At 42.3% G+C, this 275,773-nt stretch overlaps 5 protein-coding genes and 1 long non-coding RNA gene across 6 annotated transcripts; 3 read left to right on the forward strand and 3 right to left on the reverse strand.

Annotated features, from left to right (window-relative positions):
* Window positions 1-8,167: 8,167 nt before the first annotated feature.
* CHST1 (carbohydrate sulfotransferase 1) lies at window positions 8,168-17,326 on the forward strand. Its single transcript, XM_058807372.1, has 2 exons — window positions 8,168-8,306; window positions 15,406-17,326. The coding sequence occupies exon 2, from the start codon at window positions 15,450-15,452 to the stop codon at window positions 16,707-16,709; it is 1,260 nt and encodes a 419-aa protein (XP_058663355.1). The 5' UTR covers window positions 8,168-8,306; window positions 15,406-15,449; the 3' UTR covers window positions 16,710-17,326.
* Window positions 17,327-19,968: 2,642 nt separating this feature from the next.
* On the reverse strand, window positions 19,969-219,416 carry LOC131559505 (transmembrane protein 263-like). The gene is made up of 3 exons (XM_058807871.1): window positions 219,280-219,416; window positions 205,654-205,744; window positions 19,969-24,763 (listed from the first exon to the last, which is right to left on the reverse strand). The coding sequence occupies exons 1-3, from the start codon at window positions 219,283-219,285 to the stop codon at window positions 24,477-24,479; spliced, it is 384 nt and encodes a 127-aa protein (XP_058663854.1). The 5' UTR covers window positions 219,286-219,416; the 3' UTR covers window positions 19,969-24,476.
* Window positions 219,417-234,127: 14,711 nt separating this feature from the next.
* LOC131559503 (embryonic protein UVS.2-like) lies at window positions 234,128-248,109 on the forward strand. The gene is made up of 11 exons (XM_058807869.1): window positions 234,128-234,245; window positions 234,409-234,433; window positions 235,343-235,480; window positions 236,754-236,871; window positions 237,422-237,600; window positions 241,192-241,273; window positions 242,187-242,314; window positions 244,029-244,144; window positions 244,548-244,773; window positions 245,864-245,982; window positions 246,549-248,109. Exons 1-11 carry the CDS (start codon window positions 234,177-234,179, stop codon window positions 246,777-246,779), a joined length of 1,431 nt encoding a protein of 476 aa, XP_058663852.1. The 5' UTR covers window positions 234,128-234,176; the 3' UTR covers window positions 246,780-248,109.
* On the reverse strand, window positions 243,883-250,007 carry LOC131559507 (uncharacterized). The gene is made up of 3 exons (XR_009274888.1): window positions 249,778-250,007; window positions 248,850-248,919; window positions 243,883-246,100 (listed from the first exon to the last, which is right to left on the reverse strand). It is a non-coding gene; the product is annotated as an uncharacterized LOC131559507 (long non-coding RNA).
* A 1,249-nt stretch (window positions 250,008-251,256) lies between these two features.
* ZFYVE19 (zinc finger FYVE-type containing 19) lies at window positions 251,257-263,252 on the forward strand. The gene is made up of 11 exons (XM_058807870.1): window positions 251,257-251,459; window positions 252,023-252,144; window positions 254,585-254,638; window positions 255,147-255,307; window positions 256,511-256,656; window positions 257,536-257,650; window positions 258,200-258,409; window positions 258,905-258,984; window positions 259,687-259,797; window positions 261,194-261,336; window positions 262,725-263,252. The coding sequence occupies exons 1-11, from the start codon at window positions 251,406-251,408 to the stop codon at window positions 262,795-262,797; spliced, it is 1,269 nt and encodes a 422-aa protein (XP_058663853.1). The 5' UTR covers window positions 251,257-251,405; the 3' UTR covers window positions 262,798-263,252.
* Window positions 263,253-268,054: 4,802 nt separating this feature from the next.
* On the reverse strand, window positions 268,055-274,686 carry PPP1R14D (protein phosphatase 1 regulatory inhibitor subunit 14D). Its single transcript, XM_058807873.1, has 4 exons — window positions 274,504-274,686; window positions 270,313-270,408; window positions 270,103-270,135; window positions 268,055-268,123 (listed from the first exon to the last, which is right to left on the reverse strand). Exons 1-4 carry the CDS (start codon window positions 274,684-274,686, stop codon window positions 268,055-268,057), a joined length of 381 nt encoding a protein of 126 aa, XP_058663856.1.
* Window positions 274,687-275,773: the final 1,087 nt, after the last annotated feature.

Raw genomic sequence — 275,773 nt, forward strand, 5'->3', positions numbered from 1 at the left:
GGCTGGTTTGTATCGCTGCCCGCAGCCGGGGGCTGCAGCGGGATGAGGCACCCGGCAAGCGCTCCTGCAGCTCCCAGAGGAGAGCGGCCTTGGCTCTGCTCCTCCTGCCCCGTGCCCTGCCGCTGCCACCACCCTGGCACGGCATCCCCTCTCTTTGAGCTCTCCAGACGTGACTTTGTTGCCCTCATGCGAAGCTGCAGCCCTGCTCAGCAAGGCCACCACCACTCCTGCGCTCCCCAAGGCAGCTGATGAGCTCCCCCTCTCCTCGGGACAGGACTGGGCGCAGCCAGCCTGGCCGGGCAGAGAACCAGCCCTCCCTGGCCCTTGGAGCTGCTGCAGCCACCAGCACACACACAAATCAGAGGAAGGAAGGAAGGACGCCTGCTTGGGGAAGCTGGCCCCAGGGCTTCCGGCACCTGCAGCCAAGGGAGGCCAGGCCGGGACGTACCTCGCAGGGGGTGGCAGGTGCCAGAGGCAAACCCCCCAGCCTCGCCCACCCTATTCTCGTGAGAGGTGTGTAAACCCATACTTCCACAGTGACCTGGGTGCATGACCTGTCAGATGTTAAACAGCATTTTCTCTCCGAGCCCTGGAGCCATGTCCTCTGCCGGGACACAGGCAATGTTTCAGGGATTGGGGTGTCAGGGCAGGGTGGAGCAGCAGCTCCCCACCTTTGCCAGCACAGACCCAGTGGAAAGAAGGTTCATCCCCTTCCCTCCCAGGGCAGCCCTGCACACTAGCAAGGAGCAGTGCACTGCCAGTGAGGAAGCCCTTTCAGGCTCATGGATACCATGATGTTTTTGGAGAGGGCATGGGACTGGTACCCAAACTGCACAGGGATTCAGAGCACACACTGCTGCACCCTCTGAGCAGCATCTGGGGGAGGCAGGGTCTCCTTGGGGACCCCCTGTCCTTAGAGAGACAGGCAGCTGCTTGCACTAGGCTTGCAGTGGCAATGTCACAAACTCACGTGCATCCCAGTTACACAGAGGCTCTCACAGAGGATTTGTGAACTTCAGGCAGTTTAGGATGAAATGAGAGACTCCACTGATGCCAAGCTAATTTAAGGTTCTGCAGAAGTGTGGCAACCACATGAAAAGGGCTGGGGAGGCAGAGCAGATGCTGTGCATGCCGGTGAGGTGGGTCACACCTGGCTCTCCAGCAGAGAGACAGCTCTGCGATGCTCCAGTTCCCCTGCCCTGGGCACTCTGCCAGAGACAGTGCTCACCTCTTGGGGTCAGGGCCGGGGGCACAGCAGGTCCCATCCCCTCCTGCTGCTGCATGGCCAGGCCAGCAGCCCCTCCCTAGGCAAGCACCCTGATCCCCTACAGCAGACATGCCCTCACCAATGCAATCCCTGAGCTGGAACAGAGGCAAAACTATCTCAGAACAGAACTATAGCCCCCCCAGTCAAACTTTTCTCTAGTCTCAAGTTCTGCAGACAGGATGCAGCAGCCTTCATGCTTTCCCTGTGGACTGGCCAGTTCCTCTCAGGGTGCCTCTGCTCTGGGGGGACCCCTATCAAATGTGGTGGCCATGGTTGTACCGACCTCACAGCAACTTAAAAACCCCCAAAGCACTGCAAGTAACAAACAGCACCACACACAATCTAAGACCTTGCATCCTTTTCTTACAAAATGGGAAATTAATTTGACCCAAAATGCCTGAATACTGAGACAGACCTGCTCTAAGATCCAGCAGAGCCTAAACCTTCCTCTCAGGCCAGCATCCCAGCCTTGGCAGTTTGCAAGGAGGGGCTCTCATTTCCCCCTACACACAGGGCACATGGCATCCAGGCCTAGCAGGTGGCAGGCTGTTCCCTGTCTTTGTTGTCATTATAGTGCAAGAGTTGTATTGTCATTACATGGCAAGGGCTCCATATTGCTAGAGTTTCATACCTGCTTGATGTTTCTTGCAGGCAGCTGCTCTAAGCACTGACTCTCCCCTGTCCTCACAGCAGCCAGTTGACTCTAATTCCCCTCAACCAACCAATCCACTCTTTTATAACACTTCTGATTGGCTACAGTTGTGGCCTGTTAACATCAGGCCTGCTCCTAATCCTTAATAATTAACCCAGCTGCAACTCTTTAGGGGGTACAATTACTTTCTATACTACCTTTATTTACTTATATTCTGTCCCCCTACATGTCTTAGTCCTTGCAGAGTCTTGTAATGGAAATACTAAGGCTGGTATGGATGCTAGACAAATGCAGACTCATGTATGAACTGGGGGAGAAGCAGAACGGGGCCTCAAAGAGGGGCTGTGTTCATAAGCAAGGATGCACTTCCAGCTAGTCAGACAGAGCACCACCAATCCCAGGTCTGATAAGCCTCAGGACAAATGCTATGTTAGCAGAAGACAGCACCATGTTATTTCTTCCTGTTAGCCCAGTAGGAATATAGTTGCAAAAGACAACTCTGAACAGACAGACAACATCAATCCAAAAAACTAGTTCAGGATTTCCCAGCAAGAGGAATACAGGAATCATAGGGAGGACCCAGCAACCAGCATCCCCTATGCTCTGGGTCACAGAGGTCCTGGAGAACCCTTGGTAACACACATCTTGGTGTTTGTACATAAGAGAACATGAATGGGGAAACACATTAGAGGCTTTGTATAATAAAGTCAGTTTCCCCTCTTTAAGACCTTGCTGTCTTGCACCATGATTGAATGATCCCCACTATTCAATCCCTGATAGGAATTTTCAGGACATGTGAGTGTGTGAACGTGGAACACCTTACCCTGGCATTGCACGAAGGTAGCACTCATGGCTGGCTTTGACAGCCCTGTCATTTGTTCTGAGATCAAAGCAACCCATGTCACCAAGGATGCCACCAAGGATTTCTGAGAGATTGTTTCTGAGGGTTTTTTACCTGTGTGAGGCAGCTGGGAAGGCTCTGTGGGGCTGGCAGGGAGGCAGCTGCCCAAGACTGGTTAGGAAGGGGTGTGGGCTGTCAAAAAGACAAACTGCTCTTTAACCAGGCTTTCAATCTCCAGCATTCACTGACACTTTCACGAATCCTCCCCTTTTCAGTCCAGTGAAATATGGAGTGTCTTAGTAAATTCACACCCAACCCCTCTGCAGATTCATACTATATGAATGATTTCTATTAAAAACACGAGAAGCAGCACTCAAGTTACTACTGTATTTCTAACTCCCAAGGAAATGGGACTACAAAAGATACAGGCTGAGTAAAAGTGTTGACTTGGATACAGCATGATTTATGGGGCATATTTCACATGGTGAAGGCTGAAGTACCCCTGTAAAGATAAGAAAACAAAAATACAAAGATATGTGTAAGTCCAACGTGGCTTTTGATACTGGCTTGGGGTCTCCAGCAGTAGATGATTTTCCTCTTGAACTCACCTCAGGGGAGGTGGGAACAGGCCTGGGAGGGATGACCTGGGGGCTGAGCAAAGCTGGGGGAGAACTGCACTGTGTCCCATTTATATTCTTTTCTGTGCTAGGAGTAAGGCAGAGCCCAGGAGCTTATAAGGCTTGACCTTTTCCTGGGAGGTTTCTCAAGAGTAAGATGGGATGCCAGGGGGTGACCAGCCCAGGCTGTTATGGGTCACAGTGTGCTGAGCAGGTGTGCTGAGCCAAGGCAGAATCCTTAGCTGAGTTAGCACAGCTGCTCTCACGGTCAGGCCTGGGATGCTCTCTGTGCTTGTGGGGTGTGTGCTTTCAGACAGACATCAGGCAGGCTGGAGGGACCAGCAAGAATCATTAAAAGCCCACAAAACTCTGCTTCAGTATGAGAGATAAAGAAGTTTAGTCTATTTAACTTCTCAGAGAGAAGGTTAAGAGGTGCCTTGATCATGATCTATTAATACCTACACAGGAGAAATAGTTCAGATAGTAGATAGCTCTTTAATCTAATAGGCAAAGGCATAATGTGATCCAGTGGCTGGAAGCCAAAACTCAATGTCTCCAGCCTAAAAATAAGGGGAATGTTTCACCATCAGGCACGTCAAGCTCTGGAACAACTCACAGGTTGCAAAGGCTTCTCTCCTGAGAAAAAGGTGTGCCCATGCTGACAGCTGTGGTGCAGGAATTCCTGGGTACAAGGCTGTAGCCTGTCACCCACAGGGCAAGGCTGAGCGGCCGCCATGACTATTTGGCACCGAAAATCTGGGATTTTACAAATGGGTGGTTGATTGAATTAATTTTTGTATAGAGGAGGAGAATGTCTCCCACCACGCCTGCCCAGCAATTTAAAACTGATCTGTAGCCATGATTCTGTGAGTATGTCAAAGTGACTGCATAACATTGAGGCAGTTACTTTTGTCCTCATCCATTTCCTTTACCTTATGTATTATATTGACTTCTTGTAGCTCTTGGGAGGCAAACTGAAGAGGAAGGTGGAAGTGAAAGGCAGGGGTAAATAAACACACCTTGGGACATTGCCACTCCTGCACACACAGAATTTATTAGCTGGTTAAGAGAAGGGATTATAGCATGAGCTGTTTATCTCCCCTTCTGAACTACAGAAGCATGATAAGTGTCAAGTATTTTGTTAAAGCTTCTACACGAAGGCCAATGAGAAAGAACATTTTCTGAAAGTCAGGTGTCCCCAAAATATTCCAGTCTCTGTCCCTTAAGATCAAGGTATCAAAAAAATCACTGGGCGAGAAATCTCGGCTGGCGCTCCTGCGGGGCTTAGGAACGGTTTCAGTGACCCCGTGGGGCTCTGGCAGACTTGGGAAGCTCCCGGAGCGAGGCTTGCCCGCTGCAGCGCTGCCAAGGGAGCCTCGGGGCGGGCAGGAGGCAGCAGAAGGCAGCCGCGCTCCGCCGCAGCCCCGGCCGTGCCGCCAGCGAGCCCCTGCTGTGCCACGCACCTCCCATCCTCCGCGGACGGCAGCAAAGTTTCACCTTCCCGGCCTCCAGAGAGGCGCTTCCTTCCAGCACGGGAAGCCTGGTCCCGGCGGGAGGGCTCCTGCATCGCTGCCGGAGCGGCTGCCGGCACTGCAGCCCTGGGACAGCCTCCCGCACGTAGCACGCAGGTGGGCTTACAAACACTGCACTGCCGTCTGACACACACTTGCAAAATGCCCTGCTTAGGCACACAAATAATGTTTTCTATTAGTTTGCCTTCAAATTTATGTGCCCTAATGATTTGCTCTTTAAGTTACCGACGTTTTGCAGGATATATGGGGTATGTAACGTGGCCAGGTTACTGACGAAATCATAACTTTGCTCCGGACTGCATTTGGAGTGATTAGAACAGTAACCTTCATATCACCTTAATAGCCACATTGATATTTTATTACATATATTCCCAAACATGTTGTTAAGGTAGGCTTTTTTGACCTTTAGAGAAGAAAATACAAACCCTTTGCAGTAATCTGTTGCTGAAGAGCATGGAAATTGGATATTTTCAAACTTTCAAGTTTGCAAGGTGAGTTTGACTCACCAAGTCACCAGCAGTCTCTCTGCTCTCCTGCCTGGAGCCACACAGAGGGAAAATGATGCCTTTTAAACAGAACCAAATTTTCTTGATAAGGGTGAGGTACAGCCACAGCAGTCCTTCCCTCTGAAAACACTTGGACAACAAACACACACCACAGAGCCTAATTAATATTTTAATACTCAACAGTCAGAGATAGAGAGCTGTAATATGTACTAACAAACAGCATCTCTCTAGATTAACACTTAAAACACCAGGGCAGCATCAGAAAACATGATCGTGCCCAGCTGGAATCATCAGAAGCATCTGTTTCTCCTTCAACCCTGGTTTTATTCCTTTTTTTTTTTTTTTTTTTTTTCACTATTCCCTCAAATGCTTTCTTTTGTATGAGACAGCCTCCACAGCACCTGTGGGTACAAGTCCAAGTATCTCTGGGACTGTTCCAAGTTGCAGGACACCCTGGATTTCTGCAGATGAACTTCAGAGCAGTCTCAGTGATGTGCAAGAGAGGGGCAAACTCTGACTCCTTGGAAAGACTGGGAAGCACACAGGGCTCGTATTCTCACTGTGAGCCCCTTGATTTCTAGCTGGCACTGGTCCCTGGATTGGTTTATGCCCCCTTTGGCCAAACTCCTTGAAATCCTGCCATTCCTGCACTTCCATTGCCTTGGCCCCCAGTGGGAGTGGAGCACAGCCATGGCTGTGGGCCAGCTGGACGCCTGCTCGCAGCTGCTCCCCACCACTCGCTGGAGGTGCCAGCTCAGTGGGAGCATGGGTCAGGTGCATGCCATGGGCACCTGCAGCTGCCCAAGGCCTGTAAGCCACACAGGGGTGGCACTGGGGGCCATTGCACAGATACCAGGTGGGCTACACCATGGCAAATGAATCAGCAGGAAGGGGATGGCCTAAGCAGCACATCACCTGAGAAGCACCAGCAACAGAAATCCCAGGGCCACCAGCTTGTTTCCAGCAGCAGCTGGTGGCATGGCTCTTTCCCAGCTCCAGGAAGAGTCAGACAGGCAGGATCCTCAGTCCTTGTCGTTTGCAAGGTGTAGGAAAACAAGCAAGAGAGAGAGTGGCTTCAGGGCTTTCTCATTCAAAACAGGAATACACCAATGCAACAGCACTGTATAGCGAATGCTACAATGGGGAGCTGTTGCTATGGTGAGGGAAATAATATTTAAGCACCAACTGTTTATAAATATAAAATCCCTACAAAGTTTTCTAAAATTAGATTAAGAGGGCTAGGGCTGTCAGTAAAAAACTTGAGAAATACCAGTATTTTTGGACACACAAGATCTGAGTACTCCTAAACAGCAAATGTAAGTCCAAAGTGCTGAACAACAAACGTGACAATCTGCCGTTGTTCTTCCCGAGTTTTAAAGGCAATCTCATAGCTCTGAACTTGCTGTCGCAGCCTGGCAGGCCTCTGGGACTGGAAGGCAAGCCCAGTGTTCCCAGGGATTTATTTTTCTCTTGACACAAGTGCAGCGCAGACCTGGGCCCCACTGCTACTCATAGCCTGCTCTCTGCCAAGTGTAGTTCTGAGCGGCCGCTGATCATGCTGGTCCTGTAATCCCACAGTTACATGTTGCAAATCCTAGAGTCAGAGGTAAAGATCTGGAAACCCCTGAGCTGGGAGACAGCTGCTTGCAGAGCTCAGGATTTTTCAGGAGATGGATGTTGCTCACGTGGATGTAAGAAGAAAATTGCTGTGCCCGGTGCCCAGGCAGATCCAAACATGCCCCAAATAAAACAGGGATATAAAAAAATGAATATCCATTGTTGCATCTACAGAATCATAACCTGTCTTTTGCTGGCAGCTGCGATTTCAGCAGTGCTGCAGTTAAACTGCTAAAAATGCAGTTTAGTTGGCAAGCACTAGATAAGAGGGAAACATTCAAAAGTTGCCAAGAGTAAATGTCCGACCTGTTTCTAGGGGTCGAACAGAAGCAGGAGGAGGAATGTGACTGTCAGAGCACAGCCACTTCAGCTGCTCTGACACACTCCCATGCTTCTTTTCCTCTTCCGAGGAAGAGGAAAAGCCCACCTTCCGAGGTGGGATGGATGGTGGGAAGGTGCCATCACCTGCCAGATTTTTGTACTGGCACCGCTGAGGATGTTTCTGGACTCTGCCTGTGGCGGTGAGCCCTGATTTAGGCGGCACAGGGAGGATTCCTGGCGCTGGAGAACCAGACCCCATGACAATATTGTTTCTGATGAGCAAAGGCCACCGGAAAACAAGGGGATGAATGTGCACCATCGTCACTACTGAGTCCGTCAGGGGCCGTAGTGGGGCGAGCGGAGAGGGTGAGGGTCCCGCTGCCCCGCGTCCGGCCGGGCCGCAGGGATCGCCTGTCCCTGTCAGCACCCAGCCTGGGGGACACATCTCACCGGCCCCCCCCCGCCCCCGCGACGGGAGGGGCTCTGGCCGCTCCGGCCGGGCGCCTCGGGGAGGTAAATAAGGAAAAGGGAGTTTCATGCCCTGCAAAGCCGGGGGGCCCGCGGCCGGGCTGGGGTGAGCGGGCGGCGCGGAGGCTCTGCCGGAGCCGGTGCCTGGCGCCGCGCTGCGTGCGCCCGTGCGCGCTGCCGGCCCGAGGGAGGAAGGAAGGGAGGGAGGGAGGGAGGGAAGCAGCGCAGCCCCCTCGCCGCCCGCCCCTCGCCCGGCGCGGAGGGCGTGGAGAGGCGGCCCCGCTCGGCGGGTGCCCGCGCGGGCAGGGCAGGGCAGGGCCGGGCAGGGCGGCAGCGCGGGCAGGGATGAGCCCCCGCAGCGCCGCCCGCTGAGCTCCGCCGGCTGCCGCCCCCGGGCCGGGCCGGGCTGGGCCGGGCTCGGCGTCCCCCGCCCCAGGGTCCGCGGCCGGGGATGCGGGGGGCAGCCCGCCGGGGCGTTCCGCCAGGTAAGGAGCGCCGGCGGTGGGGGGAGAGCGGCGCAGATCGGCGGGGGTGCCCGGGGCCGGCGGGCTGGGGCTCTCTCTTAACCCTTTCCGCGCCACCAACTTTCCAAGGCAGCGCGACGTCGCCCGCAGCGGCGGGAAGGACTTTTCCCGCTGGTGCCCAGCCTGGCTGCGGCGGGACCCCGGCCCGGGCTGCGAGCGCCCAGGGGGAGCCGCCGCCCGGGGCCGCCTTAGCGGCGGGGGCACAGCAGCCCTGGCCCCAGACCCCCGGGGGAACGAGCTGCCGCGAAACTTGGGCTGCTGCTGGGCGAGGAGCTGCGCCTGGAGCAAGTGAGTAAGTCCCCGGTGGCACACGGAGGCCAGATGCCCTGCCCGGCCGCGTAGCCGCGCCAGCCGGCGGCGCAAATGCCCCCGCGTTTGCTGTCAGACCTCCCGGCGGTGTGAGAAACCTGCCGTGAGGGCGCAGGCTGACGAGGAGACCTCGCAGAGTGGGGTGCAAGCACGCCATAGTATGGAGCAATCCTACGGGAAAGCTGTGCGGTTCGAGATTTGGGCTCTTGACGCGGCCGTAGGTTAGGGACGTTGCAAAAAGAGTGTTTTGAGGTGGTGAATGAGCGCGTTCATCCCAAAAGAGCCTTCCCAGCTCCTGCCAGGGAGTGCTCTGGGAGTGAGCAGGCTGGTGGTTGGCTCAGGGGAAGGTGGAGAGCACAAAACCCCCTGTATTTGGTTTACCGAGGTGTTCACATCCTCGGGAAGAGGCAGATGCAGTTCAGCAGATAAGGGATAAACAGGCACAGGTGGATGTTGTGATAAGAAAACTCTGGGACCGGCTGGGGTTGGTTGGCATTACTTGATAGTGATTAATTAACTGAAAATGTGTACGCTGTGTGCCAGTAGGAAAGACACTGATTCCCTGTTGAAAGTCCTGCGCTGTTTAAGTGCTGGTCAAAGTGGGCAGTAATCTTCTGGCGTTACAGGATCTGTCGGTCCCTCTGAAATGTAGAGAGGAAGAACAGAGGTAGGGGAACGGGGGACATGCCAGGATGGCTTTGAGCGCAGGAGTCCTGTGCCTTATCATAAGAAAAGTGCTCCAGGAGGTGATGAATGCAAGAGCAGAATTAAGGGGGCACGAAGCACCTCTGCTTGGCACACGGTGAGGCACCCAAGGAAGGTGGCGGGCACGAGTCCCAGCGGGCATTTGGAGCTGTGACTGTAGGGAAGCTCTAATCCTGTATGGCTGAAGAGGAGGCAAGGCTGAGAATTCATTTCCACCACATCAGGATCTCATGTTGGTGGGGCTTGCTGAGGGGGAGGCTTGGGGGCAGAGACCAGCCCTGCTCACGTGTCTGTGGTGGTGCCTAGAGTCAAGCAGCGGATTGGGGACAGCTCAGTGCTGCTTTTTCTCAGTGGTCTCTCTTTCCTCTGGGGAGTGGTGGGGTGCAGCCCAGGCTGGGTGGCCCACAGGCATGTTTGGTGTCCACCAGCCTTTGCAGAGCCAACAGCATGACTAAGCCACTGCGACCAAGTGGGTGCTTGCACTCCACCAGAAGCCTGTCTTCCCTGCCTTGGTGGCCACGATGTTGTTGTACAGGATAAACTCTTTGCTCAGATGAGAGAATGGGATGTGCTGGGAGAATGCTGGCATGTGTTAGGGCCTTTGCCAGTGGGTCACTGGCTGAGAGTTGTTTTGCAAACCTGCGACTTAACTTTTGTGCCTGGGTGGTGAGGTGGGGAGGAGTGGGGCTGCAGGAGGGAGCTGCTGGCTGGGCAGGGGGGCACCGCAGGGTGCTGGCTGCCACTTGTCCCCTCCAGCAGCTCTCAACAAGCTGTACTGCTCTGGGCACGGCATGCAGGGGTGTTACATGCTGGGCAGGGGACAGAGGTGCAGGTGCAGGTGCAGGGCTGAGCAGGTGCTGAAGTTGATGCTGTGAATTCTCTGGGTGACTATGCATGCAGGAGTCTCTGGGTGGGGGAAGGGAAAGGGGGAAGAGGGGTTGTTTGCCATGAGTCACATTTTGGGATGCATCCCCTGGTGAGCGTGCTGCAGTCTCACTTGTGTCAGGAGAGGGGTTTTGCCTTACAACCCACGGCCTTGTGCAGGGTGTGCCCCTCTGTGCCAGCGTGCCTGCGCCCAGCGTGTGGGCAGGTGGGCAGGCAGCCCTGCCCACTTCTGCAGCCATCCACCCCTCTCCCTGGCACTGAGACCCTGGCCTGGTGGTTCTCAGGCGATCGCTGCTCACAGTTGTGTTTTCCAGCTGGTCCCAAAGTCCTGAGTCACTCTGCCGTTTCCATGGAAACAGCCTTGCTGGCGGGAATCGGTTTTGGGGGTAGAGGGTGCCGGTAGCTGGACTGGCACCAGGCAGGCCTGCGGGAAGAACTGGCAAGGCTCAGGCACTCCTCCAGTGTGCCAGGGCATTTACAAAGGCTGGAGCAGGCATGTGTGTTGCACAAACCCTCACACCTTCTTCAGCTCCCTTTTCCCTTCCTTCCTGCCATGGGGAAGCAGAGAGGTTTCCCTGACAGTGGAAAGGGAGCTCAGGATGAGCCCAGCCAGGCTGAGGGTACAGCTTCTGGGGAGCTGTTGAGAGAGGGGGACAGCCTGGAAGGCTACCAAAAAGAGCAGGGTTCTTATGACTGCCCTGTGAGAGAGCCTTCAGGACAGCAGTAGCAGTAACTGCAAGGGCTCCTGCATAAAGCTGCCATCACTTCTGAGTTGCCTGAACATGGCCAACTCCGGGGAGCAAAGGAATTTCAGGGAAGGCTTGGGGCAGGAGTCAAGGCAGCTGCCCATGTAGAGATGATGTGGGATTGCCCCATGAGGATGAGAGTGCCACAGTGCCATGAGACACTGCCCTGCATTACACCTAGCTGCTTTTGGAGCGGAGCAGACCTGTGAGAGGTACTGACCCCTGCAACTTCCCCACAGACTCCAGCCTGCCTAGCAGTGCCTGAACTCAGCTGCCAGTGCAGCATTCAGTGCCACGGCCTGGCTGCATGGCTCCAAAAGCAGGTAATTCCCATCAAACCTAGGGAGACCATGCCCGGAACAGGAGCTCCCGGCGCCTGCCGCACCATGGCCGGCTCCATGCACTGCTCCCCGCACCGCACCGGTGACTCACAGATGCCATTCAGCTTAATTCATCACCTCCGATCTCCCCGGCACTCCGGGCCGTCTTGCTGGCTTCTTGCCTGCTCATCTCCTTCGGAGCAGTGCTGGGAGTCAGCAGAGGAGGAGGAGGAAGAGGAAGGCAGGTGATTACGCATCCGCTACCATTGGCAGGTGCACGGGGTGGGGGAGGTTCCACTGCCTGCGCCCATCCTTTCCCTTCCTCTGGGCTCAGGGCTGCGGGAAGTGGGGCAGGGGAGAGGAAAGGCTCAGCACCTTCCTCTTCGCACAGACAATGCTGCTGTCCCGGTGCCAGGCCCTGGCTGGCCTCCTGCTGCACTTAGAGCCGGTTGCCGGATGCTGTGTATCCCTTGCGGACAGCCTGGTCCCAGTGCGACTGCAGGCAGCTGCACAGAGATGCAGGCAAGGCAGCAGAGTCCCCTCTGTTATGCTGTGACCACAAGGGGGTTAGGGTTGGGAAAGGGGCAGTGGTGGCCCCAGCAGAGTCCCAAAAGAACTCATGTGCCTTCTGGCAGGCCCCTTGCAGTACCAGCAGTGCCAGGGGCTGGAAGGTGTGAGTGATGTACCCCTACCCCATGCTCCATCTCATAGTCCCAACTCCCTGGAAGGACACACTGAACTTGGCTCCCCCCCTTGGGGCTGCATTTGCTCATCATCTTTGGTGGAGCTGAGCTGGAGACAGAGCAGAGGGTGATTTTGACTGAGAACACTTCTAGCACAGAACCATCTAGGAGGCCAGCGTATCCAGTGACTCCCATGTCAGGGGCTGAGGTGCCAAAACATTCCATGCCTCACACAGGACTCTCAGATGCAGCTCCATGTGGGCATGGCCCTCTCTCAGCTGCTGTCTGAGCTGCCAGCCCTGGCTATCAGGCCAGTTTAAGAAGAAAGTTCCTCAGGGTGGGAATGGGAGTGCAAGCAGCTGTCCTGCTGTGCCTGTGAGCAGGACACATCCTCCTGGGGCATGGTGGCTGCAGCCACTGCTCAGCCAGCCCCTCTGAGCCACGTGGAGCCCAGCACAGCTCTTCCTTGGCAGGTGGTCACACCAGCCTGGCTGTGTCTGACAGATGAACAAGGGGCAGTGGGAGTAAAAGTGATCCTCAGTTGTCCTGGCAGCTCCCAGGTGCCATGTGCTTTTGCTGCCCTGGGAACTCCTCCAGAGCACCCAGCTGCCAGTGGCCACTGTCCCTGGAGCCCCGGGCAGGATTGAGCAGGAACTGCAGCCCCTCAGAGACAGGCAGTGATGGGAGGAGGCAGAAGAGCCAGCTGGGAGGTGAGAGGAGGCTCTCTCTGGCTGGCTTTAAAGGCCACAGATGAGACATCAGGGAGGGAAGCCTTCTCCCAAAACCTTCCCCTCCCTGATTGCAGCTCAGCAGATGGGCAGGGCACACGTCAAGGAGCAGCAAAGGCTGAAGCTGGGCTGGGGTTTAGCATTTGCTCAGTCAAGGAGGTGAATCAATGCCCCGTTTTTTCCCCTCTGCCACTTGGGACATTGCAAAGGGGAATGGGTCAGTGTGGGTGGAGAACCTGAAATGCTCACAGCCAGTGAGTGATCTGGTGAGAATTGGGACCAAGAAGGCATCTGATCTCTGGTTTGCCTGTTTTGGGGAGCTGGTAGCAGGTTTCTGCTATAACCAGGACAATCTGAGTCTCACCTGCTCCAGCATCCATCAGCAATGAAGCAAAGAGTAGGAGTTGAGGTTGTGTGAGGGATGCAGTGTGGTTGGCCATCACTAGAGAGCAGGAAAGCATTCCCATTACGGCTTCCACCTAGGTAGCATGCAGAAGTCACTTGGGCCAGGAGACCCCAGCAGAGACTCTCCTGTCCTGTTCTGCCTTACCAGACCTGGGAAAACACTTTATCCAAGGGCTAGAATATCCCATGTGGACACTGTGGAGTTTCCCCTTTGCAGGGTGGGTAACACAAATCCAGCAGCAGCAATAGCCAAGCATCTCTGACTTCGGTCCTCCAGCCATGTGCCACAATCCTTGGCAGGCAGCAGTCCAGGTGAAAGCAACCTGTATTCAAAGCATCATTTTGGGTCTAAAGCACAGCTCTTAGTGCACAGACACAGGGAGTGCTGGTGGGCAGCTGCATGCAACAGCTGTGCCAGCCCCCCTGTCCTGGGGTCCTGCTCTAAACCCCTGTTCCCAGTGAGAAATCTCTGGAGTTGGTAGTTCCTGAAGCTCCCTGCCTCCACAAATCAGCTGGGGCAATCAGTAAGCAATAAAAATATTAATTTCAAAAAAGTGAGGCTTTTTTACTCACCTGCAGCTCTGAGCTGCCCTCCTGGTGTCACTTGCTGGCTGACAAGGTCTCCCTGGGGCGTGGAACATATGGAGGACATGGGAACAACACACTGTGGCAGCTGCTGTGGGCTCTGCAGGGACCACACATCAGGAACATTGCACTGTCCCAAGCCCATCAGGGATTTCAGTGTGCTCTGGGCTACAACAGCCCTCACATGCTGAAATCCATCACTGGTCCACTGCTGTTCCTCAGAGACCTTGTACAAGCAGCAGCAGCAGCAGCACTGGCTCTGACAGTGCCACCCACAGTGACCTGGTGCTGAGCAGGGGACCAGGCACTCGCCATGAGCTTGGGGCCAGCACGTTGTTCTCCCTGGGGACCCACAGCGAGCAGGCAAGAGGAAGCAATGGCAGTGATGATACAGTGGGCTCTGCTGGGCGAGGAGCAGATACACTTGGGTCTTGTCCCCTCGGTTTGCTGGAGGTGGATGGGCAGGTGAATGTACCACACTGTGGGAGGAGAGACATGGAAGGAAGATGGCTGCAGAGGAGCTTTAAAACCATTGCTTATAGTTGTGTGTCTCCCACACACGGGTGCTTTAGCTTGTTGGAGTTTCTGGGATGCATCCTCTATGTTCCATCTCCCAGCCCCACCCCGATCCCCCGGTGGCAATAGTGTGTGGATGTGAAATGTCTGCGCTGTGGAGAGCAGCAGGCAGTCCATGAACATTATTTGGTTAGTGAACAGGGGGAATACTGAAGCAGCACCACAGTTACATCCCCTCCCAGCAATGTGGCAGCTCCTCTGGAATGACAGGTCCTCCCCCCGGTCATGGTCCCTGAGCATCCCATCCAACAGTCCTGCTCAGTTTCCCCTACCCTCGCCCGTGTGTGGGCAGCGGCAAGGCAGGGCTAGCACCACTGAGGTTGTTCTTTGCACTACAGCCCCACTCTTCCTTGCACCCATCCCTGGTGCCAAGGGCTACTGCCCTGGCTGGCAATAGAGTATGGAAGAGATGCAGTTTCGCATGCTTCCTCCTTTGTAGTATTGTTTTTACCCTCTAGTGCTCAGAATAGGAGAGCCCTGAATCCCAGAGTGGAGCAGGATCTTACCAGCCCTATGAGCTCATTGCTGAGGGCACAGCTCTGGCTGCACTTGTCCCCAGAGGCTGACAGACTGAGCTGGCTGTTGGACCTCTGTGCAAAGAGGTTTGCAGTTCCAGGAGAGACATTGCCACTCTCCCAGGCAGGAGGTTGCTGGCCTGGATGGGCCATGCCTTATCCTGACAGCTGGAGGAGACATAATAGCACCATCCCCTGACCTTTCCCTGCCACAGCTCCTGCACTGGGGTTCCAAGTGACAAGTGACTCACAAGGCAGCTGGGGAAGAGAGTTTGCAGCAGCTGGATGGAGACAGTGTCACTGCCAGGTTCTAACATCCCCCTGCCTGGGCTGCAGTGCATGGGGTGAGCTAGGGCCCACAAGATTTATGTACACCCACAGCCTGGAAGGAACAGAGCTGAAGTCCTGGCTGGACATGTTTCTCCAGGCTTGCCAGCCTCTGCCTGTTATTTTTCTTGTCTGAAATGGGGCTTGGCAGTGTGTGACTGAGATTCACATGGTTATGACTGATGGACGTACATTAGGAGGGCATTTGTTGGTACCTGCATCAGTTGGATACTTGGCAGTCCTTGCTCAACCTGTGAATTTTCTGTTGGGTTGCAGACACCAAGACGACGTGCGAAGAAGCTCCATGAAGGTGACCAGCCATGCAATGTTCCTGGAAGGCTGTACTCCTCCTAGCCTTGGCATCCATTGCAATCCAGTACACAGCAATCCGGACCTTCACTGCCAAGTCCTTCCACAGCTGCCCCATCCCTAATCCTGTGAACTGCAGCCTGAGCCAGGACACTGATGTGGCTGACAGGCTGTGCGATGAGAATCCCACTTTCCCGTACAACCTCTCCAGGAAGACTCATGTTCTCATCCTTGCCACCACCCGCAGCGGCTCCTCATTTGTCGGGCAGCTGTTCAACCAGCACTTCGATGTCTTCTATTTATTTGAGCCCCTCTACCACGTCCAGTACACCCTGATCCCAAAGCTGACCCAGAGCAAGAGTACGACAGACAGGCGGGTCATGCTGGGCGCCAGCCGAGACCTGCTGAGGAGCCTGTATGACTGCGACCTCTACTTCCTGGAGAACTACATCAAGCCCCAGCCTGTCAACCACACCACCGATCGCCTCTTCCGCAGGGGAGCCAGCAAGGCCCTGTGCTCACCACCTGTATGTGAGTCCCTGGGAGCTGTGGATCTCCACTTGGAGGAAGGAGACTGCGTGAAGAAGTGTGGGACCTTGAACCTGACGCTGGCCACTGAGTCCTGCAGAGAGCACGGCCACGTGGCCATCAAAACTGTACGGGTGCCCGAGGTCAATGACCTCCGCGCCCTGGTGGAGGACCCACGGCTGAACCTGAAGGTCATCCAGCTGGTGAGAGACCCCCGGGGGATCCTGGCATCCCGGAGTGAGACCTTCCGAGACACCTACAGGCTGTGGAGGATCTGGGATGGCACTGGCAGGAAGCCATACAACCTGGACGTGACCCAGCTCACCACAGTGTGCGAGGACTTCCGGAACTCTGTGTCCACCGGCCTCAACCGGCCACCGTGGCTCAAGGGCAAGTACATGCTGGTGCGGTACGAAGACCTGGCCAGGAACCCCATGAAAAAGACTGAGGAGATCTATGATTTCCTGGGCATCCCCATGGACAGCAACGTGGAGCGCTGGATACAGAACAACACCCGAGGAGACAGGTCCTCCTCCAAACACAAGTACGGGACGGTGCGCAACTCGGCGGCGACGGCGGAGAAGTGGCGCTTCCGTCTGTCCTACGAGATCGTGGCGTTCACCCAGCACGCCTGCCAACAGGTGCTGGCACAGCTCGGCTACAAAACTGCTGGCTCCGAGGAGGAGCTGAAGAACCTCTCCATCAGCCTGGTGGAGGAGAGAGACTTCCTGCCCTTCTCCTAAGGCAGCCCCAACGGGCCTGGTTTTGATGCGTACTGTTTCTAACTGATGCCTTATTTTATTTTCTTTCCTTTTGTTTCCCCCTCTTTCTCTCTCTTGTCTTTTTCTCTCCAAAATTTGCACTAAACCTTGAGCGGGAATCTCAAAGGCCGAGTCCAGGGGAAGTGACTGCTCCCCCTCAATACATTTTGGATGCCAGGAGGAGTTGGGTCTCTCCAATCAAGAGCTAGAACTCTGGATGGGTAACAATGTTTACAAAACACACAAAATGTATAAAGCAACCTTCAAGCTTTCCAAACCGAAGGGTGTCTGGGGTACTGTACTTTTGCACTGTTTACTTTTACAATGTAAGAGGTAAATATAAGTATAATTTATGAATGGTGACATCCCCTCCAGAATAACTTCCCCTGCCCCAAATGAACACGTTAGACTGGAAGCTGAAAGTGTAACAACCTCCTCATTTTTGATCTCAGTGCGACATATCTGTCTGTTTAAGTCCTGTTACTGGGCTGGGCAGTTGGTCAGCTGCTCCTACATGGTTGTTTGGTAACACCTGTGATATTCCTTTGTGCCAAAAACCCACTAAAAGGAAGGAAAAAAAAAAGGGAAAAAAGCGATTGGGTCATTTGGTAAAAGCCCAACACATTTAATGCTTTATTTCTGTGTTTTCTGTAAATAAAAGTGCAATAAAACTGACCCGGGGGTGAACTTCAACTGAAAGACCTCAGCAAGTACACTGGGGTGGATGCACCACCAGGCAAACAGCAGCATCTCCTGGTTTGCCCACCTCCTGCGAGGCCAGGAGCGGGTAGGACAAGGCTGGGGGAGGGGACACCACAGCCCCCAGGGGGGCAGGGAGCTGCAGCCGCCTCCAGCCGTGTGCATGTTTGCATCTGAAGTGTGTCAAAATGCAAGCAGTTAAGCCAAAAGTGAGAACCCATGGTTATTTACTGATCTGAAAACTTGCTGGTTTGCATGGGGACATGAGACTTGCTGGAGTGCCTGACTCCAGAGTGCTAATGGCACCAGCACAGTGAACCCATTCCTATCAGGCTGCCCCCCACCATGTCTGACAGTGCTGATGCCAGGCATGGCCTGCCCTGGAGGACAGGGAAGGTGCTCTGGTGCAGGTCATGAAACTGCCAGAATGAAAATGAACTTACCAAATGATCCTGGAAATACACAATTATTCCTTCATGAGCTGCCTGCTGCCTGCAAGACACCTGGGCCCATGGGTTGGGCAGATGCCATGGCTGTAGCTGGCATGCAGCTGCCACATAAATATGGGCACATTCTAGGCTGGTTGAGTTTGGAGGTCTGATATGGCCACATTTATCTGGCAGCTGCATGCCAGCTACAACCATGACAGGCAGGTCAGAAATCTGCTGAATGGGGGAGCCAGGCATGCAGGGCAGGAACACCGAAAGCCTTACACAAGACATTGCTTGTGCATTGCTACTTGATCCCTGTCTGATGAAACAGCTGGCCAGCTCCTCCAACCCAGCTGGTGCAGTCCCAACAGTCGAGACACGTCCTGCAGACCACAAGCAGCTGCAGATGGGAAGCCACTGGGGCCAGTCCCCTGGGTACAGAGGACAACAGTGGCCCAGCAGTTTTCCAGTAGCTCCTGGAGCCAGGCAGGGCAGTGACCCACAGACAGATGAGACCACAATTTGTGACATCTACTCACAGCTGCACACTCCCAGCTTTGGTCCCGCTCCTGGCCCAGAGGTGTCTGAGCCACCCAAAGCCCACCTACCTGGGCAGGTCTTCTCTCCAAAGGTCTCTTCTGAGCTCTGCTGCCCAGCAGCTTTTGCTCACTCTTTCTTGGGAGAAGACTGGGTGCTGCAGTTGCACACAGAGGATGGGAAACACTGCCTGAGTGAGACAGGACAAAGCTGTAACTATAGGTGATTTTGCACCACCCTTTCACCCCTAAAAGACCACTGGAGGAGCAGCTTGTTAGTGGTGTTTTGCGACTTGGCTTAATGTGGCAAACCAGCTGGGCTGCAGGGAACGTGAGAAGCTGTGAAGTACCTGAGAGCTTCTCAGGGCTCACAGTTCCAGCACCTGTACTTCATCTGTGCTGTCTGCAAGGCTACATGGATGGTTCCAGCTCTGGGAGGAGGAATGGGGGCACAGTGTGCACTTGCTGTGGGATGGGCACTTTCCTCATCTCCCTCCCCACAGTGGGCACAGGGGAGCCCCTGGAAGAGACCATGTCCCCAGGTGTCTTCACCCACCTGTCATTGCCAAACCTGCTCCTGCCACCATCTTGGTGCCTCCCAAGCCACACTGCCTGGCTGAGTCTGCAAGCGAGGACGGAGGAACAGGGCAGGTGGCAGAGGTGGCTGCAGACAGCCTTATTGGTGCACTGTGTGCTGCTCTTCCCAAGCAGCTGGCAGCAAAATGCCAACTAAATAAATGGCTTGATTGCCCTATTATTAGTTACTAAATTAATCTTTTTGTCAGCACTTAACAAATGCTGAGCTGTTGGCTCCTGGCCTCGACCCAGTAAAAGGGACACCCTGTCTTGTGGCTGATCCAGCATTGCCCAGCCACTGGCCTGCAGTCCTCCCTGAGGGCTGTGCATTCCAGGGAGCACTGCGTGGCTCTGCCCTGGGTTAAGTGCCTGTGGAGCAGATGAGGTGCCTGGAGTTGCTGGCTGTGCCCCCCAGCACAGCACTGCCAGCCAGCCAGCAGAGGGTCAGGCTGCCCCATGGGGGCTCGCTGCAGCCCTGGGGAGGGATGGCAAACCCCCATCTCCTGCAGAATGAGCAGGCTGCTGTGAGCAGAATTTGCTTCCTCAGCTGGGAAAAGTGGCTATGCAAACCTGCCTGAAGGAACAGCAGCTGTAGAGGCAAAATTTCCCATCTTCAGCTGCTGAGATCCCACTTTCAGGGCTAGGCCAGCTGTCCCCAGCCTGAAAGCTCTCTTATGCACTGGTCTTTAAACCAACACAAAAAATTGAGTTTAGAAGTCTTATCCAAACCGTTCTTACCATTCCAATCAGGAAAGGTGCCTGCAGCAAAGTGGCTTTTGAACCACACTTGAAAGCTATGTCCCAGTTTAAGCAGGGATGGAGATTCTGCCTTGCTTGGTGCCTCATCGAGAGCCCTTAGGGGAGAGATCTAATTTCCCAAGGAATCTCTAACATCTTCCTTCAATTGTGCTTCCTCTCCTCATTTCCCCCCACTAGGAACAAGAGCCAGCATAATCACGGTTTTTATCCTCAAATTTTACTGTAATTAAAATACAGAGATGCAGAATATTCCCAGAAACACACTGCAAAACAAACCAAGCAAACAAATTCAGTAGGAAACCAATTACAGACAATGAAATGATAAAGAACAAAAGTGTTCTCTGGAGCCCAGCACTGTGCACAGGACCGTGTGGCCACAGTTTTGAGTTGCCAAAGGCCTCCTCAGCTCCTACAGAGCAGAGCTGGGCCCTGGCTCTGTGGTTCTCTCTAACCATCTCCACATTCCCACTCATGCTGTTGTTTTTACAAGGATGACTTTGCAATGGAGACACGGAAATGACCCACCCACAGGGATAAGAGCCAACAAGGGAACCCAGAGAAAAAGAAGCGGGTTAAGATTTTCCACATACAAAACACAAGGAGACAGAGAGGGGTGGAAGACATGCACTTCTCTCCCAGGCAGGGGAACTGCAGGGGCAATCACCCTCTGCCTCCCAGGCACTGAGAGAGTGGATGTTTAATGACGGTCTCACCAAAAGCTTTGGGGAGCTCTATCCACGGGCAAGACCAAAAGCTAAGGGAGGGATAAAAAAGTAAAGGATAATGAGACTAAGGTCAGGGACAAGGGAGGAGAGGATGCACCTGTGGGTCTCCTTTCAGCCAGGACATGTTTGTCAGGCACAGGGAACAGCCAGGCAAGGTGGGACACAGGGCTGCAAACATGGCCACATCCCACCTCCACCATGGGGGAGACCCAGCCCCATCATGGGGAGATCATGACAAAAGCCTGGGGGAGATTTGGGAAGGGTGGGTGATAAGAAGGGAGCTGATCTGATGCTTCAACCATCCACTATCTATCTAAATGGAAACTGCTAGCAATCATCATTACTATGGAAGCAGTGCACAAGCCAGGCATGTGCCACCCCCCCACACCAAAACCCACATTGATTCACTCCCCTTTCTGTGCTCTTCCCTAGGACAAACCCCATTGCACTCATCTTCTGATTCAAAGCCTGTCCTAAGAAACAAATTATTTCCACGGTCCTTGTTTTCTTGTTCCCCCACTCCTCAAGTCCTCTTGACACACCACTCTTTCCTCATCTTCTATATATAAACTCCCTTTAACCCTTCCCTCTACCCTGATGCCACCCCCTCCTATTTTGTGCCAAGCTACTCCATCCAGTAGCACAACACAGTTTTTGTACCATGACTGTGCAGTGAGAGAAGGGCTGCACTGGTAGCCTGGGTGACTGGAGTCTCTGTAGTGGGGGAGGAGGAAAGAGAGGGCATCTGACAAGAGCCAACAGCTTCCCCATCCAATCCAAATCCCACTGTCCTGCAACCAAAGCTGTCAGAAGGCTTCTTTACTTTTAGACTGGGACAACTGACCCTGTTTTCCCTGTGCTCTGGCACTGTAAATGCCCAGAAAAGTAGGCTGGGACTGGGTCACCATGGTGAACTGAGCAGGCCTAGCACAGACTTTCTTAAAGCCTTTGAGTCCTGGAGAGTCACTTATTCCTGAATGCCTGTTTAGCAGTGTGAGGCCTTGTTTTAGGAGTAGATTTAATCTTCTACCCCTGCCTGCTAATTTGATCTCTTGCTACTCACGGTCCCTGAGCTGTCCTTTCAGCTGGGCTGTAAGAACAGTGATTTAGGCTGTGAGTTCTCCTCACCAGCTCATCTCCTCTTCTCCAGGCCATCCTGCAAGGAAATGGCAGTTCCAGACAAATGATAGGCTTTATTCTATTTCCTGCAAGGATGCACAGAAGAGAAGAAATAAAAAGATGGGAAACCCTCAGGGCCCCAGTGGCTTTCCTTACATCACCTTTATCCCATTTGCCACACCTGATGTGTACACACAGGCCTGCAGACAACAGCTTGGGCAGGATGTACTGCCTCCCCCAGCAAGAGACACTATTTAGCCAAAAGCACAATCACCCTCCCACCAGCCACCTAGGGCTGGCTGCTGAAGGTTCTTACATTCTATCTTCTCCCATCCAAGACCTTGGAGAGACATTGAGGAAGAAGACTCTTCTGTCCCAATGGCCAGAAGCTATCTTTCTCAGAGGGTTGGTGACAACACAGCTAGTTACACACAAGCAGCTTTCAGCTTTGGGGCTAGAGCTCGCTTCAGAGGCAGTCTGTGATCTGGAATAAGAGATGAGTTGTGCTCAGGGAGAGCAGTGAGCAGAGATCCATGCAGTGCAAACTGTCCCCCAGCTTTGCAGAGCATTTGAGACAAAGGGAGAACAGACAGGACTTCTTCTGGCCTTGACAACTGCCACAAGCATCCCAGCAAAGTACAGGCACACATCAAGGCCTGATCTTTCTGTGAAGCCGCTGCCTTCAGAGACAAAACTGGCATGTCAGGGTCAACTTGGCCTTCACCAGAACAAAGGACACAAAGTGAGGAAATGCACACACCTACCAAATGTTGCTTCTGTTTCAGAAACAAAAATGTAAGTCAAACCTTTCTCATACTGTCAAGAGTAGCAAAATGTGGAGATCAGCAGCTTCTTACCACTGCAAACAGCAGGGGCTACCTAGCAAAGGGTATGGAGAGTGATTAACACCAGCATGATTATCATGGGGACACAGCAACATACATCCCAAAATGTGGATTTAATAAAGGTTAGAATGAAAACTGCATCACAAGCTCAAGAACATTCAGCAAAAATGGTGGCGGGGGTGTATGTGTGTTGTACTTAAATATTCCCTGATGTCTAAGTCCTAAGCACAAGAGAGCAGTCAGGAAGTGCAACGACCTCCAAGGGGAAATGAAGATCAAGAAAGTTGGCTTCAACGTCCAAAAGATAGGGCTGAGAGAAAACAAACAGCATAGACAGGAGAAAGGGGATTTTTCACATTCCTTTGGTTTCAATAAACTATGCTCTTGGGCAACAGAGGGCAAAACATCCTCTAAAACATGATTTTTCTTTTGACCAGGACCCTATATAAAAACTAGACTCTGGAAGTGCCAAAGATGACTGTGTGAACTCCTCTGCAGCAGTGGCACAGGTTTGATTCCCTGGCTGAAGACATGTCTGTGGACTTACACGCACGCTAACACACACGCATGTTTATAAAATACAGCACAAGCACTGCTTCCCTTGCCTATGCATTCAACACCTACAGACCTAGGCAAATCACCTGCCAAAGCCAGGAGCTGCAGAGTTAATGGTGGAGCCTGGGGCTTTCTTCATCCCAAGAATTACAGGGGACCTTGGAGGGAGTGAGTGAGTGCATGTTTGTGTTTATATGTGTCTGTACAATGCCACACGGCCCGCTGAGCATCAGGGGCCAGGCTGAGGATGGCTGTGACTCCCAGATGGATGCAGGTGTCTGGGTTTCTGCGGCACTACGACTATGGGTGGGCTATTTAGTGCAACATGGTCCTTTAGAGGAGCCGGGCTGGGGCCGCAGGAGCAGTGTGCAGAAGAGGAGTTGCTGGTGCCCTGTGCAGGCTAACTGCTGTTGGAGCATGCTCAGCCCCTTGGGAAGTGTTTTCCAACATGGTGCAGCCCACTCACACCCAGGCCCCCACTCCCAGGGTGCTGAGTCATGGGGAGAGCAAGACTCTCAGCTTCCCCACCATCCCTGAAGCAGAATTTGGATGGCATTTGGGAACACACTTGCTCCTGGTTACTAGTGACGTCTGTGGAGTGTGAGTGTGGCCAGGAGACAAAATGCCCTTGTTACAGAATGGGATACTGGAAGGACTTTAAGGGTCAAACAAAAGGCCTGGTCTCTCTGTGGAACATCACTGCCTGAACTGCAATATCACAGAGGCCTGGCAAGTGCCACTGACAGCTCCTTCCTCAAATGGGAACATACAGCAGCTTTTATATTCCTCCCTCTCACCAAGAAAATCTGTGCAGAAGTTGATGGTCTGGGATGTATCATGCTGTGGTGTGGCATCATCCCAGAGCTGCTCTGCTGAGCTTGAGGGTTCCCTCTCTGAAGGGTTCAATTCAGCCAGGGAGTCAGTGACTGGGAGCAGCTTGTGGGGATGGGCCCTGCAAAGAAAAGAGGTGCAGGGCGGGAGGGAGGCTTCCCCCTCTTCACAGTATATCTCCTTTGCATCGACGGACTTCTGCAGTTCTCTGCCAGGCACACCTCCCAAACACACCTTCCAGAGGGAAGGGGTGTTTCAGAGGCTATCTTCCCAGCTGAAGTTGAATTTGAATACACAACCCACACTTCAAGCTAGGCATAGTTCCACCCCATCCCCTGCTACTCCCTTCACCTCCAGGCAGATGGAGCCTGATGCCTTCTCCCATCCCTCCATGCTTACAAGAACAAGAAGGGAGGAAGGAAACTACAAGACAGAGACAACTGCGCCTTTAAAGTCCTCAGAGTGAAGATGGTTCCCAGTAGGTGATGGGAGTGAAAGGCATTGACAGTGGCTCTGTGAGCTCTGAGCTAGGCAGGCGGTGCCGAGCAGGCTGCAGCCGGAGTCTGCTCGGGTGCTCGAGCCTCCCTGAAGCGGCTGGTTCCAACTCAAAGAGGTGCTGGGTAGGGGGACAGTATGGGCAGGTTGATCTTTTGGAAGGGAGCCGTGACAGGGATTAGTCAGCCTTGTCCTTCTTCTTTGCAGTGAAAGGGACTTTGCTGGCGACCGCGCTGCCCACAGCTCCGACGCTGCCGGTCACCGCTGAGACGCTGCCCTTCACCAGTCCAACGCCGGCAGCGGGGACACTGGTCACAGCTGTTTTGGTGAGCTCCAGACTCTTGCTGCCCACCCAGGCAACTCCTCCCAGTGTGGCCCCCACAGCTCCCCGGGTGATACTGAATAGGCCGCCTGTCACTCTCCAGATGACTCCTGCCTGCTGCTGTGGGTGGTCCTTGCTGGCATCTGTGGGGAGAGAGAGAAAGGGAATGTCAGAAGTGGTCATGCCGGAGACCTCCCTGGGCACCCTTTCCAGCTGAGGATGGTTGTCCTGGCACATGGCACATGCTTTCATGTGCATAATGCCTTGCCTTGCAGCCCTAGACCTCTTGGTGCCTGAAGGAGAAACCAAGGCAATCCAGGCCTATGGCATAGCAGGAAAGGACTTCGAGAGGGTAGGAGTGGGAACAGAATTGCCTGTGTGACAGAGAAGGGAAAAAGGCAGGTCAGTTACAGCCCCAGATTTGCAAGCCTTTGTGCTGCAGTGCAAAGCAAATCCCACTTTACAAGAGATACAATTCCCCTCCCATGCGTGTTGGCTAATGCCAGTAAATCACAAAGACTAATGCCAGCACAGGAGGCATGAACTACAGACAGCAACAGCTGATGTTTGTGTGGCCTGCAGGTCCTCAGAAGCATCTGTTTGGAAGCAGGTCTGGGCTCGTGTCAGATGTGGAATGGAGGCACAGCACAGACTTATCTGCGAGAGCTGTAATTGAGTGAGCAGAGATAGCTGCAGTAAAGATACAGTGACAGAAACGTCACCTCGGGTTGTACAAGCCCTCCAGAGATCCCAGCTATGTATTTAATAGTGTTAAGACAGTGCTTAAGTTACTACACTGTGTCACTGCTGGTTTACCTGTGCCAGCTGGATCAAGGCCAGCATGATATACCCACCCAAGCTGCCATCACACCTGCCCACAACACTGCAGATATAAGGTTCACAGCTCAACCACATCTTGGGAAAGGGTTGCCTCTGAACTGCTTCTCACGGGATTCAAACCTGACAACTCTCCTGCTGGCCTGCACACAACCCTCTCCCTCTGCATCAGCTAACAAAGTGGTGTGCAGGCAGCAAAGCCAGAGCAGCTCTGTTCATGGGCCAAGGTATTTTGGATAGTCTGACTTCTGATTTGCTGCCAGTTCTGTGCATGAGATGAGTTACTAATAATTGAAAAACACAATAAAGCAATCCTGGCAGGAAAAAAAAGAAGTGGGTTCACCCTGAAATCCACGGGGAGCTGGTGTGGAAGGTTTGCAGGTCCAACTATGAGAATTCATTTTCTGCTTTTATTATTCCACTGTAGCTTGTTCTGTATTTGAACACAAGTGACAACACCCACAAAAGTAGAGGTGGTGGGCAGGTGATATCAAATCCATTGAAGTTTCCATTCTGGGATGGTGATTCAGTTCAGAAAGTGAAATGGTGGCGAGTCCACCCAACCTGTTAATCTTTCTAATTCTCCAGCATGAAATAATGCCTCTGACCTCACAGTGTAAGAAAATATCTTCAGCTGGGGTAATGAATATTGTATTTCCAGCTCCGTTACAGAAACAGCAAAGTGGTGGATGTTTGTGCTGCTACAACTGCAGATGGTGCTAAGTGGGAATAATTTTTAGATGGACAACAAATTGTCAGAGGAGCAGAAAACCTAAATGTTTATAGGCTCTGTTTCCCCCCCCCCTCACCGTCAATGATTCACAAAGTGAGCATCACAAAAAAATGCAGACAAAAAAGGTTAAAAAAAAGGCAGAACATGAGTTAGGTCTGTAAAAAGCTAAATAGCAATTATTTGAGAATGATGCTGGCACATATTTGGTTATCCAACAGTTTTGTTAGATCTTTTCCTGAAGGATGGAAGCTCCCATGGCTTTATTCATTGGAGCATCTTGTTAGGTGGAAAGAACTACAGAAGGATATTGCTGCCTGTTCAATCACTGCAGTTTTGTTGTATTTGTATAAAGTGGTATCAGGCTCCAATTTTTTGTGAAAGCATCCAGATCCTGCTTATCACAGCCCAGCAGAAGGGGCTGAAATATTCCCCATTAGCCTAAGAGGAACCTTAATACAACACCAAGGGTCTCCACATCAGAAAAATGTGGGAGTAGCAATGTTGGGGCCCTGCTGAAATCACCATGGCAGTGGTGCCAGCTTTTTCAAGCTGCAGTGTTCCTGGAGCTCTAGACTCTTTGACTCTCTCAACTCTAACCTTAAACCAGAATCAGGTGGTGTGATGATCCTTCCCTAGGTATTTTTGTCCTGGATTCCGCTAAAATTCTGCAGAGTTTGGAGTTTTCTTGTATTCATACATTTTCCCCATAGCTTCTCCCAGTCTGAACAGAGGTCTCCCTTGGGCAGGGAGTCTGATGCTCACTATCTCTGATGACTTGGAATAAGCCTTAAATTGCACATCTATCTGATAACATGGACTGAAATATGGAGCTGGAAAAGGGCCAGTACAGAGTTTCCAGTGTACAGTTCTACCCAGTATACAACTTATTCCTTACCTATTCCTCAACAGTTTCTCAAGAGGTTTTCTTTTTCTCCTCTCCCTCAATGTTGCTGAGACCCATTGGCTCCATGTCCACTTTAGCTGCTAAGTCCTCAACTGCTCCACAGTGCTTATCCAGTACAGCCATTTTCTGTGTTTTGTCTGCAGTCCAAGGGCAGGAAGAATTGAAGGGTCCAGAAATCCATGCAACTGTAAAGCAGGACTAGATAAAAGGTAGAGTGGTCCTCCAAACAACCACTATTCTTCAAGGATGGCAGGTCTTGTATTCCTGCTCCCCATGTGAGGAAACGGATCCTTTGTGTCCCAGAGGACTGCAATGCAGAAGCTTTGGGCATTAAACACCTACTGGCATGCTCAGCTGCAGAACCAAGACCTATATCAAAGTAGCAATAATCCTTCTGGCTCTTCCCCAGTAAAACTGCATCTTAGGCTACCTGGAACTTGTCTGTAGGAAGATTTATGCCTCTGGAGCTGCCCAGCTATCTGAACTACAGTAGTGTAAGAATCTCTAATAGGGAATGTGAATGCCTGCAGGTGGACAGCTACGGACCAGAGAGAAGGTGGTAACTGCAGACAAGACTGAGGGAGGACATTACTCTGCCAGCAGAGAGTAGAATATACTGGACCAAGTGTCAGGAAACACTAATGAAGACAAGGCAAGGACAAAGGTTCTTTCTGCTTAAGCTTGGCAGAGACAACAAAGCTGCAGCGCACTGGAGCACCAGTGCTTGCACACTGCCTGCACCTGGTCTGCAGCCACTCTCACTGTCCTTAGAACTCCTCAGGCAGAAGGGATGGAAGATCTGGCTCTGGGAGGGTGAGAGGCTGTTGCAGAAGCATTCTAACAGCTCCAACACAAAGCAGAAGATGTACCACACCAAAAAAATCCCAAGCCTATCAACCAAATATACAAAAAACTAAACCAAAACCCAAAGATGCTCAGGTTTGAATAGATTTGAACAGAAGAAGATAAATCTCTGGTGACCCCAACCACAAGGGACCACATCCTAACCTGGTGGCAAGCTGAAATGGGTCATATTTGTTCTATATTCCAGATGATGCATTGAAAGCTTTCAAGCCACCCCTGGTTAGTTTGTCTTCAGGATTGCAATAAACCCCACAGTAAGCTGTCATGTAAGATAAGCATCAGATTTACAGTGCAAATTAGTCTCTCAGACAATGGAGCGAGCTAAGCATTTTGTTGGCACAGAGGAGTCCAGATTAAGAGCAAGACAGACAGCAGAGATGAAATACACAAAATAATCAGAGAGACAGACACACTGCCTAAGCAGGGGAACACTTCTGTTCCCTGGAGCCAGCTGCAGCCCATGCTGCTCATGAAAGCTCTTCACAATCTGCAGAGCCCTTTTTCCTCCATCAATGACCTGGCCTTTTCACGGGTCCATTCAGCTTCACTTCACCCCATGGCAGCTTAGAACAGAAGAATAAGTAGGAGAAAAGAGTTGATTAAAAGGCTCTCCTGTATCAATGCCTGTGTCCTGGCCTGGGGCTGGCACCCCACACAACAGAGGTGCCTCCCCACACTCTCCTCCTTGGCCACCACCACCTGCACTCCCCACTGGCTTCTCTTCCCGAGCAGCGGTCCTGCCCACCAGGGCAGATCTTCTCACCTGATCCTAACAGCATCTATGGATCTATGGGCAGAAATGAGATTGTTAATAACACATACAACTTTCTGTGTTGCCATGACATTTTTCAGGGCTTTGTGCTGCAGGCATTTGGAGAGACAAAATGTGAGCCTGTGCTGGTGCCCAGGACAAACTGCACAGGCACTACTCTTGCCCTCAGCCCCTGCCAGCAGGTGATACAACAGGCAGGGTGAACTCTTTACTTTAAGGACTTGCGCAAGTTGCTCTTTCCTACTGACTTATAAAAACAGCCCCAAGCTAGGAAAGCAGTGTCAGAGAGCAGCACTAGTTTTGCATCTTTCCATTCCTGCTGGGCCCCAGACAAAGCAGCCAGGCTGCTCAGAGGCCTACTAAAAACAGTCAATGTCATCAGTCTGTCCCTCAGTAGATGTGGGAGGAAGGGGTGAGGTCACTAGTTCAAACCTGAATTACTCCTCTGACAGCTACTAAGTGGCCACTGGTTGATTTAGGCAGGTTCCCTCACCTAGAAAAATGTTTGGTCTGGAGGAACAAGCAGGGGGTGGAGGGTCAACTACTCACACAGTTCAGTTCCATCTTTTCTTAGCTCTTTTTTAAGCAACACTGAGGAAGTCATTCTGACCTTTATTGCCTCTGCCCCACTGTGATTGAAAATGTGTGATTTTTTGAAAGCCTTGGTTGTTGAGTCACAAACAAGCATACATGGGAGAGAAGTTTCCAGTCCTGATGTTTCTTGGAGAAAAAACTGAAAGTTTGATTCAAGTGCACTCTTAATGCTCTGAGAACCCCAAGTGGATTATTGTTATTTTTAACCTTGTGACTTTTTCAAGCCTACCTCAATTTGAAATGCATGGGGTTGGCTCCGATGTTTCTCTTCCCTTTCTGTAAAGCAAAACTGAAGTTAATGATCCCTATTTCCTTGTATTGCTGTGCTGTCATGAAGGTTAATTAGGTACAGTTAGTGCAGTGCTTTAAACAAGGAAATTGTACTTGTATCGTCATGACTGGCACTGATTTGATTCCTGTTCCCATTCCATTCTCAGTGAAGACACCAATGACAACTTCCAGTTTATCACTGGACAGGTTTCTAATTTCCAGACAAATCACAAAGATGAGAAGAAAACTTGCCCCATCCCCATGCACACCAGCCTGCTATTGTGGGGCTACACAAGTTTATCCTGCAGCTGAGACCTTCCTTTGGGTGATGCACTCCTTCACTGGCACAAGCAGCTGAAGCAGGCAGAGACCACTCTGATGCTGGGCGCAAATGAAATCTCACTGTCCATCACCTAGCAGGACCCTTCTCCAGAGAATGACCAACACCACCTTCTTCCAAGCCTTTTCTGCTGCTGGAGAAAGCTTAGCTGAATCTTGCAGGTCACATCTGTAACAAGCATTTACATCTGAGAGGAAGGAACTGCTGTTCATGTCCTTTTTGTCATTTTTGGATCAAAGATAGAGATCCTGCAGTGTCACAGGCAAAATGTTAAAGGGAGCGCTACAAAGCGTTTGTTCTTCAAACACTCTGGCTTCTCTCCTGCCATCAGTCCCATGCTGCAGCTGTTGGAAAAGGCTTTGCAGGCTCAGCAGCTGGGCTCTGCCCAGCCCTGCTCTGCCCAGGCACCAAATGCTGCCACCAGCAAACCATGCACAAACCATGATGGCTGCCACCAGCAAAAAGCCTAGAAATGCCACATGGAGTTTAGCCCTGGAGTTTTAAACTTTAACTCTGCAATCAGCAAGACTACTCGTCTCCCTGCAACAGGACGGTTCAGGAAGCTGCTGCACACAGCAAAATGGGGCAGCTGTCTCCGCAGCCCAGCTCACCCCAGGGCTCTTCACTGGCACAATGAGCTTTAATTGTTCCTTGCACATGCCCCAGGAGCAGTATTAACTGCTGAAGCATCTACCCTGAAGCACAGAGAGACAGGGTTCAGGGGGGTAAATGAACAGTGATATGGAGTGCCTTGTTTTCCTCAGCTGAGCCCTGGGTGAGAAGCAGCCAAAGCTCTGACTCTGGAAGTGTGAGGCTTAGTTGGTTGGGAGTTTCCTGACTCTCTTTGTTGGGAAGCTTCTTGTCACCAAAACAGAAACTCTTTGTAAAAACATGGCAACTTCAAACTTTCACTGAAGAAAGAATTCAGGGAGATTGGCCTCAGAGCAGGTAATAACCCATGGTCAAGGGACTTGGCCAGGCTTGAGTCAGTGCAAGGACACTGCCAGCCACACGTACACAAACACGCACACACACACAATGGCCCAAGCAGCAGCAATTTGCACTTTTTTTTAAACTGTTTCACTTTGCAAGAAGAGATACTAACTGGAGGAGAAGCATAAATTTACCCTCTCACTTCCTAAGTGCTTCCAAATACCAGAGCCAGGATCTCCTCTGATAAAGGTCTCTGTTTCTTGAAAAATAGTTGTTCCTTTGCTTTGCCATTCGTTTACAGAGGGTGACTGGGTTTTTTGATCCAGAAATATCTCTTTTATATAGGTATAACATTTTGTCAGGAACAGCTAGAGTCTCCTTCAACCAGGATTTCCTGGGACCCTTTGATTCTTACAAGACTTCAGCTACTCTGGTGCATAGAGATGGTCTCTAATGAAGCTGAAGACAGGATGTCCCATGGTCCAGAGGTAATGGTCTATGTGTTCCAGAAAAACACAAGCGAGCTGCCAGACAGGTAGTATCATCTACTAGAAAGGACATGGATGAGGCAGGAGCCTGGAGACCCAGCTCTGTTCTCAGCATTATTGCTGACAGCTATGTCTCTGCTTCCTCTCCAGGTTCCTGGCTTGTTTCAGCCATGGATGGTGTGACTGCCCAGACAACATGCTGGGGATCCTGCACGACCTGCAGTGCAGTGCGCTGGCAGGCAGGAGTTAATTCCAGCTCTTCGAAGCCCAGCAAGGTGGGAAAGGAAGAAGTTCGCCCTTTGCAGAGGGGAAACTAATGAACACTAACTGGTTGGCCTTGTGGTACTTAGAAACAACCTCCCAGCTCCCATTGACATACTTAGCCTCTCATCTCAGAGAGAAACAAACACACACCAGGACAAAGTTCTCCAAAGCTCGCCATCCTTCTGATGCAGCTCACAAGGGCATAAGGATGAGGATTTACCCTTTCCATAGGCAGCTGGTTTAAGACTCTTTTGTCATTTGATGTAAATATCATCTCTTACTATGGTGTATGGTTGTAAGAAAGATGAGCCCACAGGAGAAAACTAGAGCAAAACTACCAGTGGTGTTGGCCCTTCAGGAAGAAAGAAATCTGGACATTTCCCCTTCCATCTCCATTGCAGTGTCTCTCTCCATGTGGAATAGATACAAAAATAGGCTTTTGCTGCTGGCCAGACAGGTCACTAAAGAGCCTACAGGATGTCTCAAGGCTGCTGACAGAGTGGAAAGATGATCTTGAAAGGCAAGAGATTCCAGCTTGCCGCAAAGAACTGAGCATGGTGACTGCTTCCTCCCTACCCTCACCACCCTCTGGGCCCTGGGCTAGAAAATGCACTGGTGCATTATGGCAAGTATGAACAGCAAGGGAGAGCTATCAGCTGGGCTCCACCTTTCCTGAACTTGTGTTAAAAGCATCAAAAGCGGCCAGCAGACTTGACTTGTTTGAACTTAATGTTCCTGCCTGTCTTCAATTTCCACTTTTTGCTCCACCTACAAGCACTTGGAGCAGTTAAGTGCCTTGCTTAAAAGCTTGGCAAGAAAGAGCACATAAAGCTTCACCAACAGCTCCTTTTCCTTTTGGAGCCTCATCACTGCTACACTGAGATTCTGGATCACAAGGACAGGAATCACCTCTTGCCATGAATATGGACTCTTGAGCCCACTTGGGGATCTGTGGGTGGAAAAGGAGTAATCCAGCAGACTCAAAGATTTTCAGTGGCCTCAAGATTTAAAGGTTTGAGGAGGAGAGCTTTCCAACAGAAAAATTTATTCGTTGCAAATAACCCTTCCTAGCATTTGCGCCCAGGATGAAGAGACCATCTTTTTAAGCTTGCTCTTTGACCCATGCTAGCTCAGCTCTTGTCAGGGCACATCACCTCCTCTGTCAATTCTGTAGCAGTGGTTGCACATTCTTCACTGAGCTGCTTTCAGCTGCTTGTGATAGTACCTGACACAAAAAGACCACAAATGAATCAGAGAATCTTGTTAAACAGTCTTGTTAATTCAGCTCTGATAAAGACACAGGAGAAAAAAAAAATCAATATTTGTAAAATGAAAAAGGACAAAATCCATAGAGAAATAAAGGTAATTTTCACGGTGCTATGAGGCCCTTACAAACAATGGAGAGCAAATAACATAATCCAAGCTTATGTAAGAAACAACTTTTCTTCCATGCTCCAGTGCTACCCAGTGGATTTTAAACAAAGGCAGCTCCGTTGAGCCTCCTCAGTCCAGTGAGGCTAAAACTCCTTCCCATGACAGTATTGCTAACTCACAATTTATCAAAAAAGCACATGAAGTTAGGTCCCAACAGCAGTTTGGGGAGAAGCACAGCAGTGAGACTAACTAACAGGAAGGTGCTCTAGGCTGCCAAGATCAGACATCAAAAGTTTCCTCTATTTTTTCACAAACTACTGTGAATATGTTGTGTATTCTGCCACTATATTATCAAAGGTTTAATCTCTGGAAACACATGATTGTAACTTGAGCATTATACAGCTGAGATATCCAACCATTTATCAAAAAATATTCCTAGTAAAGTTGGGAACATATCTTGCCTTGGTAGTAGGGAAGGATCCAGGTCAAGACATTTCCTCTTTCAACTCCTGGAGCAGTTGAGCAATGGATGCTGATGCTTTTCAGCAGGATGGGTGGCACCAGTGAAATATTCAGAAATCCTGCATTTATTCTGATTATGTGTTCCCTACTCCTCTCCAAGGCACATGGAGGAATTGAAGAAAAAATGAATGGCAGCTCAAAAAGCAAAGGCACAAATTTTAAGTGACCTTTGACTCAAAGAAATGACCCATTCACCCCAGAGGCTATCCAGGGATCTTTCTGTCTATCCAAAGGATAACAAGGCAGCTAAGCTAAAAGCTGCATCCTACAGAAGCAGCTGAGTGGGGGATTTATGGGGGAGGTACAGATATGCTCGCCTGCTCATGCTCAAGTATGCCAGGAATAGGCAGGATAGACCTTTATTATTCTGCTAGAGGAAGGTATTTGATGGCCTAGTCTCAAAAATTCAGTTTCACATCTCAGCTGACAAGGGGAGAGCACTGCAGTCATGAGTGGGCAGGTATGGTGCCTCTGGGAGCAAACAAGCAGAGCATCCCTCCCCCACAGCCAGGCTGAACAGAGAAGGACGGGGACTCATCCATGTCTCAGACTATTAGATCTATTCCAGTGCAAAAATCATCCCCCAGCTCTGCACCCAAACCTCTCAGTGTCCCCTCACCCTGTCACTTCAGAAAGAGCCAGCTGGCGCTACCTGTTTCCTCAGTGAGCCCATCACCTGGAAATCTCAGCCTGGAATGCATAAATTAGAGCTAGCACTAACACTGCCCAAAGAGACATCAAACCTCGCCTCTGCACTGCACAGACAAAGAGCTGCTGCTTAGGAACACGGTGTGACAGTTCCCTTTGCTTCCCTCCATATTCATGTCCTTTCACTTTCCAGGGCAGATTTCAACACAGCACAGCAGGGATGCTGTGCACACTTGGCTTTCGGATGGTCACTGAAGGGCTCTCCCTGGTGCTGCAGGTAAATTGGACTCATTTGATACTGTGGCAGGACTGCCATGGAGCCAGGGTCCAGTTTGGCTCTCAGAAATGCTAGGATATCTAGGCCTCCCTTGAAGATTAGTGCTTCATATAGTTGGAGGAATATCTGGAATAAGAGAGACTCCTGCTTGCCGCCACAAATCAGTCCCTGCACTCTCATGGGAGGGCCTGATAAACAGGCTGTGCTTTGTCTGAAAGGGAGGAGCCCCTATGCCTTTGGCTTTATCCTGAGCCAGTCTTGACTCTAGCTTGAGATATCCCCTGTCACTACGTGGAGAAGACCAGTTGACCATAAAGTAGTAGAATCACAGTGTATGAAGTGAGAAAGCCCAATTCCCTCTCTTATTCTGATTTTACTTCTCCTGAAGAGTTTCTGCAGTGCATCTCTGTTGCACTAGGAGGGGGAATATCAAACAATCTCCTACCCATTTCAGCAAGACCTTCCCTTCTCAATCCCCTCAAAGATGTCCCTTCAGTCTGATTAAACCAGTTCTGAGCAGGGATTTAATGTATGATCAGTTTCAAAAACATTACTAATACTTCTGCTCTCATTTTCTTTAACAATTGCCAAAAATCTTCCCATATGCCTGACTGGGATAGTGATGTGCTGCAGAAGGCTGAAAGGCTGGAGAATCCCAGATCCCTCTGGATCACTACCCTTCTATGGTATCTACCTGCTGTGAGGCAAAGCCAAGAAAAGCCAACTTGGCTGTCAGAACAGGGCTATGTGAAAAAAAAATCAGCAGCACACCTACAGCAGCCTTTCAGGCCTTCAAGTTAAGACATTTACTGTCTTGATTCTGTGATGCAGCCCAGCCTGGCAATGCTGTCATGCTTCTACTATTGGGAAATTAACAGCAACATTACCTTCCTCTACTGATTCCCCTAAATTTTCTTCTGCAGTTCTGTACACACAGGGGAGCAACAGTGCAGAACAATTGATTCCTTTAAAAATGAGGGAGCATCCAAGGATGTTTTCAAGTACCACACTGCAGAGCTGCAGGATCTATGTATCAGGCTCTTCCCAGATTTCACATAAGGATTTCCAGCTCAGCTTGTGGTCCCCATGCAAGCACATGCTACCCTCCTTCTTGACAGAATAAAACTTTTGAAACTCCAGATCCCACCATGCCACACTCTAGCTTGGCTAGTGCAATCATTGCAGAAACTCATTTGCACCTTTATTTTCTTCCCTTTGTTTCCAATCAGATGCATATAGGGAGTGACTGGAGTGACATGAATCTAATCAGAGGCTGATGGCACATCAGAAATCCCATCAAGCTCTCTTCCAGTCCCAACAAGCTTTCCCCTGAAACAAACCACCTTGTCTTGGCTTGGAGAACCCCTGTGTATATTGTGTTCCCAGCAGGGTTTCTTAATGGGCTCAGTAGTCAGAAACTGAGTTTTATTTTACAAACTACAGACAAAAAACCTCTCTATTTGAATATCCTCTAGCTCTTGGTGTTTTTCTAAAGCTTTTCCCTACCAAAACTAACTCTGTATTGAGGGATTCCAGGCAGAAGAATCTTAATTTTCCAACAACACAGAGCCTAAATGGCCTAGGAGCCCCTGCACTTGGCATTTCATGCCTGCTGTGCACAAGCAGAGCTCAGCAGGTGTTGGCTGGAGGGAGTCAGGCAACCTCTGCAAATCCCCTGCTCTCCTGTCAGGAACACAAGTGGAAATCACCTCCTGACCTGCACCTGAATGATGCCACCAGCAAGAAGAAGGAAGTGCTGGAGGGGCTGGAAGCCTCTGGCCCCAGAGAGCAGCTGGGAGGGGCAGCAGGGTGGGCAAGCTTGCCAGTGCCAGAGAACCAGCCAGCCCTGCCTGGTGCTCCAGAGGAAGAGGGGCACTGCACACCCTTGGTACCTCCAGCACCACAGGAGGCAACTGTGGCTCCTCTCTGTGTGCCAAGCAGGCAACCCAGAGACTCTGGCACAAGAGGGAAATGCAGCCACTCCTCAAGCTGCTGACCAGGAGACACTGACAGAGACTCCAGCACAAGAGGAAAATTTCACTGCTCTTCAATTTATTGAGCAGTAGTCACAGACCGAGGCCCTGGCACCAGGTGCTGCAGTGAAGCCCTTCTTTCTGCAAATGCTCTCTGAGGACAGGGCTGGGAAGGGCACTGGCCCACAGAGTGGCCACTGGGTGACACATCTCACAGGAGCTCTGGCACATCTGGAAGAGGCAGAGAGCTCCCTGGGCCCGAATCAAACATTCCACCTCATTCTGGATGGTGTTAGCACAGACGAGGTGCCACTGTTCTGCTGCCCAAGTTGCAAGAGAGGTCTCCACATTCTCCCCATGAGGTAAAAGGCACCCAAGAGCAGGCCAAGAGGGACCTTCAACTTGGAAAATCCAAATTGCCATCACTAAAACTAGCCCAGGCTGCAAAACTTGCTACTCCTAAATGCTGAGTCCTGTTTCTGAAATGGACTAAAAGACACTCGGCCTCCAACCCCCAACTTCCAGACTGATGTTTAAGAAGTTTTTATCAAGCCTCCTGAGGCTGCGTTCAAGCATCCCTCCAGCTTGGGGCCATCCTGTGCACGCACAGCTGCATTCTGCCAAGCACTAAAGGCCTCTCCTCCCCTACAGCAACAACTTGGCTGCCCATTCCCGAGCTGGCTGATGGCAGTACCTGGATGCCATCCAAAGGCAGTAAGTTTCTTGCAGCTGAATATGTTTAGTCCCTCTCCTAGGGCATGCTCTCCATTACATTGCTATTGTTTATGACCCCAATTATCTCCCAGAAACTGGTCCTTGCCTGCAGTTAATAACCAAGGCTAAGTGATCAAGTGTTAGGGCTCAGGCAAACTGGTTGTTAGCTTCTCTGTCAACCAAGTTCAGAGTCTTTTACTGCTATTAGAAACTCAGATTAATGATGCATAACAGAAATGAACTCTCCAGTGACACAGCTAGGTGAGGTTAGGAGAGGGGGAAAAAGAATCACTCCTTTTACTTGGAGGTGTCAGCTAAGCAAGGAGGAGATGAGCCACCCTTTAACTCTCTTCTCATCCCCCTGATGTCTGGGAGACAAATATCAAAGAATATCTCATTTTGCAGAGTACTTTTAACTTTCTTAGGATCTGGATCATGTAGGCAGATTTGGAAGTGAATGAGCTCACTGACCAGAAACTGCTTTCAGAAATGTACTAGATTTGCATGGCAAGCTTTTGGTAGCTGGGGTGCTACAGGGCTGGCTCCTGTAAGAGGCTTCCAGAAGTATCCCTCATGTCTGACAGAGCCAATGCCAGCCCAGTATGAGATGGATCCACCACTGGACAAGGCTAAGCCCACCAGCAATGGTGGTAATACCTCCATGATAACACACTTAAGAAGGAAAAAAAAAAATATTGTTCAGAAGTACTTGTGGCCAGAGAATTGAGAATATGTGAGAGAAAGAACTGCACAGGCACCAGGGTCAGTGCAGAAGGAGGGGCAGGAGGTGCTCCAGGAACTGAAGCTCAGATTCCCCTGCTGTCCGTGGTGCAGACTTTGGTGGGGCAGCTGTGTCCCTGCAGCCCATGGAGTGGGTGCAGAGATCCTCCTGCAGCCCCAGAGGATCCCAGGCTGGAGCAGGTGGATGCCCAAAGGAGGCTGTGCCCTGCTGGAAGCCCAGGCTGAGAGGGGCTCCTGGCAGAACTGGAGCACCCAAGGAGTGAGGAGCCCGTGCTGGAGCGGGTTTGCTGGTTAGACCTGTGGCCCTGTGGCAGATCCAGGCTGGACACTGTTCTTGAAGGACTGCAGCTCATGGAAAGGGACCCACACTGGAGCAGTTTGTGAAGAACTGTGGTTTGTGGGAAGGACTCCTGTTGTAGAAGTCTCTCCTGTGGGTGAGACCTCACACTGGAGCAGGAGAAGCATCTTTCCCCTAAGGAGGAAACAGCAGCAGGAACCACATGATGAACTGACCATAATCCCCATTCCTGTCTCCCTGCATCTCTGAGGGGGAGAAGGTAGAGAATTGGGAATTAAATTAAGCATGGGAAAGAGGGAGGGATGGAGGGAAGGGTGTTATAAAGATTTGTTTTACTTCTCATTATCCTACTTTGATTTTGCTTTGTAATAAATTAAATAATCTCATCATGTTGAGTCTGTTTTGCTTGTGATGGTAATCAGTGAGTGATCTTTCCCCATCCTTATCTCAACTTGTGAGTTTTCATTATATTTTATCTCTCCTATCCTGTTGAGAAGGGGAGTGAAAGAGTGGCTTTGGTGGGCACCTGGCATCCAGCAGGGTCAAACCACTACAAGGGACCTCTTCCAAACTGTGATTCCTACCCTAATATTTCAGAGTTCCAACAGTTAACAAGGGCTGGTGAATTCTGCAAGTCCCTGAAGGGCAGGAAAGCAAGACTTCACTTTAGGAAGAAAGGCCATATAGAACAAGCATGCATAGAAAGGAATCTCGGGTTTCCAAGGGAGATCTACACCCAATGACAGATGCATTATTAGCCTTTCCCAGCCTACTCCTCACTGGTTCATCTGTAAAGCAGCCCTCCAACAACTCCTCAGAAAACTGTAGTTTCAATCCAGAAAATGCTGATGCTGAATCCCTTTCACAGATCTTTCTGAACATCAATGGGACACCATCACCCTTGTGCTTACAGGGGCCACTAGGTGTCTTACAGGACATAATTTTCTCAAGAGATTCACCAACTTCTACCCATAAAGTACAGAAGCCTGACTTTGGGGAATTACCACTATGGCCTTGGTAGTCGTTTTGACCCAATCCACACAGAGACACACTGAGAGTACCAGAAAAATAAACCCAGGCAGTGCAGCTGGGCAACCGTGGGGTCTGGGACAAATGGACAATGACATAGGAAGAGTAGCTAGAACAAGCATAAGGATTTATGTCTGTATATACATAATAGTAGGACTTGGTGCCTACAAATGACTTTGGGTGTGATGAGCTCACTGCCTGAATCTTGGAGTACGACCATGTCCTCCTGCCACCACAGATATGCAAGGAATGGGAAAAGAGAGGTGTGGAAAGGTCTTCTGCAGACAACCTCTGCTGCTCAGATATCTGTCCCTTCAGCTCTCTTCTGGGACAGATGATACTCTAGACTCCTTCTTTTCAAAATCTGCCAGATACCGTCCAGAAGACATTTATTCTCCTGCCACTGCATGCATAAGCTCAGAAAAGGCAACAGGGAAGGAAGATTGGGAACAGAAGAGGGCACTTTTCCCTATCTGATCAACTGCTGGATGATAGAAGGCCACATACATGTGTCACCATGTGTGCCAGCCAGGTAAAGATGGATGCCTCTTCTATCAGTAGATGGTGAAGGAAACACAGTGATACAGGAAGAAACAGATTTTCTGGTGGTGTGGAGAGGATGCAAGGATCATCCTGCACTTACCGAGCAGCACTCAAAGCATGCAACTTTTCTTGCAAAAGTCTGCTAGTACCTCTTCTGTCCTTTCCAATCCATTCCCAGCCACAACCTTCATACCCATGTGACCACAGTGACACTTACTAATGAAAATGGAGTGCTATTTATAGTGTTTGGGCTGCTATCAAAGGAGAGGCTCTGTCAGTAGACACAGCAGTACTCAGCTGCCCCACAGAGACATCTGAAGTGCAACTGGAAGAAGCACAAACAAATACTTTGGTGTGAGGCCATGTCTGTAAGACAAGAGCCATCAGCCAGGGAGCCTGTGGGCTGGCATGGTCCCGAGGGGAGCTGAGTGGCGGCTGAGTCCTCAGCTGCCCTCCTCCACCAGGGCCTGGCAAAAGCAATCTGGCCACCACTCCTTGAGACTGCTCAGGCAGCTTTAAAAACACACTATTTCATCCTTATGCATGGATTTACTTATTCATGTATTCTCAACAGAAGCACCAACGGCCATAATTGGATCCATTACTGGGTTATTAGCGCTCTCACTCACTGCCTCTGCAGCTTCACACAGTGCTGGGGGAATGCACAGGAAGAACAAACAGGGCAGAGGCAGGGCCAGTGGCAGGGGCTTTAAAAATCCATTAAGTTGTTGCTGTGGCAACTAAAACAAAATTTCTGGCAGGAGCTACTATATGTGGAGAACTGTAAATTTCTCCATTTGAGGAAAACATTGGTCATGTCTCTGAGACGGAGGTGGAGGAGAGACAGAAAGAATGGCTCTTTTCAGAGACTGTTACAGCAAGAGCCAAAACCAGTCTGCTTACAAATTTATTCTTATGGCAAGCCCTGAGGATGGTTGGATTCTACATACCAGAGCTTCCCAGGAGGCAGTGCACCAAGACAGAGCTGGCATGTTTGGAGGAGCATTTCTAGGTACTCAGTCCAGCTGGTCTTGAATGCCAGGAAAACCACTGAACTGCAGCACAGACACAGCACTGCAGTCCACTCACTACTACCTTCACCTGCCTCCTCTGCCCCACAACCTGTCCAGGCTGTCCATGGAAAACTGAAGCTTGTCTGGGAATTAGCTTTCACTAAGATGATAGATTCTGGAACACCGAAGTTTCCATCCGTAAACAGTAGGAAATGAAAAGGCAGTTGTTGGGTCTGGAAAAACTAAAATCTGTCTAGAAGGGCTGTTCCTGGTCTCAGAAAACACAAGTTTTCAGGAGTGGTCAGCAGGGCAGTAACCACCTGGGTGAAATGTCATGTATCCCAGGTTTGGAAGGTGCCCACTACTTTAGCATCACAACAGGGGTTGCAAACTTTCAGGCATCTCAAGTTCACGTTTAATTATAATGTAAGACCTGCAAATGCAGGATCAGTGTTGATTTAAAATTGATTGATTTACACTAAACAAGCTCTGCTGTGCCACCTGTTTAATTTCTGGCAGATCTCCCAGATCATGTCTGAGGCTCCTTAGCTAACAGACCAGAGGTCCCACACCCAACCTTTCCTGTTCAGGACCACGGTTCATCCGTTTGCTACTTATGAAGAGTTACTCACTCAGGACATTCAGAACAGCGCAGATTCCTGATGTGTAACTCCGAATTCTCTCAAGTTTAGTGTATAGGTTGGAGCTACCTAATGGGCACTTTGCAAAAAGATTCAAGAGTGACAGTGGATGCTGCCAGCAGAAAATTTGCCTACTGAGAGATATTGTATAGGCAAAATGACTGATGACAACATCCAGCTTTTCTCTGGAGTCAGCAACTTAAGTACAAAGACTTTATTGCAAGTTAGACTCACTTGTGGGATTGATTTCCAGTGTGAAAGGAGGAGCAGAGGGAATGGGAGGACAAAGAAATGGGGACTGGTGTTGGGTCAGCACAGGGGAGCGGCATCCAAGCTGCCCCATTATAATGCTACCAGCCTCCTCTCCTCTGTCCCCTGGTGACAGAGAGGCTCACAGCTTCCTGACCCTGACTCTCATGGCTCACATGACTTCACTGCATTAATGATCTCAGTGAGAATTTTTTAAGCTGATTGACAGAAACCTGGAAAAAAACCACCTAGGAGCTATGAAATTGCACCATTGCTAAAGGGGAGCTTAATACAGGGCAGAAAAGAGACACTGGCTAAAGGCACTGGAGGTCTTTAAATAGACACCCTAGGTCTGGTCTGTACAGCATTAAGGATTGTGGTGAGTTTCTGAGGTCAAGGTAAGAAATTAATATTTAGAAAGCTCAGTGAGGCTTATGCTTACAATAGAGCATTAATTATCCTGTTAATCAAAGTAAAAATCCTTCAGTTTTGCAAATCCAGCCAGCAAAAGGCTGCAGATCCACAGCTCAGACATTTAACCCTCAACTACCCTATATATGCTAGAAAGCATATGAATAGGAATGTTGGAAAGGTTTTGAAATTTTACTCCATTCTACCTCCTTAAAACCTTCTGCCTTAATTTCTACCTTACACCACTTGGATAAGAAATTGTTAACAAGGAGGTTTAGAGAAAAAATATAGGATGCTACCTGCCTGTAGCTTTTAAAATCTTAAATCTGTAGTATACGAATGTTGTTTGTTTAGACAAAAATCTTTTTTTGGCATAAACATCCCCCTCAATCCATACTTCTGTCATGCATTGAAGTGTATATCATATATCAAAACCTTACATATTTTATTCTAGTCAATGCAGTTCACTGTGTGGTTACTTCTAGTGAATAAAGGAATTTTCTTCACTGCAAACTACTTCTTTTAAAGTAGCTTGCTGCTTTGAGACACACAGACTTTGGTTTAAATGCTACAGTAAGGAAGGAAAAAAATCAGTCTATCAAACAAGAGAAAGGTAGACCACACACAGATCACTTCTCAATTTTCAGAGTCACTGATGCAGTGAGGATATATGTTGCTTGAGAACAGGCTTGTCACTGGCTTTGGGTGGTGAAAGATCAGCAGCAGTTAAGGCTGGGAAATTTTCACTGTGCACAAATGACAATTTGAGTCTTGACATTATAGCTGTTAACACCTGTATCTAAGCATTTCCCAAGTTAGAAGCAGTCCTAGGCCTTGAAAAAAAGAGCCTACTCTCATAAATTAGGACCCTATCATAGCTAATTAGGTAAGTACAAGTTTTACTTTAAATTCATAATTTTGAGGGCAGACCCTCATTTGTTTAGAACTTCTTTTTAATTATGACGAATTAAACAGTAGAAATTATAGTGAAGCACACAAGCTATACATACGATGTCTCTGACTCTGGAAATACAAAATATGGAGAGTGCTTTTTTCAGGCTGATCTTCCCATATACAAATATAAAAACCACAGGATAATAATTTTCAGTCTGCCAGTATCAGGTATGGTAGTGGAGGGGCCACAGCTAAGCACATTTTTTGTTATTATAAAAGTAACCAGATCCTATTTTAGAAACAGTTAGGTTGTTTACCCTAGTATTTGTACTTGGATATCTAAATATCACACTCATTTTTTGCTTAGAAACTTAATTTTCAGCCTAAATTTATTCATGGGCCATTTATACCCATTTCCTCTTGTGGCAATGTTGTCATTCAGTTTAAATTGCAGTTCTCCTTCCCTGGGGTTTGCCCCTCTTATGTGTTTATAGAGAGCATTCATATCTCCTCTCAGTCTCTGTTTTGCTGGATTAAACAAGCCAAACACTTCTAGTTCTCATGTATACAATGGATTCTGCACTGTCCCCCTAGAGCCTTTCCTTCTCTCTTCATGGCAGTCTAATGTTGATTTCTTTGCATGTGGTGTTTGGTAGTGTTGAGAGAACTGACAAAGCCATGATACTGCCTTCTCCCTCAAGGGACAGCTTGCCTTATACAATCTACAATTGCTTTTGCTTTTCAGTATACTGATAGGGTATAGGAAATTATTTCATTAACTAAGGTACTCTAACCTCTAACCCCTCTCTTCTCTCAACCCCATAATGAGCTTTCAGTTTATATCACACTTCTTGTTACCAGTAGTTAGGTTACAGTTTGGTTTTTTTCCTAGTACTGTTAACAAATGTTACATTTCTATTATATTTGCCAGTAGTCATCAGGTTTTGCTGTACAATATCCAAGCATTACTCTCAGTAATGGCAATATTCTAATTGCTTTGTATCAGGCTTTTTTCATATGTCCATATCCAACAAAAAGCTCTGCTGGAATCTAGAAATGGTGCCAGTCATCCCAGGCAAGTACCTGCTCCAGACTAGGAAGAGGATTGGTTTTCCTCCAGCTCCAGCCTCCACCAACTGAGACATCAGCATGTGATCTCCTCCTGGTATGGGCACAAGCTGCATTTTGCTACTCCCCAGGACTCCAAAACCTCTGACAAACATACTGAATCCTGGCTGTGTGACTGGAGACTTTGGGAAGAAACCCAGGTGATGTTTTTGCATCAGTCTGGTTGCAAAGACAGAAGAGGGAACTGTCCTCTCCCAACAGTGTACTGAGTTTTCTGAGTACAGTTTTCTGAGTACCAGCCAACCTTCCTGGTCCAACTCCATGGCTAGAGAGAACCACTCAAAGAAGATCAAGTATAGCTTTCCTGGTCCTCCAAGCTCTTGCTGCTTTTCAATTTTTGAACCTATTGAGCTCTAGGCCTTTCACAATTTTCTCCTTACAGTATCTGTTGTTTGCTTTTGGATGGTGGGAAGAGAAGCTGCTTTCTTCTGCAGTTACCATATCTGAGGCATTTGCAGTCCTTGTGCTACAAAATTACCTTCCTTCCCTAACTCCCTCTCATTTCTCCACTTCTACTTGTTTTGTTGAGTTGAAATTCTTGAGGGCAGCACGGCATTGTGACTACAGCACTCATCAGAGACTGCAGGATGCAACTCTAAAATACAGCAATGGTAGTAATACTCTCAGATCACTCACAGCCTTGCTACCATAACAAAAGGCATGTGGAAATGCTTATCAACAACATTGATTACAACTCAGATGCTTAGGCTGGCTAAGTACTCTCTAGTGCTCAAGAAAGCTGCATGAGAGTGATAGTCTTGCTCTAGCAGGACTCAAGTTGTTTTAGATGACTTTGGCCCAAAAGCAAATTGGTTTTATTAATACCCTATCCATATGGGCCTGTAAGCTGAAGAGCAGATGAAGCTCTTGTGAGAAAAGAAGAGAACAGAAAAGCCTGGTCCTGAGACGGCTGTTTCCAAACCTGTTTACTTAACCATTAGCGAGGGTGGCTTCTCTTTAATTTATTTACACAGAATGTTTCTGTAACCATCTGCTCTTAAGCTAAACGAAAAATTATCATCTTTCTCCTGCTGCTGTGGAGACTCCCTTGGATGTTCTTAATAATACAAAAAAATCTATCATTTTAATGCAGACAGCTTGGCTAATAAAAATGTACCATTAGTAATTATGCCACAAATACAATGCAAACAAGCAGCCCTTCCCTGAACAGGCCAAGCATAAAACATCTCTCTCACCACCAGGGGCCAGAGACGATGGCACAGGACATGGCTTCTCAATTCTCTACCACCAAAGAGCAGAGGGCACTTTAATGAAGCTACCATTACTGACTTCTTGAACAAGCTTTAGGTGCTTCAGTCAAACCTGCCCAGGCCCCATTTTCCTAGGGAAATTTTCTGTTAATACAGAGCCAGATTCCTGAAGAGGGCTATCTTGGTGTCCCAGCTTCTAGAGTCCTCACAGTGTCAGAACCCTTTATGGCTCTGATGCATCCACCTTTGCACTGAAGCAAGCTGATGCAGCTGGCCCCAGTTAACAGAAGGGAAACTGAGGCAGGAAGCAACTTAAGGGACCAGCAAAGATGAGGAAAGAAAGCAGTTAAGCAAGAAAGTCAATGCAAGCTGTGAAACCATTAACAAGCATCACTCTTAGTGGGGCCTTCTTAAAAAAGCTCCCCCACGGTCAGTTTACTGATAAATGGAAGGACAGCACCATTGGCCCATCTGGTGCCTGATATCACTTCAGTGTGGCCAGTGCCAGAGTAGCAGGCTGGTTTCTCATTGACTGCTGCTTGCTTCTACAAATGGCAGCAAATCACTTAACCCCCACAAGTCAGTTTTCTCCCCCAAAAGAAGATTTAAAATGTTTAGAGATTCAGGGATGAATGAAAGAAAAACAAACCAAAGCAACAGAGGATGAAATACTGTTTTCTTTAAACAAGTGCTAAGGGAAAAGGAGTGAGATTACACTACAAATTATATCAATAAAATATGAACATACCTCTTTACTAAATAATTCCAATTGATAAAGAAATGTGTTTAAAGAAATATAATCAATGTCTTAGGGATTTCAGACACTTCTGCAGAGAGATGAACATTGTAAGAAATAAAATGTGAACAAATTGGAAGGCCAGTACATGCCCTGAATTTTTGTAGCCCAGAGGTCTGGCAGCTCCCAATTGCTGCATGAAGAAATGGGAGTGGCACTGGTGGCTGGGCAGGAGGCTGCTGAAGGGTTGCTCATGGGAGCACACTCGAAGCAAAAGATTTAGTCTTAACTGTCTGTTGATCCTAATTTCCTTTGCTTCTGTGTCTCAGTCCATAAAATGGGGCTAGGGAAGGTCTGCTGTGGGATTCTGGGATGGGTCCTATCTGCATTTCATTTCAAAAGCTAAAGCTGCACAAAGAAGGGCACTTCTTTGCTAGGCAGGCAGGAAAAGTGAGCTACAATGGATGATACCAGGCAGGCATTAATTGATTCCTCTGTGAAAATACTGCAGAAAAGCATCAAAGCTGGTGCATCACTGGACAGATCATGCAAAAACATAACCAGCAATTTCCTGAGCTACAGCTGAGGAAGCAATCCATGCAGAGGGAGTCAGAGCCGTGGCTGTGAGCCAGTCCAAGAAATGCAGGGAAATATAGGAGCTTTACCCATCAATGTTTGATACTGAGGTTAGAGATGCAGAGAGATCGTTGACATGGACGGTATCTTGCCCATGAAGGGGATTAGAAAGAATAAGCCAAGCTACTTTTAAAAACAATGCTTTGGATAGCTGAAGAGTAGATCTTGGCTTGGTTAGGGCTGCTAGGGAAGATTGACAACTGGTGCACAGGGATCAGCTACTTTAGTTGCACTCATACCTATACAGAGGCTGCAAGCTGCAGAGCTGAAATGGGTTCAGGGAAGCTATCAAATTCCCTAGCCCCATCCCCAAATCTGTCAGGGTTTGTGAGTGATGAGCTGCAAGCAGAAGCAAGGTGAAAGGGAGGCTGTTGTGCTACAACAGATAGCAGTTGCTCAATCCCCACCTCATCACCATTTTTGCCTTGTATTGTTTCAAGGCCTATTAATATTCATAAGAGCAGTTTTATTGTGTTTGCACTTTTCTATCACGCTCACAGGCCTGATCCTTTCTTGCCTTAATAGGATGCAAACCTCATGAAATCAGATCTTATTAGCCAAACTCCATCAGATGCCTTCAGCACACAGTACCTCAGTCCCCTCATCTGCTAAAGTGAAAGGGAAGCCTTTCATGGTGTTGACATGTGTAGAACTCTTAATCTAATACGACATTTCAATCTTAAGAGCAGAAATGAATAGGAGTAAAACACAGTGCAGGGAAAGCCATTGAATGCTGCTGAGTCAAGCCCCACAGCATCGCAGCCAAGAGATGCAGAAGTCCTTAGAAAAAAACTTTCTAATCCTGGCTTGCAATAACCTTGATCGAACAAAGGTGCTGGTTCATTAACATCTTTATCTCACTGACACAAGACTGCTGACTTACCCCCAAATTAGTTCCTCCAAACTGTCTTAGACCACAAATTTCTTGGCTTTCTCCCACATGATAGTGATTCTACTGTGAAATACAACCTCACCTCTGGGGGCTTTGCACCAAGAAAACCAAAGGGAATGAGCAAGAAAAGGCAGTGCTGAGAAATGGTGATCTTATCCACCATCTCTGCTCCCTGCCCCTCCTAAACTTTAAACCTACTGTCTTGACCAACATGCATAAATTTTCAACTCCTGGTCTTGCAGAGCTGAGAGAGGAGGAGGAGATTGGGAACCTGCAGTGCAGCACCAATGAGGATGCTCTGCACTTCCAGGACATGTGCCTTGAGTCCTGCCTTATGGCTGCTCCACTGTGACAACAATGCCACAGATTGATTTTTCTAGATCCCAGGTGAAGTCTGTGCCTCTGGCAGGAAGAAAAATCATTGCTGGAGATGGAAAGTGAACAGATTTTGTAAGTCAGTGAGTGAAAACAAACACAAAATGTAGAGTGTCACACTGCTGCTCATTTTCCTAAGTAGAATAGTACATTAACAGAATAATTTCAAAAGTATTTCCAGCTGCAGTAGCTAACAAGGACCTTGATAAGAAGTGCTTACTCACTGAATAAGAGCTGCTCAGATCTTGACCCCAAACTGCCCAAATCCTTTCTCTTAATTCATGACCTTGACACCGGATCAACAATAACTGATAGCAATTTGATGGAAAATTGCTGACCTAATACTTTGCCAGTTAGGTTTGATATAGAATGGTTCTGTGGTGTATATCTCCCACTCTCAATACAAACAAGCATGAGCTCTTGCCTAAGATCACATCTTATTCAATAGATGGTTAAGAAAATGAGAGTAGGCCCATATGGATCCAAATTGCTGACAGCAGAGCTGGGATTCAGTCACAGCCTTTCTTGCTGTGGAGGGGTAAAAAGCTCTCTCAAATAACCCACAATATCAAAAGGTCCCAAGTGCAAGAGCTCAGGAGTATCTTATCTTTAATAATTTCTAGTTACAGGCTTTAAAACATAATTTTAAAAATCTGTTATGTGAACATCACAGGAAGGGAGAAATCTGTTGCTATTATTATCTAATCAAACTTACAGCAAAGAAATTCAGCCATACTGTACGACCATTATCTCTAACTACAAGGATTCTTCTGAATGAGGGGATTAAGGGGAACTGGTACTGTGACCAAAGGACAGCTGTGAAGTTTCAGAAAAATAGTCAGATATTTAGATTTTCAACTTACTGAAACAGGTATGTGCTGCAATTTATAGCCAGTTGAAACTGCAAAATTTAGCTGGACAAGAGTAGATTATTGTATCAACCAAGGCTTTGTACAAAGGTACCACCCCAATTCAGCATTCCAATGTATAAGGATGGGAGGAACTGGGAATTCTGATGCATAAGACAGTTTTAGGAACACTGTTCATCTCAGCTTAATTGCCACTTTCTCTGAATCAAGATATCTCTGATTAATTTGTAGACCTCATAAAAGGTTCCTCTAAAACATGGAAATAGATTCTCCATAGGAATAGGTTCTTGGAGCAGAACTACAGGGTACTGCAGCAGCTGCTACCTCAAGGTTGTACGTGCAGCACACTGAACTCATCCCAGCAGAGTGCGATAAAGAATGCCCTCTGGATCCCAGATACCTTAAACAAATGCAAGCTGTCCCAAGCCTTTCAATCATGTCACAGATACACAAAACCACCCCTCAATACCATGTGGCTGTCGTTACTTGTGTAGTGCCTGGAGAAAAAGATGTGTTGTGCTTTCCCTGTTGCATTCAACTAAAACTTCAAGAAACCTGTTCCTCAAGCTGTGCCAATATCATTTAGGTTGTTGGTGTGCAAACAAGGAGGTAAACAACAACAACCACAAAAAAATTGTGTTAATTTCAAGCTCCATTAGAAATGCAGGGTTTTGCAGCAAGAAAAATCAATGTTTGTCCACTGGAAAAAAAATAAACCACCAGCACTGATAGGAACAAAGGGCTGTTTTTAAGAGGATGTAAAAATCTTGGTACTCAATATCCTCTGAACTGGGAAAAATTATTTTCTTATCACAGAGACTACTCGATTCTGACACAGGGAGTATTTTCATGTGAATTATCCAGTCCCAGATACTGTCTGGCAATGTTTTCCTTCTTTATACATCTGATCATCTTCCCTGGCCTCATTTAGGGAAGCAGCATTTTAGTTTCTGAGAAATAGCAGGTCTCTATTAGACGCACAGTTTGTTCATCTTTAGGAAAAATCACAGTCATTTGCTGCCATGACTATGTTAATTTGTTTAAATGCAGCAAAACTCTAAAGCTCTGGGCCCTCCCAAAGCATCAGTGTGCATTAGGCTAAACTGCAGTCTACCTCATGTTGAATTCACCAAACATCAGGGCTGCTGCCTGATGGGAAAATCCCAAGACTTGCAGTTCCCAGCAGCCTACTTATGTGCTTGGGGCCAGACCCTGCCCTTGGCTATGCAAGCCCAGCAGGCTTCTCTCCCTTTTTAATGGGCTCTGCATGACCAGGAGCCTGCCCCTATGGCAGAACTTGGCTCTACTGAGTTGCTTGGAGCATGGTGACCAATCCACCCCCTGCAGTTGCCATCTTGAGCACTTATTTTTCCTTACAGAAGCACTAAAATAACTTCCTGGGCAAAATGACCAAAAAAAAAAAAAAAAAAAAAAAAAAAAAAAAAAAAAAAAAAGACCAAAAAACAAAAAGGAGGAAAAAAAAAAAAAGAAAAGAAAAAAAGAAAAAAAGAAAAAAGGCAAGCCAGAAAGCCTAAACTATTCTGTTCAAAACAAAACAGATATCATCATTTTTCTACCCTTTGCTGGACATTATTAGTTCCCTGCTGACCAAGTCCAGCATGGAAAGTGACAACTATGTATTATTACATGAGAAGGCTGCAGCTAGAGAAAGTATATGATATCAGCTGTGTTCTCCTGTCACTGGCTGGAAGTTAAACACTCCTTGCCTGCAGGTATTCCTACAGGAGCATGAAGACTAAAGTTCATCCAGAGATGAAATCTAGCTGTTCTGCTCAGCAGTCCTAAACCAAAGAGAGACCTCACTGCCAAAAACCAAGAAATAATTCCCCTTTGTTTTCAATAGATTGTCTGTGCACACTGTCAAGAATGAAAAATATCCCAGAGAAGACGCATTTAGCAGAGATGACACATTAAATGACCCATACCAGGGAGGGCTGATACTGTCCTCTGGCAAGTGCACCTTTATTTTCTATGAGAAGTATCACATTAGGTGTCAGCTTTCAACAACCCAAGAATCTCAAAGTAAAGTGGAACTTGTGGAAATCAGAGAACCAAGATCAAAATGAAATGCACCAAACACTTTGAGTTAAAGCCTGTCTTTAAGTGTTGGAGGGTTTCTCACCTCGTATCTCAGTTATGAGGGGGAATCTTGCTACTACTGAAAAGACCTGACAGTGAAATGTGTAACCCAAATCAGAACCAGATTTAATGTACAGCACTGGCATGTGTAAGCTTCCCCCTCCACTTGCAAAGTTAACTAGCTGCTTTGCAGCTTGACTTCCTGCATGTTTTTAAATGAGCTATAGCAAAATTGAAGATGCTCAGTCTCCACTGTAGACAAATCCTGCTGGGATATCAAGGAGAAAGCACAGGCTACCACGTGCCAGGGATCCTCTAAAGTCTCAGATTGTATCAATAAGTACACAGACAGTTTTGCAACTTTTACCAGCAGATAAGAATAATGTACACTTCAACAGCAATACAGCATCTGTTATGCACTATCAACTAAAGAAAAGGCTGTGCAGTTCTGGTGAGGGAGGGTAAGGTCAGTAGCTGAAGAGATTCAACAGCTCTTGCTTCAGAGAACAAGCATAGCCATGTGTCAATTCATTCACGAATTCAGACACCAATTTAGGCTAAGTCTGTCTTTAATTTATAACTTTCTGCATTTTCACAGCCCTCTGGGACTGTTAATTCATTTGGCGTCTGTAGAGTATGTATCAAAGGATGGAAAAAACCCCAGCCCAAATATATTAACCAGGCAGCAAGATGGAAGGAAGACACCTTTGGTAGGAAAGCTTTTTTCTTCCCAATGGAAGGACGTACTTTTCTTTAACCTAAAACACTTAGATGTAAGGTTCAAAGGTGATTTTTCATTATAAAGCTCTATTTCTAACCCAACAATTTCTCAAAAGATTAACCTCTCATATTCAAATTTCACAGTCCTGCACCCTCTTCAAAGACAGTAGTTTCTTGGGACACTTGATCAAATTGCTTCTGACCTTTTCCAATATGCTGAGAACCAGTGAGGAAAGCAAGAGGGAGAAGGATGGTAGGGGAGGGATATGGAGAACAGGAAAAATTCTCATAGAAGAAGAATTCTTGTTAGCCTATTCTTGAACAGCTTCACAATCAAAAGGTTTTGAAGTATAAATTGGCATGGAAATCTTTCTGCCTGAAGGATTTCAAAGAATAATCCTGGAAGGGTTCCTTGGGCATGGCCGGACTCCAGTGGGAATTAGTTTTCATTTGACCCAATTATGCATGTTTAAAAAGCACTTGCTGAGTATGCCTGTGGGGTTTTCTGCTAAGCTCATTAAAGAGTTGATTTTGTCCTGCACCAAGAATTCTACCTCAGTCCTGAAAAATGCTTCCTAAAACCATGAGACTCATAAAAGTCCACAGGACACTGCATATTCCTTAAAATTAAGCAGGTGTCTTTGTGCCTTGCTGGACTAGACTTGACCTGTGGTTTTCCATAAATACTAACTTTGGTCCCAGAATGGCTTTTTAACAGAGATCCTGAGCTATCTGAAATTTTGCAAATGTGGCATTTTGCAAATGTTTAAATTACCTTAACAAACTTTGCAGACCCATTCAAAATAATCCAGAGCTGGTCCCAAGCCCTGTACTAATAATGATGACAACGACGATGATGACAATGATAATAGTAACAAAATAATAATACCATCCCAAGCATGTTGAAACAGACATATTATGAAAAAAATATTAACTGAAAGAAAGATCTTCTTCAACTCAAGTTCAGTATAAAATCCTTCAGCACAGGGAAGACAGAACCAGAAACCACTGCCTTGCTCAACAGGAAACACTCGAGTTTATCCAGAAAACAACATGCCCTTTATAGTGCTATTTAGAAGGAAAAAAAATTATGAAAATGAATGGCTGGATTCACAAAACTGGCAGTGCATTAAATTTTATGTAATAGCTCAGAGGTGAGCACATTCACCAAGGATAGAAGAAAACTAAGCTTAATGACCCTAAAGATTCAAATTTTTATCTCCAAACTGCTTGTGGAGTACTATATACTTAGGTTACTCTGTTTTTTCTAATTGGACTTCTTTTAGCATTTTTTTCTATGCAAAAATAATTAAAAATGCAATGGAGGAATAAGTGGAATTAAAGCATCCTGCCAACTCAGGGTTCTCACCATCAGTACCTTCACAAGACTGCAAGAAGCATGACTAAGGGCATTGGCCTCAAAACACTCTAAAACTTGTTAAGAAAGGGACTTTCTTAAAAAATGGAAAGCCCTCTGACCTGAAAGGATGGACTTGCATCTGCCTCTCCTATTTTCTGCATGAGCACTTCAACTAGAAGTCTTCCACGGACAGGATAGGATTCAGATAGTAATTTCTTGCAATATCTCCTTGCCTCCCCCTTGCTGTTTCCTCACTGAACATTACTAGAAAATAGAGGTTTACATGAGAAAATGGTTAAGTAATTACCTCCCATCCCTTTCCTCAAATATACTTAGATTATAAAAAATGTCGCCAAGCTCAACTAAATATGAAAAATAATTGCAGTTAAAATAATGTAATTTAAATTTTAGTATAAGCAGACTGACCTTAACAGACCAGAGATGGACTTTATTTCCCTGGAGGAAAAAGGAAGTTGAATCACATGTAAGGTTAATGCAAGACTGCAGATAATTTAGATCCCTATTTATTTACCTTATTCCCTAAATTACAGCTAAGGAGTACTGCATTCAGTGTATGTATGAATAGTCAAATCAGGTACATCATTAACTGCCTCAACTTCAGGAAAGAACATGTCTAATAAGGTTACTAGCAAAATTATTAGTGCAAATTATTTACTGAGAATGTCTGTAAGAGGTCCAATTCAGATACCCCGTGACAATGAAAACAGGGAAACATAGCACAAGAAAATTAAAATCCTACAAATGTTTCTAAACTTGCATACAAATTACCATATTCCATTATAATGTTTTATCTGAGAACTATTGTCATAGTATTATTAGATATCATATTGTAATGCAAATGCAGCAAAAAGCAGACAGGATTTCTGTGCAAAAACTGATGACATGTAATTTCAGAATTTTGCATTGTTTCTCTTGCCTCCTTAGTGTTCTCCTGCTTTCTCTTTGACTCTCCAGAGTCCTGTACTCTCTATTGAGCTACGGAAGGGCACAGACTATGAAGTTCAGGCTCAGTACAAACTGCTCACACTGGAACCCTACAACTCTTGGAAAGCACAATGAATACAGAAACTGCTACTGGACCCCAAACTGCTGCAATAGTAAGAGTTTACAAGCCAGCTACTGAAGACAGTTTGTTATGTATTTTCACATTTCCATCAGGGGGTGAGGGAGGCAGGGGGAGAAAGCCATGGCTGCATGAATAAAGCACTAGTGGCCACACAAACTACTCCAGTGCTGGCAACAGCTGCCACTAAAGGAGAAGCTGGAGAAAGAACAGACTCATTGGGTAAATCCACTTACTGCAAGCACCAAAAGGTCCAAATCTTCTGTGAACCATGAAACAGACAAACAAATGTTTGATAGAAATACAATCTGAGAAAATAAAAGCTCTGCTCAGCTTAGCAATGAAACATACTGGTTATTTGACCTGTTGGAGGAATAAATCTGCAGCATGCACCAATTACATCCAGACTGTGGTGTGAAAAATCTCCCAAAATGGCTCCTGAGGAAGCAACATAACCTTTAACATGAAAAAATTTACTGCATGCCAGGACATTGCATTTCAAGGGTCACTGTTGTTGCAGTTTAATTGCTTGCCCTGTAAGTACTGCCCAGACATTGTCTTACACTGATGTACTATTCCAGTCCATGAACTGAGGTCCTGCCAAGCTTAGAGCAATCTTTTAGAAGTCAGCCATTAGATTTCTTCATCAGGATGCCTTTGAAAGGAATGATGTAAGACCAAACACAAAAACTGGGCATTAAGGAGTGGGAGCACTCCAGAAAATGTACTACAACATGAATCCACTCATACAGAATTTTAGATAGACTTCTGTAAAGAACGGGATTTTGTCCGGTTATTTCTTTGTAAAGGAGCATAGAAGAAAGTGCATGAAATGTGAAAGAAAAATGAAGGTTCTCTAATGACATTTGGAAATCAGTGGACAGCAGGCAAACCTTCTACCTCTCTCATCAGTTAAATGTGCCATCAAGGTCTGCGTAGTCCTGCCATTATTCTCTAGTTCTGTGAGCTCAGGGAAGTGATGGAGATCTGGTAAGCAAGAGCTAGAGAAACAAACAAACCCATATACTGAAGCTTTGCTGATGCCATTTCAATCTTCAGCATTTTTCCAGTGGTCACTCTGAAGATTTTCTCTCTTTGCTCTACCTCCTGCTTCATTTCACCTGTTCCCACTCCAGGAAGACCTGCTTCCATGGGTGCCATGAGCAAATTCTTCCCAATACATCAGCTAAAGGCAGGCAAACAAGAAGCCCTCTAGCCAGTGCAACCATGCAATACATCACTTTGCACAGCATCTCTCTTCCTCTGGACTTCTGTAAACTTTCCAGAGAGGAGATCTTCATTTATTTGCCATGTCCAATAGTGAGAGAGAGAATGAGAAGATCTGAAGAGGCGACTTCTATCTAGCTTCCTGACAGGCACAGAAATAATGAACAGCAATAAAGCTGATTCATGGCAGGAGATGCAGAGCAGAGGCTCATACAATTACTGTGTAAGCTTAGGTCTGAAGACAAGAATGCAGAACTGTGTCTGCAAAGCACAGGAGGAAGACTGAGATGAAACCTGTTCACTGTTTTGAAACACGTCCACAGAGGTATTGTTTTGCTTTCAGAAGTCACAAAGGAGAAGGAAGCAGGGAAGAAATAGAAACCACATAAAGAAAATTCTCAATAGATGTTTCCTCAGGATTTTTGCAGCTACCATCTGGTTTGAAATGAAGGGTTTAATTCCATAAGTTCACAAGTACAACACATTTTATAAGTAGGAACAGGAAGGGAAGGTGGTTTGGCATCAGGGTAAGAATTTAGGCAAGTATGCTGTTAGTCTGTGATCCAGACATAGAATTAACGTCTCACAAATGAATCATGCCAGACTGACAATCTGACAACGTTAACCTGAGCTACATCAAGAAATCAAGTGTCTAGAACCACCTAGTTCTTTGTCTTAATCTGTGCCTGTGTCTGGCACCTCTTCATCCCTGACGCAGTTTGTTTATGCAGTTATGGTCTCCAGGCCCACACTGGAGAAGCACAGGTAACACTCATTTTGAAACAAGCAAAAATCCTGCAGCATGGGCTGTCTGAACACCTTTGGTTGGTATCTGTGTCAGAGATGGTTGTGCTCTGATAGGAAAGATCTGAAAAGGCACTGGAGAGTGAAGTATCTGAGGTAAGAGACAGAACCAGACAGATGAGCAAAGTCCTTACATTACTGTTTGTGCCTGAATTAAGCCTAGCCTGAGAAAAGGAGTTGTGTACTAGGGATTAGATTCACTAGAAATAAGAGCCATTACAGTTTGTGCATTAAAGGGATCAGGCAGCACCTGTGACCAGCACTCGGAGCATATCAATTCTGCATTTCCATGCCTGTGGCACCAGAGGAAAAACAACGTTATGGCTACAACTGAATCATACTCTTTTGATGATTCATTCACAACAACCCTAGGGCACAATAAAATATTGTGGCTTCCACAGTCTGCTGTCTCTCATAAGGGCTGAAATTTCAGACAGCCATGACTTGAGTTCAGATGCGTTGCTAATGCATCACTTGTGCATTGCTGTCAGCATGGGGAGGGGAAGGAAGAAAGGAAGAAAGAAAGTGAAAAGGGTTTCACATTTGGGCTTTGTGAGGTGAAGGCAGAGGAGATATTCTAATGTGTATCACAGAGCTACACTAAATGACAGCACATACAGATCCTTGGGAAAAAACACTTCCCTAAACACTGGAAAAAATGTTGCTCCAAGAACTTTAGCAGAGATGAAGGCTCAGAGGGGTAGAGAAGAGCTAGGATAAGCACAGTGTTCAAGGTGACAAAAAGCTCAGGTGTCTCTTTACACAGCCAGAGAGGTTTTTCCTTCATCACTGCAAGTGACATTACACCACTGGGGACAAAGCCACCCTGCAGACTCACTGTTGTGATCTCCAGTCAGGCATCATGCTTTTGCACTGGACAACAGTAAATCTCAAGCAGACCTAAACAAAGAACTTTCAGCCCACAATTTGATACCTCTGGTTTTCCTTCTTATTTCTCCAAGAACAACTTGTCAGGATGCTGGCTGCAAAAATCTTGATCTGGTTTAAAGTAGTTGCAAATGCTTTCTACAGCCTGTTGTTCTATATGCAAGCTCTGTGCCAGTGTGGTGGGTTTCAAACTATATCCTGCAGAGGGCTGGATCATTTATATTGTGACTGTCCATCTTCAGAGTCACTGGCAGTAAAAGGGCAATACTGAAGAGGAAAAGGAGCTTGTGGCTTCCAAGAGTAGTAGAGTTGGGCCACAACTTCCTGCCAGAGTTCCAGGACAAGACTCAGGCATAATAATAATCGTCTAAGGTACAGCACCTTGCTTTTACTCTTCTGGAAAGCTTTACTTTCTGTTTGCTAAGTTCACCTTTCTGTTAGCTGGAGTTTTCTTAAGCAGATGCAGCTGTGTAGTCCTTGAGCTGCCCAGGACATAGCCACTCCTGCCCCAAGCACATCTCTCCCACTTCTCCTCCTGCACTACTACAGCAGGTTCCCAACAACAATCTCTTGAGAAGATATTCCAAGATCACGTTTTCCTAAGTTCAGAACAGTGGCACAAGAGATTATCAAACGGTTTAGTAGGATGTGGAGTTTAGAGTGGGGGAATGAAGGGACAGATAAAAGAAAAGGTTTGGGATGTGGATGCAATTTCCAATATGAAAACAAGTTACATTCTGAACTCAGCAATTCAATTCAGTCTTCAAAACTCATGCTCCCTTGAACATTCAACTCAAAGATTACCTTTTGTGGGTAGGAGGGCTGGCAAAGGTTAAGTGCAGTGAAATGCACCAAATGCCAATGGGAATGACAAAATCACTCTTAAATTAATATGTGTGCTCATGCAATGTGGCTCATGTCACAAAATAACTGAGGAATAGAATTGTTCCCTTACTCCCTGATTGGTACGTCTTAAAATAGAAGGAAAGCGGTCTTTGCTGAAGAGATGGGGGTTGCACTAAGTTCATATAACTAAGTTCAAAAATAAAACAAATTTTAGGCACTCAGCCTTCTGTGTTAGATCAACTTGCTATTATTAAGCAATAACTAGAGCACCTTGGTATTACTAAGCAATAACTCCTCAAAAATACAGCATCCAAAGTGAAAACAAATAGCTCAGAAATGCAAAGCATCCAGGAGTTAATTTTTTAAGTAACAGAGAAGTAGAATCCACCTACATTTCTGACATCTTCCATTAGTAAGTTTTCTAGATGAGCAATTCATGACACTGAAGAGACGAGATCATTAGAATGTGAAATGAAGGGTGATGGATGGAGACTGTAGCAAAGAAAACAATAAATCATGATCTGAGCTACAGATGTGCAATTCTGGAGAATGTGGCTTCTTCTGACTTGACTGGATTGTGTTAGACCACAGCTTTCCAATTACATCCCTCTGTATTCTTCTGCTGTGAAATTAAACCAGGGATGTAGCCCTCATGAATGAACAATAACCAAGGAGGAACTAAGAAGTTCTAAATATGCTACTGTATAAGTCAATGTGGAGTACACATCTACAATAATATGCACAATTGTGATTTTTTTCCACCCTGAAAACAACATAATAGAACTAGATAAAATAATGTTGCAATTCTGTTAGTTGAGAGCTACAAAGCAGCTTCCAAATGAGAACGAAATAAATAGTTTAGATCTCTGAAGCTTGGAAAAGATATGACTGAGAATGAATGTGATAGAAAGCTTTAAAACCATGAAGAGTATACAGAAATTGAATAGGGGATGATTATTCATTATTTTTACACCACCCAAACTAGGAGGCAGCCAGTAAAATGATCAAGCAGCAGTTTTAAAACAAATGAAAAAAGTATTTTTTAAAAATAACACACACTTGAATTGGAGAACTGGACCATGGATTTCTGTGGAAGTCAAAAGTATAAATGGCTCCAAATGTAGTCAGATAAATTCACTGAGGACAGGTCTATCAGTGACTATCAGACATGATGGCTGAGATGGAGTATTTGGCTCAGAAAATGCCTAAAATGCAGATTGCTATAAATTAGAAAGATACATTGGGTAATATTCACCCCAAACCCCTCTAGCAACGGAGTGGAAAACACACGATAACTTTAAAGTCTCAAAAGCATCTCACTTTGAGGCAAGTCTGATGACTGACCCAGGCAGACTCCCTGTGCCTGAGGAATGGCATGCCCAGTATCATAGATCACCTTGGGAGTGCCAGCTGGAAAGAGATTTAAGAATAGGATGAATCAATTTCACTGGATTACAGAACAAAGGCAATTATTGGGATTATGCAATTGAGAGAAAAAACAGGTACAGTAATTCAGAAGGAGCTCTGCCATAGACCTTCAGTGCCTCCTTGGATCTTGGGAAGTGTCTGTTTTGTGCATTTTTCTGGGGAAAGGAGGAAAACAACAAGGCGTGTTAATATCTACTTGAAACTTCATTCTGATTTTCTGCTCTGGATTCTGTCCAGTGCTTCCTCCCACATCAAGGTGTAGAGGACAAACCCAACAACACTTCACTACTGAGTATTATTTCAGAGAACTAAGCTGGAGATGCTTCCTAAGCACTGGTACAGAGGGCTTGAATTCACAATACAGTATGGTGTCTCACACATTCAAATCATGACTTAGAAGTATAGTCTCACTAAACATCTAGAATTTTTTTCCTTAGGGCATTTTTTCTTAAGGCATCAGATACTGCCTTTCTTATCCCTCACTTATTCTTTAATACAGGTAAGTACACTATCCTACAGCCATAGTTTAATGACATATAGGAGGAAGGCAAAGGAAACAACCCTAAATGCATCTGGGGGCAAGTTTGCTTTTGGTTGTTGGGGGAGACGTTTTAGATGCAGTGATTTCTTATGATTTATTACATGATTGGATTATCACAGATTAGGCTGCTTCCCTAGACAACAAAATCCTCTTTCTGATCTCACAGTGTCATACGAATCACCAAGCATAAAACGTATTCATGCTATAATGATTTTCTGATAATCTCATGACCTCTAACAGAGTGCACGATGCAGCTAGATATGGTACACATCACATTAATATTGCTGACAACTCACTTGACAACAGGCTTTACACATCATCACCTTTTTCCTACAATACAAGCAAAACACCCCATGCTCATCTGGAAGTTTTTCTTAGCTGTTCAAAGCAGTTTGGGGTTAACTACATTACACTTAAGTGTTTCAACACTACTATCACAGAATCTGAGAAAAATTCATATACCATTGCACTTGTGTTTTTCAACTTGTCTTTGGCAGCACACGGAGACCAAAAATCACACACACACCAGACAGGTATCTGTTTCTATGCAGAACCCTGCTTGTCCAGTGGAGGGACAACCCTGTAAAAAGTCATCTGTGTAAAGCATCAGAGTAACAACTCAATTATTTCAGCAATATGAGGAACCTATACTGTCACTTAATATACATGTGCACTGTTTTCCTGATGCAACTTGCCATTGAGCTTTGTTTCTCTCATTTCACTTCCTACATTCAAAATGTCACCAGCCATCACTTCCCAATAGGCATGTCACACTGAAAAAGGCCAGTGACTCCCAGACACTAATTTTTTTTTCCGGCACATTAGGTGTGTATGAAATCCTTTCAGGCCCAGTGTCTCTGAAGACAATGTTGCTCAGGTCTCCATGGCCTCCCTGAAAGGTCCCTAGGACTGTCTGTGACATATCACGGTTCTCAGTCTCCACAAGATAGGGTTGTTGCCATCTGGAACTTCATCTCCTCAAGGCCAGTATCTCTTTCCTACCCTTCATTCTTCAGCACTTTGATTTCTTAAGGTGTTTGTGAATTCTTGACTAAACCTTCATTCCGAGCTCTGAAGTGACAGGGGTCCAGCACAGTCTCATTAGGGGTCAGGCAGTTCAGCAGCCTGAAGAGCCAGTGCCAGGAGCTCTTAATATTGGTATGGCCTCAGAATTCATTTGGTGCTTTTGCCTTCTATTTCACACTAAACTTGGATAAACAATAGCTAGGGTGCCAAGTTGCGATCTTTGTTCTCTCACGCACCTTCTTTCTTACGGCATTCTCACTGGATTTGCTTGGGCTGCAAGCTCTAGTGGGACAGAAAAAACATCTTTCATATTCTGGGGAAAAGCCAATTCATATTGCTAATGACAATAGATTTCAGTAAAAATTCTGCACATTCTGCAAGAATTATGGAATTGGGTACAACCTGACAGTATTTGGTTATAATATCAGTGATATTTTTCAGAATGATCTGGTTTGGAAGCGTTACCAGCAAAGAGACAGCACCCACACAGTGGGATTCCAGACTCACATCTGCCTTCACTCACAAGCTTCTTGCAGTCATTGTGAAAATGCTGAAACCCATCTTTTTATGGCAAGACCTCTCTCCAGGGAGCTGATCCTGTGAATGGCATGGACAACGCTGGGTGTGAGTTAACTAGAGTACAGGCTGAGGAGAGCCAGGCTGCAGCACCACGAAGGAGACGACTACCAGGGCAAACACGAATCTGCAGCAAAGTGACAGTTCTTTTCCTCCCAGAACTGCTCAGCTTTCTGTTTTGCCAGTCAGGAAGTCAGAGTGCACACAGAAAAGCAAACATCTATAAAAAAATGCTCATAAAAAAACGTTACATTTCAGACACATCAATTTGCAAGCATCCTCCCTGTGAATAACTTCCGCTACTTACATTTTTCTTATAAGTATAATGAAAATAAAACTGTTGCACATTAAACCAGAATAAGATGCTGTGTTATCTTATTTTCTTCATTGTTGCCCCTGAAGTATCAGTCTCATCATAAACAATCCTTCTGTCCTCCAGGTACACCTGGAGGTGTATACAAATATCTGCAGACAAAACCATTTCCAGCTCTTTTTTCATGAGTTCTTTGCACCCTGTAGTGCATTATCTCTAAAACGTCTTCCAAAGATCAAATCCATCCCACGGTTCCTATAAAAGGTCACGTTTTGCAATGTAGCCTACAGAACAATGACATTTCAAGGATCAAAGAAAAGGTTAAAATATTCCTATAAATCTATTCTTGGGACTTTTAAGTATTTTCTACGCAGAGGGAAATGTCATTTTTCTTCAGGAGCAACTGAGGGCTCTGTGATGGGTAATGGGTCTGTTGCGTTTTATATGGTGAAAGAAAGATGCACTTCACTCCCCAACTCATGCAAATTAAACCTAATTTAATTTTAAACTTCATTTATTTATTTAGATTTAATCTAAAACTCCCACATCAAAGCAAACAGAAAAACAACAAATACTACTGGGGCCTTAATAAAAAGAAATTGCGGCAAGCCAAAATAAAACTCGGAGGAGCAGCTTCTGCATAACGTTATAAATTATGGCCTTGTAGAGCACCCCAGCCCGTGAAATCCTTTACTCAGTCAGGCTGACGCCAAGTGAATGCTGAGGATTTAATTCAGTCGCTTAATGCGCTGTAAATCTGAGTTGGCATTGAATTTTGAGATCTGGAGCTTGGTGGTTAGAATAACTGCAGCGAGGTGGAGAAGCTTTTGTGGCGAGAAAGCAGACGGTTCCCTCTCCGGGCTCCCAGGAGGCCATTTCCAGGTTCTAAATGAAATGAGCTTATGGCTCCCACTCACTTCTTAATTAGCACTAAATTACACTCACACAGACGGCAGATACTGTACACAGGGGAAAGAAAGTGGCAGGCTAGAAAAGACTGGGAGATAGTGAGAAGCCACACTTTCCATTCCCCCTGTTCACAGTAGCATGACTGTCTCACCCCTGCTGCTCGGGTCCCTCTGGCTCACGTTACATTTCTAACTTCACATGTTGCTTACTTGAAAATACTTGTAAAAGGGAAACGGAATGGCACAGGACTCAGAAGGAAGATATGAAACTTAATTGTTTTAGCTGAAATTGGATTTATTCACACCAGTTCCTAGTCAGTCAAAACTCTCCACAGCAAAAATCTAAATACTGCAGAATCTAATGGGCTGCCTCACTCTTGGCAGTCTCACCATTGCCACACAGAGGAGCAAACAATCAACCCAGTCTTCAATTCCTGCACACCAAGGATAAAACCCATTGGCAAGAAAAGCACTGTGTATTTTAGCCTGTTTTGATGTTCACAGTTACAAAGCAGAACTATTTAACTTTACAGCGCTGGCATGAAAATCTTTAGGAGTAAGGTATTGAGGGCACAAACCTGCTAATAGCCAGAAGAGAAGGTTACCTCATACCTGACCAAAGGGAATTCTTCAGAAAAGAAAACAGTGTTCCCCCAGTTTCCATTATGAGTCTGAGATCCCTCTCTTTCATATTTCTGACTACAGCTTAGGTAACTGGCTTCTGCTCCTTCTTGTAAACATCAATGTTGGGCTGGCATCATGGGACACCTTAGCAGAGTCAGGCTAAAACCAGGATACCAGGAACCAAGTTTGATGACATTCTGATCACCCACAGAACCTTGCAGACCTATTTACAGGTATCCAGCACACAGACCACAAATAGTCATGCTCAGCCCAGACATAACCTCCAGATGAATCTGCAGATGCTTTCATGTTACACAGATTGTTTTTTTGAATTCCATAAAGCCATACTCAGAATAGCTGAGACCACTGTGACATGTTCTAATTGAATCATCCATGTTATAATAATCTTCAAACTCAGTTATAGGTTACAGCAGAGGTTTCTGACTCTAGATGGAGAATGCTCACCCCAGGCATCTGGGTCTATCCCCATACTCTCCTGCATGGCTATATAATTTTCATAATATATTGAATTCATTCACTGTTGTTTGCTGTTGCTTTTTGATGGGTTAGGTTTTTTGGTTTTTTTTTTCATATTTCCCTTCTTTTTCTGGATCTTCCTTGCTTATTAATTACCAGTCATTGAATCATGCCAGAAGACTTTTCAGACTGAACTGCTGAAAGGTTTATTTTTGTACTTCCTCCTCTTTTCTCATGTCCATCTATCCTCACTTACCATGCTAATTGTGTAAATTCTGGACATGTTCAGAGTTGCACCAGACTTTCTATTTATGTCTTTTCCAAATGTTGAAGCATACAATTCTGCTCTGTGTTCTCCTTACACAGATAGTTTACATCCACTTTATAATCTAGACAGAACCCCTGCAATTCTTAAAACTCTTGGTCCCATGTCAGATCTTAGTAATCATAATCTACAGACAGGACTTAACTGAGCTGTGACTAGGAGACAAAGGTTTTTTAGCCCTAAGAGCCTCTTTGATATACAGAAATAGTTGTACAATAGACAATGTGCTTGTGCAAAAGAAACCACTGGACCTATAAGGACCTGTAAGACCAGAGTTCAGTTGTCTTTTGTGCTGCCTAGTGCCTACAAAACATGAGGACACGAACAAAAGATCCCTACCTTCAGCACAGTGCTAATAAAGACTTCCAGCTACTACAAAAATAAACAAAACAAAAAACTCCTACATCTCCCCCCCCCAAAAAACTCCAAACTAAAAAACCTCCTAAAGTTAAGAAAGCTATATTATTTCAGAATTGCTTTCATTATTTCTACTAGATGACTTTGCTCTGTAATGCAACAATGTGTTCTGTTCCACTTTCTTAAAATAAACAACTGGTGTGTAGCTTGTCAACAAAGCCCCCCTTTCAATCACCCAGAGAGACAAGGCAAAGCACATCTTGCAGTGCTCCTATCGCTATAAGAAGGGTTTGGGGGCACTTCAAGCTGAGAATTTCTTTTGCTTTGCCTTAGAGTGATTTGCTGTCTAAGATGACAGATTTGTGTTGACAACTGGACCTTACGAGTTTAAGGAAATCCCAAAACAAGAAGGGAATATTTATTGACAAGCTTATGTCTTGCTCTGGATCCAAAATTCTCCTCCTCCTAAATCAGAGCACCCATTAAAACAATGAAAACTGGGGATGATAACACAGTGGCTAACAGGAGAGTTGATGGTGCAAGGGCAGATCACCTTGCACAGCTTGATTCAGAATACTACACATCTGTCACAGAAAGAGTAATGATAGTTTTCTGCTTTCAACAGGACTTGTGGCATTTACTTTTTGTATTGAATGTTATACCTTCACCTTCTGCAGAGTCAGGCTGAGCAGAGAAAAAAAGCACCAGCTAGGATTTCAGCAAAGAAAAAACTACCAGGGATGCAATGGAAAAAAAAAAAAAAAATCAATCTTTCCCTTCTACTAACGAATAAACCATAATCCTACCTGCACATAATGTAGAACATCTTTGAACTTAACAGTGCTGCCAGGATTAAAGGAGATTAGTTTTTAAAAAATGGGAAAGATATTAAGATTCTTCAACATGTATAAGGCACAGGCAGCAGCTGAGCTATGTAGTTTGAGCTGAGAAGCAATTTGCATTATGCGTGTGAGGGAAGTAGCCAGTTGCTCACCTGTGCTGCCTCACGATCCTTACAATCAACAGACATAGAAAAGACACACTGACAAAGGCAAAAATTTGCAGGGGAATTCAGAAGACAGGCTGTCCTGTCCCCTTCTTTTAGAAAACTCCAAGAATAAATCAAAGAAAGGATGAACAGAGAACAAGCGCTGGGAGCTGTCAGCACACTGCAGTTTTCGGCTGTTTAGTTTCCACACCAGGGAATCAGGGATCCATTTCATGTGCTGACCTGACCAAGGAGAATGACACTGAGGGACAGGGACACATAGGAGGGTTGCTGGCTTAGAGTTAGTAGTACCAAAGGTCTTGGAACTGGCCTGAATAAATCAGCACAATCAGACCTCACTTACAGTCTTTATGTGCTACCACAACATAAATATTTAATAAGAAGCATGATGACTACAAGATCATTATTAATCTGCAGCTAAGCAGTATTAGTGAAAGCAGAACTTTTGGACAAGACAAGCTACTCCAAGAAGTTACACAGGAACACAAGACCATACTTTTAGAACAAAGACACCTGGAAAATCTGGCACTGTAACTGCACATGCTATGGAGGTAGGGATTCCAGGGAAGAGGCAGAAGAACTCAGACAATGTGAAAAACAAGCCCCCAGCTGAGACCATCTCCTTTTTGCTCAGATGCCAAAGAGATCACGGCATAGGCTGCACAGCAAGAGCTCCCTGCAGAGCATGGGTGAGAGAGGAAGGTCCAGACCTACAGCCAGGAGTGAAGGAGCTGGGAAGGTCCTCAGAAACGAGACCGACTTGGAACCTGGATACCTTCAAATGCTTTTCTTTCCAAGAGTTACAGGGAAGATGTAGACCTTAGCAAGATGAGTACTTTCGGTTCAAATGTGAAATACAGCCCTTATATGAGACACTATAAGAAATATAAGGCTTTAAAAGATTTTTTTTAAAAGGCTTTACAGAGAAAAGTAGATTCCAGCTAAAGCAATGTCCTTAAAGTGGCTAATGAAATTCTTTAAAATTCTAAGACATGAGATAAAAGACACAGGAGGACGTTGGAAATGAGAAGTTAAATTACAGAACTTCCTCAAAGCAGAGGAAATTGTTCTCTGTAGTTCAAAAGATAAAAAGCATACGGAAACTAAAATAGAGGCTTAAAAAAAGCCTTTTAAGTTGCAGTGGATATGCTTTCAGCAAGGTACACCTTTCTCACATTTTTACTGTATGTTTGTATATAAGTAAGATTTCCTAATAAAAAAGATCCATTAGAAAACATAAACTTACAAGAATAATTTATTAGAAGAAGAGTTTATAAGAAGTTCTGGGCCATTAGAAATGTTAGTAGCATGGCAAAAGACCAGACCCAACAGCCAGATGAGGATGGCCATGTTCTCCCCTACCAGGTAACGTTCCAGTCTGATAAGAAGAGAGTCAAGAGAGAAGGCATGTTGCATGACAGGAGAGCAGCAATTCTACAAAGCACGGAGCACAGAAGCCAGCAGGAGCTGTTGGACACAAGCAGGGCGCTGCCTGCCCTCAGGCCACGCAGATGAGGGAGCACCGGGACACAGCACACTCACAGGGTGCACACGCAGAAACGCCTGTTAAAGGGGCTCCAAATGTACAGGCAAATGTCAATGAAGGCACCCTTTGCTTTCATTTACAAACCAGGGAGCTGGGCTGGGAGGTGCTGTGAAGTACCTTGCCATATTGAACCTGCATTTGTAGAACTGCACCTCAGCCCTAGGCAGGATGGTGCAGGAAATTTACTGCTCTTTCAGGGAAGCAGGAGAAGAGACAGATCAGGTTTCCACCCTGGACCAGCTCATTGTCTTACACTGACAGGTTCCTGAAGACACACAAATTTTCAAGGAAAGGCATAGGTTGTCTGGAGATTAAAGACAAATTGTGATAAAGCTTTAAACTCTTTCCTTCCCTCCTAATTTTGTTAGTCTCTTCAATGTGGTGGAGATGAGGCACTGTATCCTGGGCTGGGAATGTTACAGTCAGACAGAGAAGCACAGCTGCACTACCCTTCTTCATCAGAGCTGCGGCTGCCAGGCTGACAAGCAGAGAAGCCAGACTGAATAGCTGCTTGCAGACACAGCAGACGCCTGACAAAAAGTCACCCTGGCTTGGCTGATAAGGCACTGCTGCAGCACACAGCATTCTTCTCAGTTGTCAGAAGAGGCCCTTCCTGAAAAGCTTCTCACATAAGGGAAGGCATGCAGACTCTGTTTCAGGAGGACAGAGAAAGCAAAAAGCTGAAGAAATGCATTATGGAAAACCAAGGAATTCTATTATTATGACAAAACCTATAAAATTACAGAATTTTAGAATGGTTTGGGTTGGAAGGGACCTTGAAGAACATCCAGATCCAGAGCATCCCTGACATGGAGAGGGACAACTTCCACTGGACCAGATTACTCAAAGCCCCATTCAATCTTGCCTTGAACACTTCCAGTGATGGGGCATCCACAACCTCACTTGGTGACCTGTTCCAGTGCTTCACCACCCTCACAGTAAAGAACTTTTTCCTAACATCTAATGTAAATCCACTCTTTTTCAGTTTGAAGCTATTCTGCCACTACTGGAGGGTTGCAATAAAATCTTCCTGGAGCCTTCTCTTCTCCAGGCTGAACAGCTCCACCTCTTTCCCCCTGTCTACACAGGAGAAGTGCTCCAGCCTTTTGATCATCTTCCTCACTTTCCACTGGGCTTGATCCAGCAAGTCCATGTTCTTACACTGGAGACTGCAGAGCTGGACTCAGTACTTCAGGTTGGGATCTCATGAAAATGGAGTAGAGGGGCAGAATCACCTCCCTCAACCTGCTGTTCACATTGGTTTTGGTGCAGCCCAGCATATGGATGACTTTCTGGGCTGCAGGAGCATGGGCTGGGTCATGTGGGGCCTCTCTTCCACAAACACCCCACAGTCCTTCTCCTCAGGGCTGTTCTCAATCCATTCTTTGCCCAACCTGTGTTTGCACATGGGATTGTCCCAGCACAAGTGCAGGACCTTCCACTGGCCATGTTGGACTTCATGAGGTTCACACAGGCCCATCTCTCAAGCCTGCCAAGGTCCCTCTGGAAGTCATTGCTTCCCTCCAGAGTGTCAGTCACAGCACGGAGCCTGGCGCTGTCAGAGCCTTGCTGGGGCTGTGCTCGGTCCCACTGTCCGTGTCACCGACAGAGGTGTTAAACAGCACCAACCCCTGGGGAACAGCACTCCTCACTGGTCTCCACCTGGACATTGAGCTGTTGACTGCAACTCTTTGAGTGTGACCATCAATTCCCTATCCACCAAGTGATCCAAATAGGTTGTATCTCCATGCATACTACTGACTGAGCTTGTGTTTTGGTGCTTCCACAACACAAGCACTTTTAGAGAAATGCCAAGTCTCCTGGAGTTAGCATGCTTCTTTCCAGAAGCAGGCTGGGCTGTTTTGAAGTACTCTGCAGAACATTTCATATGTCTCTACATGATGAACTAGAAAAGCCACGACCCAAGATGGATTAAGTTGGAAAAAGATATTATCTATGACTCTACAAACACAGATCTCTTGGCAGTTATATTACAGTACTGGGGAGACACCAGGATGCGGTATGGGACCCTGGCAAAACTGTGTAACCTGCCTCTAATAGCTCAAGTTACACACAGGTAAGATGGGATACAAAGTAGAAATTGTTAAAATCAGACACTGAAGATGAATGGAAATTTTCTAAAGAAAGATATTATACAAAAGGATATTTGTTCACTGTGTTCAATGGGTAAACTTGTCCTGAAACTAAAGTAAGAATGCCTGAGCCATGAGAGGAAGTTAAGGGTCAATAACAAATTAATGGGATCAGTGGCCCTATTAGTCTTCCCATAATGAACACCAGCTGAAATCAAACCTTCTTCCCAAAATACTTGAAGGCATTTTATATTGGCAACAAATTTACCTTATTGAACCAAAAATCATATAAAAGTGATTTAAATGTACTGAGCTCAAGACCCTCCCTGAAACGCAGAAGGCACTTTGAGACAGTACCACAGCAGAAAGTAGACTGATACCATAAATTAGTGCATTAACCTTCAACTCTTGGAGAGTTGAGTGAGGTCACCAGGGTAATAAATTTTGGTGTTGCCCCCACAGGCTTTGGTGGATATTTGCCTGTTGCAGAAGTTAACATAGCATGGCAGCATGCTGGAAATGGCATCATCTGCTCAGAAATAGCACACAGCTGGGACAGATGGGGATAGCACAAGCAAAGCTATTCTGAGTTTTCAGCCTTGGAGAAAAGGATGGATAAACAGAAATAGAATATGAAGTTACAACAATGGAGAATTAAGAAGTGCTGGCAAATTATGGGACATGATATGCCCATTTCCTGCTCTGACTTCCTTTCCTTTTCTGGTTTGCAGTCACAATTCCAGCTTTTATCTGATCTCTTTCACACGAAAGTCTGTGCAAGCAGTAATGATAACAGGCTTAACTGTTCATATTACCAAACTGAAATGGCACTTTCATTAAGTCCAGCGAGCTAAAAAGACTGGCTAGCACAAATTACCAGCTGCATTCCTACCTCTCCTAATTTCAGTGATTTCTGCAGTTAAGACACAAAATAAGATGCCTGAACAGCAGCTTGGGAGTTGTATGTTCAGCCTGCTCATCAAGCACAGACTAGAGGTAGCTTTTGAAAATATTTTTTTCCCATGGAGGCACTTAAATAGCCAGATTCTCAGTGGGAGCTGGATATTGTCCTCATGTTAACAACTTTTGAAAAAAACTGGTGAAAAAAACAGACTTTAGAGCAAATGTAATACTTCTGGAAGTCAGGTTGCCATTACCAAAACATGACTATTGTCTAGTGTGACAAAACATCTCGAGCACACTTAAGAGCAATGAGGATATATTTTCAATCTCAGAAAGACTCATCTCTGTGAAGACCTAGGGCTTCCTGTGTCTTGGTAAGAAAAGGAAGCATGAATTACAGCCAGTTTGTTGCTTAGGGACTGCTTTAAACTGAACCTATGTTCTCCAGAAACCAAGCACTGAGGGAATTAAACAATAAACCCAAGCAATATTTTCTCACTTATTATTGATTTATTCCCTTGTGTTGCAGGTAAGGAAAGGAAAAAAAAAAGGAAAAGATGGAAAGTAAGAAATCCTGGTAAGCAAATATTCCTCCACAGCTCACATGCACTCCTCATATCAGTGCGCAGGACAACACCAGCAGTCAGCACCTTGCCACAGCTGTGGTTTTAAGAACAAAAGGAAAGCATACAGATCACTTGGAGGTTTAGGATCATGTGAGAAGAGTCTCTCTGTACCACTCAACCTCCTGACAGAGCACACTCCTCCAGTGGAACCCTGCCACATTTTATAGCAGAAGAGACAATCTAATTCATTGCACATGTGCTCATACCTGTACGGCTGTCAGGACTTCAACATGCTTTCCCCAGAGTGCACTTGGTTCTGAACACACCTTCAATCTGGCAAAGCCACAGAAAGCAGTGCAACTGGTCCTCCCTCTCCACCGAAAATGACACCAACTGCGGCACTGTTGTGTTGGCTTCAAGGAAAAAATAACTCTTAAGCTACTCACAACACAACACCTTGCTCATTAGCTCTGGCTAACAGCTGGAGCTCACCTCAGCTGTGTTTGCCTGGACAGTCTCAATTCTGTGTATTTTACACTGTGCATTTACTTCAGTTATTGAATGGGGAACTCAGGTGCTGAATGTAAAACTAAGCTCATTACTCTTCCACAAAGCTCTGTGGAGGACACTGTTGAAGGATGCTGCTACAGAAACACCTAGGATTGCACACAGTGTCCCACAGAGACGCCCATATACTAATTCAAATGAGATCTTCAGAATTTTTTACTGAGAATTTCCATTTCCCATTTAAATACATTGTGATTCTATGTTCTTTGCCAGTGAAATTGCTAAAAATGGCATGAAATTGAATGCCCTCCCAGCATACACCACCTCACAAGACTGATAAAGCAAATGCTGATATTGACACTAGACAAGATTACATTCTATTATTTAGAGTGTAACAGTTTGTAATTAGGGCAGCACTGGTCTTTGTTGGAAATGTGAAATGTTTTTGTATCAAATGATCTAGAAGGATCATCAAATTCTATCACTTTTTCATAACTTTGAATAAAGATTTTATCATATACCAGAGAACTTTCTTTAATAAACACTTAAACTAAGCCTATTAATATTGAATAACTATTATTCAAAATTATAGTAAAAATATACAAAATAAACCTATTAATACTGAACAACTCCCTGCTAATCTGCAGATGCCATACAACAGCAAACCCAAGATGCTGAAAAGGACAGAATGATTCACTGAAAGTTTCTGCTCAAATACAACTCTTACAAAGAAATTGCACAGGAGACACTGGACACCAGTGCAGCTTCCTTCCACCAAAGCCACTGCTCCTGCATTTGCTGTGTGCACCGCACACAGCACACAAACAAAAGAGACTATAGTGCTATTTGTTTTGTGATTTGCATTTCACAGAGGCAACAGGACAGGCCAAACAAAGCATTTCCTGAATAACAATTATTTATTCCCAGACAATTAAATCACTTTGGTTTAGCTTGTATTTATATCAGTCTGGGAAGCAATATGCTGTAACTGCTCAAGAACATGTATCCTTACGTGTTTTTTTCTGTTTTATAATAAACCAGAAACCTATTTAACTAATACCTGTTCAAGTAATTAACCTATTATAAAGAAAAAGTAAGGCAATGCACCAAGGTTATGCATCTAAAAGAACTTTACTTTGTTTCTTTCATTTAAATTTCAAAGTTGATGTCAATGTTGTTTCATATCTACAAAGACAATTATTTCATGCACTGTCAGGTTACTTGCAAATCATCACAAATACAGCAGGGTCTACAAGGATACTGATTTCAAAGTGCATTGATATTCCACAGTCTTCTCCCTCTGTAGTATCTGGATGGATTGGATTCCCTAGTCTAGCTTTCAGTTATTAAACTTTTCCTTCTTCCAGATGAAGGAATGAATACACAATGTAGATATGTTATGTGATCCTTGGCTTTTCAAGGTTTGATCCCTGTAACTGCAGACTGTCTCTGAACTGTGTTGCTCATTTTTATGTGGACTGACTTTTGCAGTCTCACAGCTCTCTGTGGAGAGACGCTCCTGTGCAGGACTGACACATACAGTAAAAAGCTGATGGTCTGAAGAATAGCACGTTCTTGTGCACTATTACTCTTCTCCTCTTTTCATACTGTGCTGCTTCACAGGTGTTGCTTCAAGTAACTGAAGATAAGCTGTCCCAGGTTTACATCAACCTTTAGGCTGGTACAAACAAAACTGCTTTAAATTTTCCAAGTTGAGTACTGCGTTTCAGTAAGAGCTTGTTTGACGATTCCTGATTCTTTTGAAAATAATTAGCCACAATAAGAATGATTATAGTTCTCAAGAGCTGTCCTTTGTAGCTTGGACTTCTATAAAATCAAGTTGTTTCCTAATATGATTTCAAAAACAGTATTTATTTTAAAATGTTTAAATGCATCTCTTGTGTTATGCAGTATTATCCCATAGATTAAGACTACTTCGTTCTCTGTACAAAGTGAGAGAATTTCTTTTTATTCAGAGTGAAGAATCTTATCATAAATAATTCTGATACTTGATCCTTTGCTTAAATTGAATCTCCATTAGATCACCCTAAACAATTATCCATATTCCTGTTACTTTCAAACTCCAAATACAGTTACAGCATGTTTTAAAAATTGCCTTGTAGTCAAGTTACACCTATGTAAGCTTTTCAATGTCTGTTCTCCTAAGTCACTCCCACACCCTCTTTAGTCATCACTGCTGTTTCTCTGCATGGGGTTTTCACTATGAATGTATAAGCAGATACAGACAACAAAGACATTTTGTGCTGTCTTGTAAAGTGCAACAATTGAGCTCACTTATGGGGACGCAGTACTGAAAAAGACCTAGCAAAATTATTTATTTACAGGCCATGACTGCACCACTATGGATAGCTCTGGTATACAAGAGCAAACATCTGAGGCTGGTGAGAAGAAGGGGAGTGACAGCCAAGCTCTGAAATAAGGGCTTGCAGTGAAGTCAAAAGCCTGATGGTTTTTGTAAAGAGTTATGATTCTGACCATTTTTCTATTCCCCAGGCAACAGTGTGCACCAGCTATCTTCAAAAAGCAATGTACTTATTGCATAAGCAGTTGCTGTATTGGTTCCCTACTTTCTTAGTGACCAACCTTAGCGATAAGCTTTCCATTTCAAATACCACAGTGAGGCTGTTACAGGCAAGATCTTAACACACAGAGAAAACCTGCTGCAGAAGTCACGGCATGCTTTCCTGAACCAAGAGCTCAGCACATGCTCTTTCTTTCTGATGTACACATTTCATTCAAAAGATACCTCATGGACCCAGTGACATTAAGAAAATTACTTTGGTTTATGGTTGCCACAGATCAGACCCTTTAGATCAGGCAATCTTTAGAAATGTAAGCAAGAGAGCTCTTCCTGAAGCCCTGCATCCAATCCCACATGCCAGCAGCTGCCCCTTGCCGCAAGCAGATGGAGCGGGAACGTGCACATTGCAACGAGCTACAGAGCAAATCCTGCTATCTGATGAGCCTTTCCCATGCAATTCTTCCCCCTCCCAGAAAGCCAGAAAAGTAGTGCAGACAGTTCTTAGGGAGCCCCTTTTCATTCTAAAGAGAACCCTTCCTCAAGCACTGCTTCTTAACAGGTGGACAACTCCCAAAATTCAACAGTAGGAAACACTTTACCTTTAACAAGCTCCAGCCACTCTAACCAGATTGTCAATAAACAGAGCATATTGCACAGATGGACTAATAACGCAACCCTAATTCAATTGCCTACAACCATCCTCTGTGCACACTCTATTAAAAGCAGCCATTCGGCTTGCAGCAGCCCAGAAACGAGGACAGGGTCCCCTTCTGAAGGAGAGCAGGGAGGAGCACTGACTTTGATCAGCTGGCAGCTGTGAGGCAGCTCCCTCAGCACCACACTGACAAGTTGCCTGCAAACCTCACTCCAGTGTGTGGTGGCCTGCAGCCATCTCAGTGGGGAAAGCAGCCCGCTCTTCATCTTTGGCTAACATTTAGTTGTGTGGCTTTTAAGTGACTCAGCTACGTGAAATCTGACAGCCTCACCCACCATCCTGCATCCATATCTGTGTCTGAAAAGATAATTCAACAGCAAACATTGAAGCCCTGTTCTCACTCACCTGTGTTTTCCTCCTTGCCCTGTTGTCCAAGTAGCCCACACAGAATGAAGGCTCCCAAAGAAGTCAGTGTCCCAGAATTATGGTCAGGTTATGGTGTGACTCACCGGTCTTTAGCTTATATTCAACTTCTGCATTGATTTCCATGTGCTTGCCTTTTTGCAGCACCAACTAGGCAGCAGTATGAGCAAGGTTTAGGTATAAGAAAGAAGAACTAAAACCTGCCAGTATTATTTTCAAAGTTTGTTCTACCTCTTATAAAGTCAGACTGCCAGAAGCCACAGGCTGATGCATAACATTCATCATTATCTTTTGCAGACAGTACCTTTGAAGTGCACAAGATTTAAATCAGTTGCAAATAGGGGACCTGAGGCCCATTGACAGCCCTGCTGCTTAGGGCCAGGAAAGTCCAAAGAGCTGGCTCATGCTTCCATCTGCACTCCAGACTGAAGGGATGTAACACAGGCCACGAAGAGTCTGGCTCTCTTTCCAAATGCCATTTCCCTGTCCGCCCTGGATTCAAAGTCAGAGCTACACAGTACCTGACACAAAGTACACCACCACAGCACACATGCACAGTGAGGACCGATTAGAAGAAGAGTTTGAGAAGAGCTTTTCATGTCATTTGCTGTTTGTGCTTCCTGCCTGGCTGTGAGAGCATCCCCGAGCCTCCATGCTTCTTCAGAGAGGAATGCATTTGTACAGAGCCATGACAATTTTATTTCTCCCTTTATCTCCTTTCAGGAATTGTCACAAAGTGGCCTTTGCAATCTGCCCCCTTTGAGCATCCTCTCCTCCTCTCTCTGCTCCTGGATGGTGTTAGTATCCCTAGGAGAACCCGTAGCTGCTGAGCACCCCTTTGAAGTTAATGCGACTGGATGGTCTGTTGTGGCCAGCTGGGATCTATCCACTCCGTACTCATGGCCAAAAGCTCTCTCTAGCCCATGGCTTAGTGGGATTAGCTACTTCTTTGCTACTTTCCCTACCTCATTTTTATATGTAATTTACTTTAGCATTACCCTGGGGCAAAAATTACTGAACGTTGCCACGGATGTCATCCAGGGTAAGGGCTTGGATTTCTGCTGCAGCTGTCTTCTCCTCTGACATCTTGACAAGCTGTTGGACAGAACTGGTTGAGAACTAGCAGCACTGTTTGCACTTCCAAGAGATCTTTTACAACAGCCACCCACAAGAGAAAAGGTCAGTGGATGAGTAACTGAGCAAGAAGAGATTTTAATGTTAATACAGCCATGTCCACATGTTTTTTAAGCGGTGTGTTCAGGGAAAAAAAAGAGGCTGTGCATTTACAACTGGTTCTTTTGAAAAAGCAGCTGCAATAGCAACAGAAAACTCAATTTAATAGAAGAATTCATTGTGATAATAAAAATAATTAGTTGAATCAAGTACGTGTGATAGCCTCAATAAACTGAGCTAGAACTAAGCATTATGTACATAAAGAGTTCTCTTAATTCCTTCCAAAGGGGGGACTGAGGATTAAACACCCTGTTTTAAAGGATTAGGGCTGTCCAGATACTACCCCACTGCTGACCTGAAGCAGTGCTCCCTTTTTTAGCATTAAAAAAATATGGAAAAATGGAAGGAGAAAGCATTTAACATGTTTTAGGTAGTCTTTCCAGCTCATTTCACCTGTGATCCATGTAAAATCTGAGATTCAGTACAGTAATTCACTGCAATACTTATGGACCTCAAACTGGTTAAAAATGAACAAAGATAGAGATGTCTGACAGACAGGAATTTAGCTGACTGATCTTGCATGCAGATAATGAGCTGAAAAAAAAGTTGTTGCGAAAAGGAAAAATGTCTATCAAAGTCCAAGTATGCTAATTATCAAGAATTTAATGGAAACTCACTTCCTGACAAATTGCATGTTAGCAAATGAGACAGACAGCTGAATATCTTAATATCAGGTCTCTCTCGGGGGAAAAAATAAAATTAAAAAAAATAAAAAGATTGTTTTCTTCACTAAAAAAAGAAGTCTCATTGGAAAAGTTAGCTGGGGCTAGATGAGCTCTTGGGAAATAATGCAATGCACTGCTCATTTCAAGAACGGACGATGATGCTTCTAACAGAGACCTGCAGCCAGGTCTATCCTCCCATAATAACCCAATTAAAGAGTTATCAATCATGCAAGAGAGACAGACTAGTTGAAGAGACAACAGATAATATGACAAGTAAGCTAGGCCAGCTGACAAGTACTCCAGTGAGCCAAGTCTAAGGGAAAAGAGCAGTTCTAACAGTAGTGAAGTGATTAGAGAGAGCCAACCTCTCCTGCTCCACGATGTTGACAGCACAGGTTACACCGACTGAACTGACTGCCAGAGAACATGCAAGGCTCGCTTTCCCTTCATTAATTTCTTATATTGCTTCACAAAGTCCTAAGTAAAGGGCATTTGGTTCTGTGCAGACACTTAGGAGGGGGTTCTTCAGAAAGTCTTCAGAAGACTGACCAGGCTTCTACACTCACAACTATGGATAACCTTGGAGTTTTACAAGAACAGCAAAGAGCCTGATGAAAATCCCATTGCTCAAGGAACTAGCTGTATTTGTACCAATAGTTCTGAATACAGTAACACTTGGCTAAGTCTGCAAAGCTTTTCAAAGGTACAGTCAGAAAAGGTTACCTAAGTTTTAAAAATAGCTTAAATTAGAAAGAAAGAAATTTTAAAAAATCACCTCCATTTGCTAACTTATAATTTGGTCACTGCAAAGTTTCACAATTCACAAACTCATGGAATTAGAGACTCACAAGGTACTGTGGTTTGGGTAGTGATTCAGAAACTATAAAGTTCTGCTTTGTGGGTGGTGGTTATCAGTGGGAAAAATAAAGTAAGGCAACACAAATCCGGTAATCCTCTTTCACGGGAAAGTGAAATCAACCAAATTACCTCCAGCTGGATAAGAATACACATACAAGAAGCTATTCCAGTTTGGTGGACACAGATGGGCTAGGTCATGAATCAGAGCCCTCAGTTTGAACTCAATGCTGTTCCCTGCATACCAGCCTTCACTTGCCTGTACCTGTAGCAAGAAGCAGAAAAGATGCTGCAGCAGCAAAAAAAAAAAAAAGAGGGAATTTGCATTAAATTAAGAAATCCATAAAGTAGTAGCTCTTGCCACCCTGTCACTGGCCAAAGACTTCCTAAAAGCTCAACAAGCCTGACAATGCTGGTAAAGGGCAGATTCCAGAACAGCAATTGCTTCAGAAACTTTCTGGGGACCAGCAAGCTTTACAAGAAGCATTAGACAACATCTAGAAATTTTGACTAACAAACAACTTCATCCCTACTACCTCCACACACTAAATAGGATTTGCTAGAAGGAACTGTAATCCTCTAACAACCAGCATTGTTTCTCTTCAGTTGGGCAGTTTTAAACCAATTCTTAACTGTTCACTTTCATATGTAAGACTGAGACCACCTTGGATTTCAAATTTAGACAACTAATACAGTTTTCCATCTGAGATCAAAGACAGGGGTTGAACAAGGAGGCTGTGAACACAGGGGATTAGAAAGTGCTAATGTCCTCAGAAGCAGCTGTCCTGGATGTAAGGCACCAGAGAGAGGGAAAACACCACCAGCAACTCAGATTAAGAGGGTACATCTAAAGTCTCAGTCACAAACATCTCCAGCTGGCTCACAGAATTAAATGGGGGATTTAATTGGCGCTATAGAAGCAACTGCATTAATTCTTATTTTCAAGGACAGTGATAAACCTCCAATTTCACATATAGCAAGGATATTAACCAGAATATCTCACTGTCTTTAAAAGGGACCCAGGACTGTGACTGCAGAATAAGTGAAATCCCACACCTGCCAAGGGGAAAGGAAGAACTCCTGTCCTCTAACAGATCACTCCCTCCTCTGAGCTCAGGAAGATTCCATTCTCTGTTTATCAGTTACTGTTAGTCTGTATTTACATGATCCACACCTCCTCTCCTAATCCTGCCCTGCTGTGTTGGCTGCCAGCAATCTCTTTAGCAGGAGGTCAGTGTTAGGGCTGGCCTGGGATCACACTGCGAGGCGCCAACACTTGGCATTGCAGCTGAACTGCTGGGACATGTATGGTGGGTTGGCACATAACAGAGCTGGCTTACTCTGCCTAATGCTGCAGGAAATCTTTGGCACATCTGTACATTCTGTAACTTATGGTAACAGTACTGAAGTTACTAAGAATTAACTACAAAAGCCTCCAAAAAACCAGCACAAATCTAACGGCCTTCTAAGGCACTCGAATGACAGTATTTGATTTAAAAAATAACAAAAGAAAGCAATTTATAGTTTATAAACCCTAAATTCCAATGGTCTCTGATGTGTGACAGAACAAACATAACCCCATTATAAAAATATTTAAGAAGGAAACAAACATAAAAGAATGCAGTTGAAACTACAGAGAGATGCACGTTGTCATAACCACATTTGCTGAAATCCAACCAGAGCACCAGGTTTCAACAGTTCAGTTGTTTTGGAAAAGGGACCAGAACAGCTAAGAAGACCTCAGGATCCAACCAGATTAAGAATCGTGCTTTTGATGGAGAAGCATGAGGAATTCTGAATAATAAAATTAGAGTTTTGGCAATCCTTAAATCTGAAGTCAGTTACAAATCCCTCTCCAGTACCAAAGTTCCTGGTAGTAGATGAGTGCTGGAGAGATAAAACTATCCCCACCACATGCAGGTACTTTGCAATGCCCAGCCTTAATGTCTGGATGAGGGGTTCCAGTGCACCTTCAGTAAATGTGTGGGTGGCACCAAATTGTGTGGGAGTGTTGATCTGCTGGAGGGTAGGAAGGCTCTGCAGAGGGACCTGTACAGGGTGGATTGGTGGGCAGAGGCCAGCTGTATGAGCTTCAACAAGTGAAGTGCTGAGTCCTGCACTTGCATCACAACAACCCCATACAGCACTATGGGCTGAGGGAGGAGTGGCTGGAAAGCTGCCCAGCAGAAAAGGACCTGGGAGTGCTGGTTGGCAGCAGCTGAACATGATCCAGCTGTGTCCAGGTGGCCAAGAAGGCCAGGGGCATGCTGGCCTGGATCAGCAACAGTGTGGCCAGCAGGACCACACAAGTGGTGATACCCATGTACTCAGCACTGCTGAGGCCACTGCTCAAGTGTCCAGTTGTGGGACCCTCACTGCAAGAAGGACACGGAAGTTCTGGTGCGGGTCCACAGAAGAGCAATGAGGCTGGTGAAGGGTCTGGAAAACAAGTCCTCTGAGGAGTGGCTGAAGGAGCAGGGGTTGTTTAGTCTGGACAAGAGCAGGCTCAGGAGAGACCTTATTGCTCTCTACAACTCCCTGAAAGGAGGGTGAAGGCAGGTGGGCGTCAGCCTCTTCTCCCAGCCAAGCAGCAACAGGATAAGGGGACATAGCCTCCAGCTGTCTTCAGAGAAGACATAGTCTCCAGAGGAGATTCAGGCCAGACATCAGGAGGGATTTCTTCATGGAAAGGCTTGTCAAAACATTGAAGTGAACTGCCCATGAAGGTGGTGGAGTCACCATCCCTGGAGATGTTCAAGGAACAACATGACGTGGCACTTAGTGTCATGGTCTAGTTGACAAGGTGGTGATCAGTCAAAGGTTGGACTTGATGATCTCAGAGGTCTTTTCCAAGCTAAATTATTCTCTGTTTCTGTGATATATTTAAACACTATGGGAAAAGTTTTCCAAACACTGAATATAAAAAGAAGGTAGAAAACAAACAAACAAACAAAAAGAGCAAGGGAGCACAGCAAATTTCGAAGGTCACATTAGAAATTGTATTTCTTAACAAGTTCTTCATCAACAGCTATTGCTCAGGGTGGCAGGGATGGTGACACAAATCCTATTTCAGATCAGAGGTAAAGACAACTCTCCACTCTAAATCTTGCTGATGTCCAAAGTCACTGGAAAGACCAACATTTCATGAGACCACAGCTTCCCTTGCAGTTTCCCAGCATTACCCTTGGGCAGCCAAAGTGCTTGTTGATTTTTGCAGGGACCCTCATACCAAATGCCAACATCAGCCTGCTCCCAAAGCCCCTCCTCCTCCTCTTTGAGCGCTTTTGAAGGAGTCTCTGCCATGGAAAGGAGACTCTGGAAAGAAAGAGCTGAATCTAAATCGTGCATGCAGTGAAAATCCAGGGACTGACATTTGTGTGTGCCAGCCTTCCCAGGAAAGACTAGCCAGCAGGCAGGACAGTCTTGTGGTCAGTGGAGACTTGCAGGAGTAGGAAGCACAGATTTATGTGTTCTTATCTATGGCTGAGGTTGATGTGTTGCCTAGTAATAATGTGCTAGACTGGGTCACAGATGCATTCAAATGGCTGGAGGCTTAGATAAGCAAGTTAAGTGTTCTTTCAGTAAGCAAACCTCCCAGAGTCCACATGAAGGTGGACTATACTCTAGCCAGAGAAACAGATGGCTTTTCTCCAGCCAAATACTCACCTCTTCATCCCCAATGTGATCTCTGTGTCTCTGTGGGCCGTGCACATGTGAGAATAAACCTTCTGCCTTTTTAGTAACCAAGAAAGATGGGTTTGCTTTCATCTTTCAGCACAAATTCCAGAGGGAGACAGGCAAAAGGGAGGAATAGGGAGAGACAACATTTTGACAGTATACAATAATAAAAAAAATGACAGAAGCCACAGACAGAGGAGCAAAGAGCCTCCCTGCTTCCCATGCACAATCACAGATGAAAAGGAATGGATGACAGATCAGGCAGCAGCAGGCTGCATGCAGAACAGACAGTGCACTGCCTCGTTCCACTGGGACCACCAAATATTGAAAAGTATGCATGCAGTTGCTACATCAGTTCCAGCTTTTCCTGAATTCTTAGCTAGCATGGATAAGGACAGTTGGACTTTTTCTGATGTTACTGCAAAGGGTAATAATCTAGCTTTAAATTACCTATGCTGTAACCACATTTGGACTAGCCAACACTCTGGAAGAAGCAATCCCCCTGCCTCCATCACAAAGTGGGTCATTAATTAAGGATCTTCCACTCTCCAGACTGTACCTGTGAAGTGGACAAGTGATTTAGCTACAGGGCAATATTCAGCACAGTGACCCATTAAACCTATGTAGCCAGAACAGACTAAGTAGCACTTGGAATTTACAAATGGAGCAAGACCTTCAAGGACTTTGTGGGTGGCACAGGAAAATCCTAGCATACATCAGCTGAGATCCACAGCTTCATTTACATTTCACAGCTGCCCATTAAATTTCTAGCATGGAAAACATGAAATAGCTGTTGAAAGATCCAGTCCAGTTCTCAGGAGATAACATCTGCACCACATTACTCAGTAGAGAGGCCAAGGATGAAACTTCCACTTAAGGAACTCTTCACTATGCAGGAAAGGTAGAAGAGCATGAGACAGGTACCAGTACATGCACCTGCCAGGTACACTGCTGCTATCAGTTGGTGTTTGGTGTGCTGGTTCCTTCTTTCTCAAAATAGCTTTGAGCTGCTATGGAAAAAGGAGATGGAAAGAAGGTTTTAGGACTGGCAAGGGATGATGTGAGGGTGAGTTATCCCATCAGGAATTGCTCATTCCTTCTTAACCCAGTTAACTGTCCCTGCCTTGAAGCATCTTTCAACTGCCCCAGCTCAAGGGCTGTGGTGTCCCTTGAGTCCTTCCCCTGTTCCTGCCTCCCACTCTGCCTCTGTGAGCATTATCACTCTTCTCCTCTCCAATGCTTGTGATGCCAAACTTCACCAACTTTTCTCGTCCTCTTCTTCACTCCAAATCCAAACTTTTACCAGCCCTTTTCCTCTTCCTCATGGAAACAGTCTCCTGGCCAGAGGTACTGTCACAACAAGAGCTGTTTTCTGAAGCCCCGTGGGAAAGATGGGATCATTACATGCCAGGACACGTGTTCAGTCCATCATTATGCAAGTCAGTGCTGGAGCCATTTTGTTTCAATTTGCTTCTCTTCAGGGCCCAAGGATCTGCTCACTCATTATACTAAATGAGGTGGTTTCCCAGCTTGAAAGTGCATTTTTAAAAATCCTACTCTGCTTAATGATTCTTTTTGTTAATTTTAAATAGATTTTTAGAATCATTCTTTCTGCTGGTAAAGGACCCACAGCAGTGGAAACTGTGTGTGGAGCTTCAGCTCCATGTAATGCACCCTTAATGACTCAAATATTTATTTACAAGAAGCTTCTGTGTATATGTACAGGTGAGATGTATTTCACACTCCTGATTAACACAGAATGTCATCCGGCATAGGAACTGTGAAAACTTTTCATTACAGGAAGTAAAGAATTAGAGATGTTGCATAGAGCATTGGAACTTGAAATTCAAACTCATCCTGTCACAGTGCTGGAAAAGGTATTGCAGGTGACAGTTCTGTTGCTCAGGATCTGGCTGTGAGGGAAATACAACCTCAAAGATCACTTCTTAAAGGTTGCCAGCTGCAAGTCTGGTCAGTCTGCTGATGTGCACTGCTAAGGCACAGGTATCCAGGGAGAGTCCAGATGTCAACACAGGCCAAATGGCCCTCCCACATCTGGCTCCCTCCAGAAGAAGGTCATGGATGTGCCAGCCCGTGTCTTTCCTTAGAGCTGTCTTCAGTGAGGGCAGAGGCTGTTCTGCCGTGGTGAGGGGCTGTTCCAGTAGATGCTCCTGCTGTTCAGCCACTCCCCACAAAGGCTCTGCACCCAGGGAGATGTGCTGGCACAACCACAGCTCAGCACAGGAGAGCTCAAATGGCCTCAGAGGAGCTGCTTCCTCAGACCTGCATTCTGGGATGAAGCTAGGTTAAGAAGAAAGCTGATAAATTGCAGGAGCAATGCAGCTACCTTCATCTTTCCTCAGAAGAGCTTGTCCTGTGCTCTCCATGCTCAAGGACAAGCCACAAGAATGCAGGGTATTAACTGCTGGGATGTTAATAATTGCACACACAGAAGGAGGCATTGGAGACACTCTTGTCTTTGCTAACAGGCTTGAATGCTATTAATAGTTAAGCCATATAAAAAATGGATTTTGAACTGGCAAAAAAATGAAGGAAGACAATCCATGTAATGAGGTGTTTGTGTCACAATTTTACTCCTCTGCTTCCCTGTTGCATTCACTTGATGGGTTTCATCTTAGAACACAGACAAGTCCTTCGGACCAGAAACTGTCTTGTCATAAGCATGTAAAGCACACACCACAACACTCACTTGAACCTGGTGCCACCTTGTTTCAGGTGCTATCTGATACAAGCCATAAAATCTTAAAATTTGAACAAATCTGAAATAGTATCACACCTAGTCAGCATCTAGCATACATCCAAAACAAAAACACCTGAGAACCAAGCCTGTTTAGGCTCCCTGTGGGGGATAAAAAATTGGGAACTCTGTGAGAATCAATACATGACAAATGCTTAAGAGCCCATAAAATGCTAAAATCGAAGTGAAGTGGTGAGAGACAAGGGACTACTAAGTGACATTCAAACTGCATGTGACATTGCATGCCACAGACACAATATTCCATTAATATGCAATAACATTTAAATAGTCACTTCAGTGACTATTTGTCACCACTTGAATAAACACACGTTCAAACGTAATAGCAAAAAATACTTGTACCCCTTCAGGTTTTAATGGGAGGTTTGTAGGGTGATAATTCTCTCTTGGCCAGCTAATTTAATCCTTGGACTAACAAGTGTTCAGCTCACCTTCCAAGACTTGTATTTCCTGTCTGCTTTTACACATGAAACTGGAGCAATAGTTCAAATTATTTACTCTACCTTTCAAAGGGGACTGTGTTTTAAAAAGGGTTGAAGTAGGAGTGCAATCAGGAGCACTGTGACAAGTTACCTTGTTTAAAGTGCATGGCTCACATTCCTGGGCAGCTGTTCTTCACTTCAAAGTGGAACCTACAGTTTGTACCTCAAAGCTATACCATATAATGCTAGATTTCCTATTGATTGCTTCTGATAGCAATGGTAAGCACTAGAGCTAGTGCTAAAATTAACCAAGCTGCAGCAGTTGGCTAATTTTATTAAGTTTGGGTTCTGAAAAGCCCCAAAGACTTATAAAGTGGATTTCAATATTTTTGTTTAAGAATTTGAATTCCTTACTGTCTCTCCTAATGTGTTTGTGCCTGTTTAATCTTCCGTAAACTCTTATCTCTGCCCTTCTGATGTATACAAAGTACATTTGAAGAGGGCAGCAAACAGAAATGAAAACTCATGGTAAACAGAATCCAGGACATCCCTCGAAGGAAACATTTGCTGCCCACAGTCTGCACTGAGTGCAAAACATCACACTGTGCAAGGGGGGTACACAAACACCAAGCCAAACTACAGCAAAAGCCCCACATTAATGCCTGCTTCAGGCAACCATTTATTATCTCAAGATACACCTCTGAAAAACACTAATGCAAAAGATGTTATCAGTTTTGCCACACGTTCAGTTTTTCAAAGTCAATTCCATTGTCTAAGCAAAACTGGGCATGTTTCTGGCTGTTGTCATGTGAATTTTCAATTCACAGAGTAAGGGGAAAGAAAATAATTTTGTTGCTTTGATGAAGATGCCTTGCACGTTTTGACAAACTCAAGTCCCTCCAGGGTGCTTACTGGCCATGAAGCTCTTTCATATCTCATTCATTATCAGAGAGAGACAGGAAAACACTTCCTCATTTCTCCTGCGAATGAGTAGATTAGTGAAAACCACAGAGACTCAGATTCATTAAAAGTGATGGAGTGAGACTGGCTGCAGCCACTGCACAGTGGGGACCGCGCTGAGCTGACTCAGTGCAGTCTGCCTGGCAAATGCAGGTAAAAAGATTAACTGGAAATTTCTCTACTGAAGCACTAACTGCCTACTGCAGCCAAATTCCAAGACAGCTTGATGCTGTAAAACCTGAACTCAGAGCCCTCAACTCAAAAGCTAGTTGAATGTGTCGTGTTCCTCAGCTCCATCACTGCACATATTTTAGATGCCCATATGCTAGACCTGCATTTCCCTGCTAGTTTCAAGCCAATGCTATTACCATCACCAACTGTTATAGTTTCTACTAAGTGACAGCGGATGGCTAATATTTCTGAAGCATCTTTCCTCTCAAGTTTGCCAGGAGAAGAAAAAGCCCCTAAAACCCTGGGGATTAACTTCAAGAGCAGCTGTCTCACATTACAAAGAAAGGAAATGCTTGAGATGCAAGTGAAATGGGACAAGCCATTTAAAACAAGCTAAGCCAAACCTCTATCATTCCACTGAAAATTTGCTAAAAACTGCTTTTCCTGAGATTTTCGCAGTTGCTGTGTACCTTCATGATCAACAGCATCACAAGAAACAAGAATGAAAATGCTGATGGCAGTTCAAATTCCTGCCTGTGTGGTGCCTGGGCTTGCCTCAACAGAGTGGCAGGAGTGTCACTGCCTGATAAGGTTTTGTGTAGATTATGGGTCATATCTGGTGTAGTTTTCACTGGTGATGCTCACAGGAGCAGGATAATGGCTGATAAAACCTTATGTTACAATTATATGTGAATACTCTGAAATCCACAGGGAGAAGAATCAGAGTGAACTGTGGGTTACAGGAGCAGCCTTTAATTTCTGAAGTAGGACTGCAAAGGAGGAGGAGTAATTGGAATCACTCTACTCTACACCATAATGTCTTCACACCAGTGGACAGCATGATGCATACCAGCCTCATAACTATGTTCAGCCCTCAAGGCAGGCTCTAAGCTCTCTGCCAGCAATAACTGATTATCTGGCAGTAGGTTCAAGAGAAGCCTAAACCTGGCAGTAGAGGGACTGCGGCAGTCTCTGACTTAAGCATACCCTGATTTCTAAATGTGGCACGCTATCTATGTATGTTATGTTTGACTCAATCTACCGCTCCAAGTCTTTCAGTTTTATACCTTTTTCTTCATAGCCCTCACTGACCTCAAAGATGGCAAAATCAAGGCGCTGGCAAGTTATTTATTCAAGCGTAAGTTTTGATTTCCATGATGAGCTTAAAAAAAATCCACATGGATTAGATTGTCATAATATCCCCAACCAGGTAGCATAACCCTGTTTGGATAACTTCAATGCAACTGACTTCTAACTCTACTTAGCTCACATTTCCAGTAAAATCTGTCTTTCTACTGAGTGCGATAATATATTGCACATGCTCCTTTTCCAATGCTTTCTCTAAGAGAAAGCTCTGATCCTTTTGTAAGCTGTTCTCTGGGGAACCCTATCCCTCATGAAGCTCATGTCTCACAACCTCAGGAGTCATGGGCACTTCACAAATTACTGGATCAGATATGTGAAAACATGAGATTTTGGAACATCCAGCATACAACTCAGCCACCTAGGTCCTGTTACTGGAGTATCCATTACTTCCATGGAAACCAGGAAATAACATCCATGCTAAGCCATGTGCCAAGTCAATCCTTAGAAAGACAGAAGGAATGGCAACGCAGTCAGAGGAGAACGAGGTAGACAATCTCCTTGTCTTTTTACACAATTCAGCAAAACAGCCTCTGAGGTGGAAGGGTAAGAAAATATAACCCCAAGGGTCTTGCTACTACTGGGCATCACAAGAATGAGGCAGTACTTTCTTCTTTTTTTGAGGTAACTACAAACCTTTTTCTTACTGCAAATTAGTAGGCACAATGCTTCTGTTGAAAATAATTCAAACCACCCCTTCTCCAAGATGACTGATAAGACAACAGTACAGTGAAGCTGACATGCAAGTGGGTTGGGATATAATGGGGAGGGAAGAGATGAACAGCTGCTCTCTGACAAGATGCCTGATGTATGCTTCCAACAAAACAACACCAACTACAGATAAGTCATCTCAAATAAGCAGATAGCAAAGCCATGAAGACTAAAAAAAAGCTTATTTTCAGGGGGGAAGACAGAACACTGCATGATGTAGAAGGTATGATGCTGCCCACAATGTGTCCATGAATATACCCCTGGTGAATGCAATGCTGTGCAACTCCCAGACACACTACATGTCCTATTATGAAATACCTTACTTTGAGCTGCACAACCCCAAAACCACCTTTATTTCACAGCCTATTGCAAGTGTTCTTCTGTGCACAAAGTTACTCTACACAAGTTATTCTCTCACCAGTACTCAGATACATGGGCTGCACTTCCCTTTGATGTTTGGGAAGGAAAACTAATTCTAGATTACATACAATTTCTAAATAAATGCTATGCTGAAAAGCAATGTTTCACCATTAGCAGAAGTAGTTTTCTTAAACAAGGTTGTCATAAAGCAGCTGCTGTGTTCCTTTTGAGAGGCAGCTATACTTCAGCAGTGGGAAACTTGACTCCCACGTTGTCAGCAAAATTGTGGCCTTGCTCCAAAGTGTGGTGGTGTCCTTATGAGGTAGATCTAGGGCAATTGGGAGCTGTTCTGCTGATTCAAGGCAACGTCCCCAAGGGAAAAATCACGTATTTCTGGCTGAAATGTCAGATGAATACCCCTCTCTTGGAGCTTGCTGACTGACAGAAATGGGTGTGTAGATCTGGGGCCACAGGTTTCCTTTTGTCCAACCAAATCCACCTCTACAGCTCTACAGAAAGATGCCAATACACATTGGGAGGAAACAATGCCTCTGAGTGACGCCATATCTCTGCACATCAAATAGGATGCAAGAAGTGAAAGATAAGAAAGAGGATGAAATGAGAGCAATGTTTGAAACTTTCAGGCATAAAAGACTTGGTAAAATACGAGGTTTTTTTCTCTTTTTTCTCCTGCTACAAAAAAACCAAAAAACACCAAACTTGTTTAGAACCAGTTGGATTCAGTGACTGTACCCCACCTCCAGTATAATCCACCAGGATTATGGAGATGGCAAAGGGCCCTGAGCTACTACTGGAAAGCTGCTGTTTGACCTCCTAGCAAGGACTCAGCTCTTCGTTTCTTTGCTTTTGCAGGCTTGTGTTAGATGTGTGTATAGCATCATTTTCTGCTTCACAAATAACATCTGTACTTGAAACTTCTGCTTATTTACTTACTTGAAGCGCTTAGCCTCTGAGAAAGCCCTCACACACCACACAGACCAAACATTTCATCTTTCTTTGTTATTGCAGAACTTTTAACAGAGAAGCATAGTGTGTGAAAGAGGGAATCTTGTGTTTGCCAATTCATACAATTGATACATTCAATCTTGTCTTTTTCCAACCCTCCAGCACTTAGAATTATCTTTTGTTTCTGTTTCTTATGTAAAAGCCTAAATCCAGTATTAAAAATCCAAATATATACACTTTGGCCAATTTACTCAAGATTCACTTCTAGGGGATCCTCACAGACATGGACAATTTTTTTAAATTTTTTTTTTAAATTCTCTGGTCAATAATGAAAACCAGGACTGCCAAGAAATACATAATTCAGCCTTTACCCAAACTCAGTGACTTCATGCTAAGCTTTTATAAAGAAATCAGCCAAACAATTACAGAGTAACATTTAAGAACTAAATCTATGTGTAATCTGTCCCTGGCTAGCCACCTTCTTTCAAAAGGGAAAAAATACACCCTAATTAAAACTCTTCTCAACGCACAACAGTAACCATGGCACTGCTACCACAAGGCATCTGGTTTCAGCAAGTTTCCCAGCTGCTGGCTTGTTCTGCATCAACTAGGATGCAGGGAGTTTCCCCTCAGTCCCTCGCATTGCATCACATGCTGTCAGGGTAAGGGTTATATGAAAAAACCCACGTGATTCCTGATATTTGTTTTCACCAAAGCTTCAATTCTTTCACTCAAAGAACTGGAAACATAAATTCAGTTGTGGAGAAGCAAATCACAGAAAATCTGCAATGCAGACTCAGGCAGACTTCAGATGGAAGTAGGTGAACACGAAAGGATGCAAAGCCTCCAATTTAACAAGCCAAATCCTTCCTCTGTGAGCAGGGAAGGCAGAACAAAGTGGTTACTGTATGACCAAGACTATACAAGATGGCTTTATTCCTGTTTGTGTTGAGATAGTCACTTGTTTAAAACCACTACCTCAAATATTTTGAAAGCCCAGTGACCTCACCTTGCCAGTCAGTCTATGGAAAACTCATTCACAACTCTGCCAAGAGCCCTCCAAAGACAAATCATGCTGGGATGAACAAAGGGAACACTGATCCTTCCTTCTCTTTTTATGCATACAACACTGCTTCTCCATATTTCATATCAATACTTTTTCAATCTCAGTTACTCCTCTGCAAAGACCTCTGTACTGATGCACAAACCATAACCTTGGCAAAGTCAGAAGTACACCAGTAAAGCCAGTAACTTCCCATCTGCAGGATACAAACAATCCCAGCTACTGTCTACCTGTTTGTTCACTGGCTTCCTTGCAGTGGTTTGTTTACAGTCACTCCTCAAGTGCCAGTGAGCCAAAGAACATCTTCAATGCAGTTCTGCGGCAATATCAGCCTTTTGCCTGTGGCTGACACAATTATTACGACCACAGTTACTTTTCTGTTATGGTTGAGATGAAGCATGCTGGTGTCATCCGAGCTCAAAGACCCAGAAACTCACCCTGAGAATCTTTCACATGTGTCTCACCCACCACTCTGGGACCATAAACAAACTTGTGCCAAAGTAAAAGCTGCAAGAATTAAAACTGGTTACTTCTGTTCAAGCTCACAAAGACATCTTCCAATCAAAGTATCTAAAATCAACAGGTACTTGTCCAGTGTGGCCTTACACAATTTTTCTGCAAATAAAACTATTGGATGAAAATCTCTCTAGACTTTCTAATTTAATCATAAAAGTATTTTGTATTCGACCTAAGTATTACATGTGAGTCCATATATGAATAAAAAAGAAGAAAGCTGAGGGATAAAGAATTGACCATGTGCAAGAAGCTGGGGAGAAGATGAAGGGGGACAACCAATTTGGACAATGTGGCCAGCATATGAAGATATATTATATCTCCCACTGTTATACAGGAATGTCCCAGGCTATGCTAGGACCAGTAATGCAGAAATCTGCACATATGTATTTACCCCCCACAGCTGAGAGAGGGTGACAGTGGGTTGAGAATGAAGCAATAAGAAATCTGGAAAGCTCAGTCTTAGCTTGAGGATTTTGTTAAAAGAAAGAGACCAGGACATGAATGGTCACACCCAGTGGTAAGGATCAATGTCTGCAACTTTGGATGAGGAACAAAGACAGGAACTGAACTAGAAAGCAAGACTAAAGTCAGAATATAAGATGAGGGAAAGGACAGACACAACACAGAACAACAGCCAGAAGCTCAGCTGTTAGGCTGAGAAGCCGCTTTTAATTCAGCTTTCATGAATCACCAAAACCAGTAACTCAACCACATCTACCACTGTTCAACTGTAAGGCCAGCTTACCTTGTGACTGCTTCACACCTCAGCTGAGGGACGACTGGTTTTTAGGCCAAGGGTCACCATCATTGTTTAAAGAGAAAATAATTCACTTGTGGTGAGGGAAATGAAAGTGAGTGGTTTGACTAGCATAGCATATTACATTTGGCTTTATAAGAAACTAATTGCAGTTGTTGAATCCTGTTTATTTTTCTGTTGGGTGATGGCTCCAGATGGAAATTTTTCAAACCTCTAGAGAGTGGGTGCAGCTAGGAAAGAACAATATGTTACTTAATTTACCAGTGCATTCCACATGGGCAACTTATGGGTAAGTCTGAGTTTAGAAAAATATAACAGGGAAGAATATAGCATTTTGTATATTAATTTTTATAAGAGAGAGGTGGAGGGGGTAGCAATAGATTTGAAAAACACACATGGTCTTCAGGGAAGCAAGAAGACTCAGCTGTCACCAGGCACGAACTCTGGGGGCTGCAAGCAGAAAATGGGTGCACCCACAAAGTGGGAGGGTGCACAGAAGGAGGCGGCTGACTCAGCAGCTGTGCAAGTACCTTCCATAACTGCAACAAAAATCCTCATTCCTGGAGGATGATGTGTTCTCCTGGTGTGGTAGCTCTCTGAAAACCCAATTACTCCATCCAGTTTGATCCATATTAGGTATGCCTCAGTGACAGATAAGCTTGGCAATAACTCTATCTGCAAGAACTCTCATCGGAAGAGTGAGCCCCCAGCAGCAAAAACAATCAAAAAGCAGGCAGGAGCAAGGCTAATCCATTTAAGCGAGACTAAAACAGCCTTTATTATTAATAATGATAAAAAATAGGCTTAACTAGTGATGCTAGAAATTATCTGTGTCGGTCAAGCAAAGCACAGATCATGCAGCTACTGAGTGCAACCAGATCCGTGGGCAAGGAAGGAAGAAAAAGAACGGGAACTGAGGATACTTGGAAAAAGACAATATACTATCAGCTCTCTGAGTCTCTCACAGCATTTCACTGGCTTCACCCCATCAACTCAGAAATCAAAGAGCTTCAAGCATCAGACATTTGCGTCTGCTCCATCTTCATCACAGCCAGCCAGAGCACTGCGATTAAAAGAATGGAGAAATAAGGAGCTTACAGATTCACTTTGCTCAGCTGATATGGTGACTCACAGCACCGAGCTATCGATCCGCAGGTCTGGCCTCTGCCGATAACTACATGCCACGGGGGTTAATTTAACTCCCCACCACCAGGCACTGCCTCAGACACTTTGCAGAGAACAGCTATAAATTATATAGCACTCCAAAGTGCAGAGCAGGAGAGCATTTTTTCAGCACATTTCTTTTGTTACCCATCCTCCTGCGAACAGATCTGCTTTGCTGCTTCCAAGACTCATTTGTTTTCTTCCTGAACTTATATTGCAGTCATCTACTCAAGCACAAACTGCTCACAGGACACTGTAAATTAGAGTCACAGAAAAGAAAAAGAGTAAAAAAAGAGTAGTCCTCCAAAACAGGCAGTCATTTTTGTCTAATATACCAGAGTACAGACATGCATATACATGCATGCATACACATCAAGGAAAGCAATTTCTGCAACGAAGCTTAAGTAAACAGACAACCAATCTTCATCTTACAGATATGCTTGTGATTTCAGAAATAGCAGTACCCCAAAAGAGTGTAACAGTGAAAAGTGAAAGGGCACAGACAGAATTTCTTATAGTGATAGCTCTACTGCAATATGGCAGTGCTGTACCGCAAAGGGCAATTTGGAAAAAAAAATCAATGCCTCCTCATTTTAAAACTTCCTTCATCCAGACCAAACTGGTACCTGGTTTACTGTTAACAAACCCTTTAAGGTCTGGCATGAAATTTAGTCCAGCTGAATCCTTGCAAACTTTGATGGCATGAAATAGATGTCTGAGTTTTACAGATGCTCACCATGGTATCTCTCAGCAAAATTACTGGTTAATATAATCTCACGGCAGAACTGAACATCTGACTACCCATTAAACTCTAAGCTCCTAAAATGTTAACCATCAGATTTATGCTCACGATCTTTCCTAAAATCCCATCTCTTCCATTCAGCCTATGTACAAGCTACTGTACAAATCTCACTGATATCCCTGCTTGTTTCTGAATCTAGGTGAACATTTCCCTTGGATATTACATGGTAGAGCAACCGTTCTCATGTGCTTTCAGTTGTGGCAACCTGTGAAATGTTAAATTGATACATGGCCAAAAAAAATTGATACATGGCCAAAAAAACCTTTCCTCATGGAGGATGGGTGATATTCCATCTGTAATTAGAGTCCAAGGAAAGAGAACTTTGTGTTTGGCTGCTTCTTTTTTTTTGTTTGTTTGATGGGGTTTTTTTTCATTTTGTTTTTAAAAAAACACAACTTAGTCCATGTGTTTTCTCTTTACTCGCAGTGATCACCAGATCCTTTACCAAGTTATTGTATTTTCAGACATTTCTGCAGTCTTTCAACCTCTTCCTCCCATTTCTCTGGCACTCAGGTATGAGCTCCAGCTTAAAATCTGAGAACTACAAGAGAAATTGCCAGATACCAGTATTTTACATTGGCATTTCAGCTTTTGAAATGCTTGGGTTAGAAGTATTTAAAAATGAAATTCTGTTTCATGCAGTCTGTTTAGCCCTCCCTGCAGCCCTGCCACAGAGGCTTAGCTCAGAGTAGAAAAATTCCCATGTTCCTGAATCAGTGAGAGACTGTCAAGTCTGCTCCTCTATCTCTGACAGTAGTCAATACCAGAAAATTTAGATAAGAGTGCAAAACCACACTGGAGCAGACTATTACAGAATATTCTGCACACAGTATAACTTCTCCCTTTCCCCTTACTCCTTTAATTTCAAGCGCTGTGTAGTTTTCTTAAGGATATAAAATTCTTTCTTTATCATCAGTGATGACTGTTTCATGAACAGAGGAAACTAACCATGCCTGCCTGAAAGGGAGAACAGGACTTCTATCTGATAAGTGTGACTACTGTTCTCCAGACTCTCCTGAGCTAATATGGCTTATTTCACCTAGGGTAGGTCTGCAATTAAGGGAAACTTAGGCAAGGTGAGCCAAATTAAGTACAGGTGTAAGTTTAAGGTGCATTAACAAAGGACCTCCCACACAGATGTTTTCAATCAGAAGTCAAAACGAGTCTGAGCAAGCTAATGAGAACTCAGAGCAATTTATTTCTTGAGAGCATTGAAGGGGTTTAGTGAGTTCTAATATATCTGAAATTCAACTCTTTTCATTAACTTGGTTTCACTTAACCAAGTACTCCTGGGTAGACAGGCCTGTGAAATCTGTATGTGACAATCCTTGCTGAACCTTTACAAGTCCCTCATGCACTTGTGATTCTCCTGAACGTGGCATGTGAACAAATGGAGGAAAAGACTAATTCATCTTTGTATGCAATTTTGTCAGATCCCGTGCAGGCACTTGCTTGCTCAGGGCTGAGATTTGTTAGTAGCAGACAGAAAAAGGAGATACATACCTCAGCTTGAGATTTTGGCAATCTTCTGCATATAAGCATGTGTAAAATGTAGCGTAACAGCCTTTTCATTTCATCTCATTCTTATCTGTGATGCTTTTAGAAACCAAAGTACGACATTTGTGCATTTCATGATTATAATTTTATTGACAGAAGAAGATATAATAGTTACATCTAATGTATCCCTAAGGGTTGATAATTGGATGTAGATTGTATTCTGGGATGGCAGATCTGACATAAATGCATCTAAATCTCTGAAATAGACTGGAATGTGATGGGCCGGAAGGTAAAGGCAGGAGAATGATGCATTAGGTATGAATATAATATGTCCTTTCATTTCATCATTTCCAGCAAAATTTAATAGTTACATTCACTCACTGTCCCACTACAGTCTCCTCTCAAAACTATATAGCAAACAAACAAAAGGAGGGAATGAAGACTATGAAAAAATATGAGCAGTGCTGGGGCTCTGTAATTTCTACAAGGAGACAAAAAGTATTAGGTTATGAACTCAGTCTCATTCACAACCACCATTTTCTGAGCATGGACTACAAATCAGAACATTATCCCTTTGACTTTGAAGCATTTCATTAGGCAACAGCAGCAACTGGAAATATCACCAGTCAGTCATGCTGCTGCCTCTTCCTGGCCAGCAGAAAGCTGCAGAGTGAGCAGGCAGAAGGGCAAGAGAGACACATCTCCCACCTGGTGGTTTGATTCTCTGACTAACACGAAAAGGCTTTTGTAAGGACACCCCAAACTCCTGGGAAACCCAGCACCTGTCTTTTTTTATTGGCTGCTGGGTGAAGTTAGCATGTGTAACACTGGGGGTGAAAGGAGCATTGTGAGACACAAAGGAATAGTAAAGTATCGCTGGGGAATCAGGAAAAGACCCAACCCCCTGGAATTGGAAGCACTACCCCATACAAGAAGGATTAGATTTAATTTCTCAGTGCTGTAAGTGGTTCTATACAGAGATGACAGCTAAACTAGTTTTAACCAGTTATCCTGCATATTAAAAGCTGTGCAGCTGCATTTAGCACCAAAGTCCTTGTGTGGAAATTCACCTGTGCACTGTACAGAACAAGTGTATGGCTTACCTGCCAGAGTACTGAAGGAAAGCCTACAGAAGTCAAGAGGTGTCTAGATGCAAAACAGGGCGCGTCTACAGGTGAGTGGCAGTTCATCCCATGCCACTCCAGAATTCATTCTCCTGAATGAAACCAAGAGGCTTTTCAGATTTTGCTCCAGAACAAACAAGAAACCTCCTAAGAGCTGTCAAGTCATTTAGTGGCCTGGGCTCTCACCTAGTCTAAAAAAGTGAAGTCCAAGCCCTGGTTTTAATTCAGGCAGAAGAAGGAACTGAATTGTGTTCTCTTACATGGCAAGTTACAGTATTGAACATAGAAAGGAGTCTCTCAAATTTTACTTGAAATTCCTCCCTGGAAACCAGATACTATTCCAATGAATGTTTCCATAGTGCAAACCATTTTTGTCAAACCATCATTTCCTAAGTATTCCATTTTCTCAAAATGCCTTCAGGTAGCTTCAGGAACAGGATTTCTGAAATGTCCTCTTGCAATCCCTGTTTCACTGTCTGTGCCACCCTGCCCACCAGACTGAGAAGTAGCCTACAGAAAGCACATGAAAGATCAGTTGTGGAGACAAGTGCAAAGTTTTGATCCAGCAAATAAAACTGCAAGTTAATTTAGTTTTCAATTCAAGGGATTTAAGAGAAATGCATGTTTCTTCTATTTCAGTAGAGTGCCTATCGCCACATTTGCTGCAACTCTCACAAACCAATATATTACAGCACTGTTAAGAGAAGTGCTTGGGCTACACTGTCAAAAATGCTTTTGTCAGTTGCATTAACACTGACAGCTTTAAAGGTGATTTTTAAGTGCAGAGATTTGTTTTTCCTTACAGTATATTACTCAGTATTTTTCAGCCTTTGCCATTTACAGACCCCTGAAGGCATTTTCCAGGATAGGTGCAGAGCCTTACAAGCAAGCCTGAGTCCACAGTCAATTGATTTTTCTTAGTTGCTCTTAGCAGACTCCCACTGCTCTCCCTCAACTAGCACATGGGTCCCCAAGGGCCCACTGATGGCAACTTGAAGGCTGCTGCTCTGCCACAGCAAGCCAGTTCAAGGGTTGTTTGCACAGAGCACAGTACCAGCCTGATGCTGGTGTAGGAAGCTGTACACCTCTACCAAGTTCAAGGAAACCTGTGGCAGCACAGCAGAGAAGGCAGTCAGAAATCAGGTCAAGTTAGAAGTCTTTTTTAAACATTGTACTTCTGGAATTGTATTTCTGGAAATACATATAAGTTACAAATTAATAAGCATCAAGGATTGTGACAATCAGAGCATATCCTGTTCTGCTGATAAAGAAATCCTTCGAGTAGAAATGACTGTTGGAGCCAGCCAGGCTTTTCCCTACAAAAGCTTAGGCTAAAAAAGCCTCAGCTAAGCAAAGAAGAATGGGAGCTGAGATCCAAGTGAAGCATCATCTCCACTCTAGAGAAACCCAACCACAGGCACATACAACAGCGTTAGAAAGCTGCTGCCACCTATAGTTAGCCACCGGCTTTATCCACCCCGATCCCAGTCAGAGGGAGGGACACAGCTGCTTAATTGGCTCATACAATATTCAAAGGTGAGCCAAAACATTTTCCCAATTGATACACACCCACTTCTTAGTATCAAAGCAGCTTGTCAACATGTCTGCAAAATAATGCCATGGGAAAAGAGCAGAGGTTAATCTGTAAAAGGGGCACGACAACTGATGAAGCCCCACAGCTGCTGCCTCTGGCAGCCAGTCCATGCAAAGCAGGTCAGCAGCTCCACTGGGAAGACTATGCTCAAGCTGGCTGAGGGGTCATAAACCAGACTCTCCTGTCTCAAAATCCTTGTAATCAACTCTGACTATGGAAAAAAGCAACTCTGGAGCTGCTGAGGCACTCAAGAACAACAGGAGCACGTCACTACAAGAAAAAGTAGAAGCAGGCAGCACACTAAATATGCCTAGAGTCTCAGCTAAGAGCCTCAGTCTGTGCTTCCAAAGACAAAGTAGCACAAAATAAAAGTCACCACAAAGCCCAATCAGTTTAATTTGTCCTTAATGGCTGCAAGTGTCACGAAAAGGAAATTCAGGTAAAGTATTCAGGAAATTATCAAGCTTCAAAACACTGTATTATATTGAGACAGAGACATTTCAGAGGCAATCTGGTAAAGGAAACACAATTGGAAGAGAACCACTCAGGCAGGAAGTACTGACTCTGCTTTCAAGTAGCTTCTGGCAGAATTCTGCCCTATCCCAACTCCTTTGGCAATTTTATTGTGAGATAGTGAAGAAAAAACTGCAATTCTTAACTATCAGACATACAGTAAAAGATTATTTTAAAACATGACAAGACGAAGAAGAGGGGAGGCAAGAGGAGTTCAGGAGAGCCCAGGGCTGCCAAAGAATCAGCTGCTTGCCCACCCTCACCATGCCTCCCCAGAGAGACTGCTGGCTGCAGGTACCAGGCACCCAGCATACCGCCTACAGACAAAAGCAGAAGGGTGAGGAGCTACATTTGAACAAGAACAAACAATGAGCAAAGCTGCCCAAAAGCTTCAGTTGCACCAGCCTGGTGTTTCCCAGTGATTTCCACTGCCAAGGGAAGAAAGATGTGGCGATCTTGTGCACGCAGTGTTTGCCTACTCAATTGTTACTGCTCGTTCAAGCTTTGTCATTCATACACTACCCCATACTTCACCTGTCAGAGTGGGGGAGGAATCTGATTAGCTTCTAGAAGCAGTTTAGGCAATAAGGGCATGGTAGACTGCATTTCTGGGCAGCAAAAGACCACCTTGGGTACCATGACAAGGCATTCACTATCTGATTGTGTAGATTTAGGAGGAACCTGGCTCTTTTGTCTCCTCAGAGTGTGTGCAGCTCCCATCAGCATTAATGTAAGCTGCATACAGGCACTGAGAGCCTGCCAAACAAGTGACAAACAGCAGCTTTTCATTCAGCATACATGAGCAAAAAGGGGGCACACGACACTCAGCCATCTATTGCAAGCACCTGACACCTATTTAAATATTGAGTCAAATCCAGGAGGTTTATATTAAAAAATGATGTCTAAAACATTCAGAGGGAAAGCAACAAGAATACAATACATACCCTGCCACATGTTTCTGCATGGAGACGATAGTTCCAAAATGATGTATGATAATATAAATAACAAAACACCAAAACTATGTGTTTTTTTTTTTTTTTCCCCAGAGATTGCCCAGGGTATAAATCCTCAGACTTAAACTAAGCCAAATTCTCATGAGACTAATAAATGATCCATTTTATTCTTCAAATAGAATACTCAATTTTTTGGCCTACACATTAGGTGTGAAGTTGGAATAAAGGTATAGCCACTATTAAAAAAAAACAACCAAAAAAAAACCCCAAAAAACCACCCCAAAACCAGCAACCAACCAACCAACTAAAAAACAAAGCAAAAATTACTCCCCATCTTTGACTTGACATTGAGACACATGTTACAAAAGGAAACAAGAATTTCTCAGTCTCTACCATGTGGAAAAAGAAATACCATGTTTCCTAGAGCAGCCTCTCCTAGGAAATGCCACTCCTCTACTGGGAAGGTTTGAGCAAGCATCCACAGCACAACCTGACATCAGTATAAATTTGCTGGGGCTGTCAACCAGACAATCAGCATCAAGGACTATCATCTAGAACCTGAAAACCAAGAGCAGCCAAACCAGCATTTTGTTCATTTCATGCCTTGCAGATGACCTGGGCTGCAGTTAATGATTTTATGCATAATTTCCACCCCTGCTCCCCAGCTTGGGGCTGGGAGAGAATATTACCAAATAAAGGAGCAAATATCAATGGTTCTATGCTATAAAAAGAGATATTACTACTAACATCTGCAGTTTTATGCTGTACAGAAAAATATTTCCTCAGATTATAATAATAGTAGAAATAATAATACAATGCTGCGTAGGTTTATTGAATACAATACATTCTACAAAGCCCCAGATAGGTTTTTAAATATTTAAGAAACACAAATATTTAGTATTTAATAAGAACTTGGTATTAATGGAAGTAAAAAGGAAGAGGCATTTCTCTGATGGTTCCAAAATTAATTCCAATCAAATGATGCCCATCTATAAGAGAGATCAGAAACACTGCTCAAAACTGAGGGCATCCAAGGTGTTTAAAACTGTTTTAAGGCAAATGCTGGTAATATCTTCATCAATTCATAGTTATTTTAACAGTGTATAAAGTTAATTGAAACAAATTCTTAATAAATAGTAATAGATTTACCTTCCCACCCTCAGAGACTGTTGGAAGGATTAGTCGCTATTTGCTCATAGCTTTCAAGTTGGAAATACTATATGAATGCAATTATAATATTCTTACAGAACCCTTCTTTAGCAGCTTACTCTTGTCTGTAATTAGATGCAGGGATCAGATTATATTTTATATTACAGTAGCATTTTCCTTTATCAATATTCAGCAAGTGGCTCCAGAGAGCACCTATGGCCCTTTAATGACTTTACTGTTTTTCAGTTAGCAACTATCAAATAGAGTAATCACATCCACAAAGAAAATTAAGTAACCTGCAGGTATACACACAGCAAAAAGCAGAATGCTCCCCTTCTTAAACTGACTGGGCTTTGAGAAATTAGCTAATGATAATGTTTAATAATGAAAGAGATGCTCAACATCCTTGGCTACTTTATCCACAAACAGCCCTGTAGGAAACCTCCCACCCTTGTTCACTCCACAAGTGAAGTTGGTGGCAGACTGCAGAGCAACCTTCCCTTTTATTTCTCACCTCCTGGAAGTGACAGGCTGTTTTTCACAAGTTCTTGCCATATATTTTCTCTACATGGTCCTCCCTCAAATGGAGCTGAAGAAGCTTATTTCTAATAGAGACTGGCAGTCTCCTACCAGTACTATAGTAACAGGAAGGAAACAAGTAGCAAAAAAGACAATCAGACTGGTTCTCACCGTGTACTGAAGGATACACTGCCAGAAGTCATATTCTTGCTGCCTGCTCTATGTCACTGACTGAAATAATCTAAGCAGGAGAGGAAAGGTTTGTGAGAAATACATCAGCAGCAAAATTACATGAGGTTTGTGTCTTTGGAGAAGATGGGTTCAGTGCTGATTGCTCTCGTGGGATGAAGACAGTACAGCTGCTCTTGTATTAGCTGCTCAGGGTCACACACTTCCACCTACAGAACTGCTGCTCACAGATACACAAGGTAGAGCCTCTGGCCATGAGAGGCCAGTGGGAGCCTGAAATGGCATTCTGTCACTAGCCTAGACACAACTGATTGTCCTTGCATGGCCTGCATTTCTCAGTGTCCTGCTGTACCTGGCTGTGGAGGCTTCAACCAGCCATGCACTAAATATACCAGGGGAAGATAAAAAGGATGCCCTTCTCTCACCTCTTTTTCCCCTCCCCTTTCCTCCCTCCCAGGCTCTGAAACACGTATGCTCTCTGTATCACATGACAAGGCCAATCTGCAACATCTAAAAATGGGAAGGAGCTTTTTATTCTGTTGTATATAAATCCCTGAAGATAATGTGTGTGGGATACAAATAAAACCTGTGTCATTTTTAGCAAAATTCGAATGTTACTGTTTTAACACAACAAAAAATTTACACATTTCTGAGGCAGCTCAAATAATAGCCTTGCAGGCTGAATGTTATAGATCTTCTATTCCAATTCTACACCTCTCTCTGTCACACTACGAATGCAAGAGGGAGGCTGCAGGGTATTTGTTTCCAGCCATCAATAAATAAGTGAAGTCTGTTTCAATTCCTCTAAACCAATCAGCTAAAAAAGATTAAAACCAGCTACCATTTGATGCTATTGTGACAGGTCCAGGGGAGGAACTGAACATGGCTGAAATATTTACCTTTCTGAAAGGCTTTCACTGATTCAGGGAAGCAACATCACCAAAATATGCAAGCATGACAGTCCAGGGCAGAACTAGATTTTAGAACTGCTACAGAGCAGTCCATAATAGCCATGTTTCTCTACTTTTAAGATTAAAGACTCACAGGAAAGCTGGTGCTACTAATTTCCAGATTTCCTGCTAATCCACCAACTAAGACTAGAAGAATACTGAACCATGACTGTTCCAAGCCAAAGCCCAGTTTGAAATGTGTCACTTTTGCAGCCATTTTTAGTCCCAGGCCAAATGGCATGGTCACAATTTACATTCACTCTCACTAATGCAGAGCTTTAAACAGGGGTTTTCCAGCCTTAAATCAGTGTCAGCCCATTACTAAGGGAGCATATAGCAGTCAGGAATTTAATGGATTTCAAGGGTGGATGTATTGATGGCTGTGAAGTGGAAACTATTTATCCTGTAAATAGTATAGCAGCTAAGACAGCTCATTATAATTTATTTGTATCAAACGCTAGCCTAGGGAAGGGCTGGCAGCTGCAGGTTCTGTTACTGGAAGAGATGGGGGACAGAGGGGCCACAGGGGCTACTGCTGTAGGCATGGCTGCTGGGGGTGAGCTGCAGCTGGGAACCTGCAGTTGCACCTTTCACCCCTGCCAGGCAGGAGTCCTGCTCTGAGTAAGGCAGGCACACAAACATGCCTTCAGATCTACTGTCCAAGCTGTGCTACCTGGCTTTCTCCATGCACTGTCATTGATGACTTGGAAGTGCTGCATGGGTCAGGCTAAACTGTGGGGATTCCCAGCCCAGGGCAGGACAGAGATCATCAGCAAGCCACTGCTCCGTTTGGAAAGCACTACACTGGAAATATGAAGTTTAAATTGAAGGTCACCATAGCCATTTTCAATATTCTTGGAGAGGTTGAGATGCTGGGATGCTTGCTTCAGAAAGCTAGGATGCTTGCTTCCCCCTCCTGACCTTGCCAAACCTCAAAAAATGGCCTTGATAAAAAGTTTTAAAAGTGGGAAAGATGGATTTTTCAGCCAACTAGTAGCACTTCCAATAACTATTGAACAGTTCTGGCTGGATAGAAGCCTGAGAACATCTTAAAGCCCCTAGCTTAGTGATTCTGAATCTCCAAATTGTCCAGTTCTGTATAACCTTTCAACTGAATTATCTGAGAAAAAATTGGGAGATAATCCCAATGATTTCCACATAAAACCCTGCTAGGCCCTGTGAGCATTAGAAGACTGGAGTGGGAATGAGAGGGAGGGAAGAAGACAGTAAATATTGCACACTTTATTTTCCCTCAAGGAGTACAAAATTTATCGTTCTCTTTTAGTTTGGTTTTTTTGGTGGGTTTTTTTTTTTTTTTTTGCGCTAAGATTTGTTTACTCTGCTTTGTTATCAAGCCAGCTAGGATGCAAACCTGCCTCCTGCCCACACAAAAAGATGTCCGCAGGCAAGTGGCAGACCTGCTGTTTCTCATTCCATGCAAAGGATGCTGCAAATCAGCATTCTCTATTAAATGCTCTTTCAGCAATAACCCCAGTACTGGCTTTCCCTGAAGCTACAATTTTATGCTTTTTGACCACGGAAACACTTTGTTTTTACATGAAAATATTTAATAGTTATGTAGTGATCAATTCTTACACGTTTAGGCAAATGCTTCACCTTTCAGGAAGACAGGGATGCTAATTCTGAGAACTCTCAAGTATGTGACATCCAGAACATGTCCCCAAGGCCTCTCGGTCAGCAGTGTCCCTGATGCCACTGAAGTTGCAACTGAGACTCTCTCCAATTGCAAGACATGTGTGTCAGGTTAAAATCTAAAATGAGAGGTGTGTGTGCACATCCTGTCCACACACAGGTCAGGATACTCAGGTCAGTTCAATGCACTCCAAGGCACCAAAATTCATCAACACTACTTCTTGTTTTGTTGCTAGCGTACAAGAAGTTGTTCTAGAAGAACCTTGATACAAAAATACAGGAATGCTTTAAAGCTGCTACAAGAAGCACCAAGACTTCAATTCTCACATGTTACTAAAAAAAAGAAGCCCTTCCATTTTCCCATTCTTGGCTGTTAACTTTCATTTGTTTAGATGCCAGCACACTACACTTCATAAAAATTAACACTTTTTTTTCTTTAAACACTTACAAGCTTATTTTCCTCTTGCCTGTACCAGCTGTTTATCTCCTGACTTGATGATTCTCTTTGGAAATGTGAGTTGACATCTGGGTATGAGCGGATGCTGTAAATTGCCTGCATTTCTGTCTACTTATGCAAGCAAAGATTAGTTCCTCCAACTAGAGTAGCATCTCTCCCAAGAATGCTAACATTATGACACATAACAACCCTCTTCTTTCACTGCTATTACCCTTTCTTTTCATTCAAGTAACTTTTTCTTTTGCTGAAGGCAAAGCAATGCATTGAGGCACTAGGCAATACAACTAAACATAGTTTAAAGAGAAAGCTTTCCAGAAAGTTCTTTTTATCACTTTCAATAGGCAGTAAGGAGTAGGTGTGAATGAAGTACAGATCCCTTGTCAGAGGACACAAGGTTAAGTGAATCCATGCGCTCTGCCTGAGTACAGCAGCTGAGGAATCCTCTGGTCTGGATCCAATTCTTTCCCAGGATAGAAAAAATAGCAAAGGGAGAGGCAGCTCCAGAAAGCACCAGGTATTTCAGTGCGACCCTGGCTTGTTCACTTACCAGTCAGAGGAAAATACTCCATATTTATTTCCCCTTATGCTCACTTTCAGCAATTTTAAACAGCTTTCACAATTTCAGGTATCCCATGCTTGGCTAACAGCAGGGGACATACACATAATGCATACCCTCATACCTCATGCATTCCCACAGAATTTTACAGAGTATAGGACTGCTCCTGTACCGTCCAACACCCAACACTCAGGAGAATCCACCTTCTCCATCCTCTAAAAGGACGACACATTGAGACACTGGCAAGAAAACACATGAAAGGTACCACAGTGCCAAAGGCTTCCAGTTAAACTGTTCCCCCTTAAGCCAACTGGCTGTTAGCAGGATGGGAAAATCAACAGATGCACCTGAGCTATACTACACACTACTCATCCTATTTCAAGCTTTAAAGGTTGAAGCCTACACCTTAAATTATATGAGGAATGTAAGGCAGGCATGGAACTGAAGTGACACAAGCTCCCTTGAGAGAAATGTGTCTCAGATGAGGAACAACACTGTCAGAAGCACTTTTACACATAATCCTTGCAGACAGAAAATCAACACTTTGAGGTTTATTCCATGACTCTTGGATTTGGGAGAATCAATGGGTAACACAGTGGTCTCCCAAATACAAAATAGTAACTATTTCATAAGCCAAGAGGTGTTTTTTTTGGTTTTTTTTTGTGAACTAAATTGTACACAAAAAACCAAAATAGTACTAATTTTTGTGTACTGTCAAAACTTTTTTTAAGCTTCCACACCTAAAGCAGGGAAAACTCTGATATTCTTTGTAGTTGGAAAAGCTTTCTGAGTTCCAACTTATAAATAATAACCCTGAAAAAAAATCCCACCATGATGAGCAGAAAAGAAAGCACAGAGCAGCATGGAATAAGCTGTGCAGTTGTGGTTTCTATTGAAGTTATTATTTATCTAGCATTGGATATGGAGTATAGTGAGGAACAGAAATGAAGAAAAGGAGGAGGAAAGCGAGTTGGGTCTCTGCCCAGAGAAGGAGGATGCTATTTACTTGCACAAGAATCAGCTCCACAGAAATGTTGATGGACGGCTGGGAAATAATGCGCTGTTACGAAGGGGGAAAAATACCATACATAACTTTTATAAGCTGTTATATACCAATGATCCCTTAGCCTCTGCTTTAAGGCAGCTTACAATTGTGGTGTTAACACTGCTGAGAAAAGGAGCTGATGCAACCAGGCCTTCTACCCACTATGAGTATTCATTGCCATTTTGATAACTTTATAGTGGCAGGAGCTCTAGCTGATCCCTCTGCTACAGAAAGGACTGCTCCAAATGCTCAAAGCTCAGGCCATCACATTTTAGAGTCTCTTTACAAGCTTGTTTCTACATTTCAGGAGGGAAGCCAAGTCCTACACAGACATCTGGAGACACTATGGGAAGCAAAAATCATGACCACTTAGGATTAAATGTATGTAGGTTACGTTACAACGTAATAGAATAAAATAGTTTTGATGTAAGGAAAAGGAATGCAAGAGGCACACTTTGCTATTAAATTACATAAACATTGCTTTGATTGAACTGAGACTCCCCTATCAACAGATCAACTTGCTTGCTCACTTATCTCCTCCTGCTTCACACTGTTCCCCCACACGCATTTTCTTCCAAAACAGCCTCCCTTACTCATTTAGCATGTTCAACCATATGCAAAAATGTTTCTGAAAATAAACCAGTTCTGACATTATTCTGACATCTTAAGTTCTTGCTTTACCCAACAGCCCAAGTTACTGCTCCATCCAAAGCAGAGTATTCAGATATGTTCAGAAGTCTGGGCAGATCTGTTTGCGTGATGTGTTATTTGAAGAGGGCTAAATTATTTGTGATTCCCAGGAGACAGTAATCAAAGGAAGCACCACAGACACAAATTGTTCATGGACCCTCATTCATGTGTAATGCTTATCCATTGCAAGCTTGCTGGTCACATAGATATTTTTCCATTTTGTTTTTGCATTACTTACCTAGAGATGAGTATGGTTCTGAGCAGAGATCAAGAAATGTCTCCAGGAATGCACATAACAGAGAAAGAATCAGGAATTTTAGAGCTTCCCCTACTTTTTTCAGTGTTCTTCCCACCTTGCTTGTAGTCACACTTTCTGACAGCAGCAGTTTTCCATAGAAGTAGTGTGACATGGGGCTTGATGCAAAACAGACCTGGGATTTGCTAACGCATTGAACCATTTGGAGAAGTGAGAGGCAAAAATCCTTTTTGAGCACAGGCAGCTCTGGCTCTCTTCTCACAGGAGACAGAGCAAAATGAAGGATAGCGAAGGAGACTGGGGGAATAGAAAGAAGATTTAAAGGAATGAGACTGCAATGGCACTGACATTCACCTCACTCTTCTATTATACCAAATAAAGACAGATGGAAGAACAATCCTGACCCAAGGACTTTATTAGGTGTCCTGAAGTAGATAAAAAAAGAGCAAGAGTGCACATACACCTCTGAACAAGGTCCAGCAACTACTTGTCCTCCCACAAGATGTACACAAACCAGATGGAAACTCCTTGCTGAACACACAAGTGGTGATCATCTCTAGGTTTTCACTACAGGTGTAGGTATCTGTTCTGTGTCTATGTAGTCTCCACTGCAATAGGGTATTGATCCTAAGTAGGTGACTCTGCAGACAGACGTTCTGTAGGTGGGCTGTGCCACAGCCTGCCCTAGAGCAATCTCATCCAGAACAGAGCTTGCAGCACACGTTGGCTTCCATTGCCTCAGCCAGTAAGGTGATCACCAAATGCACAAAGAACTGCTCCTCTGCCAAGAAACACTCCTATTCCTTGCAGAGCACTTGGTATGTCACAGAAGTGTAATTAAAAAATACAAGCATCACTGCCTCCTGTTTAGTATTATTTGGATTGAGGGGCAATGAAAAAACACTCCATTACTAATAAGAAAAATAACTAAAAGCTCTGGAAAGGCCTGACAGCTCACCAACACAGGGCAAAGCTCTGCAGGAACAACTGTCCCCATGGGAAATGGCAAGTACAATGCACAGAAAAATGAGAACGGTTTGAATTAACAGGGAACATTTGCTCTAAATAAAAGCTATTTTGAGGAATTAAAGCAAACAAATGTCAGCTCCATGTAGCAGCATGTTGGGATGTGATGTGCTGTAATGTGTTGTGACACTTCACTTCATAAATTAAAGCTCTTTTTTCTCCCCCAGGGAAAGAGAATTCAAGTGCAGTCAAACACTTGCACTTGGAAGGTCTGCAGGCTTGACACTTACCCGTTTGTGACTTCACTGATCCCCCTGAGAGGGGACACCTTTGTGCCTGCCCTGTTGGCTCCTCTGTCCTCCCTTGGCCCCAGGACACAGCCACACAAGGAGCCTGGAGCTCACAGCAGACAGCAATGCCATCACCTCACCACAGCTGCCAAGCTCCAGATAACACTCATCACTGGACAAGGTGAAACCAGCTGATGTCACAGCCAAAACTCTTGGTCTGAGCTTACACTTATTTTATATCCTACTTATCCATCCAAGTACACAGCATTCATTTGAGATATTTACTGTATATGAAGCTACCAGTCTCACAAGACTAACTGTGGAATGAAAGGCCAAAACCCACCCACTTAGAATATCATTCCACTTCAGCTGGCATGATTCAGAGGTAAAATGAGTGTGGGCTTAAGCAAGTGTCATCACTCAATTCTCTGGCACTGAAAGCTGAACTGCACAATGGTAACCCTATTGCTAAACAAAACCAGTTCAACACAAGGACTGCAATGCTCCATGAAGAAAGAAGACAATTCTGCTTTCCTCATGCCCAGCACAGAGCAGCACACATACCCATCATGGTTCTTTGTCATACATAGGTCTCTGGGAAGACCTTCAAAAATAAAGAAGAAGGAAACCAAATGAGAAAAAGACATAAGAAATAAGACAGTCTAGATTACCTTGTTAATAAAAAGAGAAAAAAAAGAAAACAACCAAGCACTACCACTTTCTTCACAGCATTCAGCATTTTCCAGTCATTGCCTGGAAGGTGCCAATAATGAGCTCAGAGCTGTAGAATCTACAGAGATGCCAAGGCAGTTCATTAATTAGATATGAAACACACAAAGCCAAAAGACACCATGAAATTACACCCCTAGTCAACTTTAGCTCTTCAATCCCCTCATATTTTCTGTGTACAAGATCCAGAGAAAAAAAGTTTTAAATTTGAGTATTAACTCAAAATGGAGACCAAGAGGGTTTTTGTGACAGTGCCCTGCAAAACCAGAGGTATAGGCTACAGGAAGATGTAACAAAGCTGAGTAAGATGTAGTCACAAATCCCTTTTTAAGATCCTTGACGTGCAGTTACCATTTTGCAGTAATGAAGACTGAGGCATGGCTATAACTGCTGCATAGCATGCAACTGCATCTCTTATTAATGTACTGAACATTTAAGGGTAAATGGAACACAAGCCAAAGCTTGCTCCAAGTGTGCCACTGCATCCTTCCAGTGTAGCCATGGCAAATGATGTTTATGAGAGGAGAGGTAAGGCTGCCTCCTTGTGTGGTGTGCACAGCAGGGATACAGTTACCTGCCAGAAGCTGACACCTGGTGGGAAAAGATGCTCAGAAAGCAGTCTCTGCACCTTAGCATGTCCACAACAGAATGTTGCCAGGCATGAGGATGCAACTGTGTTCTGGCTTGGGCAGACAGTTTTAGAGGCAGCACAGTCCCAACACACCACCATGCATGAGACCTCAGCCCTCACTTCCTCCTCAGTGCTCGTCCCACTGCTGGTACTGCCACAGCTGCAGGCTAGCACTGTCCATGGGGCCAAAGCCCCACAGAAACAAGCTAAAGAATCTAAGCCAATGAGCATGGCAATGACCTCTTACATTTCCTCCTTCCCCTCATAATTCTCAGCCCATGTAGTGCAACGCCAGATGGAAATTCCAGCATAAGTCTCAAAAACAGCACAGCCATGTCACTGAAAGTGTGTCCCTGAGTTCATCAGCCTTGTATCTTACCCACCCCTGTAAACCAATTGCTTCCAGTTTTGGACCAAACCTGCCCACAACTACTTCACAAGTTTTCAGATCATAAGGTGTGGATGTGCTCTTTTAAATATTCAGGGGAGCCTCACCCAATACACCACCTCTGATGGAAAGAAAGAGCCCTTACCTGCAGATCTCCATAACATCACTTCTATTCCTGTAGTTAGGCTGTTGTAACAATGAGAAAAAGCTTTCTGCCAAAAGCTACCAGAGGTCTCTCTTATGATGTGAAATGGTTTGTTACCTTAAGACAACAAACTCTTTCTAGAAAAATCAACAGCAGTATTCTGCCTTGTTGTCATCTTATTTCAAAAGTCCCATACCTTCTCAGTGATTTCTCATGGTCATCTCCTCACAGCACTGACTCCTCCTTCTTCTTCACAACCAACAAACTCCATCTCCTCTCACCCAGCTAACCCACTCTTTTGTAGCACTTATCTTCTTACTGGACACAGCTGTGGCCTATTAAGGGCAGGCCTGTTCCTAATCTCTGGTGATTAGTACAGCTGCAGCTCCTCAGGTGTGAGACTACCTTCTGCACTATCTTTATTTTCTTACATTCTATCCCACCACACTGCCTGAGTTTGGCTGTAGCAGGACTATCCTTTTCAGTTGGAACTCTGTGACTCTGTGACACAGACAGGCTCACCAAAGAAAAATGGCTGCTTAAACTTGAAGTCTTTGATCTATTGCCTAAACTCTTGAGCAGTAAGGGACACTTTGCTCCCACTTGTAAGCTCAGACCACTACTAGGCTCAGATAGATGCATCCCCAGAGTTCTCAAGGGAACATTTCAAAGTTTTAATGGCAGTGCCAGCTGCTCTTTATAAGCTGAAGGCAATGACATATCATTTTTTAAATGGAGGCAGATTCTGATTTATAAATATAAAAACTGAATGTATGCAAAGGCACAACCCTTCCTCTCTTTGCGCATACACAATTCAGATAACTGAACTGATCACTCACCAAACCGAGCTGAAAGTCATTACACCGAAGAAAAGACCTTGCTTGCCTAACCTCAATCCAGAATGAATCTAAACCTCTACTTTCCAACCCTCTGAATATGAATAGGGACAGCATGAATACGCTGACAGGTCTTTTATTATAGCTAGAGGGTGTAGCAATAATTAAAAACCAAATCTTGTATGTATGCAGCTAAGACACTTCCCAAAGAAATACACCTGACTTCATTTTTTTTGCGAGATTAGGTTGTCAAAATAGTACTTTTTTAAGTCAGTAAGATAGCACAACACCTGGGATTTCCACATAAAGGAAGCTTAGAGAAATTGCAAAAGGGACAGATGACTACTGTTGCTCTCCAAACCTCCCTTTACTAGTCTGTGCATGTAACTGCATGCAAAACACAAGAGCTCAGTGTTGCAGCTGAAATATGACACACAGAGATAGGCAATTTCCAATTCTTCAGCAACAATTGACTTCTACCAAACCTGCATCCATGCCTCCTGGAGAAAACAGCCAGCAATACACTGGCATTTTGACCAAGTTGCTCTAGGAGCCCTAACACTTGTAGGTTTACTACTTCAATTAGGAGGTGAAACATAACCCTCCACCTACATCATTCTAACTAATTTCTCAGCTGATCTTTTGAGCTTTGCAAAAAGCACATTTCTCACTGAGCACTACAGGTAGCACAAGCAAGTGTGTGAAGTCAAAAGGGATATGAATTATTAAAACGTCTGAACAACGGAGGTTGAAGGGGAAAAAACAGAAAGAAGAAAAGCTCTTTTTTAACTAAGGAATGACAACATAGTTATTTTAAAGCATTCAAAAAGGTCTTTTCAAGGTTGCAACAAATGGTGAAAGAGAAAAAGCTTGCACATTGAGGGTTCTGGCAGACTTCAGATAAGGGCAAGGGCACATGGAGATCATGAGATTTGGGATGGGGCTCATCTCCTGTGTCCAGAGAGGCTTTTCCCGTGAATTTCACAACTTTACTGCTGCCTGGTCACAAATCTAGAGAGAGAATACAAAAAAAAGAAAGGCAAATTTATGTTCAACTATTTCAATTCCAAATGTGAACATCAAGCAGCAGCCATACAGACTTGTGTCTCAGACAGTGCTTCAGAAAAACCAGCTATTCCCCAAGGTCTCTTAGTCAAACTGATCCTCATTGTGTTTGGGAGCTGTTTTCTCATGTGTCACTCTAGAAGACTTCACAGCTTTGTCTATAAAGGGCTTTCAGCATATTTCTGACCAATAACAACAACTTTTCCGAGCATAACAGCTTGTTTATCAATTTGGAAATGGCAGTGGGCTAATACCTGGTGCTAGAGCAGCAGCTCTAGGCAGTGTCTCAGTGGCTCCTCGCGTGTTATTTGCACAGACACCTGCACTCAGCAGGTCACTCTGCCCTGGCCTAGTAGGTCACAAAGGTTTTGACACACTGCTACAGAACTCATCATCTACATCTCGCTTTCAAACCACAACCTCATATTTGCTGCTAAATGCAGTACTTTTTAAGATAATAACAGAATAGCCCATGTTAATATTCAACTCCTCCTTTTGTTAGGCTCCTGAGAGATTCCAGGCACCTGCTTAATGCTTTCCCTCTCCAGGGACTTATCTTTTCCCATATGCTACTGAGTTGAAAGTTGAACAGTTGTGTTTTACCACACATGCCTGGCAGAAGAACAAAACGTGATGGAAACTTGAATTACTGGCTCTCAGTCTTTAAGACTTCACTTTTTCCTCATTTTCAGAAAACTTTTTTTTCCCCCATCTGTCCTGCTCCTCCTTTTCATAAGAATACTGTTACCTGAGTCAAGAGAGAAGCAAAGACAACCTATATTAGGTCAAGCAAATTGCAGCAGTGGGCAGCCCAGCTGGGGTCCTCATCATGGACAAGCAGTTGTGTGCTGCAGACAGCTTTACCTGGGATTGCAGAGTGCCCCTGCCAGGCTCCTATCAAGGCGCAGAGGACAAAAAAGTATCTCTAGTAAGCTCCATTTTCCTGAATTGTTGAGGAGGAGGAGATAGAAAATCATTCCTGTAACACCTCTGGAAAACTTGAAGAGGCTATTGCTATGGAAACTGCTCCAGCAAAGCAGGTGCAGAAAAGGGGAGCAGCAGAGAGATGCATGGTGCTTAGAACAGAAATTCTTAACACCTGAAATTAAACCCTGCACACCTCTGGCAATGCAATTTATTTTGGATAACATCAACAATCTGCCCTTGGTTTTGTATCAACAAAACCACAGGTAAGTGACAATGAAATGAACACATGAGGCTCTGCAGGAGAGCACTGGCTGCAGAACCATACTAAAAACAATACACACCAGTATATATGGCAGCAGAGAAAATCTGGTAGAGAATAGGACTATGTGTTTTGAACTCCAGCTGAACTAACGCAAACCTTACAGTGGAGCTCGTCAAATACAAGCAGGGAAGCAACAGAGTTGCTTTTCATCAGCCTTTGATGGTAAAATAAAGCTAGGCTGGAGGAAGCCCTTTAGCACAAGAATGGAACAGAGGAGCTCTGATTGTGCCACACCAATGGCTGTGCCACAGAAAGAAGATACCCTACTGAAATGGGGATGGAAAAAGGAATTGTTCAGCGAAGAAAGAAAAATCAGTTAAAAATGAGGTAACAAACAAGAAGCTCTTTGAAAGAGCTTTACCCTACAAAAAACCCTGTGAATCCACATCAATGGTTTTGTATCAGTTTTAATACTGGATATGAAATCTCTTCCTTCAAGCATACATGCCTATGTGTATACTTACAGTTTTTCTTCCACAAGAGTGTGGCCCCAAGTGTCCCCAAGGATACTGTGAGTGACAAACACATCAGTTGATGGGTAAGGAAATGGCTCACAGGTTGAGCACAAAGGGTGATATTGAATGGGTTTACATCAGGCTGGCAACTGGTCACTAATAGGCTGGATATTAGGAAAATGTTTTTAACCCAGAGAGTGGTTTGGGTACTGGGACAGGCTCCCCAGCCTGACAGAGTTCAAGAGGTATTTGGACAATATTCTTGGGCACATGGTGTGACTTCTGGGGATGATCCTGTGCAGGGCCAGGAGCTGGACAAAGCGATTCCTGTGAATCCCTTCCAACTGAGCACATTCTGTGATTCTAAATGTAATATTCAATCACCACAGCAGTGTTTTTATATGTGTTTAAATGTTCTGCTAAATTGAGTCTTGTGCCTATTCAAACCATCCACAGTAAACTGGAGGTTTTGCATGGAAAGATGGAGTCTTTTCTGGTGCAACTATGTCATTTTGGTGAACTGAAAATCTTTAGATGAACTCTTTCTTAATGGAGAACATATTACCAAGAAATGGAGGGAGTGAAGAACTACAACACTAAGAAATCTTTTGAGGTCTTCATATCTTCGGGAAAATAAAAGCCAACCCCCTGGGGTAGATTTAACAATGTGCCCTTAACTTGGCTAGTTTACTTTTTGGCTGCATGAACATCTGTAATCCCCAAATTCCTGTCACTATTCCCACCAGCTGGTGAAACTGAAAATGATCCAGCAGAGGAAGTCTGAGCCCTGCCAGCACATTGAAAAATATAACCCCATTGAGCATGACACAGCTCCACCACAATATAAAACCATGCAGTGCATTTCCAAACTTAAATAAATGCAAACCATAAACCAACACATTTCAGAGACACAACTGTAAGGCATGGATGGGATGAATTGTTTGCCTTTCCTTACCAGAAAAATAATGCAAAGGGAACAGTAAAGGTCTCCCTAGGCAAGCATAGGTGATGTAAACTACTCTGGGCTGCTAAGGGTTAACCCCAGCATTGGCAGCATGTTTTCAGTCAAGTGTCTAAGCTTCTGCTAGAGGGGAATTTTACAAATAAACTTACAGGCTTTGCAGATCAATTTTCTACTTGGTTCTATCACTCTTTTCTCCTGAACAGACCCACTGCAGCTCAGTTTCTTTTTCAGATGCATTTTAAAATTTTAGTGCCATTTTTAAAACAATATACACCCCCCCCCCCCCCCCCCCCCCAGTACTTGAAACCACATATGGAGCTTTGGTAGTATTTGTATTTCCATCAAGAGTATTTAGTAATAAACAGCTATGAAAAACATTACCCTGGGGCTCCAGCACTGTGGAGCATGCAGTACAGACCTTCACTGACTGAATACTCAGCAAGCATTTAAATGATAATATTACATTAGAGTGGTGGCTGTAGCTGTGTAAATAATTGTGCATTGTCCCTGCTCATTGATTTCATATGTGCACACGTACACGTCTGAAAAAGCACTTAAAAAATTCAAAACCCAGACAGCGATAATCTAATAAACTCCAAAGTGAATCAATAGACTACTTAACAGCAGAGAGATAAACTGCATTTAATAAGAGTTAAAAGGGATGGAGAGAAGGCTGTGCAAGATTCAGCCAGCAATACCAGAAGCACACACTCAGAGAGAGAGGAGCCTGAGGTGGGTGGAGAAGGGAGGCCAGGGAGGCAGCACAGGGAGCAGAGCACTTTGGAAAAAACCTTCCAGTTTTCAAAGTGCTGTTTACAGAGCAATAGGAGTCAGGAGATTTCCTGACAGACAAAAAAATGTAACAGAAACCAGTAAATATTCAGGACAGGATGACCTTCAAAGGAGCTCTCAGCAGCTGATAAATTTAGTTTTTGCTAATGCAGGGCTCTCATACAGCTGTGCAGCAGTCATCTAAAAACTGGGTCTCATACAGTTGTGACATGGAGGTTCCCTTGTGAGAAAGCACTGAACATTTTTATTCCAAAGTTATTTCTAGGGACTCATGGCATTTAAAAGTATTGAAACTGAGGCACAAAAAGTAAGTGATGTGCCAAAATTTACAAAGCATCAGTAGCAGAGTTGAAAATGGGTTTATTTCACTTGACTATCAGCCCTGTTCAGTGGCCATTTTTTCTGGTTTTACTGTGCCCTACAATCTTTAAGATAAAGAATTGACTGCAGAAGGTTACAGATTCCTGCATGCAATGCAAGCAGCACACTAAACAAGAAAGTAATGTACAGCAGAACCACCTCTTCATACATATGAGGACACTGTAGCACAACCTCTTCATAGTGTGCCTTTGACTTACAATTTATGCAGTTTCAGCAACAATTCATAACTACCCTCCTCTTAGCTGTGTCAGCAAAAAGCCAAAATTGGAACAGATATGGGATCAAACTGTTTCACTGCCTCTTCCCATGTTAAGTATTTCAAACAAATATGAAGAAGTTGGAAGATGCAAAAAAATTATCTCCTTTGTTTATTTCTTCTTACAAATGGATATCTATGCACATCTAGTATAGAGGCAACACTGTAGTATTTCAGGAATTCTGATACATTTCTTTATTAGTACGAAACAAAACCTTGCAAGGCACCGTCATTGTGATTCTATGTCACAAGCTGTCCCTGACATCAACAGCCTGAAAGAAACTTTAAAATGTTTAGAGAACAACTGAGTGGATTCATCTCTGAAACTATTCCTTCTCAGTCAGCAGAAGAAACAGACGAGACACCACCTGAACCACCCTGCTTCTCTCATGTCTGGCACTCATGCTCTGATTTTCCCCTTAGCTGCACAGTCTATAAAAATTCCTATTAGACAAACATAGTTCAAATATCTTATCCTGAACCTACGGTCTGAGTCTCAGACAATCTGGTTGTACCCAGTGCCAGGCTAAGTCTTATCTTCAGTCTCACATTTATTAAACTACCTCAGACCAAACAACTCCAACCATGCCAGTTTGACAGAACAAACTTTCAGGGCTAATATCCCCACTCAAGGCCCATTATCTATGGTTGTAGCACCAAGGTGCTCTTGCTTTGCAGGGGAGGTATGCAAAACACACAGAGAAGATTTAGCAAAGCCTTCTGTAAAGTCTTAAACACATGGAGCCCAACATATTTTAAGAATAAACTTTCTGAGTGTAACACTCCTCACTGTACCACATACTTTTCTTCCAAACCTTAGCAGAAGGAAGGAGAAGGGAGAGATGTCTTAGCTGTAGTAAGAAAAATGAGGTTTTCCACTGCCTCAAAGACCAACTTCTTATAATACTAGCCTAGTGAAAATTCAGTGAAATAAACCATCTTCTAGTATCTTATGTTTGGGAATTTCCTGGGACTGAAAAAACAGTATCACATGGCACCATCACATTGAAATGCTAGATCAACTCTTCTCAGAAAATGAGTTTCCTTAAGTTCTAGTCAACCTCAACACGGACAGTAAAAGTGTTAAGCAACCTTCAGCACCCAGTGAAGACCTGTCAAACTAGACAGCTTGGGCCTCTCCTTTATCTTCCATCTCTCCCTTCCAAATAATATTCTACATTTTCTTATGCTCTTTCCAGTGCTTTTTCTAGTCTGCTCATCAAAGGAGCAGAATGAATGTCATCACCACCGACACAATAAATGTGAGGTGTGGATGCACCTCACACAATGTGATAAGCTGGCAAGCAGGACCAACTTCCCATGCCATGCAGCACAGAACTGGTGCTCTCACACCACGTTCAAGTCACATTTTCTGCTGCAATGGTATCTGGATAATGAGCAGGTGTATTGACACTCACACCCATGGATAAGCTGCAGATAATGCTGCCTTTCAGCAGAGGTTGTCCTGTCCAGGCTACTTCCAAACACTGCAGCCAACACTTCTGTCAACAGACCTACCACTCCTTCCAGGTGTCTCTGAGCATTCACAGCTGATTCACTACAGGTGATGATGACTTAATCAAAGACAGGCTTTGAAGGAAGTCACAATGTTGGATCAGGAAGAGTAGGAAGGGGAGGAACGGGGCAGATCACAAATCTGCTGACCTTGGCAGTGTGGTGCTTCATTTTGCGAAACCTCAGTTTTTCTTCTTTCAATCCCAATTGCTAGCAGTGTTCACTGGAAGTGGCATTTTGGAGGTACAGCTAGCTACTATAAGAGCACGAAATAAAAGGCAGTGGTATATGAAAACAAAATACATTAAAAAAAAAAAAAAGGGAGAGAGAGAAGGAGGAAACAAAGTTTCAGGTTCCTTCCTCTGGATTTACACTGATTAAAAAAAAAAAGGAAGTAACTTCTGTTTTCAAGCTGAGAGGAAAAAAAACAAACCATGAACAAATGAGCATGGATTTGCAATCATACTTTTTCTCCTCTCAATCTGAGCAATCCAAAGTCCCAGCTACTTCTTTTCTCCCAGAGTCATACCATGAAGCATTCTGCCAAAAAAAGCAAGTGAAGATTCATCTGTCCTAGAGATTACTGGATTAAAATCTCCAAACCCAGCACTACCACCAGATCCTTTCCTTAACAGTATATTAAACACATTTAACCAGTATCATTTTATTGCTGGGAAAGTCCATGGTTTCCCTTGCCCTGCCTCCATTCTCTTTTCCTTTCTTTTGGGGAACAGCACTTGGTAAAAAGAACAGAACAGTGTCACTAGCAGCACAGCCCTGCTGCTTTTCACTACACTGAAGCTTAAGTGAATGCTGTATATATTGAATGGAAAGTGAAAATCAGGATTGCTGCAAAGCAATGTGGAATGCAGCATCTTGTCTCGAGGAGTTCATTGCACATACACCTGCCTTGAGAACATAAAGCAAATGGGCTATCCTACCTGTTGTGCCATGGATTGAAAAAGGAAAGGGGAAAAAAAGGCAGGCCCAAATACACAGCTTTTTTGGCACAGCAGAAAACAACACTTGAATGCAGTGATTCAGTTGAAAGAGCAGCTCAGATTTACACAGGTAACTACAGCATCCAAGCATGAACACAACCCTATCTCACACTGAATCTCTTCTGTATCCCAACACACCCAGATAGGAGATGAAAAAACCAGAAAAAAGGGAGAGACATTTTGTAGTCTGTCAGTCAGCAAATTCACAGAAAGGAGATAGAGCTACACAGTTAATGCAAAGCAAGGAGCTATGGTAACACTGGTGTGCAGTTGGGCACAGAGATCCCTTCTCATAGTTAGCATGCAGTCCATCTGCAAGGAATAGTCACAGGCTATTTAACAAGGTGCTAGCCAAGTCTCTCTGAGCCATGGAAAACTAAGCAACATGCATACTTATGACTGCAGACAGTACAGGCTAGTAATAAGCATACTCAAATGGAAAGCTAAAAAATCAGTAAGCAGAGAAAAGGAGAGGCAGAAGATGCCCAGATGATAGAAGAAATGCATGTAAGATGTTATATAGGAAAGAATTAGAGAAGAGGGTTGAAAATGACAGGCAAGTAATGATTAACAAAAGCATAGTGACAAACTAATCACTTGCCACTGGAGCAAACCTCACCCTCCCAAATTCAACTAAAGCAGACAAAGGAAAAGGAAAGATAAGGCAATTAACTATTTTCCTTTTACCAGGTGCTAAGAATTTTAAAGGTACAGTCTAGAAAACAGAGAATTAATTGAACCCAAATTACTTTTGTTATGTGCACTGAAATTAAAGATTACCTGAATTCCAGATGCTTAAACAGCATCAAGTTCATTAGTTCCATGTATTTTCTCTACAGAATTCTCTCCATTCTAATTAAGTAATTCAATAAAATTAATTGCATTTGTATTTGATTAATGAAAATACACATTTTGTTAAAGCAACCATATAACAAAAGCCTGGCTTCAGATTGCTCTCTAGCAGCTTACATTATTTCACTTGAAGATAGGAAAGATTTAAAAGAACATTCACAGTGAAGAAGAGTATGGGCAGGTCAGCACAGCCCTCAAGTCAGTCAGGGACACTCATCCATAGATTTTGCTTCAGGCTTCCCTGGTATCACTGGAATTCCAGTCCACCTTATGTCCTCATCTCAAACGAAGTTGACAGCATGAATAGGGGTTGTGAAGAAACTGGAAGACATCTGTGGCTGCTACCTTTTTCTGCTATATTCACTGTTCAGGTGATCACATTCATGACTGTAATGACATCTCACAATGAATGAAGTTAATTTGGTTTCCTAAGGCTTTCCTCAGTTCAAAAACAATGAACAAGCAAACTGTGCATGCTCTACCGGTGGGCAGCATTAGAGGGCATCTAGATTAGCTGTGGAAAAAGGGCAGAGAACAATGAAACAACATGCTCATTTCTGCTTTAAAACTTATATAATTTATTGGCCCTGAAGGTCACTGCTAGTTTACAAGAAAGATATGTTTTTCTAGCTTATCTAGACTAAGATAAAGCAATGAAATGGAAGAAAGAAGCTTTTCTATACACTGAGTCGTATCAATTAGCTTAGCTGATAGGAAATAGAAATACATTTGATCATTCATCATTCAGGGGGACTTTTTACTTAATAAAAATGCAAAGTATGTTTTTGGAAGGATTTACAGCTCCTTTCTGCTCACTAATCAACCATTTACTGGCCTTTATAAACCAGAAAGCTCCCAGATGTCCCAAGAGGGCACAACACACTTGAAAGAAGGCAAGACTGTCAGTGCTCATTTCCAGCTCTGCTATGCTCCTTATCACTTACTTCCAGCTGCAATCCAGCATCTTTACAATGAAAAAAGGTCTCTCTCTGTCATCTTATGTACATTCTACCCTTTTGAACATAATCATTATCCTCATAAAAAGCAACTGCCAGAACATGGGCCCTCCGTTCCACCCAGACTGGTTACCTGGCAGATGACTAGTGAATCTGGAGGCTCTCTGTTAGCAAAAGACTCGATATTCTTCAGCCCCAGAATGGAATTACAGCTGTGTCATGCCCTTGGTTGACATGATTCCGAGCAGAACTAAGGAGCCTGAAACGAGCTAAGTTTATAATCTCTTGGTGTTGAAGCAGGCACACACGCACATTGAAGGCAAATGCACACAGGGCAATTTAAAAGGTCAAACACATACTTAATCCATCCAGACTATTATCAAGGGGAAACTGGTTTCTTGGATTTCCATAGATTTTTTTTTTATCCAACACACACAACATCTAGTCTATAGTGGTTTGCAAAAGTCAGTTTCAGGAAATGACTGATGCTTCCTTTCTGAAAAATCCCAGTGTCTCTGGCTGCAGTATCACTAACAGGCAAAGCTGCCATAAGCTGCCATTGCTGCTGAAAGCAGTCCTTCCTCCCTACCCCAGACTCTTCTTATGACCCTTAAGCTTACCCTTGGCCCTGACCAAAAACCCCATGTCAGCTCCTCAATTTGATTTCCCATAAAGTTGCACAAACTTTTACACTAACAAAAGAGATGAACTAGAGAACGAATGGTTGGGGAAGAAATTACTCCTGTCAGAGGCAAAGTTGACTGAAAACATTACCTTAACAGAGTCAAATCACAGGTAAAATACCCAGTGAAATTTAGAAATTGCTTTATCACAGAAAGCAGAAATTCCTCAGGCTTCTTCTGAAAGCAGTTCTGTCAGCAACTCTTTCCTCATATGAGCACTGTTCTGCTTATGGCTATGTGCACACACAACTGCATACATGTAATTACACACCACACAGTACACCTAACCAGGATGATTCCAGCAGAGCCCAAAGCTGAGCTTCATCTCCTGAAAACAAGGAATCTGCTTCACAGTTGTCAATGTATTTAACATAAAAGCTGAGAACACATGGCACTATAGCCGTCCTTAATAAGAAGACGCTCTAAACCCTGTTTGGCATCAGTAGGATGTGTTTACTTAAAACAAAGCCACAAACAAAAATGCAGAAGTCCCAAACCCAGCAACAACAACAAATAAAACCTGTTCCATTTCATATAGACTACATCATCTCCTGAGTTTGTGACAAGCATCGACAGATAGAACAGTGACCTTATGTAAATTGAGTCAAGCCTACACACAGTAGTATGAAATTACTTTCAGTCAGGAATTGGCTGCTTTCCCACACTATAATCTGCACTTTTGAGAACAATTATATTTTATCCCAACATGGAAGTCTTATGTTTTACATTACAGAAATTTTCTTGCAAAGCGGCAAACAAAAAGCACCATTTATGCAAGAGCAAAGCTAGTTGGCCTGGAGAACTGTTATGATTGTAACTTCCAAACCCAGAAATAATCATCATAAACTTATGAAGTCTCAGGCAAAGGAGAACTTCTGCATGACAGACCAACTGACATCATTTGGGAAATGGTCACAGCCCTGAAAATTAAGATTCATGCTAAGAAAATACCTCGTGACTTACTTCACAGACAGCATTTCCAAACAACTCCAGCTGGTGCCCCCAGATAGCACAAGCAAGTCAACACTGCTGACAAAGCTGCTGACTGCAAAGGGAAACATGGCTGGAGCTGAACTGGCAGCCTGCAGTATGGCACCACAGAACCAGGAATCAGTCAGCTTGGATGAGGCCTCCTCAAACCTCAACCCCTCTCCTCAAAGTACAATTAATCAAAGTAGAGGTTGGCTATGTAAATAAATGAGATTAATCATCTTCCATAAAATAATGAGGATTAGGGAAAAAATAGCCCTATCAACATAAAACCAGCAAGACAGTCTAACTGTGCCATGTTTAACCTTCTGCAGAGTTCAAACAGTGTTCCTGAGAACTCTGCATGGCCCCACCGGACAAGCACCTCCTAATTTAGTGATTATTTTTGTGGAAAGTATTATTTTGCTCCGTCTAAAGTACCACACCTTCCTCTGCAGTTTCCAGCAGGGACTTGTTTACTTGCCCTCTTTCCCCTTGGCTCCCATTGCCCTTCCCTGTGGGCAGCACAAAGGGGCTGAGGGAGCTGGACATGAGTGAGCTGAAGAGTTCTTGACTTGGCAGAAAGAGAAATGGCTGGAACAACTCTTCCATATCCTGGGACTCTTCAAATGCATGGGCCTTAAATGGCCCTTCAAGCTGAGACCTTGGAACATGGGCCAGGTCACACAGATAAGGGAAATTAAGGCTATTCACAAATCTAATTGACACATGAAAAAATGATGAGCATTTTGCCAGTAACTATTTTCAGCAGTGACTCTACCTGCATCTGCTTGCACAGAGTGGTACATCTTATATAACAACAGCCTAAATTAACACTGCTGCATCTTTCAGAAGGCTGAGAAGATCTCTTCAGCTCCTATGTGCCTTCCAGTACACGTGACCCTGCTACAGATGCATCAGCAGGGGAATCTCACTTTTTTTATCATCATCTTTTTTAAATAAGCTTTTATGCTGCTGATAGTAGCTCCTCATATAAAGGCAGAGTAGACAACCTTTGATGAGAACTGATAGGTATGCCTAGGATTGAAATAGTTCAGGTATTAGATCACTGGTCCAAGGCTGACATTCTGCCTCAATAGTGGCAAGTCCAGAACACACATATTTATTTGATTCTCCTGCCTTCAAGGCAGCATGGTGATGGGTAGCAGGGAACTGAACCACCACAGCTGGTATAACATCAATCAGACCAGCACAGTGACTGTCCTCAGTATCTTATCTTATACTCTTGTGGATGTCTGTGTGGAAGAATATCAGTTCAAAGTCGTACAGGCATCATGAAATTCCAGTGGCTTCTGAGAAGGGGCTGACATAGCAGTTTTTGTGAGCATTCATTCCAGTTTGACATGGACTTCGTCAACAGGGCAACATGCTGTTAGACAATAAAATAAAACAAGCTGACCAGCTCAGCATATTAGCAATGGAAATTTCAATTTCTAGTTTACCAATCTGGATATTATTTAGACTGGAATCCAGCCCAACATGAATAGGGCTACATGCAGACTGGGCTCTAGACCCACTTTCTGACCAAAGCTTTCTCACCAAAGCTAGCCAACCAGATTGTAAATCCAGGACTGAAGAGATTAATATTACCTATCTTTCACCTATATTAGATTGTGAGGGACCAAGTCAGATTATTTTAAAAGGGAGATTTCCCTTACTTCTGCCAAATTTTTATCTCTTCTGGGAATAATGAAGTGAATTTGAAACTCAAAATCTCTCACAAGCTCCAAACATACAAAATCCCTTTATAAATCCACTTTGACCACATAATCTACAACAAACCTGTCACAGTCATATAGAAAACTGCTTCTGGGATCTCTGCAGTTCATTAGCACAAAAGCTGTAGGGGAAGAAAGGTTGACTGCAAGAGCTTCTCATGAAACATTCCTTTCTATTTAGTTATAAAGTGAAAATACCATGAGCATATTTCAAAAAATAAGAACTAATCCTTGTTTAAGAAGACTCCTTAATAAAAATTAAAAGTGTCTCCTTTTAAGATTTTCTTTCCTTTACTCACTGCATTGGCAAGTACTTAGTACTACTGGGTATTTCTTTATTTTCATTTCTTCCCTCAGCTCTGACATCCAGGCAGTCACCAAATGTGTGTTCAGGCTCCACATTGCAGACAGACCTGCTGCTGAACTCCATTTTATGGGCCTTGTTCCTGAGACATCTCTTGAACCCTGAGCAAGATGGAGTCTCCCACCTATCGAGGACAACCTGACAGTACAGGTGGGAACCCTGGAACTGCTCAGTGAAAACCATAATGCTATTTATGAGTGAGCAAAATAAGGGAAAGATTAAAGAACACTTTAAACTTTGAAATTAACAGCGAGCTTGCCATTTAAGTCTGACAGAACTCAAGGTTGTGCTAAATGATATATACAACAGTGATGAAAAACTCCCTCCTGGGCCATTCTACATGCTGTTTGCTCTCAGATGATTTTCATACACCTTCTTCAAAAAAACAGAACAACAAAAGATTTCCTGAAAGTCATCACAGGTCTTGAAAATTCATTATGTTTATAATCTGAAGCAACTTAGCCTTCTTCTCATAGCACTGTCAGTATTTCGGGTTTTGTCACAAAGCCTGCAATATTAGCATTCTGTATAAAGCTTAAGCTCAGAGTTGCATGATGAGAGGAGAATCTCATCTGGAGTATGAAAAAAAAAAAGCTTGAGTGTGTGATCATTAAGAACAAAAATATAAATGATGTGCATTTTTATATAAGATCTGCAAGTGCAGCATCTCATTATTATGGCAACCTCAGAACTTGGGTTCAAAGGCTACAAACAAACTTCATTCTCATCCATGTCTGGGGTCTGAAATTCCTGAATCTCATTTCTTTTCATGGTAAGACTTTGCCCTGTCCACAGACCACAAATGAAGGTCTCAAATGCCTAACTGGAATTCATTTAGGTGTGGATATATATATTAACTACTATTACAGAACTAACATCTTTTGCCTCAAGCCTGCACTCTCACTTAAGGATCAAGAAGTGCATCATCAGCCAGCTGAAGTGCAGAATTTATTCTTGTCATAAGTCTGTCTCAAAGTGTGCACTACAGACGCTGGGAGTTATGATGTGATAGGAGTATAAATGTCTTATTTAATTTATCCATGTCCAGCTCTAATATTCTGAGCTTTTATAGTCTGCTTAACAAGTAATAAACTGGGAAGAAAAACTGGAAATCCCAACTTACGCTATGTCATGGTTTGGAAAATTGGCAATGTACAGATAAAGAATCATCCACATACTGAAGATCACTTCTGTACATGTGTGAGGCTAAACCTCCATTTTTCAATGTACAGCTTGTTTAGTCCCTGCTTCAGGTGGCAGTTGCCATGTTCATAATCTTCCTGTGACCATCCCTTACTAGATGACCTGTTTAGCTGTGTAGCCCAGTTGTTCTAGACAATAATGTATCTCTTTAACTGATGTGGATTCCTCCAAAAAGACAATTACTGAAACTTAAAAACCTTCATTTAATTAACCACCAATAAATATAAGGACACCCCTCCAGGACTCTCTCCCTGATTCAAAAGAGAAACCTAAGTGCAAGATGACCCTGGACTCCCTCACTGGCACATTCACTTAAGGGAGACAAGGCAGTTCAACCATGTGAGTGTCCAGGTAATCAGTATTACTTGCAGGGCCAAGCAGCTCAGGTGTCACATCTCAGTTCTCTGATAAATTGCAGACCTGCACCTCAAACACTGTCTAAATGCAAAGAGAGAGCATGTACCTGAACTGCTCTTTGACTTGAAAAGATTAAAATTACATGAATAAAATAGAAAAGTTCTCAGAAGAAAAAAAAAAATCAAATTTATAAACTACAAAAGAATCAAATTACATATTTAAAATTTCAGAAGTAAAAAAAAAATACAAAATATTACATATGCCATTAATCTGAATGTGTCAAATCCCAAGCAAGGAGAAGTTGTTGCTTTTTTATGAAAAATAAAATTGTAGTAAAATCTGTTAAAAACTGCATTGTGAGTTTCTTGGCTGGGGAGCAGTGTTTCTCAATGAACAGAAGAGAATTATTTGGGGAACTTCCAACCACGGCTGTTACTCTACTGTTGTTACATGACACCAGAAACCACATAAGGAAGGAAATGGAAAGGTCAGAGCTCTTTTAATGATCGTTTAACAGCTGAGCAGAAGCAGGGTACACTGTGTGACACAGAGTTTACCTCTTAGGTCACTAAAAAGTGCACAGCTCTGCAAGATGGATGGTGCCAGCAAAGCCATCACACAGGCAGAGCAGGGAGACAGACACCTTCTTGTCCCTGCATTTTTCATTTATGACAAAATGCGATCTTTCCAATGTTCAGCCATGGAGTCAAGCAAGACAGTAGAATAGTTTATCAAGCAAGCCCTTTAAGCATCTCTTGGACATCAGTAAATATGAACGTCTCAGTGGAGCACAACCAATTTTAGGTCCCTGCCTCATTCCCTCAGAGAACTGTGTGCTCTCTACTGGACACAGATGTTAAATGTCAATGATCAGCATCTTCTTAATAGGAAACACGCTTATCTAAAGAAAATGTGCAGACCTTTGCCACCTGCAAGGCAGTAAATAAACACTAGCAATTTTTTTTTAGAATCCTTCAGAATAATATGGAAATTAAACCGCTGCTTAATCAATCAGTCACAAGCCTCTCACAAAATACACAGAATCATTATGTGCTTTCAGAAACCCTGGGATAACTATATGTTTTATTTTTAAAATGTAACTAAGATTTGGTCCGTGGATTGATCCTTCTCTCACTAGCAACATAGGCACCTCCCCCTGTGGGCCCTGCCACATGCAACATCTTTTCTATGTTCTCCATTAGGCCAACCAGAAAACATTTTCCCTCTGTTGTTTACCTCTGCCTTTTTAGCCTCTCACCTCTGGCATTTCATTATTCTCGCTAAATAACATGGAACTGTATTTTTAAAATCAGTTTGCAAGGGAAGAAAAAGGACCTGTGTAGTCCCTTTTGGTGCAGATGAAAGTTCTTTGCTCTCCTGGGTCACCAGCTAGCAGAGATCCATCCACACAGGTTAAAGCAGCCACTTAAAGAAAACCCTCTCTTTGTTGAAACAGCAGCAGAACAAAACATGGAACCTTTATCACAGCTGCTCTGCAGAGTTAATCCATTAACTCTCCTTTTCCTTCTGCCTCTTTTCTTTCAATTTCTAGGTCAAGCCATCAGGTTTCATTCTGCTAACCAAAAGAGGGGATTTAATACAGCTTCCAAGCAATCGTGTGCTATGAATCAACCACAGCTTTTACAAAATTTACCATACAGAAAGGCATGTTCAAAAGATGGCTGCAAGGAAGCACTGCAGGATGGTAAACTAAACCATGAAGGAGCTTCAAGGCAGAAGAAATCAGCTGGACAAGATCTCACAGGAGGACAAAACCTGAATTCTCAGCAGGCAGCAGGATCTGGTGTGGCAGTGCCTGCAAACAGCCACAAACACCAAAGTGGGTGATGGTGCTCAGGGACCCACTGCTACAGCCCTGGGAGAGCCCTGATGGGGCTAACAATAAAAGGCTTTCTGTCGTCTGTTTCTTTAGGCTCTTTATTTAGACTACACCCATTTGGAGCTAACTGCCAGCCAATTTTCAAACGGTAAAACCATGGCTTTACCATTTATTTTTTACAAAGTAGGGCAAAGTGTAGGATGAGTGCATTTCCAGCACTTTCTGGTAACACCTTCTGCCTGTATTTTATGCTTTCTCCAACCCTTATTCTGGCCACCACTGACTCTTCCCTTTGCCCATATTTCTTCCCTTTTTTACTTCGAAGTCTGTCAGGAGACTAAAAGGTGGAAACATCCTCATTACCATTCCAGACACAAAGTTGTCTTTTATGTCACCACCTAGACAATATTATCTTTATTTTAACACCTCTGAATACTCTCATTAGGCTGTTTTCTCTCAGATCTGTGATCTGTTTTCTGCTGTAGCTAAATGTCATAAAAAGCCAGCATTACCAGGCAGACAATCTTTCCCAGCCACCTCTCCAGTTGTCTTTGATGTAGCACACTGGATTTCTGGGAAATCCACTAGAAACAGGTTGGCAATTGGAAGACACACCTCCTGGTGTATTTTTAAAAAAAATTAAACCCCAGCTACTAGCCCCTCTCTACCCATACAAATTTCTAAGCTGAATGACAATTAGGTTTCCCGTTATTTTCATGAAGTGCAAGGGCACCAGTAAGGTTATCAGCTACACTTAAAAATTCTGCATTTTAATCCAATTTGTCACCCTTAACACTTGCTTACTGTAGTTAATGTAAGAGCAGCCCTGTTTGCCAATCTGATTCATGATATTGGACTAAAACGCTGAGACTTCCAGATTTGCAGGAAAAGTTGCCTTTGTCTCTCTTTCTTCTCAGGATAACATGTACAGTAAATAGTAGTTTTTGCGTTCCTGAGAAAGTGGCCTCTTCAGATTCATCTTCTCCAGCTGACTAGACCATCTACATAACACCTGAGTTAAAGTGAACAAAACCAGATGTGTCCTTAGCAGTCTCACACATCCTTTTCTAACCTTATTCAGGACATCTCTGATGATGCACCTCCATGGGACAGACTGCCCCAGCAGATGGGCTCTGCAAGTTAAATTCAACTATTCAGTTATGCTAAAGCCTGCACACTTGTCCCTTCCACAAGTTCATATTCTAATTTGAAATCTCACTACTATTGGAAATTAGTTTAGTTAGTGCCTGAACTGTGAGATGCTGTTCAGGCTGCTGGAGCTGTGGTCACAGAAAAGCTGTAACCACCCACCTGCACACACTCACACATGCAGAAGGGGACTTCAGGGGTCCCTGGTCAGCTTGACTTTTCTCCCACTGCAACTGAGCCTGTTAGATGATGTCAATATGGGAGTTAAAACCTTCCACCTCCCCTACATTTTTTGTTGGAGACAGGAATGAAAAATCACACAAGGAAACAATAGCTTTATTTTTTAAATTGCTTAAATTTTAGGTCACGTTCGGCACTGGCATAATTTTCCTTCGCCATATTAATATTAAATATAATTTGAACTATGTCCAGATGTTCCCTTTTTCATAAACAAAACACATGAGCTCAGCATCAGGGCTTGCCCTTCATTGGAGGGACTGAGAAGTTTTAGTTATTGCACTACATATCTGTTAGAAATGCCCAAACTGCTGGCTGTCCTATCATGTCACACCACTGCAACAGGGCTCTGTGTCACCATTACTGGCATTATTCCAATTCAAGCATGACTGCTGTGTAACTAACCTGAATAATCCATGAGACAGTCACTAAAGGCAGGTATCCGGTCAGGATGTGATGTCTCTAAGACTTTCAGGTGCAAGAGCATGGCTCCCAAGAATAACGAGTTCTAACTGCCCAGCTGCCTCTCCTCTGCCTTAGCTGAACACAAAACAGATTTAACTAATTGCACTGTGGAGCTCTGGGTGTAATCAGACAACAGTTTGGATTGGAAAGGACCTTTGAAGACCATCTAGTTTATCCCTGCTGCCATGAGTAGGGACACTCTTCACTGGATCAGGTTACTCAAAGCTCTGTGCAACTTGACCTTGGACACTTCCAAGGATGAAGCATAGTTAACTTTTCTGGGCAACCTGTTCCAGTGCCTCACCACCATCTGAGTAAAGAATTTCTGCCTAAAATCTTATCTAAGCCTACCCTCTTTCAGTTCACTCTTGTCTTCTCATGGGCTTGGTAAAATGTCTTTCTATACCTTTTTTACAAGACCCTTTAATTATATGGAAAGGCTGCAGTGACAGCTCCCCAGTGCCTTCTCCAGGCTGAACAACTCCAACTCTCTCAGTCTCTCTTCATAGCAAAGGTGCTCCAGCCCTGTGATCAACCTTTGTGGCCATCCTCTGGACTTGTTCTAACAGGTCCATCCTTCCTGTTCTGAGGACTCCAGCTGGATGCAAGACTCATGAGAGCAGAATTGAGAGGGAGAACCACCTCCCTAGACCTGCTGACCATGGTATTTTTGGCAGACTGGGATTTGACTGACTTTCTGGGCTGCAAGCACATGTTGCCAGTTCATATGTAATTTTTTCATCTGCCAGTATCCCCAGGTCCTTCTCAGCTGAGTTGCTCTAAATCCATTCATCACCCATAATCTCTCTTCACTATCCAGGGCTTGCATTCCAGCCAGGAATTTCTAACTGTTTTGAGTGAAATAAATACAAGATGGCATGGTGGGATGAAAAGATTTAAAGAGGTGGCAAACAAATAATTCTGGTTATCTTAAACAAAATAGAAATACTTTTTTTTATCCCATCCACCATGCTGGTCTATTTTAGGCTACTTTAAAGAGTTCTGTGGTATTCTATTGGAACTATTTTCTATATGGCCTATGGGAAAAAAAGTCACCTTAATACTCTAAGTCCAACTGTGCACACCCTGGCAGCAAAAGAAAATTGTAACTGCTGTTTTAAAACCTGTAACATCCCTACAACTCTTGTTAAACATATAAGAATGAATTTTATTCCAGATATCCAGATATGTAGGCACTTTCCAAGATTAGAGGCAAACACGTGTACTGGCAACATTCTTTTTCCAATAAAAGTGCCTTTTTGTGGCCCTTGTAATTCTGGAAATTACCTAATGCAGGCAAGGCTGTTATTTGAAAAAGTTGTGTAAAACTCAAGCTTATGATCTGTAGCCCCAGATCATAAGAGCTGTAAGCACTTGGACAAACACTTGCGCCTCTGAACAATCATAGGCACTTCATTACTACTCTCTACATGCCACATAATGCATATAATGAATTCTCCATATAATGGATTTGATGATAAAGGAAAAAAGTAAAGATTCTAAACCATGACAATAGTGAGAGGAGCAGAAAACTGACAAGATTGGAGGAATGTAAAAGGTGCTGTCCAAGGGATTTATGGATTGTACAAAAATGCACACGTCTGGGAGGCTCTATGCAACAAGGCATTTAGATTATAGTATGCTCAAAAATATTCACATAAAGAAAAAGCAACAAGGCTGTGCAAGCAGTGCAGATGCTGCTATGCCTGAATTTTGAGCATAAAAATATGTGAAGGACAATATTCTCAGGTTTCTTTTTACATTGAATGCTCAGATGATAGAAAGGAATGTTAGAAAGAAAACTCCATATATAACACCAAGATCCAGAGGGCTTGTCTTCAATTGAACTATAAGGACTACAAATCAAGAGTATTTGTCTTCATGTTTTTTTTCTGAGCCGGACACCTTTTCTTATCAAGGTCATACAATAAATCAGGTAAAAGTCTTCAAGGAGTCATCCTGTAAGCCAGTCTTCACTGGAAGATGCAAAATCACTTCCTGTCACATGGAAGCACTTGCATGATAAATTTCAGCTTCTTACTGAAAGTTCAATTCTTCTGATGCAACACAGCTCTGAAAAACCCTACACACTGTCTTCAGACATTTTATTCACCTCTCTTGTGCTCAGAGAAGCCCCCTTAAAATTTCTCAAATGTATTTACCTTTGGGGGAAAGCAAGCCCAAGAATTCAATGTCTAGGCTGACAAGGAAAGCAAAATTAGGTGACTGAAAGCAGGTTATTAAACTGAGGAACACTGAGGTAACTGTAGATCCTGTATATGTGAGGTCATATATTTATGTCAAATAGACACATGTAAAAAGTTACATATCACAGGGAAGCAAAAAGGTGTGCAATTCTCATAGGTGTAACAATGTACCTCAGGTCCAGCTGGCTCAGGTTTCCTCTGCACCACAAACTTCACCATGGTAAAGGATTCAGTGGCTGTTATGGGTAGCACAGATGTTAAACATGAAAGCACAAGTACTAAAAGAACATATTCTGCTGTACATTTAAATATAAGCCATTATAAAATGAGCTTACTCCTCATTTGCTACACACTTCCTTTCTATTATTTCAGAAAAGAGTTTTGACTTCATAGAGGAAGCCTGAAATACAAAATTGGATTGTGGGTTGGAATCAAGAAGACAACTTCAATATGATGGAAAAGCACTCATTTAACTTTCCTTGTGAAGTCTGAAATGAGACAGGCTAATTATATGTGGGAAATATGTCCTATCCCTGAAGACAATGACTATTAAGGGATTTATCAGAAAGAACATGTCAGAAACGGATTTTCCAGCAACTGCATTGTAACTACATTGAAATGAACATGTGTAAAAAATGTGCACGTTTCTATCTAAAGCATCACCCAAAAGCCAGAATCTGTCCAAAAGTAATTGTCCACTGATATGATCTGAAGAGCACATAAACATGAGAAGATATGACAAACCATTCTCCTCCTACTCAACTAGGTTTATAAATGGGCTGGTCACTTCTTAGAAAGAAAAAAAGGAAAACAGCCAGTTTCTAGAGTCTACTTTCAGAGCACCTCTAGTCTGTGCAATCCTAAAGAAGAGTCACTATTTGGTATGGAAAACAAGAGATAGGCAATGCACTGGATTGTTTTTCTGAGTGTTTCAGGTACACACAGTGCCAGACTCCAACTGTCACATAATCCTTACCATCAGTTGAAAAGGACAGGCAGAGTCATACTTCTGCAGTTTTTGGAAATAACAAGCCCCTTGAAAATTCCCGGCTAAATGTCTGTTTAACTAGGGTCAAACTTCTCACTCTAAGTTTGAGGCTATCTTAACAGCTGCCAAAGCTAGATGCCAAAAGCTGAACTCCAAGCTGTATATTTGGACACCAGAAATTACCAACTCCTCATAAACACAGAAGAGAGCCCACTAAAACCAATATGAGAAACAGATGCCTAGTGCTTCTGAAAACATTGGGTTATATGTCAGTGGATCAACCATAACTCAAACCTACTATCAGAGGAGGAATAAGGTTGCTTCGCTTTTTGTGGAAAACAGGCAAAAAGGCACAGTGAAATCAGCACAGATTTATGTGAAAAATGCATGTTATAACTTAAAAATAGCATTACTGCTGCATAAAATGACTACTGCCAATAAAAGCCTCATTTTTCTGAATAGCAGCGTATTAGTCATCCTCTGATGCCTAACAAAGAGAAAACTGGACAAGCTGCAAGAAGGACCAACTGTGATGGATACTGAAGAGATGCTAACAAAACTGTTTCAGGCTTTACACTCACTGTGTCAGTGCTTTAATTCCACCTGCTTTCAAAGACTCTCCTATCATTTGTCTTGCATACAATTATATCTCAGAAGGTGGGTGCATTTCTTCTACCTTTCATCACTCTTCTGGCTAGGGATTTATGTAGGTCTATCAAGGACCCAACAAAATGAACTGCTATAAATGGCAGCTGTACTCAAGTGATTAAAAAAGAAAGGAAAAAAAGTCAGTAATTCAAGTTTCAGAGAGGTATAAGGACAATATTTCTCTAGCAATTTCAGGATTGCACAAATCACAAAAGGAGAGATTTTTAAAGGAAAATAAAAAGTCAGGTACTGAAATACTATCAAAAGTCAATACAGGTGAGAAGCCAGCATCTTTAGTGTCTCCTGAGAATTTAACAGCAAAGGGAGGGAACAGCAAACTCTCGCTTTCCTTTAATGCACTGGATATAGCTACTGGAGCCCATCTATTGCCTCTCATTCAGTTCCATACAACATATCACAAGTTATTTTGCAGTGCAAGATGATCATTAGGAACAGGCATTGTTGTTAACTAACATCAGCAAATACCTGCAGGAATGGCAAACCTATTGTGAAATAATGGAGGTGAAGCCCTTTTAAAAAAAGCTTGGTATTTGCATACCTTTATTAATAGTAAAACACATTAATGAGCAAAAACTGGTGCAGCAAGGAACCTCTCTGAGGCTCTCAGGGGATTAATTATGATAGACTTATTTGAAATAAAACTGTTTAAAAGGACACATGAAATGTAATCCAGGGCAAGGGAAATTCCCTGTTTAAAGAAATGGTTGTTTCGCATACCAATTATGAGCTTTCTACACTTGTTTTGTAAATACAAAATTACAGTGATTCCAAAAGACATGGAAGGCCTGAAACGTAGTTTTCCCATTTCTTGCTTATTGCCATATAATGAAACACCAATCTAAGAAGGTGACCTTGTATTCATTCAGCAAAATATGAAGTTCACCTAGGCAGTGGTAACGATAATTTTGCCATCCAACAATGTTTTGCTTAAAATCTGCCTCTCATAAGGTCCATGTTTATCTCAGATCAGAAACCATCTTTGCTGAACATTACTGGATAAACAGTTGATGCTACCAGCAATAAAATGTTGAAACTGGGGTGAATCAGGACATGACAGAAACATTAAAGACTTAATCTAAATATTCGTCTTGGAAAGGTTTACTTGAGGAATATCCCCAGAGATCCTAAATAAGATATGTTCTCCTGCCAACAAGTGTTGTGCAAACTGTCTAATTACGAGATGCTCTCAGCTGCCAGACAGGCTGCTTCACAACCTGGCATTTCTGCCAAATCACTGTAAAGGAGATATGTCCCAATCTTTGTAAAATGCCCACTGCAGCTTCCCTTGTTGAAATGCTAGACATTCTTTTCCACAAACCCACCTAAGCAGTATTTGAGTTTATTTTCTAATTAATTCACCAGGCAATATCATTAATTAAAGGCAGATTCTTCCCTGCTTATTACAAGACCCCTAATTTCCACTCCCTTCACCAGATTAAATTAATACTGGAGTTGGCTGAAGCTCCTGCCTCTTCCATCCCACAAAGAGCAATGTTATTTTTGCCATGAACAGCTTTAACAACCAACTAGGACACAATCACTGGCAGTTCATAGTATGGGGAGCTGAAGGAGGGAGAGCTCTCAAGTCAAAGAGATCTCTCACAGTTTAACATGGAACCAAGTTGGAAGAAGCATAAAGAAAGAGATGCTGCTCTTTGGCGGCACATAACCGTCCTGCATGAAATTTACAACTGGTTTCCCATAATGCCTCCCCTTTTATAGCGTAATTATCACAAAGTAATTTACAATCAGCCTTACCAGTTGCATTAACAGTCTCTTGCAAGTTTATAAAAAGAAGATTGTAGCAAAAAATGTCAATTAAAAACACATTAAAACAGATGCACTGTGAGAGACATCAAGGTTCCAGTCCCAGCTTGCAGGAGGAACAGGTGGCACATGCAGCCTCCACAACTTGCTCAGCACCCTTCAGGGCTGAGCAAAGAGAGAACCCAAAGGACTCCAGAGGGAGCTTCTTACTGGGTTGAAAGGTGATCTCTAAAATGCAAAAAGAACAGAGGAGTATAATTAAAAGAAGATAGTAAATTGTCTTGAGGATTCAAAAAGAGCAGTAGACATCTAAGCTACTTGACATGGCAAGAATAATACAAATATCTCTGGTTAGGTACAGCTACTTCCTAATTATGAAGGTTGGGATCAGAAACTTCTGAGCTCAGAAATTATACTAACAGCTACACACATTCTCCAGGTTATTGTACATGTCCAAAAAAAAACCTCCACCAATACTGTGTTAATTTGCACAAAATTAATTCATGTAAATATAACGATGGCAGGATTGGGATTGTAAATCAGAGAATCAGGCTAACCTTCTTTCACTCTGCCTGATTAAATCATGGATCTGAAGAAAGCAGGACAGGGGTAGCAAATTGTTTGTAGCAACAGTTAACGTCAAGTGGATGCTATCCTCAGAGCAGGGAAGCAAAAGAGGAGTGGAGAAAGAGCTTGTGCTGACAGTGCTGATGGTCCATTAACTACAGCAGTTCTGCTGCCCAAATGAGCAAACTCAGGTTTAGCAGCAGTATGTCTTCTCACTCCAGAAGGACGGAACAGAAAGGGCTTGATCCATCTTATCAATTTTGAGCTTTTAGTCCAACTGACAAAATCTACTCATTAACAGAGACCTAAGATCTGAAAGAATTCATATTGCTGACTTACCATATCACCCAAACATAACCTCCAAATTCTCTAATTGCTCTTGTGTTTCTCTTCACATCACTTGAGCAAGGGAATCAAGGATATTAAGACCACTTTCACACTCTTGATTAAAAGAATACAAACCACACTAGCTGAAAGCCTTTAAAAGCCCTATAGGCTTATGAAAAAAGGTGAGGTCATTATGCTCTGGTATTCTTCTCAGCTGCCCTCAGCGGGTATCAGTCATCATTACAGCACTTGGAATCATAATGGACTCCAACAGTTTAATAATGATTGCAACACCCTTCCTAATGAGGTTGGTGCTGCCCTCTGATGTGAATATTCATAAAACTGGGCTGGTAATGGGTTCTCTCTTGATTAGCAGGCTGTGGTTCTGTATCATGTTTGAGAGACATCTTTTGATGCAAAAAAAAAATCAAATTAAATCCTTGTTTCAAGCTGAGTAAATGAATTTGACTTTAGGTGATCAAGAGGGGAAAAACTTCTAATTAGAGACGCAAGCAATCATCTTGTTCAGTGTTCTTTCAAAGAAGGGCTATAGGGACACAGAATCCTAATAAAGCTTCCCTCAATCACATTTTAGATAAATATTAAGGATTAAAATTAAATGTAATTAAAGTTTGTTAATCTGATATGGTTTCCACTGATAGTCCTTCATTTTTTTTTCTTTGCCCTGTTATCCTTTGCTTAGTCCTGAGTCCCTCTCCTCTCTTACTTCCAGTATCATCTCACCCACCAAGGAAGGCAGAAAGGCAAAGTGCTGCTTGGGATATCAGATCCCAGCTGTAATTAAATCGATGGTTTGGCACTTGCTCACACCACACTGCCCCCACATTGCATATGGCAGTCACTGCTGCATCTGCTTTGAACACCGTTTCCATAGCTGCAGAATCAAAAATATGTTCCAAGAAATTAACACACCAACATTTCTGTTTCCTTTTTTTGAAGGCAGAGGTGGGCACCTAGTCCTCTCTCTGCAGTTGTTGACAATTTCACCTCATCACTAGAAAGGTATATGAAATTAGCCTCCAAATATTAGGATTTAAGCTTCTGACCATTAAGTTAATGGAAAGATTTCCATTTTTTTCCTACATCCAGAATGAGGCCATTACACCCTCTGGGATGCCCTTGAAGCCAGCCGACCCACAGAGCTGGAATTCATGGGATTACCCTTACAAATAAGGAGTTTCCTGTCAAATAAAACAAAACTTGCAGCTATCCTGCTGTTAATCTAGCCGGGTGGAAAGAGACTGATTTGAGCTAAGCAGCTGCTCACTTTTGCAAAGAAAAGAAACCATTTATGCCTCTCTGTTCACACAAGACGTTCACTGCACAACAGGAAAAAGAAGAGGAGGAAGACAGGTTGTTTGTTCACCAGTAAGAACTGGACTAGACTGTAGGAATAATAATAACGATAATAATAGTAATAATAATAATAATAATAATGGTTTTGCACTCCAACATCAGAGTCACAGCAGAAAGAAGTCTGCAACAGGGAAGGGATTTCTAACCAAATCCCTCTAATGGGCAAGAGGAGAAATAAAAGGAAGAACTGGAAGTGATTCTAAACGAAGGAAGGTCTTTCATTCACAGTACAAAACCTGAAACTGATGCCTACTACCTCTAAACCTCTAATAAGGTGTTAATTTGAGCTATCTATTCCATTGCAGCTTTACGTAGTGCTGATCTGAATAAAGGGGAGAAGACTGCCAAAAACACAGAGCAAACAACATCTAAGAGCCAGGTTTTTCCCTGCTCTCCTCCATTTATAATCAGCCAGAATTAACTTGGGCAAAACACGCCTTCCCATCCCTGCTTGGATGCTCAAAAGCGTGCTGCAATACTGAATTCGGTGCGGCATTCAGGCCCCGGTGCTCCGCAGCCCGCCCCCCTTCATTAGCGCTCGCCGCGGTGTTCGGAGCGCGGCACGCAGGGCTCCGTGCGGGCGAGCAGCTGCCGTGTCCCCGCCGGCCGCTCCCGCGGCACAGCCGCGCCGGCCTCGGCAGCGCCGTGCCAAGCCCACGGACCACCGCGGGCCAGCAAGCAGATGGCTTATCTCAAAGTCTAATTATCGCTGCAGACTGAAAAGCCCGCAGCCCAGAGCAGCGTGGGGCAGGACTCTGCTGGGTTACTGTTTAGGGGAAATGGTGGCAAAACAGGATGGGTTAAGGATGGATGACAGATTTTCCTGCCAGGCTTTCAAGTGCAGCACAAGGTGTTAGGAAAAGCAGGGCTGAGTTCTGGGTTCTCCTGACATCTGGCTTGTTGTGAACAACACCCTAGGAAACGTGAAATAGTTTTTACAAAAACAGAAACAAAATCAAAATCCTTCTACCATTCTTTTCAGGTTTCACAGAAAATGGTGCAGCAGGAATTAACTATATTTCCTTCTCTTTTGTCTGCAGTAAACACTGCATACTGCACAGACAGCTCAGAACAGATTCCACCCATGCCTTTTTTCCTCCTGAGCTTGCAATGAAAAGACTCCAAATAAGGGAGCTAGCAACTCAATTTTAACCACACCTGTTTCATTCACTATAAGAACAGAACAGCAACATAGGCAGCCATATTAAAATGAAAAACCAACCAAGAAGTTCTGGGTTTTGTTTTTAAATCTAGGCAAATTTAGAGCTAACTCTCAGCTCAAATTAAGAAGATAGTCAGGCCGACCCAAGGTGAAATCAACCCAGCATGCCAATGCCCCTCTGCGCTTGTCAAACAACCACCTCAACATCCTTGGGCTGGCTTGAGACAACCCTGTTCTGCACTGCACCTTGTTTGTGGCACTGGCTGCTCTCCAGTAGCAGTAGGTACTGAGTCTTGTCCTAGACCCCACTGATCTCATCCTTCCTCCTCTGTCTGCAAAAGCTCTAGGTTTCATCATCTAGAAGAGTGTGGATGAGGCTAGGAGTCAAGGCACTCATTTCAGTTTAGAAAAAACAGATTATCCTTTCCCTTTTCAGACAAATGACAAGTTGAATAGTATCTTATCAGTAACACTGTGCCCCAAACCATGGTGAAAACCATCAGTTTCCTTTCAATTGTGTTAGTTGCCCTTCTGTATCTGAAAATGCTAATAACTGCTTTATTCCTGTTTAGCAGCTATGACAATAAGAAATTCTCCAATGACTGAACAAAAGCCTGATTGTGGCAAGCCCTACAAAGGAATGAGAAGTCACAAAAGCAATGAGAACTGCATTATAAGAGATGGCCCTAGTGAGACAGATACCAATGAAACTATTTAAATCAAAACATGAGGAAAGGAAGACATATCTGAAACTGAAGCAAAATATTCCTTAATTCTGGAAATTAATTGTAGTATTAATGAAGGAGACAAAAAGGGCCATATGTCGTTACATGAAAAGGGCCATGTGCTGTTACATGACAACCACATGGCTGAGGGCATCCCAAGGCTTTTTAAACAGGAGAGCATTTGTATCGACATCATGAATTAACATTTGTACGTATTGCCTTCTACAGCCTCAAAGCAACCAACATTTGTTTTGCAACTCAGTATGTCACCAATTCTGTGTGCTTCCCACTAACCTGCCTTTTTGCACTCGTGTGCAAAACAGTCTGTGACAGGCATTTAGAAACTCGATTCCACACAGCCAGACACCACAGACTAGAGGAGAACAGCAGCAGGAAACTGCTCACCCCATCTTCAAGGTTAGGGAGATGCATGTAACTGGACACAGAAGGAGAAGGCAGAAGAATACCCTCTCGCTGAGTATCTGCCTACCTAGAATTTTGTAAAATGCATTATGCTGATTAAAAAGAGACCATAAAATGTTAGTATGACTTGACAAATAAGCTGCTTATTCCATTCTACAGTTTATTCTAAGTGTGCCCCACAGTAAGTTGGAGCAACCTGGGCATGACGTAAATCAGCAGGCTGGCAGCGCTCTCCAACAGGCTGCCTCCCAGTCAGGGGCTGGAAATGCTACAGTGAGAGAGCTCTGCAGGACACTGCACAGATCTGCTCAGGCCATCTGAGGGGATGTCTCTGAGCAGCCAGTTTGAGAGTAAGATGTCCAGAGCAGCTGCAGTTCAAAAGAGGTTTGCACCTGCCACCCTAACGACACACTGCTGCTGCTGCTTCTGTGACCATCATACAAATGCCTTTGGAGGTGTTCCCATGCTCGGGTATATTCAGCGCTTCATTTGTTTCTCCTGAGCAGTACAAACAGACCAAACATGGGGCAAGGACTGCAACTTCAACACAAGGCATTAAGTAGGACTATGTAACATTTGTAGCACTAGATTTCAATTTTACAATAAAGGTGTCAATAAAAAAGGAAGAGGAATTTAAACACTGTCAGTAAATCACTCCTAATTGCCTATCACCTGTGTCCCTAAGAGCCTGTTTAACTTTAGAGTTCAAACTATCTTTTTAATAATTCCAGCAGTTCCCACAATTGCATGACATACCATAGTTATTTTAGATTTTTAAAAAAGGAAACTTATATTGGAATGCATAGACACAGTGAGATACAAAGCACTGGCTGAAAGGGACAATGGGTAGGACCCAGCAGACTGCTTTTCACAGCAATCATTATCAGATGTTTACAGGCATATAAAGGAAATTACATACAAGCACATAAAGGAATTAACCAGCCTAAAGGAAACATCAGTTATGTCCTAAAGCAAGAACCTTGGACTTTATTTTATTTTAAAGTGAGAATGATTGAAAAATGGATCAGACCAAAACTCCACCTCATCCAGTATCCCTCTTGCTTGATAACAACCCCTGGGCACAAATGAAGGGACAAACAAGGCAAGTTTATAGTGAATTATACTTCTGTATGCTTTCCTAGTTTCTAGGTATTTCCAGGTAAGGCATTTGAACTAAGCTACACCTGGTAACCTTGTGTTTAATATGTCCTGATGTATTTTTCTTCCTCAAATTCTTCTTTTCACTTTTCAGACCTATGTGAACTTTTGCATCAAAATAACCCACGGCACTAAGATCCCAGTTTACAGATGCCATGAGAAAAAAAGAAACATTGCCTTTCATTTGTTCAAGAACTTTATTAATGATCTCCAGTTCTTGTATGAGGAGACAGTGAACAACTGTTCTGTTTTGATACCCCAAATTTAAGAAGCCCGTATCCCAGATTTCCTCCACATAGTTTCTTTTTCACAGTACAGAGACTCAGTCTACTTGAATACAGAAATTGTTGTAAACCTTGAATTATATTTGCCACTTTACATCTTTCCCAGTCTATTTTTTTTCCCTAAGATGGAGGGACTGATGACAGAAGGGACAAAGGAACACAAGCCATACAAAAAAACTGGAGATGAGGATGCTCCATGAATTTATTCAGTGCTATAATTATGTTTTCAGTTTTATTCTGTGTTCCTCTCCTAACAGTCACTAACATTCCTAACACGAAGTTTGGCTTTTGAAGCCTATTTGGTGGTGATTCTGAATTCTATTTATATTCATAAAAAACTGAATGCCCTGTCTCCAATCTTATTACAGTGCTCTGAGTCTCAGCAAACTTCTTTCTGCCCCATTCTTCCTAAGGTCAGTTTGGATGGTCATTAAGTTCAGTCTGGATTCTCTTCATTTCACCAGTGAGTCTAACTTATTAACTTATATTCAAAGGCAGTAACTAAGAACAATATATTAGTATTTATCCTTTTTCTACCTCAAAAAATCTTGTCCTACAATTCCTTGGGAGAAAAGGAGAGCAAGACTGAATTAATCTGTTGTTTATACTCTCCCCCAAGCTTGACAGAGATTTTAGATATAACACCCTGGGTGTCAAAATGATGGTAGTTCTGTCACAACTAGACATAAGTAAGCACTTCCATAAATTACACAGGCTACTCATGGCCTTTAAAGATACATCCAAAAATGAAGGAACATCTCTGCTCCAAAGCCACCTACACTGTTTAACCTTTGTACCAAGTCCTGCTTACATGTAGCTCATGTTGCATAGTCAGGACACCTCAGGCTCACTCTGCTAAAACCACAGCACTTTTAAAGCAGATCTGCATAACAAGTCCCCAGTTTTAAGCACCAGAGCTACTAGAGAGCTCTGCTCAGGTGTTCAGTGATCACTATTCCCATCACTGTCAGCAGCTGACACTGTTTTTCAGCTCCAGTTCATCTGACACTTCATGGTTTCCCAGCTACCCAGTCATCTCCACAGAGCTCCAGTGGAAGCAATATTGTGAAGTGTTTAATCTGATCTAGTTTTTCCTCCCCAACAGTTTCAGGTTGAGACTGAGACAACACCTGTGCCATTAAGCATTCCTTGCTATGTCACCTACTTCACTTATTTTACTGCTAGAAAGAATAAGAATTTTTCATCTTCCTTCAAAACACAGAAGTAAATAATTGTGCTTTGAACTCTCACCTTACCAAGCCTTTGACTTCTCCTATTAAAAACTTGAATATTTAGAGGTCTAGCCCATATACGTCTCCTTTTTTTTAATACTCTCTTTCATAGATCCCTAGGCTTGTAGAGACAGACCTGAAATCTTGTGAAGGTGCTCTTGTTACAAGATTAGCATTAATATTCCTACAACAAAGAAAGATTATTAAACAAGGTGCAGAAGACTCTTGTGGACACACCTAAGCATAATTCCAGAATGTCTTACTATAAAAAATGCAGCTAAACATTTTGACAGAGAAACTTTAGGAAAGACAAATAACCCTCCCTCCTTCCCTTTCCCTACTATTCTCTCTGCAGATTCAAAGCAGCATCTCATGAAGTCAAGTACTCCAAGAGGAACATTGTACAACATGCTACATCCCGACATGTACTATTTCATGGTAGATTCTTGATTGCCTCACACACTTGGTCTCTAACACAGGAGACAGATGAAATCAACACTGCAGTATATAGTTCCAACTCAGTAAAGTAGAATAGTCACATTCTACTTGTTTATATGAATATAAATTAATATAATCAATAAATGAGTGTAAATTAAAACGTATTTTTGCAGAAGCATCAGGCATGGGTGTCTACAGCCTATCCACTCACAAGGAGAAATTAAGATTAAAAAAATCAATTAGTAAAGTGAGAATATTATGTCTAGACTTTTACTGCTAATAGATGTATTTCTTCTACTTTATTCCTTCACTTCCCATCACTTTTGGCTTCTCCTTCTAGTAGCTAGGAATTACAGAAGAATCAGCAAGTTTAATCACTGGATGGGCCATTAGTTGGTCAATATAAATCCCTTTTTTCAGTGTCAGGAAATGGTCTTGCTCTAGTAAACACTGACCTGCAGAGCATAAAATACTCAACCAAGAAGATACCCCATATACATTAGAAATAGATAATTATGTGGCAAAATACTCTCATATTTAAAATGTAATTAGGGAGAGATGCATTGACTTACTTTGAATGTGTCTATTGCTTTAACATTGGCTAAATTGTACAAGTGCCCAAGCACACTACCCGTTACCAACAAATCCAAAGTATTTCAAGCAGACACGATACACAATAATGTATTGCAGCTGCTCTCTAACTTTATTTGCATCCATAATGTAATGGAAACCTTCCCTGTGCTAACTAAGATTTTTACCTGTCACAGCAAGCTGGAAACCTTGTTCAGTAACAACTACCATGCACTTCTCTTCTCCCAGCAACAATAAACCAGTCTCTTGTTTTGTGACTATTCATGGCTTCCTACAGCTTTTTCATAGTTTTAGGCAGCTTATCCCAATTTTTAGACACATGGGAATAAAACCTGTCTTTTGCAAAATCCAGTAAGTCATGTGGTAAACTGGAATCCAGTTGTTACTGGCAGGTTCAGGAGCAGCTGGGCCAAGAGCACAAGCACAGCTCCTTCACTGAAGTCTCAGAATACTCACAGGGCATCAGCAGCAGCCAGCTCATGCAAGGTGACAAACACACACCTTTCTGGAGAGTTAGAGCAGCACCGGAGCCTTTGCTATCTGCTGGGCCATGGCCTGGAATTCTGTGCAGCATCTCTGGGCACGTGAGGTCCTGGGAAGGGTTTGGGTCCAGAGTCCCTCAGGCAGGGCTAAGACTTGCAAAATTAAATTTATTTGAATCAAGGACCTAGTCTGCATAACTTGATTTGGATGAAAATGTATGTGTCGAAATTAAATGGAATCTTGCCTAACTTAGAGAATTAAATTCTTGCACTGGAGAGAAAATGCATTCAAAGCCTGTCTGTGTAGAGCATGTTTGCAATGGGAAGCCAACCACAACCATTTCTAAGTTAATTAACGCTTGGTGTTAACAGATGCTTCATAACTGAGCTGCCATTTTCAAAACTCCTGTTCTTGTGCTGTTGAGTCATTTGAACAAAGCAAATGAGGCTACAGGAGCAAAGTGTTACACTCAACAGTGGCTTCACTGATAATCACATTCCTGTAGCTGTTCTTCAGCTTTCATACACTGTACTTCTGGGATATCAAACTTCTGGGGTTCTTGAGACAAAGACTAATTCCTAATGCTGAAAACTGTGGTGTTCCCCATGACTATACCTATGTAACACTCTGAGGGACTTCAGGCTGTAAGTTTAGAAACTAAGAAACGTTTCAAAAATCCAGTTAACTATTTTTCCTGTTTTCTCTAATATGTTTCTCTAAGCAAAGGTCTTCATTTCCTTTTAGCATAGCCTGAAAAATAACAGGAGAGAAAAATATATGTGACCCTTTTCTCAAGTTCTGTATAAAGCTATGGATCCTTTACTACAGATTTTCAAAGCTGTGAAGATTTTATTGGGTTTTTTGTTGTTTTTTTTCTTTAACTTATGCTACCCAACTGTGAAGGGGACAAAGAGAAAAATCAAATCATATCCACAGATAGGCAGTGAGGCAAGCAACGTGGTGAGCAAGAAAATCCAATGGCGTCCTCTTCCTCACCCCACTTGATTTAACAAAATCCAGACTACACCCAGTCAAGGATAATCATGGAGGCAGGAGGTGCCCCCTGAAGTGTAAAGCAGATTAATTTTTTTGTTTTTCTAGGACAGGTTGTTGGGAAAAGGCAGATTAGGAGGGCTACCCAATGCAAGATGATTCACAAGATCACTGTTCCAGTTCCCCAGGGACAAATGAACTTTTCTGTGGTGAAATGAGAGTACACAGAAAATGTGCATGACTGATGAATAGGTAACACAAGAATATTCTATTCATTTCTCTTCTAAATAGGCAACTAAACCAAGATAACTTATCTATACTTTATGTGCAACCCTTACATTAAAAAAATAATTGAAGGTTCTCATTTTTTAAATAACATGAAATATGACTATTAAAATATATTCCAGTCAATGAGTTACTCAAAAATTATTCTAATAGTCATTATTGCTGAACTTGAACATTGTGATTCATCACCTTAATTCTTAAGACTTTCTCTGTTCCCTGACTAGGCTTCCTAACCACTCCACTGAAAATACACAAAAGGCTTTCTGTAACTGCTTCCTTCAATTACATTTCAAAACTATGAAAATACTTCAAGACTTCACCAGTCTTAAACAAATGATGAAATCCAGGACAGACTTTCCAGAATAGAAATGCTCCCTTCACCAATTGTACAGTGGCTTTCATTTCCCTGGTTATGAAGGGCTACATTTTAACACCTTCTTACAGGAAAGAAAACCAGGAGCAAAACTCAGAAGCGGTTCCTAATACAAGCAATGGCAGCTCCAGAGGAGCTCCTAGCATTAAAGTTTACCCAGAGCTCACTTATTGCCTCAGCTTTCACCAGTATTCCCTGACTGCAGTAAACTCAAGTGAGCTGAAGATGGCAAGGGCAACAGCAATATTTTTTTTTTTAATTTCAGAAAGTAAATCCAAACATCTTGTAAAGAAATTTCCCAATAAAGCATGACACAGAAGCTAGGTATCTTTGGATATTTCAGCCAGTCTATTGAAACAATCTCCACCTTGAGCAGGAAGTGACAGCAATCATCTAATCTCTGTGCTTTGCAAGGTCACTGGCTCTGCTTAAGGAAAACCCCCAGTGGAGAACTACAGAAGTTCCATGGTACACATCCACCTTAAAAGACTGACCATCACAAAACAAACCCAAATTCTCCCCCTTTTAAAATACAGTTGAGGAAAAGCAAGAATACTATAGCTCACAAAACCAAATTTTAGTGGCAAGTTAATACCATATAATGAGGAAGAAAGGGAAGAGAGAATACAAAGTTCTTGGCAGTGTGGGAAAGGAAAGAGCCTGCATAGGAGGTAGGGCAATTCCACTGGGAATATGAAATGGAAAGGGCATTTTAAGGGAAGAAAGATGAGAAGCACATGCGAAGGGGGAGAACGTGTAAAGCAGAACAAAGGCTGCATTTAGGTGAGAACAGAACTGTGTAGGTGATTTCTTTTTAGATGGCAGGACACCAGATACCAGCTAGGTAGATCACTGCTGTTTTTCTAAGTGTCTTAGGTTTCGAACATCACTCATTGCTTTTTTTATTAATGTGGCTTTTCCTTTACTGTTTTGCTTCATTGAGGCCAGGTAGTTCAGTGCCTATAAAGATTACACCTCTGACCTGAATTGGACAAGTAAGAGATTTATTCACAGAGCATTTTAAATTATTATAGTGAACTCACTGTCCAGTGGCTGCCCATTCCCCATCACATCCATTATCAACAGCTATCAAATCCTCTAAAATACAGCAGCTCTTCAGGAACAGGGATGTTTTCCATACAGAAAGAACACATCAGACTTGAGTACTGCACACAGATACTCAGCCACATGATCAATGTTAATCATGTCTCAGCAAAATTCCGTCGCTCAATATGGTTTTATATCTGCTTACACAATATAGAACAGTTAACTAATATGTTTATCAGAATTGTGCAGGAGTAAAAGACACTACAAACCACTTGTCCATATTGACATTTTTTTGTTCTAAGCATGCCAACAAGTCATTAATCTAGACTATTTACTTGTAAGTAAACAGCTACATGACCTGAACTTTAAACTAAACCAAATTTTGAGTATATAGCAATATTTTTTTAAAAGATCAGTCATGAATATGGTATGTTACGTAAAGCTAGCAGATCACATTACTGTATACCCATATTTTTCATAATTTATTTTTCTGAATATTACTTCTGAAAGTCCTAATATGGTCTACATATTAATCTTCTCTAGTCTGCTCTACTGGATAGTGATCCCTGACTGCCATTTTGGAATACCTTTATCTGAGTTATGCATCCGTTCAATTGCTTTTCCAGGTTAATTTTAAGTTTTAAGTAGGTTTAGCATACAAAAACTCCAAAAAAGGTTAATTTAAAGAAAGTGTTAGTTATTTCCTTTCATGTGTTAGCATATTTAGATGTTGAATGGTATGCATCACAGGACTACTGAGAGCCCCCTCCAATAATAGTGCAGGAGGAACATAAAGGTTTGCTATTCCATCTTATATCTTTCGTAGGATGCACTACAGGAACAAAAAGGAATAAATATGAAAGCCCACAAAACTAATGAGTAGCTAGTGCTGGGAGGTAACACTGAAAGAGCAAAGAAAATCAAAATCTTGCACCTATCAGATCTAGATGTTTCTCATATATTTACACATACAGGTATAATATGCGTGTGCATATTTATTTTACGATGATACAAACCTTGAATGGAGGAGCTAGAAATAAGTTTTTTAATTAGAAAATTTCTTCTGTCAGAGGAAACCCCAAGCCATTAGATGAATATACTTACAGTTGTTTTTGCTGTTAAAATCAGATAAGGTTTTTGCTTCAGGGAACTAATGTATAGAAATTTCTTCAGAGTAAAGGAGTGTATGCAGGCCCAAGATAAACTGGGCAGGCTCAGTCTCAGAAATAAATTAAAGTGCTGAGCTCACCTAAATTCCTTTGCGGCAAGATGGACAATTTTTTTTCCTTTATGTCAAGGTAACTAATTTTCATTAAAATTAAGTGGATTTTTTCCTTCATATTTAAATCAGATATTGAAACCAACTTGGTGTTGTTTTGTAATACTGTCTACATATAATCTCCCTGTTCCAGAGGAAATTAGCTGTCCTCTTGGTAGAATCCCTTATGAAGATTTCCAAGTTTTCCCCACTTTCTTGCTGTCTCTGGCTCCCCAAGAATTCCTGTTTTCTTTTTGTCTCTTTTAACGACAAAGAAACCTAAGAAGCTCAGATACAGTCATTCAAACCTCCCTCCTTCCTTTTCCACTCTTATTTGGTCTCTGATAACTCACTCTGATTGCTCTGCTGTCCCTTCTTCTAACCCACCCAGATATCAGCAGCTTCAGGCTATCCATTCCCCTTGCTTCCAGTCTTCATGCACAACCTCACACTCCTTCACTGCTGCCAGCAAGGACATCTCACCATTGCTTGCCCTCTTACTTTCAACTCCCAGTTGCTTGTCCACTTACACTTTTCACCTCTATTTCTTAGATTCCACCTTTGTCTGACAGGTTTTATAGGACATCCATTTCACTGAAAACATATGAAAACTTTGGTACAGCTAACTCCTGAAACTTAATACAATATCCCCAGCTATTGGTTTCATCTGTCAGAATACACCTAAAGGAGGTAAATTTAGAGATATTTGAAAATGTCTGTATTTTTCTTTAATTATGGAAGAATTTACAGGAACTTAATCAGAAGTAAAACAGAAGTTAAAGTACAGAAAGTAAACAGAAGAGCAGTGCAATGCCAGATTATTATTGACCAGAGAAGGCCTTGAGAAGCTTGGAAGGTGGTAGTAAGCTAGAGCCCTATGGGCAATGAAGGATGTACTTATGGTAGGCACGCTGCATTGATTGTCATATTTCATTCAGGAGGCCTTTGTGCAAAAACTTCTAGTTTGTGAATACTGGGCCATATGGACCTGGCTGGGCAAATACCATCTGGGCAGATTAAAGGGATCTGAAAGCAACTGGGTAAATAAAATCATAAGAAGAGTTACTAAGAGTAATAGTTTTTGTTTGCCTTAGACTGAAAAATATTAAAAATGCTTGAACTAGTTGTGGATGGACATGTTATGCCCTTGTAGGAAAAACTGTCTAATTAATTTTAATTTTATTCAGACCACGTATTTATGGCTTCTTCTAGTCCCATGCAGTGATGGTCATTTTCTGTAAATAGCACAGAAAGGACACTTACTCTCTATTCAGTGAGGGTAACTCAAAACCATATACAATAGAAAAACATGCTCATTTTAGAGGAGACAGACATCAGGCATGTGTTTCTCTAGGAAGAATATTACTTAAAGCTGAAGTTCTTAAAGTATGGCTATTCCTACAAGGCAAAGAAAACTTCAGATAGACTATAGCTGAGCTCTTAATGATCGCTTCTTTCATTAGCTGGGGGTAGGAAGAGTAAGTAAACGACTGCAAACGTATTCATGACTGTCATTAGCAAAAATGGCACTGTGCAAATCAATTTCCATGGATCCTGCTAGGATGGGCTTTCTAATTAGTCCATCATTAGACAGCTAACTTCTCACCACTTCTGAGACATCAAATAGTCCATCACCAACACATCACCCAAGTTAACAAGGAGAATTTTAATGAAAGCAAGTCAAATTGGCTTCCACCACAGAATACAGACAATAGGCTTTGTTACTAATCCTTCCCTATCCTCATTTCTATTTGCTATTTTAGTTTCTGTTCTTATAAACCTTTTAGCTTGCATCAATAATTTTTAACCTCCTTTTACTAAAGAATAGAGCAGCTGTAGGATGGAAGAGGTGGGGGAAAATGCTCAGACAAAGCCAAATAAGGTACAAGCTGAGATTGCTTCTGGGTATTTCAGAGCTTTCCATCTTATGATGCTGAAGAGTAATGTCAGCTTGCTGCTTGAGGTTTTAAATGGAAACAGCCTGTGAAAAGCATTTGACTGATTGGCTCAGCAGTGTGGTTTAGATGAGCTTCCACCATGGTCATCCTGCTTCACACAGGGCAGGTGCTCCATTCCAAATGGTGGGGTTTGGGCTTGAAAAATCCTATCAGCAGGCACAAAAAGGGAAGCTCCCCTAAGATCAGAAGTAAACAGATACACAAAGGAATAAAAGAATCCTTAACAAAGATGAAAAATCTCTCCCTGAACAGTGTAGTCATCTCAGTATTTGAGTAACAACATCAGTATTTATAATTTTTTTTTTTTTTAATTGAGAGGAAAACATTTAAAAGCCTAAATTCAACATGGACATGTTCTTAATTTAAACTAGCTGTTCCTGCCTGAAGGAAAATCTGCTGCCCTACAGTTCAGACACAAGTCTGCCCATACCAATTTTCTGGTTTTCTGTATTTCACCTCCCTTTCTTCTTTATTACCAAGGACGTTTACATGAAACAGCATTTTTGCTTTTAAGAGTTCATCTGTTCCTGCTGCTTATCCCCCCACCTGAAGTCATAATCCTCCATTTGTGATGACATAATAATTTCCACTGCAACCAATTGTGATGCCACAAACAGAGGATTATGACTTTAGGTTGGAAATAAACAGCAGGAACAGATGAACACTTAAGAAACAAAGATCCTGTTTTCATGCAAATGCCTTTTGTCATCAAGAACAAGGTTAGAGAAATTCAGAAAATATATGATAAGAGCAAGCCAGCAAAATGGGTACTAAAGAGAAACTCCAAATTTTCCAGGAGGCATTCAGCTGCTCTTTCAAATTAACTTCCTACATAACTAGGAATTTTAAATGTTTCTGAAACATAGGTAACTTTCTATTTGATTGAATTGCCAGCATAATGTGATCTGAATTATTGACATCTTCTCACCAGCAGGGCTCAGGCACTTTGCCATAGGGGTCATGACTGGATGAAAAGCCCCCAGATAGTGGGAACTGAGAGAAATCATTAGAAATGGGGCCAAGAGAATTTGGCCCTATTGGTTTCTAATGTCAAAGCTTAGCTGAGCTATTTTTCTTCCCTTCTTCAAAACCAAAAATTCTCTAATTTCAGTAGTATCACTAACTGAAGAAATACTCAGGTGATCCAAACAGCATGAGCAGCAGAAGCAATTTGTGCTTTAATTTAGTTGGATCAGCTTTGAGGTTGCTGCCGTTATAATTACAGGGCTGCAACAAATGCTGAAGCTCCTTCTAAATTTAATCTGAACACAGCCTATGAAATGCAGCCCAAAAGGACACACCTAACAAAGCAGAGCAAGTATTTTTGCTGTGGTTAATGAATGGATAGGAAAAAATGAATCCATGAAGAAGAAAAACATCTGAATTTTTCTTTCCTCTTGGAATAAAATCAACTCCTGAGCAAAACAGTTTAAGAAAAATTGACATTTTCACTATGAAATTTTTGCTTTAAAATAGCAGGTATTCTAGAAATAAATATTCAAAATACAGGCTCAGAAACATTTTCTGTGTTTAAAAAAAATTGGTTTTGGTTAATTGTATTTGTTTTCAGCTCAGATGAGCTCATAACATCACCACAGTAGTGGTCAGAACTGCTCTCTTACTTCACGAGAAGTAGAACTGTGATGGATGGATGGATGTGTATGACCATACTCCTTTGTCAAATAAAGATTCCAGAAATGGGGGGAGAGCGGGTGTTAGGGTAGCAGGGACTGGCTGTTGAATGTGTGAGTAGACATTTATTTTACTATAGTAAGTATACTCTTCCTTACCACACTAAGCATTCACCTGCTGTAAGTTTCCCATCTGGGACTTGTGCCCACGTGTGGCTCTCAAATGCAAACTGCTGGGCCCCTCTAAAGCCAGGAACATAGCCTGACACACAGCCCCAGTGCACACACAAAATGGAACAGGGGCTCAGCACTCTGGTATCTTGTGTTGAAAGGTTACCTGATGTCCTGAAATGGATCTAACAGATCAAGGCAGGCAACCCTAATGTGATTTCTCATTTGTTCATTAGTTTTTACTTTTCAAAGATGCAGGGACCTTAGCTTAGGTCTATCCAGCCTAGTTTTAAGCAGCTGACTGAATCCCTGAATGAAAGGCACAATTTTCCTTATCTTCCTACGCAAGCAAGACCTCCAGAAGATGATTCACACCAAGTTCTGAAACACCCTTGTGAAGTGCCTCCCTGACCACAGAAGGAAAGGGAGTGATGAGCATTTACAAAGGGCAGTGTCTACATGTACACACCACTCAGCTCTCCAGTTCCTGAGCAATCTAATTCCATGCCACAAAAAGTCTTGCCCACTCAGACATACAACAGATGTATAACATGGATCCATGGGCTTCCAGTGCTAGCAGGAAACTTCAGCCTGCCACTCACAGCACTATGTTCAGACAATCATTCTGTGGAGTCTCTGCTGAGAAGCAGGGGAAAAAAATTATCCTGCTATTACATTGTCACATTTCATGAACATCCTAAGGTCTAATTTCTGAGAGTATTTTAAATAAATTTTAGGCAAACTACACCTTTATCTTCTTGGTCTTTTACCAACCTAATTGAAATTCAGAAGGAAAAGGGGGGGGGAAAAAGAATGCAAAACCAAAGGTGCCATTTTTAAAGAATTTTCTTCTTTAAAATGTATTCTTCCATACAGCTGTTCCTTTAAGCCAACAACAGTGCTTGAAGAAGCACAGAAATGTTAAACTCACATTATATATGCATCCATCCTTACTACAGCTCCTTTTTTGATTTTATCTGACTTTAGAGAAACTGAGAAAATGGCATCACTTCTTCAGAAGATAAAGTATATTAACTAATGACAGTGCTTTACTGAGACTTCTTTTTTATAAAGTTTGCTAAAGTACATATTCAGTGACCACCTACAGCAGGATCAAACACTGAACTTGAGATACCAGCCACTGTTAAAGTGGTTATAAAAGAAATAAGTAAATTTATTTATATAAACAAATAAATGGAATGGAATTCAAAAACTTACCACTAGGTTTTTATAAACTCAGGAATGCATCTAGCTCATTAGGATTACTACATATGCCACATATTTTTAGTATGGTGTCAGGAAAAGAAAAGACATCCGCTAAAACAGAATGGCAATAAAAATATTCGGTGGACATCTATCTGCCTACCTTAGAAACTCAATACAGTATTGCTGTAATTTACTCTCAATAAATGATCATCAATTAACCTTTTTACATGAGAAGTTTATAGTGACAAACATCTGATTTTAAAGTTAAGAACATAAGTACATGCAGAATGCCTTCCAAAAGTGTAGCACAATGAAGTTGTTTTGCTTCCCATGTTAATCTCTGCAAAATTATGTACTGAGAAAAGAAAGTCCTTGCCCAACTCACAACAATGTAAGCATAGCAGTAAACTGCAGTAACTGTGGGAAAAGCTGGCCCTGCTGATGCACTGGGACCTCTTCATCTTAAAGAGGATTTCACACATTCTAAGCTTCTTCAATCGAAGAGGAAATCAATGTTTACTACCCAGAGCAATACATGGAATTAGTTCTCATCCAACCTCTGAAAAGTCATTTATTTTCTATCCTTGAAAGAGCTCTACATCTCAGAAAGTTAGAATACAATGAGCAAGGTCTCTACAAATAATCTTTAATCCTCCATTTCAAAGTCTTCACTCTACCTCCAGAAGTTACATTTGGGTGAATAATAACTTTTCTAAAAGAGAATTGTATATTCTAAAAGCTTGTTTTTAACCAACTACTAAAACTGGAACCATTAAAAAGGGGGCTTTGCTTCTAAGGGCAAATCTATTGGAAATACTACTTCCCCCGAAGCACTCACTAGAAATTGTTTCACAATTTACACTCAAAGTACCAAATCAGATAAAAGTCACAAGCAAAATTTCTTGTCAATGATAACCAAAATATTGGAGAGATATGCAATATCAGCTATCACAAATATGAGAGAGAAGCTTACATGTTAATAAAGCTGACATTGCAAATCCCTTTGCATTCAGGCCTCTATGCATGTTATGTTGCTGTTGTCGTTTATGAACTTGTGATCCATTACAAATGTACAAGTCAACAGAGCATACCAGCTGAATTTAGATACAAATGACAGAGACCACAAACATCTACTGACCTTTCTGCCAGAGGGCAGGATCAAGAGGAGGGGGAGGGATTCTACTTCTCCATTTAAACTGCATACTATAAAAGCAGAAATTAGAAAACAATTCCTTTACTGTCTTCCAACTATTAAAATAGTTTAATTCTGGAAGACTCTTCCCAGTACTACTGATAAGCATCCCAGGATTAAACAAAACATCAGGTTCATACATCTGATGAGTCAGTGAAAGCTATTCCTTCTCCATTATCATTAGTTTTGGCTCCTCTGCTTACAAGCAATATACATTAAATACTCACATGAAGGATGATTGATGAATGTCTATATTTGAAGCTGATTCATTACAAACAAAATGTTACCAAGACTAACCGTCTGACAAACCACAGGCTGGCAGCTTTAAGGCTGGCTGGATAAACTTGTTCAAATCTGAAACTCAGCCTGTGTCCTGTGAGATCACCCCCATTTCATCAGCCACTCATTGCCATAAGCAAGGCAAGGAACACAGGAGCCAACAGCCTGAGAGCTTTGGCTGTGCCAAGAACTCAGAGCTTCTGCTCCTCAGCATAATTTTCATGGGCAATCTTGGCATAATTATCTACATTTAAAATCTCTTCTGCAGACTGTTAGCAATTTTTTAGCCTGCTTCTTAAAATTCAGATGGGAATCCCACAGCTTGACAAGTTTTAACTTCTTCATCTTCAATGAAGAGTTCTGGATATGGAAAGAATAAATAGTAAAAAAATTTCTCCATATCTGCTTTAATGGACTAGATCACAGTTTTTGTGAAAACTACTGATGTTCAATTTAGCATGATCAGATTTATTTTTAATAATTTAGACCTACATCTCCAAATCATCTTTAGAGGGAACAAAATAGCATGGCACTATTATTGGGGAATGCTGCATTATTAAAACTATAAATCCCTCCAAAACGAAGATAAGTAATTTCACTATTTTTCCAGTGTTGCAAAGAGTAAAAATGGTTTCCCAGAATTTCAGTAGACAATTTAACACCTTATTCAACTAAAGTGTTTTGGTTTTAACACTTTATTCAACTAAAGCAAGTGTCTTGCTGCCTTGGTTGTTTCTCTGAGGAATAATGGGTGCTCTCTAAAGACACAGAGGTTTGTAAAACCCATGCTCAAAGCAGTCAAATTCATGTCTTAAAACCAACATATGCTCAAAGTACCCAAACTTTAACTGGATTTAACTGCTGTCTGAAACACCCAATTAGCAAGTCTGCTTTCCTGAATCACCATTGAAGTGACCCAACAATTAAAAGGTGCTCATATACCACATCAGAAAATGAGTTTACAATTTAAGAAACTTACTAAATTAGGAGTTAAATTGTCCACAGATCAGTATAGATCAAGGGCATTTTTCTGTTTGGGGTTTTGTTTGGTTTGTTAACTGCACTAAAAAGGAAGTCTTTTTACTACTGAGTTAATTTAAGGCATAATTTTCAGAGACATGCATCCACAGCATGTGTATGCTACAGCACCTAATTAAAACACAATCAATCAACTGCTGCTCTTGCTCAGAAAAGTTACAGCAAAATTCTGAACTCTGATTTCCATCAGGGAAAAAAGTACATTATGCTTGCCCCTCCTCCACACCCCCGGTTCTTTCAAGGCAGTCTTTCAGTCTCTCCTTCCTCCAGGTGTACATGAAAATTACCCCTTTTCCTCTCTTCTTACATATATACCTGCACATATAAAAAACCTCTCACTCTCCCTCTCTCTCTCTCTCTCTCTATATATATATATATATCTTTTATACATTGTCTTTCACCTGTTACTTAGTTTTCTGAAATGCCTAGTCTTTACCATTGGTTTCATTTAAATTCCCCAGCCTGAGAAGAGTATCTCTGTAAGCAAGGCATAGAACCATTTGTGTCAGCCTCACCTGAGAACTCAAGCTGGGGGGCCAACCCAGCAGAGGGCACCTGCCCTGCTGAGAAAGCCCAGTGCACACAGGGGCACCAAGCAGGTCACACCCCTCATGGAAACAGGTCACAGCTTCAAGGAAGTCGTGGCAAATGCCTCCATCCCACCAAAGGGAACAGAGCTAAATATTTAAATGCTAGCTCTCTTGTCTTGGAAGAAATCTATAGAACACACACGATTTTTTCCATGTATTAAATGGACACTCATTTGCAAAGTGAATGTTTTAAAAAATGCCAAGGTTAGACTCTGTTGTGTGACCTCTGCTGGCGCAGTCTCACCTCTGTTAGGCACTCTTTCCTTCCCCTTTACAATGTGTCCTTTCTCTTATTGCTTCAGTCATGGTCTTCCTTCCTCAGGTTTCCCACCTCCAAAGGCATCCTGAAGCTTTGTTTTCTCCTAACTTCCCTATCCTTCCAGCAGCAAAGAGAGAGAGCAGAGAAACAGAAGCAATAGTGTACCATAATTTAGCAATGGTGTGCTGGCTTAGGAGTCCCTATCTGTCAGACTTCCAAGGAAAAGATGAAGAAAAAAATGTTCTTTTTGGTCACTTTTTCATCCAGGAGGCAAAAAATACCAATACAGAAGAAGAAGTTCAAAAGGAAGGAGAAAACAAAGACCAATTTCAAAAGGCAGCAAATATCTGTAACTCTGTCCCAAGTACTGTCACAAGGGATTTTGCAGCATGAGGAAGAAATATACACACATCTGCTAACTTCATATTTGAGAAACTAGGAAGCAGATTTGTTTCCATTTCATCTCCATATGATTTGGGTGCTCAGAAGGCATCTGTGTGTGTTTCAGGACAGATTTACAAATGAGCAGTATTTTGACCCTGGTAGCACCTATGCAGAGCCCAAGCAAAAACTGCTCGGTATTTACTCCAGTGTTTGAGAGCACTTGATTTGCTGTCATCACAAGCCTCCCACTCCATACTTTCATTCTCTCCTCGATAGAGATTATACACTGATTGCTCAAGCAAGGAGATGGCAAGGTAAGCCTGATTTTGGGATGGATACACAGTACAAGAGCAGCAAAAGATATGAGCAAATCACATAGGAAAGCTTAGCGAAACAGTTGCAGAGAGAGACACCAGGCAGCTGTAAGAGCTCAGAAATTGTGGGAGGACCCCAGTCTAGACTGTCAGACGTGGGGCTCAGAAAGAACCAGACTGCCAAACACCTTTCCCAACCTCATCTCTTGTTTTTTAGAGCAAACCTGTTGTGAGTTAAAATTCTATTTCATGTTCTGTCCTCCCTGTTTTCCTCTCCTGGGGTGGGAGGGTGGGGGTCTGGACACACACACAGAGTAACTCTGCAGAAGGGAAACAGCTCCAACATGTCAGGGAACGGACCCTCCCTGTGCTGCTGTTCTTACTGCAATTGCACGGACAGCAGCCGAAGCACTGTGACCTGCTCATGTTTGACCTTAAATCACTTACAAGAATTTGGAGAGGAAGGAAACTCCACACTGTGCCACTGCCTCACAGTCCAGTCACAATGTCAGGAAGTGTTCTTGCACTGTTTTTGCCATTCTCTATAATGAGATATACAGTCTAATTCCTAGAACAATCTACAAATTCTGGTTAATAAATGCTATGCAAATACACTGGCCTAACACTCTAGTGATATTCTGAAACCTTCCAGCTCTGCTTCATGGCACATTTTAGTTGCAATATCTGATTTTTTTATTGCAGGTTATGAATTCATACTACATTGATAAGAAGCATATTATCACCCATCTTCTGTGACTATTTCTGAGTTTAACACAGTTGCTGCTGCTATGGAGAAGCACACTCAATGACTCAGCAGTCTCTCCTGTCTGTATACTCATGTGTTCATACACAGTAAGAGTGATAATGCTGTGCAAGTTGAGAGTCCCTTGCTAACACTTACTGTGATGTCAACTCTCCTTTTTCAGAGCACGTGCTATTTGGAGGTGTTAAAACAACGCAATTCAAGTGCTAGTATGCATTTAATAAGACAAAAACAAGCAGTGAACATTACCGCTCTACATGCACCACTGGAATTTTCAAACACTTATCATCCAGCACAGTTCACTTATTTTTACCTAGATAGTTTTAGAACTGCCTTAAAAACCACATCCTCCTCTATTAGAGATACTCATTTCAAAGGCTGCAGAGCACTGAGACACATGGATGCAATCAGCTTGGTGATGGGCATGACTCACAGAAAGCTACACTCCCGGGGCATTCTCACCAGTTTTACCTGGAAGTTCGCACGTGCAGTGTCTGTCTGTTAAGTGGGATCTTCCAGCCACATCTGTGTTCACTGCAGGGAAGGCTGGTACTTCTGTTAGCAGATGGCAGCTGACCACTTCCCTGCATTGACCGAATGGGAACTGAATATCCACAACCTTGACTGAAACTGGGACAATTTCACTGGGAGCACTGGAGAACTGTGTTGACAAATAGCTAAAGAAAGGATGTTCAACTTCCTATTCATGTCTCTTCCCAGTTTTCACTTAAACATAGTGAACAGCTTTTAACAGGCCATGGGTCATTATGCTGCACAAGGATCTTTGAAAAAGAGTTCTGGATCATTCCTCCTCTCTCCTCTACTTTCAGCACTTCTTCACCAGAGCTTTGGCTGAGACGGTCTTACACTCTTTCCCTGGGAATAGAACTGGTTTTTGCGCAGTTGTCTGGGAAGCCCCAAGGACCACTCCTTTCTGCAGGTAGCTAGAAGACATGTCTGTCCTTCCACGTCAACAGCAGGTAAAGTCTTTGGCTGAGATCAGTAACTCAGGAGAAAGCCTGGGCTCCTTTACAAGCACAGTACTTGAATAAGGAGAGCATGCCAACATCTTTCTGGGACAGAAGCTGCACTAGCTGGTGTTTCTTTTCAAAGGCTTCAGAGAAACCTGATCCATGTAAATGATCAAAGCCAATCCTTTGTCAGGAAAAGAGAAGAACATACTGCAAAGTTATTAATTAATAACACTTGTTGCAACTTACTAACACTTATTAAGCATGGGAAAACTCTGTAATGTCCGATGGGGATTAGGCAGCTAGAATTGGTTTGGATTTTGTTGGGGGTATTTTTTTAATTGCCTAAAATTTTAAACTGAAAGGCTGAACAGCAGAAATGATGGATATATATGGACATAAGTTGTCCTAAGGACAGAAAGAGGTTTTGAGAATGAGTCCCCAAACCTCACTGTGCTGCTCAAATCACAGCCACCCCACTGGAGACATGAACATTTCTGTACCCTGCTTGTGGTCAAGCACCAAATCCACTGGCTTTACATGGTCTGCACAAGGAAAAGGAACAAGGTGATAGTGCCAGCCACTTGCATGGCAATGCTTGCTTAGCATGAAAACGTAAAAGAAAAACAAAAAAAGCAAACAAAACCACCAAATCACAGACTAACAAACTGTGTCTAAATTTCATCAATCTACTCAAAGTATAAATGGTACCCCTGAGATCTCTCCAGGTGGAAATCAATTTAGTTAGTCCACTGAAGGGGGGGCAAGGGAGGAATCAGTACTACAAGCATACAGGCCCCCTAAATTGTTCCATTAATTCATTTGCTGACTCAGTACGCAGTGGGCTAAACAAGCTTTTCCCCAAAGTCATGAGACTTCACATGAAAAGAAGGAAAATAAAAAGAGGCAGCCATGAGTAACATAAAAAAACACACAGAAGCAGACAATTGAAGACAGAAAAATATTTACTATTTTGAAGTTAAAGAATGAGATGGCAAGATAATAACCTGTCAATCAATACCTGCTAAGTGTCTTTGAAGAGTATATTCTACTGCCTCTCCAAGATGTTAGCAAGAACATAACTCTGAACAGAACAGAGTCTTGGTATGATGAACAGCTTCCAGAGTTAGAAGAATGAGAACACGGTATATTCTTCAAGGCAAGAGTGCAAGCCCCCACTCCTGGATAAATATTCAGAAATAAAAAAGATGAGTCTTCATAAATATTCAGTAGAGACAATCTCACACTCCACAAGGACTCAGGAGAGAGTAGTTGACCAGACACGTCTTCAGTACCTCTTATATCTGGCATTAAATTAGTCTGTGAAATCTAATCAGAGCTGAAGTAGGGACATCTATAGAATAATTCCAGCACCAATACAAAAGAAGCCTCCCTGGAACTGTAAGAGGTCATTTTAGCTAAACTGCAGGCTGGATTGCTCTAAAACACATCCTCAGTTTATCTACAGAGGAGATGCAATAGGGAGAGGAGCCTCAGGAAAGCAAACAAAGCACAGTAGCAAACAAAGAACAGTAGTTCAGCACTAAAATTCAGCTTACTTGTTCATAAAGCCCTGTTGCAGGTGGTAGTGCTAACAAGATGGATGAGTAACACTGTGTGACTCTGGTAACTGGTAAACAGATCTGGGAAAGCAAAGTTCAGCAGTGAAGTCACTCTCAGGAGCATGAAAAACCTTGATTTCAGACCTTGCTCTCCATATATTACCCATGAGGCACTAGACAAGCCACATATTACCAATTTAAACAGCATTCAGTGCCAGATACTCAATCTTATTATGAACATTGTCCATTCATTTAATCATTAGGTTATGACTAAGTTTTTCTTTAGTCCTACCATCAAGAGCCTTTCAAACCCCTTTTCATACTCACTTATACCCCACATCCCTCCAAAGCATCTGGGCATTGCTTTAGAGATTCTAATATAGCATTGATATTGTTCTACAGAAGTGACCATAGCTCTTTTGTTCCTTGGTGGCATCTACCTCCTTCTATACAGGAGCATTACATATAGATTTGAGCTCTAATGAAGCATAACAAAACTGAAAAGGAAAGCACCTCTCAGAGACCAACCTCAGCCTTAAGCTGGCAGAGGCACACAGGACAAAGGATCCTTAGTGGTGTATGCACTGCTGATGTCAGAGCTGTAAACAGCTGGCTCCAGCTAGGAGTTTGTGTGGGTGGAGACAAAGCCACTTTAAAGCACTGCAGATGCTTAGGGCAAAAGGGCTCCTAACACCTTTCACACTGGTCCTGCCCAGTTGACCTGAAGCTCTCTGATCAGTAACATTCAGCACTGCTCCAGCTTGAGTGCTTTTCATGCCTCTTCTTGCCTATCTGCCTGGTGTTCCCTAAGACCTTGATTTCCCAGTTCAAGCAAAACCCCCACCAGAATTCTAAAGCTTGGCAAGTAAACTCACACATCCTGTGCTTCTGCACACAACAGCTGCAGATTTAAGCTAATAAGCTAATTCTCCTGCTAAAAACAAGGCTCCAAGCTTTGTGGACTCAGCCTTACGGATCACGCCGTGAAGACAGCTAAGCAACTCCCAGCTGACTTCATGTTCTTTCCTGGCTCCTACTGAACGGGAGTGAGGATTGTCCAGGTCCCATTTGTTTATGCAGTTTTCATTCACTCTTGGACAGAACACTTTGATGTCCATGCTTCTTCTATGCTCGCCCTTCTGCCTTTATACTTTTTTCCCCACATTGCACAAATTTTTACAGTTAGAATTATCTGACTGCCTACATCATTAAGCACCTTTGTGATTTTTTTAGATACATTTTTATTTAGATATATTTTAACTTTTTTTTAAATCACAGGTGTTGAAATAAACTCTATTGGGAACTAGTAACACCAGAGGTAAAACACAGAAAATAAGGGGGTTTTGTTTGGGTTTTTTTGTTTGGAGATGTAGTACAGATATCAATTTTATCTGGCACAAAAGCTACTTTAGCACATCAGAAGATAAAATTTAACTCCTTACAATTTTATCCAAGATGGAAAGTCAAAGCTTTTCCATTACTTCAAAGAAAAATTATTTTAATCTGAGGATAATTAAACAAAGTGTTTCACACAACACATTACAATTGCCACATGTGATCCAATACAAAAAACACCAGCTCAGTAACTTCCCTTGTAGAAAAGGAACAAAACCAAGAATAACCCTGGCTACAAAGGAATTACCTCATTACACATTATATAGGTCAATGGAAACAGAAAAGAAAACCCTGCAAAAGCGGTTCATCATTACCTCCCACAGAACACTGATTTTATTAAGAAATGTTTGTATATGTTCTCTTCACAACTTCAATTGGTCCTGTGTTTTCTATAGGCTCAGAGATACTCACAGCAGTTTCACCAAGGCAGACTCTCTATGAAGTTCCATAACAGAAGCACACTTGTGTGAGGAAAAAAATAATTCCCAATATGTTTCCAGAGGAGATATTTAAACTTCTGCAATTTGGTCTCCAGTTGTTTCGTATTGAGACGAGAGAGAACTAAAAGGTTTTGGGTGGCAGGTGGAATTATAAAATGAAGGTGTGAATGATTCACACTGAGACATTTTGTCCGCTAACAATTAATTATCAAGGGCTGTCAACACAAGAGTGACTTTACATCAAGATACAATCAGAGGCCAACCACCACTCATTAACTTTTAAAGATTATGAGCAAGCTGGATGCAAAACACGTGACAACTACATAACACTTGTGAACCCTGATTTTCCCACTCTAAAAAATCTAAACCACCGTGGATTTATTTGTTTACAAGCTTTTGAAAAAATCCATTTTACACATCTCAGCAGGGAAGAAGATCACAGCCTCCCCTTCCACCTGCCTCAGCCGCCTGGAGTGGAGCCTTCACAGCTGTAGCACTACATTGGGTCAAGGCACTGGAGTAGGGACAGGAGGAGCTCTGCTGCCACCCCACCCCCTTGCCAACACAAGGACACTTCCCAGCTACCTGCTGTGATGCTGAACACAAAGACCAGCACAAAAGAATCACAAATTCCCCTATGCTGCAGTTTCAGGATGGAAATATTTTGTGCTTCACTACTACAAATGTAGCTGTACCCACACTTGTAATTTAGTATCACAGTACTATTACAGAACCACTCCTGAGAAGAAATTATTTCTGACCCTACCATAAGATTTGCCCTATATGCAGTACCTAAGGTGTAGTCACAGAAAATATAAAAGCCAATGCACCAAAGCAGCTGTTCTGTGAGAAATTACAGCAGTATGTGAACATGTTACTAATCAGTATCATAATACAGAACAGAGCCAAGTGGCTAAAGGTTTAACCAAAGCAGTTTTAGAACAAGTGCAAAACTTCACTTTCATTTAATGTAGTCTAGGTATATACAGAAATTCTAGCATGTATCAGTAGCCAAAATAATAGCCATCTTCGAATACAGAAATACTGGCTGGCATGGCTAAGTGCATGATATTTTTTTTTCAAGTATTGTAGGAAAAGAAAATAATGATAAAAGGGAGAGGAGAAAGATGAGAAGGCAGCATAGGTTCTACAAACAAACCTCTCCACTCTTTGTACAGAGATTTCAGTAGAAAAATATTTTAAAAATATATAAATAACCAGATGATAAAACTGTGAGCAAAGAGCAGCACTGAGTTCACAAGCATTAAATGTCACCAAGTCTTGCCCACTTTCTTTTGGTAAAATTACTGCACTAAGTGAATGAAAGGGATCTGATAGACGCAGTTTTCAACAACTGAAATTCAAATGCATTTAATATTCTGAATTAGCAATGTCTGAAGTACATCTTTTTGTCCCTTATACCTCACAGATATTACATTCTCATTTGTCTATCTTATGTCAGGACACAACTTTTCAGCAAAAATAGCAGAGACCAACACTGAAAACCACATGAGAATATGGGTGCTGCACTCAACTGGCTGGCATTTAGACTTACAAGTATTTTGCCCCAGAGGAGTATACCTAATTTCTGTCCTATGGAACACTGCTGTCTTTCACATGAAAGCAATACTCTGAGAGGCAACACACAGCTGTTTCAATACTATTTAATTTACCTGAGAGATGAAGAGCTTAAAAAAAATCTCAATCAGAGACAGGGCCAGGACTGCAAAACATGATAGATGTAAAATAAATTCAAGACTGTGCACTCTAAGTTTTTCTTCTTGTGAAATGGATTATTAAGAATACAGTGGTGCTGTCAGCAACATATTCATCTAGTATGTGCCCTTTTAAAAACTCTCTTCTGAGTGTTTTTGCTCTATCTTTTGAGCATGCCCTTTCAAGGAAAACATCAGAGCTTGCAAAGCTGAGTTGTCATCTACAAACACACACTGCAAAAAGAGTCTATATCCTTCTCACTACTTCTCTTGCAAAATCTACAGAAAACCCTTACGCACAGTATATGATAGATGTTTTTATACGAGCATGTTTTAGCACTCACAAAGGCAAGCTCATACACTAAAAGTCCAGCAGAGAGAAGGCAGATGCTGTTAAAATCCTCAGAGCCCTGATGACATGCCTCAGCTCTGACCTGCAGTCCAGACAGCTACTGCAGTTCTGACCCCTTGTGTTAAATTTATCTCTGTGTCAGTTTCTCTTATTCCTGGACTAGAAGAAGCTGTTGAAGGCCAATTCTAGTCCGCTTCTCCACCATTTCTCTGACATTGTACATCACACCTAATTTGCAAGCTCCCCAATTCTGTAATTTCTCTCCTGAGACTCATTTCAGCAGACTGATGTTGTGCTGCACTATGTACTATGTAGCATCACAGAGTATATTGTGAACCAAAAGCAATTAAGATCTCATCTAGAACCACCAATCTCACTTGAGCTAAAAAAATAAATGCATTTCATATTGGATGCTGCACTTCCAACACATTACTAAGAAAACAGCTATGAGAAACTGAAAGTTTGAGGGTGGGATGGAAGCATGCATTAACTGAACCTAAATTCAGAGTTTGGGTTTTACATATCTCCTGTTACTACAGGAACAGAGTTTCAGGAAAACTGTGAAGAAATACTTGTAGGTGTGGATTTTTCAGACCCACACTATTCTTACTGCCACTAAATCCATGGCCAGCTACAGTAATCTTGCAGTTTGGTGTGAAATTTGTTGTCATATTTTTTAGATGCCACAGATTATGCAGGCTTTGAGTAATAGATACTTTTCATATCACTAGATCATTTTCTGCCCCAAACAAGCTAAAATGAGACAGTTAAGAACAATGAGCCATTCCAGAAGCTTTTCTACAGGATCAAATATTGGACATGAAGACTGTATTACCCCTGGTTTCCACAAAGCAGCAGCCTCCCTTGCCTCACAAGAGACCTGATCCCTACCTGAATACTCACAATTAAACTCTTTATTTTATTATTACTTAAACACTGAAACACAGTAGTTTTTCTGCAAACAAATTTCAAATTGCCAACCGCTATGAGTCATTATGGTGGGTTGACCAACCACAACTTCTACCCTTTAAGCTTGGAAATAGCCAATGAAAGCTTATGAGTATTTCAAAAGTATAATGAATAGTCATTAATGCAGAAATCCTTTTCTTCTGACTGTCATTAGAAATTCAAATTCCAACAACTGCCAACCTCACAGCAGTCTCATCTTAAGGGAAAGAAGAGATAGAACTGACTGTCCCCAAAGAGTTATCCAAACAGTTCACCTTTAAAAGGTTGTGACATGAAAGTGACAAAGACAGAATATGTTCTAATAAAAGGGAGAGAAGGCTGAAATAATAAAATATACTCATTGTTTGCCACAATCATTTCTGAGGTAGAGGAAAACAATAGGATTTTGATTGCTGTATAATTCTGCTAGTCACAGAAGAAAAAGACAGGAAGCATATGAAAGAAAACACAGTGTTTTAATTTTTAGCACCTAAACCAGGGATTGTGTTCATCAAAGGTCAGTCCTGAAGCTTGAGAAGCTTCTCTTTGCAGTCTCAAGGATCCAAATTGCTGACATGCTCTACTGCCCTTTTACACAAGAAGTTAAGAGATTCTAACTGCAAGAGGAGACACTTAGTACAAGGACCAATAATTTAACTAGCCTCAGGAGGACTTCTCATCATTTTATATAGAAGGTTATATGGCCCTGCCTGATAAAAACAAGGTACCAGACTTGCACATTATGACATAGGATGAAAATACAGAAAGCAAACTTATCCATAGACATTTTTAGGAAAAACTAGAAGAATCCATGTTTCTTCTGAGGGCTGTTCACAGGTTTCAGATCATAAAAATACCAAGTCATTGATCAATTTTATAATTTTACAATGGAAATATTACAGCTGAGTTAAAACAAAATGTCTGTATCAAACATTAGAACTACTGAAGTGAATGTTCATGGTTACAGGAGGCCAGCATCACTGCTATCAATACTCTTTCCTGTTGCTTCCCTAAGGCAGAGAGGGAATTAATCTGCAAGGTTAAAGCACACATTTTCAGCTTTTCAAGTTTAAAAAAAAAAAAAAAATCAGTGACATCCTGGACGCACATCTGTGTGCTTGGTTAGAATCTCAAAATACTGCCAAATTAATTTACAGTCCAGATGTTTGACAGAGCTTGTCAGCATTTAGCAGCTGACAAGGTCCCATGGCTGAACCTTTACTATCAGCTATTAAAAATACTAGGCAGTGCCTAAGCTGTAATGCTTAAACTTCAGAAGCTTTAAAAAGCTAAAACTACTTTTCATAAGTTTGGACTTGAAAAATGTCTGGTCTGGAAAAAACCTTCCAGAGTCCACAGAGTACAGGCTCTTTACAAAGCAGTCTATTACCTACTTTTGACAGCTCAGGAGGCAATTTATGCAACTGAAGTGCAGAAACAAGCCAACAAAGTTGATTCTGACGCAAAAGAAATTAAAATGTAGAGACTTAAAGTCCTGATTGATATAGTGAATTGAAAACAGCAGCCAAGTTAGCTGACTCTGCGAGACACTCTGCTTAAACAACACTTCAAGTCATTTTAATAAACATTTTAAGGCATCACCACCACCAGTGAGCAGCAGGAGCCTTGCAAGTGATACAGAATCTGTTAAAACTCTATTTATATCCTACCTGCAGAATGACAATATAATCACATTCTAGCTTTGTATTGATGTTCATTACAGTGACAGCATTACGTGACCAAAGATAAGACTGACAGTGGACACCTGCATGCAGCTGGAATCTTAGCAAAGGTAAATAAGATTTGTTCCCCTCAAAACCTTTGCTTTCATTTTAAACTGGGTTATTTAAATCTTGCTTCTGAAAGAGTCCAGATTCTGCTCAATTTTGACAGAAATGCACCACCACCGTTGGTAAGTTTGATTTACAGATTAGGGCATAACTTGAATGTGTTTAGAAACTGAGCATACAATAAATGACCATCAAGAGATCCTAAGCAATACAGACTCTCAGAACCCAGGAAAAAAATGTGCTCTGATAAAAAAAAAAAAAAAAAAAAAAAAAAAGATGTCCATAAAGCTCTTAGGAACTTTGGCCTATAACAAAAAACTGAAACCTCACATGTGTACGCTGTGACCTTTGAGCAACAGAAGACAATACCAAAACTACTACTGGTGTTCTCAAGATCCTCAGAAGTAAATCCTTCAAATCACCATTTTGTTAAAAAGTGGCATCATTATGAAACCAACATTCTAGGACTTTACTACCTCAAACCACTTCTATAAACCTTGGTTAAAAATATTGGGAACTGTTTATAAAGCATAATTGTAGGTTGAGGATCTGCAGCTGTACAACACCTCCATATAGTTAATACAAGGAGATGAAGAATCTTCTAGGAAATAATCCAGAACAGTTACAGCAGGCTCTCGCTTTATTGTCTCCCTTAGGAAAACTTCTCTTTCCTTCCACTGACTGTAGAGAGTCAAGGGAAATAAAGCAGCACAAATATGAAAAAAAAAAAAAAAAACAAACCCCAAAGACTATAAAGTTTTATCTTAAAATCTCTTCCAAATAACAAAACATTAGGACAAAAATATACTGGTAGCAACACACAAATTAGAGATGGCCACAGCTTGACAAGTCTGTTTTCCCATCTTGGCCTAATTTGTTAGTTTTTACCTGCATCACAGGTGCTCAGAACACATGGACTTTCCCTGACAGGGATGATAACCCTGCATTTTGGCAGACAGAGACAATGTTGTCATGACAAGTCCCCAGAGAACAGCATGGGCACAGCACACAGCAACATCTAACAGCTGTGAAAAGTCTGTATTGGCTGGCTTCTCAGGGTTGAGTGACTTGCTAGTTACAAACAAGCTGTGACTTTCAGGATTAAAGTTTATCGCTGTATCTGGTATTTTCTGATGGGAGAGACTTGGAGATCCTCTTGGATGGAAGGTCTTTCATGTCTGATTGCTAAGATACTACTCCTTTCTTGTGGTTTGGCTGCCAGGAGCAGTAACTTGAATTTGACTGATGAATCAATGCTTAGAATTCGTAATTGGTGGATACCCATTTTTGGGGATAATTTTAAAGTTAATGAGTTCTCTGCATGGAAGTCAGGAGGAATATCATCCAGCAGCTAATTATAATGGTTTTTCCTTCTCATTTCTAACAGCTCTCCCAACAGTACAGTATCTCTAAAATGTCTTTTAGTCCATCTACTCCAAGAAAAAAATCCAATATTCACATGACCACAGACTGGATAAGCAAAGTAGGACACACTTCACAGCAGAATGCAAAGACAGAAGCAGAGTGATGTTTGCTAAAGCTTGTCTCCACTGTCAGTGAGGGAAAGAAGAATAACAGCAAGTAAGGAACAAATTACAAGTTATTAAAAAAGAAAAACCAGCATAAAACCAATCACGAACTTTTACTGTTGATCTCTAGCAATACATCAAAGCAGATGTGTAAGGCTATCTATCTGCAGTACAAAAGCCAGTCCCACCGACTGTGCTAGCTATTGGTACAACTCCAGTCTTCAAGATAACTGCAGAGAGTGTTGCTGTAGGTACTCAGAGGCACGCAATCACTAGAACCCATCTATATAAACAGTTCATAATAGATCCCTGCCAGGTGACTGCAGCCTCATGCCTGTGGAGAGCCGGGACACAGGAAGATAATCTGCTCTAGCTCAGCTCACAGGAGCTTTTGCATCGAGGGAATTTTTTTAAGGGATGCAAATTAAAATTTATGTCTGCTCATCATTGAATCAGATGATGCATCAATATGTGCCAGAGACCCCAAGAGACTCCATAAAAGCTTTTTAGCAAAAGCATCAAAAATCACATACTCTTGACTTTGAAGAACAGGACTTATTTTTACAAAAGTAAAAAGAAAATATAGAAAGGAAAAAAAACCAAAACTACTTTGTGAACAGTCTAAAAAACTGCCACACAAAAAAGCGCATTAGTTTGATTCCAGTGTGTATTCTGTGGGATTTAAGTGTCACCTGAAGCTCTCCAGGACTTCATGCACAAACCAGAACTCACCTGAATATGTCACCTGTGAACTGCCTTTAATGGTGGGTAAGAACTGCAGACATGAGTGAGGCAGAATGCTGCCTCCAGTGTACAGATTTATTTTTTTTTAATGTGAGCCATACAGGTCTCAGCAACAATGATCTGGTTGCCTCATGAATGCAGATAGTTCTATAAAAGAAAAGAGCTGCAAATTAAGGGAGAAGAAAAGATTGCAAACTTTCCTTTGAAATCTGTCCCTAATCTGCTTGCTTATGGAGGATGGAAAATTAAAATTCAGTACATTAAGTAAAAATCAAATCCTACAGGTTACTTTTCCTAGAGCATTTTGAACTTGAAATATTTGTTGTTCAACAATTTGTTTCCTTTCTCCCTCTCTGCACCTTCCCCAGCGTTCAATCAGCACCTCTGATTATACTGTATCCTTTAACTTCTTTATTTCAGATCTTTTTCAGCTTTTGCTAATCTCCCTATTTGCATCATGGCAAGAAGCATGAGATGCAGGCCTCAGTCAGTTATACAATTGCTCAAGTCACTTCAATTATCTGGCATCACAGAGATCTGCAAAGTCACTGCCGGTTCCTTTGGTCAATAAAGATAAAGCTGTGCCATGAAGTAACTCCATCTTGAGAGCAGATGCATCCTGAGTGATGCTCAAGCATCAGAAGCCACAGGATCTCAGGCTAATGGAATCTCTGTTTCCATACATGCTGTGTCTTTATCGCATTCCTCCTTCATCTTCCTATTAAAATGCAATAGCAAACAGGGGCCTATTGTAATTCATAAAGAAAGCCAATCTTCAAATTCTTGATTCATTTGTGTAGACTTCACAGGTTCCAACTCCTGTCTCTGCAGGGAACTAAAGACCTTCACTCAATTCTGTATTATTAGACACAAATACATAAATGCTGTCGTTTGGTCTGAAAGTGATAATAGCACAGAAACTCAGTTATTTGTGTTGCTGCATAGCAAAGAGTTGTCTTAACACAGAGACACAAGAGGCTTAGACAAAGACTCTGCAGAAGTCTAAAGCTTCCATTTCCTTTTTTTATAGATTTAAACACTTTGGAAAATGGTTTGTTTCATGCTGTAATACATCTCCATCTCCCAGATGGAAGGTTTCAGGTTAGACAAGCAAGATGATTGCCTCAAGCATCTGCCAAAACTTCTGTATACCCAGGCCTCCCACAGCTCTCCAAATACCAAATCTCCATGCCAAACAGCCAACTGCACAGTGGATGGTTGCTGAGTAGGTCATTAGACTAGGAAATAGCTAGACAGACATTCAGTGACCAACTGCTTACAGGAAAACATTTTTGAAGCGCATTCAAGCAAGGCATACTTCTAGAGGCAAGTCAGTAAGAACAACCGCCTGAAGAAATCATGGAGGCTAAGATGTATCATGATATCATGAGGATATACACATTAAGAACACAGGCATAACTCAAATGACATCCCAAGATCAAATCAAAATAATATTTTTCCAATTTTATATTTGCTGGAACTAAACTAGAAGAAAATAGAGAAATGAGAATAGGGCAGAAACTAAAGCAAAAAACATACCAATCCAATTTGTGCAGATCATAAGTTTTCTTCTTTGGTCAAACTAACATAAAACACATTCCAACAATCTGGCCGCCCCCTACAAGTACAGGAGCACTGACAGCAAAGGCTTTGGTTTTCCTGAATGAAACTGGCATAATCATGTCAAGTATAAACAAGAGAGACCATCCTCAATGTGGTATGTTTCTTAGCATAAATGCAAAGCAAAGCTTAACTTTATTTTGCCTGCCTGAAATATACACCTATATAACCCCTTTAAAGGCTTTGAAAGCAGATGCTCTAAAGCACTGTATTCCCTACTTACAGTGACATATAATTAGGTCATTTGTTACAAAATCTTAACATGATTTATTATTTTATTAAAGCTACTTTTAGAAAACCAGATCAAGAGGTTGGCTCTATTAGTCAAGAGCCAGACAAGCACATTTGAAAAATCAGAGACTTACCACCACACTGATCTCTGGAAACAATAAGATCTCAGATGGCAGAAACACAAAAACTAAACAACTCCTCAGCTGTTTTAAGGACTCTTATTCTTAAAACAGGCTGGAAGTTGTGACACTAGACTCTTGTTTCCCTAGCTCTGCAGTCATGACCATGTGTATGCCACTCTGCTCTTCTGTTTTCATATGTATGAAATTGATCTACTTATCCTTGGTATCAAGCCACTGATTTGACAGAAGTGCTGCAAGTATTACTTTAGTGTTTGCAAAAGTACTTAAACACTTTCATGTGAAAACTGCTGAAGGCAGACAGAGGATTACATGACATTCTCTGCAGCTAACCTGCTTTTAAGGGAATATTAGGGTGGGGATTGCTTCTAGGCAGAGAACTTCTACATTTAGTTTCAGCCTGAAAGCACTTAAAGCATCTGAGCTTGAGGATAAGCCACTCACTGGGGAGCTCTATAATGGAAAGGCTGAGCTAAAAGTACTGTATAGAAGTTCTGCTGGTTGATGCTACCATCTTCAGACAAAGTCTTCCATGAAGACTGTGAAGAAAAGACACAGTAAATTACATTGCAGATATACCTGTAACTACACAAGGTTCAGCTTTCTCTCAAAAGCAACACATGGGAGGAACAGCTTAGCTTGCAAAGATCATTACTAAAGTTTAGAGAGAAAGCACAACGCCCACAGTAAGGTCTTAAGAGAAAAAGTATTTTCACCACAGCCAGAGTCACTTGAGAGCTTTAAATACTCTGCATTACTTTGCCTCTTAATAAAGAGTTCGCTTTCATCAGATGAAACAGCTACTTCTGTGTCCTTGAAGAAACAGGGAAAAAAACCCATTAAATAGCCCATTCCACAACAACAATCTCCTAAACAAAACTGATTTTCAACAGTAAATCAGATATCCTGTTTATTCTTAACAACAGTGGGAAAGTGCAGTTCGGAATAACTATGATAAATCTGAGAATACAAATCGCACCGTGACTGCACTGTGTTCCTTTCAAAGGAATTATTTTCTCCACCATTCCAAACCTTCTTCATAGTTTCACTATGAGATAAAGGCTGCTCTGAGCAGAAGGCAGAGTGGTGTAATTCAGCTTGGAGCACCCAACTCAGAGTGTACAAGAACTGCACAACTGACATGATGGCTCACTGGGAAAAAGCCAAGTCTACAAACAACAATGCACTACAACCCTTGTTTGGTCTAATCTAGGGAGCTTACTCCTTCATGCAGGAACAAAAGAAATGCTTCTAAAACATTTCAGACTGCATCACAATATTAGAGGTTACAAATGCTGCTTTGGCCAGAGTAGGGGGCAGAATATTAAGGATACACAATTCAGTGAGCCTCTTTTTTATTCAGTCTTCTAGCCCAAGTAGGATTACCTGTGTTTCCTTTCTCAGAAGTCACGGGAATCAACAGAGAAGACTTACAACAATGCTGTAAGCAAAGCACACAGAGAAATGGCCAGATCTTTCTTCTTCTCAAGACACTACTGCTGCAGTCTGTGTGCTCTGGACTGGGCAGAAAGGGGGGTGGGACATGAAGGGCTGTGACAGCCATACTCTGCCTAGCTCTGCTGCACACCTCAGTCTCTTTCCTTTTGAAGTGTCAGCTTTACTACTCACAGAGCATTTACAGACATCTCCCCAGGAAGTTCACAGCTAGGAGAAAAAAATGAATTTAACTCTACCCTTAAAGAGTTTGTAAATTGAGAGTTTATTAAAAACAAGCTATTAATATGCAAATATCATGGCAACTTTGTTCCCAATCTGCTGTGGCTGATAAGACAATCTACAGGGCACCTTGTCACTAACACAGCTCTACCTTTATACTGTGAACACCTCCTTTGTATCAGTCTTAAGATCTCTCTGCAGTCTGGTAAATTCAGAGAAGATGCCAAAGGAAGGAAAATTAGACAATTACATGAGAATTAGTCAACCAACTAGTTCCTGCCTCCACTTTGCTGTTCTCAACATCTTTAGCCAAACTAAGGCAGCTTATCTGCCTACATGCAACTCATTATCTACTACAGATTTCTATTTCTATATTAATAGTGATAACATATTCAAATGTGACTTTTGAAAGATTAGCAAAAATTTAAAAATCCAGTAGAATACTTCAGTGACAATGACACAATCCATGGAGGTGACTGGCATACCAGAACTTTATTCAGATTAGAAAAGGAGATGAATGATGGGCTTTGAAGGACATGCCCTTTTTTAGGCAGTATATGCTTGAAGAGATTAAGTTACCTGACACAAGGAAGAATCACAATAATTTTATCTGAGTAAAGGATTTTACAAGTTTCACTCACTTAGGTGAAGTTCATCCTTCACATGAGTCACAGCAAGTAATCAGTCTTACTTGTAGGAGAAAAATATAGCTATCTTTCACTGAGGAGGAAAGAGTGTCATGAAGGAAAGAGATAATAGCACAGCTATGAAAAAAACCAGTCTGCTAATCCTGATGAACAGTGTATTTTCTTTAAGAGAATTCAACACAATTATGCTGGAATGGCTGCCACTGTTCTGCCTGAGCCCACACTGAAACACACTAAAATGCGGACAAGGGCCAAACTCTATCATACAGTATCAGTGACATCTGTTGTATCTTGGGTTATGCAGATTTAATGTCCACCAAGTAGGTAAAATTAATACATTCCCCATTGCCCTGTTTTGTCTGAACAGGCACACAACTCTTCTGATGGCACAGCCTTACACACTCACATGAGTTTTGGTGCTCTGCTATTCTGGATTGAGGGGTCATTCCAAGCATGAACATGCATTTAAGATTGTCCTAGAGCCTAGCTATGCAAGGAATTAATTTCTGCTATAAGTGGTCTGAAGAACTGGAAACAAGCATCAATTCACTTGTGAAACTCACCATATTGGACAAGCTGGGATTTAGTTTAAGACTGCGAGCTAAGATTGGGAAGCAAGATAAAAGATAATCAATACATGAGACTTCTTTCAACTTCAACATCTGTTTTCTAGACTATTTAAAGGAAATTTTCCAAGGCCTTTATTTATTTTCTCCTAGTGGTAGAAGTCATTCAACGCTCAAAGGCATAATCAGATTGTTTGAAGAAGTAAAAAAAAAGGGAGAAGTGTGTCTTTGGATAAGGGTCTCTCTTATTTCTAATATTGGGAACACATACATGATCATAAACACACATTCATTTCAAGGTGTGGGTATTCATCAAGCTTTATTATTCTAATGAACACACTCATGCCACTTTGCTAAGACAGGGCACCCACAGTAACACATTTTCATTCTTTCATTGAAAAGCAAAAATTGAAATGATTGTGCTCCTTATGCCTATGGCTGAAGGACCAGAGCCAGCAGCTCAAAGGAGACAGAACATTAGCACAACGCAGTGAAGAAACTTGTTCTGTCACCTTGAGCTTTTTCCATTGATCTAACACCCTGTGCAAAGTAGCAAGAGTGAATTTATTAAAGACAATAAAATAGTTCATGGGATAATGGCAATGCTTTAGTGCTACAACTCAATAATGAAGGCAACAATCAGCAAGCAGATCAGATTTTCCACACAGCGCTAATTAATAGGACAAAGATAGGAAGGAAATAAAACCTACACACAAAATGCAAAACAAAAAACATCTGAGACATGGCCTCATCTCTGAAATGCTGTTTCGGTCACTGCTTACACTAACAAGGTCTATACAAAAGAACCACAAGACAAAGAAGGAATTACACAGCTCTCCCCAGATCCATTCCTGTTTGTGCAGGGTATCAACAAACAGGGAAGCTCTCAAGAGGGAGGAAGCAACCTCTCTGCTAGTTGGCAGGCACATTTTTATTTCACTTTTTCTTCCTGAAGAAGCACTCAAAAAGCCTCTAAATGTCGACCAAAATAGCCACGCTTCCTATCTCAAGGAACACAGAAAACATTTACAGATATGATACAACAAAAAAGCAATAAAGACACAGTCAGAAAGACCACCAAGAGCAGCAGCAACAATACCTGCTGAATTTTCAGCAAAGGTTTATATATGAGTGCCAGAGCACTTTTCTTTTTGTTTTCTTAAGAGATAAACATAGTGAATAAATACCAACGACAAAATTAAGTGGCTGTGTTCTGGTAGCCATCCTGAAGGAGAATTATGAATAGCTCAGTTTCTCCACTTCACTATTCATACAACTCCCCAAATCTACCAGATCTGTCATAACAGATGCATTGCAATATCTGAACATGGCACATTGTGTGAAAGGAAATGGTACAGATCAAATCACCTTGAACAAATCTGTAAATTCAAGATTTCCTATGAGAAAAGGCCTGGCCCCACAAAAGCTACTCATCTATTTCTATGCATTAGACAGCCTGGCATAGCATCTGCACTCTGCTTCATCTCCCCCCCCTAATACTTCACTGCACACAGAAATGAGTCAGTATGATATTGCAGCCTATGGCTATGACAAACATCTTTAGACTATTTTTGTTCTTTGATGCTATGAATGTATTTGATATCTACAACCAAAGATGTAATTGAATTTGAGGGGGGAGGACAAGGCCTATTTTCTTTGCCTGCTGCAATGGTAACTGAAACCAACAACAATAATCTGCCAGCACAAAACACAAGAATGACAATCATATCTGACACCATTTTCCAAGCCAAGATGATGATGGGTGGATGAACAAATCAGTCTGGACAATTTCATGCCGCAGCATTAACAAACACCACAAGAGCCTAATGTTTCATGACCCAAACATCAGCTGAGGGATAGACAGGGTGATTTCTAAGTCTCTTCCACCTTTAACCCTATTTCATTAAAATTACAAAATCAAACACCTGCCTGGACTTGAAAACTAACTTTGCGAGGCTACCACTTGCATTAAATCTGTCACAAAGTTACACAGTCCCTTCACACAGGGACTGTTTGCCTTAAAAAGCATATACTCAGTCACAGAAAGGAGGAGCCACGTGAAGAAAATGTCGCGATGTGAGGGGGCAAGGAAAACATGTTGATTGTGCTTCATTAGTATACAACCAGATTTAATAAGTCCTTTCCCAAAATTAAAACACAGTGAGAACTCATGTGAATCATACCACTGCATCTCTGCAGCAATTCTGTTCAAGCCAAATTTGACATCATCCTAAAGTTCTTGAAGCGTCACGTCCAGCCACCAAAGAAGGATTACAAATGGATTCCTAGCAAAGCAATATGGGAAGCATCAAGGTGAGAACTGGTAGAGTCAGTCTTTATTGACTAAACACTGCATCATTTTAAGATTTAGAAGGTAGCAAAGTTTGTCTGGAAGGTGTATAGTGACTTCCCACCGTGCAGTGCGACATCTTGTACTAGGGCCAGGCTTTCACTTTATTCCTGACTGGAATTGCACCATTTCACTTTTTTTCCTTGATCTGAGACCACCAATGCTCATATTGCTACTCTGAACACAGACAATACAACCAAACAATACCCAAAACATTAGAAATCAATACTAGTACACTCTCACAGTACTCATGTTTTCCGTGCTTCTTTGCAGCCTGCTGGCCTTGTACATTGGCCCTTATACAGCCTATCTACTCCAGTACCAGCTGATACCAAGTTCTTCCTCAAAAATGTCAGATCAAAGCAGTTACTTGTTGAGGTTTTGGGTTAAATTTTGGTTTGTTTGTTTAGGGGGGTGAGGGAAGGGGGAGTGGTAATGTCAGTTGACACTGAAAATGCATGTAAGAATCACACTAATGTAACAGTTTTCCCTGCCTTGAGAAGGTAAGATTCAGGGAAAGGGTCCCACCACCACTTTGAGCTGCTGCTTCCAGCCTAGGGTAAAGTACCCCAAAGAGAGCTTCCGGTTCCCAGACAGATCATAATGTGTGGAGAGCTGGATAATTAATGAAGTGGAAACAAAGAATTCCCTCCCTCCCACACAGGCTACGACCACTGCCTTCCTGCACTAGTGTTCTCCTAGAACTTGACCTTATAATAACCTGAATGAACAAGAGTACAACCAGTTTCCATTACTGGTCAAAGTTTTCATCAGCCAAGATTATTTGTAGTTGTTCTCATTTTAAGTATCCTACTTTACCTGCTAACTTTGAGCTCCTGTTTAAGCTATATTAAGCTTAATTACTGCATGTGTGCTACCAGAATATGCTCTAATTTTCTTACATTAGTTCTTATGGTGTGGGCAATATTACTCTTCTCCAGAGACACAGGGAACTCAAAAAAGTAGAAAAATAACTCACCTCCTATTTCTCCACCCACACCTGCATAGCTGCCTAAAAAAGGCTTAACATCACAGATGATGATACTGTTTCTGTATATGTAACCATTGAAGGAAGTACCAGTATCTTCAGTATTAGCATGAAAAAGAGCAAAAATAGATAACTTTGTAAAATTACATGCTGCCTATGGTACCTAACAACACAACCTAGAGGAACAGAGTAGAGACCAGGGTCATTTACGGTTATTGAATTCCAAAATCTGGTTTATCCTGCAGATACTCAGTTTCACCAGCATTACAACTGATCGCTGGAACAAAGACCCAAGTACACCAATGCTTCTTGCTGTAGTGAAAGCTGACAAGCCTTTTGTCTAGCTGTGTTCACTGACACTAGTGTACAGAACAGCATGGTGTACCTTTGTGCATGGCAGATCTACAGTGTATCTATCTCATCAGCACTAAAGATAACCAAAAAGTATGAGGAAAAATGCTATTCTGGCTTACAATTTCTCAAAACTTGAGAGGGAATTGAGAACAGAGAAAGAAAAAAAGTTGTCGCTATAGACATGATGTTAGAGACAGAGATGAGATGGTTGAGGAACTTGTTTCTTCATGCAGAATAGTCCAAGCAGACCCCAAACTCCTCACAGCAGACCTCTCTTTCAGCCACATAACGCACTCTTTGATAACACCCATCCTTATTGAACATAGCTGTGACCTATTGGGGCAAGGCTGCTTTTGGTAATTAGTACAGCTGCAACTCACCAGGGGCTAAGTTGCTTGCAATCCTCCTACAGAATGTCACCACACAAAGCAGGGAGCACAGACTCAGACACTGCACTGCTGAATCAGCATGAGCTAGGATAAAGTACTCTTAGAGTGAAGACTGCAGCACGGCTGCCTTGTAATACAGAAAAACAGCCAAGCCTCTGCTCTCACTGCAGGGCAAGATTACATTATCCATAGGCTTCTGAGCAAAAGCCATAGAGTACTGTGTAAAGAAGCACTACTCTAGCCTATATAGTCAAACAAAATATAATACAAGGTCTCAGTGCTAGATTCAACTTTGGAAAACTTTAAAATCACAAAACCTGCCAGGTGACACATGTTAGGAAGAAACTGAATGAGAGGAACATTAGAGCTCTCACACTGCTTTGTAACAAGTGCCTCTGCACTGTTTGGATTTAAATGCAGGGTTGGCAGGTTGGATTTATCTTCAAGTTATTTGAAGTTAAAAATTTAGTACAGCTGTTAAAGTAGCAGAGAGCCCTAGCACAACAGCTGGCTGAGGACAAAGCTACAAACAGAATTGAAGCAAGAAAATTTGACTGTATAATTTATATAAATAAACACAATTTCTAAAGTAATAAGTTTGCTATCTTTTGCCTTGAAGAAACATTGTAAAGAAAGAAGGTGCAAACTACAGTGTAATGTACAGCTTCATGACCACATGGTAATGTTCTGAGAACTGCAAAAATGGACATTCTGGACATGGCAAAGCATTTCACACTGCCCCACATGACATCCTTGTCTCAGATTGGAGAGGCAGGGGCTGATTTGACAGATGGATGACTCGATGGACAAGCAACTGGCTGGATGGTCACACTCAGAGAGCTGTGGCCCATGGCTGAATGTCCAGGTGGAGACCAGTGAGGAGTGCTGTTCCCCAGGGGTTGGTGCTGTTTAACACCTCTGTCGGTGACACGGACAGTGGGACCGAGCACAGCCCCAGCAAGGCTCTGACAGCACCAGGCTCCGTGCTGTGACTGACACTCTGGAGGGAAGCAATGACTTCCAGAGGGACCTTGGCAGGCTTGAGAGATGGGCCTGTGTGAACCTCATGAAGTCCAACATGGCCAGTGGAAGGTCCTGCACTTGGGCTGGGACAATCCCAAGTACAAATACAAGCTAGGCAGAAAATGGATTGCTAACAGCCAGAGGAGAAGAACTGGGAGGACTGTTGGATGAGAGGCTCAACATGACCCAGCCCATGCTCCTGCAGCCCAGAAAGCCAACCATGTCCTGGGCTGCACCAAAAGCAGCGTGGACAGCAGCTTGAGGGAGATGACTCTGCTTCTCTACTCCACTTTGGTGAGACCTCTCCTGAAATGCTGCACCCAGCTCTGGGGTATCCAACATGAGAAGGGCATGTTGGAGCAAGTCCAGAGGAGGGCAAGAAAGATGATCAAAAGGTCTGGAGCACTTCTCCTGTGAAGGCAGGCTGAGAGAGTTGGGGTTATTCAGCCTGGAGGACAGAAGGTTCTCAGGGATCTTACAGCAACCTTCCAGTACCTTAAAAGGGGATCTTGAAGAAAGCTGGAGAGGAACTTCTACAAAGGCATGTAGTTATAAGGACAAGGGGAATGTCTTCAAACTGGAAGAGGGTAGGCTTATTTTAGTTATTAAGGAGAAATTTTTCACTATGTAGGTGGTGCAGCACTGAGACAGCCCAGATAAGTTGTGGATGCCCCATCCTTGGAAGTTTTCAATGCCAGGCTGGATAGAGCTTTAACCAGCCTAGTCTTGTGGAAGAACCATCACACATAAGCCAACTCACTGGGGCCAAGTAGTGAACGATCCTCCTTATCTACATAAATAGAAGCCTTACCACTACAGAATAACATAATCTGAAAGGTTTCAAATGTGTTGACAGTGATGAAAAGCAAGAGATTTGATATGCCACATTCCCTCCAGTACACATCTTCAAGAGTATTATTTTAAGAACATACTGGAGTGCCAACATCCTTCTGTCTTCAGGCAAATAAAAATGACAATTTGGCTCTATGACCTAAAACCATACTACAAATGAGGTGACTTCTGAAAGCAATGCTGTACCTTCAAAAAAATCACCAGGAAAATACACATGGGAACGTTATCACTTTCAGGGGTCACAACCTCCATTACAAAGCCCAGTCAGTGTGTCTGTGCATGTACCTTATATCACAATCCAGCTCAAACTGACCTTTTTCAGCAGTTTAAGACAGTGAAGTGGACTGGTCTGAAGCAGCTAAAACAAGGGATGCACATTATTTTCTACCATAGTGGTAGTCACAGCAAAACAAAATGGTGGTAGTTGCTGTTCCTAAACACATCAGATCTTAAACTTTACTTAAGATCTAAGCATACTGCTTAAGATCTCAGTTTAACAGTTTTCTGACTTGATTATAAAGACAATTGTTCTACAAGCAGAACTGGGAAAGCTAATGGGAAGGAAGAAATGAAAGTTATATTTTTAAACACTACTTATATACACTAAACAAAATAACTTCAGATAACTTTCAGAAGAACACCATTATAGTATTCCCTGCATAAGTTATCCTCAGACACATCTGAGACATGATGAGGCTTTACTTTTAAATTAAGAGAAGCTTTCTCACATGTCCAAGGTACACTATGGCCTAGCAATGCTTGACCTGTTGCAATAGCATATTGGTTTATTATTCTGAAATCAAAATGATATGTTATTACCAAATAGACACTGTGAGATGAATCCTCTTGTTACATGGAGTGACCAAAGGAGCTATCAAACAAGCTCTCCAAAAGGAAATTTAATTCAGCCAACAATACAAGTGGGGGAAATGTACCAACTCAGAACCATGTGGATTCACTTTTGGAACCTGGCATCAAAGTTATTCCCACAAAAGAATCATTATTCTGGATTGTTATTGTGTGAGAGAAGGAAAAGGTTTTCCCTTCTTTCTGCCAATCACACATAATATAGTTTTATGCAATGGAATATTGTGCTTCCTTTTGCCTGTGCAGTGGACACTATCCTTTATTTTTGTGCCAATTCAATATAATGTTTGCTCTAAGATAATTTTTTCTTTAGCCTAACAAAATCTTTATTCCCCCATTCTGTATGTCATTTTAAACATATATGTATTTGTAGTTAAAAGTGCATACAGAGTGTTGTTTTACAACCTCCACACACCACCAGTAAAGCAGAAAAGCAGTGACCACTAGAGAAGAGACTTATTCACAAATGACACTACTTTACTGCTGCTCTCAACACCATCTTTCAAAACAACTAAATTCATAAAACTAAGGAGGGATGCTCATCATAGGAAGAGAATTCAAAAGTTAGTTACATGTCTCTATGATTATCAATTCAGAGTCTTCCTGAGTGTGTTCAGCTTCTGCAGTTTAGAGGTTGTCTTTCTGCTTTAAGAGACAGAAATGCATTTACTTTGTTCATGACACCAAAACTCCAGGGTTTTTTGAACCACTGGTTAGTTTACCCTACACATTAAACACCTGTCAGTACCAGGCAAGGTGAGTGCTGCAAGGCAACATTCACCACCTTTGCTGTGGTTAGTGTTTAATTTTTTTGGCATTTTATTCACCAGGGAGTTTCTGCTTTGTTTTTCCCCTTCTACCAATTTTTGTAGGTTTCAGCAAACAGGGGAGTTAGGCATTCTGCACAAGACAAATTAGGAACCTGATGACCAGTTACTGAGAATTCACCTTGAATTTCAGTGGGCATGGCTGCTGGAGTCAGGCAGGCAAACACACCTGATGAACAAACAAAGGAGTTTCTCACCCTCTTCTCCCATAAAAGCAAGGGGCAAGGTACACCAGTAGATTCAAGACATATAAATGTTGTATCACTGTTTGATAAGTATGTGTTGTTTCAATATTCCCTAGATGTCAATTTATCCAAACTCATTATGACAAACTCAAAATCAAAATGGAAGTACAAACATTCCGCATATTTCTCGCCTCCAAGAAGATACTAGTTGTCTAAAACTGCCAGAGCAACTCAGAGGAACTATGTGGCATTCTCCAAGTATGCAAAGAACACCTAAAATTTGAGAGTGCTGTTCCTAAGTACCACCAGCATTTTAAGAGACAGCCAAAAGAGCTAGAATGGTTGTCAGTGACAAGTAGGTATCATCTCCTTGGCTGCAACACAGGAATTGGATTTTTTTTTTCTCCAAAAAGTCCTTGGGAAGCTAAGGAGAAATGACAGACACTCTGCACTCTTGGGTGTGCTACTCTTCATGCAGGGGAGGGAAAGGTGTTGAGTGATAAAGGGCTTCAGAAAAAAATCGCTGTTCCATATCAAGGGAAAGCAAATGAGCCCCATGCCAGAAAAGCCAGATTGTAAGAGACAGAGCTGCACTCTGGGACCACTTGCAAACAAACCTGGTAGCAACTGTGATTCACACTAGCACATATGCTTGTTTTGCTGTTGAAATCTCAGTCAAGGACTCCATAATCCTAAAGAAGGAACTCTAAAAGAAGGAATAAGACAAACAATAAAATAAAAATATCATTTTCATCTATAAAAAGCAAAATGTGTTAAAGGGCTATGTGTTAAAGGGCTATATAAACAGGCATCACCTAACAGAATGGTGAGCAACCAGCAGGAAAACTAACTTCTAGTACCTGGTGCATCAAATGTTTGTGAAGACCTTGAAAGACCTCTTTTCTACATCCAGGAGGTTAGCTTCAGAGATGAAACCCTAACTCATGTTTTCAGAAAAAAGTTTAAGAGATTTTTGAGCTATAGGATTAAATTATTTAAACATGTTTTATCATATTCCTCATTGCAAGATAAACTGAAATCTGCTAATAGAAAAAATATTAGGACCTTCTCTACAATCTGTGTTGAAAACAAGAGATCAGTGATAAAAAACAAAGAGAAAACAACTTTCTCCAAACACTACTGTTCCTGTATTTCTTGCAATCTGTAACATAACAAGGTGAATTAAGGACAAAGTAGCAGTTCCTCTGTTCTGCTCATGGGAAACATAACTTCAAACCATCATTTTAAATGCAGTTTTCAATATATATTATTTAATACAGCAGCAACACACTGCACCTTACAACAGTGCTGCTCTTATTAATGAAGTTTGCAGTGCTTTAAGAAAAATGTGAAGAGAAGTGCTTTCAGCAGAATCATTACATATTAAAAATTAAAAAATCAAAAAGGAAGCAGAGCTCAGCACACTTGTGATAAACATATTTCTCATTTAAACAGATCCAAAACAGCATCCTACCCTTAAAGCTGGTAACAGATGACTAAAATGTGTGAACAGCATCGTTCATCAGTGTTTAGCCACCTTCCCTTTTTGCACTCATGATGTTAAAAAAAAATGGCACAGGAGGAGGAGAACAGAGGAACAATTTATGGATCAGCCACAACTGATTTAATCCAAATGGTTTTTGAACAGAGATGGCACTAGAAAATCCAAAAATTCAAATAACTTATTAAAGAAAGCTTCTTCCTTCCCTTCCCTAACAAACTACTGTCATCTCTCTACCTCTCTCCAGCTGGACTGCAGACCTCATGAGGAGCCATAACAAATTAGTTCATGGCTGTGTAAGCTTCTGCTTCATTACACACCATAATGATAATTCAGGGAAGAAACTCCAGCCCTGCTCTCTTTACATCCCTTCTAACTCCCTATAGGAAGCACTGTCTTCTAGTGATTTTGTTAATGGGTAGCAAGTTTATCTGATGTTCAATCTTTTATTAAAACTTCCTAATTGCTTTTAATTTTTAAAATCAATTGAAAAAGATTGATGACTAGAAGGGGAAAAAAGTCAGGGAAAAAAGTCCATCTTGTTCCAAGGGCAACATACACAGCTAGGAATACTGCCTCAAAAAGAGCACAGTGCATCTGTGAGCATTCAGACAGGGCACAGCCCTAATGATGGTGAGCAGAGCTCCTAATGTGTCAGTGAGAGGAAGCCTAGATACTGAACAAAACCACAGCTTTGTTGCAGAGTTAAGACTGCAAGTCCAGCTTACACCCTAGAGAGCTAAGAAAGGCCATGAGTGTATCTCTCAGGCTGGTGTAAGTGTATGCTATCATCTTTCAGCACCAGTTGGTACCATTGCCTGCCAGGCTGCAATTAAGCTCTGACCCAAAACTGGGCTTTAAAAAGGACAGATGTCAAACCACTGCCCCCTAAAATGTAACAAGGGGCAGAGGCCACCACCAAGTTATTGACAGTCAGGGTGCTACTGATGTCTCAAATGCTGCACCATCTCAGAAGGACCATTCTGCAAGGGCAGGAGAGGCAGCTAACACACTATGCACGTATTCAGGATTTTTGAATCTGTGATAAATATGCACTGTTCCCCAAGGAGCACTGCAAATGCATATAGCATGTGGCTAAACATCTGCAACAGAGATTGCAACTCTTCAGCTGAGGAATATCAAGAGTTTCACAGTCAGAAGGAGATCTCACACAGCTTCATCCTTGTTTGCTAAGTAACACTCTTGGTTCTCAGCTGCTGTGGCAGAGAGCTGTTTCCCAAGCTTTCCTTTTCAATATCTCTACAGGGAAATACCTTAGTTTGAGAAATAATATTTATATCAGCTTCCTGATTTTTAAAGAAGCACAGCCATTGCTCTGCAAACCTATTTGGACCACATGCAAAGCAGCCTTAAAATGCATGCATTAGACCTCTAGGTTGCTTTGGCCTCAGTTTCTTTCTGAACCGGAGGAAGAAAGAGACCTGTAGCCAACATGACCATCTTTAAGATTCCTCAAAAATCTACTGCTCACTCAACATTTTCTAATATCTATATATCTCTTTATTTCCACTTGTAGATAGCTGAGTTTACATTTCTCAGTCCCATAATGAGAAAACTGTTTTAGTTGTTCATACACACAAGAGAATTTGCAAAACACTCCCCCCCCCAACTTGAGTAAAACAAAAATCCCAGAGCTCTCACAGATGTTTGACTAGTCATGCCAGAAAATGTTTTCTCATTTCCGAATATGACCTAAAACTTCCTTTTTGCAATATTCCATATTCAATAGCTGCAGATGCCTCCTAGCTTACAGCTCTTTGAGAAACACATCAAGGTGGTCAATGTTCTGCAACTTTCATACCATGTGATGTTGCATCAAAAAGCAGCTTTAGAATAGACCCTAGTTTGGTCACTTTACAGTCACATGGTTACAGCATCAACTACGCTGCTCTGTGTTGCTTCTGCCAGGAAGGAACACAGGGAAGAGAGAGAAGGCAGGATAGTAAGTGCCACACATCTCTTGTATAGTACTTTTCAAAGGTTCTGTTTAGACAATTATTAATTAATAAATTTAATTTATTAAAGCAGTATTTATTTAACTAATGATGAGCTTTAAATCTCTCCACATCTTGATTATTCCAACACACTATTTTCTCCATATAGATGGAAATCATGGAACCACTTTTGGTACAATATACTTAAGTATCACAGTTTCTGTTTGCTTTAATTCTTAAACCAGAGCAACCACATCTACTTTACTTTTCAACCAAGAAGTGGACAAATGAACACAGCCACCTACTGTATGAATTTTGGGGGCTAAACCTGCAACATGGGATCTTAAACAACTCTAATAAAATCAGAAAACATGACACAAACCAGGAAAACTGAAGAAACAAGAACATCCTGTTTTCTTTGGTAAAACAATGTTCATCGTCCCTCTGAGCTCTCTGACCCTTATTCATGCATAGAGACTTCATTCTTTCCCAGTAATTGCTCTTTGGGATTACACGAAAAGTCCATGAAGCCAGAGAAAAAGTGATAGGACACCAGTAAATGAAGCATGAGTCATTATTGTCTGCCATCACTCAAGCACATGAATGTGAATGCTGGCACAAGCCTAGACATTAAATGCACTGATGACACTGACTCATAGGGTGCAGCAGTTAACTATCAATGTAGTCATCATCCTCTCTGTACCTCAAGCTTCAAGTGCACTCTGTAATAATGAGATTCTTCATGCTCTAGACAAATTCAGCAGAGGAAGGCCTGAGGCTTCACATCAATTCGGTTTGTGTCAATGGCTTAAAAAAAAAAAAAAAAGGGAGACTTACCAAGCTTCAAATCCTTTAAGTGTGAAAGAAAGAAAAAAAATTGCAGTTTATTTTATCTTTTACCCTTCCAAACCCACTAAGGAAGTAGAACCAAATAAAGCAAGGAGAGGAGGAGAATGTCAAAACCAGCTCCTTCTCCTCTGGGAAAAAGCCAGTAAATCACACAAACAAACAACAAAACCAAAACAACTGCCGGTTCCTTAATATTACCTCATCCTGAAATGAAGTACAGGAGAGATTCAATTCTAAAACAGATCAAGACAAGTGAGGTTATAATAATAAATAAAAGTGAGGTTGTGGGAAACCAACATGGGTATATGGCTGCGTGTATGTAATGAATGTACAGTAATCTCAGAAACACGTTTTTGCCTGATGCAATAGCTAAAGGGAAAATAATATTTTTCTAAGATGGGAAAGAGGAAATGAAGGGTAAAATACTGATGCTTTTCAAGTCAGCAGAATTTTTGAAATCAACTTCAAATGGATTGACTATTTAACCTGAAGAGAAGGTAAAATTAATATTTAAACTCATCAGCATGAAAAACGCTGCAACTGTTTCTTTGGAAAACTGTGGTAACAAATTCTGACTCAGTGAAAATTGCTACAATCTCTATCACAACTCATTAAAGATCGAAGTGTCTGTAATTGAACCATAAATCTCCTTTGTTCTTAGAGAGACTAACTGAATAAAACAAAACTGTAGATATTTACAGTGATATACTTAGCAGTAACAGAACAAAATATTATTTCAAAGTAATATTATAATTATCTCTTATTAAAACCCACATCAGGAAAAAAATTGAATGAAAGTATGAAGAACAAAGAGGAGTGGCTCTAAAACCCGAAGTCCTTGTGTGCCAGTCACAAGTTCCTGAGGATAACTGATACAATTAATAATCAATGAATTAATAACCTTTGGGAAAGAGGGATTATAGTCTCTACTTGAGCAGTACCCAAGACATTTTGAAGACTACTTTACTTTAATCTAAATTAACACCAGCTTCCCAAGAAACCCTCTGAAGATCATCTTCTAATTTTGAGTCACTGAGGTTACCCAGTAAATCAGAACTAAAACAAGAAGACAGAAAAATGAGTTCTATGGAGCAACACACAATAGTAACGGCTGGGGAGGGATCTGGGAGATTGTCTCTAACTAATCATTTTTACAAAACTAAGTGAAGTTCCTGGTAACTCTTTGAAAATAATAATGCAAAATTTCTCATCTCTCTCTACACATGGAATCAAGTTCCTGACCTTTAGCCTTGCAACAGTAAGCACAAGTTAGTCTGCCTTCTGAATTTGTCGTGTAAGAAGCAAGAGGTTTCAAATCAATGGCAGGCCCATGGCACTGCATGCTCCAAACATGAGTTCATTTATACTGACAAGCAAACTTCCTTCCATCTCCCACTGATGAGTATTGGAAGGATCTATTCGCTCTTACCAACACGTGTCAGGTACGGGAGCAGCTGAGGCAACAGCCAGAAGACAAACCTTTCCAAGGCAAGTGCAACTCATCATGCACTCGTCAAGAGCATGCAAGTGGAGTACAGTGGGACACAGAAGTGCACAAGACAACAGAGACTGGGAAAAGCAACAATTACTTCACAATTGGGCAAACTCTGGCATAACTTCATAGCACTGAGCCCCTCATGAGACCAAGAAACACCACAGCATTGATAACTTCTGCTCTTTGGTCGAACAAGCAGTAAGCACAATGAGAAAACTTCTCATGCCACTCACCATTATAAAGTCCTGCTGACATAGAGAGGCCAGAGTGGGTAGAGCTGCTCTCAAGCAGCTCTGTTTTCAGTTTTCTGATTAAACTCAAAGGGTGGCTGTGCCAATTGTTCCTTTGCCCTGAAGCATGTCTCCTGAACATAAAGAAGGGTCTCACTGTAGTTGAGCACTGTTGGGATGAAGAGCCTGGGGTTGTGGCATGATCAGCATGCTGATGTCCTCAAGCTCTGTCCTACCACTTCCAAAAGGACTGAAATTCAGGAACAGAGTTGTCTTGTCTGGTTGGACATGGAACTTGAAGGACTAACTAGTGGCACTAGATGAGCTCGATGAAGGTGCTAGAAGGGTAGATGTAGCATACTGTTGATCAAAGGCTTACTGCTTTACATAATAGGCAAGCGTTTTGGCGAAGAGTCTTAAACAAAGGCCATATTTATCTTACAAAACAAAGTTTTATACACAAGCTTCATCCCCCAAAACAAATTAGCTCTGGGCTTTAGGTTTCAAACATTCTCACCTCTGACATGTAAACAAAAGATTTCACTTCTTGTATCCAACAACTCCGACACAACACATACAGTGAAACAAATTAAAGGTACAACTCAAGTAAGTTGCTACATGCCAATGGCCCCCAACTTTACGGCAGCATTTCTGATACGCAAAAATCTATTTCCTCCTGCCAACAGAGATGGGCAAAAAGCCCTTCCACAGATATTCCCTATTATTTCTGTAAAGACTATCTTTGCTCTCCTTATAGTGAGAGGATCATAGCCTCCGTGTGGAGATGCCTTTATGTTCTGTGTAAAATTGAAACAGGGAGCCTAATGGGTCCTGTTAGAGATTAAACAGGCACACTGATACCTAGTTGAAATTGAACTTAACACCTCAGGTTGCTCATGTCAATTTTCTGAAACATGGTGAAAAAAGGTAATTGTCAATTAATGAACCATTGACTTGGGGTTGGTAGAAATCAATAACATGAAACAGTACGAAACTATACAATCTTAATCAGTATTCTGTAACAAAAAGGCTTTTAGACAGACAGAGTAATTGGCTGTTCCTTTGTGGCTCATCCTCTAAGCTATACAATTGTCCAATTAAAATATAACATCAGTAACAACACAGTTGTTTGTTTTGTGGTTTGGGGTTTTTTTTATATGCACTAGGTTACATTTGTTAAATCAAAAGTTGCAGACACTGAAAGAGCATGAACAGAAGGGTAAAACATGAAATCAAATCCAAGGGATCAAATTCAGGTCAGATACCACAGTTATGAACCTTAGCCTCCCAATTCACTATCCTTCTAATTATATGTAGAGGCTTGATGATAGAATTCACATCTCTTGGGTTCCACCAGAAACATAACATTGCTCAAGTAGAAATTTCTATTGTAAAATCCTCTCAGGACAACTTCACATCTTTCACAGAAGAAACAAGATCTGTTTCAAATTAAACTCATTTCCACCAAACAGTAAGCACCCACATAGTCGTACAAAACCAAGAAAAAATACCAAGAGTTCTTGAAGACAATCAGAAAGGTTAGATGTGCACTAGAGAAAGTACACTCAGGAAAGTAAGCTTAGGAAAACTTCCCCAGCCCTTTTCCCCTCCTCACAGATTTAGGGTAAAATCAAAGGGTTGTATCAAAATGGTCCCACTATATCGCAGAGCAACAGAAGTTCCAGAATGGAAAACCTGCTGCAAACAATGTGCTCAGAGGTGTCAGAATAAAGGTCAACGTTTCCTTACCTTGACCTGCCCTTTTGAGTTCATTATTGACTAATGTGTTCTTAGACTAGTTTTGCCTACTTGAAAATTTTATAATATAAGCTAACATAAAAAATTTGTTACATATTTGCACTGCATACTGGCCACGAATAATAGAGCAAATTATAGAGGTGTTGGTTAGGTTTTAAATGATAAATGATGACACTGCTACCTCTAGGACTGGGCAGGATGCACATGATAGAAATAATTAATGTTGGAAATGACCTCCACAATCATCAAGTCTAGCCTTTGACTGAACACTACCATGTCAACCAAACCATAGCACTAAATGTCACATTATTTGTACACTTCCAGGGATGGTAACTCCAGCACTTCTCCAGCCCATTTCAATGCTTAACCCCTTTACAGTGAAGAAAATTTTCCCAATGTTCAACTTGAACCTCACCTGGCACAGCTTAAACCTATTTTCTCTTCTTCTGTCTCTAGTTGCCTGGGAGAAAAGGCTGACCCCTCCCATAAAATATGATCTTTTAGATCATAATCCATCCAAACATGCACCTGTTTTAACAGGTTGAGGGGAAACAACAAGTCATTTAAAACAACAAAGTAGTAATTTATTTCTTTGACAAGTTAAAAATTAAGCTAGATGGTTCTTTTTTAGCATATGTCATTTGAGACTGTCAGGCACAGTATCATAAGAAGGTAGTCATTCAGACCCAAGGAGGTAGCTTGGTACTTGAACAAATGGCAGAACTGAAAATTAAGCTGTCCCATGACACAAGAGACCCCAAAAACTGCAGTTGTAACTCAGTCCAATATATTCCAGTAAAAATTCTGACTGATCAGCTGCACGAAGGAATCCTTCACTTCATGGAGACTGCTCTTCCGCAATCCTTTGTGCTTTATAGGTGTTACACAACAGAATGTATTTCAGATTTCCTTAAATATGGTGGATAGGTTGGAAACTAATAGCACACAGACAAGCAGTCCTTACAAGGCTATGTTTTTAGCCAATCTTACACAAGTAACCCACAAAACATTTAGGCTACAGATTATGGCAGATTAAGCACATTCATTTTAAGAGAAGAAAAAAAAAATCAGAAAAATTCTTTGTACTTATCTTTGGGAGCTGGATCCTGCATGTAAATTTAGACAGTGCCATGCCAGTGCTAAGGGGTTTTTTGGTAGAAACCCATAAAGAGGATTTTCTTTTCTCTTTTAATGAGAAACAACACCAGGTTATCACTTTCAGGCATCTACATGTTATTATCTCTGATACAGCACTTGCAAGGAAATACAGTACAGCTAGCAGAAAGAAGCAAACCAAAGGAAAAAGTTGTACTTAGTAGTAATTAAAATGCCCAAAGTTATTTCAAAAGCTTATTTAAGCCCTCTGAGAAGGAAAAGCATGGAAGAGGTGTCAGCATTCCATTAACAATGCACTTATTATCCACCATCAGCTGGAAATACTAGAGAACTTGGCATCTTGTTAACACCAGAATCACTCATTTGATTAGGCATAGATTCTCACCCTCCAAAATGAAACGAATCCTAAGCCTTGAGAATAGCACAGCACATTGGACACTGTCACACAGGCCATCATGGTTTTATTGCACAAACCAAGCAGCAGCATGGCTACATTTTACAGAGAGACTGGAAAGCTGGATTTGAACAGCAGCATGAAATTGTTTAATTAAGAACTTTTTTTAAGAATTATTTAACTTATTACATTTAATGTCCGGCTTGAAATTAAATACCCAAATATATTAAACATTTAAAAAAACCTTAGTGTCTCACAGTATGTCTCAGCTTTATCATGAGATCCATATAGAAACCAATAAGGAAAAGGTGAAGAGTTTGGGGAGAGCAATCAACATAAACTGTATCCAGGGTTCTGGTCTAGGGGCTAAAGCCGGTGGAAATGATTCAGAATATCACAGTTGTTCTAGTGCCAACACTTTATGGAGAAAACGGGAAATGCAAAGTAGAACTGGCATTATAGAGAAACCCTATTAAAAAGGTAACAGCTCTTTGGGAAAGGACGTTTCTGTAATGGTTATTCCTTTTGTCCCTTTAGAGCCATTCTTTTTGGGGTCTACGCAATTAAAAAAAGCTTCACTGCTATTGGAACATTTACCAGCTCTGTAACTTCCTTATTTGTTAAAAAGTGTACAAATCCTACAACCTGGCTGAACGCTTACAGGGCTTGTTAAAGGTCAGCAAACAGCCACGAAAGCAAAGAGGCAGTGGTAGATTATCTTTTCAAAGTGAAAGAAAGAAAGAATCACTAAAGATAAAGGGGAAAAAAAGTCAGATGTCCAGTAGCAGCAGAGAGTGTGAAGAAATTTAATCATCCTACCCTGGCAAGCATCCTCATTCTTCTGCAAATACCAAGGCTTTTATCTCTCAGCTGTCAAATACCAAGGCACTGTTTATCATGTAATAGGCAAGTGCAAAATTCAGTGGTAGAATTTTCATATTCTGCAAAGGCTTATTTAGACAGATAAAAGGAAGCTCCCTTATAATTATAGATTAATTACAAAAAAATTTTAAAATCCCATGTGACCTCCATTAATTTCAGTATGAAGTCCAGTATACTGGATGGCATTTCTATATTTATTTCCTAGTATGCAAAAGTTTTCTATTTTTAATAATAGTACAGCAGACGTTGATAATGAGCAGTCAACCTCAGAAGATGCAGCTGAGACTTAGAGGGTCCTGTGAAATTAACACATTACAAGCTTTGATTTGCTGAGATAAAGAGAATAAGATCAGTATTTTTCAGAGACCAGTTACATTTAATGTATGTGTCATTAGAGAAAAATCCCTAGAAATGAGGAAGGTAACACAAAGATTTTGTTTCAAGCTATTTGACCAGTTTGCCCCTACTGAGACTTAAGTTAGTTCACTGCATTCTGCAGCCAACCAGACCAGAGTAACCCTGGAAAAAGATTAAAAGGAAGAAAATCAGCCTATTAACAATTTCAATTTCTTAAATCACTATAAACATGCCTCTACTTCAAGAACCTTCCAGAAAAAGCAGGCTGACTTCCTCAGATACCACAGGTTTTGTGCAACAGTCTTACACCTGCCTTACATTTCATTCAAAAGTTTTAAAGACTTCTGAATGAAGAAGCTGAGATCCCAAGCAAGTCCCAAATCAGCCAGCAACAGAACTCCAAACATGTCAGAGAAACAATGACTTGCTGCCCAGCTGTGCAAACCTTTTTAAAACCCCCCAAGTCCTGCAGCTTTCTGCCCCACAGTATTCTCTCTGTATGAATGACATGCTGACTGGGCTCCTGAATATATTTTACTGCCTCTCCAAACACACCTAGCAGGTATTGATTGACAGGTTATTATCTTGTCATCTCATTTCTGGTATTTCCCACTCTTGCCCCACTACAAGAAGTAGTGAAAAATGATCTGTCTGCAGTATTTTGAAACAAAAGATATAACTGTTCCTTCCAAGGGCTGACCAGTTCTACTTTCAATGATATCCACATGACAAGACTGTCATGCAAAGCAAATTCAGGATATGGGGATCACTGTGATTAAAGAATCTACAGATAGGAGAGTATTTGCAAGAAAAGAGTCAAAATTATGTTACGGGGAAAAGAACACGAGTTGGATTGGGGTTGTGTGTGAAATTGTCTTCACTGCCTTTTTTTTTTTCCCCCTCTTTGAATTCTTTCAAGTAAAGCCATAAATGCTCATTTTCCTTGTGATCTGAGCAGATCTCAGATAGCAGAGGAAATTCACAACTCAACTTTCATACAATTCAGTAGCCTTTCCCCCATCCTACCATTACACATATATTAGGCACACATTAAGAGTGCAAGACTGAAAAGGAAAATATTTCTTAAGCCAACTCTGTGGCTGATGGCATGATGGCATTCTGCTCCTGTCAGTGTGGCAAATGGAGTCTACCACAGTGTACTCTTCTGTATTGAGAGAGAAATTACTCCTGCCCATCAGTCACAGAGTAGATGAGATACAAAATCCATTCCCATGATGAATAAATCAGAGTTAAAAAAGGTCAGGATGTCTTCAGTGTCTGCTGGGGACAAATCTCATTTAAGATTATTACGTTCTTGTCAAGACCTTCACCAGAGTCAGTTTACTTATCTCCTCCTTCCCTTCCTGTACTTCCTCCTTCTTTGTCCTAAAGTCACTCAGCTGTGCACGTATTTATTGCTTTAGTTTTTAACATCACATTGTTTTCTTCAGCAAAGTAGGATATCTTGCCCTGCCTGTAACAATGAAGACAGCTTTAAGCTCAAATAGTGTCCATTCCAAACTCAGCTCTCAGAAATGGAAAAACACATGGGATGAGGCTTACACCCCTCAAACCCACCTTTTAAAGGCTTTGAAACTCCTAGTTGCCCAACAAGAGATGGATTTCAAAATCTGAAAGGAAAATTCTGACAAGTTTTAACAACACGAGCTAAAGTTGCAGTTAAAAGTTGCTGTGCAATTCAAAGACTAACCTTTCCCTATTTATCAGTTGTAGTGGCCCAAACATATCCTAGGTACTCCAAGAAAGGTTGAAGATTTGCTTTACTGTCAACTCATTACTCACAGTTCCATTTTCCAGTGTGGCAGAGAAAAGCAATGTAGCTCAAGTGATCATCTGAGAACAAGAGATTTTGTTCAGGACAAAGTGAGGGCAGGGGATGGTTGGCTTCTCTGAACTAAAAGCTTTCTCATGATCTCAAATCAAACCCATGACTACTAATGGACTCCAACTAGGTCCTTCTGAGAGGCTGTCAGAATATTTTTTCCAAGCTGTCCTTGCAAAACCCTCCTTATAGCTCCATCTCAAGTCCTCAATTTTTTGTACTGCAAGAAGTCAGGTGAAAAAACACTCTGCTTTAGTACTCTGAAAATAGTTTTTAGCCAGAAGCTACTACAAATTCACAGGACATTTAAAATAACTGCTGGTATGTCATGGAGACTCAAACTATTTGGAAACACTCTTATTTGCTCCACACTTTAAGTGTCTTTACAGATTTCTGGTCTTGGCTGTAATTCATGACAGCAGCAGGAAAATATGTGTGTGTGTGTGTGTGTGTGTGTGTGTGTGTGCCCTCCCAGCAGTTCACTTGCTGCTGCTGTTTTCCCTCTAATCTAGTCAGTCCTTGATCTGCAAGCATAAAATTTGTTCCTCTGGGGAAAAAAAAAATCATTACACACAAAAGGCTTAAAATCTCAACTTGGGAATTAGCAGGTACATTTAAAGGTATTTTTTCCCCTGGTATTTGCCTCAAATGAAAAGAAAGCAGATACTGATATTGCAGAAGAACAAGATAGCTTTATATAAGGTCTGCTTAGCCCTTCACCAAAATACTTTCTAGCAGAGTCAATAATCAATTGAAGAACTACTCTACTTCAGAAACAATTCTACACACAACCTGGAAGAAAAGCATTCGGCTGACAAGAACAGCCCTGTCACAGGCACAGGAGCCGTGTGCTGAAGCAACCACAGCCCCGCGCCCTGGCCAGTGCAGGAGGTGCTGGGAGAGGCCCTCCCAGCCCACCCAACACCGCAGAACCGTAGGGCAGCACTTCCACTCAAGAGGATTTGTGACTTTCCACAGGCACTGCACATCTGTGCACAGGTCGGAGGGCACATTTTGCTTTAAGTGTTATGGAAAGTGCCCACTGAATCAGCCGAAGGTTTCTCATTAACACTGTGAAAGCTCATTTCAGGTCTGAAAACAAAGCCAAAGGTTAGCAAGAGAACAGCTACTGTGCATGCCATGGCTTTCACTCCTTTGGATGCTCAGCATCCACAAACCCAGCTGCCTGTATGGGCAACACTACCTTTAAAAACACCCTGCTCCTGACTGAGAAACGAGGAATTGTTTCTACAGCAAGGACCTTAACAAGCAGGCGAGGTTGAAAATCTTGTAATAGAGAAGGCAGTGACAAGGGAAAATAAGCTTTGTTAACTCTCCAAGAGTTATTTGTGAAATTAATTAGCTAATTATGAAATAAGCCCAGACCCATTCTTGCTGTCCCGGAATTTAAGCTGAGGAAAAACGCAAGTGCAATCGTGCGATGGGATAAAAGCGGCAGCGCCGCGGCCGCCGCCGGGCCCGGGGCGGGCGGGCGGCCCTCGGCAGCCCCCTGCTGGGCCACGGAGCCGCCCGGCATTGCCGCCCCGCCCCGCGCCGAGCGACACCGCAGGGGCCGATAGCCCCAAACACAGCGGCCGGCACCGAGGGCGGGCTGCTTGAGCAACGCGCTTCTAAGTTGCCATTTGCAGTTCTCACACTTCGTCGGGATTGTTTAACTGCGCAAGACAGCTGAATAAAATGTTTGAGAACAAATATCGGCAATTCAGCAGTGACCTGAGAAGGCGCCGACGCAAGCTCCGGAGAGCAGCGGGTGAAGCCTGTCCCAGAGGAGCCGTGCAGGGCAGGCTGCGCCAGCCCCTCCCTGCGGCACGCTTGGCAGCCGCTCCTCAATTCAGTTTTAAGTGTTTGTTTTTAATCGCACATGTCGGCATGCCGGGTGGTTAACTTACAATGTGTCACACAAAACAAGAACAAGCCTCCGAGTTAATCAAATACCAACAAAACGTCTCATGTCATATTAATGCTACTTGGATCAGACCCAGGAGGAGTAAAAGCCAAGATCCTTCTGCTTTCCTCACTATCTTAATCACTGTGCTACACACTGAGGTTGCTAGAAACACGAACATCAAGAGCTGACCTCTTGCATGCTATCAAAAAGAGGTTTCAAGTGATGCCTGCAGCTGCATCTGTTCCTGGCTAGAACAACAGGGAAGCCAGGTGAGCTCTGCAGCGCACACAGGAGACCCCAAGCCTGTCCTTGTGGTCCATACAAGCTCACCGACACACAACAGGTACTACTCGGCTGGACAAGGCATCCTTCAGTCTCTGCATTGTGGGAACGATGTGAAGGTTCACTCACTCCAGTTACACCCACTCCAGACAGAGGCATTATGTCTCCATGGGCACTCAGCAGCTTTTGTGCTGGCACCCAAGCACAGGTGGCCATGCACTGGGGTGAAACTGGTGACCTGCAGCCAGAGTCAAATGCAGAATATCTCTTTGAGGAGCCGAAACACATGTTAAAGGAGTCTGAGCACATGTTAAGCTCAAACCAGCGACCAAACTGTTTTTTCATTAGAGCTGGATTCAGGTAGTCACAATCTTTTAAAGATCTCCAAATATCACAGAAAACAGATTTCTCTAAATAAAGTAGATTCTTAAACAAAAATCAAACTTCGTAAATGAGGGTTTTTTCATCCTTTTTCAATGTAAAAGTACAAGATCCATTAACTGGAAGAATTAACCCACTTCCCTGATCAACTGAGTCTAATATTTAGAGGGAAAAAAAACCCAACAAACTCTCAAGATGCTAGGAACAATATACTGCAACAACAGTAACATTCTCAAGCTATAAAAATACTAAACCAAACGCAGAGTCTCAATTTGCATTTCCCAAAGTGAGCCCTAACTTTAACATATTGTACTAGCAATTAAATCTTGGAGGTTTGTTCTTTGCCTTTTGTAGGGGTGAGTGGGAGGCATCGGGTCTTTTACAAAATTACACTTTCCAGTGCTAGATACACATGAACAGCTGGGTCAGCCAAAGAGGATGAGTTCACATAAGTAACTAGAATTATCCCACTTCTGTATCCAAGAGATACAGGGGAAACCTTTCCCCTTTTTAGGGGAAAACAAACTAATAAAAAAAACCCAAAAAAAACAAAAAAAAACCCACAACTCACTCAAAAAACCCAGAACACATCACTACCACACACAAATCTCCAGAGAATTTGGGAAGATGGGGAAAGAAGAAGGAAACGTTTAAACAAGAGTTTTGGCTTTGAACTTCTGCACAGGACAGAACCTTTATTATTTTTATTATACCTTTACAGTAAAATTTGAGTTTTGGAAAGTTAAAAACAGTAGAGGTCAACAACATTGCCCGTTCCTTAGAATCTTAAATGGATGAACTGGTATTCATTAGGTGAATGCCTAACTCCAAAACTGAAGTCTCATTTGCAAAGAAATTAAGTAAGTTGTAGTTCAATACCATAAATCTGTTCTTTCAACTGTAACACTATTCCAATATAATCATTTAACAATCCTATATCCCAAGACCCTCTCACAACTCACAGAAATACCTTATTTTTAGCATTATTTGCAAAATAGATGTAATATTTTTTATAAAGAATACTTACTTCTTTTTGGATGCCAACTAGAAAAATACATTCATTTTTCATAATACAAGATCCAAAAATATAAAGCTACCTAAACTTTTTAGAGCAGGTCTATCCTACTGAATATTACATACTTTGGGCAAAACTTGAAACCAGTAGTATGTTACTGGTAGAGAGGGAGCATAACAGGAGACAAAACATAGCATTAGATTAATTCTCTCACCACACAAGTATCAGATAGATAGAAAGAGGATAGATTCCCCATAATATGTCAAAAAATGTATCACAATAGTTTAATAATCCAAAACATTAATAAGGAACATGCATTGGTCTTCAGTGTGTTCACAAAATAAAGAAGATATAGAATTACATATGTCCATACTAGTGCAAGACCACTTTCTGTAAAAATTCCACCCAGTTTCAAATTATATTATTTTCTCCTAGAATATTATCCTAGAAAACGAGCAAACTGACACAAGAACTCTCACTTTACAGCTCATTCATAAGTTCATAAACAGTTTTTTTGAAAAAACCTATTCCTCAGAATAAGGTTGGGTTTTGTGATCCAAAATGATCAGTCCAGATGAGGCCAGATTGATGCAATTGTGCAATCATAGTGGTAATAAAGTAGTGGTTCAAATTGTTCACAAACAGCTGAAATCAAGGCAGGCAGCAGGCTGAGACTACAGATGTTTATGAAATGTTAACTGGGCATTTCCCTCGGTTCTGAGGAGAATTAACAGCCTCATGTACTGACCTTATGATTTAATTGCCTGCTATAATACTCTGATAGTTTAGCAGTTCAAGATATCATCATTGTTAACACACTGATATATTGATTCAATTTCACTCCTGACCTGGATTTACTGCATTGCTCATTCTTATTTAGTACTTCAGACTGTAGCTATATGTAAAAGCGAGACTTACTTGACTCTTTTTTTAGTCCATTAGGAACAAGCAGGAACTGCTTCCTTTTTCAGCTTCCAAACAGCACTGATAGCTACAAGCCTGAAAGATTGATTGTGCTGCTTTTGGCTGGGGTAGAGTTAATTTTCTTCACAGCAGCTGGTATGGGGCTATGTTCTTGATTTGTGCTGAACACAGTGATGATAATATAGAGATGTTTTTATTATTGCTGAGCCGGGATTACACAGAACAGCCAAAGTACTTTCTGGTTTTCATACTGCCACAGTGGTGAGGGGACTGGGAGTGCATGGGAGGTTGAGAGGACACAGCCAGGACAGGTGACCCCAGCAGATCAAAGGGATATTTCAGACCATATGGCATCATGCTCAGCATATAAAGTGGGAGGAAGAAGAAGGAAGTGGGGGATGTTTGGAGTTATGATGTTTGTCTTCCCAGGGCCGTGCTCTCCTGGGGATGGGTGAGCATCTGTCTGCCCATGGGAAGCAGTAAATTAATTCCTTTTTTTGCTTTGCTAGCATGCACAGCTTTTGTTTTTCCTATTAAACTGTCTTTATCTCAACACATGAGTTTTCTAACTTTTATCCTTCCAATTCCCTCTGCAAGCCCACTAATGGGTGAGTGGCTGCTGACTTGGGTTAAACCACAACATCTATTTAAGAACAATTGTCTGCATCTTAATGTTAATGTATTTGCCCACCTAAATAAAAAATACATAGTAAAAGAACATATATTCTTTTACACCATTTCATATATCTCTAACCAGTATAAAAACAGTGACAAATGTCTGCTACTTCAGCCAGGTAATAAGATACATAGTACAAACCTCTATTGCTAGAAAAAAACCACACTCACTAGTAATTGACCAAGATGCATCTTCTGACAGAGGCTTCCCATTGACCTTTCACACTGAAGTATCTTTTCATTTGGATCTCACACTTTTTTTTCAGCTACTGTCCCCAGGCAAAAGGTAAAACTACTGTTGCCCCATCCTATGGGCAAAAGCCCACAGGGAAAACCAGATGGCTACTCACACGCTTGACAATATCATTGTATTAACAAGATCCACTGATAAAAGGTTTCCCACACTTAAGTTATGAGAACCTTTCTTCTGCAACCCACCAGGCACTTGGAGGCTATTTACGCTGCCCTTAACAGCATATTGCTGTGCACACATACAACACTTAGTGACAGAATGATTTGCAGGGCATGGAGTAGGCTAGAAAAAAGGGATGCTGAGCTGTCAAAGAAACCTCTCATTAAATCATATGAAAATAGTGGTGAGGAAAGGATAAGACATAGGGAGGAGTGGAATAAAAACAATTTCAATAGCTTTCATGCTGTTTCTAGAAGACAATGTAACATAGCTGCTGAATGGAAGATGCCTGCTGTCAGCAACAAGCATACACCAACAGGAATACAGATGAGTGGGGGCTGAGAGAGGGAGAAAGGGGTACACACAGACACTTCATTAATCACATTTCAGATTGTCAATTTCCCCCAGAGAACTAAATTAAATAAAGCATGAGTAAGCCAATATAGCCAATGGAGAATTTAAAGAAGAGCCCCAGCTTTACTAAAACAATGATGATAAATTTAATAGAAACACATTAGAACTTTTGATGGATATGAAAGTGTTTTATAATCTAACAGAAATACTAAGTCAGACTTTGTGCACAAGACTGAGCTGACACTACAGGTCATTTCTTTTGCAGAAACAAGAACTGGTTTGGCCAACAGAAGAGCACAGCTGCAAGGAATCACGCCTTAGAGACAGATGATACTGAAACATTGCTCTTCAGCCTCAGGGCATTTACAGAAGTAGCTCAGGAAATGCTTTTACAGATGAGAGGACACGCCAGGTACATAAAGTCCCAGTTCCAAAGAACAGACAGCCTCACTGCTAATTTCTTTTTCTGCTTTTTAAGAAACCTGCCTTTCTGTTTAAAGCTATCTGACAAGTCCAATCACCTTTTCGAGGACTCAAAAAGGCCAAAACAAAGAAAAAAGAGAGAAATTGACAAGTTATGTACCAGGTAGTGTTGTATTATTTATACATTACGATCACAATTTCTGATTCAATTTTCAAGTATCTTCCACCTATAAAAGCCCAAAAACTTAGTTTGCTTTTTCACCATCCTCATCTATAAAGAAGAACAATCATTTCTGTTTCATACACAAATAATACTGTGGTTCAAGGAAGGCCAAACTACTTGACTAGAGCCACAGACAAAGTCAACAGCAGAGTTAAGAATCATAGAATATCCTGAGTTGGAAGGGACACAAAGATCAAAGTCCAGCTCCTGGCCCTGCACAGGACAACCCCAAGAATCACGCCATGTGCCTGAGAGCACTGTTCAGGCACTTCTTGAACTTCATCAGGTTTGGTGCTGGGACCAGTTCTCTGGGGAGCCTGTTCCAGTGCCCAGCCATGCTCTGGGGGAAGCACCTTTTCCATACCCAATGCAAACTTCCCCTGACTCAGTGTCTGCCCCTCCTCTTCCTCTCACAATGAAACTGCAGCCTGTGATGACATCTCCCCTCAGTCTTCTCCAAGCTGAAGGAACCATGAGACCTCAGCCTCCCCTCATATGGCTTCCCTCCAGGCCCTTCATCATTCTCATGGCCCTCCTTTGGGTGCTCTCTAATAGTTAAATGTCTTTCTGACACTGTGGTGCCCAAACTGCACACAGGATTTGGCTTGTGCCAGAACAGAGTGGGGCAATCCCCTCCCTCGCCTGGTTGGTGATGCTGCCCCTGATGCACCCCAGGGCATTGCTGGCCCTCCTGGCTGCCAGGCCACACTGCTGGGATAGATCATAGCCATCCCTTTCCCAGTCTTTTGCTTTTATTACATGACCACAGAACTGCAGAGGTCAATCCAGGCTGACTGGCAATTGGACAAAAAAAGCAGATCATTTAAAGAGGCCCTCTGTAGAAGGATTTGACTGTGGGATGTCATGAGGCAGCACACTGAAGAGAGTGGTTTGACTCAGGAAAGTAGAGGAAGGCTTAGCAGATACCACAGCTTTGCATCTGCCAGCTTCACAGAACTTCAAGACACTGGTCTGGTAGACTACGTACACACATACTTACCCAGGTATGTAGTACACAACACTAAGGCACACAGGCAACTTTGTTAAGTTACTTTACACCAGAAAAGGCAACAGAATTTAGCAGAAAGCTTGATAGTGAAAGGAAATTGAACTGCTATTAACTGCCTCATTTTCCAGGGTCATTTCTTTGAGGTTCTTTGGATATGGACTGTTGGGAGACAGACACATTAAATATTACTTGCAATAAGAAAATGCAAAACAGAACAGATAAAGTTTGCAGCATTTAAATATTGGTATGGCAATTATTGCAACAGACATTTGGCCCAACAATAATTGGAAAAGTGCCACCCAGCCATCAAAACTGGATCTGTTTATAGACATGTACCTTTTTGAAATTAAACACTTGTATCATAGACTTCAACTGAAGGTCTCATCACAGATGAGATGCTTGAAAAGGCACGTTCCTCTGGCATCTACTGGTTTCAATAAACTCATATTCTTATAAGGGAATACACCAACATGAAGTTAACAGTTTAATTAATTTCAGACATTTCAAATGGATGGTAGTACCCCAACTGAAACACAACTGTACTTGATTTTAGTTCGATCCATACAGACCAGTCAAATGCTGGTCTCAAAACTCAATTCTGAATGAGCAACCCACAAAACTCCCAGATTCTTTGGATTGGAGATTCTCAAACTGTGGATAAGGAGTCCTAAAGCTTCCCACACAAGCATGCAATATAGATTTATCCTGCAGAAGATACAAAACAGCAAAGACTACATGCATTCATGGAGGCAGATTATAAGGCTCACACAAGATACTAGGTTCTAAACTCCTGCAAATCATCTGATTTACAGTAACTATCTCTGTGTATTCTTCACCCACAGCAAGTGTAAAACAATTTGAATTAAGAACACCACAGTTATTTGGAAATGAAATTTCCCAAGATCTGTTATATACTGCGGAGCTGCTAAGACCCATTGCTTTTAATAAAACTTTACTCCACAAGGCCTAATCTCCAACAAAAAAGGAACATCTCTGCTGGGTCTGAAAACTACAGAAGAGGTAGCAGACAGTTCAGACACAAGACTAAGACTTATTGCCAAACTGATCATAGTAGGTTGGCTGATAAAATTTTCATGCTTAGTACTTAAAGGCCATGGAAGAAAACACACTGGTTTGTAAACTCCCAACAGGGACTATCACTGTTAATCAGTGGCATAGCTTTGCAACTAGACCATACCACCTTGAAATGAGCTTCAGTATATGCAGCACTACTTAGTAATGCAAGGCCAAAACAAACTACAGCCATGCCTCAGTATCAACAAACAGACACTCCTGAAATGCACAGTTTTTAGTAGTTTGACAGAGTAAAGCTACTTTTCCCACAAAAATTAGTGTAATAAATAGGAGATATATGCAGCAAAGAATATACTGAGATATCCTAATGGAGAATGTCACAGAAGATTTAATCACCACCAGATTTCATTGCTACCACTTTTCTTGATTAATTCAATGGAAAAGGACAGAATAGTGAAATGATCATATCAATTAACACTGCACTGTATTAAATGATCAGCAACAGAACTCTGAAGTGGAGAATAAAGAAGCAACAGATACAGCAAGGTGTGGCTGTACTTGAGTAACTAAATCTAGTTCTCTCACTGCAATCACACTGCCATTTAACATTCAAGATCACACAAAATCTACATGAAAGTAGCTCAGACGTGTGGCAGCACAGATAAGCCATGGTGAATTTCTTGCAAAGAAGGAAGCAGTTCATACCATTTAGAGCAGTGTGCTCCTCTGCAGAGCCCACTGCCCTTCACCGGCTGCTGATGGCAAATCAGCCCTACACAGCCTGCTCTGTGAAGTGCTAAGCACACCAGCACTCCAGATACTAATTGCTACTGCTCCCCTGTGCCTCCCTTTCACATGAGGGGATAAAAAAATTATGTCACAAGGATCACAGGAATACTAAAGATGAAGGGAGAATAAAAAACCCCCGTGAATTTGGCAGATGGATCACGATGTCAAGAGCTAAAGTATCGCTAGGGCCTAAACAGCCTTCCTGCGGCAGAGTGCGGGAGCTTCCCCTGTGACACCGCACAGCAGCTCGGGGAGAGGAGCGGACAGCTCTGAGCCCTTTCTGCGGGCGGCGGGGCCCGGGCATGGCCGGGCCTGCAGCGCCCCCGCGCGGCCGCGCCGCCCCGCGAACGCAACCTCGCCACCGAGCTTTCGAAAAGCCCCTTGGGGCATCTAATGCCATGCACGGGATCCGGCAGGAGCTGCACTTCTAACTCATTTACTCTAACTTAGTTTAATTAAAAAAAAAAAAAAAAAGTTAAGTTTAACAGCAGCAAAACAATGAGATTCAGGTGACACACAGATACCAGCCCTGCCTTGGCATGTCTCTTGCCTCAAATGCTGCCAGGCTGCCACACTGCACTTGGGACCAACGTCTGCCATTCCATACCAGTTGTTACCCACATAGACACCTACTCCATTTAGTTATGTACATGATGGACATGTAAAATTGTCCCATTATTTGTAGAAGGCTGTTATGCAGCACTGTTTAAAAATATGACAGTCCATGAAGGGGAAACTTATTTTATTGCAGTATGTACATAGAACAGTGCTTCCAATTCCTCTCCTTTCAGAAGGGCAGTAGATATGCTGTGCAAGATGGGAAATGAAGTTACTATGATGCCATCTGGGGAAAAAAATGGTTCAGTGCTAGACAGAGACTCTGGAGAACCTTCCATCCCTTATGCACTCATTACCAGAAGGCAAGCAGACATGGTCTCCAATTCATAGATCCCAGGAAACAAGACTGCAGTAGTCACAACAACACTGTTTTACGTATTGCAAAGCATCTGATTTAACTAGGAAAGTGCTGTCAGAAGAAATAAGAAATCTGAAGAGCAGCAAAGATAAGATAGTACCCTGAATGATATTTAAGTCAAAGGACTTCAGAGTTTTTTTTTTCCATTAGGTATTTGCAATGATTCCTGCAACTACATGTTCTTTACAGTGATTCTGGTAGGTCTGTGTTGGTAGACAGCAGCTTCTAAGGAACACTTCTGTTACTCAACTCCACCAATATCCGAAGTCAGCTATAAATTCAGCATAATCCTGACTGCTCTCCTTCAGGACAAATTTTCCACTTCTTCTGCCAAACAGACTCTAGTTTCAGTTGTGCTCTCAACATCCCTCCTATTTTGCTACTCTTGAGGTCATTGTAAATTCAAAAGGTACATACTGAGCTCAGACTATCTACTGTGTCATCACTTAATCAAATCAGCTCAACTGCTACAGTTCTTTTTCCTCACACCAGCAAAGTGGGCATATCCAGACCACATACTTCTCCCAGACCATCCAATAAGTCACAGAAGTAGAATGTTAACACCGACATATTTCATTGTCATTCAAACCAGCAGAGTTGCAGGCAGAAGAACTTGCTTTCATTTTAAAAAGTTAGTTTGAAAAATACTGAGCCACATTGAAAAAACCTCTTTTGATTATACAAGTAAAAGCCACAGTCCAAAATCTAAGCCTATTCCTGATAAACTGATGAGACAAGATAGGTTTTACATTCCAGGATATAGTCTCCAGGCTCATGTAATCATCAGCTTCAGCTAGTGACCAGAATTCTTACTTCAATGAACTGTCATTACATCCTGACTTGGCATTGCTTACAAAGTAAGGAGGGGAAGGGAATATTAATATTATATCCTCCAAGTATTTATAGAATAATCACAACATTCTCCACATTTATTTACTTCTGGCTTTATAAGAGCTGCAAAAGAAACCTACCTTTCACTTACCTCTATATACTGTAATTATCAACACAAAGTATATGAAATGGCAGAACAAGAAATTACAACTTAATAAGAAAACTTTAACAGAATGCTCAACAAGACGGGATGGGAGCAGCAACTTCCTAAAACCATCCACTTGGCTCATATTCCCTTTAAGAATGGCTGTCAGTATTAATGTTGTATCAGCATCTTTTTCTCTTAAAGGAAAAATATAAAACACATTTATGTTTCCCAGAGACATGTCATGGTATTTTAACAGTAAGTTGCTAATAAGAATCTCAGCACTCTCTGGGTCGTTTAAGCCATCCACAGTGATTATGAGTGATTGTGTTTTAGAAGCCAATGAACTGAAGACAAAGCTCAGGATGTATCATCACTTGCAGCAATGTTAGCAGCTTCTATTCAAAAGAAAGCAACACCTATTTTCTGCATATATTCAATGTCTGTGACTTTTGCACAGTGGGGAAAAAAAATCTGCTCCCTGTATAAATCCAGGGCATGTCATCGCAAACAAGGTTTTTAATTAAAATTGGCATCTTTGAGCCTCCTGCTGACAGACAGCATTTCATTGCCACCTCCTCAGATGGCTAAACTGGCTTCCAAGAGAGACCATGAAAAGAAACAAAATCACTAGAATACCTAACTTTGACAAGTCTCTGCTGGGGACAATTTCAATAGCAGGATGCTGCAGAGAGAGGTAAAGAGAGAAAAGAGGACTGCTTAGGAAGTCTCCCCTAATGAAGACACAAAACATCACAAATAAGACAGTAGAGGAAGCATTTTATTCCTAAGCCTGATGACAGGATGATCAAGCAGGACAATTTTAATCAGAAGCCGTATTGTTAAAGAGAATGCAGAACTGTGTCTGCACCTCAGCAGCCTTCCTCTGAATGCAAAAGAAGGCTTAGGGGCTGGCTAGACCTCTGGCTGGAAGGTTGGCTAAACTGTCAGCTCTGACAAAGGTTTACCCCTCTCAGAAAACAGGCAGATAGCAGTTCAAGTCAGACAGGTAAGTCAGACTTCTTGGCCAGAACATTTTCTTCAATTGATTGCAAAGAGTTTACATTGAGTGCCAGCACTGTACCTTCGGGAGGCTCTTCCCGCAGATGAGGGGGCAATTCTTCACTTGCAGGCTCAGTTTCATCATCCACCATCTGTGTTTCTAAGCTAGGGCCCTGCAGAACAGAATAGCAAGAGGTGGTAAATTGCAGAAAGTTCAGACAGGAACCATAAAAATGGTTAGAGGACTAGAGAATATGCCAGCCAGTAAGGACACAAGGAGCTCACTTTAGCTGATGAGAAAAAAAGCTGGGAGATTTGTTTGCAGTCAAAATACAGAAAGGAGAAACTTAAAAAAACATTAAAAAAAAAAGACTTTTCACAAAAGCACATGAAATTACAAGGGTCTGAATTTCTTAACTGCCTGAAAACCAGTGAAGCACAATTTCTAAATTACTATTTCCAAAACACATAATGCAGTAACACATGAAAATTTCCATTTATCAAGGATAGCAGCAGACCTACCATCAACTGGAATTTTCAGGAAAATAAACCTTCTCTGTTTTATCAAGACTAGGTTCTGAAATGCCATTTGTTTCAAAGGAAAGCAAAGCAAACTGGTTTGCAATCTTCTAACCTATGCAAAGGAAAGCAAAGCAAACTGGTTTGCAATCTTCTAACCTATGCAGGTCCACTGAATGTGGAGTTTTCCCCTACAAGCTCAATACATCCATTTATGCCTCCAAGTGTACTATGCCAAACTAACCATTCCTGAAAAACTACTGGACTACCCTCCCAGGTTTTGCATTTCCATGTTCCAGCCTTTTTGATCCTGTAAAGAGCTTGCAATGTTACTGCTGGAAGGACATGAGCAGAGTTAAAAAAGACTTGCAGCTGAACTAACTTTACACACACAATATTTTCATGACATGTGGAGCTATAAAAGTGTAGTTGCTTTTTCAGTTTCAAACTATCACAGGAAAAAAAAACCCCACCATCTTCTTCCACCCAACTTACCTTTTTTTTAAGTTACAGAAGAGTAAACACTAGGCATAGCTAGAGGGCTCCCCTAAAAAAAGCCTAATTTTCTTTGCAATATTAGTACAGTGAAGAGTAAAATGACAAACTCAGCAGTCATTAGGAAATGAAGCTTTTGTGCACTTTGAAAACATGACTGGGTTTGTAGTCTGAACTATCTGAAAATGTGTACTGACATACACAGCTGGAATGTTACAGAAGTACAGCTGGTACATCAACAGCTTGCAAAATATTATTTTAAGTCACAAAGAAAAGGGGCTCATGGTCCTTAAGCTGCAGTATTTAGTTTCATTCTTTCCATACCCTGTAACTGAGCGGTTACCTCAAAAGCATTGGCTACTCTCTCTGTTTCCTCAATTTGCACGTTATGAAAAGTAACACACTTGTCAAATTCCATCCTTTGCACAAGTAGCTCACATTTTCATCAATTCCCCATTATTTTCAACCAAATGGACATGAAAACAAAAAGTACCACCTTACTTTTCAGATGTTTTATAGCAGGGAGAAAAGAGACCACCAGGTGAAGTGTACAGGCCTACTGTGATGAGGCCAGGGTCAGAACCTGGATTTCTGCCATCCATGACTATGCAAATTTTACCTCGGCTATTTACCGATTTCTCCTTGCTTAAAAACACACAATATCAACAGTGCCCAGCTTTGGTCAGTGAAGAGTTCAAATATTAAGTCATGCCTTGCAGCAGCCATCACAGAAAGCAAAGAAAGTGTTTACCACATGGTACAGATGGGAAAGTAGTAAGTTGCCTTAGTCCAATTAAAAAAAAAAATTCCCAGGAGCCAGTAATCAACATCAAGATTCAACTATCTCCTCACTTCAACTAAATAATGTGGTCAAGATCTTAAGAACATGTAAATAATTCTAGGTAAGAGCAACAAGTTGAATATAAAGCATGTATTTGAGTAAGTTTCTACACCAACTGGCAATTTGTGAATTGACACTTCTTTCCTACCCATCAGTGCCTCAGAGAGAAAAGAAAATAGGAAGGAGAGGCTACAGCAGTATACCAGATCAGAAGATTTATTTTTCATATAAAACATAAGGACACGTAAGATATGAGGCACCAATATGTACCTTGGAAACATTCTGAACCACAACTGTGGAACTCCTAAACTAAAAGAGGTCTTGAATATGAATCCTGTGCCTGTACTTTCTGGATTACAGCAATAAAATTACTTTAATTTCTTAAAACAAGTAAGACCTATCTGCACATACTAGCTATATGCTGCTTAAGGAGACAAGCCAACTTCCAGGGACTACGGAAAAGCCAGCAAGAAAAGCTTTGTCTTCCCTTCTTCAGAATAGTCAGTATTCTCAGTTTCCCAAGAGACAAACCTGCTCAGCAGCTTCTCCCAAAGATAAGTAGTGCTCCTTTGGGTTACAGTTGTTGCCATCTACATAAACACAAAGAGGATGCAAAATGCTACCCAAAGTGAGTGGTGGCATTATGTTTTTGTCTTCCTCGCATATGAACTATTACTGCTTGTGTTCACTAGCAATACAATGTTCCAGTATGGTGGATATCACTGACAACACTTACTCCAAAACAAAGATTTATCTTAGTTGAAGGTCAGCCTTGTACCTAAGATAGTATTAACAAATCCAGCTGTGAGAAAAAAAGAGCTCATTACAGACCACCATGGCTGAGACATTGTTTGCTATCACCAATTTTCCTCCAACTCAAAACTTTTAACAGTTGCTACTGGAATACTACAAAGGAAAAATGCTCAATACTAGACTACTGGTTCTACAGAACATGCTGAATATCTAACAGAAATGACCAGAATTTTTGAGGATTTTTTCACTACTCAAAAACATTTAATCATAACACAGCATATTTTAACTGTATTTAGCACACATTTCTTTTATGGTTTTGAGAATTCTTCCCAAACAAAAAAAAACTACTTAATTTTTCCCCCCCTCTCAATTTAACGTTAAAAAGGAAAATAGTCTAAAGTGAAGCATGGACATGTCAGGTAATCACCAATTTTAATTTTCTCAAGAACTCTTTTGCAAGAAAATTTTCAATCTTGAGATTTCCTAGTTGCTAAAATAAAGTTAGAAATGTTTTCTAGAGTAACTCCAGTTCTCAGTTCACTGATATCTTATCACAATATATGATTGTGTATGACATATCACACCCATGATACAGGGAGCTGCTGAAAGTAGTCTTGTAAATATCAGTTTATCAGACTCCAGCATGTCTGTCTAATCACTGAGGCCAGTGAACAAGTGTGCATGGTACTGAGATTCACTAATGAAAATGTGAAATAGTTAACAGAGGATGAAACTCTGGGTTCTCATATACATATCCATAAGTAACATTTAAGGCTCAAACACTGACAGGTGTCATTAACAAGATTACAAACTCTTTCCAATAGCTTTTTTTTCTTGTGTTCGCATGTCCATTGCTTTTTTAGTTACATCTGCTGAGTTCAATTCACTGGACCTGCTGCAAGCTTGGTAATGAACATCTACCATATCTACAGCTCTGGCAGCACAGTCATCTATAGCAATCAAAAAAAACATATCCAGGAAATTATCATCTGAGAAGGTCTATAACTATGCTAAGGTTGAGTCCAATAACTTTGTCTCAACGTTTCGTTTTACACTATTGTTTCAAGAATGAGGCAGCAGTTACATGTCCTTTTTTCATTCTTAAGGATCCATGACAGACAAGTAGGGGAATGGGATGCACACAACTGCGTAAGTTATTGGCTTGCAGGTTCAATAATAATCCTCCGGGGCTGCAGTGGTGGCAGAAGGACTGTACAGAGATTGCTTCTGCTTTGACTCCCTCAGGAGCATCTGGGATGCAGGAAGGTGTATCAACAGGATTCAGGAACATCAGCAGATATTACTGTACAATATTCTTTTGATTATTTGGGGTTTGTATAGCCTCTTAAATTGGGAATGAGTTTCCATTCCTCACTAGAACCACTGGAGAAGCACAAACTTTAATAGGTACTATTACAGAGAGTTAGATTATGGCACAGAGCCTAAGAATATATAACTAAGAAAAACCTCTTAGCTCTTCAAAGACAGTCCCTGCCCTCAACAAGCAAGCACTTCATACAATTTCATGATGACTGCTTGACTAGGAGCACCATTAAGGCTTAGTGGCAATTTTTCTGTCATATTTTAACACCATCTCCAAGCTGAAAAAGTAAACTCAAGCAGAGGCAACACCCACTCTTCTAAAAATGAAGTTAAATATGTGAGATTTCAAGGTAGCTCACTCCGTTCCTGCCAACAGTTTTCAATGAACTCTTAAGGAAGCTGAAAAGCTTCGTATGAATTCATCAAATCATCAGTCCTAAAGGAATTCTCACAGAAACTGAGAAACATACAATCACCTGTTCTGATCACACTACATGATTACTGACCTTACAATGGAGTTTAACCCAAATGCTATGGACTACTGTGACCTGGCAAATTATTGTTTGTGGATTTATAATGTGTTTCATAGAAGCTATGTATTTATGGACAGAGAGGACTGCCAGTACTGAACTAAACAAGTGTGACAGACTGCATACAAGCATTTCAGAGTGTACCTCATGCTCTTCCACAGGCTACAATATTTTGAGAATAATCCTGACCAGAAGTTCAGCTATATGCTCAGATTTTCAGTATATTTAAAGGTTATACATTTCACAAGTGCTGTAGTAAATGCATGCATGACAGAAAGCAAGTTCCTATCCAGTCAGAGTCAGCATTTTCCACAAGGTACAGAATTACGTTTATGACACTGAAACCAAGAGCTCCATTTATCACCACATTTGTACTAACAAGTGATACCAGCATGCTCAATCACACAAAGAGCCATGCTACCTCAATCTGAGCAGAGCAATAAGTACTCAAAATACCCACACAGTACAGGAGCAATCCCAACACCAAGCAACCAGTCTCAGCTCATTTTGCTCGTAGGTCAATACCAACATGAGACTGGTCACTGCAAATGCCCCGATATGGCTCTGCTTTCTAAAGAGTCATCTTAAAGCACCCAAAAATCCTACCTGCACCATCACTGCTTTTAGGCCTTTTAGACTCTACTTTTGTACTTGGCATTATATTAATTACAGTATATAATCTTAAACTGAAGTCTGTCAGTTGACTGCTCACCGAGTCAGGAATTCATTTTGTTAACGAGCAGCAAAACACAAAACTCCAAAACAAAGTCCAAGAAAGGCAACTGTGAGGGAGAGGGCAATCAAATAAAAATATATATTTATATATCTTGCAAAAAATTATTAATGAAATTGAACAAGTTTGGGACAAATAACTTCAAAATCCCTTCAGAGAACTGTTGTCATTATATTGCAAAGGTTCCATATTGTTGTCTCCTTAGTGCAAGAGTTCCATACCTCTTTGGTGTTTCTCTCAGGCAGCTCCTCCAAGCACCAATTCTTTCTTCTTCTCACAGTAGCCAACTGACTCCGGTTCCCCCAACCAACCAATCCACTCTTTTATAACACTCTTCTTCTTATTGGCTACAGCTGTGGCCTGTTAAAGTCAGGCCTGCTCCCAATCTTTAATAATTACCCCAGCTGCAACTCCACAGGGGTAAGATTACTTTCTATACTATCTTTATTTACTTATATTCTGTCCCCCTACAGAGAATCACATATTTTACAACTTGGCTCCTTCTCACCATTCCTACTCTACTCACTAAAGACAATTTTTTTTTAAAATCCCCTACCATAAGGAAATACATCATGTAAATACTCTTCTCCATTATACTCAAACTTATAAGCAATCTTTTCCCCCTTTCAGAACAGAAGCTGGAGGAATCTAAAGCTCACAGTCATGGATTCAGCAGCAGTTTACTATCTCAGTTGACACTACACTTTGGAAATAATTCTAAAATCTGCAGCTGTAGCTACTACTTTCTCTGTGCATTTTCAAGTGAAAATAGTATTTATTTCCTGATCTAAACCTTCATATTCCCATTCTTGCTTCTAAACACTTTATTCCAGTTTCTCCTTTCTGACAATATTCTTCATTTACATTCTGGACTTGAACCTATAATCTTACTTCTTCCACTGTAAGAAACTGCCTCATTCCTCCTAAAGCCTCTCCTTAAGAGCCCAGAAGGTCAGACTTGCTTCTTTCTATGCAAATCCTCAACTGCCAGCATAAATCACATGTCCTCTGTCCTGCCTAACAGTGACTTTCAGACCTGGTATTCTATGTAGGCACAAGTCCAATAAAGCAATTAAGCAGAGGAAAATTCGTGGCAGCCTAGGCTTCATACCTCCACATCTGTGATTTCACTTGTAAGCTTCCCAGCCTTTTTTATACAGTATCAAATATATGTCAAGTGATAATCATAAAGATTAGATGCACCCTTAAAGGATGACAAGATTCAGTGTTTCTTTCTGTGTGAAGAAATAAGTGAAGTAATCCCCAAACACAGGACAGTTTGTTAAGTGCTTTGGGATGCTAAAGTACATCAGTGAAAGCATTGGCTATTTGTGTATCAGATTTAAAGAATACTTATTTCAAATCCACGAGACTAAAACCCACAGTTTCCTGCACATTAGCTACTTTGCCCCTTCCTAACACCACAAAATCAAAACCCCAGCCCTTCTCATCCCAACTTCACCTTCTCCAAATGCATGAGAGATGATACATGCTATGACTGGGCTGAATGTTCACAGATGCCAAAGGGTTTGTCAGACCCAGTAACAAAGAAACTGACCTTCATCAGGCTTTCCTAAAATGACATCATTAATGACACTGTTAATTTGGGATCTCTCCTCTATCCAGTCACTGTTATAAAGTTTCTCAGAACTTATATTGGATATTTCATGTTTAAACAAATTAAATTGTTCCATCTTCCATATCTGAAAATGGCTTGTGGCTCACAATGCCCTTTCTGCTTTTTACAAAATTACATAAGGTCTCAATTCCCACAGAAAAAAAAGGGGGCTGTTGTTTAAAGAAAAATAAAAATTAAACAACCAACCACTGGGTAGGTAGTTCAACATGACAACAACCTTTTCCAGGGAGCTGAGGACCTACAGGTACTTCACCTGAAGCACATACCCACCCAACCATCACCTTATTCTCTGCTGCTCAGGCACTGGGAACAAGTTTACAACTATCACTGTACTTTTGTCAGGCAGCTTGCAGCTGCACCTTTTACTTCGGCAATGAATTTTCAGCACTTTAAGGAATTAAGACTTTAATTTAAAGTTTTCTAAATGCAATAGAAACATTCCATTGAATCTGCCATCATTATTGATTGCACACCCACACCTCTGGGATTTCCAATGTCAGTTGGATTTTTCCTGCAGTGGGAATAAAATTGATGAGCAACCATAATTTTTTTTTTTTTTTGCTTTCCTCTATGTTTAAGAAAGCCTCTTGATGGATGCTTTGCTTTTAATTTTGCAAAACAAAGTTCACTTATAACGAGAGCTTCTGTGCCAGGTTTCAACCCAAGGGGAATTTCAGTTGCAGTTATAAATCCCCTGGAACATTAAAGGAAAGTACAGAAATAGAAGTGCTGAGGATGACAGTAGTGTAAAATTGTAGCACTTTGTTCAAAGTACTCTGTAACAAAGAATAGAAAAGTTGCTTAGATTACTTGCTCTTTTCTGAGTTTGGACAAACACATTAGGGAGGCTACGATTTTAACACTTAATTTTGTCTTGACAACAGGACTGGTAGAGAGAGGCAATGAGAGCAAGATTTAATGTTGCAAATGCCAAGTTAAGATTGAGTTCTATTCTCAGCAGAACAGTTAAATCCTATTTTTACAGCAATAAAACAACTTTGTACTGTCAGTAATCCAAATTAGGGTTTATTTGGCATAAATAAATTTTCAAGAGTACTAATGACACCACGGTCTATTCTCCATTCAGCAAGCCAGTAAAAACTGATGGTTTACACTTTCCATGTTCATATTTTGTACAGGATAGATAGCACCATTTATACAACAAACAGCCAGTACAGTCTGCTCAGTGGTAGACGAGACAGTTCTGGATTTTGAATTAATTATTGTATTGAATTTTGTCTCAATCGATCATTTATTTTCCATCTGGATTTCACCTCCTAAATCAATGTTAGCACAGAAAGAATGTAAGAGTGGTTTTCAAAATCTAAACCAAGCAAATCACATTTCATTTGATCATGTACTGACCTGGCCCAAAGAGAATAACTAACATACTACACTATATTATACTATACTATATTATAACTATACTATAAAATACTATAAATGTACTTTTCCAGTTTGGTCTCTGACAGATGGATTTAGTGATTAATGCCAGTTTTAGTCTGCCTGAATAAATGAAATAATGCACTCTACAGAAAGAATACTCTCCATTTTCCTAACAAGAGGTGGAAGTATCACTCTAGGGAGCTACAGACAGCATGAGAAATTTGTCTGAAAAATGAGAAGTCCTTTGTCTAATAATTTAGGCATATATGACAAAGGTCATTAAGATTTTCTCAACCATGCTAGAGACTTATAATGTAATAACCTTTTCACTATCCTCAGTAGGGTCACAATAAATAAAACAACAACAACAACAAAAACCTAATGGAAAGATGCATTAGGCAGAATTCTATAACTGTGGTTTCATATGACTCAATTTCCATGCATTTATTTCCTTGAAAGTGCACTAGTACTGTTTTAGCTTTAACGAGCTGAAATTTAAGAAATTTTCGAGAGCTTTTACAGCTAGAACATCAGAATTTTTACTATAAGACTTGAATTCAAAGTACATAAGCACATATACAGCTTGAAAAATATGAGCCTTCTCCCCCAAAAGAGTCACAAGAGACATCACTGCAAGACTTTTAAAGACAAGTCATCTTGCCAAAAATCTTAATTTCCTTTTTAAAAATTCGACTAAAAAAAAGCTGCAAATCCATTTGAAGTTAAAAAGTTGTTTCAAAACATTCAAAAGTAATTTTAGATGCTAGAAATTGAGAATAAATATAAAATATTTTATTCAGGACAGAACTCACTCCTGGTCCTTATTTCATTAGGTATTTCAAAATGCATTTTCTGCATTTGGTAATTAGCTAGGAGATTGCATTATGACTTATTTATCACACAACTTTTAAATTTATTTTGTTGATGGCTCGGTAGTTAAATATTTCCTTCCTTACAAATGAGTTTTGAACTCACATCAGAGCTTTCCAAGATCAGTATTGCTTGTCATTCTATGCAGTTGTTGTAGTGCTTTAAAGAAGAAACGTTTCAGATGAAATATTTACTAACTCTACAGAACAAAAGCTACATCTTCTGGTACTTTTAAGCCCTGCAATTTCACACCTAGCCTGCACAGTCAAAACTTGATTGCTAGAAGCACTGCCAGCAGTAACACCCCCTTTATCTCAGGCTCCATAGAGAGCTGCTTTTCTCCCAAACTCACTCCAAGAAGTAGTAAGAAAGGTCACAACTTGCTGCATACAAGATTCCAACCAGAGTTACTACACTCAGCAACCAAACACCCATCAGATGGAAAAAACACTTGATATTACAAACACAAGCAACACACAAGTAAGAATTAATTCAGGAAGCAATAGCTTTTGGTAACTGCTGCCTTCTACTCTGAAGATCTGTGAGGTGCAAAGGTTCTCCCTCCAAAATGTTTTTAGAATGAATCAAAGCCCAAGAAATGCAGTAGACCTTGAGCAGCTCTGCAGACATATTAAGACTAAGATTTACCAGCACAAGCCACTTCTGTGACGCCTGCTAAGTTCAATCAGAACATTCTTTTGAAGAAACTTAAGAGCTCTACTATTTGTCCCATCTATGTAAGAATATACCTTTGCCCAGAACTTGTAAGGCATGCAACTTTTTCCCATCTCTCTGAAATTCAGCTGAAATTTGAAAAAGAAAACCACTACAAGGTTTCAGCCATAAAGAAAAACAGATGTAACCAATCACAGGCAAATATTTCAATCAAAATTATCTACAGAATACGTACTCCATATTCTCTGTACCTTCATGTAACTTTTACTCTATCACTTACATTCATGCTCCTCCTCATTTCTAGACCACATTTAGGACTACATGCTAGGAAAACAAAATATTACTATAAACTTCATAGAAAGCAATAACACTTGTCTCCTATTTTTATGAGCTGTTCATTTCCCAAGCACTTTTCATTTCAACTATAAAGAGGCCTGCTAAACAAGATTGGACACATGTAAAAAAAAAAGATTACATATATATCATTTTGACAGAACAACCCACGACATCCTTAAGGAACAGAGCTGTCTGTAAACACAAGCAAGAAAAATATTTACTTGAGCTTTCCATAAATTTGATACTGCATCTTCAAAATATCTTGCCTTATTCTGATCCCTAAAATTTATCTGTCAACACTCACTATCACAGGCAGTCAGAAAAAGAGAACTATAGGCAGTAAGTTCACATTCTTTCTCTTAAATATAGCTTTAAGTTTCTCAAAGTAAAATGTCATATTTATGACACTTGTCATATCCCAAACTATATAACTTAACTGTGAGCCCATGCCAAAGCACCATAAACTCTCATTCTACTTTGAACAATCCTTTCAATAAAGAGGGGACCAGCTACTTAAATCACATCCTGAGCTTACTTTCACAAACAAGAACTTCAATATGACCCGCCACTCTCAATGCCTTTCATGTCTCTGGTTTTGGATTTAGGTTGGGCCAGTGACAGCAGCAGTGTTAGAAGCAGTCACCACAGCAGAACCATACCAGGAACTATCCCAATGCCTCATTCACCCACTGAAGATATACCACAAAGAGGTTCTATTAGCAAGGGCACAAGAACCTTCTCCAGGGCTGCCTAAGACTGAAGAAATCCAAGAGATGAATACTGGAAAGATACTATGTTGTGGGACAGAAATTAGCAACCAAATCCCTGCCTATCTCCCCACTGCCCTAATAAATGGAACTGCCCTCCCCACAGGACAGACACCTTAACCAGGCTCCTAATGCAGCCTGAAAAGATCTATTTCCTTGCCATCAGGACAATCTGCCCTTGAAGGAAAGCAAACTTTACTGACATATTCAAAAGGTATCACTTACTACTACACACAGAAAAGGTCCACTTCCTGACACAATCTGAGCTGCTTGCCTCTCACTCCTGTCCTATAAAGCAGGACAAGGGACTTTAACCAGTTTTGTACTTTGCATAGCCTGGAAGAGCACCGAGAAACCATCCTTCAGCACAGACACAGCTCAAAAGACATGGGAGCAGAAATAAACTACACATAAAGACTATCCTGAATCCAGTCCAGCTTCAACACCAAGTTTTAAAGCATTGATTTACCATACTACTTTACTTCACTCTAACTTTTCAACAGGATACTTACTAAATGTTTTAAAAATAAACTAGATGAGGCTTCAGTTTCCTCAGCAATGATCAGCATGAGTAATGGATCCTGAAAGGATCACTTCTACAGAACATCCCCTGATGTTACCACTTACTTCCCTTTGCCTGCTTCTTCCCTTCCCTAAGCAGGCAGACCATTTTGATACTAGCACTAACCTGTTTTCTTTTGACTGCTCTGCCTTCTCAGCAACATGCTAACCAGCATCAATGAGCTCACCACCAAAACCAATGCTGCCAGAAACACACAAACTCAAATCTATTTCCCAGGATATAACAATAACTAGGGGAGAAATTGACGCAATGACTTTTGAAAAGCTTAGTTTCAAGGTCTTCCCTGCAATGATCAAATCCTTAAACTTATTTGTTTTAAAGTCACACTGAACTACTCATGAGCAGGCCCATAAAAAGGATTCAGATCCAACTCACATCACACAGACACGTCCTCCTTCCCTTCACTTCTCCTTTCCTCACCCTTTTAAGGGGTGAAAATACTGCACATTTCAATGGGTTCCACTTATTAAATGAAAAGATAATTATCCCCACCCTCAGCTTCAGAATTTAAATAATGCATCTGCAATGATTTTACCCGGAAGAAACTTGAAGCAACTTCTACAGCAAAAAGTGGCACACATGGAAAGAAATGTGCCCTGAAAGAAATTACCCACTCTGAGAAAAAAAGTGAATCCTTTTCTAGTGAAAAGCTCTACACAGTGCCTATACCTGGAAAATGATTGGTTAAAAACAAACAGATACCTTTCCCCCAAACACACTCATTTTCCTTGCAGTCAGAACATGATTCCACTCACATCTTGCTGTATTTTGGATGAGCTTATCTTAAATAGCCGTGAGCTTTCCCCACTCTAGTGGGGCAAAAAAGGAATTCAGCAGAAGTAATGGGCTTAGCAAGAATAAGCAGCTGTTTACTTTGAGTGCAATAAAACAGAAGCTGAAGGAAATCTTTTCAGTTTTGACCTCAAACTGGATGTACCATTCACACGGCACTCTGAGGTTTCTGTTTTACAGTGTAAGTCAACAAATCACCCAAAGCCATAGTGCTGTTTATCAATAACATTCTCAATACATATTTTTTATTATCCTACACTATTGGAACTAAGAAACACTCAGAGAGAAAGAAAAAAATACACATTTTACTATCAGGCTTTGTACAAATGCACAACAAAATATACACTGCACAGAAGGTCACGGTCTTTTTACATATATTTATTGCATGTATGCAAAGGCTGCCCTTTTTCTTTCACCCACCAGTTGTGCAGATACCATGGTTAAGAGCCCCTAGTGCCCAGAGACAATTATTACGCCCAGTGACTGCCACACATGCACTTCCCAGAACCCAACACCTGCACAAGCTGATGAACTTCTAACACACACTTACTTGACTCAGAGGCTGGGAGGAAGGCCTGAGCCAAATCTCTCCATCGGGATTGGTACAGACGTATTCAGTTTCTACCTCAAAGAGCTTACAACCTAGATAATACATTTTTTATTTTACTGCTAGACAAATTCAGGCGACGGGGAATGCCTGGCGTGCCTCAAGTTTCAGACTGATTAATGAGAGAAAACCTCTTTAAAAGTCACACATCTAAAAATTACAGAGATATGACAACATAAAGTGAAGAAAAACCAATACAACAGCATTACTGACTCCTAACCAACACAACAGAAGACACAACCTCACATCTGATTGTTATATACAACTACTTCTATAGTCCAGCCAGCCTCAGCACCCACACCAATAACCGGCTTAGGTTAGACATTCTCCATCCTAACAGTTTTCCACAGCAAACTACGGGAGAAGGGGGACGATCCCCGCCGGGCTTAGGGAAGGGCCTGCGGGAGCAGCGGCACAGGTGAGCACCGGGGCAGCGCGGCTGCACAGCGAGGCACGGAGCCCAGGCCGGGCAGCGAACCCGCGAGGTGCTGCGGATGAGGGAAGAGGCCCAGGGAAGGAGGGCAATTTCTCCGCGGAGACACCAGCCTGGAAGGGCAGCGGGGCAGGCAGCCTCCACCGGCTCCCACGCTATTCCCTTCCCGTCTCAGCGCCGTAGGACACGAGCCGGGTTTTAATGGATAGAACGGGGGATTCTTTCCAGGGAGACGGACCCAAGAAGCGACACCGCATCCCCCGCGAAGTTGGAAGCTTCTGGAAGTTGTGTACTTGGTTACGAGAGCGCACGGCCGCCGCCACCTCCCGCCACCGGTTACCGCCGGGCCCGGCCCCCGCCCCTCGCCCCCCCGCAGCCGCCGCGGCCCAGCCGAACCCCCCGCCCCGGGGACAGCGCCAGCATCACCTTCATGCCGCGTCTCCCGGAGCACCGCCCGGCGGGGATGCAGGGAGGGCGGGCGGCCGGCAGCTGCGTGCCCGTCTCCCCCGGCGCTGGGGCTCCGGCTCCTCCTGCCCGATGTAAACACACACCGGCGGGCGGGGGGAGGCTGGGCCGGGGGGCAGCGCCATGGCAACCCGGCCGGAAGAGGAAGCGCGGGGGTCAGGGGCGCCATGTTGGCGGGGGGCTCGGGGCTCACCGTGATGCTGCGGGGGGCTCGGAGCCGGCACCGCACAACGGAGCCAAGGCTCCGCGCAGCCCGCACCGAGACAACACCGCTGCCTGACACGGCAGGTGAAGTGCTTCACCTGTGGGACATGCCGGCCCCTTCCATTTTCCTGGGAATGCAGCGAAGGGAGATGAATTGCCTCAGCCTTAAGTCAAACATAGAAGCAGCAGCGTTGGTTTGTCCAAGATGAGGAGCCAGTTCTCCGAGCTCTGCCCTTACTGCAGGCTTGCTGGCATTCACAGAATCAAATAGAATCAATTAGGTTGGAAAAGATCTATGAGATCACTGAGTCTAACGTAAGCGCCCCACGTTAGCTAGACAATGCCACTAAATGCCACATCCAGGTTTAGCTCCAAAGACGGTGACTCCACCACCTCCTTTGTCAATCCGTTCGGGTGTCTAACCACCCTAATTGTAAAGAAATTCCTTTTAATGTCCAACCTAAACCTCCCCTGCTCTAGCTTGAGTCTATGTCCTCTCATCTTGTTACTTGTTACCTGCGAGAAGGGACTGACCCCCAGCTGGCGGCAGCCTCTGGTCAGGGATTTGTAGAGAAAGGTCACCCTGAGCCTCCTTTTCTCCAGGCCAAACACCCCCATGGCCCTCAGCCGGTCCTCACAGGACACCCACTCCAGACCCCTCACAGCTGGACAAGGATCCCAGTCACCAGCTGGGTGCCCGGGAGGGCCTGGGGCTCCCGAGCCCTCTCCTCCCTTATGCTCAGCACACGGAGCATGGCTCCGGCCCGCAGGATGGGGGCTGTGCCCATGCTGCTACTTCACAGGAGGGAGAACGGTTTGGTGGCAAAGATAAAAGAGTCAGGACATCATCTTTGGCGTCTGAAGTTTTATTTCTCATGTACTGCTTTAAAACTATCACGGCACACTGCCACACACATGGGTAGAAGCATGGTCTGCTAGCAGATGGTTTGGTGCAATGAGGGAAGCCAGACAAAGCAAAACAAAAAGAAGAGTGGTTTGAAGTTATGATTCCTGAAATAGGGAGAGAAAACTACATTAAGTGAATGACAGTGATCAAGAGTTCATTTTTCTCTGATTTAATATTATTCTACATATGAGGCTGAGTTAATATGTAGAGAATATAACTATCTCAACAAGTGGTTGAATCCAAAAGAGGAAAGCCTGCTTTTGTTCCATTTTTTAACTTCTTGACTAAGAAATGTTGCAATTTCTTCTGTGAAGAAGTACCCTAGGCACCTATATATATGTCTTTTAAGGCATTCTGGAATACAGTGGACCCTATTTAGTCAGAAACCAAAAAGGAACAATTACATTGCTTAAAGTCTAGGAATACCGTCTCTCAGTGCACAGAGAGACAGTTTGTCCCATACTGTCATTTTTAATTGCAGAACCTCCTTGGAGTGGTACCATAAGATTGGTTTCCATTTTTCAGTTAAAAAGAAAACTCTTGAAAGACACAAAACAAAGCAATTCCCTCACCTCACATGGGCTGACAATTAAAAAGATTCATTTCCTTTGCTTATCACAACAAATCCATGCCTTACATAATTAGCTGTATCACTTCTTAGAGGAAGTATTCTGCAGCCCTTTCCTGGCACAGATTCTCGTAGCAGAATTTATAATTCCTTATGCAAATATAAAGATACTTCACAAGCATGTGAATCTTTTCAGAAGAGCAATAGTGGAAGCCAGTGAATTCAGTGAAGGTTTCAAATACCACACTAATTTCTACAGATCTGCACATTTATATGTGTGCATCTGTATTAGATATATAAAACTAACTGTAATAATATGACCAAAATGTAAGTCCTTCCTTCAAAACAAATAAAATTTATATCAAATAATCTTGTCAATAGTATTGGTAGAATTATATTAAATTTTTAATGGTATAATACAAATCCATATTTTGGTGGGTAGAAAGAAGATTATATAAAGTTTGTGTTGAGTTCAACATGTAAATTATAGCCTGATTAACAATAAAATAATATTGCCTAAAGTATAAAGAGTTAAAGAGAAAAATATCTTTTCCTTCATCCAGTTTAAATGATTCATTCTAGTGAAGTTAAAAATGCAACTTTCTCCATTTAAAATAGTGAATTTCAGATGAACATAATTTTTTTTCAGCAAGTTCCTAAGCCAATAAAATAGATTGAAGTGCAATCTTTTAAATAAGTTAACTTTAGGTTGTAATGTTTGCAATGTCTGTAGAACATCAGTAGCTGAAAAATCAGAATATTCTGGATGATAGACAAATAGGGGATGGGGGGGTAAAGAATGAGAAATTAATTTGTTTACTTTGTGCTAAATACAGAAAGAACTTTATTTGTGAAACTATTTCACCAGCACCAAAATTATTACTTAGTTTAATCCAAAAGGATTTATCCATTTAATGCACTCCAGTCCTGGTCTGGTGAGATTCACCTCAAAAGTGTGCCTCTACTGAAGCAAAATGGCTAATGTATATGCTTCCATAAACTCCACTTTTTGTAAATTAAAAGTGATGTCTTTTCATGGAGAAATTCCTTTCCCAGCCTACCTAGAATTTTCAGTGACGGCTGGGATCTCAAACATCTTAACTAAAGCATTGATCATTTATAATTTTGTTCAAAGTGATGAAGTCAGTGGGAAAAAAAAAAGTTACCTTCAGATTTGGTAACAGTACATTCCCAAACTACTTATTAGAAAAAGAAAGTTTTCTAGAAGTTACCATGTTTTGTGTAGGGGTGAGTATGTGAAAGAGTGATGGTCAGGTATATTTTTTTCTGTGTAGACTAGAAAGCCCACTCCTCAGATGCAAAATGACTAACAGCTTCTCCCTGTCACTTTTACTAACTTTGGGAGATGAGATTTCAGCACTTTTTGCCTATGCTCATAACCCTACACTGGCACAGAGATAAGAACCTTATCAGCAACTCAAGTCCCAAATCACACCCCTAAAATGACAGAGCTTTCCCTTAGATGTATTAGAAAAGACTGAGATAACTAATGACTGTTTTACAGTACTCAGGTGGACAGAAACATTAAAATAGAGATAATTGATACTAGGTTAGACTGCTGCAAGGTTCAATTTCACCTGAGTGCAGGTGGCTGCCATCATCAAGCAGAATGGCCCTGCTTTGTTACCCCTGTTTACCTCCATTTTTTCATCCCTCGGTTCTTAAGTCATATTCTTGCCCTGTGTGACATTTGAGCAGCCTTATCATTGCCTGCTGCTAAAAAGCATAATGCAGCAAAAAGAAATGCAAGTGCCAGGTGGTGTAAGACAGGAAAATAATACACAGTAATAATTCATTGAAACAGGTGATCACTGTATGGTGGTAGTAGTTGGCTCATGTTAAAGGGTCCTGCTAGAAAGGAAATTATTTCCAGACAGTAAAGCTGTTGGTTAGTAATGACTGGAACTTTTACAACTTCTCCAGACATCTCTGTTCCAGATGAAAAAAAAAAAATTCCCATACCTTGAGAAAATAAATTTGCCGTTGGCCTTTTCAAGCATCCCAAGAACACCCGACAAACAAATTAGCCACAACTTTGCAAAGACATAAGCATTAGTTTTGCTCATGCTACATCTTGGTGAATGACTTCTGTATTGAGACCTTCCCTTACTTTTTATGCTTTACAGGCCTCTATAGCTGTCAGTACGGCAACATTTGATTCTCTCTTGCCTAGCTTCACTTCCACAACATCCCTGCAAGGTAGGGAGGTACTTGCTGCACTGGCTAGCTGGATATTGGACAATATTCCAACTCCAGCAGAGAATTAACAAAATTCTCTCTGGCAAAAAGTTCAGCTGATGGCACAAAGGTAACTAAACCAAGGGAAGCTATAGACCTACAGCAGTCAGTTGCATAAACACCACCCCACACTGGAATCTCAACAATGTATCATCTGCCACAGAAAACGTTTGTGGCAGAGCAAGGAGCATCACTTAGCCTCCTACATCCTGGACTGGTAACAGAATAATTCAGGAACTGACTCCTTTTAAGGAGGTCCTATTCATTTTCAAACACCCTTAAGTCCTAATGGTATAACAAGGATAGCATAGACAGTCTTGTGTTTCGGCTGCATCATTGGATTCATAGTTGTAGGAAACACCCTTTACAGGTTCACAGGTTTCCACCTGCCCTCTCCTGTGAAGGGGCTGTGGTACTCAAGCTGAGGAATTTGACACGCCAACAGCTCATATGCAGCAGGGTTTTTTTCTTCTGTGCAAATTTTAGTATTTCACACAGCATTTTAGCATTAGGTACAAAGTGTACAGGTATGTTTAAATGCAAAATAATGGCTCAGTGTTGCATGAAATAAAGACAAGCTACAGTTCCCCCTGGGCAGTGGGAAGTCTTTTTATCAGGAAATAGGAGAGGTATCTGTAGGAGGATAGACTATAAGAAAATAAAGATAGTATAGAAAGTAATCTTACCCCTATAGAGTTGCAGCTGGGGTAATTATTAAAGATTAGGAGCAGGCCTGACTTTAACAGGCCACAGCTGTAGCCAATAAGAAGAACAGTGTTATAAAAGAGTGGATTGGTTGGTTGAGGGGGAATTGGAGTCAGTTGGCTACAGTAAGAAGAAAGAGTCAGTGCTTTGAGGAGCTGCCTAAGTGAAACGTCAAGGAGGTATGAAACTCTTGCACTAAGGAGACAACAATATGGAACCTTTGCAATATAATGATAGCAGGTATCAAGAAGAGGAATGGAATCAAGTGTAGACAAGTAGTTAGCATATTCCTGAATGCCTTGTTAGGGGATGGTAACAATAGGAGATTTATTAATAGTTTCTGAAGTTAGTTATAACTGGATTTGACATATTGCTTTGTGCATACAACATCTGAGTCTTGCCCATGGGAGGAAGAGGTGTTGATGTTTCTGTGATAAAATAAAAGTGTGTTACACTCCTCATGTATCAGGCACATTTTGTGACCATATATCCCTCTTATTGGGAAAGTTCTTATCTAAAATCCATTTAAACTCTCTATTAAAGATCTTTCTGCACAGAGATAGAGCACTTACTCATTACCTTGTAGAGCTATAATCAATCTGCCTAGTTCTCTGAATGCAAATGCTTTTTGCTCATTTGTGTGAAGTCCCGAACTCCAAACATCAGCTTGGCTTATTTTTTTTCTTTGTAGCTCTTTAAAAGAGCATTGTTATATGAGGCAAGCTGTTTAATGCCTGTGAAAGAGCCTCTCCCAACCTGTTACATGACAAGAAAATAAATATACTGAGGCTGATATGAGGAGGCACTGACTATCAATATGGTCTGCTTGTTCTCAGAGCACCAAGAAAGAATCAGTTTCTATTTCATTCTGCCAGGAGTTGTTTCATGAGTGTTCTATTAAATGGACAAGTGCTTCTACCAACAGATGATGGCGTCTTCTAGTGGGATTTTGTACAAAATGGGTTGTATAAAAAAAGGGTGCCTTGTTCCTAACCAAGGATTCTTACAGCTTGATTTTTCACCTGCATCTTCTATCATGCACTTTCCTGCAAACTATAGGTAGAAAACACTACAATCTACAAGGATGGCATAAATTATAAAGTAAGAGCCATTACAGAAGCATAACTATAATGGTTGCACCTCCTGCTCATTAGATAATAGTTATAGGAGCATTCAGACATTAAATTTAGGCCCTCATCATTGAGGTCATATGAATTTCTCACCAAATTCCAGGGGATTTTTCTTTTGTTTCAGTACAATAGGAATACATCAGATATCACATCTATTTAACTCTCAGATTGGTCAAGAACTTCATTTTGTCTGAAGACAGAATTATTTTTAATTATAATTCATGTTTTTTGAGAATGAAGAGATACTAATTTTAGTTTAGATTTAAAATATAAGAAAGGTAGATAGCTTGTTCATGTAGTATATGTTTAACCTTGAATCACTGAGAAAAATAAACTAACAAGATTTGAAATCACTTCATACCAAATAAACTGTGGAAGCATCTATATTTATGTTTCCAAAATTAAAATTCAAATGAGATTAATTGCAAAATCCAGCCTAAAAAGTGACTGAAAGCTGCATTTCATCAAAAGCCATGTGTTTGGCAATAAAAACAGGTTTTGATAACTTTAATGAGGGAAAAAACTTGAAATAAGCAAGCTTGAACTTTTGGCTTCACTTAAACAAAGCTGCTATATTTAATATGCCTTTAGTTACAGAGTACAAAGGCAATATAATTTTTATGTAGGCTTCAAAGTCTTGCAATAGAAAACTGTTTCTGCCAAAATGCCAGGATACATAACTGGATTCACATATGGGCTTCCCAGATTTCAGGAATTTTCAGATTCATTTTTACTTTGAACTCATGCCAAAGACTTGGAACTGTACAGGCAGCAAAGCTTTGCTAGTAGATTCTGCTGACATTTGGAATGACCAGTGATTTTTTTCTCAGGATGTCAGAACAAGGCTCTTGATAATAATTCACCCCTATCATGAACAATAAAATTCATATGATGGTTCCTCTATTTACAGGGTATTTTTGACCTGTTTAAGTACTTTTTTTCCACCTACGCAGACAGTAAATTCTTTTACAGAAAGGAGACACTGACATGATAATGCTTGCAGAGTTATGGTATTTCCTATAATCTGTGCTTCTGGCCAATATCCTCTAATGAATTTATTGTCCATTGTGTGATCTCCCCTCTCCAGGGTAAAGTTTCTTCTCAATGTTGACAATAGGGTTGAAAAATCAACTAGCTGCCTTCAAGCCTAGAATCTGTGGTCCAGAAAGAATACTAGTGGCTCTGAACTGAGATACACTTTTATTCCAAGATAAATTGTACCTCTCAGTGTTAAGATGTAAAGAGACATTGAGTTGGTTAGCCTTCTGCTGAGTTTCTGTGCTCCTTTTGAGTAGGTGGAGTTTTCCTTTCCCTTGTTCTTTTAGAGATGAAAGATTAACATCAGTGTCTTGTTTCTCTGCTGGACACTGTGTGAACTTTCCTAAGAGCTACAGGTGTATTTTGGGCTGTAGCTAAGTCCAGGTCTGCTTGTCCACTGCACCTTTACCCAACTCTCTCTGTCCTACCCTCTTACTCCCTCTCCCAGGTCATCTCTCCACTCTGACCACTGACCCACTGCCTTGCATTAGATCCATATTAATGTTCCAAGACACCCTCTGGGATAGTGACAGTGTTGTTGAACTGCAACACTGGAAACAGGCAGAGACCATCTACCTGGGAATAAATAGCAAAAAGAAAAATGACAGTCAGTGTCACCACATTGACACAGTAACTGCCAGAGATGCTTCACTTCTCACACAGGAATGCTTTGTGTAGCTTTTAAAACTACCCACGGTCAACAGCTTCTGCTCAAAACAAGTTTCCAGCAAGAGCAGCTGACAATACACTTTAATATTGATGGCAAAGTCCAATCATCAAGTAAAATATTCTGAAAATCCCCCAGACAGCATCACAGAGGTAAGTCTGTGTTCAAGCTGCCTATCATGTCAAGCTGGGGCAGATGTCAGCACCTGGAATGGTGTCTAGAGTGTTGGACACTTCAAAGCAGCTATATGCAATCCCAGAATGACTAGTATTAAGCAAAGAATGGTGTTCCTTTATTTGGTGTAATATGCAATCCATGTGTAGGTTTTGCAGTTTACAGCCAACACAGATATTGCAAGCTGCCACAGGTGACTGACTCTCTTTATAGATTAGGGTTAGAGCAAGTCCCAGTCTTCAGATGATAAACGAACTCCAGAGGACTGTCTGTCATTCTGTAGGTGCTGGTCTCACTTTAGTAAGAACAGAGACTCTCAGATAATTACTTGAAGCAAAAGCTGCATGGAAGAGGGAGAATTAGACCTTGCACTGGGGATGCTATATGAACAGGAATGATGGGGCACACATTAAAAAATTGCCTGGCAGTACATTAGTCAAAGGATCCACTCTCATGTATTTCTGAATATTTAATTGGAATTGCACCAAAGTGGGTGACAAGAATGCTTTACAGCTGATGACATAATACATAACCATCATTTTGACAGGAATCCAGTTCCATCTCAGACCCAGCTCACAGCAGTGGCTTGGAGGGGGTAGGGGAGCGAGATTCATACCTTGGCTTCACCACAAAACAACACAAGAAGTATTTTGCACAGAATGTTTAAATGCTTGTTACAGATTTCAGATACTCTTAAAAAAACCCTTGCTGAGCAAATATTTGTGAGTGTTTGTTTGCTTAGGTGCTTGCAAGAGACGCTGCCCCTATGCAAAACTCTGTTTCTGCATTTATGCTTTTATGCCTGCATATGGGGATTAGCAAATACACTTAATCCTTTGTCTGAGCCTGTTGAAATGTGGTGGGACCATTTACTGCCATGAAAGGGAACTTTCATCTCCATGCTATTCTCCACTAAATGGGCTGTGCCTTGATAATTATAGCTCTAAAAGGAAAAAAATTGATCTCAGTTTGCCTATTGTAGAGGTACCATGGAGATAAGATATCAGCATTGCCCTGGAGATAAAAGCACAGGCAAGTTTTATGGATTCTAGTAACTGTTGAAAAATATATGAGCTATTTTAAAAGCAAAATGCTAAAGGTGTCAGTTCTCCACTGCAGTAGGGAAAGTGCTAAGTTTGCATAGCAGAACTGCATAAAATGCAGTGGCAATGCCACAGCTGCCAGAAAGCACAAGTTCAGATACAACAGACTCAGATTCTGTCACCATAGTTTTCTCTTCCTTCTTTCCTTGCTTTAATTTTACTGTTCATGAGGTATCTGGTTCTTCAGCTGACAGAGGGAGAAATGTACCCTTATATAGTGGTTTTAGCTCCTTTTAATCTCCGGAAGAAAGACAGTGACCAACTGAATTTTCTTTTTTTTTTCCTACATGGGAACATGGGCATCTAAAATATCTGACTTAAATATCAACCAGCACTAAGATTCTACAGCAGGTTCTCAGATTTCCTTGTTTCAGGTCTTACCATAATTTCTGTGTAGAGATGAGATAAAAGTACCCAGATGATTTGTAAGAGCTTACAAGAGAATGCCTAAAAACTGGAGGCTCTGTTCCTTTACCAAATATTGCTTGTCAGGAATGTGTAGCAATCCACATAGAGAGTGAGGACAAGGGACTCAGTTCTCATTCTACTGCTGAGAAAGTCAGCATCTAAATTTCTTTATTGATTAAATGCAGCTATTCACCCCACTTTTCAGTGTAATATTTTAATATCGTTTCATAATAATTTGAATGAGAAATGCTAAGAAAGTTCTGTACATTATTATCCACTTTTGAACCTTTTTTAGCTTAGTAGTGTAGTCCCAAAACATGTGCTGTCCCTACAAATATTCAGAGAAACTGAACCTATTTGATTTCTGAAGTATCAGCCTGACAGATTTATGAAAGAAATGCTTGCTTTCTTCCAGGTGTTCAATGCTTACCTAGTAAGAAATTTCATCTGAAAATAATCTCTTCTGTATGAAACCATTTTTCTTTCTTGCCCTGAAAGCTGCTGTGGAAATGGATGTACATGTATATATGCTTCTATGTTTTTATAAGGTCCAAATTCTGTTTGCAGAGAAAGACCTGAAAAATGCACACTTGTAATATGAACCTTTAAAAATATTCCCAAAAAGCAAACAAGTTAGACAAAAGGAGCAACTAAAGGAACAAAAACTTGAAAATGACAAAAAAAATCATTATCTGAAGTGGAAATAAGATGTGTACGGGCATTGTAAAAATGCAACAATCACGCTTAGACACAGGAAGCAGCAGAAATAAAGAATGGAAGATCTGAATAGTAAAAAAAAAAAAAAAAAGCAGGGTAAATTCTGACAAATGGCATCCTATAACATGGGTTAAATGAGAATTTAAAAAAACCAAAACAGCAAAAAACAATCAAACTTGAGGGAGTCAGTAGATAAACAAGTAGTAAAGGGGAAGATAAGGTTACTGCAGTAAAGCAGTGCATCCCTTAGGCTGATATGCTACAAAACAGAACAGAGATGTTCCTGGTAAAACATTCCTTACAGGAGTTGATCTGAGGAAATCTCATGTTTCAGAAGAATGTCTCAGAGAAAATACCACTGCTGGCAAAAAAGGGTTTTCGCACAAATCAGTGCAGTAAATAGTAACAGCTTACTAGGAGCAGATGATGCTCACCCAGGAGTTCAGGGCCAACTTACATATGAAACTGCTCAGCTGCTGAGTGAGCTCAGTAAGCTCTGGTTAAATCACCACAGGGCCAGAGCTACAGGAAAGTGCAATCAATCAAACTTTGAAAAGCATCCAGGATGAGCAATTGCATTCATTCCATACTGTGTCTCTGGCCTAGTCTTGGTCTCTCTCCTGGACCTTGGATCTATGCTGCGTGCTTGTCTTTAGTCTTGTCTCTGCCTTTGGCTTCTGGGTGCAATTCACATCAAACAGGCTGTGCTCCCCTCGGGAGCCCCCCTTACAGAGTTGCCCTTTTCAGGCTGTCCCCTTCTGACCCATTTGTCTTGGTTCTCTTTCAAGGCAAATCAGGAAAGAGGCAATGACCTCTGCTGTGTAGTTAAAGTGGAGCTAGAACAGAGTAGGAGGATTATTTGGCTTCCACTCATCAATAAAACAAATCTTGAGATTTGAGAATCTTAGAGAAAATGGTGCAGCTAAATGGCCCATTTTGCTAATGGGCCATCAAAGCACCTGAGAAACTCATTGTGGCATTTGTATGTATAATCTGTGTGTCTGGAGGAGGTGTGTACTGCAGCCACAAGCTGCAGAAGCAAAACCAAATTTTTGAGGTGGTTCAGGCTAAAACCGATGCATCACTTCTCAGCACAGCTCACAGGACAGACACTTCATGCCTGTAAGCATTTTCTGCAGGAAGCAGTTAGTGATCCCTGCTGAGACAGGGATCAAAGGAGCAAACAGGCTGGGAGTGGTGATGGGGCATTCCTAACTCTTTCTGGAAATGTGTCCCACTTGTACAAATGGCAAACCACTAGAGAGCAGCATTAAATCAGGACTTCTCCTGTGTGTCTGAACGTAAAACAATGCTTTAGTGTGATGTTTGCAGTTGGACACTGGTTTCAGACCAGATTTTACCAGAACCAGGGAAGCTATAGACCAGCCAATTTCATCTGGCTTAGTCCTTGGGTACCTAATACTCAAACACTGAAAACAGCCTTTGTAGTCTCCAGGAACTCAGCTTTCCCCATGCATCAAATTCAAAAGCTATAGTAAAGTTCTCTTCAGCTTACAGCTACTCCAAATCAGAGAAAACTGACTGTGCTGGAAATGCTTCAGCTGATTACTGTCTCTAGGCCTCATCGGGGGCTGAGGCTCATTGACCCCTGGAGTTATCTCCAGCGCAAAGTCTTTGGATTTGTGCCTCTCCTTTCTAACAGGATTGTATCATTCTGACACTGGAAAGGTAAAGGGTAAGTGGTGGTAAAATAGCAGAGATTGCACTGCTGCAGGAGGTCTGGGAGGAACAGAATCTGCCCACATGGTGGTTTTAAACTGATTTCAACATAGCTCAGTATTGACACTGGTGATTTTTTTTTTCTTTTAAAGAATAAATATTTCTTTTAAACTAAAACATGCCCAAAACGTGGAAATACATCAATATATGCCGTGGAATAAAATGCTGTAACATACACCTCAATTGACTGATTATAATAAAACTAGCATTCAAAGGTTTTTGTATCAAGTGTATGCTTTGCTCAAAACCTTTGCTATGAAAGGTTGGCTTTTACTGCCTGGTAACTGGGACAAAGTAAGGACCAGAGACCAGATTTAAATCTTATTTTTGTGATTTTGACATTTTTGCAAAAGCCAAAACACTTTTGCACTTGATCAAGGTCAATGATTTAATTATTCTAAACTGATTAACTGACTCACAACTCAAAAGCAGGAAAGCTCATTTTCTTCTCTCAATCAGTTAATGAGGCATGAATTGCATGCTTTCACTAATCCTAGCATCCTGAAAGACAAACTATCTGTAAGCATTTAACCCTCAAATATCATAATTTTAATCACAAAGGATTTTTTGTGTATGTTTTTATTGTTTAACTCTTTTCAGCCTATTATAGTGTAGTATAATAGCTTCATTTAATGGCTACAAAGTTATTTTAAAATGCTCTTGTGCAGAACCTGACTTCTCCCTAAATGCAGACTGGCTCAAAACAGCCTTAAAAAGAATTGTCATGTAGTAAGTGCAATTCTTTTTATAACTTACCTTAAAAATTTGGATTTTTAATGTAGTACGGACAGTTGGCCTCTTTAAACACGTAGAGATATCTGTGATTCCTCCTCAAAGGCAATAAACTTCTTAAGGTGAACACACTGGTGAGTTATGCCAACTGTTTGTTCACTAGAAATTGCCTGCATAACCTTTGAGTGAATATCTGAGTAACTGAGCTTTAATGTGATATTCCACTGGCTGCTTAGACAATCACATGGCCATTCACCCTCCTGAATTTTGCTTCCCTTCACAGGTTCATTCACTCTAATGCTTTAGCCAAATGCCTCTGTACTTTCTCATTACGGAAAAAAATGGGACATACTATACTTAATGCTTGTTACTGAAACAGAACTAGGGAAAAACCTTCTACTTAAACACCTTCAGGTGGTTTTTTTATTTCTTTGTCATTTAATGTTTTGCCAAGAGCAATTTGGATCACGTGGTGAAAGAAGTGCCCATTCTGTCATGGAATAAAGGTGAAACTAAGTAAGCACTCCCAAAAATGTGATAAACATAATATTAAAACTTCTAACAAATAGCAGTGATAAAATATGTGGCAGATCAAGTACAGTGTGGCTAAGAATGACAACTGTCAAATGCAATGTAAGAAAAGGAATATGGGAGAAGTAAAGCAAGTTAGAACTGTGTAGTCAAATTATTTGGAGACATAATGAAACCAAGACCTGAAGAGTATTCTGGTAGAATATCAAAGCAGATAATGTAGACAAGCAGCATCAAAAAGGAAATTTGCATCTATGAGACCAGTCCTGATAATGTGTTATCAGGTGATACAAGACTTTGGTCTATAAATTAGCCTTGAAAAACACCCATTTTTTTCTGGCAGTCAGGAAAACTAAACCATGGGATAAATCTCTTGATTTGAGGGTTTGCTTTTATTTTTTTTTTTTTTCCCCATGGAATGAATATGCAAAACTCTATGGCAGAACTTCAAAGGGCCCTCCCATCCCTGCTTACTCCACACCTGGAGTGACCCAGCTGCAGGCTCTCCACAGTGATCTGGTCTTGTTCTCTTGCTTTTATTGCCTAATAACTTCTTCTCTCTCCTCTGTCATTTTGTGATGTGTAGCAGCAGAAATACACTCCTGTGTCTCCTTCTGCCTCTCTTTTGAGCCTGATCTTGAATAGACACAGAGGTTGCTTGGAACTGTACTGGAGAACCTCTGGTTAATGATTTTAAAAAACTAATGAGGACTTCTGTACTTCATCCTCTGATCAGCCAAAGAAAAAAGGTCCTTTTTATCTGCACCTCATTATTTTTCTACATGGAAATGATAAATGCAGATAAATTGTGGAAGTCACAGAAATGTGGACTGTTTTAGAAAGTTGAGGAGCAAACTATTAGTAGGGTAAAATTAAAATATTAGTAGCAAAGCTTTACATAATATCAGCTAAAAATTTCCTAGCAAAGTACTCCTTAAAAACAATAGACCAGCCCATATATCTCTCTGGAAAGGCACTTGCCATGCCATCTTGATTTACTGTGAAACACATAGGTTCCTCAAAATATTGTCTTTGCAGAAAATGTCAAAGGTTTTCTTGCTTGTTTCTTAAAGATCTGATACAGTAAATCTTCACCATTTTCTACAGCTCCTCAGTATTCGTGCAGGGACTGAAGCTGGGAGAAGAAAACAGGATCTGCCTGCCTATAGTGATGTTCATGTGGCTTTAGCATGAATATTCTAATTCTTTGCCTTACTCTTACAGTGTGAGTTTTCTAGGATTGAGCCTGCTTTTCTAGTCTTGTTTCTGTTCATGGACATCAAAGGAAGGAGGACTTCCCAGAAGCTGGGAAGCCAAAACTCCGTGACCTGGTGGTTTTAGGCATTTGTAGACTCCAGAAAGACACTCAATTTCTGTCAACAATGATTATATTGCAAGATACCACGTTGAAAAAACAATTTCTGTCAACAATCAGATTAATCTCTGACTCCAACAGATTTTCAGTGCTCTAGGCCAGAAATGCTGGGCTGGGAGCTGTGCACAGAGGGGACAGGCAGATAGATGGGCTCTGCAGAGCAGGGTGTCTCCTGGCAGCAAGCTAAGGAGTTACTTTTACAGGTAGTCAGTGTGGATGGATCAAAGAGTTCCTTGAGATGGAGTCTGGCTGTAAACAGACTGCAGCCGGATATCCTGTCCCTTGGTCAGCAGTGAGGGGACCTGCAGCAGCTCATGGCTTCTTCTTAGAATTAAAGATGAGTCACTTAAAGGTTACTGAATTTTCTTTCCTATTGCTCCACTTCCTCTGTTTTCTAAAGATAAATAAGAAATGAGAGCCTGGAAATTCTCTTGAGAGGTCCTGCAGCTTGTTTGTTTTGTAAAATACTTCTTGTTATCTAATTTTGTTACGCTTGTTAACAACAGCAGCAGCTTTCCCATAAAACTTGCCCCAAGTAAACTAACCACAATTTTAAGAACTGTGCTGCAGAGCAGAGAAGTTAATCTTGGAAATTTGAAGATGCAGTACTTTCTTCTGCCAACTCATTTAGCATTTCTCTGTAGCTTTGCACTAAGTAAACCCGTCCAGGTGTGTCCCTGCTCTGAGATGTTGAGAATTTACATTGCTGCTGCTGAGTTGCTCTATCTTAAAATTAATTAGAAACTCTTACTGCTGTGAATCTACTTGATACAAGTTTTCTGCTATGGAGATGAGCATGTACTAAAATATATGTATAATATTTTTTTTCCAGAAAACTACAAGAAAGAATGATTTAGGTGAGTTTGATTATAATTATTATATAAATTACTGCAAGTTTTGGTGGAGCTACATCTGTATACTTCAATATCATGACTTGGTATATTTTTCTCCTTGAAAATGTTTTGGGGTTTTTTTTCCACCATCAGTGGAAGGCAATTCACAGAACTCAAATGTGTTTTAACGTCACATTCATTGTGATTTTTTATGCTGTTGTGATGAAAAAATTATGAAGAATTATTGAACAATTGCTACATGAAATGTTCTTTTCCATATGTAGCTCTAGCAAATCAGAGTATTTTTCAGTTTGTTTTCTATCTTATGTGATATATGGTACTTTCCTGTCTGCTATACCCAAAACTTCTGTAATTTTTTGCTTAACAGATAGCTTTTGTCTGTGAGAAATGTATTCCCAGTATTTTAGAGTCAGAACTGAGGAGCACATCACAATGTCTTATGTCAAATCCATAGTTAACCTGGACATTATTAACTTGCATACATTCAATATGCATTATAAAAACAGTAATTTATTTAATAGTAATGTATTATTAATCCTATTTTTGCAGACGTCAGTTATGATTTTTCTTTAATTCCACAAGCTCTAGTGAAGAGGACAATGACTTATAACACTTAGTGTTCCCCTCTGAAAACTCCCAAAGCTTCTTAAGCTAAAGTTTATTTAGTCACAACTTTGATCACAGCTGCACTATGACATTATATTAATACTAAACGTTTCTATCCAGGAAGCAAGGCATACCTAACCAGTCTTAGCATACTAATCCTTCCTCACATTATTAGGAAATGAACTCCAGTGAAAGGAATTTCCAAAGATGCAAAATCGTGGTTAGTGTGTAGCTCTCATCTCCCTTTCTGCACATGTATTTGCCTTCTCAGTGCCTTGTATGTTCTTTATTTTCTGCTCCTGCCAGGTAGTGAAATAGCTGTGTATGAAGGAGACATCCTCCTGAGAAGAGGGCGACGCAGTGCAATTAACTGTGACAGCTGTTTGTGGCCCAAATCACAAGATGGACTGGTCAAGGTTCCAGTTAATATCTCTTCTGATTTCTGTGAGTGTATGCAAATGGATGCTCTAAAGTTAGCCTTGATTTTTCCAGTCCCTAACTCTCTGTTACTTTATGTTTCTCTGGCACGCACCAAAAGCAACCTTTGTACAAGTGAGAATTTATTGACGCGTCTCTTTTTCTATCCTGTTAGCCCCATGGAAATTTGGCTAAGACTCCAAACAGATCACACTAAAATATGTGGTTACTTGGGCCAATAGTAATTAATTGTAATTTAAAATATTAGCTTGCTCCTGTTAGCCACAATGCACTTTGACATTTAACAAGTACATTAGAAGAGGCACAATTTGTTTACATTATTAATGTATTTTTGCCAAAATCACCCTAGGAACATGGTTTTTTCATGCTATAATTTTCTTTTAAATCTCTCATAGAAATATTCCCACACTAGAACTCCTGTAGAGGCAAAAATGGAGCAAAAATCCTTGGAGATATTTTTCCTTTGTTGATTCCCTCTAGTCAGTCTATGTAGTTCTGTCCTATGCAAAAAGCTGCAGGAATGAATTCCATTCAGACCCTTCTTCAAAGAGCTTCCCTTGAGAGAAAATGGCATGGAAGTAAAATACAGCCTGAGCCTGATTCTTGTTCCTCAGGGAAAGGAACTGAAAAAGCTCAATCTCTGTGTTATCTAGGCTGCTTCTCTGCCCATGTGCCTCCAGAACTGCAGTATATACTTTTGTGGATAGGTGAGGGTTATTTTCTCTATCTGCCTTTCTCCAAAGTTTAAATATTAGGAAATTGAGATACACATCAGTTGCAGATGATTCATAACTGAGGAAGCCAAATTAAACCAAAATGTTCCAAAGCAGATAAACACACTGATCTTTATTTGGTTCCTGAGCTTTGGCTGTCTCAAGTGATTCCAAGGGGGCTGAGGCAGGCATTTGCTCTTTCTGATAAACAAAATAGGGTTTTGGTGCTTAGCTACAATCAGCTGGCTTATTTGGGATACTCTAATCCAACTATTTGTGTCTGAAACTGCCTCATTTCTTCTGTTCTGCCTAATGGAAGGAACAATGCCAATCTTTTGCTTTCCATCAGCTGTCTCCTAAATAAAATGTATGTGGGATAGCTGTAATTTTATACTTCCCTATAAAAGTCCAATAAGTTTGAAGATCTCTGAATGTTGGGTACCCTTTTTTTACTGTACTTGTATAATAAAGAGCTAATGAGTGCGATGAAGTTTTTAAGGAATGCATCCCATGAATGCACTTTGCTTTTTGATTAACCAAGGAAGATTGCCCCCTTCTCCTTCTAGCAATAACAGAGAGGTCTTGGATTGCTGATGCTTTGCAAGAGATCTCCACGCTGACCTGTGTGCAATTTGTAAATCGCACTACAGAAACAGACTATGTTTATGTTGAACGAGGGCAGAGGTAAGCTTTCTGTCTCCTGAGAGAGGCAGCACTCAAAAGTTCTTTTCAATTTTTTTTCTGGTTTGTTTTGGATTTAAGTAATAGCTTTATTTTTTCACACTAGCAGTAAAGATTTAGAGACAAGATGCAATTTTTCATTTTTCTTTAGATATACTGGTAGTTACATCAGCAATAGGCTGCAGGAATAAATGTGTGTGTGATTTAAAGATAATGGTGTATAACTCAAAATAATAAATTTTCCTTAATTGTTGTAAAAATTTAAATAAGTATAATTGTTTCAGGTTTTGCTTAATACTTTATACTGCTTTGCCTTAGTTTGATATAGCCAGTTTACTGGTTTAAAATTTGCCATCCTCATCACAAAGGCTTTATTTCCCTCCCACCATGTCATTTGGCAGCTTTCAGAAGTCTAGATATCTCATGCCAGTGACTATTTGCATGTCCCCTGCTGTGGCTGCATATCTAGAGAACCTTGGTGACATAATCAATACATCTATATATTTGTATTTACTAAATGTGATCCTTTTGGTTATTGATTGCTTATTCTTAGCTGCTGGTCTTACTTTGGAAAGATTGGAGGACGCCAAGCAGTAGGCCTGGTGAAAAATGGTTGCATGGATAAAGGAGCAATTCAGCATGAAATGAACCATGCACTGGGTTTCATCCATGAACAGGCACGGAGTGATCGGGACAGGTTTGTCAAGATTATGTGGGAGCACATAGTGGCAGGTATGTCCACTAAATCTCAAGAGAAAATTTATACTTACAGTTTAAGGAGAACATTTCTCCTGTGAACAACAATGCAAATAAGAAGCATGATTAATGCTGGCTGAATTGCAGCAGCAGCAAGAACATTCAGTATGATGGAATTTCTTGTTCAGTGTTTGTACTAAGGGAATTTCTGTGGCTATACCTATGGCACTGTGAAAGATGCAGCATGAAAGTAGCTCTATATTCTTATTTTGTTTGCCATTTTGAGCCCAGACCCCAAAATACCAGGATCATCAGGATTACAAAATGTTGCTGCAAAGACTTGGCCAGGAGGCAAGACTATGGGATCCTTAACTGAGGGGGGTGAAGTGTGACATGCAAGATCATTTTGGGGATTCACACAACAGTTGTATCCCAGGAAAGCCAGGGAAATAGTGGAAGGCAGCCAGTAGGCATCTTGGTGTGAGTGAAATGCACATATCCTAAAATGTATATGATCAAGGGGCTCAATGTGGAGGCATTGGAAACATATGCAACCATTAGCATTTCCAAAATTCTGGGACCTGGCTTATGTGAGAAGAAAGACTGCAATTATTTCCTCCTTGTGGACAGGATCATAGACACTTGAAAGAAGGAGCCATGGGAAGCAATCAGGAGTGGTAATTCTGTAGAGGAAAAACAAGTGGACACTATTTATGGAAAGGAATGCAGAATGAATTGTTTGGGCACGTGCCCGTGATCCGTGTGCTGGGAACATGGGCTCATCATACACAAGAGCTCCAGGCTCTGGGGAGGAAAGGGTAGAGAGAATGGCAAGAGATCCAAGGAAAAGTGAAAAAGTGGTATACAGAAGAAAAATACCAGAAGAAAGTATGCAGGGAGTCACTTGTCTGACAACTGTTTAGAGAGCTGACTAATCCATAACAATTGTAAAAATGCAATAGTCTATTTAGTTCATTATGGAAAACAACAGTAAATGAGGCCAGACAATTGAATACTAAATTCTATTAAGTCTCTTCAACAAATAAGACACTCAACTACACAATATCATGCACAGCTAAAAATATATCCATCTTTTTCTCCAGATGGAACTTGATTGTTTTTATTGCGAATTCCTAACACACAGCTCTCCAGACTTTCTTCAGCTATTCCCATGATATCCTAAGTAAATTCCATTTGTGTTGTTCTTTATTGAGGTTTCAGCTCCAGTGTTAAGGTGTAATTTTGCTGTGAGTTGTTTGCCATTGCACAACAAGAGTGTGCCATGTTTGAAATGTCAGCAAAGGATGTGCTAAGAAAGAGAGGTTGAAATCATGAAGTTATATATGCTAAACACACATAGTCTTACAGTTTTGCAAAGGGAACTCCACAGGTTCAGAAGTCATAATTCCTGAAGGATACAGATGTAACTAAACTGTGATTCAGGCACAGAGTCATGAAATGATAAATGAGGAAGAAGAGGTAAAGAAGACAAGGCTGTGCCAAAGGAGATGAGGTGTATCATCAGTGGTTTGAGTGTTCACCGTGGGTGGAGAATGAGATGATTTGTGTGGCATGGGAGTTGGAATGCAGAGTGTGCATTGTAGGGAAAAATGCAAAGATATGCAGGGAAAAGGAAATGGAGAAAGAGTTATGTTCATGAGGACAGTAATGTTACAACTTGCCGCTGTTAAGCCTGCTGATGGCAGAGTTCCTGGTGGTGCAGAACTAGACCTCAAGACCTTCTCCAGTGTCTCAGCTCTCATACAGAAGCAGTTTTTCTCCTGCCAGGACTTTCATATCGTGAATGTTTTCTGGGCTTTGTTTTTATCCAGCAATTTACCTTGGAAGCCATCCTACTTCTTTGTTTTGACAAAATGCAGCCTGATTGGTTGCTGTCCACTTAGCTACTTGAAACTCAGCTTATTTTTCCTACATTTTTGGGGAAAAAAATATATTCAGAGGCTTCAGACAGTCTTCTCCTTTTCAGCTCTTCTGAGTCATTGTACTTACATTCTGGCAGAGGTAGATTTTTTTTTTTTTCTTTTTTGAGAGTGGAAAAGAGGGGGTAAGTCCCCAAACACGTGCAGGTCGAGACAGCCAGATCTCTTTGGCATGTGATGAGGTAGGTAGTAGTTTGCTGGCAGCACCTCAGTCCAGCTAAGATGCTGTCACTTTTTCTTTTTTTAGCAAACTAATTCAGCAAAGCAATTCTGTGCCAAGCAGTAGCCATATGCTTCAGTGCTTCACCACGTTTGAACTGTGTTCTCTGTTCATCACCTCAAAAAAAGCTGCACACTTGCTGATAATTCTTTCTGAAGTTAGTATAGCAGATAAGAAGGACTGAGATTAAAACAGAATGAGGAAGGCCAATGGTGTTGAGAAACATTTTAAGGCTTAACTGTGTTTTAGAGCTACAAAAAGCTACAAATTCATGTTTATTCCCAAATTTTCTATTAGTTGGGATTTCAAATCTTTTTGCATCTCTTAGTCCTCAGCCCAGGACCAGTGCTGAAGGACATTACTGGCTGAGATTTGCTCTGGTTGGAAGCCTGCCAGCGGAGTTGTGCAGATCTCAAGAACATCCAACTCGGAACTCTTGTCCAGATGGTTTGTGGTTTACAAACCACACTTGTAGTTACAATAATGAAGGTACAGAACTGGAAAGGAGTGCTTAGTGGCTAGGGCTTTAGTCTTAATGCCAGGCTGGCTGCATTCAGCTCCCTGCTCTGACAGTGCTTATTTGCCTGTCTCACCATGGAGAAGAGACCCAGCACATAATTCATACTCATGATCTCCACTCAGTGAGAAAAAGAAGTGCCTTCTTCACATGAAACTCCCTCCAACTGTGTCTCTTTCCCTCTCCTCTGATTGTCCTGGAAGCCTTGAGGAATAGCTTCAGTGCCTAACTTGAAGAAATAAAGCTAGGTGACATGAAATCCTGTCTCTGTCCCTGGGCCCCAGCCCTGTATCAGTGTAACATCTTATCTCATATTGGCTTTTAAAGGCTGATGAAAAGTGATGGGATGCTCAGCAGCTGTTCTGACAGAATTTGTTTTTCTGCTTCATATGAGTCATATCACTTCACTCTAGCCGCTGCTGATGGGTTTGACCAGAGACAAAGCCAGAACATGTCTGGTAGCATGGGCTCTGGGGCAAGTAAGAGGGAAAATATGTTCCTTCTTTTTGTGGCGTTAGGACTCAGTATGACATCACCCATGCATAGCTCCTAATTTTTCATCTAGATGGTCAGCCAGATTTCCCCCTCAAGGTATGAATGTAGCTTTGGGGACATAGGTTGGATGCTTATAGTATTCAAGATAATGCACTGAAATGTGTTTGGAGACACCCTAATGAAGAGGGACAGAGGAACACTTTTACTTGAAGAGTAGAATGTATTAATTGATTATATCAAAACTTATTTAACTTTATATTCTGAAACCTGCTAGACTGTAAAAATGGGTTCCCATGGATTTCAAAAATCTCTGGTGGTTTTGATAGGTTCAAGATCTCATTAGAACATGTATTAGTATATATTTTACTCTCTGGATTATGACAGCAGGCAGTGTACTGCCTGTATTAGAGCAGTAATAATTGTTCTGACTGAAATGGTGCTTTCCTACTTTACAGGGGAACAAGGGAACTTTGGAAAAATGAATTCCAAAAACCTGGGCCTTCCCTATGACTACTCCTCAGTGATGCACTATGGCGCGTAAGTTGATGGTGGAAATATCCTTTCAAAGGAGCAAACAGCTTTCAGATCTTCTGCTCAGCTCTAGGAAGAAGAAGTTGCTCTGTGCAGAGAGTGACTTTTGCTGTTCATTTGAGTGCATGGACATAATTAAGGGTGAGCATACTTCCTTTGTCAGCAGGATTCCTGGAAAACAAGAGTTGATATGGATAGCAACAAAACATAGGACAACATTTTTCTTCCCATGTACTTTTGCCTCCTGCTAAAGGCCTTTGACAGGGCTCTGGCCCAAAGTTGAATTCTACTGAACCACTGATTCTAACCAGTTCTGAAGTTTAAATTATTTCATGAACACAGTAACAGCTGATCACAGACAACAACATTCAAGTGTAGAGGCAAGAAAGATGGAATTTTTTTATATTATGGAGATGTTGTATGCTGCCTTCTGTTAATCTGGGAACACTGTCTAAGGCTGCATTTTAGTCCATAATGCACAACCTTGTATCATGTACCTTCTCCTTTATTTCCCCAAGCAAGTAATAATTTCTGAACAAAACCATGATACAAAACTGGACTAGCAGAAGGCAGGACATTGCAGATAGCAAATAGGCAATTAGTAACTGAGACAGAATTATTTCTGCTTCTCTGCCTCAGGAACCAAGAAGGTGGGATTCAGTCCATTTTCCTGGACATTGGTGAAAGGCCTTTTCACTCAGAACAGAGCAGCTTTTTCTGCTTGCTTGCTTTCACCTGCTGAACATCAAGTATCTGCCATGCTGGTCCTCTTCAGGGAAGGCTACCAGGTCCCTGAGAAGCTTCTTGTCCATTTCCGTTAAAACCCTGTTTATGTGGTACATGAGAAATGATAATGCATTTAGAGAACTTCCCTGTCTGTGAAAAGCAATCTAGAAATGTGATTTCCATATTTCTACAGGTATGATTTCTCCAGAACTCCAGGAAAACCAACTATTGTACCAGTTCCTGACCCCTCTATACCTATTGGGCAGAGAGATGGGCTGAGTAACTTGGATGTAGCTAAAATCAACAAGCTCTACAAGTGCAGTAAGTGCTGTAGATAAAAGGTATATGAATATAGCTGATGTCTGAAGGCACTGACAGACATCCCCCAAAGGAATGTGGCACACAGTCCTTCACCACCTCTCACCCTACAACAGGAAACAGAACTGTCCCTGTGCCAAACTGCTGCCTTCTTGGAAAGGACAATTTGCTTTCAATAATTCACTCTCATTTTGAGTTATCCTCACCTAATCCCTGCTCTTTGAGATAAGCAAAATCCATTAGAGAACTCATTGTTGCTACCTCTGTCAAATTCTCATTTCAGGAAAGCTCTGAAGGTAGCAAAGCATGTAAGCTCTCCACAGCCATGAGTATAGCTTAGAGCTATGTGCATCAGAAGTGCCAGCAGATTTGTGATTTCTCTTAATTACAAAATATCTGCAGAGCTGTAAGCATGGGTGCCATTCAGCCTGATCAGAACCCCTTGGAAGAGAAAACCATAGGCATTTTGTATAGATGTCTACTTTTTTGCCACACCCACTTCTTAACTCATCCCTGTGGTATCTTAAAGTCTAGAAATACCTAACATTCCTCTGTAAACAGGAACTCTTCAGCCAAGATGCACAAAACAGGTTTAACATCATGCTCCTGCACTGCATGGGTTTTGCTTTAACTCCCAGGACAAAGGCTAATTGATTAACATGGCATTTGACTTTTCTGAGATGTTATTCAACAAAACAGCAAGAAGCTCTAACAAGATCTAAATATTAGTGTACTAAATTCTGCTCTTGTGTTAGAACTTAGTTAAATAATTAGAATTTAGAAGGAATAAGCATTCCTTCAGTTGGATTGTTAAGTACAGAAATCATTGCTGAGAGTGGTTACTCCACATTCACAACTGCAGATGAGACAACTTTACAATTTATGTGTCTCAAAGATAGTGATAACAAGTATTTTGTGATATTCATTCTTGACAGTGGGGCTGGGAATGAATCACATTTCAGTACCATTACTATGCAATTTCATAATTAGATCTGTATGTTTTGGAAGAAAAGCACTAAATTTTAAAAAGAGAGAAAAACTTGGGGACTAAAAAAAACCATAAAAAGTCTGGTTGTCTCAGGAAGTGTAGGAAGCAAGACAAAAAAGTCAAAAATTCCTATGAGCAGATGTCATATATTCATATTTTGTAATTTGGGGAATTACATAAAATGCAAAAAACTACATAAAATGAAGAAGTGGAAAAACAAAAGACAGATGAGATCAGACTTTTTATACTAGTCTCTAGGTCTGTAGATTGACTTCAGTGCTCTGTTACCATTTTCCCTCAGTGACTATCTGTCTTTGCTTTGACAAAATCTTGTTTTCAAACTTGATTTTTGAACACACTTATGCATACACACGGTTGCTAATGGAAATTTTTGTAGTGCTGTCATTGAATGTACTTCTGTGATTGAAGTTAAGGAAGTTCATGAAAGATCCAGGCCTCTTTTAGTAAGCTAATATATGTGAACAAAGCCCTATTGTCTTTAAAAAAATATTAATATCTGAAATAGGCAAGTACTTCTAAGTACTACCTTTATTTCACTTGCAGGTTTTCAATAATTTTTACACTAGGAACAGCAATACAGTTGTAAGCAGTACAATCAATTTATACAAGCTTGACTGCTGCAAATGGTTGGAGAGATTTGTCAGGCATTATGGGAATATTTTTGTGCAGTTTTCATTCTCTTCAACGGTGTTTGGTTCTTCCCTTCAGATTGCTGTAGCTCTGTGTTGTCTAAACCCAAAGGCTCGTTTTCCTCTGTCAATTACCCATCCCCATACCCCAACAACAGCAACTGTCTGTGGCTGATCCGCATCCGTCGAAGTAAGGTAATTTTTATTTGGAAGAAAGCAGTTTGAAGCACAGTATCCAGGCTACACAGCATTATTTCATTACCATGAGTAACCCCTGGGAGTCAGTTCATGCATCAAGACATTTATTTTGTTATGCAGTAAATGAAAGTCTCAACAATTTTCATAAGAACTAACACTATTAGAGGGATTATTTCACTCAATTTTTATCCAGTTCAGATAGGATGGCTTTTCAAAGACAAGCAGTAGTGAAACATCAGTCTCTGGGATCTCAGTAATAGGACAGCTAGATGAAATTCTGTGCTGTTTTTATATAGAAAGTAAGGTTTCAGTAATAGATGGATAGTAAAATGAATGGGAAGGTTTGAGACTTTCCCTGTGTATAACATTAAACCCAACTTTTGCTTTTTTGTTCCCCCAGATCTTCCTGCAGTTTGAGGCTTTTGATCTCCAGCACTCCCCAGGCTGTTCTTCTGACTATATAAAAATTTACAACGGGAACAGCAAGAGCTCCCCTGTCCTGCTGGACAAGTACTGTGGGAAGGGTCCGCTGCCCTCCCTGGTGGCATCGGGATCCACAATGCTGGTGGAGTTTGCAAGCGATGAGAGCATTACAGCCACAGGATTCAGAGCCTCCTACAACAGGGGTAAGAACACTCCTTTACAAAGCTTGGAGAACAGCATTAGCAGTATTTGTACAGAAGAACTGAAAACTTTTACTATACACTACAGAGTAGGGCTTTTTGCTCATTCTTCACACTTCTAGAGCACTTGGAAATGCAGAAGGTGGGCAATGATATGCCTAAAGGTTCACAGGAAACAGAAAATGGGATGTCACATGGGTGCCATGTTAATTATCCTGAGATCTCATTCAAATTCTTCTGAGAGCCTTATTCATATCTCCAGAACAATGTCTTTAAATAAAAACAATGCACTGACTGAAATTAATAGGAGCAGTGCACCAAAGAGCACAAAGACTGCAGAATCAACAAGAGACCTCAACCAACGAGATGCAAAGCCAGGATCTGGGCAAGATATTATTCAAGGTTTTGTGGGATTTTATGCAGCAGCAGAGGTACTGACCTTGGGTACCTTACACCTTCTGAATTAAAAACTTTACTAGAAGTTATATACACAAAACACTGTGCTTCCTGTAATCATGTGAGGGGTGTCTTTTTTGCAAACACAAAAATGCATTCTGGACTGCTAGACCAAATTCTGTTGTCCTGTGTCATGCTTTCAGCAAGAAGGCAGTAGCCCAAAGTTGCCGTATTTCAACTGAAAATCCAAGCTTCTTTAGAGCATAAATTGAAGAAGTCTTAGAAAAGTGTTATTTTTACACTTTTTACTTTATTCAATGGAGTAATTTCTAGAAAGCATTAGATCTAGCTTGATAATGCAATCTTGAATACTTAAGCTGATTCTTTTCTAAAGGGCGGTCAGTGCCATCAGAATGCTATGCTAACATGGCAACGGTTGATTGGAAAGTCAGATACAGCTTTAGATGCAGCTGTTCCCTGTCCTCCATAGATTATTCATCAGACATGTTTCTAGTTCCTTCAGTACAGCTGCTGATACAAATACTAAGTGAAGAAATGAAGTACTTCAGCAGTGGGTTTTCATGGTAGCACATCTTTTCTTGGTTTGAAGAAATAATATAGTAGGCTGTAAGCAAGCTTATTTCTACTGACAAAATGCTCTTGTTAATATATCTGGCTTTCTCCCTTTTCTCCTCAGTGAATTGTGGAGCCACTTTCAGAGATTCAAAGGGAGTCATCACCTCTCCAAACTACCCCAATAAATACCCCAAAAACCGAGCATGTTTCTGGGTCATCACTTCTCCAGTAGGATATAAGGTAAGGCACAGATGAGTTCATTTGTGGGTTTCATCACTGTTCTCTGATGAAACCTGTTTCTCTTGACGAATAAGAGCTGTTATGTCACTTTTTCAGAAGATCTCCTCAGAGTAAAAATCTGAAAGCAAAAATTCATTTTAAGAATTTATGCTGAATCTTAGTATCTGAGGTGCTCTGCAAGAGAAAAACCTTTACATGTGCAAGTGAGCTCATGAATCTAGCCCGTATCACAAGGCTTTGTTCAAAATAATCCCTAGGCTAGGGCTCCCACTAGAAAACTGAAACACCACACAGGTGCTGATTTTATATTACTCTAGAGGAAAGACTGTGAAGCATAGAAGATCAATCTTGTCCCTTGCTTATCCTTCCAATCCAAATACTGATGAACCAAGCAAATAATTTGCTACTAATTTGCATTGCCATATGGGATCAGGATGTGGTGCACACACAGAATAAAAAAATGGTGCCTGCACACAAGGAGTTTAGAGTATTTGTTGTTGTTAAAAAATGGGTAAGAGAAAAGGCTGCAACCTGGAAACAAAGTGCTTTGGTTGTATTTTCTCCAGATATCTCTCAAAATGTTATCCTTTGAGCTGGAATATAGCGACAGATGCATCTATGACTACTTGCTCATTCATGATGGAAGCCGCCCTATGTCACCTGCAGTTGGCCCTTATTGTGGGACAGAGAAGGTTGCAGACTTTACTTCCACTGGGAACTTTGTGCTGGTTGAATTCCACAGTGATTTAGTGTGGGAGTTGCCTGGATTTGTGATGAGTTATACATTTGCTAGGTAACTATAATACAGATGGGGTTTGAAAAACAGAATGAGAGTGAGAGCCCAGCTAGCCTCAGGTAAAAGTGAAGATGCCACCAATTTCAGAAAAAAAATATATAGCCTGATACCTTTAACAAGCATGAAGTTTGACCTCTTAGTCTTACATCTACAGTGGTGTAATTTCCATGGTGAATCAAGGACAGAAATGTTCCTGCCCATGGGATGCTTCTGTCTGAGACTGTATGCTTTTTGTTATAGTATTCTCATTGCTGGTGAGCTGAAACTACGTAAGCAGATTTTCAAGAACTTCTAGTGGTTTAAACAGTGCCCATAAAAAAATTTCAGAACATGGCTGTGTAGCAACTTTAACCTGTATTCTGGGAAATGCTATTACCCAGCCTAAATGTGCATCCCAGCATGCATACAGAAAAATCTTCAGACGCATTTATTTATGTTTTGAAGCCAAGATCACAGTTCATATAGGCACCAGAGCTTAGCCTGGAAATCACCACTTGACCCTAAACAAGTGGTGTCATAGCACAGTATGACATACAGTACCTCAACTCAAAGATTTGCACTATTCCTCTGTAAGATGGACCAGGTCAGGGAACATATTTAAAGAAACTAAAGTTAAGAGTAGCAGGAACAAGCACTGAGGGAGAGGGAATGGAATGAAGTACCTGCTGTTGTCACTTTGCTGTGGCCTGAATTGGATATTGAAATTGTTCATAAGGTGTTACCAAAATAATTTTTAAAAATGAGGCCTGAAAACCTAATGCAAAGACCATTTAATGTTCTCTTTGGAAAGCATTTTAGGTGTGAAATACCTTGTCTGTAGAGAGAAATGCTCCTCCTCTAAAGAGATGGCTGGAGTGGAGAAAGAAATCACCACTGTAAACACTTAACACTTTGCCTTGACTTGATGTATTCAGAATTAAATGCTAGTGCCAAACTGGGAGATGCCAAAGCATAATGAATAATAAAAGACTTTGCTGAAATTATGTCTTTGTGAAGAAGAGTGTGTAGAAATTGCCAATTTGCTTTCCTGGTGCAACCAAAAAAATTTTGAATTATGATGACTTTGTAGCAGTGGTGGGGAGAGGTTTAAAATCTGTAATGTTTTGCTTTTTAAGCACTGGGTAATTTTCACCCACAGAAGAATGATAATTGATAAGTTGTGAACATCAAGGTTTAGAGCTTTCTTGCATCATGGTGGGAAAGTGCATGCACAGCAGGCAACAAATATTTGTATTTCTTACAAGCTCCAGTCTTCTGGCTATAAAAAGCATTGCTTCATTTAATTTGACTCACTATTTAGATTGGCATATTTTTGGAGAATGTAACCATTTCATCAGCATGTCAGAAAATTAAACTCTACTTCTATTTTTAAGCTCAGCTTCAGACTATAAAAATGCTAATTCTTCTCCTTGACTCTGAGGACTTTGATGGAGGTGCAAAAGTAACAACCCCATGACAACTCTGATTATATAATGAAGCTAACAGGTCCCTGTTTTAAACAGACAGCGCTGAACAACTTTGTAACTTGACTATTACCTTAGATTCCCTTCCCTTGGCCTGATGTGGAGCTCTACAGATGTGCAATGTTTTAGATGTTTACCCATACTTGGTAAAAGAACAACAGCATATTCCAAAAGCAATATACCACCTACAGGAATACTGGTCTTGTAATTTGGCCCTAGAAATATGGTTTTAAGTAGGACATTGTCCATGTATAAATACACTCATATTCTGAACTATATGAAGGAAGACTGACCAGCTAGTAGACACAAGGGACAGTGCAGTCAAAAGTTTAGGATTCAAATACCACAATAGAAGGATTTTCAGAAGTTCTAACTAAAGTTCAGCACTCAACACACTTTTGAAATCCAAAATGTAAGGATTTAACCTTAAAACACAGAGGTATCTAGCAGTGAGGAATATTTGCATTCCCATAGATGTACATAACTCATGACATAAACAGGTATTACCTTAACTGCATACAAAACAAGATGTTTTTAAAGAGATCCACTTCCAGAAGCCTGTGTGTGTGGAAGAAATGAGTGTTTGTGCCAACATATTCCTTTTTTACCTGCTTTGAGACTGTCCTGGTTCCTGCCTGGGAGACAAATCAGAGCCTTTGAGTGCTGTGCTTTTGTAGTCTGTAAGAACCAGAACAGAGATCTGTCAATTATTGCTGCAGGAGAAAAAATGGCCTAGAATAAAGCATTACAGAAGCACACAAAAATGTACTACTCATAGGTCTATTTCTGTGTTTAATTTAAGATGCATTTTCCTTACATAAACAAATAACTGTGGTTGAGATGACGCTTGCATGACTACAGCCCCGGTTACTGAATCATAGAATAGTTTGGGTTGAAAGGGACACAAAGGTCACCTGGTCCAAAACCCTGCAATAAGCAGTCATCTTCAACTAGACCAAGTTGCTCAGAGCCCCATCCAACCTGACTTGGAATATTTCCAGAGGTGGGGCATCCACCATCTCTCTGCTACAGTGTCTCACCACCCACATAAAAACTTTTTTCCTTATATTAGTGCAAAACCATTGTCCCTGTCCCTTGTCCTATCACAACAAGCCCTGCTAAAATTCTTGCTCCCATCTCATATAAACCCCCTATAAGTATGAAAGGCTGCAATAAGGCCTCCCCAGAGCCTTCTCATCTCTTGGCTTGACTCGACCTGACTCCCTCAGCATGTCCTCATCGGAAAGGTGCTCCAGCTCCCTAATCTTTGTGGCCCTCTTCCGGATGTGCTCCAACAGGTCCTTGTCTTTTCTGTGCTGAGGACTCCAGACCAGGATGCAGCACTCCAGGTGGGAGCTGCCCAGAGCAGAGTGGCTATAACTTTGTAAGACAGAGAATGTACAACCTACTGCTCAACACCTGAGTTTGGCAAGAAGACACAAAAACTCCCTTTAATCTCTCCTGCACTTCAAATAGAAATTGAAAACCTTATAGGCTAAATTGTCACACAGGAGTTTATAATCGAGTTCGCTTTACCATGGGAAACAGCCGCGGGCAAAAAAGAGAAATAAAGGAAAGCTGGGGCTGCTCGGCTGTCAAATGGCCTTCGGTTCAGGAGCTGGAGAACCGCGGGGGCCGGGCCCCCTCTGGCGGACACCTGCAGGGAACGGGAATGGGAGCGTGTAGCGCCGCTTCTACAGATAGGTGGGACAGAGCCATCTCCCGGCTGGCCCGGCCGCGGCCCCAGCTCCGTGCGGCCCCAGCTCCGTGCGGCCCCAGCTCCGTGCGGCCCCAGCTCCGTGCGGCCCCAGCTCCGTGCGGCCCCAGCTCCGGGCGGCCCCAGCTCCGGGCGGCCCCAGCTCCGTGCGGCCCCAGCTCCGGGCGGCCCCAGCTCCGGGCGGCCCCAGCTCCGGGCGGCTCCAGCTCCGGGCGGCTCCGTGCGCAGCCGAGGCGCTCTCAGCAGGGAGACTCCGTGTCCTTAGCGGGATCCCCCCGCACTCCTCCATGGACGGGAAGGGTCCCTTGGGCTGCTGCTTGTATTTTCTCTTCCAGAGCTGCACTCCAAATTCCACCCGTCAGTCGGTAGGTTGCACTGTAACATCAAGGCTGAAGTCTCCTGGTCCTGTTTTCCCATTGAGCAGCTCAATAGCAAAGACAATGAAGCTTTTAGTTGATTTTGTCCCGATTCCCTGCTTTATGCCTACAATACCTGGAATGTCCGGGTGGTCTCTAACACAATTGCTGGACAGGTAAGAAGTTTAGCTTCCAGCTGTCTTTCTAATGTTTTTTACCATTAAAAAACCTAACCGAACAAAAACCCCAACAAGCACACAAATGCCAAAAATGAAAGATTGAGAGAGAACCCCCCCATTTTTTCCCTTTAAATTCAGCTTAATTCATATATTAATGAATTTTACTTCCTGGAATAAATCAGTGAGTTTCCTAATTAAATTGTGTGAGTCTTTACAACGTGGGGTTATATATTAAACTGGAAAGAATGCACAAGGCACCTGTAAACCCACGCAGTTAACAGGATGACTCACTTGCACTCCGTGACTCTTTTTGCAAACACTGCAGGACACTTACTCCTGAGGGCAGGCGGATCAACACTGGCAGAAGGATGGGTTGGAGTTTTGCAGTTCGGCTGATTCCTGCTGTTCTGAGCCAGGATCTTACCACAGGTTTCGGACAAAAAGAAACCACCCAGAGTAGCTTGAGAGCAACACTGTCAGCCTGAGAGAATACACTTTCTTGTTTTATTAACACCCAAGAACAGCTAATGCCCTCCGGGCCAGAGCGCCTCAGGCGGGGGCGGGCAAGGGCACCGGACTGCACGTACCACAATGCATCGCGCGGCGATGGTAGCCGAGCCGGCCGGCCACTGGGATCGTGTGGAGCTCTGGGTAGTGTAGTTTATTTGCGAGAGCCACCTGGCGTCTGAAAGCGGGTAGGGAGGAGCAAAGGACTACAACTCCCGTAGGGCCGTGCGTCGCCAGCTCTGCGTTGAGGGGACGGGAGGGTGGTGGCCGCGGCTCCCGGCTTGTGACAGCCCCGCTCGCCGCCGATCCTTGGGCCTGAGGCAGCCGCAGCACCGGGCAGACCATGGAGGTTGGGATAGCGGGGATGCAGCGCCGTGCCTGAGGGCGGGCTGGGGCGCTAGCGCCATGGATAGCCGGTGCTATGGGTGCGCGTCCAAGTTCTCTGTCTTCAAGAAAGAGGCAAGTCCGGCTGCGGGGGTCAGGAACGGGCTGGTCCCGCGGATGCCTCCCCCGCCGTGCGAGGGTCTGAGAAGGGAACCGGGAGCTGCTTCGGCCGGCGCCGAGACACGCTTCCCGGCCAGCATCCTGGCGCTGTTGTCCTTGCTTACTGAGCTCTCGTGGTGCCTAATTCTGATATGTCTTCATTACTGACCAAAAACGCAAAAAGTCATTGAATGCCATCCCTCTAATCCAGGATTCTGTCATGGTCTCACACAACTCACACACACACACTTCGCTAAACTATGGGGTGAAGTGGTGACTCTGCTCCCAGCAGGAGTTTTCTGGTTCTTGAGTCTCCAAGGTTCTTGAGTCTCCAAGGTTCTTGAGTCTCCATATCTTAGCCGGTGAAACAGTTCTTGAGTCTCCGTATCATAGCTGGTGAAGCAGTTCTGTCACACAGCAATCAGCAGTTACCCGGCATTATTTTGTGTGTGCTCGGCACGGGCACTGTGCCCGCAAGCGGCAGCGGTGTGGTGGCCAGGTGGTGAAGCCCTTCCTGCCCCTCTCTCCTGTCTCTGCAGTGTGGCTGCAAGAACTGCGGACGCTCCTTCTGCTCGGGCTGCCGGAGCTTCAGCGCTGTTGTTCCCCGCTGTGGAAACACTCAGCAGAAGGTGTGCAAGCAGTGCTATGGGAAACTAACTGGGTAAGATGGGAATGTTTCTTCACCCAAAGACAGTTTGCTGCTTTTTTCCTTCAGTTTGCATTCCATGTGGTGTTGCCGATTTCTGCAGGAAAGCTCTGCCTTCCATATGTGCAGGGATGCTGCCTGTACCCCAGAATATCAAGACATTTCTGAACTTGTTGTTATATGAGCTGTGCAGTCCTAACATAGGAATCAGGATTTGTGCCTGTCCTCTATGGTTGACAAAGTAGTTTGAAAGCATCAGGTTTAAATCTTCATGGATGGACACTGAATTCCTGTGGACAGCTTAACTAGATGGGCTGAGGTTAAGCCAGCCAGAAATCTATACCACTTTAACAGTTCTGGCAGTCTTCTCAGATGTGAATAGTTGAGTAGCCTGACAATAAGATGTTCAAAATCTTATTAATTCTGTGGGCAAACAATGAGGGATCTCTGCTATGTGTGGCCTGAAGGCATAAAGTTTTGTAGCCTAAAATCTATAAAATTTTTGCTTTTAAAAGAAAACTTTAAAAATTATTTGCAATCATAACCAGTAGACTTCCTGTTGAAAACAAAACACAAATTTTGAAAACAAAATTCAGTCGCAGCAGGATTATAGACTTGAGCAAGCAACACAAGAACACAGGTGTACACCAGAATTCCTCTGTCAACCAATTTTTTTGTGTCCTCCTTTTTCTCTTACATTTCTCTTGTTTCTTTTCCTCACTTTTCTCCTATAGCATGGAATTTTCACCAGCAAGGGGGGAATTTTCTGGCTTTGCAGGTGTCTAAAGGAGAAGAGCCTCATTAGTGAAGGTCTTCATCTTCACAGGCTGCTGAAAACTGTGAAGGACAGTATTCAGTCTTTTCAGTTTTGAAATTTTCTGATTTCCTTCAAACTTCAAAGCCATTAAGAAAACAGGACCACCTGTCTTGATGTTTCCTCTGGGTGTTTTTTCCTCATAATTTTAATATCAGCACTAGGGAGTTACAGCAGAAAAACAATCTTCCCTGGCTGGATAGCAGGTAGATTATAGAATCATAGAATGGTCTGGGTTGGAAGGGACCTTAAAAATCATCTATTTCCAGCTGCTGTGCTGTGGGCAGGGATGCCTTCCACTAGACCAGGTTGCTGAGCCCCATCCCACCTGACCTTGAACACTTCCAGGGATGGGGCATCCACAGCTTCTCTGGGCAACCTGTTCCAGTGTTTCACCACTCTCCAAGTAAAGAATTTTTTTCCTAGTATCTAATCTAGACCTGTGCTCTTTCAGTTTAAAACTATTCCCCCTTGTCCTGTCACTATGTGCTCTTCTGAAAAAGTCCTTCTCCATCTTTCTGGAAATTTCTGGGAAGACCCCAGAGCTGAATGCAGCACTGCTGGTGGGGTTCCATGAGAGAGGAAGAGATGGGTAGAATCCCCTCCCTTGCCCTGCTGGCCATGCTGCTTTGGATACAGCCCAGGACACAGTTGGCTTTCTGGGCTGTGAGCACACATTGCTGGGTCATGTCCAGCTTCCTATTCACCAGCACTCCCAGGTCCTTTTTGGCAGGGCTGCTCTTGATCTGTTTGTGCCCCAGCCTGTGTGGATACCAGGAGTTGCCCCAACCCAAGTGCAGCACCTTGCACTTTGTCTCGTTTCACCTCGTGAGATTCCCAAGGCCCCACTTCTTGAGCTTGTCCAGGTGCCTGTGGATGGCATCCTGTCCTGCAGGTAACACACATAGGCTGCAGTTCTGTAAGCTGCATATGTTGTTCTGCATGCAAATAGCTTTCAGAATTGAAGCCTTAGAACTTTCGAAAGTGTTCCAACAATGTTGCATTCAGTCATTACTATATAGGCCTTAGCTGTGATTTCTAAGAACAAATAAAATATGCTAACTAACTTACATAAGTGTCTACTTTAGTCCCTCAGCCTGAGCACAGCAAAGTAGAAGAGTTAGATGTGTTTTAGGTGCAGTGTTCAAGTGTTTTGTAGGATGTTATATAATAACTTCTGTAACACTTTGTTTTACTTGTATGTTATATAATTCTGTGTTTGTTGCATGCCCCATGTCGTTCCAGAGAGTCCTGCTGCATGGAAGCTAATTACCCTGGGAGTCTCACCTAAGTACTCCCTGCCTGCCCTCTGAGCTGGGAGGTGCAGGCTGTGGGAGGCAAGGGTATTTCAGCCCCACCTCTTTGGGTCACTGGTGACCGAATTAAGTCACATTCTGTCCAGATGCAAAACAACTGGACCAAAGGACAGAGATGAAGGCTCCCGCTGTCCTGGACAGCTATGTTGTCTTAATCCCTTGCATAAGCTGATTCCTCTCAGTATTAACGAGGTTAAGAAAGGGGCTGTACCAAGAGGTCAAGAAAATCCCACTGATTCGTCTTGAGATGAGAGACTAGATGATTGTCAGTATTGTCAAGTATTGTCAGTATCTTGAGTTCAGAGAAATCATTTTTGTCTTTCAGAGAAGAATCTCAAAGCAGTTCAGCAAAATGGTCACCACCAGAAAACTACAAAAAGTGAGTTGCACTTGCCAAGCAGTTCTTTCTACTGCAGACAAGCCTTTTAGGGCTTCCTCTTCCCCTGTGGATACCAGGAAAAATGGGACTTGTGGTGTGGGTATTGGCTTGTTCAGAGTTAGATTAAAGATGGACGTTTTGTTTTGCTGTTTAGGCTGTTAGTTTGTTTGGAGGGGTGGGGGCTATGCCCTTTTGAATGGACTCCTGAACAGCCACCTGCCTGCAATTATCTGTGGCTGATCAGAGTTGGCTTGGAAACAGGAACCTTGTGGTGAAATGTTCCTTGTCTGCTGGGAAGTGCTGCTGGGAAGTGCTGCTGTTCTTGTAAGATAAGGTTTGCCTTACTCTTAGGAGTACTTTATTGTGCTAATATTGGAGAGAGTAATTTCATTTCTGTTCTGCACTGGCATTCTTCAGATAGCCTATTGGGTTCACAGAGGATGTTTTCTTATCTCCAGGTTAAAATCCCTGTTCTCATTGACGTGTATTTTTTCCCTCCTTGTCACAGGCGTGTAGCAGCTTTCGAGGCTAAACAAAACCAGCTGAAAGACCAACAGAAGACAGCTGCAAAGCCCCCAGGTCGAGCAGGCTGCAGATACCAGGGACTCTCAAAAGAGGATAGAGCTATTGCAGAGAGACTGGAGAGGCTCAGGGAGGAAAGGAAACCAAGTGAGTTTTAGAGAACACCATAAATACCATGGGTGGGAACACTACTATTTGGGAAGAAATGAACCTGGAGGGAGAGGGAAGTGCTGGGCTCTAAGTGGCTGTGATATTAGGGGGATGGAGGCTTAAAAATAGGACAGAGCATCCAAGGTCTGCTGCCACAATGGCCAACTTCTACCATGATTTCAGATCAATGTTCCAGTTTCATTTTGCTTCTTGGGGTTTCTCTTGAAACTACTACTTGGTTTTGGAGCAGTGTCTTACTCCAAGTAAAATCACTTCCTCATTTTCCATTTTTTGGGGTAAAAAAATGTGTCAAACCCACTTGGAGTAGAATGAAATGAAAGTCTTTGGCCAAACTATTTTGAAGAAGGTTTCCTGTGAGTCATTGTCAACAGCAGTTCCAGTCTCTGTGGGACTATATTCTGACCAGCCTTTTCTCACAGAGAAGGAAAAGGATTTTCATCCCAGTCTACAACTGCCAGGTTCTGGGACTGCTTTGAGGTGCTTGCATGAGTTTAAACTATTTTAAATGTTATATATGGTCTCTAAAAGAAAAAGAACACTCTTCAGAGTGGTTACCTGGTTATAGAATCATCGAGTCAAACTGTCCACTGCCAAGTCCACCACTAAACCATATCCCAAAGTGCCACATCTACACATCTTTTGGGTACCTCCAAGGGTGGTAACTCAGCCACTTCCCTGGGCAGCCTTTTCCAGGGCTTGACAACCCTTTCTGTGAATTTTTCCTGATATCCAATCTAAACCACCCCGGAATAACTTGCAGCCATTGCCTCTCATCCATTATGTGGCCGGGAGGAGTTTCAGTCTGATAAGGCTGGGATTGCACTGGGAGATGTGGGACCAATGGACTGAACTGCCTAAATTATACTAATTTCTCTGCCTGTCCCTAGAATCCCAAGTCAGCTGATTTCCAGATGACATCACCCTAATACTTGTGTTATGGCTAGGAGATAAACTGTGAAGAAGGCAAGGGCTTGGAAGAAAGGGATAGCAGTTAGCATCAGGTAGTCTTGGAGTCACTGCAGTATGACCCTTCATTCACGCCCAGGCTGAGCAAGGTTTTTGCTCAGGTGTTCCGAGTCTGATTCCAGAAAGAAATACAATTTTAAGGAGAAAAAACATGTAGCTTTTCATTTTCAGTAAAAAGAATAATCTCCTCCCTTGTGTTATTGTGAATTGCAGAGTCCATCCCTACTCAGGCTGAGATCGAAGCTAGGCTGGCAGCCCTGAAGGAGGATGGCCGAGGACCTGTTCCATCCACACAGGAAATGGAGGACCGGCTGGCTGTCCTGCAGGGTAGAGATCCTCCTTCCCAAGCTCCCAGACCTGTAAGCTCTCTCAGCTCTTTAGTCAGCAATTTATTCTGAGCTGACACAGTAACTGGTGTCACAACATGCTAACCATTCTTTCTTCCTTCAGCCTTTTTGTGTCCGGGTAGCTTTCTTCAGAAATCTCTGTTTCCTGATTGTGTCATTGCTCCAGAAGCAAATCACCAGCCTTTACTCGTTCACTGCTTTAATTTGAATGCAGCATGTTCCTTTATGCCAGATGTAGTTTGTGTGTATATTTTTAATAATAGATGTTAGGGTTTTTTATTCTCAATTCATTTATGTACATAAGTGGTCGCAGTTTTTCAGAGCTGTTTGTGTTGGAGGCTTATCAGCTCTACCTTCTAATTACATCTTCTAGTTGTTACTGCATACCAGCTGGGCAGAAACCTGTTAATTTTAACAGAAATGGAAGCCTAGCATGATTTGTCTGAGTTTTCAGAGGAACCGGTTGGATATATGCTTTGAAAGCCTATAGGAATGATCTTGTCCCCCAAGATACCATTTCCTTATGGTTCTTTCAGCTGCATGCCATCATAGGTCTCCGTGGGGCTTGCTGGCTGGCACTGTTGTGAATGGTGCTTTGTTTACACTGTAGGTAGTGGCAGAGCTGGAGTTGGGACCCAGCAATACAGATTTCTTTACACTCAGCACCCCTTTGCCTTCTTTGGGTGACTGCTCTTAGAGCTGTGTGCATTCAGCACCTCTGAAAATGAAGCCCTTACAAATCTTACACCACATAACTGTAAACTGAGATTCTCAATGTTAGTGGAGGTGTCTTTGTATAGCTCCCTTCTAGGGTGATCTTGATTGCCAAATTTGATTGAGTACGCCACTTTCCTCTCATTTGCCTTTTCCCACACTCCCCTGGTTCCTTAGGTGCACCAAGCCCCGGATACCCGAAGTTTGGTCCAGCAGACAGATGACCTGTTAACTCAACTGTCTGAGGAAGTTGCCATTGATAAGCATTACAGACCAAGTGCTCAGCCTGAAGGTATCTGTTTTGGCTTCTAAAGATCTGTTTACATCTAATAATGTATGTGCTATGCTAAGAAAGGAGTTTGTCCCTCTCTATGTAACTTAACAGGTGAGCTGAATGTCCAGTTTGTCCATATCTTCCCCTTATAATCCCTTGCACTGACCAAGAGTAGCTCCTCACTGGGTCTTGGTGTCTTTGCTTGGAGATAGTTCCTTCTTGTCAGGGTTGTATTATTCAGATTCTCTGTTTCTCTAGAGTGACTCCTCTCTGGGGAGGAGCTGTTGCTACTGCTAATGCACCTGTGCACTGTTACAAAACATCAGAATCCAGCATACCATTGTCTTTCTGGCTACATTGCCTTCTCTGTAATCTCACTGTAAACCACAGATTAGCTCATTTTCTTCTCTTCATGTACAGTGAAGATCCTACTGGCATGCCTTTTCCTCTCATTATCCAGTTTTAGGGAGAGCAGCAAGCTGCTCTCATAGCATTATTTGTCGTGTTTTCTGTGCCCAAGGAACATGGCTGCTGAGTCACCAGTGTGTTCTGTGTGTCTGTCTGCAGCTGCTAGTAGCCAGAGTTTGAATGATCTCAATCGGGGAAGTGAAGATTGTGTTTGCCTTGCAAATCTGGACCCAAAACAGCTAGAGGAAGAGAAGAATAAACTTCTAGCAGAAGCTGCTGCTGAGCTGCAGGAAGAGAACACTAGGCAGGAAAAGATCCTACAGGTTGCCAAGAGACTGGCAGCACTCAAAGGCGAGGACCCAGAGAAAGGTTGGTAGCAGATGAGAATACAGTGCCAAGAGAGGAATCGAGTTGCTGTGACAGAGTAAATTTTTTATTAGTGTTTATCCATTTAATTCTTCTGTTCTGCAAGAAACAGACTGAGATTTAGTTCTGTCTGCAAAGTTGTACAGGTTGGTTTGTCATGAAATCATTACAAAAGATCTAACTTGAGGGTAAGGGCTGGCACTGTAAGGTCAGACTGCATTGTCTTGCACCCTTCTTTGGGATAATTCTAGCATGCTCTGGTGAGGTTAACAAAACTTTTTTTAAAGGAAAACTCTGGTTTTGGTGGGGATCTTTTCCATCTCTCTTCCAAGTATTGAAAATAAACAGTAATGTCCTTTATGAGGAACCTGCACCTTAAAAGGTCAGAGCCAGAATGCCACAGCCAGCTCACACCACAAAGAATTGTCTCTGGTACATTAGTGTGCACAAGGCTTGAGGCAGGTGTGAGTTACAGTCTCACATTTCTTACTCCTACAGTTACACTGGAAGCCTATAGGCTCCCTGACAGTGATGAGGAAGTGGCTGAGGAGGAGGCCATTCGCCGAGTGCTGAAACAGGTCAGAAGTGGCAGCTGTGGCCTTGTTTTTCTTCCTCTTGTTTTTGTCTTGTGTGTGTGTTACCTGGTGAGTGTACAAAGGTTGTGTTTCTGTTCCTGAGAAGTTTTCTTCCTTACTTTCCTAGTGCTTTTCCAATACTAGCTCCCATGGCCCATTCAGCTATTTGACAGGCAGTTGAAAACAATACTTCTAGTCTGTCACACTGTCTTTCTCATTCATGCTTAGTGTCTCTTGTGGTCTGTATGTCTCCTGTATAAACACACTTTGCTGGTATTTCCTCTCTTCTTGTTCTGTTTTCCTCCAGCCCCTTAGAACATGGATGATGAGATGTGTGCTGTGTAGCTCAGCTTACACCTACATTTCTCCCCAAAATGTATATGAATTGTCTGGCAGGCAGACCTGAGCTTAAGTTTGTCTGATATGTCACATGTGTTTGATTAGCATGATGCTGAGGACCTGTTAGCTGCACTGCAAAGCAGAGTGTGTGAGCTGCAGGCTCCTGCTGCTGCAGACTATCCACAATGCACACACAGTGTTCCAAGTGCAGAGTGACCTTACATCTGGCTGGGTAACACCAGCTGCATTCAGACTTGTCATCTCCTGTTACTGCATGAGAGTACTGAGTGCAGGAGGTTTAGGGCCTGGAATGAGGCTCCTAGCTGTGTTTGAAACAAGAGACTTCTTGCTTTGTGTTGTTACCAGCTCACAGAGGAAGCAGCCCTGGATGAAGCAAGTGGATTCAACATTCCCCCAGATCAAACCACCCAACCAGGATCCTCACAACAGAACCTGTGTAAGCAAGCAAAGCAGAAGGTCAGTGGAATGGTCAGGATCTCTTGAACTGTGTCTGGAATGTTCCAGGGTGTCAGGAGAGTACAGTTCTGCAGCAGAAGTTTGTTGTATCCTAGGCTTGATGCAGAAAAAAAAATTAAATAACCAGTTTCTTCAGAGCTAACAAGCCAAGCAGCTTCTGCAAGGCTGACCTGCTCTGAACTCAACTGTGAATCATCTTTGTAATTATAAAAGGAATTGTTCCCTGGAATACAATTTGTTTCAAGCTGGCTTTGAGTTGAATGTTACAGAGTTGTGTAAACCAAGAGAAGTTGGTAGACACCTCACAATATGGATATTAGAGAATTATACATATATATGCATAATAAGATCAACAGGGCCATGTACCATACAATCTGAACCAAAGTAAATGGGAGGTTTCCCAGTGCTTTCAGCATGTGCAGAATGGAACCTCTAGATAGTATTCTACTGTTCATGTTCTCATATAATGTCAGAGGAGGGAATTAGTAGCAGGATACTCTATGCTTAGAGTGGATTCTGGCCTACTGTGGAAATATATACATAATCTCTAATGTATATTACAAGAATTAAATGCACCTGTGACTCACAAGCACCTGTCAGGCCTGCTCCCAGTGGAAGAAATTATATAATTGTAAACATTATCAAAAACATCCATCTCAGGTATGACACCTTGCATTTCTGGGATTACTGATGCAAAAGATAGTGTTAGGAAAAGACTGTGTCAGGAAGCTGCCTTTGCCAGTGTCCAGGCACAATGCCTCAGTGTGTTTTCAGCTGTACAAGAGTTCTCTGTAAGGGAGAAGGAGGCCATAGTTGGCTGTATGGATATATTTAGATTATGATTTCAGAAGATCTTTTTTGTCCCAGCCTCAGGTATGAATGCATAGTAGGGGCCTTTTGGCAAAGCACTTCCTTTGTCCCACACTTTTCTTCCCACAACAGGGAGAAAACAATGCCCCCACCGCCACATTCCTTTCCCTTCCCACATAGCCCCTTTCAGCAAAGCTGTTTGATCTCTTGCTTTTGCAGCAGGAATTGTCACATGGTATTGTCATGGTGCCTGCCAGAATATCTGAGCTTTATGCCCTTAGCACACACAATGTGGGTGTACATCACTGTAGACACTAAATGAGGCTGAATACCTGTTTACATTCCAAGCAACATAGATTTTAACCCAAATTCTAGAAAGTACCTTGGGTTTTTATTTAACAATTTAGATGCATATGGAGCCTGTCCCTGCACTCTGGGCAAGTTCATCTCACAGACTTAGGATCAACAGAGAGGAAACTGTTGGCAATGGGACAGGTCACTGTGGCCATCATGTATTACAGTTAAGGTCCTTTATTGCCCCTGTTGGGGTTTAAACTCTCTGTCTCTTGTTTTCTATGTGAATTAGAGCCACACTCCAGTCACCACAGCTCTTGCAAGGGCAGATGATAGTGATGAGGATGAGTTACCCTGGTGCTGCATCTGCAACGAAGATGCCACTTTGCGCTGCCATGGCTGTGACGGGGACCTCTACTGTCAGCGCTGTTTTTGGTGAGTCATCCAATTCCTCTGGGTCTGAGAGGTGGTCAGAGGTAAGCTTGGCCCCCTTTGGATGTTTTTGTCATTAGGCAGAAAAGCAGGCAGTAGGAGGCAAGATCTGAGGAATCCAGATCTGAGCTGAATACTAGTTGTTAGAGAAATACTTTGTGAGATCAGTAGTTGTCCCAGGCTTCAGGGACTAAACTGTTCCTAGGCAGAAATGCTTGAGTGAATGTTTGGGCACATTGTCTGAATGTCCTCTGGAGCAGCTGATAATGCTGCATTACGTGGGATGGGATAAATGAGACCATTGTTCAGTGACTCCTATGGCTTGTTAATGCCATTGATGGATGACCTAGGCTGGATTCCCTTAAAGGGGGAGATCAGATAGTATTAATTCCTGAGGGTTTTCTTATGTTGAGACTTTGCAATCCTAAGCCATATTAAAAAATTCTTTGTTGAAATATGTATGTGTGAGCCTTTTTACACCAGTCAGGCTGGTGAAAGACTTGCAGCAGCTGTTGTCTTTGTTCTTAAACACACGTAGCTAGATTTTTGACATAATTTTCAGATTTGTAGGGTTAATTCATTTAAATACAAAGTTATTCCTGACAAGTTGTGTGACTTCTTTTTTTCATACCTCAGAAGTATTGGATAGCTGGCTGGGTTCTCAGATTAGTGCTGGATGACATTAAGACAGGAGGTTGCTAAAAATGTGGTTGGGATAATAAGGTATGCTTTTTGTGCATATTCTCTCATTTCCTACAAATGTATTTGTAGGGAAATGCAAATGCAGTGGGGGAAATCCATATGAAAATGTTCAGAAAACATATGACTGGCAATGTTAGATTGTTAAAAACAAAGCATATGAACAAAATTATCTGACAGCAAACATCAGTAAAAGCAGATTTAACAGTCTGGCAGGTGAGTTTATCATCCACACACTGTGGATGCAGGACTGCAGTGTATTGGCAGCTGTCTTAAGCATGCCTGCTCCTGAGCATGCTTAAGACAGCTGCCCATGCACTGCATTCTTTTCAGTTATTTTCCAGAGTTTTCTGGAGGAGACTCATTTTGTCCATTGTCACAGTTGCTAATGTCCCTGGAATCACAGACACAGTGCTGAAAATGAACCATGAGTTACATTAATCTCTTCAAGAGGGAAAGAAACAGAAGGACCTGTTGTCATTTTCAAATCCAGCTGACAAGGATGAGTAGACCTTCCTATAAAGCATCGCAGAAATTTCTGTTGCAAGCAAATATCTTAAGTAGTTAGTCCACATGGCTGCCAGTCAGGTCCTCACAGCCTGGGGCTCCTGGGAGATATCTTGTGCAGTGGCTAAGGGTGGGTTCCTGGCCTGGGTATTTGCTTCTGACTGCAATTTGTACTTGCTTCTTAGGGAAGGCCATGAGGAGTTTGACCTGAAGGACCACCAGACCTCCCGCTATCATCTTCCTTGCAAACATAAGTGACCACACTTATGGGCAGAAGAGGAGCTGGAGAATGGGAAAACAGAGAAGCTAGCCAGATGGGAAGAATCTAAGTGGATTTGCAGCCAAAACGGGTGATGTTTTGGACAGTTACAGAGTGTGCTGTAATTTGAGAGAGGCTTGCAGGGCGTGTGACTTGGTCTTCACAAATACACCTGAGAAGTGCAGGGTTTGCTGTGCATGCTTGGGAATAAATGAGGACTTGATATGAGGAGATGGATACAAGTCCATAAATACAGATGGTAAAACAATGTGGGTAGCAGGAAAGATGTGTGTTTAAGGCAGTACTGACTGGCTGATAAATAACTTCCTGCTTTTACTAACAGCTTATACACTGGTTCAACAGGCAGCAAAGCACGTTGCACTGAGAAAAATGTTTGCATTGTGATCACATGTGTGATGGGAACTTGCAAAGCATAATAAAAATATTTACAGAAGCCTGTGGTTAAAGTCTCTCCTGAAAATGCCTGATAGCCCTTAACAAAGTGTTGGTTTCTTACAATGGTACGTTAATCCTAGTGTCAAGCAGCTTAGGGAAAGAAATGAAGAATAGTGAAGTCATCAAAAATGTTTCTGTGGTGTGTCTGGAAAAGATGCAGGGCAGTGTTGCTCACTGACATGAAAGGAAGGATCCTTTGAAAAGGTAATCTGCTACTGATACAGTGTTGTGGCCTGCAGTGGCTGTGCCACTGTGCATGTGCTGTAAGAGCAACATGTTAGTCTGAAATAGTTGTGTGTAAGTCTGAAAGCAGGATTTGACTTTATTATTTGGTCACCTGGTAAGATAAAAATGTTACCTGTGTGATGCTCTTCATCTGGTTAGGAGAGAAGCTCAGTTGCATATGTCCATATCTCTCCTGGGAGACAATCCAGATGCAAGTGGAACTTGCCAGTGCCCAGAACACCCAGAATTGCTTCAAATACCCAAGTAAATTGGCTGTAAACATGCTCTATTATTCGGTCAGGATGAGCTCTTTCCAAATAATGTGACTTCTGAGAGAGTTCTCTAAGGCTGACAAATTCCGATTGCAAGAAAATGAAGGATTTGCCCTTGACAGGGAATTTCCAATGAATCTTGCCTGTCTGGTTTGACATTGCCACTCCCAGCAGTCTGCCTTGCCCCCGTGCTTAAGGTCAGTGCCTCCGAGGTGAAGTGATGAAACAGTGTTTACCTGCACCTCTGGTCAGAGGACAGCAAATGAATTAAACCACTGTTGAAGGTGGGTTTCTGCTAATGTGTTGCTCTTGATCAGACTCTTCAACAAAAACCTGATTCAAACAATGTAGAATGGTAATACTTTAGATCAACACACTAAAAATGGCAAGCGTATCCAGGAGTGCCTTCTCTTAGGAAGGGTTGGCAAAATCCAACTTCTGTGGAGGACCTTCTTTCTCCTGGCAGCCCTTGCTTCACCAGTGCCTGTCTCATTGGGACAGGTAGATGGGAAAATTACTTGAGTTGTTCTGATGCAAGAGCTTGCAATTAACCCTGTGACACACAAAATTTAAGTAAGTTATTTAAGTAAGCCCTGAGGAGCTTGCAGTCTTAAAAATCAAAACAAAATGCTGTTCTTTTTTTATGTTATCATGATACTTTTTCATTGCTATTTGACATGGATAATTAGTCTGATAGTAAGACAACCCAGTTCTATCTGAGGTTAAAGCCTTCATGTTTTATGTATACAGGGGAAGGTACAACTATCTGTTTTTATTTCTCTCCTAAATTGATCCACTGCTTTGGGCTTCAGCCAGTGTCTTCCGCAAGCAGTTAGTAGTAATTTTGTTTCTTGATTTACAGCTGCTGGTTTTTTCAATATCTTAGTATGAGCTGGTATGATACTTGCAACATTTTGAATGCTTCATCAGCCACGACAAAACTTTGAGCTCCCTTGCAGTTAGGCAGCCTCTGTCTTGTAAGCCCTGCCCTCTTCACATCAGTAGTAATGGTGCAGGTTGCAGCCGGAAGCCGTTTATTTAGATTCCCAAATTGGTTTCTGTGGGGCCATCCCAAGGAATCTAGACATGCACCCAACCCATTACCTGAAATAGAACTTAGTCATACATGGAAGACTCTCTTCAAGTCATACAGACACAAGCTACTATTTTCCCTGCACCACTAATGGACATTTTTGTGGCTGCTGCACTTTCTGCATGTAATGGGGCATTTTAGTAGTAGCCCAATCACTTTCCCCTGAAAAGCTGTTCCCACTGTAGCTGCTGCCTCAGTGAACTCCATGTAGGAGGGGCAGAGGGGTATCCAGATGGGCTGTCTGCAGGAAGCACACCTAGTTGAATCTGTGTTGTGAAAGAGGAATGCTGCATGACCTTTAAGTGGGCAGTGCACTGTTAGCTCTGTTACTTACTCGCTATCCTTGTCTTTGAAAAGGTGCTGGTAAACAAAGACACTGGTAATCAGTCAGTTCCTGACAGGCCAGATCAACTTCAGTCATAGCTGTTCAAGCACAGAAGACAGCTTGGCATCTTCCAGAAAGAGATTCAACTTGTTTGCTCTTGTCTTTGTAGCAAGTCATGAGGGATTTTCTTTCCCTCTCATAATGTTTTGTATGTGAATTATCAAATGTGGGCTCCACTCCAACAAGAATTCAAATTAGAAAAGCTCATGAACTTTCATACATTGGATTATCTTGGTATAATCAAGAGGGCAAAGTTCCTTTCAAGCAACATTCTTAGACAGAATCTACATACTTATGCTAGTGGTGGTGCTGAGAAACAACAAAGTTTACTGGAAGATGTTTGTAACGAAAATTTTTCAAGCATTGATTTTAATCTATCCTTGTGGTCTAGTGTGAGAACAGCTAAAACATCAACCAAACCAAATGCGATTTACTACTGTTTAAGAATGAAACAAAAAAGAAGTTACTCTGATTGCATTACATTGTTTTTTCTTTTGCACCAGTGAGCTGATAAACCATCTAGCACTGGCCACATGTTGCCTTGGTCCCCTAATCTCAGTGTGCTCAGTTGAAGTGCTCTCAGGTATCATTATGTATCAGAATTCCTTATGTATCAGAAGCAATTGCACATGATAGGACCTATAGCTTACTCTTTTCCTGTTACTTGCAGAATAAGCATAAAGACAACTTTGGTCAAGCAGAGTTTTCAGAACCTGCTTTGGTTTTGATTTTAATAATGTCTACCTTAAAGCACAGACAAAAATTCCTTTTGCCTCACTCCATATTGAGGAAATACAGAACAGTTCCTGGGCGAAGAAACTGTTTCTCTTGGGCCAGAGGAGAGGCATGTCATGTTTTTGTGCTGTTGCAACTCAGCAGAAAAAAACAGAACCTCTTACTGGGGTATGTAAGTAATCTGATCTCCTATACTGCTGTGCAGTAGCTAATTGCATCTCTAGTTTAGGACATTCTCCTCGTGTCCTGTCCATCTAGCTCTTCCACCTGAACTTCTGTTTGATCCTAGTCTTTTTTTTACCAGTGCTCAGAGCTTTTTGTCGATATGCTGCTCTCATTTCTCCAGGGGTGTGTTACATGAGTAGCAGGTGTCATCCATAAGCCAGATCTGCACCCATTGCAGGTCTGGATTTTTGTTGTTATTTTACTGATTAAGTTGAGATTTCATGAGGGTAGGCATGTCCCACTGGCCCCTTATTAAGCCCAAATTGGCATGTTCCCAGAGCCATCAAAGACATATATTGGACCTTATAAAGAAAGACCATTTTCCAGCCTAGTGGGTGAGGCTTAGAACATCTTGGAGCAGCCTTAGAACAAAACATGAGGTCCATGGCTTGCCAACTTCCAATCAGATACAAGAAAAGCATGTGAAAGGAAGCAGGCCCTTATATCACAGTTGGTACTGCAGCTTGGATTTTGTCTTCTTAGAGGACACAACCTACAATTTCAATGACAGCTGGAAAATAGGAGGGAAGAACAAGATAATAGTCATCACACTGCTAATGATAAAGATGGAAAGGCTACTGGGTTTAAGATATTACTGGTCCAGCCCAAGAGTCCTTGTTTGTCTTTTTTAGCTAACCTGCATGCCCCTCTGGTTCCATAGTTGGTCCCTTCTGCCTGACTCACCAAACAGACAAAAGATTACTCAAAAGCTGGCCTTGAATGTTGTGCTCTTTAGTAGCTCCTCTGGATGTGACTCATCTCTTATGTTTGCATGGCCGGGTATCAACATAGGGACAGGGCATAATGTGAGAGCACTGCCTCAGCAATCAGCTTCCATTTGCTGTCTTATTTCCTAGTCCATGTGTCAAGTTACTGACTTGCTGAGAGGCTGGATGTAGTTTCCTCTGTATTTTTCCAGGCAAATACTAGTTGTAGCCAGAAGAGTTTATGCAGCAAAGTACTGTGTCCTACTTCCCTGCTCATTTGCGCGACCTACCTGTCTGCAAAAGACTCCCTCTGAGATGCTCCCTGAAGGGAAGTTGGGAGCAGGTATTTTTTACTTCAGTTTTTCTTTAGAATCTAAAGAGAGAGCAAAATCAAGCAGTGCATGGCTGGTTTTCTGTTTTAATATAAAATAGGTATTTTTCCAACATCTTTTTGAACTAGGAGAAAAATCATTCCCAGACCTTGTTCCTTTAGAAAAGGCTTCTAAGTCTTAAATTCCACAAAATGGAAAAAAAATAGTCATTTGCTGTAGCAGTTGCTTCACAAACTTCCCCTTAAGTAGACCAGGTGCACTCAAACTATCATATATATTTTCTGTCCAATCTTCATAAATAACAGAGGCTTAGTAAGACTTACAAAGTATGTGCAATGCTGTAGAGTCAGGCACAACAGTAACAGGCAGGAGATCACAATTGGGTTTAAGCCAGACTAAAATGAGGTGCAGCTTAACAGTGGCTGATTTTCCATGTTGATGAATGAGTGATAACGAATGCCTTGTTTGCCTTGCAATGGACGAAAAAAAGAAGTCTTGATGAACTCCTGAGAATTGTATTCAGTGCTCCTTGGCCAGCATGGAAATTCCTAGAAGAATCTAAAGGAGGGATATCTTGTCCTGTTCCTCAGGTTAACACACTCTTTAAGAATCAGGAAAATGTACAATCTAGCTCCCTGCTGTGTGTGTAGATTTGGAAGGAGTGGAGACTTCAAACCACTGGTACAAAGTTCACAAACTTGCTGAAGTTTCTCAATAATAATAATAAGTCCTAAACATACTCAGAAGTTCTGTTGCTGATCCTGGTTTTTGTCAGGAAGATACATGTTTCCTTGTAACCAAAGCTGGAGTTTCCATGTGAGCAAGGTCATTTCTTCTGAGGATTGGTGACTCTTCGGAGACCTCTCAATCGACTGAGCAATTCCGTGATGAAGTCCTACAATAAGAGTTGGTTGGAAAAGGATGTTGTATTAATTCCAGCACTCACCAGCCCAAAGCGACTTTGGCGTTTCCATCATTCCCACATTCACCCTTACATTGAGCAGAAACCACAATTTTGACATGTATTGAGCAAACATATCTTTTAGCTTAGGAAAGAACGAGAAGGGTCTAAAAGCTCCTCCCCTTTCCCTGTCTCCCTTTGGAACAGCCATGTTTACTTTCTCCTCAGGAGCTAGCCTGACCCTCTTTATCCCAGATACCTGCTTTTCCCACCGTGAGATGACCTCAGGATGCTGTTGTTCTCTTTTAGGTTCCACTGCTTCCTGTTGCCACCATAACCTCCTGCCCACTTCTGCTGCCCTCCCAATCTAGGACAAAGCAAGCTGTCCCTCTTGTTGAACCAGTAGAGCTCCATGTGAATTTCAAACCATCCTGGAGCTGTGCCAGTTCTACAAGGAAGTGGCTGGCAGAGAAGAGGTGGAGCAAAACATGTAGGACTAATGATAATGTTGAGCAGGGGTTGAGGACAGGCAGAGCAGATAGATGAGCAGTTAATGGAGACAAACCCTGACTACTTTGCTGACACAGCCAGGGACTATGAACTAAACTGGCCTATCTGGTTATTCCAAGCAGAAGGCAATGTGCAAACTTTACCCTCTGCATGGCAAGTAACACCACCATAAAGAGGTGTGCAGCCTTTCTTACCCAGAGACATTGCTACATGTTCTTGTAATTAGGCAAGGTCACTGGAAATACTGCAGCTTGTTACCATTTGTGCTGTGTGGAATCCCAGCATCCTCACTTGGGTGATCAGAGGTTGCCACATCATGCTCTGGAAGTAAATGCCTAGGATCATACCTTTCTTTTCAGTCAGTCCTTTCAGTTTCTTGTCTGTCTTCTGCAGTTAAACTCCTGAGATCTTTCAAGGGGACTGGATTCAAGATCCCCAGGGTGAAAGTATGTGTTTTTGCCAACAGGGCAGCAGTATCTATATTCAGCAGGTACTTTCATGGCTTCTGACTTAGCAGAGCAAACTCTCTTCTGTTACCGCTCTGGGAATGTGAAATTCTTGCCTCAGATCTGACATTCAGACACTCTGAAAACTATTTCATATTGCCAGCTTTGCTGAAAGCCCTGCTAGGAGAGTATCTGTGATGATTGCTACAGCCCAGTTTAATTTAAAAAAATTTCAGCGATACTAATATTGATTCAGTGATTGAATTTCAGTCATGCATTCATCTCATTTTCTGTATGTTCAGCACTGCACAGCCACATCAGCTTGACAACACGTGGAGTCTGATGGATGATGTGCAAGCAGAATGTTCACATGCAGTGCATGGGGCTGAAGCAGTGATGGGAACCACATTTTGCACAGGTGTGCAGTGCAGCAAAGGCAGTCCCTGTGTGGTGCATGCACACAGTATTGCCTCCAATTGTCTGGACATTGTGGGATTTAACTGTCTAATTCAAAGTAAAAACTTGCAAATTTATGTGGGGAAAAAAAAATCCATGTGTAAAATTAACCTACATGGCGACTGCTCAGCAGTTATCTGCCCAGTCTAACCTAAGGGCCGTTCTACATCCTTGTCACTCATAACCCTAGTGTTTTAAGCTAAGAATGCATTCAGTTAACAATGTAAAAATGGTTATGTGAGTTATGGCACTGTCTATGGCTTTTCTACACTGAGGATCAAACAGCAGCTCAGACTGATCAGCTTAGGATGTCTGAAACATGAAAAGAACTTCCTGTGATTGTAAAGCATAATTCATTATTTGCTCTAGCTCTGCCTTCAGCTCATTCATGTGCATTTATGTGTAATTTTACAATCACAGAATAAAGTGGCAAACACCTCCCATTATGATTAAACAAATCTGCAGCACAGTAGTGTCTTGGCTACTCAGCCAAGCAGCAGCAAAGACACCGTTACAGAATAGTATAACATGTACACATGTAAATTTATATGCTTCACTCACCTCTGTGGGGCTGGAGCACTCATGGAGGATTTCCTAAAAAAACAAGGAGTCATCATTTTAGTATTTCATGAGTTCTCCCCTCCCTACAAAGAGGAAGGCACAAGAAAGCATCATGCAACACTACCAACATCTATTCTCTACCCCACATGCCACTAGTCTTTATGAAGAGAACTTCACTAAACTTAAAATCACCAAGTCCCTCAATCTGACCTGTAGTTTTATTTTCTGTTCTTCATTAGGGACCTCCAGGAGATCTTCAAGATCAATTTGTGGTTCAGGAGCTGCTGCCTCTGTTTCCTCCCTTAGCTAAAAGGGAAGAAAACACCAGAGTTAATTAACCTTCAAACTTCTTAAGAACTCTAGAGGCCATCTTTAAAGAACTAAGCAGCTGAGTTGCAATAAAACTATGCAGCAAAGTTGAGGTCAAGATATAAATCATCTCAAAAAAGGGAGGTTCTTGTAATGAGGGCATGGATTCCAGCCCCTTTGTAGTGTCTGCTACAGCCACACATCCTGACATAGACATTCTTCATCTTTTCCAAGCACTACATGGCTCAGGGATCATCACCCACCATTGGAAGACCATTTCCAGGATATCAAACTGCAGTGCCACATATACCAGCCTGTGACACCCTTCTTCTATGAGGAGTTCACCAAACAGAACTCCAACAGGCTTAATCTTAGAGAGGCATAAATAACAGAAGGAGATTTTAGGGTTTTATGCTAATTACACTCATCTACTTTGTATTTATACTAAGGCTCTTGGCAGTAATGGAGAGAAAATTATGCTGTTGAAAGACCTAACAATATTTTGCCAGATTTCTCTAATAGATATGAGAGGGATATAATAGTCTCCTTTAATATGAGAGGGACTCCAATTTTTGGTGACTGGAGTGATAATCTTGTACTGCACAGGGGTGTTAGTTGGAAACATTTGTACACTTGATCACAGACACATTTTAGCTTCACAAATCTCTGCAAGGAAAGCCGCCTGTGTTTTTCCAGTGTATTTGCAAAATTAATCTTTCACAACACAAGATTAGTGATATTTTGGCATAGTAATCAGTAGAATAAGGATACTGGGTGAACAGCACAGTTTCTGATTGCCAGGTTGTGGCATTTATGGATGTGTCTATAAAACATTAAACATTAAAGACAATACTTACAGGAAAAAAAGAAACTTTTCCTGGGCAGTCACTGATACTAAGCCAGAGAGGAAGTAGAAAGCCCTTGTTTAACTTTGATACACAGCTAACTTAAGAATAAATAATAAACCAGAGTTAAATATATTGCACTGTGACCCACACAGTATTTCTTCTTAAAAGTAATATTTTTCATGTGACTTTTTAGAAAACAGGTGTTGATCCAGGCTGACTTTGTCTCTGGTTAAGAAGCTAAGTAGGCTGGGAAAGCTAAGTAGGCTGGGAGGGTGAGATAGGGTAGGAAATCCATGTGGTTTTTACTCCTAGTGTGGATGTTCTCCTGGATTCCATGTGCAAGGAATCATCTCGAAAATGAGTCTTAGTTTTGTTGCTAAAAAGCCTCGTGACAGTAAACATGGTAGCATTCCCTGCATCAGGGGGTAATGTTTGAGCTAACCTTGCTGTCATTTGAGTCTCTGGAAGACACCCAGGAACTGTGCACTGCCAAGGGCAGGTGGAGCAAAGTAAGAGGTAACAAAGAGACAATTGTAATGGAAGTTGATGGATACAAGGAAGCCTAAAGAAGCAGGGCAACTAAATAATCTTGTCACAATGCACAGAGGAGAGCAGGATGACCTGCTGGACATGTCTGTGATTACAAGTAATTTACTGTGGCACATGTATGTATTTGAAGAGATCCTGGTAACAGTCTCTGACCTGGCACGACATTATGTTATGTAGTTCCTTGTAGCAAATCTCTTATGCTGGCCTGAATACATCAGGAAGCAGGGAAATCTCTTGTGCTGAAGAGATACTAGCAAGGGCAATGTGTTCCTGTAAGGGCATGGCTGGGTTTCTCACTTGTGCCTGCTGGGATTTTGCAGTAGGGAAAAAGAATCCCCTTTGGGCATCTGCTCTGATGACAGTAAACAGCCTTCATTCTCTGGAAAACAGAACTGAACATAAACTGACTTGTTTTACTGACACCTTTGACGTGTAAAGGTCTATCTCTGTACACTTCAGCAGTAAGAGTAGCACATGGAGGACCCCATCCTGGGTCATGTTACTGGTCATACCAAGTGCTTCTTGTCTGTCTCAGAAAAAAAAGTGACAAAAATGTAACTCTTTAAAACTGCAGTAATTCTCCAAAGGGCACAATGTTCTGTTACTCAAAGCAGCAGACATTCTCCTTGTTTATCTCTAGCAAACCTCAACAGTCAGGAAAAGAACTCTGAATTGAGCTACCAACTCTAGGGACAGTCCCTCAAATGCCAGTGCAGGATGGCTGGGAAGCAATATTGTCACTGCCACTCTTTTGAACAGCCTTCATTCAGCAGGACTACCACGGTAGCACTTTGCAGACACACTGAATTTTGCCTGTCTGACTGGGTCTGCAGATAACTTCTGCTCCCATGTGCACTGTATAATGTTTCATAATGCATTATCAAGAGGCATAAGATACAGCTAAGAATTTCTTACTATCATTTTAATAAACTATAGAAAACAACTGGAAATTCACAACTAACTTGAAGAGATTAGTAATTTTTACTGGGCAAGCTGTGTTTGGGAAATCTAAAACAGTTAGTTAACTGAACAGAAGCAGTAATATACTCATTTTCAGAGGAGCCATGCATTTGCAGAAGAAGAAAGGACTTTTTTCTCCATATTTGTTTTCTGCCTGTTCTTTGCATAAGGCATAAATTAAAACAGAAATATTTTATCTCCCAACATGGCATGAGAATCTGGCACATTCCCACACAAATATCAAATACACAGTCACACAGGAAGTCACACAGAAAATTATTATAATAATGATCATAATAATAAAAGCAACAGCAACAACCATAATAAGGACAGACTTAAAAGCAGTTCCTGAAGTCTGGGTCTTCAGCTATGAACGTGACATTATTCTATAGTTCTCAGGCCCAGAAAATCAGCCTGGGCAGGCAAAAAATTTTCTGTACCATCATGGCAAGTAGCATGAAACACACCATTCATGGCCTGTTCTGAATGTCCACTTCAGTGTTGATTGCAATTTGAAACTGCTGATGCTCAGAGCGGAAGGCTCTAAAATATCATCAGCTCTTATTTCCTTGTGTCTCAAAAGTGTGCTTAACACTGTGCTGGGGTGCAAATACAGAGTACAGGGCAGAAAGGGCCTGGCAGTTCATTTAGTCCATCCCCATCCAGGACATAAATAAGCAGTTTTACACAATTTGTTAAACCCATTTGTGTCATCTGTTGAAGATGGAGATTCTCTGTGAGTCAAGAAAGCTGTATTTTCTTACTGTATCAGCCACTGCCCTAGAGAGAAAAGCAAAATCCTTAATCAAGCTATTTAAATGTATTTAAGATCATGATGTACAATGGAGGAAAAGCTTTCATCTTTTACTGTACCACACTCCAAAGGATTATCTCAACCACAGAAGAATGCTATTGCTTCTGAAAGCACCCAGCATAACTATTATGCATCTAAGGACAATATATGAATAGAAGTGATAGTACAGGGTTAAAATTTCAGTATACCCTGGCAGTGCTGGAACTTGAATGTCACTAACCCAGCGAAAAAATGCAACAGCTGAAGTAAAATCCTGTACCATTCAGATGCTATAGGCACTCCTGGCTCTTTCCTACTGGGACAGCTCTCAGGCAGGAAAAATTTGGGAGGGACCGTTCCTGGTGCAAAGGAAAGCTCAGGCAAGGGAAACAGCTCTGAGGTTTGGTGAAGATGGAGGCATAAGATTTCTACATGTGAGCAAGGAGTTTTTTTCCCAATCTCCCCTGTTGCCAGTAGTGTGTGCAGACTGCAGTTACAGCACATTCTGAAGTGTCTCATTCAAACAGCAGGTAGAGCCTCACTGTTGTGTCCCAAAAGAACAGGGATACACTGATCATTGTAACCCAGCTAGCCTGGCTACTGCTCACCACAAAGCCACTCACCACATGGAGCTCAGCAACAGGAGTCATCCCAGGTTTATACATCTCTCTAGGTTGTGCTACTCATGCTGAGCAATAGCTACACCCCCTCAGTGGATGCAGCTCCAGGCAGTTCAAAGCCAGCTGGATTGCATCAGTGCAAGCTTCCCTGCCTGCCGACACACCAGAGTGCTGCAGAGGGGGCACGGAGATAACCTGCTGGAAGCTGAAGACAAGGAACTATTTCCAGTGAAGCAGAGCAAGCAAACCTCTCTGCCAGCACACAGGGCCTCTAGATCCATTCACCTGACAAGCAAGGGGTCCGTGTGCCCCAGCTACTCACCCGGCACTGGTAGAGCTCCTGCAGCTGGGCGTTGATCCATTCCTCCAGGTCTAGCCAGCGCTGTAGGTCTTTGCGGTTGTACTTTATGGTCAGCTTGCCCAGTTTCCTGTGTGATGATTCCTCCCCAGGTTTCTCTGGTGTCTGGAAAGTCACCCGGGGCAGTGCACTGGAGTTGCTGGCCATCCTCAGTGCCTCCTCCTCTGACAGCAGGAACTCTCCTTCCTTTGGGCTCTCTCACCCCTTTTCTCTGCCTCCTTTACCAAAGCCTCTCTGCAAGCAGTGCCTCCCAGCACAAGCTAGTTACAGGCACCAGGGCTGGCAGGCATTGGTGATGCTAGGGAGAGAGTTAGGGGTGGCCACAGGGCTGGGGCAGCAGCCAGGCTCTGCAGGCTGAGTTACAGCTGCGGACTCTTGTGTTTCACCATCAGATGTGCTGACAGGAGCAGGGAGGCAGGCAGAGTTGTTGTAATAACATCTGTTGTTAAAAGAAGCCAAGTGAACCAGGGAATTGATGAACCATGTTTGTTAATATTTAACACAAGTCAGGTCCGAGAGGTGGGGAAGAAGGAGGTTTTAAATTACTGTTTTCCTACAGGCATAACTTACACACATGTGCAATTCCAGAGGGCTGAGCCATACATAATGCATTGAGTCCTGCTGCAGTTCATACTCAGTAAACTCCCTGCAGCTACAGGGTTTAGCTCCCTTTGAGATGGTATATTTGGCATTTTCCAGCTAAAGCACTGGACCCAGCACAGACAAGAAGTGGTCTGGAATCAGGCAGCTCATTCATTATTTTACAGCAGTAGGTCAGGAAATGACACTGCAACACAAAGTTGGGCTCAGCAGTTCCATTTTTCATTCTATATTCTCTAAGTTAAGTCTCCAGCTCTCTCAGAAATTTCTGTAGAAATCCCAGTATCATGAATTTGAAATTATTTGTGCAAGGAAATTTTGGGATAAAAGAACATATCTGTGCTCCAAAAGGAGCACTATTTGATGTGATGGCACTGCAGGGGAAGACCTCACTAGGGATATAGCACCATCTCCTTCCCACAGAAGAGTACTCATGGTAAACATGTTCACCTGCTGAGGCATCACAAATGACTATCAGACTATATATTATCAATGCTTGGTTTACAGTTCCTCCCCACCTGGTTAAAGGTCTGCAGCATTATTGCCCTATGACATTTAGAAGAATATGTGTGAGAAGTGCACACTGCTGCTCTGTTCAGAGGAACAGAAATCAGGCTGGCTGTGATTACAGGGT

The sequence above is a fragment of the Ammospiza caudacuta genome, chromosome 6, assembly GCF_027887145.1.
Source record: "Ammospiza caudacuta isolate bAmmCau1 chromosome 6, bAmmCau1.pri, whole genome shotgun sequence".
NCBI lineage: Eukaryota > Metazoa > Chordata > Aves > Passeriformes > Passerellidae > Ammospiza > Ammospiza caudacuta.

Bases quoted from the DNA above. Each gene is read 5' to 3' on its own strand.
- LOC131559503 (XM_058807869.1), top strand. From the start codon at position 234,177: ATGCAGTACTTTCTTCTGCCAACTCATTTAGCATTTCTCTGTAGCTTT. The intron at 236,872-237,421 runs GTAAGCTTTCTG...GCTTATTCTTAG, and splicing joins TATGTTGAACGAGGGCAGAG to CTGCTGGTCTTACTTTGGAA. The intron at 244,145-244,547 runs GTAATTTTTATT...TTGTTCCCCCAG, and splicing joins TCCGCATCCGTCGAAGTAAG to ATCTTCCTGCAGTTTGAGGC.
- LOC131559505 (XM_058807871.1), bottom strand. The intron at 24,764-205,653 runs GTACAGTGCTGG...CTCTCCCCACAG, and splicing joins GCGGGAAGAGCCTCCCGAAG to ATGCCAGCAAGGACCACCCA.
- CHST1 (XM_058807372.1), top strand. From the start codon at position 15,450: ATGCAATGTTCCTGGAAGGCTGTACTCCTCCTAGCCTTGGCATCCATT.
- PPP1R14D (XM_058807873.1), bottom strand. From the start codon at position 274,686: ATGGCCAGCAACTCCAGTGCACTGCCCCGGGTGACTTTCCAGACACCA. The intron at 270,136-270,312 runs GTCAGATTGAGG...TTGTTTTTTTAG, and splicing joins AACAGAAAATAAAACTACAG to GAAATCCTCCATGAGTGCTC. The intron at 268,124-270,102 runs GTGAGTGAAGCA...CTCTTATTGTAG, and splicing joins AGTGCTCCAGCCCCACAGAG to GACTTCATCACGGAATTGCT.
- ZFYVE19 (XM_058807870.1), top strand. From the start codon at position 251,406: ATGGATAGCCGGTGCTATGGGTGCGCGTCCAAGTTCTCTGTCTTCAAG. The intron at 252,145-254,584 runs GTAAGATGGGAA...TTTGTCTTTCAG, and splicing joins TGCTATGGGAAACTAACTGG to AGAAGAATCTCAAAGCAGTT. The intron at 259,798-261,193 runs GTCAGTGGAATG...TATGTGAATTAG, and splicing joins GTAAGCAAGCAAAGCAGAAG to AGCCACACTCCAGTCACCAC.